Genomic DNA, 288,358 nt, shown 5'->3' with positions numbered 1-288,358 from the left:
CTCTGTGCTATTATGTGGGGGCTTGGAGCTTCATTAGCCTCTGCTTAATTTTTACCAGATCCCTACTGAGTATACTCAGAAGTGATTTTTTTAATTGGCTATTTTTTTATATTTTGTACTTTTCCTTTTTTCTTTTCAAATTCATACAGTTTAGAAGACGAGTCATCTATGAAGTTTTAAATTTTGTTTTTTAACCTGTTTTAAGGTGGCAATAATAAAATCAATAATTAAAATTTTAAAAATAATGGAAATACATACATATACAAACTCAAAGAGAGAGAGAGAGAGATTCCTTCTATGAAAATACAAAAATAATCAAAATTAGTTTTAAAAGAAAATTAAGGGGCATCTAGGTGGCACAGTGGATAAAGCACCAGCCCTGGAGTCAGGAGTATCTGGGTTCAAATCCAGCCTCAGACACTTAATAATTACCTAGCTGTGTGGCCTTGGACAAGCCTCTTAACCCCATTTGCCTTGCAAAAACCTAAAAAAAAAATTAACTTATCTTTGGTCTGATAGGCAACATGGAAAATATCAATAAAAAAAAAGAATTGTTTTTTCCTCCAGAAACTTTTGGGCACATAAAAAAAAATAAGACACCCTTCATTTACATTGCCAAATTAAATAGAAATTTCAACTCTGGGAATGCTAGGTATGTATAAACATATACACACACATATATATGTTTACATATTTGGACTGCACCTGTGATTTCACTGGCATAGCAGCTTCTTTATATCAATGCAGCACCACACACCTGTTCTTCAATTTATTGTACAAAGAACTGCTTAAGGAATTGAGAATTAAGGTTACTTACCTCTCACACATGTATAGATGTGTATGGATATACATTTTTGGGTTTGATAACAAAAAGAAATAGATGTATCAGAGAGCTTTCTTGGCTATTAACTTCTCAGGTATAAGCTGAGACACACTAGTGCCAAGATTTTTTTATTTTTAATTTGACTGTTTCTTGATGCTGTTCCAAATGCTTACAACCTAGCAAGAAAGGTACAGCCCTCGCTCATGGAAGCCCTTTAATTACTCAGCAGTTGTATCTCATCCTTGATGAAGAACCAAATCCTTTTCAGTCCATTCAGGGCACTTCTGCGGGGTCTTTGCTACTAGTGGTGTGTACTTGCATGTTGAAAAGTCTTTCTCCTGTTATTTTGTCACTGAAAAGTTAATGTTATTTTAAAATGTCCCATGTTGCAAAACAGATCTCCCGAGGAGCATATTCCTTTCCGTAGAATGGGCATTTTTGCAACTTAATATCTTACATTTGATTACCACTGGTACATATTTAAGTGCTGTCTTGCTCGTCTTGTTTATTACATATATGTATTAAAAACTAATAAAAGCAAAATAATACAAAAAATGAGCATTTCATTTGGCACCCTCCCTGCTACAAAACCCTGCAGATGTTTGGCTGCCTGTGATATATTTTAGACGATGGAGCTTGCAACTGTTATAATTAAGCAATACCATTAAGTCACCCGAGAGTAAATTAGAAGCTAAACTGGTGCTGTGTGCCGAGGAACCCAAGATTATGGGCTGAGATCTCTATTCAATGTGTGAAGTCAGCTCCCTTCAAACAGATCTCAACATAAAAGGTGTTCTTTCTATTCCCTATCCTTGGAATACATAAGTGGATTAAATGTGTCCCTCATATTGTTTTGAAATGTTAGTTCATAATTTAAAATTGTTGGGGGAAAAATGGCTGTAATGGAATTTTTTTTGTAAATAGAGCTATTTCGTCTTTGCTACTACTGTTTTAGTTGTAATGGGCACGAGAAATGTGTAGATCTGGATTGTTTCCAGGGATTTGGCTGGATTCCATAGATTCAGTAGTGGTTTTGAAAAGAAAAGAAAAAAAGAAGGAAAGAAAGAAAAGAATCCTGCTACATTCTGTTGCTGTGAGAATTAGATGAAGGTAATGTCACTTCTCCCTTTGTAACACCATCTGGAGGAGGACAGTCAAGCCCAAACAACCAAAAATATAAACTATCAGTAGCCTGAAGACAGCAGCACTTACACTGAAATAGCCACCAACCAATCCAATATATCCAGCATTTTAACATTTAAAGGAACCAAAATTTTTCAATTATAGTGAATACTTCAGTATTGGACCATCTGCTGTGACAAGTTCCTCTTTCAAAGAGATGTTAAGAAAACATTAAGACTGATAAGCAAAAAAAAAAAAAAAAAAAAGACCCACCCAACTCCAGTCTTTCTCCTTAGAGTGGCGCCTTGGTTTTCGTACCCCCACCTGTCAGTCAAGCCAACAGTGAGGTTAATCCCCCCAAGTCTCACATTTTGGCAACCCCCAAGTATTCTCCACAAACACCACTACATGTCAAGAGCCTGGAGTCTCCTCTTCTCTTTTACGAAGAACTGCCTTCACTCAGCTCTCTACAGAACTGTTGACAATATATTGATGTTGTACATTTTCAATTTAGTCCCTCAGACTGATCTTTCTGCACCTGAATTGCTGTTAGGATGAATTGCTTTTCTCCCCAATCCTGACATATGTCTCCCCTGATCTCACAATCTGCTGCAATTTGGCAGCCCAAGCAGATGAAGTTTTCCATTCTTCTTCCAGTTTCTTTCCTTGCAAACATGACTTTGCTTTCCTTCTTCATTTGTCTGGCTTTGATCGGTTTTGATCTAGTAGCTTTTCTACAAAGGGCAACCTTTGCAAAGTGACATTGTCCTTTATTTATGTGGCCAACCAATAAGTGTTCCTCCTATCTTCTTCACCATGTCCTCGGTATCCCCAAAACTGAAAAGAGAGGCATAGAATTTCCTTTTCTGCCTCACACCAGAGTAGGCTACAAATCATATCAGTCCCCAAGGTCATGTACCAGTTAATGATCTTCAAAAAAGAAGAACTCAACTCCATGGGGTCTGTTCTACTACATACAGAAAGGTACAAAATGATTGAATTATTTGGCAAAGTCAAATTAATCAGTCCCGTTATTGGAGTGTCAAACACTCTTCGAAGATTTTCAAAAGGCTAAGATCTGCTTTGTACTTTCGACAGCCTCAATAGACCAAAGAAAGAAAGAAAAAAAAAGGAGGCTTGTTTGTCAGCTGCCTCCTTGATTATGTTCAATACGAGCACAGAGGGCTTGGTTTTATTTTCACTTGGCAATTTCTGTGTTGCTATGACTTCCATAATCTCAAGTCCATAAATCATTTGAGTAAACATTGTACCAACCAGCTCAAATCCAGAAGAAATTTCTACAAAGATAAGTTTTTCAACTCCCTATTTTCATCCAAGAGCTTTGGTGGTACTTCTTGGGGGATGTCACCAGATGAGGCTACCTCTGGCCATTGCCCCTATTTAGCTTTAATTTGTATTCTTAAGTGTATATTGCAAGAACTAAGGACAATCTCCTACAGTAAGAGAATTTTTTTTCCTCTTATTTCTTTTAGGCCTGTCCGCTCTCAGCCTTAACGTTAGGGCCTCTCCTCTAATTAAAGGATCTCTGTGGCTCATCCCACTTCTGAACTATTTCTCTCAGCCCCAGGGAAGCTATCAATTCAGAAGAGGGTTTGGAGGCTTTTCAAATCCCCATGGAGGCACTCTCTTGAGCATCAAAAGGGGGAGAAATCTCAACAGCAAATCAAACATAATTTTAGTTAATATATTTCTTAGTTATTTCAGTTTAATTTTTTCCCTCCCCTCACGTGAACCATTTTTCATGCTCTTTCCAGTGGTTACAATTTTCCAGCCTCTCGAAACTCCATCTACTTCAGCACTATGGGACCTAATCAAGTTTTCCAAGCAGTTCCAAGCTGTGTTGTCAGCACTTTGGGACAGTAGAAGACAGCTCTAAAAACAATACTGGAAAAACTCTTGTGCTTTCATCTTCCTCCTTGGTCTCTCATTGGTTCTCTCTTTCACTTCTAGTCTGTTAATCAGTAATAAAATCTCATCACCTAATGGTTAATCTGTGTGTTGGTGTTTCCAAAGGTGCTGAGACTGAACTTGGTTACTCCATTCAAGTCATTAATTATTTTGACTCATTTGTTTTATTGTTCTTGAGTGTCTTAGGTTTTCCAGATATTCACAAATATCATCTACAAATATTGCTGTTTTTCATTCATTTCAGTCAAATCTAATTCTTCATGACCCTATTTGGGGTTTTCTTGACAAATATACTGGAGTCATTTGCCACTTCCTTCTCCAGCTCATTTTACAAATGAGGAAACTGAGGCAAACAGGGTTAAGTCACTTGCCCAGGGTCACATAGCTAGTAAATGTCTGATCACCCATTTGAACTAAAGAAGAGTCTTTCTGATTTCAGACCTGGCACTCTATCCAATATACCTACCTAGCTGCTCCAAAAATAGTACCACAATATTATTTCAATATCTGCATTATCTATGCTTTTTCTTTCATATTCTTTTTATTGGGACAGCTAAGATTCCAGGCAGATAGAATGCTGGAACTGGAATCAACTCTGGTCTAGGACATTCACTAGCTGTGTGACCCTGGGCAAGTCACTTGATTTCTATTTGCCCTAGTTTTCTCAACTGTAAAATGAGAGTAATACTAATAATATCTACTGGTCAAGGTTGTTGTGAGGATCAGATAGGTAATATTTATAAAAACACTTATCACTATATCTAGAACATAGCAAGTTCTTATTCCCCTTTCCTTGGTGCTACATTTCTCATTTCTATGTCTACATAAAATAAATATTTTTTATTAAAGAATGGCTCTGATTTTTGTCTATTCTATATTATAAGAGGATGGCTAGAAGGGTGAAGGGCCTTTAGCATGTGCCACACAAAATTTGGTTGAAGGAATCAGGAATGTTGAACTTGGAGGAAATAAAAATGTAAAGTCTTTCAAGGGTTATCATGTGAAGGGGCTTCCTCTTTGTTCCATCTGGCCCCAGAAGTCAGAATGAGGAGAGATAGAAGTTAAAGAGGCAGATTTCGGCTCAGTGTGTAGAAAAAGCTTCCTGACAATTAGTGTGTTACCCAAACATGGAAAGCTTTAACATGAAAAATAGTAGACTCGCTATCAATGGAATGATGCTAAATGGTCATTTGTCAGGGATTTGGTTAAAGAGATTTTTGGTCAAGTATATGTCAAGACCTCTGAGATACCTTATATTCAAAGATCCCTTAATTCTGGATTGGAGAGGATTCTGATCAAGGCAAAAGACTGAGCAGAGTGCAGGTAGAAAATGAGGTTTTGGACTGAACTTTGAACTGGATACCATTATCTTAGAGGAGTAAAATTTACTGGAGGAAGGCAGATTTTATTTTGAACCCCACCTTACTATAAGAGCCCTGTCAATTCAAATTTAGGAAGGGTTATAACAGAGATTTTTTTTTTACTTGGAAAGGCAGATCACTCAATTTTTCTAAAATATTCCCAATTGGCTCTTCTTTCTTGCACTGGGTTAAGTCTTCTGTTGCCAAACCCTTCCCAACTAAGCTCAACTAGAGCTTCATGCAGCCTCTCTCAGGGAAACAAGCTAAGAGAAAATGTAAACAGAATTAAAATATTTAGAGAGAAGCTGGATGATTCAGTAAAACCCTTTTTTAAAAAAAAAATTAAGATTTTGCAATTACCATCTATAAAAAGAAACTCTATTAATAAATAACATTTTTGTGTCGTGCTCGTGCTCTACCTTATTCTTTGCAGATCTCTTCTACCATCTCATTAGCCTCCCCTCAGGGTTGGCCTGAAGGGCATTGGTGCCCTAGGTAATTTTTTATTTTTGGCAACCCCCTCCCCAAAACAACAAAGCCAGTTCCCCACTGCTTTCTCTTCTCCATTCCTCAGGTTGTCCCATCTCTCTAATTGGTATTCATCCAAACGGAGAACAGTAGCTATCAGTTCTTGATGATTAAAAGCCTTGTGAGACCTTGTGATAGCAGCAAGAGTTGGCTCTTGTATCTACCATTTAAAAGGGATGCTTGAATGTGGGATTCTGGTTTCAAAGAGGTACAGATGGATGGCATGGTGCTTCTGCCATCTGAATGGGTCACCAGAACATGGGGAGTGAGGACACCGAAATCCCTCCACAGGCTGACTGGTCCCAATGATGCCATTTTACCTTGCAATATTTTTCTACTTGTTCTGATTCTATAGGACTTGAGCATCACTAAATGATTGGGATTATCTGACCTTCTCGATATCACTTTGTATTTCAAAGTACCTTGTGTTAATTTATTCATTTTTTTCCCAACCTTCCTATCCCAGTCACAGGAACTCTCACAATTCCTGACTCCCTACCCTAAACCAGTTTCACTGCCTAGCTGGAAATTGAATATTCTTCTGAAATTTCTGCTAATATTTATGTGCTTGCCAGCAGGTAGTACAGAGATACAAGTAGAAAATAACTTCTTTTCTGAAAGACCCTTAAGGTCTCCTGATTGAGGGAGAGTCATTTATGCCAGATTTATGAGTCCACAGTGGGGGGGGGGGGCTTTTTTTACCTATGTAGCTGGGCAAAAGATTCTGAAGGCATGTGGCTTGGTCTCATGGAGCTACCAAGTATGTTTGGCCCATACCAGATTTGACAATCATAGAGCAAGTGGTAAATACTTTTGGAAACAGATACACATTTTATAAATAGCTCTGGCAGGATTTTAATTCACAAACACTTTGGGGGTTTGTTAAATTTTCAAATTTTCATTATTTGTATTTTTCCATGAGGCCTTATTCATGCAAACACAAATGTGGTGGTGGTAGTGGGGTGGGGAGGGTTTGTAGGGAAATGGAATGAGATCCAGATTAAGCAAAAATAAAATCAGGCCATTATACAGAAATTGGAACTGAACAGGGATGAAATAAACTGATTGAAACTTAGTGAAAAGCAGTTTGTTAAGATTGAGTGTAGATTTTACTTTTAAAATTCATTGGCTCTATTCCCCCATATTGCCTTAAATGCGAACTTCTTGTTTCACCTGGGGAGAGATGGATGACACTGTATTTCTGCCAAATGGGTCACCAACTCATAGTATGTGGTAGTGAACAAAATGAAGGGAAGATGCTGATATTCCTACTTCATTTTATCCTGACAACATCACATAGGTTCAAGAAGGTCACTATCTGGTCACTCTCTGGGGCGCTAGGATCACTTTCAAGAATTCTTATGTCTACAAGGCTTCAGGCTATGAGCAAGAAGGAATGATCTTTGCTTCATTAAAGGAAGGAATAATTAAATGATCTCCTAAGCATGTATTATTACGCCTATTCTGATTCAAGACCATCATTCACTTGAATTTAGGGGGAAGAGTCTTAGAGGTCCTGCATATGGGCAGTGACTCAAAGAGATTAGGAGCTGGTTGTGTCCTCTGATGCTAAGTAGAAGCTGAAGTATTTCTATATTATACATAGTCCTCAGTAAAGAAGAAGTCCTGAGGAGCTACTAAATCCTGGCTGGCACTCAGGAAACATGAGTAATCACAACTAGCCCTGCCTGCTAATTAGGAATACAAGGTTGATAGGGAGTGCTAGCACAGGACCATTAGGACAGACAGTAAGGAAGGGAAATGTGAAAAGAGTGAGAGGTCACCTTGCCCACTAGGACAAATAGAACAATGAAGGGGAGAAGTTCTTTTGGAAAAATACAACTAAAAATAGTTTTGCCCCTTATTTTTTCTAGAATAATTAATTCGGAACACATCAAAAAAGTCTCAGGTCAGTTATTACTGGTACTTCAGCAGCCCAATGCTATCTCTTGGAGAAGTTGGTCCAGATCCCTTCCAGTTCTAGATCCAAGATACTAAACTACTGTTATTTATGACATTTTGGTATCTCCACAAAATGTGTTGTATAAAGACAAGAAGGGATTTTCATGCCATAAAGCACACATGTATCCTATACTTGCAGCTCCAAGTCTGAGCCCTACCCTTCTCATGGATATCAGAATGAGCCCCAGGTTTTAGGGGGTGATACTTTATGTCAGCTCTTTTTATCATCTTATAAAACAAAACAAATGAAACAAACTATATAAATCTACTGGCTGGTTTTTAATAGAAAGTTCATCAGTGGGGGCTTATGAGCTATAGTAGTAAGAATAGTCACCCATGAGACTACTTCTAGAACACAAGTCACTCTCTTTGTAGGAACCTAACCTGAAAATGTGAATACAAAATGGGAGACTAGCATAAAATGGAGTATTACTCTATTATCCATTGCTCTAGAGGATGATAAAGAGGATTCACAAGTGCCAAATTTTCACAAGCAAATCTTTTGCTTCCTTCCCATAAAATCCTTTATCTTAACTAATTAAACCAGCTCTAGAACCCACATGATTCATTGTTGTTTCTGTCCCCAAATCATGATTCTTGTGATATCCTAATAACTAGTAGCAGTGTTGGTCATACTTTCTGCTAACAAGTTGATTTGGAGGTGGTTAGCTTCTGTCTTACTGGTAATCAAGGCCATTGTTTCAGAGTCAGTCTGTAATTTAGTTTGTCAGATCCTTGCCAGATACTGACATTGCCTAGATGGTGTCCAAACAGAAATAGTGGCTACTAAACAGAGCAAATACAGGTATATTCTGTACCATGTTTCCTCCTTTTTTTCTTTCTTAGAATGAGAGCAGAGAACAGAGTAGAAGAAAAAGAATTTGATCCAGTCACACAAATCCAGAAGATAGATCCTTATGGGTTTAGATATGAATTTCTAATAAGGATGTACTATAAAATGCTTCACTTTTTTTTTGATATAGCCATTATTTACATTTTGGGGAGAAAAAAAGGAAAGCAAAGACATTTTTGTAGGGGAGAAAATGAAGGGAAAACGGAAATTTTCACTTAATGTCAGACTCATCTTTGACTACTCAAAGACAATAAGAGAGAACTGTGAGAACTGAGAGAACTTTGAGAAGATTAAGGTACGGTTCAGAGTACCTGTCACCTTGTTGACTCAAGTAAAGGGATCTGTAATAAAAGATTTGAGATCGTTTCTCAATGTATAAGTGATTCTTCATCTTGCTTCCCTTGCAGGGGGAATGTAATGAGAAACATTAGGGCAAAACTCATCAATCAAAACACCTAGAAACCTTGCTGTTTTTTGGAATTAAATAGAACACTTATTGTAAATAACCCTAAGGTACCTGGAGGTACAGCATAATGCAACAGACAGTGTACTAGACCAGGAGTCAGAAAGACCTGAATTCAAATGCAGACTCAGAAGTGGTAACTGCATGATCCTGGCAAGTCATTTAATTTCTGTTTGTCTCAATTTCCACAACTGTAAATAAGGGATAATAACACACTTACTTCCCAGGGATGTTTTGAGGATCAAATGAAGCAAAAATTCTAGGGCATTTACCAAATTGTCTAATACATAGTAAACCCTATATAAACATTAGCTATTACTATTATCATTCAACTGTCCAACTCCTGCAAATCTTTAATGCCTTGATGTTGCTCTAATCAGAAAGTCAGAAAATTTGCTAAGAAAGTTTCAATGGCTGGGACAGCTAGGTAGCACAGTGGATAGAGCACCGCCCCTGGAGTCAGGAGTACCTGAGTTCAAATCCGACCTCAAGCACTTAATAATTACCTAGCTGTGTGGCCCTGGGCAAGCCACTTAACCCCATTTGCCTTGCAAAAACAAAACAAAAAAAAGTTTCAATGGCATTTGTGTCCAGAAATGGAAAGTTTCAATCTTGGAAAAAACTGATATAGAGTGAATAAGCAGAACCAGGAAAAATAATATACCCAAGGGTGGCTAGCTGGCACAGTGGATAGAGTACTGGATAGAGCACTGGTCCTGCAATCAGTAGTGCCTGAGTTCAAATCCAGCCTCAGACACTTAATAATTACCTAGCTGTGTGGCCTTGGGCAAGCCACTTAACCCCATTGCCTTGCAAAAATTATATATATATATATATATATATATATATATATATATATATATATATATATACACCCCCAATGACAGCACTGTAAATGGAAGAAATAAATAAAAACATGTTTTTGTGAGGAGAAAATGGAACTTCTTCCCCTTATTGCAAAGGCAGGAGGCTCTGGATATAGAATATAGCATAATAGCTGTCAGATTCTCTTGATGTTGATTTCTTTTGTGAAAGTGCTTCCCCCCTCCCTCTTCCTCTTCCTTTTTTTTATTCTTTGTTACAAGGAACTGAGGAAGGAAGACAGGCAGGATGAGGAAGAGATTATATTCAAAAATGAAGGTAGGGGTGGCTAGGTGTTGCAGTAGACAGAGCACCGGCCCTGGAGTCAGGAGTACCTGAGTTCAAATCCAGCCTCAGACACTTAATAATTACCTAGCTGTGTGGCCTTGGGTAAGCTACTTAACCCCGTTTGCCTTGCAAAAAGAACCTAAAAAAATGAAGGTGATTATAAAAAATGAAGATATCCATACATTTCCTTGTGGTACCTCAGTGATATGAATTGACATTCACTTATACCTCCATTTCATCCTGATGGAATCTAATCTTTAACCTCCTATGAATCTTTCCTAAAAGACCCAAAAATTGTCCTGGAGGCTTTCCTTGTTTAAAATAATCTAAGTAACTGGTACCTCCTCTTATTATTATATATTTCCTAGATAATATCTTTTATGACTCTTCTGATATGCAAGTGATAATCTAGTGACATGACATAATCTAGTATGTCATCTATATCTCCATTGTCTTTTGGATTACCTATTAAGTCTTTGGAGACTAGCATTACTTGATCCAGAGTCATAATATGATAGAATTATCTGTCTAGAAGAGGAAAGGATCTCAGAGGCCACATAGTCCAAGTCCCTCAAATGATATAGCATTATTTTGAGAGGAAATGTGAGAAAGTAGAAAAGAGTACAGGATCTGGAATCTGATGAGCATAGTTGACTCTAACTCTTATCTAATTGTATGAATAAAGGTTGGAAGGACACAAGGATTTATTAGGCATCTATCACGTGCTGGTCTATGTGCTAAATACTTTACAAATATTATTTCATTTGACTGTCATGACAATAACCTTGGGAGATAGGTGTTATCAATCTTATTTTACAGTTGAGGAAACAGAGGCAGCAGAGGTCAAATAACTTGCCCAGGGTCAAGCAGGTGGTCCTTGAGTCTTCCTGACTCCAGACCCAGTCAGTGCTCTCTTCACTGTGCCACCTTATTGATTCTAATGTATGACTTGGGCAAGTCAACTTAACCTATTCCTTATCTTCAAAGTGAAGTGTTTGGCAAAATGATCCCAAAGAAAAAATAATAGCCCCTCCCCCAGTGAAAGACTACTGGGGAAAACTCTTCAGGGTCCAACTGGAGTGTTTGGTTTATACTCTGTGTTGTCCATGTATAGAACAGGTGAATTTTGTGGGGACAGCGGATTTGACCTTGACTACCTGATCTTAGGAGTATATTGTTGTTGTTTACTCATTTTTCAGTTGGAACCTACTCTTTATAAACCCATTTGGGGTTTTCTTGACAAAGATAGTCATATAGTTTGCCATTTCCTTCTCCAGCTCATTTTACAGATGAGGACACTGAAGCAAACTGGGTTAAGTGATTTGTCCAGTTAGTGTCTGTTGACAGATTTGAACTTAGCGAGATGAGTTTTCCTTACTTCAGACCAGCACTCTATACTGGGCCACCTAGTTATCACTATATATTTAGTACTTTTAAGTACTTAAAAAAAGGGAAAAATTGAGAAAACAAAATAAACCTGTGTGTGCGTGTGTGTGTGTGTGTGTGTGTGTGTGTGTGTGTGTGTGTGGTGCATCTCTGTATTCTCTGATGCTGGAGAATGCTTACACTCAAAAGTTATGAGTGACAATGAGCTAAAACAAACAGATGCCACCAAGTCTGACACCAATATGGTAAACATCCTGAAAGAGGATTTGGGTGTAGATATAAAGGATGGATACCAGGATGCCTAAAGTGAGACAAAGTGACCTAGGTCAGAAGTGAAGCTGGCCAAAGCTCTCATGCTAATAAATAGTGGGATTAGTGAAATTTTAGTGAAAATATCCAAATATCCTGGGTGCAATAGGGAGAACAAGATTCAAAACAAAATTAACTCTTCTTGACCTATATTTACACAATAAAGCGAGGACTTTCTCAAGATATACAATTGCTTGCAGCCTTGAGTACTTTCCAGAAGCCTCAGAAGAATGGAAGGACCGAGAATGCTCCCAGGGATACCCCTCATTATCTATTCACAGATTATCTTTTCCTTTAAGATACAGTTCAGATACTATCTGCTACATGAAGTCTTTTCTGATGCCCCCAAACTTCTTTGTATTTAAACACAGATAGTTTGTGTATATATGTATTTATCAACTTTATATTTATGCTGCATATATTTTATAGGTATTTATTGATTCCCTCAATTACAAGTTCATTAAAGAACGCTTCATCCTATATACTTGTCTACATAGTATCTATTACATTTTTTTTTTAGATTTTTCAAGGCAATGGGGTTAAGTAGCTTGCCCAAGGCCATACAGCTAGGTATTTATTAAGTGTCTGAGGTCAGATTTGAAGCCAGGTACTACTGAATCCAAGGCTGGTGCTCTATCCACTGTGCTACCTAGCCACCCCTACATAGTGTCTATAACTGTGTCTGGCCCATAAAAAGCATTCAATAAATACTTGATTATTAGACTTGAGCCACAAGAAAATCTGGATTCGAATACTGCCTCTAACACTTACTAGCCAACTGTAGACTCAGGGAAAGTCAATTAACCTCTGTGAGTCTCTATTTTCTTAAAATGAGGAATGAGATGGCCTCCGAGGCACCTTCCAGCTGTAAGCTGATGAGTCTATAAGTCAAGGGGCCCATGATCCTGGCCTCTCCTCTGCGATTACCTAAGATCCACATGCATATGCAATTTGAGGTTAGTGGGGAAGGCAATGTCCAGCTGTGGAGAAAGGAAGGGAAGGGAGCCAGTAGAGCCATTTGTACTGGGAGAGCATCTCAACATTTCCTGTCTCACCGGGGCTGTCTGCAGCCCATATATTTCAACTGGAGAGGGGATGCAATCATTGCTGGTATTGACCAACCCATTTGTGATGCTGCTGACACCAAGTGATAAACTGCAAGGGAAGCAGGAGGAAGAATCGGTTGGGATCTTTCTCGCAGAAACAAGACACGGCTGGTAGCCAAGATTCCCAGGCGTGTTTCTCCAGGGTGGGAGCTCTATGAACACCTGGGACCCCCTCCCTAAAGGAAAAGGGAACTAGCCAGGCCTCTCCTTTCTAGTCTCTTTGATATCTATCCATTTGGTGCGACTGCAGCCACATTTACAAGTGGTTCCAGCATATGCCATACCAAGAGACAGAGTGTTGTTTAGCTAAGTGCCCCAGGCTCATCCTTTTTGACTGCCGGTAGCCAACATTTCTGAGGTCATTCCCTTTCAGTTTGTTTCTGAGTCATTAAGGATATTCTGAAATGACTTTTTCCCCCGGTCAGTACTAAAAGATGTAGGTCAGAAAAATTTTCAAATTTTACACCTGCTGGAATGGGGAGATAGGTATGTTTTGTATGTTTCAATCTTGAGGTTAAAAACAAGAGTGATTCAGAAAGAATGTATTTTTGTCTTCAAATTCAGACATGCTTTCATTCTTTTTATGCTGACTTTGCTATCAAAAGTTTCTCTGACACCTTCCCCCATGACCAATTCTTTTGGACAACTGGCAGGAGCAAATGAGTCCTCAATTTGAGTCTGCTAACATGATACATCATGAGTTGTTGTTCATTTGAGGGCAGATTCATTTTCACATTTAATTCAAGTGTTATAGGTTGATAATCAATTTGAGTTGCAAAATGACACATCTTTCTCTTTTCTTCTTTAGCAGCTAGAATAATTTCAAGTGAATCATTTCAAAATTTTCAAAACAAACGGAATTTTTCTTTCATGTTTTTCCTTCATTATTAGCACAGCAGTACAGTGCATAGGGTGTTGCAATTGCAGTCAGAGATGAGAGTTCAACTACAGCCTCACCTACTAGTTGTGTGATCCTGAATAAGTCACTTTATCCTGCCTCAGTTTTCTCAACCATAAAATATGGATAAAAATACTGACCTCAATAATATTTGTAAAGTGTTTTGCAAACCTTATTATTAAAAAAACATTATTATTAGGGAGAAAATATGTATAAACACATACTTGCACGCAGAATTATTAATTGCCTCTTCTCTCTGAACATAGTATAGGAACCATATCACAGCCTGCTACTTGTCCACAGATAGGCCAGGAGATGCAGATGAATTGGTTATATGGTCACAGCAAGTCACTTAAACTCTTCATTTCTTCCCATATAAAATAAGGAGAAATAAAATAATCCACAAAATAAAATAAGGAGGTTGGTCTAATATTTCTTTGTATTCTCACTTTTGTTTTTCATTGTGTCATTATAAATTTATCTATGATACCTACCAATGATTTTTGGGCAAATGTAAACATTAACTATCTTAGCCCAGACATTTGGAAAAAGTTCAGTATTCTGAGATGAATAAACTGGAAGAGAATTTGGTGCAAAAGAATTTCTTTGAGGAACTTAGGAAAATCCCCAGAATCATTTATCCTGCAGCATTAAAAGGATTTCCAAATGTTTTGCAATTTGTTCTTCAAATGGAAGAGAACCAGTAACGTCGCAAGGTGATGTCTTGATTTAGGTGCGAACTGGATTTAAGAGGCAAAACTATACAAATCCTCAGCCTCATTTTCTCTTGCTGAGTCATTGAAGTCCAGTGGTAGAACAAAAGTCAAAACAACTGGCTATGGTTCAGGATGCAGTGGATGAACTTCCTGTCTCTCATTTATGACCAAGTTTTTTGTTTTGTTTTGTTTTGGTTTTTTTGCAAGGCAATGGGGTTAAGTGACCTGCCCAAGGTCACACAGCTAGGTAGTTATTAAGTATCTGAGGTTGAATTTGAAATCAGGTCCTCCTGACTCTAGGGCTAGTGCTCTATCCACTAGGCAAGCTATGACCAAGTTCTAAGAGCTCTACTTTACCTGCTTCAGCAGCCTTTGCAACATTGGAACAAATTGGTCTCATCCATTCATCCCAGTGGGGGAAGTGTTCACATGCTTGGGGTACACCTATCCCCAACACACCAACCAATGAGAGCCATTGGTAACCTTCACCATTTGTTGAGATGGTTTACCAGGGTATGGCTGCACATGCTATAGCTTCTTGGAGTCAGAGGTAAAAAATTAAGTCCCTAGTAAACTCCAAAAGATGAACAGTCCTGAGTAGAGTTCAATAAGACCTCCTAACAGAGGTGCTAGTCTTCCCTGAACACTTCCTTCATTGCCTCTCAAACCCCATCATGGTTCTAAATAATGTGAAACTTCTTAGAAGTCATATAAATCCAGATCAAGCAGTCTGAGGACATGGGTTCAATCTGACACTTTGTGCCCCTGTGTGATGTTGAGCAAATTATCAAAACTTCCTATTCATTCATTAGATTGTAGGTGCTTGGCACTGTGGAAGTATGTGCTTAATAAATATTTATTGATTATCAATAAAACAAGGGGGTTTGCATTTGATTGCCTTGAAGATACCTTCCAATTCTAGAGCTTTGTTCATGGGCTGCCAACCAAAATATAATTCGGAAAAAATTCTCAGATGTCAGGAAAACAGGAATGAGAGTGAATTATGTCTTAGGGAAAGGCAAAGCCCGATCAAGCTTGTTATACATTAGTACTTCACACATGTGGATCCTCACACCAACCATACAGATGACAACCCCACCAGGCATTAGTAGATGGTCTTTGGGAGAGACTGGGACCAAAACAGTTCAGCTTTCTGATTGGAGGTTGGAGGTCAACCTCCTCCAAACTTAGCATAGCCAGTCCTTGGATGTCTAACATGCAGTCAGTTGCTGGCCTTCCCAGTTTAGCAGAACATGACCAAATTTGATTTTCAAGAACCCAAGGTCATCTTCCAGATACTAGAAAGCATTCAAGAATTCTAGCAGGGACCTGTCTTTGTAATTCTTCATATCGGCCTCTGCTCTGTGAGCATTTGCTATAGGAAGAGGCTGGGGGTGGGGGATTTTTTTTTATAACATTTAGGGCAACAACATTCAATTATTTCACAGAATAGCAGAGGCAAATTATAGACAATTTCACTATGTACCTCAAGAAAGATTTTAAAGGTTGGCATGTACAAATGTCGAGCCAATATTACTTCACCAAGGATAACAATGATGATGATGGCATTTAAAACCTCTTCTAGTCTCCTTCCCCACTACACTCAAACACTTATGTCATATGACTTCTCCTTCATCTGCTCTCTGTTCCAGACAAAGTGGCCTCCTTGATAATCCCCAGGCTAAGTATTCCATGTCCCACCTCGATGTCTTTGCATGAGTTGTCACCCAGGAATATCAGCTGAGGGGATGACAGGTGAGGCAAAGCTGAACCTCCCCTTTGATTACAAAGGGAATCCTAACCCCATGTCCCTGTACCATATCTGGAATGCACAACCCCCACACATAATACAGGGGTAGAATAGTAAAATGAATAGGATGCTTTCTCTAACATCAAATTATCTTTAATTCAATTATATTTACATATATTTAAACTTTTACTGTGAACTTTTTTCTTTTTAGATTTTTCAAGGCAATGGGGTTAAGTGGTTTGCCCAAGGCCACATAGGTAGGCAATTATTAAGTGTCTGAGGTTGGATTTGAACTCAGGTACTCCTGACTCCAAGGGCCAGTGCTCTATCCACTGCACCACCTAGCCGCCCCCTGCTGTGAACTTTTCAGCTTTTTTGTTAAGTTTTTTTTGGGTTTTTTTGGTTTTTTTGCTAGGCAATGGGGTTAAATGGCTTTCCCAAGGCCACACAGCTAGGTAATTAGTAAGTGTCTGAGGCCGGATTTGAACTCAGGTACTCCTGACTCCAGGGCTGGTGCTCTATCCACTGCACCACCTAGCTGCCCCTACTGTGAACTTTTAAAGCAACAAATATTATTTCTAAATACAATGACTAAAATGAGATATTTATAAAATAAAATTTGCTTTGCAAGCCCTGAAGTGATGTGTAAATGCTATTATTGATATTCTTTTGTTACAAAGAATAGACAAAGATTATGAGTGAAACTGTAAATTAGATGACTGACTTACTGGATTGTAGACCAAGAGATGATAGGATACAGGGGTCTTCTAGTATAATCCTTTCATTTTACAAATAAGGAAACAGAGTCAGGTTAAGTTAACAAATTTGCCCACAGTCACATAGGTAAATACTAGAATCCAGATTTGAAATCAAGTTTAATGTTCTTAACCCAGATTTAAAATTCTTTCAAGGCAGGTACCTATTTTTGGATTTTGACTCTGGTTTTTTGCCTTTTAGACTGAGACAGCATAGCATACAGCTGAAATGTATGTATGTATGTATGTATGTATATATGAATGTATATATACATCATGCAGCTGAAAAAACTTCATGGCCATGGAATCAGAAGACCTGGGTTCCAGTTCTGCTTTCAGCACATCATGAACAAGCTATTTAATCTCTATGCCCTCTGGTAATTTTCTGATTATAAATTACAGTCGAGAACATGGAGAAATTTCCTCCACTGATAAAATCACAAGATCCATTCCTCCCTCCAAAAATAATTCCCAGAATTTTTATATAATAGGTGCTAATAGATGCTCACTGAATAGAATTAATTTAACATGTGACTGTCTCATTAATTTGACGTTTAATAAGAGCCTTACTCTATTCAGAACCAATTAAAAATCTATACAAAAAGCTCTATTATAAGAAACAGAAGGAGAAATATGGGTATAGTGCACTTTATTCCACTGGAATGGCTTTATTCCTTTGAAACAGTACCTCTGCAATATTGAAAATCCAAATGTTAGTTTTTCCACATCTGGATTTTATCATTTTCTAATAGGAACTGGAAGAAGTTTGAATACTGTAGTATACTTGTTGCTGGGAAAGCATAAGTGAACCTATATTTTGCTCCATAAAGCTTTCAAAATGGGAATGCTTCAGGAAGCCATTTCAGATGTAACTTTAATGTCATATCAACTACAAATTTGAAGAGCTCACTCCAAATCCAGATATTTTTATAGACTGGCAACTCTTTATTCTCTTAAAAGACAGAAGCAGATAGTCAAAGGAGAGAGACTTCGAAAAACATAGAGGAGAGAAAGAAAAGGACAAAACTGGAGAGAGCCAGGACCATGAGATCAAAAGGGAATAAGAGAACGGAATAACTACCTTTAAGAGCCTACTGTATGACAGGCACTTTAATAAAATTACATTTGATTCTCACAATAACGCTGAAAGCAAGGTGCTACTATATCCTCTCATATTATCTGTTGAGGAAACTGAGACAGAGGCGAAGTGACTAGCCTAGGGTCAAATAACTAATAAGTTTCTGAGGCTAGATTTGGACTCAAGTCTCCTGATTAGAGTTTCAGGGCTGTATCCTCTAGCCCCCCCCCCCCCCCCCCAGCTTGCCTATTGTGAGACTGTGCTTGTTTTTTTTTTACTGCTTATTTGTTGCATCCATTTAAGATATAAAAGTTGGTAGATTCCAATTAAGGACTAGTATCTTGACTTGGGGCAGCCAGGTAGTGTAGTGAATAGAGCACCAGGCTGGGCATCAAGAAAACTCATCTTCAAATCTGACCTCAGGCACTTACTAGCTGTGTGACCCTGAGCAAGTCATTTACCCTTGTCTCAGTTTCCTCATCTGTAAAAATGATCCAGAGAAGGAAATGACAAATTACTCTAGTATCTTTGCCAAGAAAATTCCAACCAGCTTCAGGGGGACACAACCAAACATCATCAAAATCTTGACTTTACTACATTAATCCTTTTCTTATTTTAAGCCAGTGTTTAACATTAAAATGACAGCGAACTCTACCTGCCACCACTGATAGGGTATGCACAGGAAATGTAAACTATTGTAATTTGTAGCATAATTTCACCTCTAAGAGTGAGGCTGATAATTGGTAAGAGAAACTGAAGTTTCCTTCTTGCCTCAACTGCTCTTATTAAACCTTTAGAAAAAATCTTAACTGTTATTGCAACTTCAGTAGTCATTCCAGAAAGATAATACAAAAGGGGAAAAAGAGACTGAAAATTAGAGATTATGTAAAAGAAAGAAGCCTCTTGGTAAATTATCTGATCTACTAGGGAAAGTCTAGAAGAATACATGAGGGGAAATATGAGCAAATATGGTATTTCACAAATGACAATATTTTGGCCAACTACTAGTGTATCTTAGAGGATTGGACTTTTTTTTTGAAGATTTCTGTATTTCAGGAAAATATTTTTAAATTTCACATTAACCAGAAGAGGCCAAGTACTTTTAGCCAGATTGATTACTTTTACATCTGTGCTAACACAAATAGCTGATGGGTATATTATTTCCAGACTCCTAAAGGTAACTGAAAAACAGCAGAATTAATTCTTGGGTAGAAACAAGATGACATCCTCTCATCGTATTCGTATACTATCACATTGTTTTTTTTTTTTCACAGATGATACTCAGACAGAGCTCCCATTCACCAACCCTGATCTCTTCCTAAGACCAGTCTGAGCTTTCTGAAAATTGGAATTTATAGATTTGGAAGATTCTATCAGGCTAAAGTGTAACATTCAGAAGAACCAAGATCCTCGATTTGTTTGAGGTAAGCTCTCAATAATAGAACCATTTCCAGCATTGTTTCATTTCATTTTTTCCTCCATCAGACTTATTGTGAGACCCAACAATCCATCCAAGTCCAGGCCCCTTTAGGGACTATAGTGTGACTATGTCAAAAAACCATCTCCAGACTGTCAAGGCTCCTGAAGCTGTTGAAAGCAGAAAGAGCCAGGGGAATATTAATGGAATCCAAATCAGAAAAGATACTAGCCTTCCTTCCTGGGTCTTTTCTATCTACAATATCTATGGTTCTATTAAATATTCCTGATTATCCTTCTAAACTTTGCAGCCATTTAAGAAATCATCAGGAAGTTAAAATCGGTCCAGAATGCAATTAGTCCCTTGACCTCCAGATTTTACTTATTTGTATCCCAAATGTTTGCAAGATAAATTAGAACAGAGACTGAGGTCTTATTTGTAACACAAAGCTTTGTTCATAGTAGGCACTTAAAAATATTTATTGATTGATGGACAGATTGATCTTCAGGTATAAGGGTTGTGCCTTTGGGGGGGGCACAATTGAATTTACTGTTAGGAATTTACTGTGAGGAACTGCTGGATTATTTTCAACCATTATCACAATTGATTCCTAAACAAAAAAAAATCATTAACCAAATCCTTTATGCTATCTGGACCTAATTATGAAAATAATCAGTACCTATCCAGTTATTCTGAACATTGAAAAGGATGGATTGCCTGTGAAGTGGATCCAATTCTCTAGCAAGTTGCCCAGCTGTTGATCTGCAAATGGTTGATCCCACTGTATGTATGGAAATGATCAAAGATTAATTATAGATCAGAACCAAATCCTAAGTCTTTGCAATACAATTTCAGCATAATGGCATTTCCTAGATTTTCTGTATCAATTACAGCAACTCTACTAGAGAGAGGAAAAAGGAATAAAGTTGGAAATTTACTACTCTACACAGAAACTACATTCTTCCATTACATTTTGTTTTGTTTTTTACTTTTGCAAGGCAGTGGGGTTAAGTGACTTGCCCAAGGTCACAGCAGTAGGTAATTATTAAGTGTCAGAGTCTGGATTTGAACTCAAGTCCTCCTGACTCCAGGGCTGGTGCTCTATTCATTGTGCCATCTAGCTGCCCCTTCTATTACATTTTATAAACATGCCCCCATTCCTATTACTTAGTAATAATCCCTCAAGATTCATGAAAGGGGATTGACTTATCAAATTAGTAGGAGTCTGTGACTCTGACCATGGCACCCTTGAACAAATAACATGAACTATGATTTTCTATGAATTATGATTTTCTCAGTTACTCTACCTGTAAAATGGGGCTAATTCTATTCATCTAACTAGCTCAAAAAAAGGATGCAAAATTAATTTATTCAGAGTTTGTCTAGTGATCTGAAGATGAAAGGCACTATATAAGTGTTAAGTATGTCACAAACAGAGGGCTATGACTTCAGGGGGGACAATAAACAGCAGGCACAGATGAACTCTAAAAAAACAAAGACCCTATTCTCATGTAAATACCCATAATAATAAAGGCTGCTGAAAGAAAGCTGAAGGAAACATAAACTAAAAACAGACATTTTCCAGGAGGAGTCAGCAGATTTTATCAAGTTAATAAATTATTACAATAGAGTATATAAAATCATACTCATGCAGAATCAGGCCAGAGAATATAATGTGTGGCTGCTGGGATTATCTAGTGGGAAAGATCTCATTGATTTTTGTAGAGCATTGGATCCTGGAGATTTTAAAATTAGGCAAGGATGATGACCCAGTTTGGGTGGAAAAAGCTTATAGGATCCCAAGGAAGAATACAGCCCAAGGAGAAGTCTCTGGAGGCACAGTTATTTTTAACCTTTCAGACCTGTATGACATAGAGAGAATTCTGAAAACTGCATGCAAGAAGAGACATTTTAAGAGCTTCAGTATCCTTCTCCCCTGATGGTGACCCTAGCATAGAATTTAAAGGGGCAGGCAGACTTTGCTTATGAGTAAATGGGAATTCAAAAAGAACAAGACCAAGACTGTCATCTTATTTCCTCTGATCTATCAGAGAGCTTGAGGTCAGGTATCTGCTAGGTCAGTGATTTGACTATGAAAATTGCTGTACAAAATAAAGAACAAATTGGATAAAAGTAAGTTATTAGTAGTGTGGATGCTAAAATCAAAAATCAATGTAAAAACAGAACAAGTATTTCAAGAAGAAATTGTATTTTGTTTTAAAGTTTATCTATCAAAAATGCTTGGGGGAAAGTTTCAAAGGAAAAGAGACATAGCTTTTCAATAGAATATCCTTTAGAATGACTTGGCTTAAGAATTATTTCTATACTTAACTGGAAACGTGAAAGGAAGCATGGCATGGTAAAGGGAAAAAAATGTTAACTGGGAGTCAAAAGAAACATAGCTTTCAATCCTTCCTCACATACTTAGCAGCTATGTCACCACAGTCAAGTTACTTAACCTCAGCTTCAATTTCCTCTTTTGTAAAATGGGGTTAAAAATACCAACTGTTGTTCAGTCATTTTTCAGTCAAGTTCAGTTCTTTATGACCCCATGCAAAGTTTTCTTGTAAAAGATACTGCAGTGGTTTGTCATTTCCTTCTCCAGCTCATTTTATAGATGAGGAACTGAGGCAAATAAGATAAGTGACTTGCCCAAGGTCACACAGGTAATATGTATCTGAGGCCACATTTGAACTCAGGTCTATCCCCTGAACCACTGAGCTGCCAATATCTATCATACCTAACAGAATTACTGTGCCGAATTAATGAGTAAAAACTATTTACAAAATTTAAAGCTATAAAAAGGTCGAAAGTATGTAACAATTCAAGAATATTTAATGATAAGGAAAATCCAGTTTTTTCAATACCTCACACTGAATTTATAATATATATAATACATTTATATATTATATGTACATACATTATACAACACACACTGAATATACATAATAAGTGCCGGTATTAAAATAGGGTCAGAGTTTCCTATACTGAACCCTGTAAAAACTGGTTACTTTGGTGGGATCCTTTATATTCATTCATTCAACATTTATTGAGAATTGAATAGGACAAGAGGTCCAATAACAGGTGCACACTTTGTTCCCTAACTTCTAGCCACCATCCTTTATTTCCTTTCAACCCCAACCAGAACCTTGGACTGGTTCTTGATAGTGGAACTTTCACCTAATGTTGCCTCAATCAAAATCATATTCACACTATGAAACCACCATGGGGAAACTTCTCTTTCTAGCTCCCCTTTATTGCACTCTCTTCCTTCATTAAAATAGAAGCTGAGAGCAGGTATCATCCCCCCCTCCCTTGCTTGCCTCTGTATCCTTAGCACTTAGCATAGTGACTGGTGTAGAGCAAGCATTTAATAAAGACTTTATCTATCTGTGAAAAACTGAATAATAACAATAATAAACATTTATAGAATAACAACTACTTACAACTTTCCCTACAACTATTCTTAAAATAAGCAGCCCAAATATAATTATCCCCATTTTACAGATAAGAAAACTGCAACTCCAAAGGTTACCTGTAATCAAAAAACTATTGTCATAACTAAGAAATAAAACCAAACCTGGTCTTTCCTCTATATATCAACCTCTTTTAGGTGCTAGTTTAAGATTACAAAATTCTTCATATAGATTGTCTCAATTCACAAGAAATTGAATAACTCAAAATAAATCATTTTTTAAAAAAGTCTAGTAGAAATAGTAAAAGAATAGTAAAAAATATTCTTAAAATGGATTTTATTGTAAAGTTAACCATTAATAAAAATCATAAGCATACAAAATAAGTAAAATTTTGCCATAAACTCTGAACAAAAATTTAAGGCAGAATCTAATAGAGAGCAGTAAGAGATAGAGAAATTTCACTCTGGAATTTAAGGACTTGAGTTTAAATTCCACATCTGAAGTCATTTAACCTTCTTGAGTAAATAACTGGGTCTCAGTTTCCCCAATGGTAAAATGGGGGGATTAAACTAAATGTCCTCTAAGGTTTCTTCCAATTCTAGATCTTTGGAGAAAAGAGAAAAATTAATTTTGAAAATGACAAATAAGGGGCGGCTAGGTGGCGCAGTGGATAGATCACCAGCCCTTGAGTCAGGAGTACCTGAGTTCAAATCCGGCCTCAGACACTTACTAATTACCTAGCTGTGTGGCCTTGGGCAAGCCACTTAACCCCATTGCCTTGCAAAAACTAAAAAAAAAAAAAAAAAAAAAAAGAAATAAATAGATATCAATCTGTGTGTTCATCTAAAATTACTATGTCTGCTTTTGTTTTTCTCATCTTTCTTATTTTCAATGAATATGCAGTCTGTTTCTTAAGATATTTCTATCTCTTCATATAAGTATTTCTTTGCTTCATATTTGTAATATTTATGGAAGGAATGGATAGAGTTAAGATGTGGGAGTTAGGAACATTGGAGTTTAATTCCTGCCTCAGACACTTTCTGGTTGTAGGACCCCGTGCAAAATCTTTCTCAGTTTCAGTTTTAAAATAAGAGTTGTTGTGAAGACCAAATGAGATAACATGCATAAACTTTTAAAGTGATCTAGAAAGTGAATTATGCTAAAATTATAATTTTTCAAACAAATCTCAGTATTCAGACATAAAGGGGTTTTTTTTCAACTTTCCCCCATTCCAGGGAAGCTATCTATGCACATTTCTTTTGCAGATACAGCATTTTTAGGTTTTTTGCAAGGCAAATGGGGTTAAGTGGGGCTTGCCCAAGGCCACACTGCTAGGAAATTAGTAAGTGTCTGAGGTTGGATTTGAACTCAGGTACTCCTGACTCCAGGGCCAGAGCTCTATCCACTGTGCCACCTAGCTGCCTCCAGATACAGAATTTTAAAAAATGATTCTTGTGATAAAATACACCAGCATTTAATAAGTTAATTAGTTGTAATCCATTTGGAACAGTAAATAGAGTCTTCTTTGTTATGCCTTAAAAATTTCTATGGTTGTTATTCTGGATTTCCAAAATACCAACAAATATGAATATTCCCATATACAAGAACAGAAATAAGAGGATTATATGTGAAATCACAAATTAAATATTAGTTAAGTATATTTAATAAACCTGACAGAAGATCCAAAGTTATGTTTGTGTTTCCCTCTCAATTTCCTTCTGTCCTCCTCTGTGAACTTTTAAAAAATGTTTCAATGATGCTTTATTTTTTTGGCATTACTATCTCAAGCCTCCTTTCATTTAACACCCTTACCCAGTTACAAAACAAACAGTCCTTGTAACAAATACACATATTCAATAAAACACATACCTAACATCGGTCATGTCCAAAACTAAACATTTTATTTTGTAGCTCTGACTCACCACCTCTGTAGGGAGCTGGGTACCTTATTTCATGGTTGGTATGTAATGGTATGGTATCATGGTTGGTAACTATATTAAGTCTTGTCTTTCATAATTATTCTTTGTTATTGTCATAGTAACTGCATAATTATTTATAAATATAAGATATATAAATTGTTCTCTTCTGTTCACTTTACTTTGCAAAATTCACACAAGTCATTTTAAATTTTCCTGAATCCATGCCTTCTAAAATTTCGTGTAGTAGAACAATCTTCCATTATATTCAGAGGCCATGATTTGTTCAGTCACTCCCCACTTGATGTACATTTCCTTAGTTTCCAGTTCTTTGCTACAACTGAAAAGTGCTACTATAATTTTTGTATACGTGAGTTCTTTCCATCTTTCTTTGAGTCCTTTGTAATGTAGGTTTAGCAGTGGTATCAATGAATCAAAAGGTTTAATGACTTTGGGGGCATTATGTCAAATTATTTTGAACCAATTCCCAATCCCAAAATGGTGCATTAATGTACACATCCTTCTATAAACCCCTCCAACAATTATTTTCCAATTTTATCACCTTGAAAAATGAGATTGAACCTCTAAAATTGTTTTAATTTCTATTTCTTATTAACCTGAAATACTTTTCATATTGTTGTTGAAAGCTTAAATTTCTTTCCCTAAGAAAAGTCTTTGACCATTTGTCTATTGAGGAATGGCTCTTGGTCTTATATATTTAAATCATTACTATAAATCCTGAATATTAGACTTGCCAGAGAAATTTCCTGTGAAGATCTTTTCCCCAAACAGTCTCCCTTCTGCCATGTGTGGATTTTAAAAAAAATTTTTTCAATTTTTATGCAATCAAAAGTGCCCAAAATTGATCTTGTGATTTTCTCAATCTCTTTTTTGATCAAAAACTTTTCTCCTATCCACGGCTATTTTATAAGGTTTCTCCCTTCCTGCTCCTTTAATTTATGATGGCACTCCCACTATATTCAGGGTCATCTCCAATAGTCTTGATCCATATCTGGCCACCCAGATGGCTCCAGAGAAAAAAGTGAAGCTGGTAACTTCGCATGGTCTTCCTTCACTCAAATCCATTTCACTTGCATGTCATAACATCACCTACCTGATGTTATGATACTCTTCAAGAACAAGGACAAGCAATTTATGATGTGAATTTTTATGTCTCTTCGGTGCTTCCTAGGGTTTGTGGCATGAAATATAGATCTAACTTTAATTTCTGTCAAATTGCTTTCCAATCTTCCTACTCATTCTTGATAAACAATTGGGGTTCTTGAGATTTACCAAATACTATGTATATATTCATACCTTTGCTTTTTTTAAGGTATATATGTAATCTGTTTCACTAATTGATTTTTCTATTTTTAACCAGTACAAAGGAATCTTAGTGACAACTACTTTCTGATACAGTTTGAGACCTGGCACTGCTAGACCTGCAAATAACATTTTAACCACTATATGAAATCAGCACTCCATAATTTTGATGAATCTGATCTCCATGAATTTTGATGTGTCTTCAAAACTTCAAAAAATCATTGATAAAGAGGAAATGCCAAGATCTCTAACCTTACAACAGTCTAGAGCTTCTGACAACATTTTCATGGAGAGAACTCAAGTCTAGAAAGTCACTTTGAATTATTATCCAATAACAACTGAATAGTTCATAAAATTGTGGCATTTTGTCCAAGATCATTTTTCATCTAAGATGGTGCTAAGCAAAATTGGGTACTAAGACCAATGACCATTTAACCTCCAACCTAGCATGGCTGTGTCTTAAAAATTAAGTTGAATACAATTGCTGAGATTGGAGTAATAGTGTGCTTTATCCTAAGCAAGTAGAGGTTTTTCCTTAAAAGATATCAAAAATCCTTGAAATTTGATTATTCAAACAATTAAGACTTTAACCATTGGAAGTTGCTTCTGGTGGTCTAAGTAGAAAAGCTAGAAGAGCCTTAGAAGAGTCAGAACTCCTCACTCAGATTTCTGACCTGATGCCAGTATGGATAATATAGAAGCAGAGAGACTGCCCTATTAAAAAATAATGCTCTATCCTTACTGAATGTCCTTTCCTTTTTAACTGTAACAGGATGTAAGTACCTCATTTCACTCTAATCTCAAACTCAAATCATCCTAAATGGTGTAAAATGAGGCTGGCTCACAAAAGTTTGGTGTCTGCTTTTTCTTCTGAAAGGCCCTTTCATCCAAATAGTCTCCTTGAAACACTCTTTTACTATCAACTTTACACTGCTGACCTGGTCCTACATCCTTTATGGTTGGTCAGAATCACAAAACTTTAAGCATAAACAGTACAAAAGCAATCAACCAACAAGAATTTATAAAGCATTTATATCAACCATAAAACTAAATTAGAAGCTATGAGATTGGGGCGGCTAGGTGGCGTAGTGGATAAAGCACCAGCCTTGGAGTCAGGAGTACCTGAGTTCAAATCCGGTCTCAGACACTTAATAATTACCTAGCTGTGTGGCCTTGGGCAAGCCACTTAACCCCATTTGCCTTGCAAAAACCTAAAAAAAAAAAAAGGGAAAAAAAGAAGCTATGAGATTAAAAAAAAATTCAGTGAAAATTTAGAGAGACACAAATTCTGCAAGGCATTGTGCTACTAAGGACACAAAAAAATGGAAAAGGTCCATATCCTTGAGTTTTTGAAATCTGAGGACATTTTCTGCCAGAGTCCTTCCTATTCTTACCACTACCCTCCAAACCACCTAACCCTAGACAGAAATATTGTACAAGCTAGACCCCAAATGCCTGTGGTTAAAACTTTTCAGAAGACCCAGAATTAAGGACCCTTATATATTATAGGACCCTTAGTATAGCAATAATTTGTCATCAAATCTATAAAGGTTGACTAACATTTGTCAAGTAGCTTCAAGTTTTTGAACAGCCTGGAACTACCTAACACAAAAGGAGAGAACAGATGCAATGACAGGAAGAAACAGGATAAGTAAATTTTCACTCAAAAGAAACAATTGCTAAATAAGTTGTCCAAAAGCAAAGGAGCTGTCTCAGTAGTCAGTTCCCCATCACTAGAATCTTTAAGCAGTCTTGATAGCTATCAAGAAAAGGAGTCTCATTTAGGACTATGAGAATTGTGAGGTCCCTTTCAAGTCTTCAATTCTGTCAACTGGTAAAGCAATAAGCTTACAACACCAAGAACACTAGAATCAAAGTCAAAAGACCTAAACTTGAAGCTTCATTCTTTCATTATTAGCTCTAAGTCCAAGAGTCTTCATCCTTTTCTTATATTCTTATAATCTTCATCTGTAAAGTTGAAGGAAATAATGACTTTACTATCTTTCTGACAGGACTGTTGTGAAGTTCAAATAATATAATCATGCAAGGTTTGAGAACTGCATAAAACACTATATAGATGTCAGTGATTTTATAGAGAAGTTAATCTTATGGCAGTACTCAAAATTATTCGAAATTATTAAATACTAGTACAATGATTTATAATAGAATTTTAATGCTAGTCAATTTATTAGATATTGAGTCAAGTACTCAACAAATATTTATCAATAAGCATATTTTGTGTCAGTCATACATAGTGCTTAGTTTGGCTATTTCAGGGCAAATACAAAACTATCCCTGCCCTCAAAAAGTTCACATTTTATTGAGGAAAACATTTAAGACATATTCAAAATAAAGATATTATCAATAAGAGGAAACTGGCGACTGGGAAATGGTAAACTCAGAAAAGGATTCATGTGAGATTTGATTTGAATTTGAATCTAGGAATCTTACAATGGGCAAGTGATTGAGGAATGCATTCCAGGGCTAATGGTCAGTCTGGCAAAGAAATGGAGACAAGAAAATGTAATGCTGTGCGAGGAGTAGAAGCCTAGATGGATAACTACATGAAGGAGAGTACATCCTAGAAAGGGAGATTGAAGCTAGGTGGTAATGGGCATTAGGTACCCAGAGAGAGTTTACATTTTATTCTAGAAGCAACAGGGAAGGGGAAAATAGAGAAAATAGCATTTATTAGGCACTAACAGGTATGCTACTAAGTGCTTTACAAATATAAACTCATTAGATCCTCACAACATTGGGAAGGAAATTCTATTAACCCCACTTTACATTAAATGACATGCATGCCCAGGGTCACACAGTTGGTAAATGTCTGAGACTGGATTTGAACGCAAGTCTTCCTGACTCCACTGCGCCACCTAGCTGTGTAATAGGAAGTTACCAGATCACAGACCTGTGCTGTTCTTTGAGCAGTGGAGAGGAGAGACCAAAGGAATCTTTTCAAAGACAGAGGAGATGAGAGACTGAAGTAAGGTGATGACAGTGTCAGTGGAAAGGGACAGCTGCCAGAAACAGTGACTAAATAAGTGGGAATGGATTTGGAAGAGTGAGGAAGATGACCACAAGGTTCAGAACCTGGGTGACCAGAGAGGTGGCAGCACCCTAAATAGAAAGTATAAAGTTCAGAAGAAGGTTGATCATTCAGTAGATTGAGAAAGAATTATCAACAAGTAGGTGAAGTAAGAAAATATCATTAAAAAAAACCAATAAAATGGTTATGGCTGGGGCAAAATTTCAAGATTCTGAGCATGTTAGCAAGTCGGGGGGGGTGGGGCGGGATGCAACAAGACTTTTTTCTCTTAGGATTATGCAGACCTGAGCAATTTCTAAGTATCAGATCAGGAGTTGGTAAAAGATCAAAAGATGGGACTGACTGAAGGAGGGATAACTGATGGGAGGTTTTGAACAAAGCAGGAAGAACAATATCCAAGCATGTCTCATCCCAGAAAAGCCACCTGCTCCTTGTAAAAGGTGTAGAAGCAGAAAACTGAAGAAGCTGTCACCTGACAGTTTTGATCTCAATTTAGGATGTAACTTCATCAATAAAAACCTTAAACAAAAGGGATACAAAACTGTGCATATCCTTTGATCCAGCAATACCACTACTAGGACTGTATCCCAGAGATCATCAAAAAGGGGTAAAGATTCACATGTACAAAAATATTTATAGCTGCTCTTTTTGTGGAGCTAAAGAATTGGAAATTGAGAGATGACCATCAATTGGGGAATAGTTGAACAAGTTGTGGTATGTGAATATACTAGATTATTGTTCTATAAGAAATGAATAGCCGGCAGATTTCAGAAAAACCTGGAAACTCTTAGATGAACTAATGCTGAAATGAACAGTACCAGGAGAACATTATATATATAGATGCAGATATATAGATATATTAACAGAAACAATTGTGTGATGATCGACTATGGTAGCCTAAGTTCTCAACAATACAATGATCAAAGATAATTCTAAAAGAATTATTTTGGAAAATGCCATTCACATCTAGAAAAAATAACTCTGGAAAATGAATGCAGATCTAAGTACATTTATTTTCACTTTTTTGTGTATTTTTTCCATTTTGTTCTGATTCTTCTTTCACAGCAAAATTAATATGGAAATGTATCTAACATGATTGGACATGTATAACCTGTATCAGATTTCTTGCTATCTTAGGATGGGGGAGGGAAAGAGTGGGGGAAAAAGCTTTATAAAAATGAATGTTGAAAACTATCCTTACATATAATTGGAAAAATGAATTAGTTTAAAAATACCTTGGATTTTTATATAAAGCTAAATATATTTTTTAAAATTCTCTCTTGCATATCCAAATTATAACGGAAAAAAAAATCTAATCTCCAGTCTTAAGCGAAATGATTGGACTTCTCCAATACATATACATTTTATACTCAAAGGAAACTGCATAAAGTTTGAAAATGAAATATAAATTCATATTAAGAAAATAAAGATACAAAATTCTCATCTTTCAATCTTCATTTATTATTTCAAAGATGTGAATGATAGCTCAAAGCTAGAGCATTATCAGAAAGCACATGTAGATTTCAATCAAGGGTTAAATAGTTGATTGTCCTACTTGAAATTCAATTCCTCCAGAAAAAAATGCATTTATAACTTATTAAAACTCAAGATGATTTTTTTTTGGAGGTGTGGAGAACTAAAGTCTTTCAGAATAGCCTGAGAATCGTGAATAAAGAAAAACATTCCTGTGTTTATTTAGAGAGTATAACCCCTTGGAGCCAGCGTTCCCACTAATGCATTTTACATTAGTGTGCCGCATCAGGAAATCCTGACTTTTGGTGCCAAGGGGGTAATTAATATCAGTTCATGTTTTCAAAATGGTTGTGTTTATGTGGGAATGAGGACTGAGCACTAACATGTAGAGCTTGAAGTATGAAAGCTTGCTGTGAAGCAAGATCTTGGGGAAGAGTGGAATACTGAAATTAATGAACAGGAAATAGGATTTCTATGGATAGAAGGATATTAGTACTGAGAAGGGGAAAGTCACAACACACACTTCTCTGCTCTTAAGCTACCAAGCAGTAACAGAAATGTTTCCCTGGAGTAGCCGTATTCACAGGGGAAGAAAAGATACATGCTTGAAAACTATACACAGTATTTTGCTCCAATTGACCTCAGGAGTCCTGTGAAGTTACTAAATTTGTCCCTATTGGATATAGTGGTTCATGAAGAGGGATAGCTTTCCCAAAGCACCTTTCGGTATTGTGGTGCTGCTGACCATACCTGATTACCACCTATATGCTCAGGGGAGCATTCTCTTCACTTGCTCACACCTCAGATAACTATTTTGGCTATTAAAAGCTTCCAAATTACATCAGACTGCATCCAGAGAAAATATGAACATAAAGAAACCCAACTAATATTGGTATTCTTCAATCTTTCAGTCATAACTAATATACTCCATCTGAAGATATTTTATAATTATTGAATTTTATATCATAGTCATAGATTTAAATTTGGAAGGTACTATATATAAGGTCATCTAGTTCAACTCCATCATTGTGCAAATAAGAAAACTGAGGCCCAGATAGATTAACTCACATGTTCAAATTCATGTTTGTATATGTGAGAGGTAGGATTCCAAAGAGGAACATTTCATCTGACCGCCAAATCTTTCCTGTACCACACTCCCATTTTCCCTTGAAAATGTGTTGTTTTGTTTTTAAAGGTAGCTTCATATGAAATATTTAGATAGCTATGGTTTAAATAGCAAGAACTCCTGGACTGAAAAAATCAAGATGACATGATTACACTCTGCTCTAAATTCTTCGGACCTCAGTTAATGATTTTAAATCTGAGACCTTGGACAAGTTTCCTTATCTCTCTGGGGTTTAGACTAAGTGAATTCTAAGCTATCAATTCTATGATTCTGTTCTATTTCATTTTTGAAATGTCTTGATTGGCTAGAATTGGAACTCCCATACAAACACAATACATACACACAGTTGTGTTTTAAAACAGATCAGTGTTTGTCATTATTATGCACAGTGATCTAGGTATGCAGCTTACTGAAAACAGGCATTCTTGACTACAACGTATTTAAATGAGGATAATTGTAAGGAACTTTATTTTTCACAGACCAAGCTCCACTATAACAAATGACAAACCAATTTTCATGTTTCAAGATTCAACAAGGATTGTGTCAGCAGCAACAAAAGAGAGAAGTTAATCACCACTTTCAGGTGGTGTTAGCATAAACAAAGGAAAAACAGTATCAAACTGCAGTACTATGAAAAGGTATCTTGAAGAGAGTGATATACAACTACTGTGTAAAGAAAAGATTGGAATGGTAACAGATATGAGGCAAGAAAAGATAGGAAAACTATTAAATTGAAAATTAGCAACTTTAATAATTAGAATTCAGAATAGTAAATAAATTAACCTTTTGAAGGCAAGATTTTTCCATAGAGTTGCTTATCTTTTCCCTTTAATTTTAGTCAATAAGTCTGATTAAAAATTCCCAAATGAAAAACTATATCAAATAATCCTGATAATGGTTTGATATTCTATATAGATGCAGACCTATATACATACCAATACATATTGTATTTATGTATATATAATCATACCTGATTTATAACTATTAAATGCTTGTTCAATATCCTATACATGTGATGTACTATATATTCATGTATAATTATGTATGTGTTACATATATAGGATCTCAATTGAATTATCATAATTTTGTGTACAAACACATACACACATTTAATAACCTTAAAATAAATCAAAAGCCATTTCCCAAAAGGTTTAACAGTCAAATGATAATTACAAACAGTTCTCAAAAGAATTCTCAACTATTAATAGTCATCTGAATATATCAAATCACCGAGACTTGCAAATCAACCAATCCTGAGGTTTTACCTTACATCCAGAAAAATGACAAAGATCAAAAAAGATGAGAACTATCATGTTGAAGGGAGCTGTGAAATAAAGAGGCAGATTATTGGTAGAATTATAAATTGGTATAACATTCTGGGAAGCAATTTGGAGTTACGCCAAGAAAGCGACTAAAAGATCTCTGACCCAGAGTTTCCACTGCTAAGTATATACAAGAAGTAACTGATTAAAAGGTTCAACAATCACTTTTGTGAAAGCAAAAACTGTAAACAAATTACATGTCCCTCTTTTAAGATTAGCTAAACAAACTATAATACATAAATGCAATGGAATAATATTGTACTTTGAAATAATAAACAAGAAAAATACAGAGAAGCACAAAAAAGATATATGAATTGATACAAAGTGAAATTAGTGAAACCAAGAGGCAATACTCATGATTATAGCACCGTAGAGGGGAGGAAAGGGGAGGAAGCTATAAAACAAAACTCAATGCTGAAATGTACAAAACAAGCTTGGCTTCAACTAAAGATAGGGTTTTTTTGTTTTGTCCAAGACAATGGGGTTAAATGACTTGCCCAAAGTCACACAGCTAGGTAATTATTGAGGGTCTGAGGCAGAATTTGAACTCAGGTCCTCCTGACTTCAGGTACCGTGCTCTATCCACAGGACCACCTAGCTGCCCCTCAAAATAAAAGATATGAAAATAAATTCCACCCTTCCATTCTTTGAAAAAGGAAGAGCTTCAATGGGTGTGAAACACTGCATATAATGGACACCAAATTTTTCAATGTGCTAACTTGTTTTTGTTGTTTTTTTCTCTTCCTCCTCTTTTTTTTAAAGTTCTTGTTATAGGAGCTGGGAGGGAGGGAGGGAGAGAAAGAAAAGAAAAATGTAGTTTATATTAAAAAATAAAAAAAAACTTTAAAGATCCATTTTTAAAAGAGAAGATTACACATAATCCAGTGTTCCAGCTTGAAAAGTGAAGAAATTGGGGGTCTGGAATGGTCAATGCTTAAGCCAGAAATAGAAACTACCTCCTGATTAGCTTCTATTCCTCTATAGTACACTGAAGATCAGAGGTTTTTAATCTGGGATCCATGAACTTGTTTTTTAAACTATTTTGACTATATTTTGTTAATATAGCTATATTTTGATACAAAAAAGGTTTACTTTGTAATCACACACACACACACACACACACAAAGACAGATCATTTTATCATTTTATGCATTTAAAAAATGTGATTTTAAGAAGGGGGGCCCATAGGTTTCACTAGACTGTGAAAGAAGTCCATATGCAAAAAAGACACCTAGTACAACCTCTACCCTCCCATTCCCATTTTGTAGGTCTTCTTGGAAAATCAGAAAGTGGTAGAGAGTGAATGCATTGTTGTACTTGGAGGCTGAAGATCTGCATTCAAATTCTGCCTCAGAAACTATTAGTTTTGTGATTGTGGGCAAGTCACTTTTCAGTTCCTTATCTGTAACATGAGCATTAATAATTGCACCTACCTGGCAGGGTTGTTGTGAGGAGATAACATATGTAAAAAGCCTTCTATTACAACACTATATAAATGCAAGTTATTATTAATAAATACAGAACCATTCAGTCAGCTTTAGAGATAACTTCATTCTTAATTAGCAGAACACAAAATAATTTTCCTGAGTTTAATGATAAACATTCTCCAATATACTTTCTATAGAAAAATTTCAACCATTTTCAATTTGAGGTGGAAAGAAACTTTTCAAATTTTGGAAGCATTGTTAATCTTAAGGAAAAGGTCACCATCAATTTTAGTAGTCACAACTTTCCTACTCAATAATTTCAACTACTAATATTAAAAATGAACCCGGGGCGGCTAGGGTGGCGCAGTGGACAAGAGCACTGGCCTTGGAGTCAGGAGTACCTGGGTTCAAATCTGACCTCAGACACTTAATAATTACCTAGTGTGTGGCCTTGGGCAAGCCACTTAACCCCATTGCCTTGAAAAATCTATTAAAAAAAAAATGAACCCAAGTAGATTTTTAGAGCAGCATAAATTAAATGTATTTCAAGTAATACTACAAAACAAATAATTTATACTGATTTTTATGCCCATTGTCCCTATTATTCAAGATTGCATTGGAAATCCTAGCAATAGCAGAAAGAGAAGAAAAAGACTCACATTCTGTAACCAAAGAATTAAGTCCCACCCTCTCATTTACAGATGAGGAAATCTGAACATAATTTTCCTCAGTAAAAGAAATAGGTGTGATAGGTCTCCTGATTTCCAGCATACTGTTTTCCATTATATCACTCTACTGTGCAAGCTTATTTACAGAAAGTTACTCATTTCCTTATCTAGCAGATCTACATGGGCAATAGCAGTTTGATTGCCAAAAGATTCAGTAGTTTCAATCTGCTTTCATAAATCTATGATAAAATAAGCAACAATTTAATTCTCAAAGAATTTAGTATTACTTAATTTTCAAACTTGATTTATATGCTTTTTATTTTTAGTAACATGTTTTGTCTATACTGTTTATTTTGCTTTTATATTTTCATGATATAAATTTTTGCCTATTTACTAACTTTAAAAAATAAAACAAAAACATCATTTTCAAAATGTATCATCTAGATAGAAGTACCAAATTTGGTGGGAAGCTACAGCTTAAGTTATTCTTCTAACAAGGTATCAAAGGAATAAGGTAATTTTTGTCACCACCAATTAAAAACTTTTACGAAATAGGACCGTTATAAAACAATTAAACCTTGCAAATGCACTAGTCTCCAGGAAGGAAGTCCTAAAGGAAATTCTGCTTATTAAAATTGCAATTTTAGTTTCCATTAAAAGGAGAATAAGACAACAGAAGATGGGTTGGCAAGACAAATTATTTCTTAATGTCAGTTGAGCTTATTTCAAATGAGATAACATATCTACACCAGGTTGGGTTCAGCACATTTTTGTCTCCTCGACTCATTTATCTAATTCAGTCATCTTGATTATAGCCTCATGGACTTCATTTTCAGAGAAAGAATTTTGTAACAAACAGCCTACACAACATGCTGATTACTGAACAGTTAATTCTAATTAACTTGGGCATGGCAAGAGAATTTTGATAAAGTCCTAGAATACAAATACAGTTTTGCTTTTACTGGACCAACATACATAAAAAACCCACAGCAAAGTCTCTAGGCGAGACAATAGAATGAGAGAGATCTAATTTAAAGAAACAAATGAGAAAATTAAAATCACAAATAATTTATTCTTTCGTTAGAGTTGATACAGTTTTAAATAGCAATGAAGTACAAAGTGGTGGAAAATTGGCACAGAACCTACAAGCACTTCAATTACAATAATGTTGTTCATGCTTTATCTGTTCAAACCTTGATGTGCATTTTCTACTGACCAACTTAAAAGAAAAAAAATTTCCTTTAAAAATAAATGAATTTAAATTCTTCCATTTGAATATATTCTGTCTCATTCAAATGCTATGGTATTACATATACTTAGCTTTTAGTTAGAAGTAGAAAAGACAAATTCAGTAATCAAGAATATTCCCTTCCAAGGCATAGGCAACTGATCAAACTGATGTTTTACTTTTAAGTTAATTGTGTTTCAAATTATAAATGCACAATTATTGCTGAAAACTCATATGCATGGATTCTTACAGAATTCAATATTATTCCTGAATTTAGTTGAAATTATTAGAGATAGGGAGCTCCTAAATAATTATTAGATATCACACTATTGAACAAGGTGCTGCTATCTCACGTGCAACTCTTGTAGGCTTTAATGCATTTCAAAACAGAATCTGGGGTGTGTGTGTGTGTGTGTGTGTGTGTGTGTGTGTGTGTGTGTGTGTGTGTGTATGTGTATTATACATGTATTACCATTAAATGTTTTCCTAAACATTTCTTGGTTTCATATTAACCAATATGAAAATGGGACAAATATAAAATGTCCCAATTAAGAAAGTTGGATAAGGGTAAAGTCTCCTATGCTAAATTATAAACCAATTATCCATCTAATGGTTAAAAAAAATTTACTAAATCAAACTTTTCTTGACATCATTTATTGTATCACCCTGCTTACTTCAAAGCAGGTAAAATTAATACTTTTGGTCTATTTGTTTGTTTTGTTATTGCTCTTAGGAAGGGATTAAAATCTCATTTTCATGAAACTATTACCAAATATTTCTCATATCTAACCCAAAGTAGTTCTGTTATTGCCTCACATTTTAAACTGTTTTATAAATGATCTTTACAAAAAGATTTCTCTTCACAAAACAAGGTGGATTTTTTAAAAAAATTATTTTTACTCAAAACAACATCACACTTCCCCCTTGATTATCTTACAGATACCAGGGATTTAAATTTCCTACACAAGATCTAAACAGTGGACATATGGCGTGCTTTGTCTTCTCCCTCACCTTTATCTTTATGTTACACCATTTTGAGACCAACCCAATCAAGCATTTAACATGCTCGGATCCACATTAACAGAGGGTTTCTGATCCTGCCCATAGCATAGTATACTGCCTTGCATATGAAATAAACATAATATACAAAATATTGCTGCTGTAAAAAGTGTGCATTTCCCTCTTCCCCTTAGAAAAGAATCTGTGGAAAAGTATTAAATTCCCTTAACCTTCATAAACATACAAAGCTGTTCACACCTTTCAGTCTGTAACAGGCCATTTGAAACACAGTTCTAAAATCACTGCAAATTGGCTATGTTGTATTTTCTGTCCAATGTTGCCATCTAGAGTAGAGATGTGAAATTAGAGGGATTTTGGGGGGATACTATAGCCTTTTTACAACTAGCCCATAAAGACTGCTCAATGAAAAACAGTCATTTATCCACAAGATTTCTCCAAAATCTAGACAGAATGAAATATTTTCTTCACAGGGAGGTGTCCACAGTGCTGAGGTGACAATATGGCTGCTAACAGATACTGGCTACTGGAATGTAAGTACTGTTTTCATTGCTGGTAATTTCCATACTGACCCTAAAAAAAAAAAGAAAAATAGATAACAGGTTTGACCATTTCCTCAGTTGGAACAAAAATGAAAAATAACAATATGTTTTAAAAAGATTTATCCTATTGAAAATTAATAATTTTACCTTAAAGAATTCAAAATGTTTTTAATACTTCAAAGGAGCAGAATCACATTAGAATTTCTTTTGAAAATTCATTTCATTGCAAATTATTTTGATAACTGTGAATATGCAAGAAATTGCCAACTAAGCCAAATAGTAATTGTGAAGCTATATTTTTGATCTACACTGTGATGTGCAGAATATATTTTAGTGTGTCCTAATATTTAAGAACAGTACGCATCACAATAATCCTAAAAGATTTCCAATTTCTAGAAGGATAAAGAAAATATAGTAATGACAATCTTTCTGCCCTATTGGCTTTAAAAAATAAATAGAAACCATTTTGCAGTAAGTAAACATAATTTTACATTGAACACATTTATGAAAATTTAAGTTCTACATCTGTTTTTTGCTTAGATAAAAATTTCTTACATATTCAAAAACTAAATACCAAAGATTATTTTCTTTACTAAATCATTAGAAATGAATAGGTGATAAGCTTATCTACAATCATACTAGTATTTGCATGAGTCATACAGTACACCAAGTTCAGAATTTTTTAAAAGGAAAATATCTAAAAAACAATGAAAATCTTTTTAAAATTAACCAAAGACTTGACGTTCTTTCAATGCAAGCATTTTAAACTTTCTTAACACTTTCCCTAATAAGGAGTACAAATTAGGAAACAAGAAAATGATAGAATTCCTCCCAAAAAGGGAAGACAATTTTAAAAAATACAAGTATTTCAAAAGCATTTTCTTAAATTTGGATGCAGAGAAATTGGAATAATTTTCCCCCAGAAACATTATAAATTACAGTTTAGTTAACCAGACTACTGGTCTGGTTTATATTTAATTCACAATAGTTTATACTTTATATTTAATTTATACTTATATAGTTTATATTTAATTCACAATGCAGGTGGTACTTTGTATACCCTAATAAAAATAGAATTTTACAACTGCAAGAAACATGAACCTTTTGAAAAACATAATTCCACAGGTTAAGTTGACTAAGAAAAATTTTTAAAGAAATCAGTAAAAAAGTAATTCTGAATAATAATTTTTTAAAAAGATTATCCTGCAAGCTGATTCCTATCAGGGTCATCAGGAAGATAATGAGTCAGATGATAAAAGGATCTTATTAAGCAGCATGGGGAGTTATCCCAGAAAGTGTGTAAGTTTTAGGTCATAGAAGTTAAGGAATAAACGACAATAGGGGAACTAAAAGAAAAAACAACTAGTGCAAAGCAGTGCAGATTCTTGCCTACAACAAATATTCTAAGTAAGGGTAGGTTACCAGGAAAACCGTAGAAAAAACTAAGAGCAACACTGACCTCAAGAAAAAGCTGAATGAACAACATGAGGAGGAACATGAAAGGAAATAGGTCTGCATGGCCCACTGGCAGATGCACAGACTGGCCACCCTGTTTTGAAGGTATATGCAACAAAGAATAAAAGTCACAAAGGTACAAGGAAGTGCGATCCAAGAAGAGGATGTTGGGATTCTTGCATAGCCATAGCTACTGGGGGGTAGACTCTTCTCTCCCCTCATCAAAGAAGTGAGGAGCAAGGACAGGGAAGCAAAAGAGGACAGGAGGGCAACAGATGGTAGCTGTGCTAACAGGGGCAGGGGGTTGAACAGGAAAGGAAAGAAAATTCCTATGATGAAGGTAAAGTACTTAGCCTAGGGCCTGGCACATAGCAGATGCTTAATAAATGTTTATGGATTTATAGATTGACTGCAAGTAGAAGAAGGAAAAAGAGAGGGAAGGACTGGATCTTCGACAGACCAGTGAACACTGGCAATCAACATGTTCAAGGCACTCAAGTTTCAAATCTTTGTTCAACTTTTGAATTTTCTTTTTTCTCCTACTTTCTTTTTACCTATTATTACTTGAATAATCATTTGAATCCACTATTCTTAGTGGTATTACTCCTCTATTAAAAAAAACATTGAGAAGAGATTTCCAAACACAGAATACATAAGGCCCACAACACTCCTGAAGGCAGCCTTATCCAGACTAAAACAGTACTTCCTATCCAATTTTTATGTATTAATAAAACAAGAATTACAGAAATGTGTTTTTCTAAGGCAATACGTGGTCCAGAGGGATCCTTATATGTAGTTTAGTGGTTCCCTGTTTCTTTGCTTCTGACACACAGATTAAGTCATTTCAAGTCATGTCCAATTCTTCGTGATCCCATTTAGGATTTTCTTGACAAAGATAATTAGAGTGATTTGCCTTTTCCTTCTCTATTCATTTTACAAATGAGGAAAGTAGGCAAACAGAGTTGAGTGAATGGATCACACAGCTAAGGACAGATTTGACCTCAGCTCTTCCTGACTCCAGGTCCACCATAGCACCTTCCTAGCTGCTGTATCTATAACAAGATCTAGATATATATTATTAACATTATGATTTTGGATTCAAAGCCCTTCAAAATATGGTCTAAGCCTTATTTTCAGATTTCTCTATTTCCATTTATCTTATCAACATTCCTATTTCTTTATCTTGAGTTTAGACCTTTTTTTTCCCCTTGCTTCCATGTCTATAATCAAAATTTCCCCCCTTAAGTATAATGGAGTCTGTCCTCCCTCTTCATTCTTTATCTATGATGAGAAGTAATTTCCCTTTTTTTCAGACACAATTCAAATATCACTTTCTGATTTACATTACTCCCCAAGATGCAAATTAAATCTGTCCTTAAATTATTTTCAGGCAAATCTTGACTTCTCCCCTCAGTACTTATCACTTCTTTCCAAGAATACAGTTCTTTGTATATGTCTCCCTCTCTTCTATTTTTTTCTTCTTTCTCCCTCTATTTCTTTATGTAGGTATCTTCATATCCTTGATTCCTATTAAAGTGCTTGCTATACCAATAGTTATTAAATAAATAAAGGAGATAATATGATAAAATGGAAATAGCTGGTTCTGGAATCAGGAGAACTTGGGTTCCAATTCAGCATTGTGAGTAAATCATTTAAGTTCTCTAAGTCTCAGGTTCCCCTTCTTAAAAAATGGAAATTGCATCTGAGATCCTTTGTCTGTATTAAAAAGTCTAAGAAATTTTTTTCCTTTGTTATTGAAACCCATCAGATTCCCCTTCCTATGGCTAGATATATAATCATTGAAGGGTTATTTAAAAATGTATTCTAGAACTGAAAAACATTTGTATTTTAAGAAACCGAATGTTATTAATCTGAAAACATCAATGTCCTTACAAATAGACATTCATTCTTAAAGGAATCTGAATGAACATTAACTGGTACACTTTATAGAAAGAAGAAGCTATGTGATTAGAATTATGTGATTAGAACCAAAAGCTGTCCTGATGACATCCTTGAAACACTTGAGAATGGGGTGAAGTAGACAGAAGCAGATAGCTTGATCATTCCAGCTCCAACTTTTTTCACCTCCATGTGAGATATGTCATGGTGGTATAAGTACTTTTTTATCACAGGCATGTTGTAACTTAAAGTATAAACTTAAGTATATGATAACTGTCAGGTATTTACTATTATTTATCACTATTTCTATAGCTATAATATGTTTGCTTTAGCTAATCTTTACTCTCAATTGCCTTAGCCAATTCCAAGAGAGCAGGAGAGTTTAGGTGTTTACTTACTTAGAATCTTTATTTTTCACTCAAGTTAAAAATATTACACTAAGACATAAAAACATTTCAAACTGTTTTAACAACAGAAGACAAGCACAAAGAGGTATAAAGTTCAATTCAAATAAATATGTATCTTATAAGGATCCACTATGCTAAATATTAGTAATGAAAAATACAAAAATGTTCCTGTTGTCCAGAAGCTTATATTCTGATTATTTGACCACACTAGAAAAAAATTTACCTCTACTTAATCCTCCTCCTGCCACCTACACCAAATCCCAAAATAGTTCAGGGATATTTAAACTTTTAGCCCAGTATCTGCCAAGTACAAAAGAACACTGGTTATCTCTCAAAGCACTTGGCAAAATGCCTGGTATACAAGCAGGTGCTTAATAAATGTTTATTGACTGATTGAGTGTGGAGAAAAGGCAAAAGAATTTTGGCACTGGAAATCCCAGACTCCAATTCTAATCACATAACTTCTCCTTTCTATAAAAGTATACCAGGGCTCATAACTTTCTTCTTATTAGCTTCTCCAATTCTGAGTAAGATTTATTTTGAGGGGTGGAGATAGTGACTATGTGAAGGTGCCAAATCTCCTTGCAAATCATTCCTAACCAACCTCAGTTATTAGTTTAAACCTCCTCGGATTTATCTACAGAACCACTGTATCGCCTCATGTAAGCTCCCTGAAGGCAGGGGCACATATTTAGTTCTTTTAATGTTCAGCTCAGCACCTTTTACACAGAAGGCATTAAAAAAGGCTAAATGAAACTCATCTAAGAATTATCATTACTAGATAAATGCATCTAAACCAAAAAAAAAAAAAAAAAAAGCTAAAAAAAAGGTTAAAGGTTCCTTAGGAAGATTTTTCTCTCTCTAAGATGAGACGAATTATTTTTCCCCTTCAGTCAAACAACTCAATGTACTTCCATTCTGTCTTGACTTAAAATCACAACACCTTAGAGGAAGATCTCCCTCTGGTGACTGTAGTTCAATCCCCTATGCTAGTACCATTCATTTAAATCCCACTAGTCCTCTAATAGTCTCAGGTCTCTGTAAAGACCAATGTAAAATTTTAAAACTCTGAATTCCCTTCTTGGACACCAATCTTCTACTTCTGCAACACTGGCTCAGTACAGGTCACTTTTTCCCAGAACCAATTACTATTACTTACATGTAGAGTCCAGTGTAGGAAGGAACAGTATTGATAATAAAAGAGATTCAATTTGCATAGTCTGAGGCATTATGCTACTTACAAAGACTGACAGTTAAGAAGTAATGTAAATGGTAACAGTGAAATAAAGGACTAGTGAAGTAGATGAACTGGTTATAGAGGATCTTTGATAGGAATGTGCCCCATACTATGTGACTGGAGACTGAAGAAAAACTGCCACAATGCTTGGTGGCCTTCCAGGAGAATAAGGAAAAGAGTTCACAAGATAAAATGTATAGGTGGTAGCAATCTGTTCCTAAGGAAAGAATACTCATCAGATCCAACTACTAGATAATATTCATTCAAGAGCAATAGCTTTAATGAAAGATTGAATTTTGAGCTACAAAAGCCAACAGAAATCAAGTCCTCATTTATAGATGAGTAAACTAAGGCAAAAGATGATGACTTATTAAAAAAAAAATCACACAGGTAGAAAGTAGCAGAGCTATGATTTGAACTCAGATCCTCTGATTTCAAAGTCAAAGCTCTTTCTATTGAATAGAGAAGCTCATTATTCAATCTGTAGATTATCTAGCTTTCTGCTTCTTTTCCTCCCAACTAACTTGAGTTCATTTTGCTTCTTACCAGGACCACCCACAAGATCTAAGAAAGGCAATAGAAAGATAAAATTCAAACTAATCATAGAGTTGTCTAATTAGAAAACTTTGGTAGATTTTGGGGAAAAGCTAACTACCAGATAAAATGCTATCTTCTATGCCTATTTCAATTATTCATACTCCCCTTATGTTTATTAATGTTCACAGGTGGGAGAAGGAATGAAACATGTCAGTAATTGAATCTTGCAAACAATGTATAATTTTATATAGGATATACTAATTAAATACTAATATAAGTCTATTAAAATTAGTAAATTTAAAAATAAACTATGTAGCACTTATGTAGTTTAAATTATGTTGAGTACTATGGATGAAATTTATAAATGATCATCCCTGAAGAGTATACTATCTTATTGAAAAGAGATTTATACATATAAAACACTTAATCATCTAAGAAAGTATACAGTTTATTCAAATTCAAAAAAAGGATGAGACTAATATAATTTGCAATTATTTGGAAAGGCAACATAGAAGAGGTAGAACTTGAACAAAGTTCAAAAAATAAGTATTTCAGACAAAATGAGAGAAAGTAAGGTAGCATTCATTCTATATAGAAAGAGCAAAGGATAAGAACTGAGCATGAAAAGTTCAAAAGAGTAGTAGATACTAGAAAGAACTGAATTTCAGTGCACATAATGAGATACTATATAAAAAGAGCTTTTTAAAGAGTTATATAATGTTTACTATTACTGTTGCTATTATTGCCTAGGACTTGTAATAAACAATTAGAGGAAGAGATGGACAACAGAATTAAGAGCTAAAATAAAGTCAGATGATGATGGAGGGTTTGCACATCACCCTGAGCAATTTGGACCATAATCCCGTAGGCCGGAGCTTTCCAACTAGTTGACAGTGATCATTAATATCAACCAGGTAAACTGAGAATTAGTAGCTACCAACATGGCCCCCATTCCCATGACATATAAGCATTTCCAATAGGCAGATGGTGCATGTGGGAAATTGTTGGCCACTCTCCCTTTCCCTACTAAAATCAGTTTGGAGAAGGGAAACAGAATATGTCAGCAGAGTGACAATTTATAAATAATTATTGTGTCTTTTCAATAGTTCCCCTCCCAGAATGACATTTCTTAAAAAAAAAAAAAAGGTAGGAAACTCTGGTTATAGGCAAATGGAAAATCATTGCATATTACTCAAAAGGAAAAGTAAGGTAAAGAAAATAGTGTTTTAGATAGATAAATTTTATGGCATATACTAGATGTACTTAAAGAAGGAGCCACTGGAAAAGTTCATGAGACTAGTTAGGAAGATTTTTAGAGACTTTGGTGCAATTTACTAAATTACAGTAAAAGCACTGGAAATTAAAGCAATGGATAATGGAAGAACAGGAGATGGTGACTAAAGAGAATAGATATGTTACTGTGAGGCTTTTGCGTATCAGATTTTTCTTATTAAAAACACCAAAAGGAAAATAGAACCCTCAAAACTAAAAGGCAGTATTAACAAAAAGGGAAACAAAATAAAAGAACTGAAATATAATCATAGTAATTTTACCTGGTCATATCCATAAGGCCTCTGTTGGGGTGGCTGTGGTGGTCCAGGCTGTGTAGGTCTGTAACCACCATATTGCTGACCTTGTCCCTGTGGATAGTTGGGATATTGAGGCCCTGGACCACTCTGTGATGGACCTGTAAAATTATTAATCAAAAATAAGGATACATGTCCCAAAACATAAAATATATCTTAATAACAAAAGTCCTTGAGAAATAAGGTTCATTTGAGGTGGCACTACACAGTGGAAAGAACATTGATTTGGGGTCAAAAGTTCAGGTCAGAATCCTGGTTGCTGCTCATCTTGGACAAGTTACCAAGCTGCTCTTCTCCTCATGAAGGGGTTTTTGCAAGGCAAATGGGGTTAAGTGGCTTGCTCAAGGCCACACGGCTAGGTAATTATTAAGTGTCTGAGGTCGGATTTGAACCCAGGTACTCCTGACTCCAAAGCTGGTGCTCTATCCACTGCGCCACCTAGCCGCCCTCTGAAAAGATGACGTATAAGAGCACAAATACAGCAATGAATTGATATCTGACTCATTTGGAACAGTCCCTGTACAGGACATGCCTATGTTTCTAAACTAGTTATAGCTCTCTGGCATGTTGTATAACTTAAGTTATGACAGATAAAGAGGGTTATATTTGCATTTTTAAATGAAATTTACCAATTTTGAATCGATGATGATGATGATGGCAATGACAGCATCTAACATTTATATAAAGCACTCTATGCGCCAAATCTTGCATTTAAACACTGTATGATGACTATCACATTAGATCCTCACAAAAACCCTGAAAGGAAGGCACTATTATTATCCCTATTTCATATGAGGAAACTGAGATAAACAGAGATCAAATAACTTACACATAGGATCACCATAAAACTTTCTTTTGATATTAATCTCTGAAAGAATACTTTGCCAACTAATATAATTCAATGAAATTTCAAAAGCTAAATTCTATTAGCAAACATATACAATTTTAAAAATTGTTAGGTTTCCAATTTGTTTGTTTTCCAAGATATGCCCCCCACTGTATAACAGAAAACAGTTTAATTACAAAATATTATTACTCATACAATTTCAATGACCTAAAATTTTCTGCTTCAGTATAATTAGCATCCTAAACTTTATAACTGCCTTAATAAATAGCAGAATAGCATGATGGTTATAAAGTAATTAAGAACCATAATGAATAATAAGCAAGAAGGAGAGAAGACAGAAGAGGAAACATACCATTACTGATTTACAAAGTTGAAAGTATCTCTGAACATATAAAATACAAAAACTTAGTAATATGATTTTGGAGCTCTAACTGCAAACTCTATTAACCAAAAGAGTAAAATGATCACTTCATACTCTGTAAAACATTTTCAATTTAACATCTTAAGAAAAAAAAATGAAAGGTCTCAAAGTACAGTAAACTGAATATATTAGAGCCAGATGAGCCTTCAGAGAACTGTTGGGTATCAGTATTTTAAATGCCTTATTTGAAAAACAATGATTTGGCATGAAAGAGACTGTAAAGGATTAATGTATTTTTTCTTCCCAAGTCTAAATCTAGTTTTTCAAACAAAAATGTTAGCTCTACAAAAACTGCCACTGACCACAAAGACTTCTTTATAAAGCTTAAGCTGAAAAGCTTTGACACTTGAGTGTTTTCTACAACAGACTAACATAAGAAAGCTAGCCATTCAAAACCTGCCTTAGAAAACAGATCTCAGAGGGAAATATCAGCAGGCAACAATAAATCAGCATCTTAGGATTAAAATGGGAAGAAAATAATTTTCTCAAATAATCCTAACCTTAAATAAATTTCATCAGTCTAATCATTAAAAACTACTTTTTTTTCCCATTAAATGAATGCTTGGCTGTTAAGGTCTGAGGGGGAGAAAGACAAAAATAGGAACTCTCCCTCAGGTTTTCCTGGTGTTTACATGGTAGCATTTAGCTCCTTAATAGAAAAAAAAATGTTTAATTCTATTTTACCTCATCACTCCTTATGATGATTAATTATTTTTATTATAAATCCACATCTTTGTCTTAAAATGATACAAGGCTTTCAATTAATGGAATTTAACATAGTATTGCATTATTTTCATTTGCCAGCACAGTGAAGCTAAAAATTTTGATATAGGTATAAATTAATGTATATGTGTGAGAATAACCTATCTCTGTCTCAATTTTGCCAACTATAAAATGGAAAAATATGAGCACCTACCACACAGGATTGTTTTTAAAATCAAAGGAGGCAACATATAAAATGCTCTTTGCAAAACTAAAAGTCATGTATAAATTTGATTATTGAATCTAGAGAACAAAAACTAAATAGGAATGAAATATTAAGTTTCTTCAGAGCTACTCAAGTGGAGGAACTAATGAGCTAAAAGGACCTGCTATCCTTTGAAGGAAGTACTAAAGTAAGCCCTATATGGGCAAAATATGATGCAACATGAAAAATCATTAAGGTTTTATCAGGAAATGGGGAAAGAATATTTTCAAATTGTCGCTAACAACTTTACAACTTTAAGTTGCAGTTCTACAACACTGGGAGAGGTAGCTTCCTCATCAAATGTTCCCTATATTAATGAAAACATAAGATCCTGAAAAAAAAAACCTGAAGATTTCTTTAATTTAAAATAAAGATGATTATGATATGTGGAGGCAAAGCACCAAGTCAGTGTTAAGAAAACAGACAAAAAAAAATAGTAAACAGTCTCTTTACAAGAAAAAGAGGGTATCAATAAGTATACATTTCAAAAGGAAAAACTGGAAAAATACAAGTAAACATTTTCTAACACCTAGAGCTTGCTGGAACTCAGCTACCTATCTCAAAAAATGTTGAACTAGAGACAAGATAAACAACTTCCCAGATATCATAGAGGGGAACCTTGGTAAGAGTTCCAAGCACTGTGCTAAGAGCTGGGCATACAAAAAGAAGCAAAAGACAGTACCTGACCATAAGGAGCTCACAATCAGGGCAGATAGGTAACACAGTAGAAAGAGTATGACCCTAGGATCAAGAGGACCTGAGTTCAAATCCAGCCTCAGACACTTAATTTCCTAGCTGCGTGACCTTGGCACTTAATCCCATTGTCTTAAATAAATAAAAATTTTTTTAAAAAGAGCTCACAATGTAATGGGGAAGACATGCAAACACACACACACACACACATATGAGAAAAACAAGCTATATAACAAGATAAACAGGAAATACATAATAGAGGGAAGGTGCTAGAATTAAGAAAACCTTTCCTGTACAAAGTTAGTTTGGTTGGAGCTTAAAAGCTGAAGAGGTCAGTATGAAATCCTCCGAGAAACGAGAAAACATTCCTGACTTAGGGAACACCAGAGAAAAGGGCAAGCCCAAATTAAGAAGAAGCAGAGTCAGAGAGAATGCTAGGAGACAAGAGATACAGGGTCTTTTTTATTTGTGCAACCTCACAGCACAATAGGTGCTTTATTAATATATATGATGAAATGAATCAAAGGAAAGGGTAGCTTAGAGGAAAAAAAGGGGGGGGGTGAACCCAGAAGGAAGTCATTGTCCTCTACTGGCTTAGCCACTGGAGGTGATAAGAAGATCACAAGAATAGGGAGAAAGCAGCAATATTTCAAGAGGCTAAGTAAAGATTATGTGGCAATTAAGTAATCAAATAGCACCTCTGAGCAGAAGTTTAACACTAAAAGGGAAGACATTAATGGGAAATTGACTGAAAAAGGTCAAGAAAAGATATTTTTTTAAGACTTGGGAAGTAAGGAAATAATTGTTAGAGTAAAGTCACAACGCAATTTGTTATGGATGTGATAAGGGACAAAAAAAGTAGAGATTCATCAGCCCTGCCTCTTCCTCAGACTGGAAAAGAGAGTAAGTGGTAATGCCAAAAACTGGAAATGCAAAGTAATGGAAAATTTGAAGACGCTTTTCCCTTAAACAACAACACTGATATTCTCAGCAAAGGAATTAGAATTACTCTGGCCTTTCTGGTATGTGGAGAATTCCTATTCCTTCCTTTCAGTAATTACATCACCTCTTACAGGTTACATCTCTTTCTTTCCGAGTCATCATCTTGCTGCCAGATCACAGGACTTAAACCTCTAGGACATTTATCTTGCCTAGAACTAGGTCTTTTTATCAGTTTCCAACCACCCCCATGCTATGGTGCCACCAACAATGAAATCCATATCCATTTCCAACCACCATCTATGAGTAGACTTCCTCCATTAAGAGATCTATGAGTATAGAATATTATGGATATTTTCAATGTTATGGATATGTACGGCTCAGTTTAGCTGATTATATTTTCTTAGTTTGTCTTTTTAGAAAATATATTATTTATCTTATGAGATGTCTCTCTGGGAAAATGGAAGGGAAAAATAAAGGAGGAAATTCAAGTGATACAAAGCAAAATATAGCTATTTTTTAAAATTTAAAGTGTTCCATAAAATTTTTTTTGATTTTCATCTGAACACTTTATTGTAAAATTTTTTAAAAATATGTAAGACTATTGAGGACAGGGACTAACTTGCTAATCTTAATAAACGTAAATTTTAAAACCTCAATCTTGTTAAATGCTCTACTGTCTATCTCAGAGAAATATTTAATAGCATACTCAAGTAAATATTATTTTCATCAAAGGATGATCCATAGCAAAAAATAAACAACAAACTATCTTCATTTCACACTATTAAGTGGGAAATAGCCCCCCCACACCAATTTCCACAACAGACTAGGTACATACCATAACCCTGTTGCTGTCCTGGGTAAGGCTGCTGACCTGGATACTGCTGTTGTTGTGGTGGATAACCCTGTTGTGGAGGTGGCCCTTGATATGCATCTTGCTGCTGACCATACTGTGAATTCCCTGCAGGATGATTGGAAGAGGGAAAAAAAGAACCATTGAGAGGTTTGCTTAATTAATTTATTTTTCCTTCTAAGATGCACAGCCAACAACACAAGAACAAAAATGAAATGCAATCTCGATTTTTAAAAGTTAACAAAACAAAGAAAACTCAAACCAAACAGAAGGATTCGGCCAAACAAACTGCAGTTAAAGCCAATTTTGCAAGGTTGAACTGCAGCATTTTCAGCGTCTCTGCCATACGAGCATTACATTTACTGGAACATCACAGTCATAAGATCATGACTATGCTAAATAAAATAAAAAAGACAAAATTAAAGACAGCTACAAGAGCACACACTAGCTACACAAGATCAGCAAGCTGTTTCCTAAAGGCACTATATTTATATATGAAAATATATATATATATATATATGTATGTATATATGTAAAGACACACAGGGGGGAAAAAAACAACCGAACTGATGGATTTGTGTTTAAATAGAAATTTTCCACTGAGAAAAAAATTCTAAAGATCTTTTAGTCATTTTACTGTTGTTAGAAAATGGCAAATTATGGTTATACATTTTAGGTGCTTGCAAGAAAATTATTTTGATTGCTGTGGGGTCTCCATAATTTTCAAGATAGCCAACAACTAGTAGTCTACAAAAGTCTTTCTTTGGATAAAGTTTGCCTTGTGCAAGAAATTTCATTCCTGTGGGGGAGGAGATATATGTGCGTATATGTGTGTGTGAAGGTATATAGATACCTCCTTCGTAGTAATGTTGTGAGGAATCCTCATAAGGCCTATCGTAGCCTTGTTCAGGATACGACGGTTGCTGATAACCGTAATCATTATGACCTACATCAATTCGACAAGAGACAGGAAGAAACGTTAATGGCCAATGAGTGAAAAACCCTAAAAATATTTAAACTTTCAGATAAAATGAAAAAAAAATTTTAACTGGAACATAAAAAAAAAATTTTCAATTGCATTAGCCAAATATTAACCAATATGACTTAATTTCATATTGAGTCAACGTGCAGACTTTTTTTTTAAATAAAAAACAGTACTTTTAGAAACATCACAGAAAGGGACAGTCTTAACCCTCTGATAATCCTCATTGGGAGAAAAAAAAACTTTATCTTCCAACAAAAAAAGAATGAAAGCATTTAGGCCTTTCACATGTAAATAACCTGAATTAAATTAGAATGAACAAAGGAAGCAATTATCATATTTTGTCAAACACCTGTTCTGCTGATCTCCAATTCCACAGCATATGCTAAAGACAATACAAAATATAACAGAGCTTCATAAGATTTTTTTTCCCCTGAAAGAAACTGAGACAAAATTTTTACATTATATTTTCCCATTTAAAGCATTAGGAATTAAAAATATATTCCTTTTCTAAATTCTTTCAATTATTTTTCCAAGAATTTTTCACATATGATCTTTAAAAAATTATTCTTATTTTTACAGAAACTTCTACCTTAATAACTCAAAGCAAACCCTACCTGTATGTTGTCTTAAGACACAACCTATTTCTCCTGAAACATTATGGGAAGCTAGTACCAAAAAATATTCCTGACTTCACAACTGTACTAAACCAAGGAATATGCAGATAAAGCAACCTCTAAGGAAGCTAAAGTGCTAAAATTTAGAAAGAATGACTAAAATAAAGGCAGAGAATTATGAGTATTATATTTACTGCTCGGCTGTGTGTTCCCAAGTTCTGAAAAACTATCTTAAAAATAATACCTATGCAATTGCTTGTAAATATTCAGAAATATTAGAGCATGTCCAATGCTACTTAATTACTGAACTTAAAAAAGTGGTCTAAATAAATGTCAAACATATATAACTAATATATATCCTAATGAAAGACACAAAAATAAGTTATCTATGGTAATATTTAATGTTTGACATTTATACAATTAACTTTTTATCTTTTCTAAGCAGACAGGTCAAATATAGATTTTCAAATTCAAAAAGTATTATTAAAGAGAACTGAGGGGCAGCTAGGTGGCACAGTGGATCTTGAGTTCAAATCCAACCTCACACATTTAGTAATTAGCTATGTGACCCTGGGCAAGTCACTTGACCCCATTGCCCTGCAAAAGAGAGAACTGGATTTTATTAATATACTATTGAAATAAACTAGGTCTATGCAAAAAGCTATTTGTAGTGCTCAGTTCAATCATTTTATTCATTTAAAAATAATTTAAATGTATATTATTAAAACTATTGCTTTGGCTTAACTATATCAAGTAGTCATCCTCACATACCTAATTTCATAAAGCAGACTTTATATTTCTTTTAAGACCTATAATATACATAATAAAACTTCTCCATTAAATTTTAAGGCTGTATTTATAGCCACACATGAAAATAAAAAGATGAGTCAATTAGCTAATTGAAGTTAAAAACATAATGGAAAATGGGATTTTTCTGACATGAATTATCCAATCATCAATTAATCATTATCACTAAAAATAATTATTTACTAAATTTCTAATATAAAATAATATACAATTCATTGGACAACTTTTCCAACTCTACACTTCAATTTACCTATGTAGTTAAGTGCCAAAATACTTAGACCAATATTAATTACTGGTGTACCTCGCTTTATGTAATATGCTATGTTCCCAAAAAATGTTTATACATTAAAACAAATGTTCCCATTTCCTTACATTACAATTTCAGCAAGTTTATCTTGAATTCTTAGAAGCTCCCAAATATTTAGTTTTAAGGTTCTTTCCTCCTAAATCTCTTAAGTATAATTCAACTTAAATATCAAAAAGGAGCTTAAAGGAACCCTCAAGTAAATCTATCATGAAGTGAAGAATTTTTTTGATATGAATATCTATTTCTGAATTTATTTATCTTAAACAGGGATTGTGATACAAATTGGGTTTTCTTAAAGCGGGGCACACCTGTATTAACAATTGTCTCACAATCTATCTTCATTTTAAGTTAAAATTCTAATCCACATCTTTCTTCTTCAAAATTCAAAAGTAATTGTGCCATAAATTTGTATGAATCAGTACATTAAAACTGCAGAATTTGCCAGGTGGCAACTTTAAAACTTAAAATACATCACAGCTTCCTGATTGTATGCAAAATTAACTAAAATGATACAATTTGCAAATAACTTATTCAAAAACTGTATTCTCTAAGTATACATACAATGGAATACAACAAATAGGACAACAAAACTGCTTTGACTGAAATTAACAACTGAAAATGTAGCAAAGGATCCCTTTTTTGTATCTGTTGAGATTCTAGTAATAAAACATGAAGCTAAATGGCACAAATGTGGAAATACATATGACAGAAAACCTAATTTAAGTTAGTTGTAATAAATTATTCTTGGTGTCTTAGATTATTATAAACATTTCTGACTTTTTTATTTGAAAAAGCTCTCTGTTACTGCTAACTTTTTTACCCCATTAAAATGGTTTTTAATAGCTGTCTACATTAAAATTGGGCAATTATAGAAAATGGGAAAGTTAACATTACGAGAGATTACCATCAGGGTAATATTGCTGGTTCATGCCTTCTGGAGGACCTTGTCCACCATGACTGTATTGGTCCCCATAATAGTCTTCCTGGCCTGAGTACTGCTGTGGTGGGCCTGAAAAACCACAACCAGTCAAGATGTAAATAATTTATTTTCTCTGTTATCAAAGGCTTTCTTTCTAATCTGATCTTAAGATATATTTCTCAAATGTAGATTCCCCAACCCATTCTTTGGCATTTCAGACATTTTAATTGCTGTATTATTTTATAGATATACACAAACACATATAACACATTTTATAGCTTTTCTACTTGGTTCCTTAAACACTGACGTTAATTTCAAAGAACACATGTACAATATCATCAGTACAGAATCTTGTGGCAAGAAAAGGAAAATGTAAAAGACAACAGAAACAATTACAAAATGGTGGAACACATAATTGTTTTATTTTCTTCTGGTGTTTTAGGAATTTTAGAATAAAATAGATATTTGCAATTATTTACTGCATATTATTGTGTTTGTGATGAAAACTTTTAAATGTTACTTTTTTTTTAAGTAAGAACAAATAAACAAAGAAAATTTATACCATAAAGTTCAAAGTTCACTTAATGCCTTTTGTTATATTTCAGGGAAGAAAAAAATGCCAGACATAAATAAAAGTCCAGCTTTGACTTACGTTTTTGTTAAAAATTTAATTAGAAATAAAAACAATTTAAAGACTTAAGAGTTAGCACAGTTTAAAATAATCAAGAAAACTTCTATATTACCTTGCTGAGGTGGCCTGTAAGGAGGAATCTGTCTTTGACCCATCATATGATTTCCTTGGTTAACTTGACCCATCATTCCCATTGGGGGCTGCTGTCCTTGATAATGCTGACCACCTCCTTGTGGCATATTATACTGTTGTGAAGGAGGTTGCTGGTGCATCATTGGACCTAAGAAATGTATATATAGATATATACCAATTGTGTAAAATGTTTTAATCTTACAAAATAGAAATACAAGTATCCATTTTTGTCTTAAAATATCAAAATTTGACAATTGTTCCCCAAAACAACCTTAAGCTCCAATCCTTTAAACCTTACAAAATCTGAAGTAAAAATTTTATGCATTCATAATTTAACTTCACTTAACTATGACCCTAAAAAGATGACTACTCAAAACTGCCCCTCTTTTCAGTGGTCTTTATTTACTTAGATTTTTAAAGAATCAAATATATATATGTATGTATGTATGTATATACACACAAATAACATATGGTTTCACACATCTTCATTATATTATGTTATTTAATTTATCCACACAATCATTCTGTCAAGACAAGCATCATCCTCATTTTACACAAAGCATAAAAACAAGTCAATTTTACGAAGTTTTGAAGCAAATAAGAATGAGAAAAGGCAAGTTATATCGTTTCCTTTTTTGCTATTTTTTATTTTAGTTCATGTTATAGAATAAAAGATTTTTTTTCCATTCGATGAAACATTTGCAAACATTATTCTCTATCATGGTCACATTCAAGGACAATCAACTTGTACTTTGGATCTTGCCATCACCCACAAGTGTTCCCAATTTCATGTTTAAAAATTCTGAAATTATTTTTGTCATTACTATTATTTTATCATGCTATGTCTCCCTATGTCTCATCACTTCTATTTTTCATCCTCACAGGTGCCCTTTCACTTACTTTTTGGTAACATTATGACCTCTGCTCTGTTTCCAAATATTCACTCTTGTTGAACCAGTTCCAACACCACATTCTCCTATCTACTTTTGAATCCCCTGTTCCACTATCACTATCACTGACCACATGATTTATCATACAACCTGGGTCCATTATTAAGGCTCACATACTTCTTAGAGGAACTAGAAAATGGCACATGTAACAAAACCATACTAAGTGAATCTACTACAAATTTAATATAATCTCAATTAAATCCCCACTCCAGCAAAAACAAATTAAAAAACCTCTTCCAATCTTTTCCCTAAAACTGCAGCCTATTGATCACAGAAGCTTTTCCAAGACTGTCAAGGCATCTATCCACTCCCTCCAACTGTGGACCTCCACTCATACTGAATCCTTCAAAACTTGAGTTTGCTACAAGCTCCCTTTTCTGTCTTCTCTTCATCTCAGATTCTCCTGACATTATTCTCCCCCCTCCCCCAATATCCTCTCCTTTACTCCAGGTCTCTGCTGAAATTGTCCTTTCTTCTTGCCAATGCCAACCTCTTTAACTGAACTCTTGAAGCCAACTCCTCAGTCCCTGTCGTCTTCTCCACTATCATCGCCTGTGTCTCATTCTAATTTTCTTTTCTTTTTTTTAATTTTATTTATTCAAGGCAATGGGGCTAAGTGACTTGCCCAAGGTCACAAAGCTAAGTAATTAAGTGTCTGAGGCTGAATTTGAACTCAGGTCTTCCTGACTCCAGGGCTGTGCTCTATCCACTGAGCCACCTAGCTGCCCCTCTAATTTTCAATCAGTCCCTATCTACTGATTCCTTCTGTACTTAATTATATTTCCAAGTTGACTAAGTAGGAAGGAAGGAAGGAAGGAAGGAAGGAAGGAAGGAAGGAAGGGAGGGAGGGAGGGAGGGAGGGAGGAAGAATGAAAGGATCCAAAAAAAGAAGTCCAAGGAGAAAAGGGTAAGGAGAAGAGCAGGTAAAATTAGCTCATGTAAAGGTAGTGCACAAGGAAGAGCTCTTACAGAGGGAAAAATGGGGGGGGGGGGGGGTCAGAAGAGCAACACTTGAACCTTACATCAACTGACTCAAAGAAGAAAAAATACATAGGTTGGTAATTTATTCATAATAGAAATCTATCTTGATGATGTTTATCCTTCTTTCTTAATCAGGGAGGCGATGCCATGACAAACATATAAATTAGATTTTGTGTGTGTTTGTGTGTGTGTGTGTGTGTGTGTGTGTGTGTGTGGTGAGCTGTGCTAGCTAAGTCACCAGCCTGACCTTCTCCTCTGGAGTCATCTGGGTCTATCAAGACAACTGGAGTTGGTCCTGAATACGAGGCAATCAGGGTTAAATGGCGTGTCCAGGGTCACCCAGTTATTTTGTGTCAAGTATAGAATTCAAGGCCAGTGTTCTGCCCACTGCGCACCCAGCTACCCTAAAGGATCATGACATCAGGGTTGGTGATATCATGACATGCATGTGAACTGGATTTGAGTGAAGTCACCAGCCTCACTTTCTCCTCCAGAGCCATCTGGGTCCAGTGGCCAGAAATGAATGAAGACCACTGAAGATGCCCTGGATGCAAGGCAATCAGAGTTAAAGGTCACACAGTCAAATGTCACATGTCTGAGGTTGGATTTAAACCCAGATCCTCCTGACTCCAGGGCTGGTGCTCTATCCTAACTGCCCCCTATAGGGCAGGGAAGTAGAAGAAGAAAAAAATTATAGGAAGAGGGGGGGAAGATCAAAGGAAAAAAAACAGATACAAGAGAAGAGAGAATGATGAAGAAACAAGAAAAAAAGTACTGAAGAAAACATACAACTGGTAATCATAAGTGTGGGTATGAATGGGATGAATCACTCAGAAAATGGAAGCAAATAACAGAATGGAATCCAACAATGTTTTTTTTAAAGAAAAGCACTCTGCTTTAGCTGAAGTGAAAAATACAAGACAAGCAAACATTCTCAGACAAAAACAAAAATAATTAAATAAAAGGGATAAGCAGGGAAAACTGTATCTTGCTTGAAGGAACAATAGACAATAAAATAATATCAGTACTAATCATATATGCACTAAATGGCATAGCTTCCAAATTCTCAAAGGAAACATTAAATGAATTACAGGAGGAAATAAGAAAGTAAAACTATATTTAGTGAAAGAAATGAACTTTACTCCTTTCAGAACTGGATAAGTCTAACCATAAAATAAATAAGAAAAAGTAAAGTTAGAAATGATAAACCTCTGAATAAAACTAAATGGGAATAGAAAGGAATTAATCTTTCTCTTAGCTATACATGGCATCTTCACAAAAACTAATCTGTTTAGAGAATAAAAACTCACAACCAAATGCAGAAAAGTAGAACAATTAAAGGCAATTAAAATTACTGTAACAAAGAGCCATGAAGCATAGATTTAGTTAATTTCAATTAACAACTGCCAATTGTTAATTGTAGGTGGCACAGTGGATAGAGCAAAAGCCCTGGAGTCAAGAGAACCTGAGTTCAAATCCAGACTCAGGATCTTAATAACTACTTAGCTGTGTGGCCTTGAGCAAGTCACTTAACCCCACTGACTTGCAAAAAAACAAAAAATAAAGAAAAAATAAATAAAAAAGTTAATTATAAACTAAAATATCTAATTCTAAAGAATATGTGGGTCAAACAACAAAGTATAGAAACAATATTTTCATTAAGAGAATAAAAACAAAGCAATAACATTCCAAAATTTGTGAGATACAACCTAAGTAGTACATAGGGGAAAATTTTTATCTTTTGATGATAATAACGAGAGAAGGAGATCAATGAATTGGGCATCCAATTATAAGATCTATGAAAATAATAAATTAAAAATCCCAAATAAACACCAACCTGAAAAATCCTGAAAAGTGACAGATTAATAAAGGAAAGTAAGAAAACCATTGTATTAATAAATAAGACTAGGAGTTGTTTTTATAAAAAAAACACAGATATATTGATTTTTAAAAAAGAAAACCAAATTACAAGAATCAAAATGTATCACCAATAAAGATGAAATTAAAATAATTATTAAGAATTATTATATCAAATTATTATATACCAGTAAAACTGAAAATCTAAATGAAATGATGAATATTTATAAAAATATAAATTGCCCAAAATAACAAAAGAGGAAATGTAATATTTAAATAATCCTATCTTGGAAAAAAAAAAGAAATTGATCAAGTCAACAATGAGGTTCCTAAGCAACGTACCAAGGCAAGACAGACTTACAAATGAATTCTACCAAACATTTAAGGAACAATAAATTTCAATACTATGAAAACTATTTGAAAAAAAGAGAAAGGAAAAAGTCTTAACCAAATTCATTTTTTGACAACTATGGTTTTGATAACTAAATCAGAGAGAGAAAAAAGAAAAAACCAAAGACCAATATCCTTAAATAAATACTAAAGCAAAAAAATTTTTTAAAAAATATTATCAAGGACATTACAGGACTATATCCCAAAGCTCATACAAGTGAAATTTATACCAGGGAATGCAGGGTTAATTCAAAACTAGGGAAAATATCAGTATAACTGACTAAATAACAAAAACAAGAAAAAAAATGATTATAACAGTAGGAACAGAAAAACTTTTTTCACAAAATACAACATTTATCCCTATTTAAAAAACACAAGAAAAGTATTCTAAATCAAGGATAAGTGTTATCTGTAATGGATAAACTTGAGGCTTTCCCAATAAGATCACAAGGATACCCATTATCATCACTATTATTCAATACTGTATACTAGAATTGCTAGCTATAGCAATAAGACAAGAAAAAGAAAGTGAAAGAACAGGCAATGAGGACACAAAACTATCAATCTTTATAGTTGATATTATGGTATACTTAAGAGAACCCTAAAGAATCAACTAAAATATTAGATGAAATAATTAAAAACTTCAGCAAATTGCAGGATATAAAGTAAACCCACATAAATCATCATTATTTCTATATATTACCAACAAAACGAGATAAATTCTACTCAAAATAACTGTAGTCAATATAAAATAGCTGGGAGTCTATCTGCCTAAATAAATCCATGGATTAAATGAACACCATTACAAAACACTTTTCACATAAAGGCAGATATAAATAATCAGAGAAACATTAATAACTCATTAGTAGGCCAAGTTTAATATAAAATAAAAATTAAAATTCTATTTAATTAATTTACATATGTGATGCCATTCTAAAACTATGCAAAATTATTTTTATAGAGCTAAAAAAAGTAATAAAATTCACCTAAAAGAACAAAAGGTCAAGAATATCAAGGGAATGGAGGGCGGGGGAGGTTAAGAAAGGTCAACCTAGCAGTTCCAGATTTCAAACTAAATTACAAAAGCAATACTCATCAAAACAATCTGGTACTGGTTAAAAAAGCATGATGGATCTGAGGAATAGATCAAGTACACAATACACAGTAGTAAATGACCATTCTAATCTAGTGTTTGATTAAATCTAAAACTGTTTTCCAAGTTCTGGGGGTGTAAGAACTCAACATTCGACAAAAATTTCTGAAACACAGTTTGGCAGAAATTAGGCACAGACCAATAACTCACACTGCAAAGCAAGAAAACAGTCCAAACAGATAAATGATTTAGACATAAAGGTGATATAAGTAAATTGGGGAATAAGGAAAAATGACCTGTCAGATCTATGGATAAGAGGGTGTGTGTGTGTGTGTGTGTGTGTGTGTGTGTTCAAACAAGAGACAGAGAAGGTTACTGGAAGTAAAATAAATAATTTTGATCACACGAAATCAAAAATCTTTTGCACAAATAATATTAACAATACAGCCCCAAATTGGAAGGAAAACAGGACACTGGGGGAAATCTTTAGAGCAAGTTTCTCTGATAAAGCCTCATTTCTCAAAATGTTAAAGGGACCTGAGACATTTATAAAAAAATAAGAGCCATTCCCCCAGTTGATGAATGATCAAAGGATATGAAAAAGCAGTTTTCAGAAAAAGAAATCAAAGCTATCAAGAGTTACATGAAATACTCTATCTCACTACTCATTAGAGAAACGCAAATTAAAACCTAGCAGAAAAAAAAATCTATCAGATTGGTTAACACAACAACATGACAAAGAAAGAAAATGACAAAGGCCAGAGGATGTGGAAAAATAGGGACATTTTAAGCAACTACTGACAGAGTTGTGAACCAGTCCAAGCATTCTGGAGAATGATTTGGAACTATGTCCAACAAGATATAAAACTGTGCGTAGGGCATACCCTCAAATAACACTACATCTATCTCCAAGGGAGATCACTTGAAAAATTAAAGGGAATTCTTCCTACCATTTCAAGGAAAAAACAGGTACTAAGCAATAAAAAATCTAAGATTTTATTGACTTTTTTAAAAAGAAGTATTGCAACAAAGTCACACTTTGGTATCCACTTCAATGGCAACTGCAATTATATTCACCAAAAAACCCAGGACTTCACATCTTTGATGACTGTAGGCTTAATTAGACAAACTCACCTCTCTGTGAAGCTGGTATACCTGAGTTAGAACTTGCACTCTCCAGGTGTTCTGATAAGACAATATGAACAATATTAGCTCAGATGCTTCATATAACATAGCATCTCTTTTTCTGTTCATTATGTAATGCCTCCATGACCCATAAGATTAGAAGTTAAAAATGGGTAAAATTTTTTAACCAAGGGAAATACCAAGAAATGTCTCCATAGAAAAACAGGATAGTTTATTATTTACATCTTATGTTCCAACTGTGGATAAACTAGAGTCCTTTCTAATAAGGTCAAGGGTAAAGCAAAGATGTCCATTATCAACATTACTATTTGTTATAGTGCGGGAAAAGCTAGCAAAAATTTCAGTACAAAATCAAACCAAATAAATATTTCATATGTAAATTTGAGAGGCAATCTGGCAAAGTGTGTAGAGAAATTACCTTGCAGTCAGATTTAAGGCTGAAAAAGATCACTTAGCCTTTCAATGTGCCAAACAACTATCTACGAATATAATTTGTAAAGTCAATTTCAATAGGCACTAATAAAAGGAGTTTCCTTACTTTGAATTTCCTATGCTAATGAAATCTTAAATTCTATAAAAAAATAATTTATAAAGGGCTCTTTAGAGATCTACAAATATGTCCCTAAAATACAAAAACAAGTAATACTCAAACATGTCTACTTATAATAATACAGTCTAGTTTTAGTAATGACAAAGAATACAATTAAATCAACAAATAGAAAAGGATTAAAAGACAAAATCCATTGGGGGGGGATTGAGAAGAGAGTCAATGTAAAGAGTGATAAACTGAAATAGCAACAAGTAAAAATATGGAAGGCAGGGGAAAGGTAATAATTTAAAATTATACCTACTAAAGCCTAAAAAGTGAAAACTCAAGAACTCATTTTACAAAAGAGTTCAGGGTACTTATTTTAAAGATACTTTAAATGGGAAGAAATTTTTTTTAAGATGGTACCTGATATGTGAATTGATCAGCAAGTCCCAAACAGTTAATGTCAATCAACTAATGTGTTTTTTGAAGTTCAAAAGTGAGATAGTGGCTATTATGTGCATGCACACATGCCGTGTGTGTGTGTGCGTGCATGCCTATGTATATGTCTCTCTCTAGAAAATGACTAAACTATTATTTATTGTACCAATCAGCTCCATCCTGGTCTAACACAGTCCTTTATTATCAATATCCCTTTCTGATAATAAAATCAAGAGAAATAGTAAGTAGTTTCTCCACAGAAAAATGGACTAATGGGGTGGCTAGGTGGCACAGTGGATAAGAGCACCAGCCCTGGAGTCAGGAGTACCTGAGTTCAAATCCGGCCTCAGACACTTAATAATTACCCTAGCTGTGTGACCCTGGGCAAGCCACTTAACCCCATTGCCTTGCAAAAAAAAAAAACAAAACTAAAAAAAAAATGGACTAACAATATTTAGATCTTATATTTCAACTGTGGATAGAGTTCTTTACAATACAGTCAAGGGTAAAGTAAAGATGTCCACTGACAACACTACTATTTGATATAGTGCTGGAAATGCACAAAAGCACTAAGAAAAAAAAATTAAGCAATTAAGCATAGGTAAAGAAGAAGTAAAATGATGTTATATAGATAATAAACACAGAACCTTAGAGAAAACAAAAAAAAATAAATGAAATATATAATAACTTCAACAAAGCTGAAGTATTATCAACAAAAAACCCAGAACAGGAGAGTTTCCATTTAAAATTATTTCAGAATGCATAAAGTTCTTGAGAGTCTATCTATAAAGATATATAGTAACTATAAGAATATTCTTTATACAAATAAAGACCTAAATAACTGGAAAAAATTAATTTTCCCTGAGGTCAAGTCAATACAATAAAAATGACATCACTACTTCAATGAACTTAAACAATATCATTCTACCCAAACTATCAGAGATTTACCTTATAAACTAGAAAAACAAAATGATCTCATCTTAATCCTCCCCCCTCCACTCTTTATAACTTCAATTTAATTTTGTGTTGCCCATTAGAATTTAAGTTCCTTGAAGGCAGATGCTTCTCCCCCTTCTCTCCATCTCTCAGTCTCTCCCCTCCCCTCTCTTTTCCTCTACTTCCCTCCTTCTCTTCTTTTACTTTTATTCTTGACACTTAGCAGTGTCTGCCACATAGTAAGATCTTAATAATTGGGGGTTGACTGACTAGGTCTAAAAGAATAATTAAAAACCTTAAACTACATTCAAAAGAACAACATTCAGGAACTACTAATAATCCAAGAGGATTTTTACTCTGCTTAAACTAAGGATGATTCTTAATAAACAAAAGAAATAATAAATACAATTGAACCTTTTTTATGCTCCAACAATAGCAAAAAATGGGATTTCTGGATAGGATCTCTCTCTCTCTCTCTCTCTCTCTCTCTCTCTCTCTCCTCTCTCTCTCTCTTAAAAAAAAGGATCATCAACTCGGTATGCCTAGAGAAGAGTACTCAGTGGCCTTCCAATTTTTCCCACTGAATTTTCAAGGCCAGTGTCAAAAGAAGACAAATCCTTAATCAGGCATAGTTTTCATTCTTTAGGATATTTATTTGTTTCCATTTATAACTAAAGTTTCCAGATATCAGAAATTACAAATACATTATTTATGAGAATTTACATAATTTGTGAATAACTTACATAGTCACTTATTACTACTGCAATGAATAGAAAAATCTGGTCCCTGTTTCAAACACAAATGTACCAAAATAAATTGACTAAAATAACTTTTATCTACTTTGGGAAAAGATTCAAAAAGTGTATTGCAAAATAAGATTCACTCTATGGAGGAGAGGAAAATGATTTATTCAAACTACTGAATTTCAGAATTGAATTACGTAATCAATTCAATATTAAGAAACCACAGATTTACATTTTCTAGGAACATCTGAGCTTATTTACCAGGTTTCATTTCTATTTTGAGTTATCTCCATTAATACATGACCATGACAGAGGCAAGGAAAACATGTCAAGTCAACATCATATGAGAAAAAAGTCCTGATCTGGCTAACAAGTTAGTTTTTCTCTCCCTTTCTCTTCATTTCCTCTAGCCTTTATAATATTATGAAAGAAATGAAGGTAAACAAATACCATATTGGATCATCATTCAGCTGCTGGCATGGCATCTATCCTTCCATCTCAGGAAATAGAACAAAAGATGGAAAGAGAGAAAATGAGAGGAAAACGGCATGAGAGAAAATGATGAAGACATAGACAAAGAATATAGAAAGGCAAAGAGGGAGTTGGTAAAGAGAGAGAAGAGGAGAGGGAGCAGGCAGAGAACAGGGAGAGAAAGGTTGAAGTAAATAGGAAGAGGACCAGAAACGGAGAAAAGGGAGGAGGTATTTAGCTTTAAAGTAAGCTATTAAAGTAAAAGTAAATTAAGCTATTTTAAAGTAAGAGTGTTTATAGATAAAACTGGAAAGCAGGAAAACAAACAACTATGAAATGGAACAGAAGGAGCAGAATTTCTATAGGTCATCAATTATTCATTCTTAATAACACACTACACCTCAACTAATGCCCAATAAGAAGAGATAGAAATGGTATTCAAGTGGATAAAAGTCACAAACAGATAAATCTGGCTAAATACAAACAGAAGTTAAAGGTCCTAGCACATGTCAATTTTAAAGGTATCAAGGAATGATTTTTCAAGATACTTCAGAAGAATGGAAGACCTCATAGGCTGAATTATTAAAAAAAAAGGGCAGGGGGAAATAAATGAGAAGACATCAAGGCAAAGTCCAAATGCTTCTTTTTTCTCATCTTTATAAAATCAAGGGTGAAGAAGGAGCAGGCAGGCTTTTGCAATAGTAACAGTAACATACAGCTAGCAAAGCATTGTTGATATTATATCATTTGATCCTTACAACAACCCTGAGAGATTAATTTAACAGATCTTCAGAATTTGACAAGGTATACAGAAAATATAAGATTCTATAAGATGACTGGGTTTTTTTCAAAAGTATTTGATTTGGGGAGCATGAGCCCTGGAGTCAGGAGGTCCTGAGTTCAAATCTAGTCTCAGATACTTAATATACATTTAGCTGTGTAAACTGGGGCAAGTCACTTAACACCACTGCCTTGTAAAAAACAAAAAACAAACAAAAAGTATTTGATTTGTTAGAACAAAGTATTGTCATTACAACCCACAAAATATCTCATAAATATGTTAAAAATCACACATGACTAGGACAGCTAGGTGGTTCAACGGACAGAGAGCACTGGCCCTATAGTCACAAGGACCCGAGTTCAAATTTGGCCCTATGTATAGTTGTGTGACCTTGGGCATAAATTAACCCCAGTGCCCCACAAAAAAAAAAAATAAAATAAATCACACATGATACCTTGATTGAAGCAAATGCAAAGAGATAACTGTTCAATAATTCTGATTATTAATATAAAAATGAGTTATAAAACAAGAACATATACACTCACCATAGGTATTTACCAAGATAATGAAAAATGTCCTATGCATAGTTTAAATCAAAGAAAAAGAAAGGGTTAGTGAAGGCTTACAAACTCTCCTTTAAAAATCAAACAAAAAAAAAGATAAGATTATACTGACAATCTAAGAATACTGCAAAGCCTTTTTTTTTTTTTTAGGTTTTTGCAAGGCAAATGGGGTTAAGCGGCTTGCCCAAGGCCACACAGCTAGGTAATTATTAAGTGTCCCAAGACAGGATTTGAACCCAGGTAATCCTGACTCCAGGGCCGGTGCTTTTATCCACTATGCCACCTAGCCGCCCCCTGCAAAGCCTCTTAAATAAAAATTAATGCCATCCAGAGATTGCCTTGCCAGTTCACATGGAAAAAAAGAATTTAAGAATTCCTAATATATAGATTATGACATGCAATTAGAGGAGCAATCCAATGAGTAAAATGAATGATGATAATGGATGATGTTTAATGAAGAGAACAAGTGTGATAAGGTAGATAGAGGGCTTTAAGTCTACAATAATAAGGGTATAAGACAAAAACAGCAAGGAATCTCTGATTCCCAATATCAGATCCCAACAAGGCTAATAAGACCAACAGAACTTGTTTTATCATCTAATCTTCATTTTTTATCTTTCTGTGATGAAACACAACCAAACTGAATCATTTAGTGAGTAAAAAAATAAGAACAACAAATGGGAAAATCTGGCAAAAATCAGGTTCCTTCAATTAAAAAACCCAAATATGTTCCAATGCTTGTAAGCTTGAGACCTCAAGACTTTCCTAAATTTATGGTTTATGAGTATAGTTTTAGTGTGGTATAATAGAATGAGCATTGGACTAGGAACCAAGAAGACAGGTTCAAATCTTGTTTGAATTACTTGCTAGTGATGGAGAAGTCACTTAACTTCTCAGAAACCTCAATTTCCCCAGCTATAAAATAAGAATAATACTAGCACTTACTATAATGAGTTTTGTGAGGATCAAGTAAAATAATGACTAAAAGTTTTTCTTTTTTTCTTTTTATGGGGCAATGGAGTTAAGTGATTTGATCAAGGTCACACAGCTATAAGTATCAACTATCTGAGATCAAATTTGAACTCAGGTCCTCTTGACACTGGGGTCAGTTTTCCAGCCACTGCACCACCTTAGCTGTCACTACAAAAAGTTTTTCAAACATTAAAATGCTGTACAAATGCTACCTATTTATCCTATCCCATGATTAAATTATTGTTTGATACAATTTTGTTAATATTTTGTTCTACTGGTTTTTTTGCTAATTGAAATTTTATAGCAACAAAAATTTAATGAATCACATTTTTTGTAAAAAATACTGATGAATTACCTTTCTTTTAAATAATTCAACAAAGATTTGATCTCCTCTGGTCAATATGAAGGAGGATATAACCAAGAATCCAACAAAATGGGCAAGCATGCACAATCCTCCACATTGAGGAAGTCACAGATTCATTTGAGTAACTGCCTGCCTAATTTAGAAAATTGCTATCTACATGGAAATTGATAAAGTTGTTGTTTTCTACATATTATGAAGGTTTTTTTTTAACAAATTGAAACATATCTAGACCCAAGGTTATATAATTCATACTCTATGCTTCTTTAAACAATGGATAGTATCAATTACCAAGATGCAATTTGAGACTCCATTTCTTTCTTAGTTTTTCTATTAATACAGAATTTCCTGATTTAAAATGCTTAAGCTTTGCTTTAATAAGTTGTGCATCTATATTACATGTTTCACATATGTACAAACATATATAGGTTCTCAATAAATATATATGCTGATAATTTAATAAATGAATAATCAGATCTTTATGACATTGAAGGAATAGCTATGTCATAGTTCTAGGCTACTAAGGAGAAGAAAGATTGGATAGGTTAGGTTCCATGTGCATAACTGATGAAAGAAAAGTAAATCTAATTTATTAAGAATCTGGAGTTAGAAAACCTGGATAAGAAGATAACAAGAGTTCTGCCATCTACTTGTAGTGTGCTCTTAAGCACATCATTTTACCTCTCTAGACCTCAGTTTCCTTTATATAAAATGAGAGGTTTGACTAAAAATGATCTTAGTTCTCTAACCTTTAATTCTGTGAATACCTACTATAACTGTGATTACTGTAATCAGTCTATTTCAAAGTGATTATTTTAGCTCCTTTATTTGAGGCATATAATGTTCTTCATCTCTGCTTCCTTCTTTCTGTTTGTTTCTTTTTTAAATTCCTATAGCTGTCTCAGCTTCCAGTTTTCCTATTGTCCAATTCTTTCTACCTATTGTATCTCTTCCTTCTTTTTTCCCCTTCCTTTTCAAGTTATACCCATCTCTTCTCTCCTACATTTTTATCTATGTATTTATTCTCTTTCATTTTAATTAGGAGTTCTTAGGAGGACCTGTGACCTTTAAAAAAATATTTTGATGACTGTAGTTCAAATATAGTTGTTTTTCCCTTTTATTTTTATGAATTTAAAATATTATTCTGGGATTGGGTTCACAGGCTTCACCAGATAGCCAAAACACAAAAACAGTTAAGCCTCTGTGTTAAATGAAAGAGATTTGCTTGAGACTCATTAGATTCAATATCATCTTGCCTTTTCTCCTTATTCATCCCCCTCTCAAATTCATTTCTTTATTTCCTCTTTTTATCTTCCCTTCTACACAATCTGTCTTCTTTTAGACAGTGAGTTTTCAATCACTATAATTGTTGCCCTCTAGTAATAGTAAAGAGGAAGAAAAAGTAGCAAGTAAAAGTAGGCTCTAGATTGTTTATATACAAAACAAACCAGGATAAAAAACCATTTAAACTTGTGAAGACAAAGAACCCATTAATTAGCATGAAAAGGTTAAAGCTAATTCTGTTGTCTCACATCTATTTATATTTCCACTTGGCAGCTTCAGAACACTTACATAAATGCAATAATTAGTTTAGCATTTTATTTAACCTAAACTACCTTTTAAAAAACAGTTTTGGAAAAATAAAAATGGCTTATTATAGAAACAAAGATAAAATGAGGGGGTTATAATACTATTCAAATTACATAGTACAAACTGAGAGAAGGTATAAATCAACCTAACGGGGTGATACAAAATGACTTTTTGCACAAAAGCAACGATCTTCTCAATGAGACATTTTCCATAGCTACCATGATAACTAACAGTACTTTTCTAAACCTGCAGCTTTAAGTACCTATAAATGAAAATATATTGTCCTAGCTCAATAGTTTACAAATCCTTTTAAATAATTATCATCAGTTTCATATAATTGCATTTTAAAAAAGGAAGCGGGGGGGGGGGCGGCTAGGTGGTGTAGTGGATAAAGCACTGGCCCTGGAGTCTGGAGTACCTGGGTTCAAATCCAGACACTTAATAATTACCTAGCTGTGTGGCCTTGGGCAAGCCACTTAAACCCCATTTGCCTTGCAAAAAAAAAAAACAACCTAAAAAAGGAAGCTGAAAAAAGTTAAGTGAGCACAATAACATCATGAAACACTATGAAAGACTTAGCTTTTCTCAGCAATACAATAATCCAAGACAATTCCAAAAGACTCATGATGGAAAATTCTATCCATATCTAGAGAAAGAATTGATGGGAGTCTAATGCAGATCACAGTATACTACTGACACTTTTTTTTGGTGTGTGACTTCTTTTTTTTCATTTTTCCCCCCCCCTTTTCTTCTATGACTATTATATGACTAATAAGAAAATGTTTTACATGATTGCACATATATAACCTTTTTCAAATTTCTTACTCTTAGGGGAGGAATAAATTTGAAACTCAAAACTTCATGAAAAATTATGAAAGGTAGGTTGAGGGAACTAAGATTAGGGGAAAAATTGTAAAACTCAAAATAAATAAAATCTTCAATAAAAAATAAAAATAAAAAAATTATGAAAAAAAGCACTGTCAAAAAATTATCTTTTACATATAATTGAAAAAATACAAAAGAAAAAGTTTTAAAACAATTTTTGATTTAAAATTGAATACCAAGTATTCAGTTGGTCAAGGACTCAAATGAGATCAAAATAGTATGGGATCAGTACACATTTGCCTAGAATTACTAGAAGCTTCTAATACAGGTTAAAAACTCATCAAGCCCTCAAAGTCTTAAGTTCAATCAACATATCTCTCATGGATTATATTTGTAAGTAATATATGTATGTAAGTTTGTGTGTGTGTGTGTGTACACACACACATACACACACATACATATAAACATATAAAACTTTTAAACCTTTTTTATAAGTTGAATATTAAAAAATTAACTTTTGTTTTTTTAGGCTTTTGCAAGGTAAATGGGGTTAAGTGGCTTGCCCAAGGTCACACAGCTAGGTCATTATTAAGTGTCTGAGGCCGGATTTGAACTCAGCTACTCCTGACTCCAGAGCTGGTGCTCTATCCACTGCGCCACCTAGCTACCCCTAAAAAAATTAATTTTGACTTTTAACTTATGAAAAAATATCTCTTAGAATACTGGAAAAATCTATTGACTCTGGAATCAAAAGGGACTATATTAAAATATAATTTTCATAACTACTTTGGGGAAATCAACTTTCTAGGAATCAGTTTTCTCATCTTTAAAAGGTGGGCATTATAATCTATACCAGTGGTGTCAAATTCAAATGGGAAACCATTCCTCCAAAATCCAGCTGTAATGTGTCTTTATTTACTTTGTTAAATATTTCCCATTTACATTTTAATCTCGTTTGGCTGTACTTAGAAGTTTTGCCCTGAGTTTGACACCACTGGACTTGGCTGTTGAAAGCCTTCAAGCTCTAAATCTATGATCCTATGGTTCCAGTGATATTTAACAATATACTTTTATTTGACCCATCTTTTCGAGGTTATCAGGATGAGTAATCTAACACTATAATGATATAAATAATTCTGACAATGAATTAATCAATCTATGTTCTTCAAAGTATTTAAGAAAGAACAGGGCTGTCCCACACATGACAAAATCCTTTAAAAAAAATAATTCTGGGGACGGTGCCAAGATGTTGGCGTGAAGGCAGGAATTTCTGGGAAACTCATTCCCCAAAAAACTTCAAAAAGCCTTAAAATTATGACACTAGTCAAAATTTAGAGGGGGCAGAACCCACAGAAAGAATGAGCGATTCAATTTCTCAGTCCAAGACAACTCAGAACTTCTGCAGGAAAGGTCTGGGAAAGGAGTTGGGGAAAAACCCCAGAACAATCAGGCCAGGCGCCTGGGTCCATGGCAGAGGGAATGGTTTACAGACCTCTTGGCTTAGGGATCACCGGAGACAGCTGGAAGGGGTGGTGAGAGAACTCTGCAGCACCAGAGTGGAGCACCAGCCTCATAGCAGCCCTGAGATAAGAACCTGCAGCAGGAATCGGTAGAGCCACCCAGCACTTCAAGAGTTCTCAGCTCACAGATAGTAAGGGGATTAGGGGAGACTGCAGAGGTTTCTCTGCTCTTTATGGAGCAGGACTCAGCTGTTTGCCCAGACTCAGATCCAGGCTACAGTCTGGGCCCCCATACCACCATAGCTGAGCAGGGACCCTCCTCACAGCTCCAGGGCAGAGGGGAGGGCCTAAACAAGGCAAGAAAGCAGTCAGAAGGGGGTGGCTAGGTGGCGCAGTGGATAGAACACCAGCCTTGCAGAGTAAGGAGTACCTGGGTTCAAATCCAACCTCAGACACTTAATAATAATTACCTAGCTGTGTGGCCTTGGGCAAGCCACTTAACCCCCATTTCCCTTGGGAAAAAAAAAAGAAAGCAATCAGAGCCTCTCATAAGACCTTGGAGGAATTAAGGTCCCTGTGGGTTGTACCCAAAACTCCCTAAAGCCTTGGAAGTGTGGTAAATCAGTCATAGGCTGAGGAAACGAGCACAACAGAAAAAGAAGAATCTGACGAAAGAAAATTATTTTTGGTCCCATGAAAGACAAAAGTACATACTCAGAAGATGAAAAAGTCGAAGTTTCTGTATCCAAAAGCTCCAAAGAGAAATAGAAAATGGGCTCAGGCTATGGATGAGCTCAAAGAAGACTTTGAAAAGCAATTATGGAAGGAAAAATTGGGAGGAGAAATGAGAGCAATGCAGATAAATCATGAAAACCAAATTAGCAGCTTGGTGAAATAAATACAAAAAAATCTGAAGAAAATAACATTAAAAACCAGTTTAGGGGGCAGCTAGGTGGCGTAGTGGATAAAGCACTGGCCCTGAAATCAGGAGTACCTGGGTTCAAATCTGGTCTCAGATGCTTAACGCTTAATAATTACCTAGCTATGTGGCCTTGGGCAAGCCACTTAACCCCATTTGCCTTACAAAAAAGTTTAGGTCAAATGGAAAAAGTGACACAGAAGGCAAAGGAGGACAATGCCTTAAAAAAGCATCATTGACTAGCTGGAAAAAGATTAAAAAAAAGCTCTCTGAAGAAAATAACTCCTTCAAATGTAAAGGAAGCTGATGACTTTGTGAGAGATCAGGAAGAAATAAAACTAGACAAAAAATAAAAAAACAAAAATTAGAAGATATGAAATATCTCATTGGAAATACAACTGACCTTGAAAACAGTTCCAGGAGAAAGAATTTTAAAGTTTGGGGGCTACCTGAAAGTCACAACAGGGAAAAGAGCCTTGACTTCATTTTTCAAGAAATAACACAGCATTGCCCTGAGATCCTAGAAGCAAAGGATGAAATAGAAATCGAGGGAATTCACTGGTTACCTCCTGAAAGAGATCCCAAAATAAAAACTTCCAGGAACATTAAAGCCAAACTCCAAAACTCCCAAGTGGAAGAGAAAATACTAAAAGCTGCCAAAAACAAGTGATTCAACTCCAATGGCTCTATAGTCAGGATCTGGCAGCATCTACATTAAGGGCTTGTAGGGTTTGGAATACAACATTGTGCAAGGCAAAAGATTCTGGTTTACAACTGAGAATCAACTACCCAGCAAAACTGAACACCCTCTTTCTGGGGAAAAGATGAACTTTCAATGAAACAAGGGACTTTCAAACTTTCTATTGAAACAACCAGAGCTTAACAGAAAATTTGCTCTCCAAGTAGAGGACTCAGGTGAACCATAGTGAGGGTGGAAAGGGTTAATTATGAGGAACTTAATGATGCTGAATTGTTTGTATTCCTGTATGGGAAGAAGATACTGATAATTCATATGAATATTCTCATTTATAAGAGCAATTAGAAGGAACTAAAGATAATGGTATAATATAGTAAAAAGATGGAATCAATGAGTGATAAAGGAAAGTACTGGGAGGAAGAGAAAGGAGAGGAAGAGGAGCTAAGCTATTTCACAAAAGAGTCAAGAAAAGCTTTTACAATGGATTGGAATGGAGGAAGGCTAAGGGGAATGAGTAAGCCTTCATTGTCATCAGAAATGGCTGAGAGGAAATAACATATACACTTGATAGGGTATAGAAATCTATCTCACCCTAGAGAAAAATGTGAGGAAAGGGATGGGATAAAGGGGCAGGGGGAGGGAAGGGGGAAAGGGAAGTGGGGGGAACAGATGGGGGGAAGATCATGGGAGAGGGTACTCTGCCACAACCCACTTCTGAAGGGTGAAAGGAAAGAGAATAGAATAAATGAGAGTAGGGAGGAATAGAGTGGAGGGAAATACAGGTAGCAATAGCAACTGTGGGAAAAATATTGAAGCAACTTCTCTGGTGTACTTAGATAAAGAAGGCAATTCATCCCTGAAACAGAGCCAGTGGAATCTGAACATACTGAACTATACTTTTTTTTCCCCTCTCCCACTATTCTTGAGATTTCTCATCTTTCTGGGGGGGGGGGGAAAGAGAGTTATATTTACTCTCCCACAAGATTATTGTAATAGTATAAAATAAATAAACCAAAAAAAAAAAAAAAGAAAAAGAATTACCCAGAAAAAAATTCTAGTTCAGAAATTTTCATCATTTAATTACTAAAAAAAAAATCTTCTCAGTTAGCAAAATTATATCAAACTCAATATATAATCATGAAATTAACTAATTAGTATTTTGAAATCTTAAGAATATCAAAAGATATTCAATATTCAAGCAGAGCTATGATCTCATTGATTATTATTTTGTGAATCCCCCCAGTTTGTGACATTGCAGTAACCCTCCCCTCTCCTCACTCTTTCTTGTCTCTCAGTTTGCCCATCTCATTATTTCTCCTTCCACTAGATATCTCACTCCCATGTTCTCCCATCTGCTCATACAGATACCACTAGAGGTCAGACCCTCATTTCATCTTAGATCACTGAACAGTTTTCTTCCCTTGCACATGTCACAAGGGTCTTCCTAATATTTAGACATGACAGGATCACTCCACTCCAAATTCCAGTGACCAATAAACATCTCTATCTATGGTCACTTTCCCATTTTTGGCTCTAGTCTGCCTCTCCAGATTCTGTAGACACTGTTCATTCCCGTTCTGCACAGAAAAGGGGTGCTCTCCCCCTCTCCCTCCCTGTCATTAACAGCCCTCCTGTTCCCATCCCCAAGCTTTTGGGCTAGTTGTTTCCTATGCTTGTGAGGTACATCTTTTCACCTCTACTTCATAGCATCCCTATTTACCCTTAATCAACTGCATTTTAACTACAGTTTACACACCCATCTTCTATGTGAAGCATTTTATGATCCAACCTCAAGTAATAATTATAGCTATTTGATTGGTAAAAGTTTTTGCCCCCTCTTTATTGATACCCTAAAATACCTGCTCTCTCTCTCTCTCTCTCTCTCTCTCTCTCTCTCTATATATATATATATATATATATATATATGCATATATGTGTGTGTTATTATAGACATCTATATTTCTGCATACCCTTATCTATGAGTCTATAAAGATGTCCATACAACCTGTACAGAGATGCCTGCACAAAATACAAAGCACAACCAATTACATCTTTCTATATGGTATCTCCACTTAAATCCTCAAAGGTGAGAACCATCTCATTCCGCCCTTGTGCTCAGTAAAGGGCCTGGCACTGGTTGAGTCTGTCCATCCTTTCCATAAGAGAATTAGAAAGGAAAAAATTAATAAGGATAAATAATTCATGCCTGTGATTCTTTTTTATAGTCAATTAGTATAAATTAATAATCCTTGCTTTGATATGACAGACCAATTTTCAATAAACAAAAAAGATCAAAGAAGACATCTCCAAATAAAAAAGGTAAAAGTATTGATGTAATAATAGAGAATGTCAAGATTAGCTGTCTATGGCTATGTGAAACTGTACTTTACTTCAATAACGGGGGAAAACTTAATCAAATATCTATAATTTTAGATAAGAAAGTAAAAACCAAATTCTTAATTCTATTTTAAAATTAACAGCCTAAATTTATTTTTTGCTTATAGTGGATAATTTGAAGTCCCTTAAATAACAAGATCTATATTTTTAACTTCCTCTTCCTGATGGTTATCTCTCATAGGCTATTTCATTCTCTCTTGATCTTTTCATTTAAAAAAAAATTCCAATTTTCCACACTTTGAATTTTTTGAAAATACTACTTGTTAGAATTTATAAAAGCACTGCAAAGTGGGCCAACTATATAAAGAGATAACTTAAAATTGCTCCCATCCAAGATGTTCAACAAGATCTTCAAAAAGGCACAAGGGTTAAAGGATATGACTGACTTGCACATTCTGCCACCAAATAACTCAGAATAATCTTACCACTAAAATCTCCAGACCTTTTCTGGATAAACTACAATTCAGTTTTATCTATCTCATCATCTTTTTTTGTGAAGTACATTTTCTTTACCTCAAATGTATGATTTTACATTTATTCCCATTAAATTTCCTCTTACTGAATTCTGCACAACATTCTAGCCTATCAAGATCTTTTTGGGGGTGGCTAGGTGGCGCAGTGGATAAAGTACCGGACCTAGAGTCAGGAGTACCTGGGTTCAAATCCGGTCTCAAACACCTAGCTGTGTGGCCTTGGGCAAACCACATAACCCCATTTGCCTTGCAAAAAAAAAAAAAAAAACAACAACCCTAAAAAAAAATTTTTTGGAGCTGTCTTCCAACATGTTGGTTTAGGCTGCCTAGTTTTTTTATCATCTGAAACTCTGATAAACTACTAATAATACTGTTCTCACAGCCTTATAAACTTACTTTCTCTACAACCTTATTAGATATTTTTGCAAAATATTGAACTGGGTCAAAACATAAAAGAGAAAGAAAAATAATAAATTAGTGGGTTTCTTTTACATAAGACAAATTTTCTCTTAATTCTAGAATTTAAAAAAAAACTGATTTACTCAATAGCCACATCATGAGAAAATAGCTCAAATAATTAGATCTGACAAAAAGAATGGTAGGAAATGGACTCTTAATTTATTAATTTATTAAAATAAAAATGCATCTACATGAGAATAAGTATGTCAGAAATGGAAATGATCTCAGAAACCACACAGCTGCTCTTTTTCCTGTTGTAACCTTCCTGAGAGTTAAGATCTCAGTTCAGTTGGCCATTCTGAAGGGCATGGGGAAGGTACCCTTTTTTGGTCTGCTCTCCTTCTGGACCCCATAACTATGGGTGTTTGTCTTGTTTTGTTCTCAATTTTGGATGCCAGGGGTGAATCCCAACTAGGAGGGGACATGTAGGCTTTGCAGACAGACCTGCAGGCAAAATGGGGCAGTCAGCTTGCTCAGTGGGGAAGGCCTGAGGAGTCAAGACAACTGACCCTGGAACTCCAAAGCAAGACAGTTTTTAGATTTGGAACCAAATTACTCTCTACAGGAACCAAGCTAAAATGCTTGTATATTTGTTTATACCTTGGAAGTAGAAGCTTAAATTTTTTTTCAGGTTAAGGGGGGGGGCAGGCGAGGGGAGGTGGAGTTGAGATGGCAAATAGAATGCAGGAATTCTCTTAAGCTCTTCAAGGTTTCCTTCCAAAACAACATTAAAAAGAGTTTAAGAGTGACAGAACCCACAAAAACAGAGTGGAGCAACTTCCAGTATGATCTGTCTAGGGGGTGAGGGAAAGAGAACGTGAGTGAACCCAGGGCAGGGAGCAGAAAATCAACCTAAAGGTGATGGAAAGAGATCTGCAGTGAAGGATCTTGGAGTTCAGGCTTGGCAGGTCAGTTGGAAAAAACTCCCAAAACAGGTGCCCCAGAATCCCACTGACCAGTGTGACTGTACTGAATGGTCTAGCCCTTAAGAGTTCCCAACCCAGAAGGCCTATGCCAGGGAGCAAGCTACTGGTGATCAGACACAGATCTCCCAGAGAGAAAGTTCCACGCATTCCCAACACAAACGGCCCAGAATGGACTGCTGGTGTTCCCAGACTGTCCAGAGAGCAAGCCATTAGTGTTTCCAATGCAGACAGTCCCAGGGCCAGTGAGCCAGTCCCTCCCCCAATATAATAACTTTGGGATAGTGCAAAGTAACAAAATTCAAAAGGAGTAAGAAAGGTCAGAAAAAAGCACAGTCTATAAAAAGTTACCTGTGAGATAAGGATGGGCAAAACGCCTTCTCAAAAGAAGGTGGCAGAAAAAGCACTACAGGTGATGCTAAAGGAGAGAATATGAATTGGTCTCCAGTCCAAAAAAAGACTTCTTGGAAGAGCTCAAACAGGATTTTAAAAATCAAATAGAAAAATTGGGAAAAGAAATGCAAGAGAAAAATCAACATTTTGCCAAAGGAAGCAAAAATGACAAATAAAATGTATCAAATGGAAAAGGGTATGCAAAAGCTAAAAGGAATAATGTAATTCCTCAAGGAAAAGGTTGAGTTAATGGAGACTAATGACTCTATGAGACACCAAGAATCAGTAAAACAAAATTTAAAAAATGAAAAATACAAAAATGTGTAAAATATCTCAATGATAAAACAACTGACCTGAAAAATAGATCCAGGAGAAAATTTAAGAATTATTGTACTATCTGAAAGCCATGATCAAAAAGAGTCTGTACAACATCTTTGAAGAAATCATCAAAGAAAATTGCCCTAATATTCTTAGAATCAGAGGGTAAAATAACCATTGAAAGAATCCATTGATCGTGTTTAACAGATGTGTCATAATAATATAAAGAGATATTTCAAGACAATAGTGAAGAGAAAAAGACAAGCAGAGCAGTTAATGGATAGGGAGCCAGAAGGAGTCAGGTGGTCTCTGATACAAATCCTATCTCTGATACATACTGGCAAAGAGACTATGGAAAAGTCACTTAAGTTTTATGAGATTACATATATAAATATGTGTGTGTATTATATTTCTATTATAAATGAATTGAAAAACTTTAAAACTCAAGGGCATTCACACATTAGGAATCCCCCTATACCAATAAAATCATAGGTTTAAATTGCTCACTTTAAAAAATAAGGAAATGTAAAATAGGTCCAAAATCAGTTTTGATTTGTTTATATAATGAAAGCATCTTATTTCTAAGCTTTCAAAATATGAAACAAGGTCTCATAAATTACCATAGAAAAATTATTTAGTTGTTCTTTAAAATTCAAATTACATTTCTTCAAATGCATTGCAATTAAAATAAATAGCAAGAAACATAAGAAATTTCTGTTATTAAATAAAGCAAATTTATTTGGATCCAACTACTGTACAAAAACAGCATTAACCCTTATCTCTGAAAGAAGCTAGATCATTAACATATTTTCCTCCTTTCTACTGAGTATATGTTAGGAAATGAACCACTTAATAATTCTATGAATCTTTCATGTTCTTATTTCATTCCAAAAACTGATAGGCTATCACTGACAGTGAAGGTAGACATTACAAGTCATAATCATTTTGTACTTGGGAAACTTACTTTTATACATTAATACTATTAAATTTAGTAGCCAAGATTTGCAAGAGTCAGTTACCAGAAAAACAATGATCATTCTTTTCCCCCTTGCATACAGTCCCCCATCACTAAACATGCTATATAGGTACAATAAAGTAAACAATAATTTTGCTTTCTCCAAATATTCAGAATATAAGGGGGTTCGTTTTTACAGAAAAAAATTGTCAAGGGAGAGGAAGTTTGACATGAAAGGTTATGCTAGAGAATCCAAGGACTGAAAGAAATATGGCAACTACTTCTGTGGTATGGAGTAGATTACTAAAAATTAGATTCACAGACTATAATCCATACATTTGAGAAATCTGAATAGAGTCTATCTTTTTTTGCTTTTAAGAATTTGAAAAAAACACCAAATATAAAAATTGATGACTTTATTCTAAACTCAGAATTATATAATTCATCTAAAATGAGGAAAGCAAGTAGAAAGGACTGAAGGATAAATTTTACTATTATTTTTATTAACCAACCTTTAGTTGATGAAAAAGGGTGAGAAGCAAGTGAATCTGTGCAAAGTTCCAGTGGAAACTGTAGAAGTTCTTCATTGTCAGTAGAGGCTTGAAGGAAAAAAAAGTATTTTACTTATTAATACTGTATTATTAGTGAGCAATCAATCATCATGCTTATAAAATATCAGCTATATGTAAAATCAGATATAAAAATATATAAAATAAGAACAATAAAACAGCCCTTGCCCTCAAGAAGCTTACATGGTATGAGGGAAGGTAATATCCATCATCCTGTAATTAACCTTATTTTTGGGTGCTGAACTCCTTAAGAAGGCCATCTATAATAGGAGTTTCTATTTCCTTTTAATTCTTTGCAGTCAGACTTTTGATCTCATCTTTTAATGTTCTCTTCAAAGCCATTATGATGATCTAATTGCCAGATCAAATTTTAATTAGCCTTTTCCCTCAATCTTCATTTTTTTCCCTTTTATCTCTCCACTGCCTTTGACACTATCATTCACTCACTTCTCTTGAAACTCTATTCTCTTCAGGTTTTCAAAAGACTGATTAATCCAGGTTCCCCCTCCTTCCTTTCTGACAATTCTTTCTCAATTTCCTTTGCTGGATCTTCATCCAAGTCACATCTTCTAAACATGGATGACCCACAAAACTCTGTCCTAGGACCTCTTCTTCCTCTATACTATTTTATTTGGTGATCTTATCATCTACTTATGGTGTTAGATGACTATTCATCCAGTCCTAACCTCTCTACTGACTTCCAGAATATCACAACTCCAAATGACTATTAGATAACTTGAATTAGATGGCCAATGAACACTTTAAACTCATTATGTCCAAAATTTAACTCATTATTTTTCCTCCAAACCCCTACACATATTTCTAATACTTCACCATTATATTTGAGAACACCATCATCCTCTCAGGCACTCATATACAAAATAAAGCCAACCAAAATCTTCAATTCTTCACATCCCCTTCTTTGCTCTGATACTTCTACCATCCTGATGCAAAGTTTCATCACTTCAAGCCTGAACTAGTACAAACCTGCTAGTGGGCCCCTACTGCCTCAAATTACTCCTCACCTCTGGTCATCCTCCATTCAGTTGTCAAATTGATCTTTCTAAAGTTCCTATCTGATCATGTCAACATGCCAAATTAAACAGAAAATCATTTCTGACTTTAAAATTTCTTAACTCAGTCTTCCACCTTTTCAGTCTTCTTCAATCTTAACTTCCACCCCCCATGTATTCTGCAATCTAGTGATACTGGCCAACCTGGTGTTCCTTACCCAAGGCTCTCTGTCTCCTAACACCAAGGTTTTTCTCTAGCTATTTCCGCTGTCTGGAACTTTCTCCCTCTTCACTGCTATCTCCTAGCTTCCTGAGATTACTTCACATCTCATTTCTCGTCTTCCCTTCTGTAATAAGCCTCTCAGTCCTTCCTTAACCTCAGTGCCTTCCTTCTAAGCTTATCCTCATCCTGCCTTGCATATAGTTGTTTGCACCTTATTTCCATCATTATACTGTGAGTTCCTTTGACTTTTTTGCATCTCCTATGACACAGGAGGAACTTAATAAATACTAGCTGACTGATTGAAAGTACAGATGAAAACACATACAAGATAAGTACAAGAGAATATGTGGAAGGAGGAACCATTACAATTTGGAGGGATGAGGGATCAGGAAAGGTTCACATTGAAGGCAGTACTTGAGTTATTTCAAAAAAAATGAAGAATTTGCAAAGATAGAGTTCGGGAAAGGAGTACATTCCAAGCATGAGGGAAAGCCTGTGCAAACGTGAGGGAGATAGAGTGTTTTGTGTGAGGAACAGCAAGGTCAGCTGGCTGGAACAGAGAATGAAAAGAGGAATAAACTAATTATTAAGCAACTGGGAATTCTGATATTTATTAAGGATAATCTAAAATAAATTGAAATAAATTTATTAAATAAATACCGTAGTAATAGTGCTCTTGGCTAAGATTTTCAAAGTTGGGACCTTGGCTTTTTGGATTTATTTGTTTATTTTAAAAGGTTTTCCATTTGCTTTTCCCAACTATTCCACCTGAGGAATTATAAGTGATTACTTATCTTCACTACAAAATACTTCATTATTTTGTTATTTACTACCTAGTTTCTTTCCTGATAATTTCAACCAACATTTTTAATACATGTGCAAATCAATCACAAAAACGTAAAACTGCTGTAGACTAAATTATAAAATTTTGTTAAAATAAAGGGTTTTTTTCCTTTTATTTTGAGTATGTAAATTATTAGTAACTCTGATTTCTTTCAAATTTACCTAAAGTAGTCCAAGTATTTAAGGACATGGTTGATATTACCATAATTTTGGACTCTCAATGCACTGATTTAGTTCTCATATTCAGTTAATTAGTTACATACCTCAGTGTAGATTTTACAAAATTCTTTATGTTATCTATTAAGTTGTATATTTTTAAATTTCTTTTAAAAAATATTTAAAATGTTTATTTTTAACATTTTAAAATCAAGAGGCAGAATGGCATAGTGAACAGAAGTCAACTTCAAAGGCAAGAAGACCTGAATTCCAGTCCTGCCTCTGACACACACTAACCATGTATTGATGCAGAAAAGGAGATAATTCTTCACCTGGAAACCTCCTGTACTAATGAAATAAAGTCTCTAACCCTTCTATTTTAAGATTATCCCAAACAAAATCCACTTACAGTCAAATTCCCCCATTTTGCATTTTAAATGCAAATTTAAATTGCATTTTAAAATAAATAATTGTCCACATCACTGCTGAAAAACAGTGGAACAGACAATTATCAGTTAACTATTTAGAGGGTGAATTAAAAAAGGAATATGTAGAATACTTAGAACTTCATGAATTTATCCTCTCATTTTATCACAATCTAACACATTTCTTGAAAGTTAATTAATTCTTATTCTTCAAATGTTTACCTCTTTGTAATGACTTTTCCACATGAGTTTTTGTAGTTTGTACTGCTTGATGTTTGTCAAATGTTATTGCAACTGCTGTGACTGTGACCTGTAGTGGGAGCAATATCAATGTCAGTATTAATTCATTAAACATTAACACTTATTAAGTGAAAAATAGTGCTAATACAGGAGCAAAGAAAATAAAAAATAGATCTTGACTTTAGAGTTCACAAAATCAAAGATGAGTATACAAATAGTTACCATACAAAACAGAATGCAATAGGAGAAAAAATGAGATGTAAGTGAGCCTGGCTTAAGTCTTAAGGGGGTTTTTAGAGGCAAGATTACTCTCTGTAAGGTAAATGATGAAATGTTTCCTGCAGAAAGTTGTATTCTAATTGTACCTTGAAGGAAGAATTTCCACAAACTGGAATGAGTAATATTCAGATAGGACATGTGGGTAGGACAGTGAATAGAATACTGGCTTAGAATCAATCAGGAAGACTCTTCTTCATGAGCTCAAACCTGGCCTTAAACACTTATTACTACTTGACTCTGGGCAAGTAACTAATGGTTCTTGAAGTTCCTCACCTATAAAATGAACTGAAGAAAGAAATGGCAAACCACTCCTGAGGTCACAAAGAGTCAGACATAACTTAACAATCACAAAAAATATTCCAGATATAATGGATAGTCTATGTGAATGTAGGAAAGAGACACTCAGAACAAAAACAAGTACACTTCTTTGCCTAGAATACAGAATGAATAAAAAAAAAAGTAGTGAAAAATAATGCTGAATAATTGCCTGGAGGCAATCTATGGAAGTATCTGTATTTTATCCCATAGATAAGGAGTCATTTAAAATTTTTGAGTTAAAAACTTTGCAATATCTATAAAACTCACCTAGAAAGAGCTATTGTGGGGGCAGCTAAATGGCACAGGGGATAGAACACCTGTCCTGGAGGCAGGAAGACCTGGGTTCAAATACAACCTCAGACACTTAATACTTAGTTTTGTGACTTTGGGCAAGTCACTTAACTCCACTGCCTTGCAAACAATAAACAAACAAAAAAGAGTTATTGTGAAAGCCAAAATGACCCCCTTGATAAAAGTTGAACTTGAATATCTCTGGTGAGGAAAAACGATAAAACTATGTCCTAAGACAGGAAAAAAAATCCATGATTGTTCTGTGTTGGAAATTTATGAAAGCTCATGGAAAATAAAGGATTTCTCAAAATCATGGAAAAGCAGTTCCAATTTTTCAATAAAAATGGAAGAGATGTTCTGGAAGGTATGCCACTATAGAACTGTCTTGTTAGATTGCTTGGAACTGAGACTACAAGAATTGAAAGGGGAATCTGGTCTATCCCAAGACTATCCCTTGGGGGCACAATTTCTATTCACTTTTGCAAACTGGATCACTTTGAATTTGAATTCAACACTGTATGAAAATCTTTTCTGAGACCTGTCTGAGCAGAAGGTAGCAAAACTTAACCTAATATACCAGCAATAAATGCAAAACAATGAGCACAAAGACAAGCATGAAAAAGTGGGAAATGCTAGTAAAAAAATCAATAATGAACACAAAAACAAGTAAAAAAAGGTGGAAAATGCAAGTAAAAATACCTATAACCATTGAATAAGATGCTTCCAATTTTTAGACCCCAAAGTTTTCAAAAAAGAGTACATCTTATACATGGAAAAATACAATACATGGAAAAACGCACAGTGACATGCTTCTCAAGTTTGCAGAAAACATTAAGATAGCTAACATTGGATTAAAGAGTGAGAATATAAAAATATTTTAATAGGATAGAAAATTGGGTCAAAACTATTAAGGTAAAATTCAATGACAATAAAAATCCAAGTCTCAACCTGGATTTCAAAAAATCAACTTCAAAAGTACAAGATGGGGGAGCTGTGACTAGTCAGCAGCTTCTCTGAAAAACTTTGAAAGTTTTAGGAGACAGTAAGCTTAATAAATGTACTATGATAGAAAAGATCAAAAAAGCTAATGTACTCTTTGATTGCATTATTTTTCTGATGGGACTAATGATACTTCACTAATAGAGGGAATTCCCAGAAAGGAAACTATTATCTTTTGTTTTCCAAATACATATTATGAAAGTTTTTCAACTTTCATCCACATATGCATATGCATATTTTAAGTTATGTAATTTCCTTCCACCCTCCCTTCCCACCCCCCTGCCCTCATTGGTGAAAAGTCAGATGAATGTTGTACATACACATTTGTATTTAACATGGAGATTAGTCATTTTCAATATCAGGAATCAGGATTAAGGGAAAAGAAAGAAAATCAAGGGATAGGAAAGAAAATACATAAGAGAAATTTTTAAAAAGCAAATGTACGGTTCATCAGATTCTGAATGCTTTTTTAATTTGTTTTGTTTTGTTTTAGAAAACTCTAATAATGTAGATGGCTACCTCTGCAACTTTCTTACGGCTGAATTTAGAGACAAATATTATCTAGAACTTGGTCTAGATCAGAGCATATCTAGAGTACTGTGTTAAGTTCTAGGTAGGGCAGCTAAGTGGCACAGAGCACTGGTCTTGGTTTCAAGAGTTCGAATCTGATCTCAGATTCAGGAGGACAGGAGCTTGAATCTGGTCTTAGACACTTGCCACTTGTGATCTTGGGAAAGTCACTTAACTTTGAATGCCTCACATCCAGGGCCACCTCCAGTCATCCTGAATCATCTCTAGCCACTGGACTCAGATGGTTCTGGAGGAGAAAGTGAGGCTGGTAACTTAGTACAGCACCCCCTCACTCAAATCCAATTCATGTGCTTGTCATGGCATTGCCTTCCTGATGTCATGGTCTTCTTCAAAAATGAAGGACAAATATTATTAAGTTTTAGGTGCCACATTTTATAAAGCACATTATTAAGTTGGATAGTATCTACTAGTGGACAAGGAAGTTGATGAAAGGTTTCAATGGTAGCATAATTTGAGAATTTGTTGAAAGAACTAGAGATGTTTAGACTAGAAAAGAAAAGACTTAGGGGACACATGATAGTCATTTTCAAACATATGAAAGACTATTACATAGTAAGTAAAAGATTAGAAGATTAGACTTGTTCTTGGCCCTGGAGATATCTAAAAGTGGAATAGTCTAAGTTCTCCTATAATAAAGGTCTAGAAAAAGAAGACTGGATGGCTACTTGATGGATATATTGTAAAAGATTCTTAAATATTTAAGATTTAAAGAGATTCTACAATTCTGGAGATGACCCTCAGTGGGTTATTAAAAGCTAGACTAGGAAAATACAAGTTTTGGTGGGTTATATATCAAGTGAGAAAGACTACAAGTTGCAGCAGAATTGACATTTTTATTATTGTTGAGCCATGTCATGTCCAACTCTTCATGACCCCATTTAATATTTACTTGGCAGAGATAATGAAGTACTTTGCCATTTACTTTTCCAGTTCATTTTACAGGTGAGAAATTGAGGCAAACAGGATTAAGGCATTTGCCCAAGGTCATATAGCTATTAAGTATCTGAGGCTAGATTTTAATCAAAAAGGAGAGTCTTACTGATCCAGGTCTGGCACTCTCACCACTATGCCACCCAGTACCCCACAAAATTGACATACTGAATCTGTTGCTAAAAAACTTTTATTTGCTTAAAGCAAATAGGTATACTGGGGGACAGCTAGGTGGCACAGTGGATAGAGCACCAGCCTGGAGTCAGGAGGACCTGAGTTCAAATCTGCCCTCAAGACACTTAATAATTACCTAGCTGTGTGACCTTGGGCAAGTCACTTAACCCCACTACCTTGCCAAAAAAAAAGGTATACTAGTTATTCAGGGACATATTATTTGGCCAAGGCAATTCATGAACAACAACAAAATACAGGAAGCAAAGAATTCTGGTGTCAAAGTTAATTATACACATATGTCTAATATATTATACCATAAGATAAAAGATCATATATAGTTATATATTTGGAAGAGAAAATGGCAAACCACTCCAGTATCTTTGTCAAAAAAATCTCATATACAATCACAGAGAGTTGCACATAACTGAACAACTAAACAACAATATCCATTTACCACACAGATAAAATGGCCCAAATGGAATTCCTGAGGTCCCTGAATTTGTTTTTAAAAAATATTTTTAAAATTGATTCACTTGATTCACTTGTACTACTTTGTATTTTATTTTAATAAATAAATTTAATTTAAATAAATTTGCTGAACATTAATTACCTGAATTAATTCATCTTCAGGAAGAGATACCGTAAAATTGACATGGCAAAGGCAGCAGGGTATCATAGAACGAAGTTTAAAATACAGGCTCTATCAAATAAAAAAAAAATCAATCACTTTTTATTTTATCAAGTCTGTAAAAGGTGTTTCTTTATCTTATATTTTATTCTGGAAAGTGGAAAAATTAAAAGACTAGGCCCTAGCTATTTCAGTTTTACTATATCACTTTTTAAAATAATAATTTTAGCCTAAGATAAAATTAAAAGCACACTATATTTATAAATTTGCCAATAAGTCTACTAAAAATGTGAAAACTGAAGAAATTCATACATCTATTATGAGTTTAAAAGTTTAAATTTTTAATTATTCTATTTCTACATTATATTATGAAGTATAGTATTTTGATTTTATCATCAGAATTATTTAAGTTAAATGTAAAAATTGAAAACCAAATAATACTTTAATCGATTTTTTTGAGTCATAAAGAAGATTTAAGATCACCTAGTATATACACTAATTTTACAGATGGAAAAACTAAGACAAAAAAAAGACAATACAAAAACCCAATCTAAGTAAGTTAAGAATCTACTCCTATAAGTATCCATTATAACTATGACTATTTGCTTGTGACTTTTGAGTATTCCTGTCATCCACTCACTTCCTAACTCTTGACTATCTCTCATCTTATCTTCCTTACTCCATAACACTCATACCTTTTTGGTCCCAAACCTTCCTACATACTAACAGGGAAGTATTCTAGCATTATTCCTTCTTTTTCACAAGCTTTTAATTTCTACCCTCTATTGGTTCCTTTCTATCTACCTATAAATAGGATGGAGTCTACCATCTCCAAAAATAAATTATTCCCTTGATACTTCTATTCCATTCACCTGCTTTTCTCTTTACTAACAAGCTTTAAAAAAAAAACTAACATCTATATTTGTTGCTTAGACATACATACATACTCACTTCCCAAGATCACCTAATCACAGACTCTAAGACCTCTCCTTGTTTGTGGCATGTACCTATTTGATAATCATATCTCATACCTTTTTCAGAATCAAGAAATTAAATGCTTAAAATAAAATACAAAATATTACAAGTGAAACCAGTTTTTAAAAATATTTTTTAAAGACAAATTCAAGGACCCCAAACAACTTCTAATTACTCCTCTGAGGTCAAAGAGAATAAATTTAATCCTCCTTTTCACATAAAAGCTCTTCAGGATAGCTATCATTTTCCCCATTTTCTTCTCCCCATCTAATCATTTTTAATTCTTTCACATTAGTCTTGAGTCTTCTCACTGTCTTAGTTGTCCCCCATCAACATGGCTTCTAATTTATCAAAGTCTTTCTTAAAATATGATACCCAGAAATGAACACAATAATCCAGACATGGTAGTCTGACCAGAGCAGAGGATATGTTCTGCAAGTTATGCTTCTCCATGAAGTGTAAATAATAATATAGTTGTTGGTTTCCAATTTGTCCTGGGGATTCATTAACAGTCACCTGGATTATGAAAACAGTTTAAACAGACTTCTTTCTTTTTTCATACAGTTATAAGTTACGTTTTCTCATTCCTTGATATGATTGTATCATTTCTCTGTTGGAAACAAAGTTCAAACTCTTTGGATCTTAATTACAATCTCAGCAATCTGGCTCCATTCTACCTTTCTGTTCTTATTTCAAAGTACCCCCTTTCCATTCTCAGTCTCAATCAAATAAGACTGATGGCTATCTCTTATATAAATATGCCTTGGTTTTTCTCCACCTCCACGTCACACTATTCCCCATACCAGTAATACATTCTTCAAGATTTTTCACTCCAAATGTTTAGCTCTTTTTATCTTCTAAAGTCCAACTCAAAAGTCACTTTTCTCATGAAGTCTTCCCTAATGCCCCATAGCTCTTTTTATCTTTTAAAGTCCAACTCAAAAGTCACTTCTCTCATGAAGTTTTCCCTAATGCCCCAAGCAAATAAAGATCTTTCTTATCCTTAAACCTCACAAAGCTATTTTTTGGTACCTTCTTCATGTACTTGTATAATTTTTACTCAGTTACTATTGTATGCATCATATGCCCCCCAACAAAATCAAAAGCTCTATGACAACAAGGATCTAATCTTATTTACATTTAAGCTTGGTAAGTCACCCAGAATTGCAGAGAGAACTTGCTTAATATTTTTTTCCACTTATCAACATTATATAAGACAAACTGTGAAGTAGTAGAAAAACTAAACAACTTGGGTGTCAGGAAAGCCCTGGCTTCAAAAATCCTACCTCTTCAAATATCTACTAGTTATATGACCATGGACAAGTCATTTATTTTCACAGTATCTCAGTTTCCTATAAAGAAGGGATAATGGTATCTATGCAACCCAGCTTACTAGGTTGGGGAGAGGATTATAAAGAGAAAATAAAATACTTTGGAAATGTTTAATTTGAACATTCCTTCCATCAAGGCAGCTCATAATCAACCCAAGCTTGCTCATTCTATATGATCACCTATATATCCTCTACAAAACTAAAAGTCAAAATTTTGGAAGTCTTTCATTTGTAGTATTACATTTCACAGTGCAGTTTAGAGACTGTCCATCATAAATATTTCAGCTCCTTTTCTGATCATGCACATATGTCTCTCCATTGCTTTTCTACACAAACTCAGAATGAAAATATCTGTTCTTATTAATGGCTAAATATGCTGAATTGACTTCTATGCAACTCATCTTTCTCAGACTATTTCATATTATTATATCAAACAATTCAGAGAAACTTTAACATTTGTTTTTCCAGTTCCATACCATTTAATAGTTTTTACATATCTAGAACAGGATGTGGAGTGAGAGGACTTGGGTTCAAATCTCTTAATTATAACCTGTCTGATATTTAGAAAGTCACTGAGCCTTTGAACCTCAGCTGAAACTCTCTTAAAACCTCTGAGCCTGGGATATAATCAGTAAAAAAAATTTCCTACCTTGAGCAAGTTTTCACAGAGATCATTAAAATTCTTATTGAGTGTCTGATTTGTCAAATTAATATTGCTTAATCTGGATACTCTTACTGAAGTGAACATCTAAATAGAAAAATTAAGAGTTTGTTTAAATTTAAATATTAGGACAACCTGTAAAAAAATAAAATGGCAACAACTGATGGCATGCTACACAGAAGAAAATTTTAAAATGATACTCATGTTATTCATATTTAATGCATAAAGACAGTGTACTGACATCATTCAAGTGGCCTATATTCAAGAATAAGAAAGTGAAAGTTTTACCTGTATTTCAGATGTCCAATTATTGATGCCTGGCATAATTTCTGTATTGCAGCTATAAAAGCCTGAACCCCGCCCCCCAAAAAGAAACAGAATAAGAAATGAAATATACTGCACTTACATTCATGTAGTACATTTTGAAAATATAGAATGGGAATTTAAAATAATTACTTTTATTCTCTGATTCAAATACTAGGTCAGATAGGAGTAAACTGGTCTTTACTCAATCTTCCTGAAAACTTCCTTTTTTTCTGTTGAGGGAGACCAATCAGTCTTACAGTCACTAGGTTCACCAGCTCAGAAGCATCTGTAACTTTTCATTTTCCCTTCCCCTCCCATATTCAACAAGGTAGATTCTACCTCCACAATATATTTTAACTAAATCCTTTTCTCTTCAATCATAAAACAACCATGCCTAGTTATGGCCCTCACTATCTCTTATCTAGACTATTTCTTCCTTTTCTAATTCATTCTCCACACAGCTGCCAAACTGACATTCCTAAAAAGCACAGGTCTGATTATATCACTCTCTTGCTCAATTGTCCTCAGTGGCTGCTTCTCCTTGCTAGGACAAAATACGTAGCTCTCTATTTGACATAGAAAACTTATCATCATCTAGGTCCAGTCAGTGGTTCCAGGTTTATTACTCATTCCACCAACTGGCCTATTTCCCATTTCCATTTCTTTGCACAGGCTGTGCCCTACAGGACTACTCTTCCTCCTGACCTCCATCTCCTGGGATCTTTAATTCTTTTCAAAGCTCAGCTGAAGGGGGGGGGGGGGCAGCTAAGTGGCACAGTGGATAAGCACCGACCCTGGAGTCAGGAGGACCTGAATTCAAATCCGACCTCAGACACTAAATAATTACCTAGCTGTGTGGCCTTGGACAAGTCACTTAACCCCATTGCCTTGCAAAAAAAAACTTAAAAAAAACTCAGGGGTGGGCATGTGGAGAGGATGTTGAAAGCTCCTTGAGGTGACCCTTCAGCTCTTAACATTAAGCATTTCCTCACCTCCACCTACTGAGCTATTTTCCCCAATGGATAATATAAGCTCCTTGAAGAGCTTTCAACATCCTCTCCACATGCCCACCCCTAGCACAGTGACTGGCACTTAAATCATGCCTAGCTGAATTGAAAACTGCAACTTTCACTCATCATTCCCCTCTGGAGCCAAGAAGAACAAGGGTACTGCCTCTTCCATATGACAACCCTACAAATACTTGAAAACAGCACTTAAGGCCCCTATTCCTCAAATTTTCCTTGTAAAACTCCTTAAGTTTTATAAAACCGGACCATACATTCCTTTTCTGTTTCTTCCCCAAAGCTTAGCAAAAGGCTTGGCAATAACTTTGTTCAGCACATACTTGTTGTAGATTCTTTACAAAGAACAGATTCTAAATATTTTACTTGAAAGACTGGTAAAAAAAAAAAATAAACTAAGCAATATGACCAAACTTTCAACTCAAAGGGCTAAAGAACACACAAAAAAACCTTCCTTAATGTACTCTTTCAGAGATGGAAAATAAATATTTACATTAGCCCAACTGCCTAAGACTGAGCTGACTCAGCATTCCATTTCATAATCTTATGTCATTCTGATGAAGTAGATAGGTCCTGAGAGGTCATCTAATCTATTCAAATCAATTTATCAATAAAAGTACTATGAAATGAAGCATAAAAAACTAGGAAATAGTTTAAAATTCAAAAATAAGTTTTTATACTATACCTGAAGGTGGAGGAACATCTGTAAGTAAAGAATGTACATCTTCCATGGCATCTGTGTCATCAATCTTAAAATAATTTATAAAATCAGGTTAAAATAACTAATAATATATAATAAGTATAAAATAAAAACTTAAAATTTATCTTAAATGTTGAAGAAATAGAGAATTTCCTCATGAAATGGTCATTGTTTTTCTTCCAGAGCTAAGACCTCTGCTTAGAAACAGGAGGGGAACTGTATGTGGCTGGAAAGAGATGCAACTAGATTATGAAAGAATCCTATTGGAAATGGGGTGACAATTACAGAGGAGAGCATTAAGGGCAGACCTGTGATTTAGCAAATGAATGGAGGATGAGTTAGAGAATAGAAAAAAAGACAAAAGAGTACACAAAATGAGAAAGTCTAAAGGAGTTCTAAGAGAATAAGTAGTCATAGCCACAATACCATAGAAAAATCAGTTTCTAGACTCCTAGCTCAACTCATCCTTTAAAAAATCCAGTCAACAACATACTGAGAAGTGGTCAGTCAGCTTCTAATGGCCAAGCAACAGCATCTGAGAAAGCTAATATCATATCACAGTAAAAGTACTAAGCATAGACCATGAATAAATTTAACCTCACTTAGAAGCCTGACCCCACCGAATGTAAAACACAAGACACACCGACCTATCTGCCAGACCTATTTACTGTGAGTGTTATCTATAACAGCTACAAATAAGAATGGCAGAAGCTAGAGAATGTTGGTACAAGTATGAAGGGCAAAGGAAAGTTTTCAGTTACCTCCAAAGAATTCATTACCATGGTGTTTACAAAGCAAAAGTTGGTCACAGTCCCAGAGAAACAGATATACCAGTGTAATGGAATACTGTGTGGTAAGAAATGATGACCATGAAGAAGAAAAAACATGGAAAGACGTATGAACTGATGAACAAAAAAATTTATCCAAAAGAAATGAGCATATATACCTCCTTGCCTCCTTTGTAGAAGTGGAGGATTGTGGTCTCAGAACAGTGTGTGTGTGTGTGTGTGTGTGTGTGTGTGTGTGTGTGTGTGTGTGTGTGTGTGTGTGTCCAGACTCATTTGATGCATTGGTCAGTTTTGCTGAATTGATTTTTCCTCTTTTTTTTATTCTTGCCTTACAAGAGATGGCTCTCTAAGCAGGGATGAAGGGAAGAATAAATTTAAAAATGAAAATGTAAAAACTAAAGATAGCCACAAAAATAAGAGAGAAAAGTATCAAATACTACAGGAAAAAGTGCCAAAGTCTAATGAAGTGCAACATCCCAGTATAAAAAGAGAAAAACGTCGTCTACAATCTATAGGCCTGTAAAGCTTGACTTCAATCCCTGGCAAAATTCTAGAATATATTATTCAATACTGACTCATGAATACAGAAAAGGAAATAGTGATGAAAAAGAAATGTTGAGGGTACAGTGTCAGAAATGATTTCTGGACTATTTGGCTCTGTTCAAATATTTTACTTTGTATTAAGGATGGGGGTGTGGGTTGAACAAGATTAACAGGAAATGACCTAAATGGTTTAACTACATAAGATAACAAATTTATTCTTTTTTAAAATGTTTTTACTTAATAGCATTCCAGATTAACTTTAAGGTTACTAGCCTTCTGTGATAAAGAGGGTTTTTAATTCTAACAGATCTGGAGAAGGCTACTGATTATAATGTCCTCAGAATCCAACAAAGCATTTACACTGCCGTACCTTTACTCTGGCCCAAAGCAACATGGGTGAGTGAAATAAGCAGAGCAAGGTCAAATGGCTTCAGAACTACTTGAATGACCCAAAACTAACGAATCCGTGCCAACCTGGAAGATCTTTTAAGTGCTTCAGGGGGTTTGACCTTGGTGCTGTGCTGATTAATGTTTTCATCAAAGACTTAAATATAGACAAAGGACATGTTTTTCAAATGAGCAAATGAGTCAGCTAGGATAAAATATTAACAAAGATGACAGATTCAGGATCTAACTTTTGAACAGTCGGGTCTTTCTTTGATAGACTAGGAAATGGATCAACGCTAATAAATAAATTTAAACAGTAAATTCAAGGTCTTACATTTAAGCTTAAAAAAAACCCCCACAACTTCACAAGTATAAGATGGGGATGTCATTGTACAGCAATTTATCTTGAAGTTCCAAACACTGGGATGGACTACAGGATGAATGTGACATGCCAGTCAAAATACAGAAGGAAGGAAGGAGGAGAATGAGGAAAGGAAAGGAAAGTATTTAATAGGTACACCCGGCAGTGGACTAAGAGCTTTAATATCTCCTTTGATCCTCACAACAATTCTGAAACATCAGCTACATCTTTTAAAAGGAGCATAGTGTACAGAACAAGAGAGGTGATGCTCTAATTTGACCAATCTTTATCTGGTATCACATATTAGGAAAGATACGGATTAAATAGAAAGTATTCAGAACAGAGGCTAGGATCATAAAAGTCATCAAGATCATACTATGTTTGAATGACTGAAGGAATTAAGAATATTCAGCTTCTGGAGGACCTTGACTGGAGAAGATCCTTTTTGGGGATGGGAGGGATACAGAGGAGGGGGGGCAGTCTTCAAATATTTGAAGAATTACTGTGGAACTGGGATCAAATCTTCTCTGTCTCAGAAGAGGAAACTATGAAGGCTAAAGGAAGGGAGATTTCAACATAATGTAAGGAAAAATTTCTTTAAAATTAGATGTATCCGAAAGCTGCCTCAAGAGGTTTTGATTCTTTCTTAATAGAGGACTTCAACAAAGGTTGGATGATTTGTTGCAGAGATAATTTTTAATGCAAAAAAATAGTGGCCTAAGGCAGACTCTGTGGTCTCTTCTAATGTTGAAATTGTGTGACTCTAAGAATTAGTAGCAATGATGGGAAAGTACAGATTTAGATTTAGAGTACAAATAAATGAAAAATTATATTAGATGCTGACTACATGTAAAGAATTCAAAAAACTCCTATTTTAACAAGAGAAGATATCATATATAAGAGGCTTCAGCTAAAGGTTGATGCAATGATCCATGTTACAGCAGCAAGGAATATGATAATGCATTTTTAAGTTTCATTTCCTTTAATTAAATTGTAATAATTTTTGATGCTGAAGATGGCGACAAGAAGGGATGGAGTCTTAGGCACTCTATGATAAAACTCATAAGCTAAGGACTCTAACTAAACTTTCGAGAGACAGAACCTACAAAGGGACCCAGTGAGGCAGTTCTCCTACTCAAGGTAACCTGGAAAAGAGCAGAAAGGCTCTGCTCCCCAGGGCTGGAGGGGGAGCCAGCCAGAGGGGTGGCCCGCCAAAGCCAAAGAACTTCAGCCTCCCAGAGGCAGCCCCAGGGGAGTCTCCTGAGCTGCACCCCAAGGAGCACCAGGCACAAAGTGGGGGAACAGCGGGGGACCTCTACCAGAGTGAGCACTTGGAGCCCAGCCCTCAGGGCACACAGGTAGCAGCTTGGTCTTTCTGCAGCCCAGATCCAGAAACAGAAGCAGGCGGAGCCAGTAAGCAGGAGCCCCCAGGGCATGAGCCCACTGAGCTGAGGGAGGGGAGTGAAGAGAGAGAGACTGCAGAGCTCTGTCCTCTGCCTCTGGAACAGGACTCTGGGGCTCTGACCACATTCAGATCCTGATCGCAGTCTTGGCCCCCCCATAGAACAGCAGGGTCCCCCCCCATCTCAGCTCCGTGGCAGAGGGGGCGCTTATGGTCATTCACAGACCAGGAGGGAGGACAGAGCCTCACACACTGAGATCCTTGTGGGAGTGTCCCAAAAGCTCAGGAAGCACCCCAAAAACAGGGTTGGGCTGGGAAAACGAGCAAGCAGAGAAAAAAGAGGAACACAATTGAGAAATATTTTGCATATGAGCCCAAGAAGGATCAAAACAATCAGTCTGAAGATGAGGAAGCACAAGCTCCTGCATCTAAAGACTCCAAGAAAAACAGAAAGTGGGCTCAGGCTATGACAGAGCTTAAAAAAGACTTTGAAAATCAAATGAGGGAGTTAGAAGAAAAACTGGGGAAAAAATGAGAGAGATGCAGGAAAAAAAAAACATGAAAATGAAGTCAGCAGCTTAGGCAAGGAAATCCAAAAAAATGCTGAAGAAAATAGCATGCTAAAAATCAGCCTAGGTCATATGGATGAACCAGTTCAAAAAGTTATTGAGGAGAAGAATGCTTTAACAAGCAGAATTGGCCAGATGGAAAAAGAGATAAGAAAGCTCTCTGAGGAAAACAAATCCTTCAGACAAAGAGTAGAATTCAGGGAAATTGATGAATTTACCAGAAATCAGGAATCAATACTTCAAAACCAAAAAAATGAAAAATTAGAAGAAAATGTGAAATATCTCATTGAAAAAACAACTGATATGGAAAACAGACTTAGGAAAGATAATTTAAAAATTATTGGAATACCTGAAAGTCATGATCAGGAAAAGAGTCTTGACATCATCTTCAAAGAATTACTACAGGAAAATTGCCCTGATATTCTAGAAGCAGAGGGCAAAATGGAAATGGAGAGAATCCACCGATCCCCCAGAGAAAGAGATCCCAAAAAACCAACCCCTAGGAATATTATAGCCAAGTTCCAGAACTCCAAAGTCAAAGAGAAAATATTACAAGCATCCAGAAGGACACAGTTCAATTATCGTGAAGCTGCAGTCAGGATCACACAAGACTTAGCAGCAACTACATTGGAAGCTTGTAGGGCTTGGAATACAATATACCGGAAGGCAAAAGAGCTTAGAATGCAACCGAGAATCAACTACCCAGCAAAACTAATGTCCTCTTCCAGGGAAAAAGATGGACTTTCAATGAACCAGGGGAATTTCAAATGTTCCTTTTGGAATGGCCAGAGCTGAAGAGAAGGTCTGATCTTCAGATACAGGACTCAGGTGAAGCATGGAGATTGGAGGAGAGGGGGGAAATATGAGGGACATAATGAGGATGAACTGCATGTATTCCTGCATAGAAAAATCACACTGATAATATTCATATGAACCTTCTCAGTTAATAGAGCAGGTAGAGGGAGCTTTTATAGCTGAAGCACAGGAGAAAGCTGAATTCAAAGATAAAATATGGTGTAAAAATGGAGTCAATAGAAAAAAGGGAAATGGAATGGAAGAAAAAGGAGAGGGGGCATAGGCCAAGACATTTCATATAATAAGATTTTTTTTTATTACAATGAGCTATTGCAATGATATGGAAGGAGGGGAATGAGGGAACCTTTCCTCTCATCAGAGATGGCTAGGAGAGGAAACAGCACATATACTCAATGGGGTATAGGCATCTGGAGTAAGAAGGAGGAGGAGGGAGCAAGGGGAAGGGGTGGGGATGTGAATAAAGGAGGAGAGGATGGACCAAGTGGGGAGAGTGGTCAGATATAACACATTTCTTTTTTACTTCTTGCAAGGGGCTGGGATTGGAAGGCCTGCCCAGGACCATAGGGCCAGGTGGATTCTGGGCCTAAGGGGTGGTATGGGGGCTCAGGGCTTCTTGGCCCCCAGGACCAGGGATCTTTCTGCTGTGCCATTCAGCAACCCTACAGCAGAGTCAGAGTGAAAGGAAAGAGAAAATATAGTACATGGTAGTGGAGAAATAAGAAAGGAGGGAGTTGCGATCAGCAATGGCAACGTTAGAAAAATACAGAAGTAACTTTTGCAATGGACTTATCATAAAGAATGTGATCCACCCATGACAGAGTTGTTGGTGTTGGAACAAACACTCCATTTTTCATTATTATTATTTGGGGGAGGGTGGAGGGCAAATAGGGCTGAGTGGCCTGCCTGGGGCCACATAGCAGGGTGATCTTTGGGTGTCTGAGGTTGGATTTGGACCCTGGTGCTCCTGGTTCAAGGGCCAATGCTCTGTCTGCCACCCAGCCACCCCTAGTATTATTACTATTTTATTTTATTTTGGGTCTTTTTTTTCCTTCTTTTTGGTTTTTGCCGGGCAGTGGGGATTGGGTGGCTTGCATGTCACACGTCTGGATGATTGTTGGGTTTACGAGGCTGGATGTGAGCTCGGGTGCTCGTGGCTCCAGGGCTGGTGCTTCGTCCATTGCGCCACCTGGCCATACCTACAATTATTACTATTATTTTTTTTAATTTTATTTTTTTCCTCTCCCCTTTACTTTTTTTCACCCAAGCAAGTCTATACTCATGGGGAGGAGGGGTATTTTGTTTACACTTACACAAGAATATTTTATTAATGTAAAAAAATATTTGTACAAAATGAGAATAAAAAATAAAAAAAACATTTAATAAAAAAAAGATGCTGAGTATACAGGGAAAAAAATAATTTTTGATGATGAAACATTTGTCAGTGATCACAGAGAATTTTTTTTTCCCTCTTAGACTTCAGTAGGTATGGCTTATAAGGGAGGGGTGGAACACCTGCAGAGGTAGTTGTCAGAGTTGCATCCCCCCAGGACAATGCCTGCTGGCAGGAAGGGAAGGATTAAGTTAGAGAGAAAGACAGAAAGGGTGGATGTGAAGAAAAACTTCCTAACAATTCTATCAGTCCCAACATGTAATGAACAGACTGGAGAAGTACTGGAATCCACTCTCTTGCCCCTGAAAGTTTTCGTGTAGCTGCTAGACCATTTGTTGGTGATTTTGCAGAGAAGGGTCCTGTTCATGAATGACTTGGATTGTATGACTTTAGAAGTACTTCCCACTTCCAAGGTTTTGTTATTCAATGATACTGAGCTTTACAATATAACTCTATAATAAATAGTTTCTTTAAATAGTCCAAGTTTGTATTCTGACTTCCTATTTTCAGCTTCATAAAAACAAGTCTAATTGAGGATATTTCAACTTATTATTTCAAGTATCCATTCAACTTGTAACTAACTGAAGTATCCATTTTTAAAGCACCAATTACATATTCAGTCATTTGGTAGCTAACAGCATAAAAATGGCCAACATGATTTTCATCATTTTTTCCTGTATAAATTGCTATACTGTCTTAGTACTTCAAACATACTTTATGAATAAGACTATTAATGTTATACCCCAATTTAGAAAGCAATTAAAATAATTTGGACTTTTTTCTTCCAAATGTTTTAAAGCCTAAAAGTACCTCTAGTACAAAAGCATCTTTTTTCCCGTGTGAGAGATCCAGTTCAATAACTTCATCAGAACTTTCAGACTGAGACCGTAATAATCTTGAACGCTGCCGAGGTTCTGGAATGGGAGATCCTATTATCTCTTCAGGTATCTCCTGAAATATAGAATATATTTTACATAAGTTTCCATTTTCAATAAAAATGTACATGAATAGAAAGTAAACATAAACATTCCAATTAGAAAAGGCTTCCTTTAAGTATTTTCTTCATTCTTCTTTAGTGGTATACACCTCCAAAGTAGGAGTTTAATAAATCCTCTCCGCTGACAAAATTTATGGAATAACTCTCTGCAGTAATTAACTATAGCTGGTTGTTTAAGAAAAAATCTTATCATTTCAACAAACATTTATCAAGTACCTATTCTGTGAGCAACATTATGCTAACAATGGAAGAAAAAGATAAAAATGAGGACAGTGAATGAGTTCCTTAGTTTTTTCTCTGTTGCATGGCTATAAACAATACCTACAACTTATTCAGCGGACCTGTATACACAGGTCACAAGACAGACCAAGAAAAGAGAATAAGTCTATTCCTACAAATCTATCAATAGTGCTAGAAAAACTCAAAGACAAAGGATATGGTACAAGTTATGGAGTCTGAAAGGTTACTTATTCATGCATATATACATGAATATATAAATATATATATGAAGAATAAATAGAAAACTTATTTGAGTAGTAAAGTTTAAAACTCGTTATTAGTATATCTATTATATAATAATTTATTTGGTGGCATGTGAGGAATACATGGCAATGATATCAATAAAATTATTTGAAATTTAATTGGGTTAAGGGCTAATTGAAAAAATAATTTAAAAATAAATCATTGTTCTTTTGGATATATAGGCCCCAAAGTCTAACTAGTGCCTTTCTCATTGAAACTTGAAGTAATATTCCCTATGTTCTGCTAATGAAAAAAATTTATGCATTAGCATCATGTATTGAATTTACTAATGGAATATCTTTTTGCATTTTAAAAAAAATCAATTTATATGCTCTGTCTGGGGATCATATTCTAGGATAACCATTTTAAACAAAAGTTATGTCAAATTCAAAATTGCACAGTTGATCCATTTTACACATAATAGTAAAGACATCAACCTCAACATTGGAAAGAAGTTCAGGGGCTATCTAATCTATCCTATACCTGAAAAAGAATTTCTTACACAACATCAAAAATGTCACTGCTTGAAGAACTCTAATGACACATAAAAAAGGAATCCACTATTATCTCCTGAGGAAGTCTACTTTACTTTTAAATAGTTCTGCTACAAAATTTTTTTTAAGAATCAAGTCTACTGGGTGGAGCCAAGATGATGACAAGAGAGGATGTCTCTTAGGCACTCTCTCATAAAACTTCTAAATTAAGGACTCTAAAATTTTGAGATACAGAATCCACAGAGGGGACCCAGTGAGGCAGTTCTCCAACTCAAGGTAACCTGGAAAAGAGCAGAAAAGCTCTGCTCCAAGGGTTGGAGGGGCAGCCCCCCAGAGCGAAGGAACTTCAGCCTCCTGGAAGCAGCCCCAGGGCGCTGGAAGCTGCTCACAGCAGTGGGGAAGTTTCCTGATCTACACCCCAGGGGAGCACCAGACACAACTTAGGGTAACAGAGAGAGCAGCTTGGTCTCCAGGAATCCAGAAAGAGGAAACAGGCAGAGCCATTAAGCAAAGTCCCCAGGGCATGAGCACCCTGAGCCTAGGGAGGGAGCTGAGAGAGACTACTGAGCTCTGTCCTCTGTCCATGGAACAGGACTCTGGGTTTCTGACCACATTCAGATGCTGATTGCAGTCTAGGCCCCCCCAGAGAACAGCAGGGACCCCCACCTCAGACCCATGGCAGAGGGAGGCTCTTATGGTCATTCAAAGACCAGGAAGGAGGACAGAGCCTCACACACTGAGATCCTTGTGGGAGTGTTCCAAAAGCTCAGGAAGCACCCCAAAACCAGGCTCAGGCTGGGAAAATGAGCAAGCAGAGAAAAAAGAGGAACACCATTGAGAAATACTTTGCCTGTGATCCCAAGAAGGATCAAAACACTCAATCTGAAGATGAGGAAGTCCAAGTTCCTGCATCTAAAGACTCCAAGAAAAACAGAAATTGAGCTCAGGCTGACAGAGCTCAAAAAAGACTTTGAAAACCAAATGAGAGTGGGGCGGCTAGGTGGTGTAGTGGATAAAGTACCGCCCTGAAGTCAGGAATACCTTGGTTCAAATCCGGTCTCAGACATTTAATAATTACCTAGCTGTGTGGCCTTGGGCAAGCCATTTAACCCCATCTGCCTTGTAAAAACCTTAAAAAATGATAATAAAGAAAATCAAATGAGGAAGACAGGAAGAAAAATTGGGAAAAGAAATAAGAAAGATGCAGGAAAAACATGAAAATGAAGTCAGCAACTTAGTCAAGGAGATCCAAAAAAAAAATGATGAAGAAAATAGCATGCTCTTTAAAAACAAGCTTAGGTCAAATGGATAAAACAGTTCAAAAAGTTATTGAGCAGAAGAATGCTTTAAAAAGGAGAATTGGCCAGATGGAGAAAAGATAAGAAAGCTCACTGAGGAAAACAAATCCTTCAGACAAAGAATGGAACCCAGGGAGATTGTTGATTTTATGAGAAATCAGGACTCAATACTTCAAAACCAAAAGAATGAAAAATTAGAAGAAAATGTGAAACATCTCATTGAAAAAACAACTGATATGGAAAACAGATTTAGGAAAGATAATTTAAAAATTATTGGAATACCTGAAAATCATGATCAGGAAAAGAGCCTTGACATCATTTTCAAAGAATTACTACAGGAAAATTGCCCTGATATTCTAGAAGCAGAGGGCAAAATAGAAATGGAGAGAATCTACCGATCTCCCCGAGAAAGTGATCCAAAAAAAAAAAAAACCAACCTCCAGGAATATTATAGCTGCAATCAGGATCTCACAGGACTGAGCAGCAACTACATTTATAAGATCGTAGGGCTTGGAATAATATACCGGAAGGCAAAAGAGCTTAGAATGCAACCGAGAATCAACTACCCAGCAAAACTAATGTCCTCTTCCAGGGAAAAAGATGGACTTTCAATGAACCAGGGGAATTTCAAATGTTCCTTTTGGAATGGCCAGACCTGAAGAGAAGGTTTGATCTTCAGATACAGGACTCAGGTGAAGCATGGAGATTGGAGGAGAGGGGGAAAATAAGAGGGACTTAATGATGATGAATTGCATGTATTCCTGCATAGAAAAATGACATTGATAATACTCATATGAACCTTCTCAATCAACAGAGCAGGTAGAAGGAGCTTTTATAGATGAAGCACAGGAGAAGGCTAAATTTGAAGATAAAATATGGTATAAAAATGGAGTCAATAGCAAAAAGGGAAATGTAATGGGAGAAAGAAAAAGGAGAGGGAGAATAGGCCAAGATATTTCATGTAATAAGATTTTTCTTTATTACAATGAGCTATTTCAATGATATGGAAGGGGGAAGGCAAGGGGGAATGAGGGAATCTTAGCTCTCATCAGAGGTAGCTAGGAAAGGAAACAGCATATATACTCAATGGGGTATGGACATTTGAAGTAAGAAGGGGGGGACAGGGAGAAGGGGGGTGATATGAGTGATGGAGGGGAGGATGGGCCATGGGGGGAGAATGGTCAGATATAACACATTTTCTTTTTTACTTCTTGCAAGGGGCTGGGATTGGACGGCCTGTCCAGGACTATAGGGCAGGGTGGATGCTGTGTAAGGGGTGGTATGTGGGCTCAGGGCCTCTTGGCCCCAGGGCCGGGGATCTGTCTACTGTGCCACTCAACTACCCTACAGCAGAAACAGAGTGAAAGGAGAGAGAAAATACAGTTCATGGTAGTAGAGAAGTATGAATGGAGGGAGTTGTGATCAGCAATGTCAATGGTGGAAAAATATGGAAGTAACTTTTGTGATGGACTTATAATAAAGAATGTGATCGGGGCAGCTAGGTGGCGCAGTGAATAGAGCACCGGCCCTGGAGTCAGGAGTACCTGAGTTCAAATCTGGCCTCAGACACTTAATAATTACCCAGCTGTGTGGCCTTGGGCAAGCCACTTAACCCCATTTGCCTTACAAAATCCTAAAATAAAAACAACAAAAAAGAATATGATCCACCTGCGACAGAGCTGGTGGTATTAGAATACAGACTGAAGCACATTTTTTATTATTATTATTATTATCGGGGAGGCGTGTTGCGAGACAAATGAGACTAGGTGGGCTGCCTGGGGCTGCACAGCTGGGTGACTGATGGGTGTCTGAGCCCAGATTTGGACCTGGGTGCTCCTGGCTCAAGGGCCAGTGATCTGTCTTGCCACCCAGTCACCCTTATTATTATTATTATTATTATTATTATTATTATTATTATTATTATTATTATTATTATTCCTACTATTTTATTTTGGGTCTTTTTTTGTTTTTTTTTGTAGGGGAATGGGGTTGGGGTGGCTTTCATGGGGTCACACAACTGGGTATTTGTTGGGGGTCTGGGGTCGGATTTGGGCTCAAGTGCTCCTGGCTCCAGGGCCGCTGCTCTGTCCCACTGCGCCATCTGGCCATATCTACAATTATTATTATTATTATTATTATTATTAGTTATTATTGTTGTTATTGTTGTTGTTGTTATTATTATTTCTTATTATTGTTGTTATTATTGTTATTAATTTTATTTTTTTCTCTCCCCTTTACTTAATCTCTTATGTGGTTCTATATTTTCTTGGGGGGAGGGGGTATTATGTTTACTCTTAAACAAGAATATTTTAGTAATTTGTACAAAATAAGAATAAATTAAATTTAAAAAAAGAATCAAGTCTCAACCTAAGTCTTTGCTATTTAAACCCAGCTCTCCCTTCTAAGATTAAGCAAAACAAATCTAATCTCTCTACCACACAACAGATTCTTAAGTACTGGAACTCAACTATGATAGTCTCCTCCTCTTTTTCAGGGTTAACCGGCCCAAGCAGTATGTAATATTACTGCCCTTAGAAAATATAGATCTTCATAACAGATTAAATGAAAGAATATATATATGTAACATGTTTTGGAAATAAGTGCAATTTATTTTTACTGTCATTTTTGCAAACTAAGATCACATTAGTTTCTGCAATATCATAATATTGTTTCATATTAAGACAGCAAGTCACTAAAAGCTCCTATCTTTTTTGGATGAACCTAACCATGCTACCCTCCTCATCTCTCCTGTACTAGGGAAGTTGATTTTTTTTAACCAAGTAAGATGTTGTACATTTATTCCTATTAAAATTCATCTTAGTATTTTCCCAGCACTTTTAATCTTTTTGGATCCTAAATCTTAGTGTCCAACATGATAGTCATGATAGCTAGGTATAAGCTGGAAATTGATAAACAACACTATACTAAGTATGCTTACAGTAATGAAATGCAGAAATTTATTTTACTATGATCATGTCTGATAAAACTAACAAGTTTGCAATTCTAAAATTCAATAAATAAAACAGATATTGCTCTGTTCATTTAAAAAAAAATACCTCATTTAATAATAGGTACTGGGGACACCTAGGTGACCCAGTAGATAGAGCACTGGCCCTAGAGTCAGGAGTACCTGAGTTCAAATCCAGCCTCAGACACTTAATAATTACCTAGCTGTGTAACCTTGGGTAAGTCACTTAATCCCATTGCCTTGTAAAAAAATAAAACTAAAAAAAAGTACTAATGACTAAGCAAGAAAAGCTTAATTCATATAAACTATTGGGACTGATAAATAATAAATAGGACCTTAATTTATTAGTTTTCTAACTCTATGATCCAATGTGCTAACATGTATGCTCTTTACAGAATATAAATGCTAGAAGCAGAAGGGTCCATAGAAAGCACAAAGTAAAGTCTAATGTTTGTTAAATGAATTGTCATTGGTAGGATAGGATAGAAACAACAATATTATCAAGTATGCCTAGCATAATAATGTTTTAAAAAATATCCAGTTAATAAAACAGAATAGAAAAAAACAAAAATACTTTCATTTGCCCAAAGGATTAATTATTACTTTATATTGATGTCAATAATGACACCTAGAGGTGGCTAGGGGCACAGTGAATAGAGCACTGGCCTTGGAGTCAGGAGTACCTGAGTTCAAATCTGGCCTCAGATACTTAATAACTACCTAGTTGTGTGGCCTTGGTCAAGCCACTTAACCCCGTTGCCTTGCAAAAAAAATTACACCTGAAGAGCTTCCATATCACAATCTCTTTTGTTAAATGAAGATTACCATATTTCTACTATGGATCCACAGTTGTGGACACATAGGTGTGTTTTGCAAACTCAGTGAGAAATGTGAGTTAATATGAGTTTTAATATATGATAATGGAATCCAAATCCTTTTTTCTTTCCTCCAAATCATTAGTAAATCAATGTTCTTCAAACTAAAGGAGTAAACTTTAAAATAGCAAGTGAAATGATAGTTATAATCTTTATAGTCAAAAGTTGCAATGTGTGTATATAACTTCATATTATAGATAAACCTAAGGTAAAATAAAGTAGAAACATACATAAGAATAAAAAAGCTAAAATAGTCTCATTACAGAGTTTACTTACAGGAGGATTGATTTCATACAGCTCTTTGTTCTTAGCTATTGTATCATTTATTTTTTTTTTGCATATGGGATATATGTTGTTCATATGATCCATCATTTGGTGTCTTCCCAGCAATTTGGATACCACCAGGGGTTGGTAAAGCTGTTAAATATACACCTGTTGCAGACTTAGGAAAAATGGGCAGAAAAAAGACAGAATATTCATTTAACAATAGCAAAGCAAAAAAAAGAAATTTTTCTGGCCCTCTGATATGGCCCAAGAAAGAACGGTCAATTAATTTACACAAATACAATTTTAAAATTTAAGCTAAAAAATATTTAAGCCTACATTAGGCTAACACTGTGCTTGGTTACGAGGAATAAAACAAACACACACCACATATAATACTTCTGTATTCCTCAAACTGCCTAGACAAGTTCCTTAAGGACTTAACAATCTAGTTATGATAAGAATTAAGCACATTAAAACAATTAGAGAACAGTACAAAATAAATTATTTAAATACCAACATGTAATGGTGTAAGGCAAAATAAGGACATCAAGAAGAAGATGGCAGAAGGCATATATTATCTTTGATGGATAAAACAAAATTCTTTATTCATCCAAATATTTCTAATTATATAATAATTCTAATTTAAACTCAATTAGTTTTTATTTATCATTATACAATTAAAAGACAAAAGGAGGCAATTAAAACAAAAAATTTACTTTACACAGACCAAGACAAAATATTCATATTTTATGTGCATTATGAACCAGTATCTCCAACTGAATGGATATAATGCCACTTTGAACTTGTAGTAATGAGATAAATTTGGTTCTTGTTAAGTGAAGACGTATGATTAAAGAACTGTTTTATAACCTCTCTAAAATGAAAATGCTATCAGACTCAACAGGAACATGAATAGATGAGTAACCATATGGCTACTGGCGACCACACTTGGACTTCAGGTGACCAACTTTTTCCTGACACTCAGTGTATGTCCTCTTAAATTTAACTGTGATACGAGGTCAGCTTGAATCAGCCAGCAGTAGACTTTATTATTCGCTGCCATATTCCCTACAAAACATCATTTTACTTTATAATAGCAGCTAATGGAAAAAAAGGAAATGGGTATATAATCACTAATGTTTCAATTTCTCAGGTTTCACTGAGTTAATGTTCTAGACCTACTTCACTATACCATCTACTGTTGACTAGAGTGGTGACCTTGAAGTATATGCACTTCATCAAGTCCAGTTTTCTACCTAAGAAATTACAGTGCCCCACAAATATATTATTAGATCATTTTTCTAGTTAAAAAAAATAACAAAAAAAATTTCAAATTATTGAAGGATAAATGTTCACTATATATATTTAAAAATGAAGTCCTTAATCTACTACCTAAACAGATTCTATAACTATAGCAGTTAGAATATATCCAAATAAATTTGAACTTACTGCCAAGCCCATCAACATATTTTCACCCACTGTAATTTGAATCCTTAGTCCAAACAAAGCATTCATTCCTTTGAGTTTCAGCTTATTCATTAACTGAGTATGCACTTCATATTCCATAAATGGTAACAAATTGCTGATAGCAGTAGCATTTGCTTCTGCTTGAGCTTTCTTTTTTAAGCGACATAACCTGTCAAAAAAAAAAAGCATTAACTTGTTTGACATTGATCTCATCAATAAATTAATAGTAGAATCTCAAAAAAAGTCACACTTTTATTAGTGAATTAAAGAAAAATGAAATTCCTTCTATGTAAGTTAGTCTGATGTAACTGAGATACAAAGATAAATTAAGAAACAATCTGTCTATATGGAGCTAACTCTAAAAGGAAAGAAAAGACATACAAACCTCACTACATCCTCCTTTCAGAATCTTGATCCTAGAGTTAACCAGTTCAACTTTACTCTGTCCACTACCTGAGTCCCATGCCCCATATCCTATTGCTGCCCATCCCTTCCCAAACTCCAACCCCATACTACTCTGACAAATCCACTGCTCATCTTCAGTTGTTGCTGAATGCCAAGAGAGAAGATCCCAGAATCAGATGATCCTACAAATGTACATTATGCAATCGTACTGGGTCTTCAATGTTGGACTCTAATCCTGTTACTCTTCCCTGAATGACCTTCTAATTCCCCTCTTCACAGTAGACCTCTTTCAAGTCACCTACATCACTCCTTCTAAATAGAGGACCTCAGCTCACATTTCACTAAAAACACTGAAGCTTTCCAAAATGACTATTTCCTCTACCCCAAATCTATACTTCAAGTCACCTCAGTATCATCTCCCATTATTTTACCACTCTTCCAAGAGATGATCCTTAAACTTATCCATGTAAATAACTCTACCTTTTTGCTCAAGTCTCCCCAACCTTTAAAAAACTTAGTCACTCCAACCATCCCCTCATGTTTTAACCCTTTATCTCTTCTCCCTTTCATAACAAACACAGGAAAAGCTGTCTTCACTAAGTCTCCATTTTTTCACCACATTTACACTGCTCAGTCCTTTGCAATCTTGGTCCTCAATAGAATTTCTTAGCTGTCAAATCCTAACATTCTTTTTTTTTTCCGTCCTCAAATTCCTACTTGACACTGCTGACTATTCTCCTCCTACCTAGGAACTCTGTCTACATTAAGTTTTTACAACACTTCTATCTTCTGATATAATGTTCTATTCAGTAACAGCAATATTTTGTATTATAAAGAATCTATAAAGGAAGATGATATCTACGTAGCTCCAGAGAAAGAAAACAGACACAGAAGTGTGCATAATGTTTTATGTGTATATACAGTATCTGTGCTTGTGTGCACACACATACATGTATCTATAAACATGTCTACCTAAGTTTCTATATCCCTACATACATGCATGTATGTTAAATGGTGGGCCTTTTCTGATGACCTTCGGCCTCAGACTTTTTTTGCTGGATTATGATTTACGTCTCATTCCCTCTGCATTAAGTTTACTCCCTGGTTCTGTCTTGGAGTCACTTCTCTATTTTCCCTTTCACAATGATTTTATTAGCTCCCATAGGCTCAACTATCATATTAATTAACAAAAATCTCTAACATTAAATGTAATCTGCATGGGCTTGCTTAATATACAAAGAAATTGATTCTCTCTTGCTTTGGTAAACATACCTGGCTTGAATAAGACAACCTTTTCCTATAACTGTTGCATCAGTAGGAAGATCTATTGTTGTAAAAAGAACATCAGGAACCTTTTGTTTTCTGCAGTTATAGCAGTAAGTGAGGTGAGCTGGGAATGGCATATTCAATTCATCATAAGGTATATGGCAAAATCCACAACCAGCAGGTAAATTTTCTTCTTGTCTAAAAATATATTAAGAAAAATGAATTCTTGAAAAAAAAAGCAGAATGCTTTAGATGTTTATATAAATCATTAAAACATACACAAAAACTATTTCAATATTAATGCTTTCTCTTAAATTGAAACAAGCAACTGAGATACCAACTACAAACAGCCAGGAGGTCTTCTGTTAGAGGGGCAAGAAGAGCCTTGAGTTCATAAGTCAAAAGACTTGGGTTGATTCTGTTACTTTTTACCAGAATGACTTAAAAACAAAATATTTCATTTCTCTGATTTGCAAAATGAGAAGCTGGATTAGATCACCTCAAAACCAATTATTTTAGTTCCATGACCTTTCAGGATTTAGGGCATCTAAAAACGACCTAATCAACATAACTGGAAAATATTATCACATTAATTGTATATATATTTTGGAAATTTCTTACACTGCAGAGTAAGGCCAGCTCAAAAGTTTTTTCAGTGTTTTAATGTTTAAAGTTTTATAAATTGTGATTAGAGCATGTAGCACAAAAACAATAAAAAGACAAGAAACCAAAAGTGTTGCTGACCTAATCTGTCAGGAGTAACCAGGTAATATAATCTACTGAGTGTTAGAGCCCTGGGTTTGGAATCAGGAGTTCAAACCTGACCTAAGATACTCACTAGTTATGTGACCCTGAGTTAGTCAGTCAATCTCTGTTTGGCTTTGTTTATTTATCTGTAAAATGGGGATAATACTAGCATCTACCTGTCAAGAGATGTTACAAGGATCAAATAAGATAACTGTAAAACACATAGTAAGCACTACAGAAATGTTTGCTATAGAATACGTATAAAATATATGATAAAACAATAAATTATATATATATGATGTAGAAACATTTCTGAGAAAATAACCTTCCCCAAATTATTTAAGACATATAACTTAAAAAGAAACTAAGATAATTTGAAAAGAAAAAACATCTATTGTTTTTCATTTTTTTCTTGAGGCAAATAGAGGTTGAGTAACTTGTCCAGGATCACACAGCTACTAAGTGGGTTGTTCTGACTTCAGGGCAGATGCTCTATGCACTGAGTCACTTAGCTGCCCCCTAAAAATCTGTTCTACATCAGAGTTCTACATCAGAATCAAAGGGTCTCACTGAAACTCAAAATTATGTAAACATTGCTAAAATAGCATTATTCTTCAATAACAAAGAGCACAGATATTTATAACTACAAATAAAAGCACCATATTTTACATACATACTGTCCCATTTACAAATTTATTTAAGAAGCACTGTGTTGCTTCATTATCATTAAGAATTCATTTACTGAAAAGAAGGTAAATCTAGGGATAGAGAAGACTATGGGTAGACAAGAGAGACTCAAGTGCTGCAGCATCTCCTTCCCATTTGCCAGTTTCACTCTCCCACACAAGTTTATAATCAAGATAGAGAATAATAAATTTAAAACAGGATGGAAATTCTCCCCAATACTTAGCAAATCTTCATGATTTAAATCCTAAGAACAAAAAACAACACAGTGGCATCAGCCAGCGACTGAAATAGGAGATATTCCCACGCAAATATGGTAATAAATGAGTCAAAGCTAAAAAATAAAAAGGACCAAAATCATGATACCAAAATTGTATATTAAAAAGACTTCGCTATGCAAAACATTTTCATTTTAAAGACACAATTCTTCTCTATTACCTACACATGATACATCTTCAGCCCATAATAACAATAAGGGCAATTTATTGAAATTTTTTTTATTTCTTTGGGATGGGAGATGTAAAAGATGTTTAAAAAAAAACCCTTTCAATTTTTGTCATATATTACAGCTCCTTGGTTTTAGTAAACAGGCTCTCCAATATAATCAAACTGCTAAAATGTATAAAGAATATTCCAGGATCAAATAAAGTCTGCAAAGGATCTGTAGAAAGTTTCAGATAAACTATGAAGTATCCTTTCAGGTTTAGGAGCTATTATTCACAAACTGAACTATAAATTATTAATAATTTGGGGTACCACTCTATATCCTCAGCTGAGGCTGGGATTCTCTTCTTGGAAATAGATCATAAAAAAGCCTCTAGATTATAAACTATTTTTCATGAACATATTCAGTTATTAGATTTACTACACTGGGCACCTGGCCTCTTAGTACAGGTTCACCAAAAAGTGGAGGGAGACTAGGTCAAACTTTGATTTAAGGAGCCCTAACTCAAATTCTGTGAATTTTAATCATCTTTTTTTTTTTAGGTTGTTTTTTTTTTTGCAAGGCAAATGGGGTTAAGTGGCTTGCCCAAGGCCACACAGATAGGTAATTATTAAGTGTCTGAGACTGGATTTGAACCCAGATACTCCTGACTCCAAGGCCGGTGCTTTATCCACTACGCCACCTAGCCACCCCTTTTTAATCATCTTAATGAGGGTTCAACCTTGTTTTACTCCTGCAAAGTGATTCATAATACAATAACATCTTATCTATGACCAGAAAGCACTCTTTACTCAAAAGAAAAATTTATAAGCTTCTCTATTATCAAAACATTTTAAAAAGTAAATAAATTGTAGGAGTAATAGCAATGTTTAAATAATACTCATTCAATTGCTGCATTCAGTAGAATTCATTGCTTACATATTAGCAAAAGAGTATTAGGAAACAAACATTATTATATTGAGATGGAGGGTTGCATTTGTTGAAATGGGTGATAATGAATTCATTCATCAGTATACACTGGTGTCAAAGGCAAGATTATTACAAATTTGACAAGTGCACTTGTGAAATTCTTCAACATTTCCCTACTAATTATCTTTTTTCTGGGTTTTGAAATCCCTGGTCAAATTCCATTAAAACAAAATGGAAGAAAAAACAGTTTAAATTCTTTTCCTGTGGCAGAATTTTGTTTCTTGACATAAACACAACTTAAAGATTTTTTTTGTTACATCTGGACTTTTAGTGCTGAACTTTAAGGTTATATTTACCTAGAGAGTAAAGCTTTGTTTTCTCTATTTGCTACATAGTTAGGAAACTATAGTTTTCTAAAGTATAGCATAGACAACAACCGAATGTTCAAATAAGTGTATACTAATGAATTCAATTCACTAAAAATTTGATTTTTATACAACATCTCAGTGATAATGGCAAACAGCCATCTCAGAAATTTGTAGTTCTAATTTCAATGAAATAGTTCAATAACAGTTTATGCTGACTGGCTGGCTATTTAAAAGGAGCCAATAATTTAAGTCAACCAAAAAAAACAACTAAATTTCCCTTACCATGTTAATTACGAAATTCAATTTTTTTAAAGCACAAAAATTCAATTTTAACTCTACTTAAATTCTTTACTTTCTATGCAATTACTAATAAGAAATCATGTACAATATTAGTAGATGAATTAATGAGTTTTCTTTAATTGAATGGTTTCATGAATGGCAGCAATGGAATGAACTGTATCAAAACATTTTTTTTTTAAAAAGAAAATTATTCTTCAATAGTGGCAAAAAAAGTATAAATTGTCTGGTTAGTGTTCAAACATGTTACCTTATTCAAGCTGTTAGAAATAAAAATAATATATCTAATTTTGTGCAGTCCCATTACTTCTTTTGTTGCTGCTGTTAGTGAAAAATCAGTAAAGTGCTTGGTCCCGAATCCTGCACTGTAACACTGTAACCTACCCTAATAGAGAGGAACTATCCTGGCTCTGAGGAAAAAAATCAACCTCTCCCTTCTCTGACCCTATGGAAAAGAAGCCAGGCTGCCATGACAACCTTTGTTCCAAACAGCTTTCCACCGTGCCATCCTGAAGAAATCTAGGGTTCAGTACAGCTGCCGTGCCAGATGCAGATAAAATACAGACCTCTTCACTGGAAGAGAAAAAAAATTACATATGTATTTTAACAAGTAATTCAAAAGGTGATGATTTAAATACATGTCAACTTTTAAGATACTACTGAATACTATATATGGAAAAATACTATCATCAAACAAATCTTAAGAAAGGAAATTTGTTTACCAAAGAATTGGGGAGCAAGTGGAAGTTTCTTTAGTATCAAGAATTATTCACCAAACATAATTTATAAAGCAATACGCAGTTTTACTTAAAACTTGACAGAAAAAGAAGTACATTATATTTCTAAAATATTAGCAGTAGCAAATTGCATTGTAAATTCAGGAATAAGTACATTTAAAATTTATTAAAATAATTCAAGAAAGTTCAAATTAGCATAAACTCCTAAGATACTAAATTCAAATAGAATAAAAGAATTATTAAAATTCTCTACTTGAACTACATATTAAAGATATAAAACCTTGTTTAAATTATAGGAAAATAAAATTCTACAAAAAATTATGATATTTTAGTAATTATATATAAAATTTAACTTAGGAAATAGATATTTAAATGTAGACATTGCTAGGAAAAATATATTTAGGCTCAGCCTGAAGGATACATAAATATAAGATCATAGTTCATAAATACATAGAGTATGGAAAGCTTATCTCTAATTAAACCTCCTTACTTTACATTCAAAGAAACAAGTCCTACTTTATTTTTTGCAAGGTTACATTGCTAGGAATTGACAAAGTTAGTATTTAAATCCAAGCCTTCTGATACCAAATCCAAAATTTTTTCCAATATCGATTCTTCAAATGCATTACTATTTAAGCAAAGGTTTTTAAATGCTAGCTTCAACATCTTTTACACAAAAATTTATACATATTAAGGGCTGTCCTGGCTTTATTCTGAAGCATCTCTATAGTTGTCTCAAGTTTTGGGCCTATTCAAAAGATAGAAGAGAAATAGTTATGGCATTTAGAAACTCAGACTATAAGTATGATTTACCAAATACTAGTTGATTCACTGTAGCCCACTACAGCATGACAGCCTAATGCTTTTGCATGAGATTTTATTTCTTGTCTGATTTCTGCCCACCAAGCATCTCGAGTTTCTGGTTCATCTGAAAAACAAATAATAAATCAGTTTGTAATTTTGGGGCATAAGACCTATAAAGTGTCATGTTAACTAATCTGAATAAGCACACTAAAAGGCATGGGAGTACTGTCATAGAATAAATAATATGATCTATATATTTGAAATCCAATACTTTGTTTTTATTATCTTATTTTGTTTGACACTTGTCTGAAAATAAATTAGTCCTATAAATTTTTCACTAGTATTGAGTCACCAAGTAGAAATATATCTTCTTACATACCTTAAAAGTACAGATACAACAGGTTCCAAACTCAAAACTTAGGCGTTAAAATCTATGTCCCAAGAGAATACCTTGTATGGCACTTTCACACTGGTCAGGATTATGCAGATCTGGCACCTTTTTTAATTTTTTTTAACCATTTTGGGAATGAATGTAAGGAATATGAATTAGGAAATAGATTTTCAGTGATAAGAATGATATATAAAACACCCTAAAACAAAGTCCTTCTTTTCTGGTAAAAGATATACCAATGTTAATTGAAAAGAAGCCATCCTTATTAAAAAAAAAAAAAAAAAAGTGGGATCTAAAACAGAGAGAAAAAAAGACTGAATAATACAAAAAACTTGTACTAAAAAAATTACACCAATAATTTGGTTAACTTGGAAAATGAGATTTTAATTATGACACAATGAACTTTATTTGTTGGTCACACTCACAAAATGTTTTGAAATTACAGAATTGTGCCTATCTTCAAGGTTGTACATATTGCAAGTGATGACAAGGTGTTCAGTGTCTACTCTTCAAAGAACATTCAAATATCCTATCTGTTACAAATTTATCTATGCCAAGCTTGCATTTAACATGATATAACCGGTGAGTACCAGCTGACAAGAACACTCAATTTTAGTAAAAGATGATACAAGCAAAAATTGACTAAAACATTATTTCATTGTTTCCATTTATGGCTGTGCTCATGAATGAACAATGTGTATGGAAAAAACAAATCAAACCTTTCTAGATAATGTGCTAACTAAATCTCTCTTTGAAGCTCTTCCATATTAAAAAAGTTTTATATCAACTCAACCTAAGTATACATCTAAGAGTGCTTACTGTGTGCAGAGAACAGTAGCATTTGGCAGTAATTAAGATTCAAAACTCATATAATATACATATTTCCATTTAGGAGCAATTGTCTATGCCTAATTCTTAAAATATATTTTCGCTTCCAAAAGTAAATAAAGAAAAGTATGCCTCAATACCCAGTGACAAAGAGGGAGAAGTAGTAGTATATTCACTATTAGAAAACTGTAGAAATCAAAACACACACACACATACACATACAAAAAAAATTAAATAACTTTTTCTAGATTACACAGTAGAATGATATGACAATTTTTCTCCTTGGGAAACAGAAGGTTGAGGTAAGTGAAGAAATAATGGCCAAAGTCACAAAGGATATCAGTTAGAGCTTGAATTAAGTTTCTGGATATTTAGATTTATACAATTTCTTTTAGGGGAAAAAAAAAGAAAGAAATGAAGATCCCCAAGAAGTTGAAAAAAGGGGTCAAAACAGGATAGGAAAATAGAGAAGGAAAAAAGATGAAAGGCTGAAATGTTGGAGCTATCAAATCATGGGATAATTAGGTAGAACACTGTACTCATATGTTACACACACTGTGGCTATTAGAGAAACTCCTCCTGAAATGAGATTTAAATACAAATAGGCAGTACATAAGTATATTTATCAATACACTCTAACTCTCCTAAGACTTTTTTTGTTTCCTCCACTTTTCTATTATGGAATTTTAACATCTAAGAAAATGATTCTGGTGTCTAATTTAATCTTACATAAAATTCTACGTTTAAAAAAATCAGGAAAGGTAGTAAAAGTATAATTCAGCTCAAGCACCAGATATGGCTAACTAAAATTACATGTAAATGAATTTTAATACATTGAATCATTTTAAGTGCATTGGGGCTCTTATTTTTTAAAAATGCAGGATAAAACTTTTATAATACAAAGAATCACTGCAAAATTTATATGCAGATATGAATTTTTACATAAAATATTTGCTATCTAAAATAACACATTATAATTGATTTTTTTTCGAAAAAGATGCAAGATTTTTTAAAAAATCAGATTTGAGTAGAGGATGTTGTATTTTAATTTCAATTTATAAACTTGAATGTTATATTTTTAAATGACTAGTAAATCTAAATTTAAAAGTGTGTGTCATTACTTTGATCTAAGTACACACATAACATAGAATATATAAACACACTTAACTTACCTTAGTATTAATGCATAAAAATCATCACACAATTAAACCAAAGACTATGACATTGTAAGTGGTTAATACAAACACTGAATGCAGTGTGAATGCAGCATTCGTATTTTTCTTACAAATATAGTAACAAGCAGCCTTTATTTTGACACATGAGCCACAAAATTCCACATGGGGATGCCACTGTAATATTTACAAATTTAGTAATGCTAAGGATTTACATAACAGAGGAGCTAAGGAAGCAGGATGGCATGTGTCACACTTCAAAGGGCTTCTTTAATTTTATTTGTGGCTGAAGCAAAAGCTTAAAGAACAAAGGGTTTTTGCAAAGCAGATTTAGCAGACAGTAGCCAGAAACAGTGGATATTTTGGCGCATGCTTGGATCAGGTGACAGTACAGACTGAGAACTATGGCAGCTCACTGAAATGGTTACAGAAAGTAATGGCCCTCGACTCTAGGTGAAAGCAAGGCAAGCATACAGTATGTAGCACTCAATCACAGGTTTTTCTAGTATTGCTGGTGGTTACTTTAGCAAAAATTATCTCAAACTTTAAGCAATAAATTGGAGAGGATTAATTCTTTATCTATTATATCTATGTTCATTTAAAATAGTAAACTCATTTATTTAGTATTAAAGCAAAGTTTTAACTTTGTTCAAAATCTACATTATGTTTAGACCAAAGTGAGCTATAAAAACATTGTTAATTAGGTTCTACCTAATTTACTAAAGACTAAAGTTCAGAAGGACCTGGTATCCTGAAACTGAAAATATTAAAATCTTAAAAACTAAGAGTTGAATTTCTTCTCAAAGATGTATTCAAAAATTTTAATATAGGGCACAAAGAGTTTAAGCTGAAAATTTAAAAAATACAAAACTCTGGAATTACCAATAAAAATGATTCTGGTAATCACATGCCATGTGTGAAGTTTTTGAAACTTCATTTTGAAGGGATAACTGAGATGGGATTTAGAGCTATAAGGCAAAGAAATTTCCCTCAACATAAAACCACCTTCCTACTAGAGATTTATAATTTAATAAAAATAATGAATAAATGTCAGTATCTTTTAATAATTAAAGGTTTCCTTTTTCTAATTATTTCTGGTATTTTGTGGTTTTCTTCCATAAAACTTATAGATTATTTTAATATCACTTTTCTGATATAGAGATGAACTATGCTATAATTCAATTTTTCATCTCTTTGTAAGATGAAACAAAACTGGATGGACAAAACTGCATTATCATTATCATTACAATGAATTCAACTTTGCCAAAGTTGAATCTTTAGATTACAGTTATAATTGGGGCTTTATCTTGCCATTTTGGAAGAAATAATCCTAAGCAATGATTTTGAAACTGATAAAATTTTCTAATAAGATACCACTTGGCTGAGCAGTAAAGTGGAGACACTTTTATATAAGGCACATTTTTTTTTCATTATCCAACATTTATTAAGTGGATTATCACAGGGGTAAACAAACAGTTTGAATTACTCTGTCCTAAAGAAGCTTGTAATTTGGTTTGGAAACAAAAAAGGGGAACTGACCAGTCACCCTATTCAACCTGATTTGGAATAGAGCAAGAAGGTGAAAGAGATGATAATAGGATAAAGTGAACATTTTAAATGGGAGCCTCTTCCTCTCCTGTACATTTGAAAGAATGAATTCAACATAAAACTCAGTTTAAAAGGAATGTGTACACTGCACCAAGATGAAATGACAAATTGTCAACAAAGAGCCAGGCTTTAGGGCAAAGTCACAAGGGCCAAACAGTTTAGGATGCAATAGTTTAAAACTGGGGAATAATGGCAGGCAAAGAGTTTGTGAATGATTAGATATCTCTACTATTTAGGACATTTGGTCCATTCAATAATCTTATCATTTCACCTAAGAGATCATTAAATAGAATCAATTCAATTATTATTACTTATGAAGAAAAAATTCATGTACTAGATGATGAATTTATTCCATTTAAAAATTCTATTCATGTAATATAGATAATACATTTATCTCATTTTAATAAATAGTTCCTTACATTCATGGAAATAATTTTCCAAATATGTAAAATGAAGATTTGAGAATTTCAAAACAACCTAATTCTTATTTAATAAATTCTATATAACTGTATAAAAGTACAAAGTAAGATACACATTTCAGAAATGTCACTTGAAACTCCAACAAATTAAACCAAATTCAATACATTTAGGTTGATAAATTAATCTGTACATTCAAAGAACAAGCTTGATTTTTTTTAATGAGTTAACTTATGTTTTATTAGAATTCAGTACTATTATTTTTAAAGACACACTTTTGAATCTTCTTTTTTTCTAGATTTTGTCAGTTCATATGGAAGGAAGAGAGCAAGATAATAATATTCTAGAACAATATTTTTCAACTTAAGATCATACATCTAAATTTTTTCTCTATTGGTCTAGAAAGTCAATAATTACACTTCAGTAGGAAAGTAGGAAAGGGATTGAATTAAAGTGAGATGTATCCTAAACCCCATCATCTACCCTAATATGTAATGTTGAAGAAATTTCAAAAATCTCTTGTAATGTAGAAAATTTCAAAAATGTCTTCCAAAGCACAAGACAATCTATCTAAAGTCTAAAATATTGTTGACTGTAGAAGTTAACATGTACATTTTAATTAAAAAAACCAAAAACAACACACCTTAAAAAAGCTAGAAACTCTCAATGAGAAACAGAGGAAAGAAAATTCTAACCTTTTCCCCACACCCTAAAACACTATTAAAAAAGGAATTTTTAAAGCCTTACGATCATCACTGTAACTTGTGCTATACTCTATGAAAATATCATCTAGTACAAATCATCTAATGGACTGAAGAAACTACAGATTATCCCTGCACTCTCAAAAATTTTTAGTGAATCCAATTTTCTATTCACAGAAAAACTTTCCAATTAAACTTTCCAGATAGCATGATGGCCAAATCCATTTAACATATGAGAAAAAAATGAGTTCTTGGAAATTCAGTGCTCTAAGATAATTTTTATAATTTTCTTTTAAAAAAAAACTTTCGTTGACACTTCAACAAGATAGCAATCTTCTTGAAGTCAATCCATATGTTCTACTGGATCTTTGTCCATTCAAGTCCGCACATGGCAGATGCTTATGTCACTCTCATGCAGACCCGCATGCTTTATTGTCTTCTACTTCAGGGATTCTTTAAGCTGTCAAAATCATTGCCCATTTCAAGTTTCTGGGCATAAAAGGGAACAGAAGGTTGGCAGAGAACCAAAAGTTGACCAGCTTAAAATCTCATGCTGACTTTCTAACAAATTTAAATCAGAACCAGAATTAAAGCTCAATTTCCATTCTTGTATTTTCACTACTACAATACTACCTCTGTCTATATGTATTTTCATAAAAAGAACTTTATTAGCAACAGAAAACTAATATGAGGGGTATGAGACAAAAACTTTATCTCCTATCAATGTCATTTCTCCTCCTAAATCTTTTCATTCTAATACTACTATTCTTTTTGGTCAATTCTTTCACTATCATCCCATAATTGGTTGTTCTCTGATTAACCCCTATTCAATATCACCTTCCTAAAATTAGGGACTGAGTAAATGATGCCTTTCTATTCAAATATAATTTTAAATGTAACAGAAAAAAGAGAAGAATGGACTTAGGCCTTTTAGAGAAAGGGACTTAAAACAAGCTAGGAGCAGCCTGCTGAAGTTATTAAAGTAATTTTTACACCAACTTGAGCTTCAAAGACCAAGGAAGAAAGCAAAAGAAAAAAAAGGTTAGGTAGAAATTCTGAGCAAAGAGAATCCAAGATACTGTACCTGCGGACTAAATGAGTAGAGGTAATAAAGTTCTCTTCTGGTCAAAAGAAAAAGATGAATAACAAAAAATATAGTTCTCTCATGCAAAATAGGAAGAGAAAAAACAGAGAGCTGATGAAAATCAGCCTAATTTTACTCTCAGATTTTCTTCTCAGAGTAAACAGAAAGCAATAAGGGCAACTTTTCTGTTTTGCATTGAGAACAGGGCAAAAATTACAAAAGACACATAAGCAATCTTGGAGCAGGGAGAAGAATACAAGGAGTTTCCATAAAAAAAAAAAATGAGTTCTATTAGGCAACAGTAATAACTGAGGAAGGTGAAAAGACATCAAATTGAATCTCAGATAAATGCTTTAATTTTGGTCTCAGTTTTATCTTCTTTTAAGAAATGTACATGAATGTTTGTCACTAGACTAACAGGACTTAATTGGCATGCTTCATTTTAATACTTTTTTAAAACAAAGTTTGTTCTTTGCTTAAGGAACACATTTGCTATCTAATGGATCTATAAAGATAAAGATATATGTAGATATACACTAAATGCTTTGATTTTATCATAGAGGCTTTGGAAAAGTTGAGCTGGTTGTCCCCACACAAGTTAGGTATACTGTCCACAAATCAGAACCCCCGGCAAATGCCATCTATCGGCTCAAGTTCTAAGGCCTCAGTCGACCATCTGAGCTCCCCATTACAAATCTCTTCTCTAACCAGACAAAACATGAACCTTCTATACAACTAAGTTCAATTGTTCTCTTTTTTACCTGCCATATAAGCGATGCTCACTTTTAAAACCTAAGTCGTGTTGATTTTAACTTCTCCTCTCTTCTTGCCACCAATCTAAAAATTCTATACTTCCTTTAAGCCTCAGATTTGTACTAATTCTCTTACTAGGTCACAATGGCCTTTCTCATCTCTGAATTCCTTTAACAACTGTACCACATAACACAATGCTTTACTGTTGATATTCAATAAATGTTAACTATTTAATCAAACATAGTACAATGGATAATAGTCTGGGTTTGAAGTCAACAAGATCAGTGGTAGGGGCAGCTAGGTGGCATAGTGGATAAAGCATCAGCCCTGGAGTCAGGAGTACCTGGGTTCAAATCTGGTCTCAGAAACTTAATAATTACCTAGCCATGTGGCCTTGGGCAAGCCACTTAACCCCATTTGCCTTGCAAAAAAAAAACCTAAAAAAACAAGATTAAGTGGTTCAAGTTCTACCTGTGACCCTTGGCAGGCAATTTAACCTCTGTGCTCAGGGCAAATCTCTAAGACTACAGAGCTACAGATAATGTACCTTATAGCTGGCAGAAGAAATTTTTCCCTGACAGAGCTCCCTGGACTAATGAAATCACAAATTCTGTCCAAAACACCACAAAGTGAATCCATTCATTATCAATCAATTCTATCTAGAGTAAATAGTCTATGTATTTTTGTTTTCAAATTTATTTCACTTCCTACTTATAATACTTCATTCATACAATGCTGAATACATAAAATAACATCAATAATACTGCAATACTTGAAGATCTGGAATTTTGCTAATTTATGTGTTCTCTCCACAAACATATAATGTAACTTCTCAACTCTTTAGTAGATAAGTCACGAATTGTCATGACAAAAAACATCACCTGTTAGTCAATACTCTGATAATTAGTTTCTGAATTTAGAGGTGTGGTCTCAGATAAGAGATACCCCAGACTTATGTGGCTTTTTGGCTTTTTTGGCTTAATTAGATTCTTTAAGAGAACCTGTTAAGAGTCAGTGGGGATTGTCTCTCTAGGTTCCAGGTCAACTCCACACTACAAAGAGAGTTATGGAGGAATGCTTCTACTAAGAGCACCACATATTTCTTTAGCATTTTACAAATGCTAAAATTTTACAAAACTACCCCCAAGGGAGAGGTAAAAGAAGTACTATATATTTAATGGATGAAGAAACTGAGGTCAAACTGTGGTAGTAATTTTTAAGCTCAATTTTTGAAATCAACCCTAAATCTGCCTAAAACAGGGTTTCAACAAATGTCTTCAATGTTGCTGTTCTAAGGCCGCTGCACTTTACTATTCGTTAACTTTAACAGACCTTTTGATAGGGAAAAGACTTTGGGCTCAAAAATTGAATCTTCTGCTCCCTCTATATCCCCTGCTCTGATCAGGTTGGTTATTCTTACTGTTTTATTCTCAAACTTTTGTTTGTGCTTTTTCCTTCACTGCAATACTGAAAACTTCCCATGTCTATTTCTTCCAGGACTCAGACTTTGTACCCAAACTGACTTCATGATTTTTAAATTATTTTTCCACTATCTAGACTGGGAAGTCAGAGAGAAGGAAGAAGAGATTCAGCACCAAGAACAGGATCCACAGAAATTAACTTCCTCCATCACATCACTTGCTTGGCAGGATGGCTAACAATACAAGCATTTTCAATAGTTAATGCCAAAAATCCAGCAGCAAGACCAGAAAGAACACATTAAATCTCTCTTTCTCCATCTCTGAAAGAGATTTCCTGCCCCTCTATCCCTGATCACCCTGGAAAAGACAGTAAGTTTCATTCCTGCTTTTCTGCAGTATTTTTCTCTAAAGTAAGGAATTTTTGTTTGTACTATCGGTATAGTTTTCATAAACTAATGAGGGAAAGGGACAAAGGGAAGCAGATAAAGTCAGGAACTATAAAAATCTCAAGAGATTTTGCACCTAATTAAAACTCTAATAAGAATTTAAAGGACAATCTGGGGTTGATTTCGATAAGTATGATCATCTCTAAAGAGGCATATCGAAGCAGATTCTAACATACTGCATTACAAACACTAACAAAATTTAAGGTTTCTTTTTAAAGTTTCATTCTGATATTTACAAAATCTGTGGTTAGAAATGTAGTCATATGTCATTCTTTAGCATGTGAAAACTAAATTAATAAGTGATTTATTTGGAAAAATTTCCATAACACACTGAATTAATTCCTTTAACAGAAATCAAAATCTGTAGCATGTATTATCCTGATGTTTATTAACATGGTCAATTCCTGTTTATCTGTAGGAATATATGGCATACAGCTTCCAAAAATCTATCAGAAAGTAACGGCATAAAACATAAAAAATAAGTAATTTATATGTACTTGTGAAATACATTTTTCCCCAGCAAACTGATTTACAAGTATTTTTCAAAGAATGACTATAAAAATTACTTTAAATTTTCTGAGCACATCACTACCAGCAAGAAAGAAAGCTTTATGAAATACTTCAATCAAAAGATTATTATGTGTAAAAGTTAAAATTAAAATCCTTTTTTAAAGCTTTCTCCACTTTTACTCCTGATTTATATTCTATTTAGCCCATCACCCATTACTTGTCTCATTTGCCTTAGTTACTTGATTACTGAGACAGATTCATTAATTAATTTTTAAATGTTAAGATATAGTGCTTCCTCCAATCACTGTACTCCCAAATTCTATTGTAACCCTTTTATAGTACCAGTTATACCCGCCCCCTTAATTCCTTAAGGACTAGAATAAACTAAATTTTCACAAAGTATGTTTCCTTTCTTTCTACTTTATTCAAATTCCATCACAATTGAAAAGATCACCCTGCTTGTCCAAAAACCTTCAGATTTTCTAGTTCTTTAAATTATGTCCTGATTGGCTGATTCTTAATGCCCACAAACTACTTTTCCCTGGTCCCTATATTCACTGTACCCATCATTTTCTTGTATTTTTAAATTTTTCCTCTCATATTTTTCTTCTAATGTGAAACAAACATCTAATTATATTTCCTCATCAGCCACTTCAGAATTTTTGAAGGTCCTGTTAACCTCTTAGGTGACCTCAGTTTTGATTTACATAAAATGAAGGTGCCTGATTATGGGACCTTTACAATCTATTCTAGATTTAAAATCCTTTATTTTTATATAAAAAATCAATTATTCCCAGCATATGAAGTAGGAGAAATGAAATTCTGAAGATGTGGGTATGATTTCAATGAGGAAATAATATACTAAAGGACCATATTCATTATAGGATCAGTATTTGCTTTCTAACATGCAGAGGTCAGACTCTCATGAATGAAAACAATGGAATCCTGCCTCATTGTGATGTACTTTTACAGCCCATACCATGCCCTAAGGGAGTCTGCTTATTAAAAACTAATTCCTTACTTCTCCAAGTGAATTTATTTATTGTTTTATCTATGGCTTTTAAACTAGAGTCTACAAACTCTTAAATAATTCAGTGAATATATTTATTTCTTTTTTTTTAAACATAGCTCATAGGATCATAAACCTTAGAGTTGGAAGAGATCACAGACCTCATCTAACCCTAACCCTAATTTTACAGAAGAAACTGAGGCCCAAAGAGAGCTTGACTGACCTTCCAAGACCACATAAAATTACATAGTTGAGGCAGGATTTCAACATAGATGATGATTTCAAGATCAGTGCTCTTTAGTCCATCTCGTAACTGCTTTAAAGATACTATAAATTATTTGTAAAGTCTCACTCTTGCTTAAAATTGTAAAAAAAAAGCTGCATTATAAATGTAACCACAGCATTTTCACAAAGATTATTTCCTTTGCTTCTTAAAACATACCTATGAGAAGACAGGGAAGAACTTATGTCCATTTTACAGACATGAAAATGAGTTCAAGGAGGCTAATGCCTTGAAATCCCAAGCCAGTAAAAGATAAGAGTCCAGAACAGAATTCAAGTCTTCCTTCTACTTCCATGAGAATTCTTTCCATGAGGTAACACTGGCTCTTATGGTTTAAAAAGAGCATATTCTAATTCATCATTACCGAATAAATTCAGTTTCATATTTTAAATTCCTCGTACTTAATTCATGATAAATTTTTAAAAACGTTTTTCCACTGAAACCTTAACAATTTTGTAAAATTAGAAAATGCCATCTAACTATTATGTATTTAGCTATTTTTATGCTAATCAAAGTGAGAGCATGCTAGCAAAAATTGAGACAGGAAACCATTTTCCTAAAGATTTGCCAATGAATGCAGTCTAGGCTTGCAAATTGATTACAATTCTCCTACTAGACTGAATTTAGGCAAATCCGCATGATGAATAGGCAATTTGTGTAGCCTACAAGTCATACATGCATTACTTACTTCAGATTTGAATCCTGGACCCCTAAGACAAAAAAAAACACTCTTCAATAAAGAAAATGTTATGGGACATATTCTAATATCCTAAAAAACTTTTTACTGATATATCTTATGACATGAAATTTAAAAAACTATATAAGATTTTTAGGTAAAGTATCAATATGTGAAACTTAATCATGACTAATGATTTTATCACCTCACAGCTTCTAAGGAAAAGAAAGGATGATAGAAATGTCCTAAGTTAAGTATTGTTAAAATATCAAATATTTAAATAATTTTACTTGATAAGAACAAAAATATATTCATTTTTATTCTAGACAATATCATCATCTGTGAAGCTTTCTCTTCCACCATCTTATCTTAAGGCTATAAGAGAGATTTTTCAGTTTCCCAAAATATATTCTTATGTAAAATTTCCTCTAAAGAAAAAAAGGGATCTCCATTCACAAGAAAAAAAAAATCCAGTAAAGGAAAACAGAAGGATTTAGTCCACAAAATTTCTGTTTCTGATTTCTCAAACTTTTGTTTACTTCTGGAAAAGTAATCAAAATTGTTACAGTGTTCAATTTTTTGATGTTGCAAAAAACATTTTTTGAAATAGAAACAGCAAACTTCATTCTAAATCTATTTTATATTTTAGAATGATAAAAACTGATATTTCAAGTATATAACATCTTTAACATGTGCCTTAAATTATGTTAATATGTGCCTAAACTTATTAAGTTTTTTTGAAAGAATCATATACTTTTTGTAGAGAATACCCCAAATTACATTAAAGATAATTTTAGGATATTAGTCTGAAAATTGTATATTTAAGAACTCCACAGTTTTAAAATTTTCTATTTTGCTTTGTTTCAGTTAATTCATTTGAAAGAATCAATTCAACTTTAAATGGCAATTGAACTGTTTGAGTTTGAAAGCTGGGTAAAAATCCCACAGGGATTTTTAAAGTAAATTATTTTTATAACTACTCATTCTTTTACTTATTGAAAAGGTGATAACATTTATAAAATAATCAAATGAATCTGCAAATAATCTTAATTTAGAACTGAAAAAAATAAAATGGATGGCTCAGCCTTTCAGAATAAAATTAGTTAAAAAATTAACAGATTTTTACTAAAGGATAACAGATTCTAATATTGCTTTTCTGAGAAAAGCTATAGGTAATGTATGTACATTTATAGTTGTATTGCAAAAATTATTAACATAATGGAATTTGCACACCTAATTAATCAAAAAATTTCTAAAAACTTCACTGAGCTGCCATAATTTTTGTCAGCATATGTAGTACTGAATGACTAATAAAATACCTGAATTGAAACTATTCCAGTCTAGCAGTTTGTAAGATCTTGTGTTACCCATAATTCCGACAAAGGCTGAGTTCAAAACATCAAATTAGTAGATTAGTTTTAGGAGCAGAATAGTAGAAAATAAAACACTACAAACAAGAACATAATTGACAACACCATTTCACAGGAACTGGAAAGACAGACAGTAAAGTTAATTCAAAAGTTGAAATAGGGAAAAAGGCGCATGCTATAGCAATCGAAAAAATATATCCTTTATGAGGAATACCTTAATATTCAAAACTACTCCATTTTTCCCTTTGCTACACATTCTTAAATACTTATTTTCTCCATGATTTTTTTTCCAATCTTAATATTTAGTGGGTAGAGAAGGGAGAAGTGGAAAGCAGGAAAGGTTAATAGTGAAATAATTCCAAAATCACAACTTTGTAAAGCTGTATTGCCATCTTCAGAATAAAACCTCCCCTAAGTACTACCTTTGAAATAATTTCCTATATTCCCTGCTCAAGAGAAATCAGTGACTTCAATAATTCTGATAAATTAATTTGAGAGTGCAAGCAGAGCATGTTAAAATAAGCCCATGCATCTCAATCTATCATCAGTTTCTCCCTTAATGTTATCATCAATGAATGCTAATAAATTAAGATAATCAAATGTATTATAAACTAGCATTTTAACCTTTTTTATAAGGGAAGAATTTTAATAAGTACTTAAAATTTAACTTACTATCCTTGAATATGAATTCCTTTATAATGCATAATTGTTTATATAGTTTAAGTTTATATGTCAGTTTAATCAAAATCATATTCAATAGAAATATGAACATATATATAATATATACACACATGTGTATATATCTACATGTGTAGATATATATTTAACTTCAATTTAGTGGGTTTTTTAATTAAAGTTTTATTTTTCAAAGATGTATTCACTCTCATAGGACAGAGAGGCTAGTGAGAGGTATTCTAGTTTCACAACAAATAAACCCAGGATTAACACTATGCTGATTTAATAGCCAAAAAATATTTTCAAAGAAGAAAAGTTATCAGTGATTTGAAGATCATTAAAGCAAGATATTTTACCACATTTAGGGATGTTTGCTACATGGATGGCTAGTAGTAAACAATATAGAGATAACAATTCTTAAAAAAAACAAACTTGATGCAGGACCTACTACAGTACCTTTCACATAATAGGCACTTAATTAACATTTTTTATTTGGATTGATGCTTTAAATACAATACTTTGGCTTAAGTATCTATCCTATACATAGCTTGTTCTCCCAGGCTTCATAATTTAATCAGAGCACAGATGGTAAAACTTTAAAACAATATTTTTAACTTATAAAAGGTTTAACCAAACTTGGATTTATCCTTAAAAAATATTCTTATTGTTTCTCTGTGACTAGGTGGTAAATGTTATTGAATAAAATGTTAGTGTCAAAGTTTTTAGGCTGATATAATCTGTGACTAGCCTATGGTTGGCAAGATAAGTTTTATAAAATCTTCTAAATTCATATTTCCATTGTTTTTTATCCCAAAATATACAAGGACATAAAAATAGAGATTAGGAACTTACTATAAAAAATTGATGTACCAATATCTTTAAGAGTATTAGTATGACAAACTAATAATCTGGATATTCTACATACATATATATACATATTTACTGCTTAAACATACATATTTACTGCTTAAAGATAATGATCTCTAATCTTTTTTCCAGTTCTAACACTCTGAATATAAGTTTTTAACTAGAACAAAGGGATTTTTAAAAAAAAAACAGAAAAACAGAAGTAGGTAGGTGGGAAGAGAAGACTGATGCTTTAAAAAGATGCAGCTGCCAACCTTTTAGGCTAAATAATCCTGGCTCATGCATGCACACCCAAAGTAAATATCACTTCTCCAAAACCTTTTTTTCAGAACTACAATGCCCAATACAAAAATGTATATGTATATAATTATCTAAGTATTTCTATTTTGCTCTCCGAAAATTAAAAATAACCCAAACAACAATGAATTATGACTAATTTAACTCCTAAACCAAAAAGTATTTTAATACTGTGGAAAAAGAGAAAACAAAACTTATATGGAGATTGTGCTTTTCACATGAGAGCTTCAAAACACTTTACTTTTTTATGGTGTCAATATGTGTACTCATGGAGAGGCTATGAGAACTATTAAGTTAAAAAAAATAAGGAAACAGTTAATAAAATATAAACCAAGTGCTACACATATGGAAAAAGAGAGAGAGAGAAAGAGAGAGAGAGAGAGAGAGAGATACTGACATTACAAAAGAAAAATGTTTAATTTGGGCAAGATCATACATCAAGTCAATGTCAAAGAAGAATATTCAATTTAGAATATCAGAATTCAGAAGATTTTAGAGGTTACTGTTCAGGAAGGTGGCTGTTCTATATTCTGCTGCCTACTTCCTTTGTTCCTTTACAATTATGATCAATGTCTGTGAATGAAAAATATGACTTCCTTTTTAAAAATATAAATGAATTGCTAACAATTCAGCAATGTAGCAAACAGGAGCATCACAGATATATTAAAAATGTTTTGAAAATTCATAATAATATTACAAATTTATATGCATTTTATATATATATACATACTTTTTCAATTAAATTTTAAAACTCCTCCCTAAGTAGGAAAGGAACTACTTAAATATGCAATATATAAATATTAATTGCAACACAGAATTAACTAATGATAGCCATGGCTCAGTAGCTAATGGCAAGATTTTATCTTTCTAAGCTCCAAAGGTGCCAACCTTAATGTACTTTCTTGGCTAAATTTTAAACCAAAAATTAATCAATGTTTTTAACAATTTGTTTGAAAAGTCATCTTTTAAAATTCATACAAATGAATGAAACAAATATCTTTAGTATAACACTTTCTTGAAGTTTTTAGAAGATTTTAACTTTAAAAGTCTAAAACAATTTATAGAAATCACTTTAAAAATTCAATCCTAAACTTAATAGAACATTTTACAAAACAATTTTCCTTTTTTCAACATACCAGGATTGTGGATGCGATCCAGAAGCTTCACAGAACGTGCACTAACAACGCCCCCAACATGAACAAGAAATCCCGAAGGAAATGCCGTCAAGGTAAAAAATGGAAATTCCTGGTAGGAAAAAAGGGGTATGGGGAGAAAGTCAGTCAATAACTTGCAAAGTTCCAGTAACATATGTCAATTATTTTATTTATTCTGTCCACTGAAATCAGAGGCATGCCAGTTGTAGATATATTTTTAAAAATATATCATGTAATTCATTTGTTAACTTAAAACACTTAGATGGCATAGTAGATAGAAAGCAATGGGCATCCAAAAGGCCTGAGTCCAAATTCTGCTTCAAATCGATCCCTTCTCAACTGTGTGATCCTAGGCAAGTCACTTAACAGGGAGGCCTCAAACTCAGCTTATACATCTAAAAAATGAGGGATGAAGAGGAGAGAAGAAATTATAAACACCTATCTCAGGATTTTGAAAAACAAATAAGATAATATAAGTAAAGTACTTTGTAAACCTGACACTAATAAAACAACAAACTATTCTGTATAACAATGTTTCCAAGGGAAAATGTTTTCAGAGTTCCCGGGATTCCAAGTATATATATTTCACTCCCATTCCAGCCCTAATAACCAGAAACTCTTTCAAATCCAAGTTCTCTTTCATGATTTGGACAAGGCTATTAACAAGGTGATAGTAAAGAAGAGAAAAAGGCAGTGAAGAATGTCTCTAATTCTGAAATGACAAATACTGGGAGAGATAGAAATAAAAAAGAAGAGAGGAACTAGTAAGTGTACATCTTTTTAATGGTCAGTGAATAAACATGTACTAACATTAATACCTTTTTAAAGATCACTGGAATCAGAGTAAAATAAGAAAAAAGCTCTGAAGATCAAAAAACAAGTCTCAATGTCCCCATTCATTAATAAACTCATGCCATTCATTCACAAATTATTTAGTTCTTTTAAAACAATTCTATATGAAAGTACTGAGGTTGAGAGAAGATTAAATGATCTGCCAATAATCACAAAACTAGTAAGTGTCTGAGTGTGTAATCTTGATTCCAAGTCCAGTACTTTATCTATTGTCCCCTATTAAAAGCATATATAAGAATAACTAGATCAAATGGTCAAGATGGATCCAAATCTGCACCACCAGCAGAATTGCTTATATCAATTTTACCCTAAGTACATCAAAGTATCGATACAACAAAAAAGTAAATGTTCAGTATCACATTTTGTAAAAATCACATTTTACAGATAGTAACAACTTAATAAGTAGTACCTAAAGTATCATAAACAGTGTTAAAGAAGTGATAGGAAGGGCTCTTCCAGAGTCATGGACCCTTAAAGGGGTATATAGACAGATTTCTATGGGTCCATAAATTGGATGGGAAAAAAATTTTCTAACAATAAGTCCACAGATTTGGGCAGCCTGCCAAAGGGACTCAAAGATACTTCTCTGAAGTAGAGAAACAATCTATTACTGTTTAAGTTGGACCTTTACAGAAATAATAGTGTCTACATTTAAGGAGAGAGACAAGGTGACATAATGAAAAGGTGCTGTTTTGGAATCCTGAAAATTGGTCTGGTTCCTTTCTCTGATAATATCCGAGGTACCTATTCCAACAACCTGCCTCATAGTTAAGAGAAGCAGATTAAAAGTTTTTAAAGCACTTTGCAAAACTTTAATTTTCAAAGTGATATATATATATATAAGTAGCTATGGCTATTGCTGCTATTAAAAAAGGTCTTTTTTTAGGGTCTTAATAACAATAAAGTTAGCAATTACTAGTGTTTTAATGCTGGCAAAGCATTATACACATGTTAACTTATTTGAATTCTTCAAAGGTTCTTCAAAGACATGAGTAATAATGGTTAAGTTTAACTCAACAAGCAAAGACTGACAAAAAAACTTTTGATCTACTCATTGGGTTTATCAAAATGTATCAGTTAGGGGAAGCCAGGTGGCAAAGTAGATAGAGCACCAGCCCTGGAGTCAGGAGACCCTGAGTTCAAATCTGGCCTCAGATATTTAATAATTACCTAGCTGTGTGGCCTTGGGCAAGCCACTTAACCCCATTTGTCTTGCAAAAACTAAAAAAAAAAAAAATATATATATATATATATATATCAGTTAAAAGAATTAATCATGCAAAATTAAATGTCTTATAGATAAGAAAAAATTGGAGTTATTATACCTTTTTCTTCCCTGAAATGCTAGGGTTTTTTTTTAATTATTAAAACATACGGAGGTGGCACAGTGGATAGAGCACCAGTCCTGGAGTCAGGAGGACCTGAGTTCAAATTCCACCTCAGACACTTAATACTTAAGCTGTGTGACCTTGGGCAAGTCACTTAATCCCATTGCTTTGCCCAAAAAAAACCCTAAAAAACAAAAACATATGCATAGACTTGGAGTTTGAAGGGATCTCCAAAGTTATGTAGTACAACCTATACATGAACATATACCACAAATCTATCATTAGTCAATTAGAGAAGATCTTCAACTAGGAGGAACCCACTCCCTTCTAAAGTGGCCCATACTACTTTTAGATAATTTTAATTACAGGGAAGTTTTGCTTGTTAACTATACTTTGCATCAAAGTCTAAACATTTAAGACTGACTTCTTTCTTAGTGTCTTTTTTTGAATTTCTGGGCAACCCTACACTGTAACTACTCTCTAGCTTAGAGAACATATGTATTATGTGAAATGCCCAAGAAGAAGAGTTTTAACAGTACACTGAAGGGCTATACTAAAGAACCTTAAGTCTCAAAGACTTAGGTAAGGAGACATTAAGATAACTTGATGATGGGGCAGCTAGGTGGCACAGTGGATAAAGCACCGGCCCTGGAGTCAGGAGTACCTGGGTTCAAATCCGGTCTCAGACACTCAATAATTACCTAGCTGTGTGGCCTTGGGCAAGTCACTTAACCCCATTTGCCTTGCAAAAACCTAAACAAACAAACAAAAAAAGATAACTTGATGAAAGTAAACTATATCCTTTTAAAAAGATTAAAAAGCAAGTGTTCTTGCATAAACATAAATATCAAAAACAAGAATTAGATCTTTCCATTACACAGGTAATAATCTGTTAAAGCTGCTATTGTGGAATATCAATAATGTGAATTCAAAAATTAATTTGCTCTGAAGGAAGCTAGTCCTTCCTGAATCAGACTAAAAATACTGTATGAGGGGAGAGGGGGGTGTAGAGGATAGGGAAAGGAAAGGGAATAAGGATTTTAAGAACTTTACAAATACTATTTCATTTTATACTAATTAAAATTCTGTGAGATAGGTGCCATTATTATCCCCATTTTGCAGCTGAGGAAACTGAGGCAAACAGAAGTCAAGTGACTTTCTCAAGGTCACAGAGCTTATAAGAAGCTGAGGTTAAATTTGAAGTCAGGTCTTCTTACCTCTAAGCCCAGCATTCTAATCACTGCATCATCAAGCTACAGATTATAAGCAACAATTAAAATTTAGGAAGCAGTCAATATGCTGCACACAGAAAATAACTGCTTTATGTTTGGGGAAAGTAAGATACTAACAGAAAACACTCGTACTGGTGTTAGTGAAAAGTAAGTCTATATGTAAAAACCCAAAGTCATGAAAAAACTTAAATACATTTATCTTTCTCTTTTCCTTCTATGAAGTAGACACTTATCACTTAAGTGCTTACTTTTTTTTGGCACGTGAAACAATAAACTCTTAAAGAATGTTGGGCTGAGAAGGGATTTTTTTTCTTTTCTCAAATAAATATTTAAATTATGCTCCTTGCTCCACAAGGAGGAAAACAAAGTATGAAGAGAATTAGGATCTAAGTGGATCCATAGTCATTAAGCAATCTGAGGTTTCCACCAAGCATGTGTTTGGGTATATGTGGAGTACATACTGTATGTTTCAGTGTTTCTAGTTCTAAATAGTTCTTAAAACATGTCCATTAGCAACACAGCCACAAGTAAATGAAACAAATCATGTAAACAAATTACACTCAATCCATTATTACAAATTACTGGACTTCTTGCATTTAGGCACCTGTTATGGAGACTCAACAGGTAGTTAGAAGTTAAACGATTCAGGCATACTGCCATGCTTTGTTTTTTTCAGGTCATGAAGGAAATTACAGTTTACAATAACAAATTTCAATCCCATATGGATCATCCTATGGGCTTCAAGTTTGCTATAAGAATGAAATTCCAGTATAAAATACAAAGTAATATTCACTGTATTTCTAAAGACATGTAAAATTTTAGGCACAGACATATTAAAGACACCATATACATATAAAATTCCATTACATCAAAATCCAGGAGACCTCAAATTACTAATTTGTAATTATTATGATTTGATTAAATCACATTTCAATTCTAATGAGACAAAAGTAAGAGAATTCAAAGATCTGGAGGCAGTGAATTAAAAAATTTTAAAGGTTTCTTGAATCCATTAAGAAAAAGGAGGAGGTAGTCATGCATGCATCTACCTTTATTTTCATCTGTTTTCTTCTCTAAGAGCACTGGTCTTTTTGTATTCTTCTTATAAGGTAGGGTTATTCAAATGGGATTAGATGATTAGTTTAAATGAAGAAGAGGTGAAGAATAGTTGAATGATATTTGTTACTTAATGACAAAGCAAGAAAATTGCTGCTTAGCTGTTGGTTCAGTTCCGTTCTCTTTGCCTCGTTGGGAGGCAAACAAGACCCACAGAATTATGGGGAAAAGGAATGGAGATGAATTTGTCCTCAAAAAAACCTATTTTGGTAACAGTTATGGTATGCAGAATCCTTCTTTATATTGATTGGTTATTTGTCATAATAGAATTTTATGTGTATTTTTAAATGCCAGCATAAAATAGGAAATGTAAGAAAAGGTTTTTCTTTTTAAAAGTGCTTATAACTTTCAAAATAAAATCATTTGCAACTGAAAGCTAACTACAGGTGTCTGAAAAATAAATGAAAAATATATTATCATGCATCATATTAGTTAATGGTTTTCACAAGTGCTGTTAAATAAAATATATTAACATGGTACATTATGAACTAGCAACATTTCCAAAAGAAAAAAAAAAGCTTAAACAAATTTTAAGTAACAAGATTAAAATTTTAAAAGCTCTCAATCCAAGAAACAAAAAGACTCTCACACATTTTTAGAAACATACCCGACTTCTACAGAACCTATGAGGCGATCCTCCCTTAGCAATGAATAACACAAAAAAATGAAAAGAGAAAATCATCCAAAAACTATAACTATTCATTTCCCCCTGAGATATTTAAATATATATATATACATATTTAGTTTATAAGAAATAATATGGAAGTCTAAATAATCATGTTACATTAAAAAATCCAAATATGAAATTTGTGAATTTCATATTATTTTCATGGGAACTAAACAATGAAAAGAATAATTTAAAATAAAATATAGGAATATTTTAACTATATTATCTATAACTGAAATTACATTACTTATTTTCTACAATATCATTTGAAAAAGAAATTAGAAAAAACTTCTAAACACAGCATAACTTTTCTTCAATGTCATGATTATCTATAATTAGATTCCAAGACAAAAAAAAAAGTTAATTACCTTCCATGGTTACTCCACATCAGTTTTGTAGTACAAGAATATATAAGCTAATATTTTAAATGTATGATAAATTTTTTAAAACTATATTATTGCTATTGTAAACTCTTTAGAGGGACTCATGAAAATATACTGTACAAAAAAAAGTTAAACACAAGGTAATAACATCACATGAATGCATCAAATTTTTTACACCATTAACAATATAAGAACAATGAAATTGTCCTGAAATTGTAATTCCTTACCCTCTGTTCCAGCGCTGATTGAGTCTGCTGTCTTAAAAGAGCTTTAAATGGCCCCCCTTCTTTTCCAGCACTCCCACTGCCCATTCCTAAGAAATATCAGCAAATAAATAATAACTTTGGAAACAACCAACTTTCAAAGAAATAGAAAACTTCAGTGAAATTAATTTTCTGCCATGAGTTCCCCCCTAAATTATTTTAAAATGCATCAAGCAAAATATTTTATTTAAATTAGTATCAGCAAAACAAAAAATCATATATGGTCAAATACTTCATTTTGTATACTGAAGTTTCCCTTGCAGTGAAAGTTTCCTAGTGTACTAAATAGGTTTACAATGTTTTTACAAAGTCTAAGTAGTGCAAAATTTTGGGTTAACTTCCTTTAATAATAGAAATAATGTTAAAGGGATAAATATTTGTACCCTAGAAGGTTCTCCTTTAAGAAAAATTTAATTATAAATAAGTGTCTACTGAAAATAAATTAGTTTTATGTATTTTTTCAAATACATAATCATTGTCAATAACTTCCCATATGACGTTGGGTAAAACACATAACCTCTCTGACCATCTCTTTCCTCATTTGTAAAATGGAGGTAGGTTGGATTAGTTCATCCTTCCCTACTTTAAAACTCAAAAATTCTAAAAAAACATTGATTATCATGTCAAAGAATTATATTTGGATCTATTTACTTATAGTAAATATAACAGTCACAGAGGAAATTCAATGATTGCTTCAAAATATTCTAATGAACCCAAATGTTTAAGCTATTTCAAAATAGTCTAAAATCTAAATTGTGCTCTACCATATAATTATATCTAATGATATCCATACTTTTCAAAGCTCTCTCAAAGAACTCAACACAAAATCATAAGCTATGTAGTTCTGAAAGAACTTTATTTAGCAAACATTTACCTATATTTTAAAATTTTAATGTTACATTACTTTCCCTACCTTTTCTTCTTCTTTTGATAATACCAACTGACTAAATCAGGGCAAAAGAATTATATTGGTATAGGTGAGAAGCAAGAATTTGAAACACTAACAATAGGAGCTCAATCCCACCCTATTCAAAACTGATGTACACAAGTCAGGCTTACTAAAATTCCCTATATAAGAACTAGTTTACTTGTGTAAAAACTATTATATTTTTAGCTGTTCTTGGATAAGGAAACAAAGATTAGCATATGTATAGTCCCATTCTGGTGGGGAGGTTTTCCCCCAGAAAAATTAATTCTTTTAATTTATAATATACTTTCTAGGGACTATACAATACTAACTAGAGACACAAAATAAAGATCTTTATACAAAGCATACTGAAAGCACAAAACAAAATGGATTCCTTAGAGAAAAAGACACCACCACCACCACCAAGGAATCTTAGCAGAACATTACAATGTTTATGTCAATGGAATGAAATAAGGGAAAGCGAAAATGAAAATTAGAAGCCTAATGAGACAAACTAATTTGAACAAAATAACTACATTTTCAAATGGCTGCTAACATGATAATAGGGATCCAATCATATGAATGAAGTTAATGTGAAGAGAAGTTCAAGTAAATGAGCCAAAATAGGAATCCTACTAACTGTAAGACAAAGTATGTATTCTTAGGTCTTAATTTCTTGAAAACATAAAACTTTTAAATATAATAAAAAAAATTTATGCTGTCAGCATCATTTTACAAAAAATTACCAAACATTTAAATACCCATGAGTGAACTCAGAAATTGTCTCATATGGGTTCTTTTTTTCTTTTGTAAATAAGAAAAATAGATGCTCCTTGTATAACACCCAATAATTCCTTATAAGACTACAATTACTTTGTTAAACTGTGCTTTTTTTTTAAATGGGGGGAAAAAAGCTGTTATAGTTTGAGCCTACCAGAAGCAGCCAGGAGCAACTCTTCACTGAAAGAAACACTTTTCCTCAGAACAACTGGTCTGATATGGCTAGAGTGATGAGGGGTAAGGCTAGATTCCGAGAAGAGACAGGACTTTTTAAGATGAGGGGAACCAGAAGAGATAGAGGGGGAGCTGGGACACAGGAAAATCCTAGGCCCTTGTGAGTAAGGTGCTGTGGAGGAAAGTGGTAGAGAAAAGATGTAGATTCAGAAGATGACCAGAAAAAGCAGAATAAGGAAAGCAATGATGAAACAAAACATAACATTAAAATGATTTTTTTTAAATGCAGACATACAGCCACCTTATGAAAAGTTCCCATTAGGAAACAGTAATGCCAAGACCATATAATGTCACAATGTAGATGAAAAGCATATTATACAGACTTTAAAATGAAAACATTTACTATAAGCTTTATTAGGTTCTTTAGTATTCTTTAATATCTTAATTAAGAATTAAGGATATTCTAGTCTATTTTAAATTTCTCCAAGAATATATTAAATTTAAGCTACGTTTAATTTTTAAATATAAGTACTAATTCAAATATATCAAATTTAAAATACATTTAAGGACTAAAACTTGGATAGTTATAAATTTTTAAATGTTTCTGTATGCATAAAGCAAAATGTTGCAGTACATACTACAATAACATATTTTAAGTGGGTAATACACTAAAAACTTTTAAATGGATTTATCATCTCATCAATTTGGCTAATCATTCTAATGATTTTATTTGCTATTTATTACATCACTAATAATTTTTGTTTCAGTAGGTAGATGCTTTTGACTTCAAATTAAGTCAAGCAATGTTTTATGCAAATTTAAAACACATTATCAATATTTTTAATATTTTTCTCTCTGATAAAGATGTTTTATTTTCATTCTATTATCACAAATATATTCCTATATTAAAGATCAAATGATATCCCATGAATCAAAACAACTATATGCAGTATTTTATACCTGTCTTCCAAAGGCCAACATAAAACATATTCTACTAAACTATTAACCAATTATAGAAAGAGCTAAGATAAAATCAAAAAAGTAGAGAAGCTTCCCAATGAAAGGACTAATTAATAGTTTAGATTTTGTATTCTAAATTATTTAGATTTTTTTAAAAAAGAAATAAATTTAAAACTGCCCAAATGCAAATGTTAGCCTCTACCTACAAAAAGAAAAATTATTTCCTCACTCAATCACATTTCAATTTTGATTTTTGTTCTTAAAAGAACAATCACTTCCTAGGTGGGTTTTATGTATTTTACATGTAGTATCAATTTCTATTTCTTTAAACATACATTCTCCTACATTTTTAGTTTTCTTTTAATTCTAGAAGTTGTCTCAAATTTTTTTCTGAAACCAAAAGAAATAAAATAAGCAGATAAGGAAGCCAGTAAAAGATGACTATTTTGCTAGTTGTTTGGAGACAACTACCACGTACGTCCAGCCATTAACTTTGGATACGCATTATCCTAATTAGTTCTTGTCATCAGACAGGGAATTTCTTATATGTCAACTGTCTTCATCAATCTAGTTCCATTATCTACATGAACTTTTAATCTTGGAAAGTTGCCATAGTCACTATGGCACTCTGATTGTGTCAGAAGCAAGATATGAACATAGCTTTTTCAAACTTGAAGGACAGTTCTTTATAACCTACACCAGGCTCCCTCTCTGAGTAGCCATATACACTAAGAGAAACATGAAGATATAGATTGATTTATTTAAATAAATTTCAAGGAATATAACAGACTCAGGTAAAATCAAATAATTAAAGTATCAACTATATTGTCTACCTTTTTTTTGACATTTATGAAACTTAAAATATGTTACTGTTATGAGGCAGTAATAGACAACCCAACTGAAAAAAATATATATAATGCACTGCATAAATTTATAAACAAAATATGTCTAACTCCTTAGTTCGAAGAAAATAAAAATAAAAGCTAAAAAGAAATGTTTCTAGGCATCTATTTAAAATTGAATTATAAAAAGTTTTTATTGGTCCAGTTCAGTTATGAAATAGAACCTATAAAGAGGGAATTTAGGAATCAATCCATCAATCCCTAAAGAAACATCTTCTAAACTATTTGAAAACAACACAGGAAAACCAGTTAATACTAAAAATTAATTTGCTCACTGGTTCCTATGCTACATAAAATAATCATACATTTGGGTTCTTAGGATGACAAAGATAGAGGACATAATTAAAATTTTGGTACATGTGTGTGAAGATTCTTTGGTATAAACACACTATCTGGTAAGTTTAAATGGTTAAAAATCAGACAAACCAAAATATTTGACGAGGAAAAAAAATACAAATTCACTTAATTTTTTTCAAATTAGATGCAATCAAAGGGACAGCTATACAGGGCAGCTAGGTGGCTCAGTGGATAAAGCACCAGCCCTGAAGTCAGGAGTACCTGGGTTCAAATCTGGTCTCAGACACTTAATAATTATCTAGCTGTGTGGCCTTGGGCAAGCCACTTAACCCCATTTGACCTTGCAAAAAAAAAACCTAAAAAAAAAGGGACATCTATGTAGCACAGCAGATAGAGCAACAGTGCTGGACTAAGAAGGACCTGAGCTCAAATCCAACCTCAGAAGCTTAATACTTACTTAGCTGTGTAACCTTGGGCAAGTCACTTAACCCTACTGTCTAATAAAACTTAAAAAAATTAGATGCAATATATTTTTTTCCAAGTAGAAAGAATTGAAAGCCAGTATCTACTACTTTAATTTCTTAAACTCTAAAACACCAGCTATTGTTAAAGAAACTGCCTCTGCACAAAGATGAAAAGGGAACTTTTCAAAGCTCATGAAATAAAATCTACAAGATCTAACCAATTTTGAAAGAATTTTTACATTTGGAATATTACTTGAAGGCATAGCAATTTAGATTCAGAACAAATACTCAGGAGTTGTGGATGTGAGCTTCAGCACAGGCCTTGGAACTACATGAAATGATGTTACCTTAAAGTTCTAATAAAAAGAAAAACTAAAAGCTACTCATTCTTTTAAACCTCTACAATCCTCACTATGATTTTTATACCAACTAACATACTATATATTTTAAGCCTAATCAATTTCCCTTTAGAGAACAATAACTTTTCATGACTTCAAGTCTCTTCTGTCAGCAATTTTAGTTTGGGCCCCATTTATTTTAGAATCATTAGGGCAAAAGTGCCATAGGCAGATGTCTTAAACTTTTATTATACTACGACTTAAATTGCCAAGTGTTTTAAACATGATAGATGATCTAAAGAAATGTATGTACTTTCTTGTTAAATTCTGAACTATTAATTAACAAACTGAATTATTTTTACCTGCAGCATGATGTGAAAATAAAGATCAGAAAACTCAGGTTTCTTTTCAAGTAAGCATCAAAATTGCTTTCTCAATTTGTGTTCTCTTTAATGATTTCATTTATTAAATCTAACTCAGCTTAAAAAAAAAGTTTAAAAAAAAAATCACAAGTATTTCCTTTATTCTTGAAGCTTCCATACTTTTAAAATTAGATTTGATTTCAAGGAGTAAGACAAAATGATACAAAAGCTATTTTTAAAAATGTGGATTAAATCACATTGAAAAATGTCCCAGATCAAAATGCAGTTTATAAAAATCCTATCACCCCAATTCTTTTTTCCTCCAATTTCTTAAAATATTTTTGTTAGTCTTTTTTTTTTGGTCTATCCTAGAGATGAAAAAATAATCAATGACTAACTCCCCCCAAAAATTCTAAGCAAATTTTGACAAAATAGGGGACCAGGGTAAGGAATGAATGGAAGGAGCAAGGAGCTTTTGAGAGGGGAAAGATAAGAATTCAGAAATATGCAAAAACAACTGGAGCAAAAATGGTATTTTTCTACCTTATAGGATAGAACAAGCAAACTTCAAAACTAACGATAATATATCACTTATTAATGTGACACTACCATCCCAGAGGGATTTGTAGGTGTTGTTTTGTAATATTTTGAATTTTATAGGATTAAATTCAGAATGAGGTCTTTAAAAAGAACATAGATAAATCCAAAAATATATTTATTACATGAGGAATTTGATTTCACATTTTTACTAATAAGTTAACTCTTCAACTACCTAATACGTTTTAATAAAATGTGATTCTAACAAATTATAGTATTAAACAAAATATCTATAGGTAAAATGAGAATTGTGTTTGTTATCCAATTTCTCACTTAAACTATCAAAAAAGCTTAAACCTCTGAGCTATCAACCTAGGTGGCAGAAATCACATCAAATTAATTCCTGCCTTGTAAAAATATATTCATATTTTAATTGTGACAGTCAAAAATTATTAGTGCTGGCATCATTTTTATTAAATTATATGCCAAAAGCAGAAGAAAAAGTTTGGATGAAAAGCCAACAAGAACAGAACCAAATTATAAAAGCGGGTGGAAGCGCCTTACCAGTTTTGGGTGTCAAACTCAAATCTGTGTCAGAAGAAGAGGACTGTCGACTGTAGGACTTGGAAGGTGAAAAGGAATAAGTTTGATTTTTCAGAGGGGTGGAGGGTCCTGATGAGTGAGTATTGGGATTGGGATCTTCATTGAAGGGAATCCTGCCAGAAGAAGGTGGAAAGATATTAAGCAATCATGTGCCCAAAGGATCTGGCTGATGGCAGCATGATCCAAACACCAGGATGGGATGGGTTGGGGGTTGGGCCAGCAGTCATTTCTTAAGGGTAAAGCTGGGAATGAGGTCAAAGACAAAGAATTTCTATTTACCCATTCAGTACTCTTCAGATAAATATCTGCACTGAAACAGTTAACGAGCCAAGTAAAAGGCATGAAATGTCAGACTCAGGGAAAAAAATATACCAAAGAGAAATAACCAAAGAGAATAAATACATGGTTGAAAATATTTTCAAATAAACAATGCTTTTTGATTCCAGTTACAAAAGAAAAAAATGATGATGACTGCAAATGATGTGTGTAAATATACCCAAATATACTGATATTTGCACACATATATATCTTCCAAAAAAAAAAATGTTTCCTTATCCTATAGCATCAAGAGTGCCACAGCTAAAAACAAAGCAATGAAGAAAATGGATATAGCCACACTGAAACATTTCTGTTTCGTGCAGAATCACTGCTTACCTGTTCTCCAACAAGATCTCTTCCATAGAATTACACAAGCCATACTTAAAAGGTTTTATAAAAGAAGAAACAGAAGACATAGATCATTTGGACAAAAATTAGTTTTCTGCCCAATCACAATTCTGGTGTCCAAGTAAAACCAGAAAGCAAATGCAAAAGTTACAAATTGGAGTACACCACTGTAAATTTATAAGAGAGAACAATTTGAAAACAAGTGTATGGACTATGGAAGAGACTTTGGAAGTGAAAAGGACACTTTCTCTTCCAAACAACTATAACCTCTGTTTTATCAGTTGAATACAGTAGTTCTTCACCGACAGCAGGACTTCCAGTGAGAAAAGGAAGGAGAAAAGATTTGAGGTACCTGCCTACACTGCCTGCCTGCCTGCCCTGTGCGACCACTCTGCCTGTGGCCTGTCTCCCCAGCTCCTGAGTCTGAGCAGTCTCGTACCAGTGTAGATGAGAGTGGGAACAGACACAGAGAAGTTCTGAGTAAGTCGTGAGCCAGTAGCAGTGTGAATTGGGCTGTTGTGAGTCGAGCGGCATCCATGGCTTGGAGGGTGAACCAGCGGAGACCTGAGAGAATTTGCAGTCAAGGTGGAAGAAAAGAAAACAATATATACAACAGATTGCAAAGTTACGTTAAAATGATTGCAGCGTGCTTTAGTTAGAAGAGAGCACACATTTTTAAGCAGCTCCTAAGAATTATAAATCCCTAACATGCAAAAGACTAGATGAAAACCCAAAAGGGGGAAAAGAATAGATACACATTAGCTAAAGATATGTTTTAGTCAAAATTTTTAAAGGAAAAGTTAATAAACTCTGAGCTTTGATAAGAGAATTAGGCAGAAAGTAAACTATATTTTCCTGCTTAGTTGAATGTAAGATTTTGTCTCTATAGTTGCTTTAAAAATAAACAATTCACCAAAAAGAAAAGTTTCTCTTTACCTTCATCATCAGTGACCTCACGGTACAAACTTTATGGGAGGAAAAAAACCCATAAAACTGAAAAGTTAAATACAAAGAGCTAAATCATATTACATCTTTGAAATTAGTAACCCTATATACTTATGTTACTTATACAAATTCTTAAAGAAAATTTTACATATGTTTGATTAAAAGAAAACTTTCCAAAGAATATTTTCTATATGGGGGGGGGCACCAAAGAATATGAAGGAAAAATACCATGACAGTTTAGGAAAAAAGAGAATTCTAATCAAGAAAATGTTTAAGTTGTATCTATAAGAATAAACATCTTGATGCATATTATATATATTATTTTAAAGCTGGTGACACCATACATAGAGCAAAAAAAAAGTACTATGTCTCAAAATGCATGATGCAACAAAAATGCATCATCAATTAAGACAATAATTTCTAAAATTAATTACTCCTTGTATGAAAGGACAATTTAAATTCAATTTTGTGAGATACGACTTAGCACTCTAAATCAGTAAATATAGTATACATGTAGTAAAATATATATATATATAAAATATAATAAAAACTTTTATTAGTAAAAAATATGATATATGTTCATCTAATAAAATTTTAACTTAAAAAAGACTTACATGTCCTGGATTAAAAAAAGGATCTACAGGCTATAAATATTTGTAAATGGTACTAAGCAATTTATTTGCTTTTTTCACTAATGCAACACTAAAAAAATTTTTTTAGGCTCTTATGAATAAACACTGAAAAAAATATACTGTCATAGTCTAAAAAGCCCAACTTCCACTGACCTTATTTTATGGTCCTTTAACACATATTCAACTAACATTATATGGTTAGAAGTATTATCACAGAATAGTAATTCTCAAAAATAATCTAGTACTGATGGCTGCAATGGTCTTCAATATAGTTTGCAAGCTAATATTCCTGCCTTTTATAACATGTGAGTGCTCATATTCTTATTGTTAGTATGCTTCAATTATACTAGGTATATAACAATTGCACTTATTTGGCATTCCAACAACAGAAGCCACCAAAATAATTTCTTGGGGGGGTCTCACTTTAAAAAAATAGATGAGGTCAATGGTCTGTATTATTTTATTCGGTTAAAATGGAACAAAACTACAACTATAAACAAAAAAATCTTACAATGGAAAATTCTACTCCCCCAAAATGAATAATGTACAACATTACATTTAGTGATATATATGTACTACTGTAATATACTGATGAAAGGAATTAAAAATTTGACTTTCTTGATTGAAGACAAACATGTTAAGGAGTGCTTTTTACAATATAATTTTTTTAAGTGCAGTAAAAACATAGAAAAAGGATTCTACTGCCTTAGGTTCACCTCTTCCCCCTATAAATTTTCTCTTGTGATCTCACCAACTCTCATATATTTAATTATCATTTGTTAGTAGATGAATCAACTATCAATATATCCAGTCCCTGTTCTCTTTTCTGAACTTCAATTTCACATCACCAGTTGACTAAGGTATATTGCAAATGCAACATTTCCAAAACTTCCAAAATCCAGCCCTTTTCCAAAACTGACTATTTTTGTACTATCAAGCCTACAAAGATACATTCTCCCAAGCGTAAACCTTGGCATTATACTCAACTTCTCAAACTCTCTCATTTCATTTATCAAATCAATTGTCAAATCTTGCCATTTCTAATTCTACATCTCTCACAGTTAACCTTAGATAAGGCTCTCATCTAGATTACTCATCAGCCTCCTAATTAATGCTATTTCAGTCCCTGTTCCACGTGATGTTCAAGTAATTTTCGGAAAGTTCAGATCTAAACATGTTACTACTACACTTAAGCAGCACTAGTTTCCTAATGCCACCAAATGCCAATCAAATATAAAGTTCTTCTCATCTTTGATCTAACCTATCCTTTCCTCCCTAATTTTAAGTCCCTCCCTCTCCAGCACTCTGTGATTGAGCTACATTGGTCTCCTCTCTTTTTCTCACCCATGATGGTCTATTTCCAGTCTCTAGGTCTGATTATCTGCCATGCTGGAATATACTTCCTTCCAAGCCTCATGTATGATCCAACTAAAGCCCTGGATCACCATGCAATCTTTCCTGACCTCTTCCTCCCCCAACTGCCACTACAGATTATCTTGAATGACACTAATTTGTATTTATCTGTCTTTGTTCTCTTCATAATAACTCCATATTCACATACAGAGGTCCTGCTTTCCTGTATGAAATATAATCTCCTCGAGAATAAAGACTGCTTCCACAGCCTGCATTTATAACCCCATGGTCAGCATGGTTCCTGATACAAAGCAGACATCTAAAAATGTGTGCTGGCCAACAAGCTATTACTTTGTTCAAACTATTTAAAAAATCCAACAAGCTTCTGAGACAGAAGAGCAATAAATTCAAATGAAATTAACTTTTAATACAAATTTGAGATTAAAGTAAAGACCTTGGACTTATAAAAATACAAAAGCATTTCATTTCTTAATTGCATACACAAATATGTTGAAGTCTAAAGCATCCTTGGGTAAAGATTATGGAAACATCATTAATTTATAATGAAGATCTTTGGCACTACATGTGCATTCTAAACCCTTCAAACTAAGATAAAGCCATATTTTGCCTAATAATGCTTTGTTATATTAGGGACCCAGCATAGTTATGGCTGGATATTCATGGCATGGAATTTTATAGAGGTTTCTAAATTATTAAGCTATCAGAAATACAAAGAAGGAAGTTTAAAACATCGGGTATTCTGAAAAATTACATGTATTTTTATATACTTTTCAGAAATGTTCTCAATTGCAAATGTCTTAATCCCTTCACAGTATATAGGTATTTCCCATTTTATTCGAATTCACTAAGTAGAAACAGAAAATTGGGGAAAAAATTCAGACTACAGTCCTCAAAGACTCCAATTAATAGGATTCAAGCAAATATATAAAATTTGTTTCCTAGTTAGTAATTTAACACTTCAACCACAAGATGTAGAGGTAATGTAGCCATCTCCTAACTTTCTGTGTACTATAATCCACATGAAACAAGGATAAGCATTAGAGATACAACAGTCAGAACTTTAATGCAATGAGTTCATTGCAAGCAAACGAACAAGACGGAATCATAATGTTTCTTTCAGGATCATTTTGTGACAAGAAAACCCAACACCATTTGCTGTTACACTGCCACTTTGTAAAGGACAGTTAAACGAGCCATAATCTGAAGTAATAGCTTTGCCAGTTCCTGGATATAAAACCTTAGACAAATCACTTCATCTTCAGTTTCCTCAGTTAGGAAATGGTGAGCTGAAGTGTTTTTTACAGTTTTAAATTTTATGATGTTAATCTCAAGAGATGGAAAAACTAGGTTCCTCTACCCTCATTAAAAGGGTCAAATTTTAAAATAATTCGATAGATCTGCTAAAGAAGTAGTCAAAAGAAAAATGAAAAGTCTATTTAATGGTTCTTGATGGTTTCTTAACTAACCTCTTCACACTGTATTGCAGAAGATCTCTCCAGCATATGGATCAACCTAGCCTGTTGCCTCTACATTATCATAAAGAGAACACAGATCAACAACCAAAGAGTTTTTAAAATCTATCAGAAAACATGTGAAACACAATCCATAAATAGTCTTTAAGGACAAAGTATTTAGTCCAAAATTAAGTTTGAAGAGGAAAGTGTTCTACAATACATATCAGATACTGACAGTGAATTCTGACAGGAAATCATTATGTTAATAAAAAGTGCTGGTTCACCCTACTGGCCATGTTTAAAATAAAGTGAATATGTACAGAAAAAAAGATGAACAGCATTCTCCATTAAAAGTTACGCACTTACATACTTACTCTTTCATTTCTTTGGATGGGGAATTGCATGCAGGAAGGAATGCTGCCGTGCTACTTAATTTATCCAGAGTACAGGCTGTTCCTATGGCTCGCACCACTAATCCAGATTCTCCTTCAAGATCAAAACACTGCAAATACCCAACTACGGCATTTCCTCTCATTTCAAGTACTTTCAAACCAATCTTCCTTTGTAGTTCACCTATAAAACAGAAGGGGGAAAAAAAACCCTAAAACTCTTAAAAAGGCAATCAATTCCTGTTTTACAAAACTGAATTGTTAATACATTATTGAAATGTTAATGGTTAAGAATCAAAGAATCACAAATTTAGACTTGGAAGAAACTTTTTATATCAATTAGGTCAAACTAATTTTATCAATGGGGCAAAAAACAGAAAAAATTATCAGTTAAAGGGGCAGTTAGATGGCTCAGGGACTAGAGCACTGGCCCTGGAGTCAGGAGGACCTGAGTTCAAGTCCAACCAATAATTGCCTTGCTGTGTGACCATGGGCTAGTCACTTAATCTCACTGCCTTGCAAAAACCAAAAAAAAAAAAATTATCAGTTAAACTTCTAAATAAAATTATTATAATCTTTGTCAAAGTGCTTTAACCAATTTAAATAATTACTTGCTTAAACAGGTCAAAATTTAGTTACTTGATGTACTCGTATGCCGTATCTTTTTCTTCATTATCAATCTAGCTTTTTACTAATTCTGATCTTGGTCTGACTATAAAATTAATTCATGTTGAAATGTTTATTGATGATTAAGCTCACAATAAAAAAATTAAATTTTGAGGGCATCTAGGTGGTGCAGAGGATAGAGCACCAGGCCTGGAGTCAGGAGGACCTGAGTTTAAGACATTTAATAATTATCTAGCTTGTGACCTTGCACAAGTCACTTAACCCCACTGCCTTGCAAAAAAAAAGGAAAAGAAAATTTCAAAAATATGACTTAAAATATAATCAACTCTGTTGTTGTGATTATTATAACCTTTACTAAGTATTCATAATGATGATTCTTTGTAATCTATAAGTCTATAGTCGCTCTTATTCCTCCTACCTGATCATCAATATTTTCTCCCATTTCTACCTTTGTACTGAAATCATCAAGTATCAAGATGGATGATTTAATCTAGAAGAATCATAGCACATATTTCACAGAAACTTATCACTGAAAAAGTCATGTTAGACTTCTTGTAAATATATACAATGATGAACACAAGGAAAGATGATCAAATGCCTAATGATATATTTCTTGTTGTCTGACTTTAAAATAAAGCCAACTCACTAAAATTCTTTGTTGAATTTTCCAAGAAGTATATGTGATCAATTTAGCAGCAATTTCTAGGTGACAGAGTGGACAGAGCACTGGCCTTGGATTCAGGAAGACAGGAGTTTTAATCCAGCCTCAGACAATTACTAGCTGTGTGACCCTGGGCAAGTCACTCAACCCTGATTCACTTGCATCCAGGGTCATTTCCAGTCATCCTGCTTCATATCTGGCCACTGAACCCGGATGGCTCTGAGAGGCTGGTGAATTAGCACAGCCCCTCACTCAAATCCAATTCATGTGCTTGTCTTGGCATCACCTCCCTGATGTCATAGTCTTTTTACAAAATGAAAGACAAACAGCAGCAATTTCTATCTATTACAGCAAAAGCATTAAGCATGATTATGATTCAGTTCCTCCTGTGTTCATCACTGGTTAAGGATTTCACATTTAGAGTACCAACAATTAAAATTTATAGGTGGTCTAATAATTGCATGATTCTGAGTATCCATTCCTTTTCAACCACTCTACAAATGCTGGAGATTTGGAAGGGGATAACAGAGAACTAAGGGGCATTTTTTTTCCTTCGCTTTTTGCATGGGTTGCCAAAAGATCAAGATTTCAACAGCAAGTAGTAAGGCTTATTTGTGATGAGTTTCTTTGTACTTAGCTAAGGTAGTCCTTAGAAAGTAACCTTAATATACTGCCAAGACTATCCTAAAACTAATATGATCATGTCAGTCCCTCACTTAAAAGTGTGCAGTCAGTGACTCATTATTATTTCTGAGGTAAAAAACAAACTTCTGATACTCAGGAGGGTTAGGTTGGTAAAAAGATCCAGAAATATCAATGAAGTAAAAATAAAGGACAAATAAACTTTGAATCATAAGTAACAGAATAAGGCCTAGGACACATCTGAAACTCCCCTTACACTAACACTGATCCATTAGTTGATACCCTTTAGGCACTATTGCTCACGAAGTTCATAATTCACCTAACCATATTATCATCTAGTCTACATTTCCTCATTTTCATAATCCTGAACTGGAAAAGAGATCAAAGGATCATCTAATCTAGAATTCTGAACTTATTTGGGCAGGTATACAGACAAGTTATCATTATGTCTATTTTGTAGACACAGCCCAGAGAGGTTAGATGACTTGTCTAAGGTTACATATATGTCACAAGTTTACCAGAAAGTAAATGAGCTTAGCTTAGTTACATTTGTTTTTAATAAACTTAAAGTAGCTTATAGTGATAGAGAAAATGATTAAAAAGCTCTTATTTTTCTTACTCTTTTTCAAGTTCCACAAGAAATGAAAAAACATTTATTAAGCACTTTTTTTATCACAAAGCACTGCATTAAGTTCTAGGGATGAAAAGAGAAAAAAATAGTCATTGTTCTAAAGAAGTTCAGATTCCAATGGGGGAGATCACGGAGGTTTCGGCAGCAAGTGAGAAGGAAAAGTCCAGTGGTGCTGTGGGCAAAGCAGATGGTAAAACATCTCTGCTAAAGTCAGATAATAACTGTTTCTGATATTGAGGTATGTGATGGTACCAAGGACTTAGATGGAGAGACTCTCTTTTCTGCATTTTTCATCAACAAGCACCTAGGGGCTGCAGCCCTTGAAGAAGTAGCCACCAAATACTTCTCTGCAGGAAACTCTGGATGACTGTTGGCTGCAGGGTGGGGGAGGTGTAAACAGAGCAGAGTCAGTATTTGGGGAACTCCAATATTTTCTGTGTTCTTAGGTTTACCTGCCCATTGGTGGCAACTGTGGTAGCAGTGGTGTTGGAGTAACAAGGTCCTTCTGCACATGGGTTGCTCCCCTCAATGACTGCTGCAAGGGACAGACTAGAAATAGAATCACTGTTATGGGGGAGTGGTAAACCTCTTTCTCTTGGTCTCAGGGTTCTGAACTTCTCCACCAGAGGAACTGATGAAAGAGGAAAATGCTAATTTTTGTTTTTGCTATTTCAACTAGGCTAGCCTGACTATCCTATCAGAGGCAGATAGTAGTGTTGGTGCTGGCCTTTTCCAAAGTAGGGGTCTTTTCCACAAAGAGACTTATTTGTTGGAAATTATTAAGAAATAGCATAGTGTAGGGGACAGCTAAGTGGTTCAATGGATAGAGCACCGGCCCTGGAGTCAGAAGTACCTGAGTTCAAATCTGGCCTCAGACACTTAATAATTGCCTGGCTGTGTGATCTTAGACAAAGTCGCTTAACCCACTTCCTAGCCCCCCCCCCCAAAAAAATATATATATATAGCATAGTGTAATGGGAAAAGTACTAAACTCAAGAATCAGAAAATTAGGGTTCTGCTTTCAACTTTTTTTTAACCTGAGCCAAAAATCATACTGTGAGAATATAACATTTCTAATAGTTATTTCCACAAGTTGTCTCAAGGAGTCATTGTAAGAAAAGGAATTTGTAAAGCAGAGCTATACAAATATGAATAATCACTATTATTGCTAACAACTTTAGTTTTTACTCCTTTTTTCTTTTTCTTTTTTGCAATACTCTATCCATTGTGCCACCTACCTGCCCCTTTTACTTCTTTTTTATGAATATGCTGATATCCCTTTTTTGACATGTCACACAAAAACCATGTACAAGTTCTATTTGTAATAATCATAAGAAAGGAAAATAATAACATTTAGTACTATTTAAATATCCATCATGATATTCTTTCTTAAATATTTAATACTGAGGCGGAGTCAAAGATGGCAGAGTAAAGGCAGGGACTTGCCCAAGCTCTCCCACAACCACTGCAAGTACCTTTAAATTATGACAAATTCTAAAGTGGCAGAACCCATAAAAAGACCGAGTGAAACAATTTCCCAGCCCAAGACAACCTGGAAGATCTACAGTAAGGTGTTTTGCCTTGGTGTAAGAAAGGACCTACAGTGCAGCCCAGATAATGCCAGAGTGAACTGGCCCCAGTCATCCAGGAACAGACTGTTGGGCAACTGAGTCAGGGGCAGCAGAGGTGGCTTCTAGACCTTTTGAAACAAAGAATGCCAAGAACAACTTGAAGGTCAGCTGGAAAGGTCTGCCAGAGTAAAAATGGACCATAATCCAGCACAAGCCTCAGCAGCGCAGACCAAGAGCAGGCCTCAGGAGCCACTGAATAGGTAGCAGCAGCAGCAGAAGCAGCTTCTTTAGGCCTTCTCAGCCCATGGATGGTAAGGAAGTCCAAAGGAGATAACGGGAGTTTTTGCTATCACTGAGGCAGGACTTCACTACTTTGCCCATGCTCAGATCTGGGTCACAGTCTGGAGCCCCGATCCCAGAAGAGGAGCAGAAGGACAACAGAGCTTACTGCCACAGCAGAGCAAGGACTTTCCTCACAGGTCCAGGGCAGAAAGGAGTGCTTATGGTCATCTACAGACCAGAGCACAGGCCAGGAGTATGATCAAAAACTCTTCTTAGATCCTAATACCTGAAAGAATTGAAAGCTTGAAGGTCCCTAAAAAGAACCTGTGAAAACAATTGCAAAACCCTCAAAAGCTTGGGACAGTGCCCATCCTGGAAGCAGAGCCCCACCTTAACATGTCAAAAAAGGGACATAAAATTAAATTGAAGAATTAAAATCAAGCCATAGGCTGGGGAAATCAGCAAACAGAAGAAAAAACATCACACTTTTGATAGTTACTGTGATCATCAGGAAGATCAAAATATACACTCAGAACATAACAAAATCTGAACCCAAAGCTTCCAAGAAAAATATGAATTGGTCTCAGGTTAGAGAAGAGTTCAAAAAAGATTTTAAAGATCAAGTAAGGGAGATAGAGGAAAACTTGGGAAGAGAAATGAGAGTGATTCAAAAAAATGAAAACAGTCAGCAGATTTGGTGAAGGATATTAAAAAAATCTGAAGAAAATAACATCTTAAAAACCAGACTTGGTCAAAAGGAGTACAAAAAGTCAATGAGGGGAAGAATGCCTAAAAAAGCAGAATTGGCCAAATGGAAAAGAAGATTCAAAAGCTAAGTGAAGAAAAGAATTCCTTAGAGTATAGAATGGAGTTGGAGAAAAGGTAAGCTGGTGACTTTGTGAGAAATCAAGAAACAATAAAATAAAGCCAAAAGAAAAAAACTAGAAGAAAATATGAAATATTCTATTGGAAAATCAACTGACTAAGAAAACAAATCCAGGAGAAATAATTTGACTGAGGCAGCTAAGTGGTGCAATAGATAGAGCACCAGCCCTGGAGTCAGGAGGACCTGAGTTCAAATCCAGCCTCAGACACGTAATAATTGCCTAGCTGTGTGACCTTGGGCAAATCACTTAACCCCATTACCTTGGAAAAAAAAAAGCAAGAAAATTATTGGACTACCTGAAAGTCATGAGCAAAAAAAAAAGACCCTAGACATTTTTCTAGAAATTATCAGGGAAAGCTGCTCTGATATTCTAGAAATAGAGGGTAAAAACAGAAATTGAAAGTATCTACAAATGACCTCCTGAAAGAGATCCCAACATGAAAACTTCCAGGAATGTTACAGTCAAACTTCAGAGCTCCTAGATAAAGGAGAAAATGCTGCAAGCAGCCAGAAAGAAACACTTCAGTATCCTGTAACCACAGTCAAGATAATACAAGATTTAGCAACTTCTACATTAAGAGATCATAGGGCTTGGAATATGATATTCCAGAAGGCAAAAGACTACTCTACAAAACTGAAAATACTCTTTCAAGGAAACTATGGACATTCAATGAAATAGGGGATTTTTCAAACTTCCTTGATGAAATGACCAGAGGTGAACAAAAAATTTGATCTTTAAAGACAAGACTCAAGTGAAACATGAAAAGGTAAACAGGAAAGGCAAATCTGAGGGACTTAAAAGTGCTGAACTGCTTATATTTCTGTATGGGAAGATGATTCTGCCAACTTGTATGAACTTTCTCAGCTATTAGGGTAGTTAGAAGGGGCATATATAGACAAGGCACAAGTAAGCATCGAATTTGAAGGTATAATACATTATAAAGATGAAGTTAAGGGGTGAGAGAAGAATGTACTGGGAGAAAAGGAAAAGGTGAGGTAGAATGGGGCAAGTTATTTCACATAAAAGAGGCAAGGAAAAGTTTTTGCAGTGAAGTGGAAATTGCAGTGGAGTGGAAAAGAGGGGAGATGAGGGAGATGAGATAAGATGAGTAAGCCTTACTCTCATCAGAAATGGCAAAGAGAAGGAATAACACACATACACTCTCAATTGAATATAGAAATCTATCTAACCTAAAGGAAAATAGGAGAGGAAAGGGATGGGATTAAGGGGGCAAAGGGTAGGTGATAGAAGAGAAGGAAAATTGTGGAAAGGGGTAGTCAGATGCCAAACATTTTTGAGAAGGAACAGGGTGAGAGGAGAGAGAGAATACAATAAATAGGGAGTGGGGGAATAGGATGAAGGGAAATACATTAGCTTTATAACTATGGGGGGAAAATACTGAAACAAGTTTCTCTGATAAAGAACTCATTTCTCCAATACAGAGAACTGAGTCAACTTTATATAAAATAAGAGTCATTACCCAATTGATAAATAATCAAAAGGTATGAACAGTTTTCAGATAAGGTTATCAATGCTATCTATTTAAATATTTTTTTCAAAAATGTCCTAACTCACTATTGACAGGAGAAATGTAGTTTGGAACAATTGTGAAGTACTACCTTATACCTATTAGATCAGTTAATAGGGCAGAAAGAAAAAAATGTCAAATGTTGGAAGGGAAGTAGGGAAAATGAGACATTAATACACTATTAGAGCAGTTGTGAAATTCAACCATTCTGTAGAGCAATTTGGAACTATGCCCAAAGAGCTATAAAACCACATCTACCCTTTGACCTAGGAATGCTATATTCCAGAAGAGATGAAAAACAAGAAGGAAAAGGACTTCTATATATAAGAATATTTAGAGCAGCTCTTTTCTGGTGGCAAACAATTGGAAATTGGGGCCATCAGTTGGGGGATGACTGAAAAAGATATGATTAGGATGAAATGCTATTCTGTCATTTTAAAAAAGGTTCAATAGGATGCTCAGTAAAAATTTACTGAGCAGATGCAATGGGAAATGTACTAGATACAAAGTAACAACAATGTTGTAGGCTAATCAGCTGTAAATAACTTACCTTTTCTCAGAAATGCTGAGAGAACTCTGAAGGACTTACGATAAAGACTGATGATAAAGTCTGATGGTGTGTGAATACAGATTAAAGTATATGTTGTTTTTTACTTTATTTTTCTTGGGGTTTCTCTTTTTTGTGAGGGAGGAGCTATGTTTACTTTTACAACAGAACTACTGTAGTAATGTATTTCATAACTACAGATTTTTAACCTATATCAAATAATTTGCTTTCTCAATATGGGGAAGTGGGGTGGGAGAAAGGGAGAAAATTCAGAATTCAAAGTTTTAAAACTGAATGTTAGGAGCAGCTAGTGGGGCAGTGGATAGAGCACCAGCCTTAGAATCAGGAGTTCCTGAGTTGAAATCCAGCAGCAGACACTTAATAATCACCTAGCTGTGTGGCCTTGGGCAAGCCACTTAAATTTACCTTGCAAAAACCTAAAAAAAAAAAAAAAAAAAAACCTAAAAAAAAACCTGAATGTTGAAACTTGTTTTTGCATATAACTGGGAAAAATAAAATAAAAAGCATTGAGTAGAAATTGCTAAGATACATTTTGACTTGGTACATATACGTGCGTGTACACACACACACACACACACACACACACACACACACACACACACAAAAATCGACTGAACTGGGAATTAAGAAAGAGGAGAATGAGCTTGATTACTTAAAAAACTGAAAAGCAATTCTGAGTAGAATATGCTTCTCAAAGTATAAAATAATGACCTGTCTTTAAATAAGCAAAAAAAAAAATAGGTAATATGTTTTAAGGTTTGAAAAGAATTTTAAAAGATTATCTCATTTGATTCTCACAAGTGCATGGTGAGGAAAGCACAATAACTTCTCCTCAATCAAATCTCATAGGCTCTAGCAATAGAAAGGTTTCATCATCTATACCAGTCCTGTCTTGTTATAAATGAGGCCAAGGTACTAAATGACTTGCCAAGATCCCATGGGTAATAAAGAATACAGTTAGTATTTGGACCCAAATTCCCTAAGAGAAAAGCCAGTGCTTTTTTCACTAATCACATTGCCTTCAACTCCTATAGTTATGCAGAGCATTTCCAAATCTCTATCTCTAGTGCTGATCTTTCCACTGAACTCTAGATCCACATCTTCAACTCTTGAGAAGACATTTTCATCTGTACCACTAATTCACAAGAAAACCTACCTGACATTAATGAAATAAGTCTCTGTCTGGCTTCATTTGATGCCCTTGGTGTGCGAATTCGGTCAATCCACTGATATTCAGGGTCTTCATTCACCACCAATTCTTCTACAAATCCATGAATTATTACAGCTCGATAACACTTTGGAATAGATGTTGCTATTAAAAAAATTGATATATCTATATGTATAACAAATGAAATTAATATACTAAATATGAGATATTCTGCTGTCCTTAAAAGTAAAGAATATCACTTTAATTATGGTTTATAATGAAGTAATTAATATAATTACTTTTACACAAAAGATATAATCAGTCATAAAAATACTCCTTATTTTCTTTCAGAAGGTTTTGATCCTCACTTTTTCTTTTTTTAGTCCTGGTCTGTTATTTCTTTTTTTTACAAAGGATTCTCAGTTTGGAGATTTCCTCAACCAATTTAGATTAATATCACTTGTATTTAACTTAGTTAACCCTAGGAGGATTTCCTGAGGCACTGACCTAACAACTGAACACTAGACAGCTAACACATGTCAAAGACATGTGAACTGAGTGTTCTTGATTCCAAGGTCAACTTTCTATCCACTATTCCATGGTGTCTCAACCTTTCTTACAAACACATTAAAGAAAGGTCTATAATTGTGGTTTAAGAACTGCTATAGATAACATTAATATAAAATGAAATCTAAATAAAATTCAGAATATAAATCAGGTACCTAAAAGTAGAAAGCAAATGTAAAACTAATCACTAAGCAAAAAAAGGAATATTCATTTAAAACTTTTTTTAAAAGTTACTCCAAACATGACTATATCAGTCTTTAAAAATCATGTCATTTGCATTCTATATCTGAAAGTACCAACACAACAAACCTTAATGTCTACTGGCAATAGTGAATTCCTAAAATCTCTAGCAAACAAAAATTATAGATTTAATACTTGGAATACAAAATGATATGCTTTTTACCACAGAATAGAGAACAGAGATAGAACTATGAAACAAGTAAATGGCATATTCCTCTGTGCCTCATATAACAGTAAAATATTATTGAATTTTTCAGGCCTAAATATATAAACTTACAAAAACTAATTATTGTTTGAATGAAAGCTTTTGACCCCAGAAAAAATTTTATAAAGACTTATTTTCCACAATAATTTCTTGACAAGTACACATTTTATTTAGATCTTAAAAGATAAAGATATTCATTTTTCCACATTTATAGAAATCTATTTTTCCATATTAAGAGCAAGTCAATTCCATTTGAAATTATTTACTTACTGCAGAAGAATTTTACTCCACATGATGACTGCCTAAAACGGTTTAAATCATTAAAGAGGTCTACTTTTACTACAACATTGATCTCTCCACGGATACCTGTGAAATAAAAAGGGAAAAGCAACAAATCATTCTAGGAAAAATAATGCTTTTCTTAAACCTATCAAGTAAATTAAACTTTTTATAAAATAATATAAAACAGAGGCACCTTAGCAAAACTGAAAGAGTGCTGGACTTTGAGTATGCAAGGTCTAAATTGAAATCCTCCCTCTGATACTTATAGTATACTTGACTGACCATGGGCAAAATATTTAGTTTCTCTGAACTTTAGATACTCTCTAAGATTAGTCTTCATATCCATGAAATTAAAGGTTACTGGCATACTGATGTTTCCTGTTGGAAAAAAATTCCCCAAAATATTCCTTTATCTTTCCTCTTCCCTCTTTAATATGGCTTTGGTCCCTTGTTAGATTTAGATCTTCTGACCACATTTCATTTTAACTGTACCACTACTCTAGAATCACTTGTCTATTTTACCTCCACCGCTCCTGACTGATTAAAAGCCTTAGTAACCCTAGGATTCCACATCCTCTGTTCTTCATCCCAGTATACCATGTACTGTTAAAGAAAGGAGTCAAGCATAATGATGATTGCATCTATAAACACACTGAGCCTGGACTGCTACTTGATCATTCTTTATCTCTCATAAATTTCCTGTCACATTTCCCCACACCACCTATCATATTCTCGTCTTCAAGCCTTCAGAATTCAACCCCATCATCTCAGATGACTGTGATTTCACTAAAACACAAAACTGAACTCTCACTTCTTCTATATAACAAAATTTTTTATTTACAATTGTTTCCTTCTCTGTCCCACCAATCTCAGAAGATGAAGAACTTTTTGGGGTTTTTTCATACTATACACACCTCCGTTTATTCTATCCATCAGCCAAACAAATGTTTTTCAACCTAGGGCATGCCAAATACTTTCCCAATGAGATATAATATATACAAACTAATTGCAAACTCTGGCACTGTGTGCCTTCTGTAACTAATGATATTACTATTATCTCATTCGTCTCATCTTTTTTTGATACAATTTAGATTAAAATTGGCCTAAGGACAAGTCACTGGTTATTTTTTTTAATTTATGTTCTACACATGGTTACACAAATGGATAAAATGAACAAGATCATGAAGCTATAGGGTCATTCTGTGAAGACTCTTTGAAATCATCTTTGGGACAACTCCAATAGAAGAAAGATGATGATGATAATAATATGTAATCCTGTTCTGTTCCTATATGGTTTTAATTTATCTATTTTGATAGATCTTCATTCTAGGAAGTTTAGATATTCAACAAAGGAACATTTATTTAAAACTATCTTTAATTTTTATGGACCAATGTTTTGTTTGGATAGGACTATTTACATATTATAGTCACTTCTATCTATAATGATGCTTTGCTTCTAGTACAGTTTTATTTGTTGAACTCTAAAGGATTGGGAAGTGGGGAAGTATGCATTTGTAATATACATGGACTTGTCATCTATATTTTACAAAATATGGCAAATGCTTCAGGTATATCATTCTAGCCACTTGATCATATCTTTTAAAATAACCATAATTACCAAAATGGGAGAGACATGTTTCCACTTCACTGTATAAACTGCACTGATTAATAAATTAAGGTAATTGAACATAAGCTTTCTATTGTTTGTAGTGGCAATGATTTTAATAGCTTTAATAGAGAAGTTTTAATAGATTCCTCCATTTTTATTCATGAATCTGCATAACTCTGATATTTGTTCCATGCTTTTTTGTTAACAACGTGTTCATTAAGTTTATGTGGATGTACCCCATGGAGAAATTTTTTTATTCCACTTCCTACATAGCTATTTCAAACACTTCATCTGGAAATAAACTACCCTGGGATTAAATTTGGAATTAAATCTGGTAGTATTTACTTCAGTTTGAAGGTCTGTTTGTTTCCACGTAAACTAGTTATCATGTGCTCTGAAAATATCTACCAATTCTTTTACTCCTTTTTTGACTATTAATATTCATCTTTTTATGGTTACCTTAGCTGTGTGTTTTACTAACACTGTATGGGCTGCTTTTGTTTTGAAACCTAGGTTTATTGTTACCCACTTCATATTACCAAAAGATCAATGGTCATTAAGACTGAATTTCATTCTGCATTTTCTTGCTGTTGTTTATATAATTGAGCAATAATATGTTTACATTATCTACAGGGCAGAGCAGAAGTAGTAAGATTCTGATGTAATCTTTCCATGTATTTCTGCATATCTTTATGATATTTTTTAAGCTCCTTCCACCAAGGAGACATTTGAGACCTTTATGAGAATTCCTAAATAGTTCCATCATTCCTCCTTTGGTACCTTCTATAACGGTAGCTGTAGCAAATACTGTAGATTGTGTGTCCCAAAAAGTTTTATGTCACACATCTATAGGGGGACAAATTAGTTATTTTCATGTGAAAGAATCAGATCTCAAACTCGGATTACTGGTTCCATGTCTCAAACTTCATAGATGATCTTCTTGATATTTCAAATAATCCTTCAACAGTTTGAGTACTTCTTCCAACACAAACCACAAAACCTTTCAGTAGACTCAACCTTCACCCTCAGTAGATAATAACTCAGGAGTTATTATGCCCCCCAAAAAAAAATGCAGGTGAGCTTTTTGGTGAAAAGAATCTCCAAACAGCTTAGCTAGTTAGTTCTCTTTCAATAAACACAGCAGCTCACAATAACCACACCGGACAGAACTGCAGAGGAAGGAGTCTCGTTCTGCAACAGAGAACAGTTTTGAGCCCCACTGCTGATGTTTATGATGACCAGTGTAATCTGGAACAAATCATTTAACCTCTCTGGTACTCACTTTTTTTTATGAAATGAAGGGAAAAACTAGATGAAATGATCCCAGTTCTAATTCTAAATTAATTTAGAAGCTTTACAGACAGAGACTTCAAGAACCCAAGGTCCCACTAACAGGGCAGAGCCAAGATGATGGTACAAAGCTCAGAAGCTCCTGGAGCATTTCCCTAACCAACTTTAAATGAAACCTGTAAACAGACCCTAAAATTACAGATCCCACAAAAACAAGAGTGAAACAAGTTCTCCACTCAAGACACCTTGGAGGAACTTCAATAAAGGTCTGTCTCACATGCATAAAAGGGAAAGCACAGCCCAGTGAAGGGAAAGAGCAGGAAAGTTGGTGGAGGCTCTTACCCACAGGGCAGCTCAGATCTGGGCTCAGCAGGCCGAGGGTCCCAAGTCCAGCTAGGAAGCCTAAGTCTGAGCACTGGGAATGCTGGTGTAAAAGGCAGACCTGGGCTGGGCTACCCTAAGGTAGGGAACTAGCACCTGAAACACCACAGGCAACCACAGGCAAGCAATAAACCAGGGACCAGGGACCAGTCTCTGCATAAAAAGCTTGGAACTTCATCCCCTGTGCCCTAGGAGCAGAGATCAACTATCAAAATGAGCAAAAAGTACTCACCATAGAAAACTACTATTCTGAAAGGAACAATAGAAACACCATTTCAGAAGAGGTAAGCAGTGACAAAATACCTATATGTTTGAAATCTCAAAGGGATTTATAAATTAGTCTCAAATCCAAAAAGATCTCTTGGAAGAGTTCAAAAAGGATTTCCAAAATCAAAAAAGAGATGAAGAGTAAAACTGAGAAAAGAAATGAGAGTCATGCAAGAGAATTATGAAAAATAGACTGGAAAGAAATAATAACCTTTAAAAGTAAAATTGGTCAAATGGAAATGAAATGCAACTCATCTAAAAGTAAAATTGACCAACTAGAAAAGAAATATAACTCACATATAAGTAAAATTAACCAAATGGAAAAGGAAACACAAAAAAGTTAATTGAAGAAAATAAAACCCCCAAAATTAGAATTGGACAAATGGAAATTATTAACTATATGGACCACAGGATTACATCAAACAAAACCAAAAGGCTGAAAAAAATAGAATAAAATATAAAATATCTCTTAGGAAAAATGACCAAACTGGAAAATAGATCCAGACAAAATTACTGGTCTACCTGAAAGCCACACTCAGAAAAACAGCCTATGCTAGGATGCCTATTATCCAAGATAGGGTTCTACAAATGTAATAAAGATTACTTAAAGTTAGACTAAAATTAAGATTTTATTTTACTGTGCCTCACACATAACTTGATAACTACTAAGTATATCATACTACAGTGAAAAAATTCTGACCTTTGATCATTTAAAAGGCAAATAAGTTAAGGTCATTTGATTTTTCTAGGACTAATTTTCCTTAAGTATAAAATAAGGGTAATACTTACCCTACCTACTTTGCACAGTTGTTAAATGTTAAATGCGGTAAAGTATGCTATGTACTTTGCAATAATATAGAAATGCATATTACAGTTATAGTATAATATATTATAATTACATTATTGCAATTTCCAAACAAGGGCCATCAAATACCAAAGTTGCCCAAAAAACTACTTAATTTCCTCTCAGCTGTAGTCACTCTCCTTTAATTAGAAGAATTTCAAAATCAACTTTGTCAACTATTAACATTTTCTTTAATTTCTACATTTCAAAATAGCTTTTGGGGGCGGCTAAGTGGCACGGTGGATAGAGCACCGGCCCTGGAGTCAGGAGTACCTGAGTTCAAATCTGGCCTCAGACACTTAATAATTACCTAGCTGTGTGACCTTGGGCAAGCCACTTAACCCCATTGCCCTGCAAAAACTAAAAACAAGAACAAAAAACAAAAATCAAAATATCTTTTGACCTTTTTTCCATATTTCAATGTGTTCTTAGTAGATGAATGAAAATTTTTATAAGTAAATTATTCTAACCATTATTCCAATAATGCTCATCAGAAAAAAATCTCACGATAGTTTTTTCCCCACTTCAGTTATCCTTTCTACATTGTGGGGATAAGGGTCAAGGCATCCCCATAATCTGAAAAATCCACCTAAAATTTTTTGGCCTTCCTTCCATACCAGAGAAGAGGTCTGAATTATTATAGAATTAAAGTTAAAACATGCTGGTCTATACATGTATTTTCTATATTTCTGAATTCCTAAAATTTTTCATTACTGTCTTGTTGGCCTTTGTGTGTCATATGCAGTTTCTGTAAAACCCCCAAAATTCCCATTTAATTTCTTATGCCAACATGTGATATATCAAAACCATGATGGAGAAAGTCACAATGTGAAAAGGATAACTGTATATTTCTTTAAGCAATGAAGACTGGGTGGTGCCCAAGTGAAGAATCAGTAGCAAATTCAAGAATTTGTCTATTTGCCTATAAAACATGATGAATGTGTTTTGGTCTCCACATGTTTATTCACATCTGGTTTTACTGTATATTTGCATATGATGACAGCAGCAATCAAATCATAAAATGTCTTTTTTGTTTTTTAGGTTTTTGCAAGGCAAATAAGGTTAAGTGGCTTGCCCAAGGCCACACAGCTAGGTAATTATTAAGTGTCTGAGGCCAGATTTGAACTCAGGTACTCCTGACTCCAGGGTCGGTGTTCTATCCACCACGCCACCTAGCCACCCCCATAAAATATCTCTTCAACAAAAGATCAGAACTAAAACTAATGAAATTTTACACTGCTCTTCCCTTTTTTATGGTTCTATCTTTATCCATAATTTAGACATCTATTTTAATAATTCAGTGTTGAATTGAGAAATACTACAAAAGTCTTTTTAAAAACTGACTTGACAAATAAAAAAAATAACTACTTTATACCTAACTGTGTGGCCTAGGGCAAGCCACTCAACCCCATTTGCCTTGCAAAAACCTAAAAAAAAGAAAATAACTACTTTAGAACCATGATAGAACCCTTCTAAATTTTTCCCCAAGACTCTTTACATTGAAAGAAAGATAAAAAAAAGTTTCTTTATATAAAAATAAACTGCAAAAATTTTGAATTATAGAACAAAGTAAAGAACACTTCCAATTTTTAAGCAAATAATACACAGCAGTTAAAACAGTAAAAATTAAAAGTTCCGACTTTTAGTCCCCCCCCCCCATCTCTCCCTATTCTCTGGGTCTATGGCTTCCTTCTCTCTTTTTGCAATATTAACCTACAGTTATTCTCATTCAGCAAAGCACCATCCTTCACTTCTTAATCCCCTGTCCACTTCTCTATCAGACAATCCTGATAATCCTAAATTCATGTTAAAGTCACACAATCAAATAGATTGGATTATCTAACCTCAATTGGATCCTCAATGCTACATGACATTCCTTACATTCATCTCAAATTGATTCGCTGTCAGATGCCCTCAAGTTGCTGTTTCAAACCCTCCAATCCCTGTAAAACCTTTTTTTCTCTTCAATTTTTCTGTTTTAACCATAAGATTCCCTGCTCCCTACAATTATTCTTAGGTATCCCTTGCCTGAAAAAAAAAAAAAACTTCACTTAACCATATCATTACCTATGCCTTTAATCTATTCTCCTATGCCTTTCCTGTCATTCTACTACTTAACACACACACAAAAAAAAATCTTCTAAATAATTTCTGAGAGAAGTAAATAGCAAATCGCCATAACTCTCCCATATTCACCTCCAAACAACCATAAAAAAGCAACCCAAAACAAATCCGCAGGATGAAACAATCTTTTAGCAAAATTTAACTCGGAAGATTGGCAAGAAAGGTCTCACTCAGGTAAAAGGGGAGCACAGTCTAGGACAGAAAGCATTTCAACAAACATTCCAGTAGTAAGCTCCACCTCAAGCAAATCAGTAAGAGATCCTGAGTCTCAGTGTGGTGAAATAGGCAACACCAGGATAGATCCCCAATATACTTCAGCATAGCCAGGGGAACAGGTAAACTCCAGACCCAAAAACCTTTGAATAGTCTTGGGGAAATGAAGAAATTTCCTTCTAACCTCAGCATATGCCAGTCACCAGCATCAGGTCCCTGGTTTTTTGTTTGTTTGTTTTTTTAGGTTTTTGCAAGGCAAATGGGGTAAAGTGGCTTGCCCAAGGCCACACAGTTAGGTAATTATTAAGTGTCTGAGACCAGATTTAAACCCAGGTACTCCTGACTCCAAGGCCGGTGCTTTATCCACTATGCCACCTAGCTGCCCCTAGGTCCCTGGTTCTTGAAGAGGACCATAACATCAAGAAGGTGATGTCATGACTTGGCAAGAGGAGAGGAAAGAGAAAGGGAGGGAGAGGGAGGGGGAAGGGACAAAGTTCACTGGGTACAGAAGGGAGGGAGAGATAGAACAGTATAAATTATTTTACATGAAGAGGCTCAAAAAACTTACTACAGTGAAAGGAAAGAGAGAAGGGTAGGCAATGGGCATCACTTGAACCTTACTCTCATCAGGACTGACTCAAAGTTAGAATGTATATAATTAGTTGAATAAAGTAATCTATCTTACCTAAAAGGAAAGCAAGAGGGAAAGAAATTCAGTAAATACTGGGGGAAAGGGACTGACAGAAGAGAGAGAGAGAGAGAGAAAGAGAGAGAGAGAGCAGATAGTGGGAGGTGGTAGACAAAAGCAAAACACTGGAGGAGGAAAAGTGTGAAAGGAAATTGGAAAACAGAAAGAAAAATAGAATGGTGGAATATATACAGATGGTAATCACAACTGAATTTGAATGGGATGAACTGTCCCATAAAACAAAAGCAGATAGCAGAGTGCATCAAAAACTAGAATCCTACAATATGATGTTTACAAAACAACACACATGAAACAGAAACACATAAAGGGAAGGGTCTGCAACTGATTCTATTATGCTTCAACTGAAGTATAAAAAAAGGGTAGGGGAGGCTAGGTGGCGCAGTGGATAGAGCACCAGCCCTGGAGTCAGGACTACCTGACTGCAAATCAGGCCTCAAACACTAAATAATTACCTAGCTGTGTGGCCTTGAGCAAGCCACTTAACCCCAGTCTTGCAAAAACCTAAAAAAAAAAAAAAAAAAAAAAAAAAGTGGCCCTGATTTCAGACAAAGCAAAAACAAAATAGATCCAATTAAAAGTGATCAGAAACACCTTGCTAAAAAAGTACCCATAAAATAGGCAATGAAATAATATCAATACTAAACATATACCAAGTGGCATATCATCCAGTTTCTTAAAGGAAAAATTAGATGAGCTACAGGCAGGAAAACTAAAAAAAAGGGTACAAACTACATAGAGTACAACATCTTACATCATCTATCAAGGTGAAAATGCATACATGATTTAGACAAACAGAGTTATACCATATAAGCAAATCAGAATAACAAGAAATAAACTGCCTGTCATATCTATGGAAAAGGGAAAAATTCATGACCAATTAAGAGACAGAGTATTATAACATTTAAATAGATAATTTTGATTATATCAAATTAAAAAGTTTTAGCCACAAACAAACCAAAGTAACCAAGATTAGAAGGAAAGTAGAAATCTGGGAAACAATTTTTTTTATAGCAAGGTTCTCCAATAAAGGCCTCATTTCTCAAAACATATAAAGAAATAAGTCAAATCTGTAAGAAGACAAGCTATCCCCTAACTGCTAAATGATCAAAGAAAAGGAAGGCAGTTTTCAGATGAAAAAAAAAAAAAAATCAAAGCTATCTGTATGAATAAGTGCTCTAAATCACTTATGGTTAGAAAAATGCAAATTAAAATAACTCTGAGAGACCATCACATACCTACCAGATAGAGTAAAATGACAAAAAAGGAAAATGATAAATATGAGAGACAATGTAGAAAAATTAGGACACTAATACACTTTTGGAGCATTATCCTGGAGAGCAATTTGGGACTATGACCAAAGGGAAAACTGTGCATACCCTTTGATCCAGCAGTACTACGACTAGGTCTATATCCCAAAGAGATCACAAAAAAAAAAAAGAGAAAGGACCCACATACGCAAAAATATTTTTAACAGCCTTTTTTTTTTGTGGTTGCACAGTTAGGAATTGTCTTTCTTTTTTACTGTATTTGTAATTCTAGAAGTTAGCACAGTGCCTTTTATAAAGGCATAAAGAACTTAATAAATACTTGTGGATTGAATTATCACAGAAAATTAGGATGATAATAGCATTAGCCCAAAGGATTATGGTGAAACTGAAATAACATACTAGTATAGTAATTTGCAAATCTTAAAATATTATATAAATGTGAATTCATTATCTCCAACACTCAAAAAGAATGTGTCTCCACCAAAACTCTGCCGTAAAATGACTTTTCTTTTGATATTCTCTCTTTAGGTGATCTAATCTGATCCCATGGATTCAATTATTACATATATGCAGCTAGATGGAGCAGTAGATAAAGCACTGGACTTGGACTCAGGAGGATGGGAGTTCAAATGCAGCCTCAGGCATGTGATAACCACTAGCTGTGTGACCTTGGGCAAGTCACTTAACTTTTCTGTCTCACATCTAGGACCATCTCCAGTCATCCTGATTCATTTCTGGCCACTAGACCCAGATAGTTCTGGAGGAGAAAGTAAGATTGGTGACTTAGCACCCCCCCACTCAAACCAAATTCATGTGCTTGTCATGGCATCAACTCCCTGATGTTATGGTCTCCTTCAAGAATGAAGGACAAGGGGCTAGCTAGGTGGTGCAGTGGATAGAGCACCAGCCCAGAAGTCAGGAGGACTAGAGTTCAAATTTGACCTCAGACACTTAATAATTACCTAGCTGTGTGAACTTTAGCAAATCACTTAACCCCATTGCTTTGCAAAAAGAAAAAAAGAATAAAGGACAATCAGCAGCAGCAGCAGCAGCAGCAGCAGCAGCAGCAGCAGCAGCAGCAACATCATATGCAGATGACTCCCTCATTTATATACAAGGAATACATAATACATATTTTATGTATAGAATGAAATATATGCTATTATCATCCTAATTTTCTGTGGTAATTCAATCCACATACAGCAAATCCAAAACTGAATTCATCACTTCAATCTAACAAATATTTATTAAATCTTACCATGTGCAAATACATTGCTAGAATCTAAGAATATAAAAATAAAAACTAAACAGTTTCTGCCCTTGAGTAACTTACATTGAAATGAAGGGATAACACAAATACACAGTTAAGTAAACAAAAGGTAATTTGGAAAGGAGAGAAAATTAACACAGGAGCAATCAGAAAGGTTCAGTGCAAGAGGTGGCATCTAAGTGGTGCCTTAAAGTAATTTAAAGATTCTGAGAAGCAGAGGCGGCTAGGTGGCACAGTGGATAGAGCACCGGCCCTGGAGTCAGGAGTACCTGAGTTCAAATCTGGCCTCAAACACATAATAATTACCTAGCTGTGTGGTCTAGGGCAAGCCACTTAACCCCATTGCCTTGCAAAAACTAAAAAGAAGCAAAAAATGAAGAAAGAGAAGTTTCCAAGCATTAGAAAATAATTTGTAAAAATGAAGGAAGGCAGGAAATAAAATGCCAGCTTCATAAAAAAGACAGTTGCCCAGTTTGGCTACAACACAATAAGAGAATAATGTAAAACAAGTCTAGAAAGAAAGGATTGAACCTAGTTTATAGCTAGCTTTAAATGTAAGGAATGTCTCTGGTGGACTTATGATAAAGAAAGCAACTCAGGGCGGCTAGGTGGCGCAGTGGATAGAGCATTCAAATCTGGACTCAGACACTTAATAATTACCTAGCCCTGTGGCCTTGGGCAAGCCACTTAACCCCATTGCCTTGAAAAAAAAATCTAAAAAAAAAAAGCAACTCACCTTAGAGACAGAGCCAATGGAATCTGAACACAGACTGAAGTACATTTTTTTCCCCTCTCTCTCTATTATTGACATTTCTCATCTTCTGGGTGGGGGGGCGGGGGTGTTATGTCTACTCTTATAACACATTCAATTTACATCAATGTATAAAATGGAAACAATGTAAAGACTATCAGACAGCCTTGGGGGGGGGGGGAAGGGGGAGATTGTAAAATACAAAACCTTACAAAAAATGATAGGTACTTATTACTATTGTTATATAATTGGAAAACAAATAAAATGTAAAATTGCCCTCCAAAAAGGTAAGGAATATATATTTTGTCCAAGAAGCAATAGGGGGTCACTGAAGGCTTTTAAACAAGGGATTTACGATAGGAAAGGGGGCTTGTGCCTTAGGAAGATTATTTTGCCAGTTGTGAGGAAGATGGCCTAGATCCTATATCCATAAGATATAAAGGGAGAAGGAGATAGATGAATCAAAAATTACTCAAGGTTTTATTTCTTTCTGATTAGGAAGATTGTAACACATCAACAGAAAGGTGAGTTTATGAGGGGGAAAGATCAAATCCAATCTCCACACAACTGCCAAAACCTAAGAGACAGGTCCCAAACCTCATCAAAAAATCTCTAGGGGTTTCTTTTGCCTCTAATATAAAATAATTGTCTCTGAGCCATGAATTTAAGCCACTCCATAGTCTTACTTCAAATTGTCTTCCTATCCTTATTTTATAATCTCTTGTTTTCCCCACTTTTGCAAAGGCTATTCTCAATTTCTATAATTTTTTCATTCCTCATTTCAGAGTTCCTATCTTCCTTCAAAATTCAGCATAAATCACATAATATTTATATAGACATAGCTCTGATACCCACAACTAAAAGTAGTCTCTCTCCCTCCCCAAATAGGTAGTTAGGTGGCAAACTGAATAGAGTACCAGGCCTGAAATGAGGAAGACTCATCTTCCTGATTTCAAATCTTGCCTCAGATCCTACCTATGTGACCCTGAATAGGTCACTGAACTGTTTACACTGGTTTCTTCCTCTGTAAAATGAGTTGCAGTAGGAAATAGCAAACCATTCCAGTATCTTTGACTCCTAAATAGGGGCGGCTAGGTGGCATAATGGATAAAGAACTGGCCTTGGAGTCAGGAGTACCTGGGTTCAAATCCGGTCTCAGACACTTAAATAATTACCTAGCTGTGTGGCCTTGGGCAAGCCACTTAACCCCATTTGCCTTGCAAAAAAACATAAAAAAAAAAATCCTAAATGGGGTGACGAAGAGTCAGACACAACTGGAAACAATTCAACAATACCAAAGTAAATATTCCTGAAACTCTTTTGTAAATTGCTATCTTACTACCTCTCTTGTATTAAATTTATCTGCGTGCATTTCACTGATACTCCTAATCCTATGAGCCCCAACTAAGTGTGTAAATCCTTTGATGGCAATGACTCATCTCTGAAATGCCTCGAAGTATCCTAGCATTTAGCACAATGCCTTGATCATAGTAGGCACTTAAGAAATATTTGTTAAATATAAATAAATCACTTCCTTACCAGAATGTAAACACTGACCAGCAATCACATTTAAAATTGTCACATGTCTGCTAAAAGTTCTTTTTAAATAAATAACAAGATATTTTGAATAAAATAATCTACTGACATAATAAACTTTAAGAATATTAACCCTTACCATGTATGGTGTCATAAATTGGAAACCATCCTGAGATTACTGTAGCAGCCTCACTATACAGTAAAGGATCAATATCAATATACACTTTGCCAATAGCATCATTTGCACTGTAAGTATCATGGTCAAGTACTGTAATTTGTAGAGGCTCATCTTGTAAATCTTCATCATCCACCTAGAATTATATCCCAATATGAAACATCAAAAGTCTTCAGTTATAAAAAGTATAACTTTTTATATATATAACAAGAGGACATGACAGTTCTTAATGCAAAAAAGAAAAATTTTCTACTAAATTTCTAAAGGAATTGAGAATGGGATGTGATTACCCTAAATGGAAACTGAGAATGGGATATGATGGGAAATTGGATGTGATCACCATATAACATGAACAATGCATAAAATACTTCTCCATACATTCATGTTTAATTACTAATTACTAATCTAATCATAGCATTCTATAAAATATATCTGGTTCTATAAATATATGTAGCGTCTAAGCATCACATTCTATAAAATACATCTATAAAATATATCAAGTTGCAATAAACACTATATAAATTAGCTAAAGGGATCAAAAAGATTTATTTATAATTATCCAAAACTAGAAAATCAAAAGGCAAATTTAGTACATATATTAAAATTTTCCATACTTAAAATTATTGAGATAATTTTAAATATCTAAATTGAAAAGGCTCTTCACAGTCTAAAATAATCAAAAGCATGTTACTGTAGAAGTATGGAAATTAGGAAAATCTATTTAGCTTAGACAGAGTAGTAGAAAGAATACTGGCATTAGAGTCAAAAGAGAACATTGGTTTCAAAACCTACTTCCAGTAATTATAAGAATCTGTAAAATGGGGATAACAGAATCCCCCAATGTGTAACAAAATAAAATACATAAAACATTTTGTCAATTTTAAAGCACTAGGTGATTATCAGCTAATATTATTTTTATTACTATTTATTAGCCTTAGCAAAACAAGAGCATTTCTTGCACAGAATTTGAATTAAAAGGGATCTCAGAGGTAATCTTACCTACACTCCTCAGTATAGAAACAGAGCTATTACTTTGAAAAGCAACCTGTTTCTTTTTTGAACAACTCTTAAGTGTTGGTCCTTTTTGAGAAACAGAATGATGTAGTAGGAAGGTAGGATGGGTAAAGAAGATAGCTCCATAGTCCTGAGGTCAGAGAGACAGAGGTTCACTTCCTACCTGTAACCCATCCTGATTGTGTAACCTGAAACTGCGCAGTGCCCCAGACAACTCTCTAAGATCGTAGTTTACAGAACTGGTGCTAATCTACAACAAAAGCTATTTTCTTATCAGTAGCTCCACTCCTAATAAAATCACAGGTATAATGGAGGAAAAAAATCTACTCTTTCGGATTCAAATGTGCCCTCTCTGTAGCTTCTGCTCATGTATACTAATTCTGTTTTTTGAAACAACTTTATCATTATCAAAATTCTAGCAGTAGAAACTATAATTTATATAGTGCTTTCGAGTTTATAAGGTATTTCCTCACAACTATTCTGTAAGTTGCAAGTACAAATGTTAATTCTCCCCATTTTACAGATGAAGAAATTCAGACACAAGTTATTAAGTCACAAAGTATCAGAGCCAGAACTCAAATTCAGCTCTTTTGACTCCAAGTCCCATGCCCTTTCCCCCTATAGTATACTGGCTGCCAGTTTTATGCTTCCTTCATGTGTGAGATCCTTGCACTGTTTCAAATATTAAGTCTTCTATTCCCCAAAGAGAAATATCCACAGTTTTTTTCAACTATTCACTACTCTGATCACTCTCCTCTCAATTAACTATAACTTATCACTATCCCACTGTGACATCTTTTAAATAAGGTATTCCAAATGAAACACAACATACAGTGCACTCAATTTTTAGTAGCCTTTTTACATAAATCAAATAAAACCACCAGAGATTCTATGTGAACTACTGCCAAACCATGTATTCCCATCTGTAAGCATTTGTTTTTTTGACTTCAAGGTCTTTTACAAATAGGTCTATTAAATTTAATCATCTTTATTTCAATATTCTAGGTACTGCAATAATTTTTAATTTAAAGTTCTATTTTATTGGTTATTAGCTTTGAGATAATATCTTTTATGTTTTTATACAACTGATGAATGAAAACACTGAAGAGGAAAGGGTCAAGGGTAAATACTCTTTCTCATAGCCTTGACCATTCCCTCCAGACTCATAGTAATAGATAATGAAGGATTAAGTGACTTGCCTGAAGTCATATAGTATATGAAATGAAGTCTTCCTGAGCCGGCTGGCTAGCTGTTACATTACCCACCTTTCTTCCTTATCATCCAAAGTGAAATAAGGACTGGATGTTCAAAGGAATTAATAATAGCTAACATTTATATAGTGTTTATTATCTGCCAGCCACTAGAGATATGCAGTTAAGTGGTTCTACACTTCACCAGAAAGTCTACTTGCACACATAGATTTGTGACAGGTTATTGTAAAAATGCATACTTTAGTGTAAACTTGGTACCCCTGGGTCAGAAGCATCAAGCTAAACCAGAATAAATGCAAATGGGAAATGTTTAACAGAATAAAAACACAATACAATGCTAGTTTGTAGTTTTTCAAGGAAATGTATGGCCTGCAAAGATCTGGCTTTTTAGAGTAATTTGATGGGTCAAAAACATACCTTATACAAGAAAATTCAAGTATAAACTATTGTTTGAAAAATACAAGAGAAACAATTCAAAAATAAATTTGGTAAATACAACTTCTTCACAAGGTTTGCCTTTTAGTCAAGTAATTAAGATTGTTACAGGAATTTATTCTTTTATGTGTGTGTGTGTGGTGTGTGTGTGTGTGTGGTGTGTGTGTGTGTGTCAATTTTAATAATATATCCAAAAATAAAAGATTCTGATATTTGGGGTAGACATGGGATAATGTGTCTTTAAGAACTGTATGGAAGATATTACCATTCTGGAAAAAGAGCTACTCACATTTTTGTGTGAGAAACACCCCCCTAAACACACACACATATTTATAAATTATTACAATGAAATACACTAACAAACATTATTTATAAGAATAATTAAAATCTTACCTCAAATTTAAACCATTCTGAGTTCCACTGAGGGTTAAGGGACTTATGATACACATCTGTCTTAAATGTTGTATTACCAAATTTCACCTAAAAGTTAAGAGATTTTTTTATTATAATCACATAGAATTAAATGTATATTTTGAAACAAAAAAATTAACATGCAAGCAATCTATAAAGTAGTTTATCTCATGAAGCACACAGTTTGTACAGTAATATCCAAGTTGAAAAAGAGTCAAATTAGAAGAATAAATATAAAGTTATGTTATACAATCAGAAAAACAATCAAACAAGCTGCTGGTGCTGAAATATGGAAAATGGATAAAGGAACATATATGAAGTAAAAAAATCTGCTAGGGTAGTTTAAGCAACATAAATCATTTGTCAATGAACAAAAATAAAAAGTGCCTGGAAACCATGTGAGCCTCTGAAGATAAGATCTTCTTGCTAAGCAGAGAATTATGGTAGCCAGGTAGCCAAAGGCAATACTCATAACTCATTTGTAAAAGTCTTACAAAAGAAAATGGTGGAAGATTATGAGCAGTATCACTACATAAATCAACAAGAAGCAGTAGGGAATGAAAAGGTTTACAGAAAATTCAGCAAAAAAAAAAAACTGATTAAAACCAAGAGTCCTCCCAAAATGGAAAAGATCTATAAAAAGCTTTTATAAGTGACAATAAGCTCACTACATATAGACTACTGTAACAAAAAGGGTTATGGGCAGATTTTTAATTTGGTCAGTTTGGTCTTCCTGTCCCCACAATGGCATTCTCACTGTGTCTTAAGTTTTTAAATGAGAATTTAATGATTAATATACTTATAACCCAAGATTAATAATACACTTATAACCCAAAGATATACAATTACATAAATGCATATATGAAGGAAAAATCAACATAAAGGAAAGGAAAGGTATGAGATAAAGAAGAGAAAAGCTACCCATTCAAGGAGAATCCAATGCCTGGAAATCTGGCCAGCTGGGGAAATTGAATCACAACTCAGCACCAAGGTCTCGATTGGGAAAGTTCCTTCAGTACAGCATCCTCTCTGAAAGGAATGACTTCCAAAGCCATTTTTCCCCAAGTAAGATTTTTATAGTGCTCACACAAAAATGGCACAGATCCAAGAGTTTATAAGACTGAATTCAGTGATACAGGAAGTTTCAGTCAAAACACCCTCAGGTCCTGAGTACAATCACTTTCTCCAGATGTCTTGAGGTAAATACCCAGGGATGGGCCAAGTCCCCAGGTGTGCACCCCAAAATATGCTTACTAGGAATGTTCCCCAGCACTTCCTGCCCCAGAACATGCTTTGGTCAACATGCTTCAGTTCAGTGTGCTCAGAAAGTTCCTTCTCCTTGGACCAAGGCAGTTGACAGAGAAGATCTCAATTTAACCCCATTATCCTTCAACTCAACATCATAATCTCAGATGTGTTGCTTGAAGAAGCAGAAATAACACTATGTAAGTTTTAAAAGGGGAGGGATGAACTGCAGGAGTAGACTAAGTAAACAGAGGCATTGTATACAGACAATAATGCAATTCCGAGGGCATTAAGGAATTGGTTCCTCAAGTTATCTGAAAGAAGGAAAGAAAAAGGCTTGGAAAAATCTCCAGTAGTTACCATAATAATATGACCAAGAGAATATTAAATTTACATGTGTAATTCTCTAAACCTGTAAAATTTTTATGAGAATAATCTACATAAAATCAAGATATATACATTATGTATATACATATACATATATATATATAAAATAAAATATGAGAAGGAAAAAAGTAGATTTTTACAAACCACAATCTAAAATAGAACATATTTTTACAATCAAAATATTGGCCAAAAGGGTTAGAGAATGCCAGTTTTATTGACTATAAACAAAGTATCATATCTCTCATGGAGAAATCAATATTACCCTGACAAATATAAAAGGATTTTTGATGATATTCTATAATTTATTTTAAAAAGCAAAGGGTAAAACAGACAAATGCACAACACAAGATGACTTGGATACCTTAAGCAGAGTCCAAATAAGAAAGAATTTCCCTATAGATGGCAACAGTCACCAGATGCTCCTATATGTAGATAACTACAAATACAAATAACTACAGAAACTATAAACTACTAGGATTTCAAGTCCTAGAAAATTGCCAAGAGTGACACATAACCAATTTAGCCCAACTACCCAAAACAGAAAATGCTATGCAGTTTCACTCATTGATTTTCAACAAGCATTATGTATATGCAATGTGCCAGGAACTGTTCTAGAAATCTTAAAGAACAAAAAGAAAGGGGAAAAAAGGTCTTTGCTGTTAAGAAGTGTATAGTCTATTGAAAAATGACTACTGTTCAAACTATGCTATCATATATTGTGGACAGATACTAAGGAGGAGAGCAGACTGGAGTGCCTTTGGGAAATTGTTCAATGTTTTGAATGACTCCAGTCTTCTTGAAGCACAGATCACTTCTGAGGAAGGACTTGGAATTATGCCCAAGAGCTACAAAACTGTGCATACCCTTTGCCCCAGCAAAATCATCATTAGGTCTGTATCCTCAATACAGCAAAGAAAAAAAAGAAGAACCTAAATGAACAAAAATATTCATAGCAGCTCTTTGTGTTGGCAAAAAAAAAAAAAAAAAAACAATTGAGGGGAATGAATGCCCATCAATTGGGAAATGGATGAATAAGTATGACTTTGATGGTGTATTATTGTGCCATAAAAAAAAATGACAAAGAGAGATGGTTTCAGAAAAACTTGGAAAGATCTGTATGAACTGACACAAAATGAAGTGGGCAGAACCAGAAGATTTTTGTACACAACATTGTAATGATGATCAATTGTGCAAGACTTAGCTACTCTGCTAAAAATAATACCAAAGGAGACATTTGGGTAAATGGTATCTACCTCAAGAGAGAGAGTTAACTCTGAATACAAATTAATGTATAATATTTTCCATTTTATTTTTCATTTTGTTTTTTGAAAACTGGCTAATATGTAAATTTTTTGCACGATTTCACATCATTGACATCAAGTGAAATGAGTTATTGCTTGCCTTCACAGTGAATGGAGGGGCTGGAAGGAGAGACTATGAAACTCAAATTTTTTAAAAGAATGTTAAAAACAACCAATTTTTTAAAAAAAGAAAAAACATAATCTTTCTAACAGCAATATAAATTCATGTTGGCTCTAAGTCATGGAATACATTGTGTGAAGAATTAAAATTGAGGCTAATGCCCTGAATCCAATCTAACCTTTCTTCTGGATTTGCCATATTTTCCAGAAGCATGACACCCAAAGCATGCAGGAGGCACTGAATGTGCCAAGGATGAACCTCCCACTGAGCTGACATAATTTATTGTTGCACCCCAGGTTGGACTTCCCGTATGTACCTGGAAGGCAAGACAGGTGTCAGCAAAGTCTAGAGTTCCAGGCTAGAGTAATGCTTGAGCAGCTGGGGTCCTTTGCAGATAAACAGAACCTCCTATCTTCAAAGTCTAGTAGTTCCCAAGGAAAAAGAAGGTGGCTTTTGTCATCACCCTGCTCCTCCCTGTAGGAAGTGTTTTGTTTTGTTTTTTGCACCTTTGCTACACCAGTACCCCTTCTATGTCCTGCCCCTTCCTGGTAGCCTCTCCTCCCTTTGTCCGGCTATTTTTAAAAATATAAACTTCTGTTAAGGGCTGTAAATTCCCTAATAAACCTAGTTTTCAGAGTTTTTGTGAAGGTGGGATTTTCTATTTGCAAGAGTCACTGGAGGACAAAAAAGAGACACATAGAAGGTATGAATAGTCCTTAATGCACCTCCAACAAAGTGCAATTAAAGGTATCATCAGAGAGGTTACTGAAAAAGGGGAGCCACTCATGTGGAGAGACCTATATACTTCATTGGAATATATGTATAGATGAGGAATATCTTTTAAGGGCCAGCTATGTATGGTGGGCTAGTTTTCCCTAAAACGTTTTTTCTGGGAAAGGTCGTAGTGTTCGTCAAGTTTGTTCTGTCTCTCTGTCTGTCTCTGTGTGTCTCTCTCTCTCTCTCTCTCTCTCTCTCTCTCTCTCTCTCTCTCTCTCTCTCTCTCTCTCTCCAATGCTTCTGTCCACAAACAAATAGTATTACCAATACAAGGAAGCTGAATCACAAAAGGGTCCTCATTAAACATTCTTAAAAATTTCTCCCCTGCTATGGCAAAGTAAAACTCTCTATCAGATTGGACTACAATTACTTCCTAAAGTGAAACCTAAACTATCTTGGGTTGACCTAAATCTGGTCCAATCCATAATACTATGCAATGTTATAGAATATATAGAATCAGTATTTGGGGTAGATTTTACAGGAGCACAAAATAAAAGGGCATTGATGAGTTGTGAAATACATTTCTAACAGGGAAATCCCAGATACTCCAAAACCTTACTATATCAAAACTAACCTCCTCACTAGATTTTTCCAACCCCTCCCCCACATAAGATCACTCCACCCTTACTTACCCAAACATTTCTTTCTATCACTCCACAAATACCTACATGCCTTTCACTGATCTCTCTGAATACTCTCCAACACTATCAATTTTCTTCCTCTAACATGGAACCCAGAACTGAACACACAATATTCTTGATCTGACCAGGGTAGAATTATCACTCCCTTACTCCTGGAAGCTATGCCTTTCACTCCTAGCTAAATTTGAATTGTCTTCCTGTACAACTGTTCTAGTTACTCAAATTCCCAACCTTGGCATTTTCCTTGACTGCTCATTCTTCCTCACCTCACACAGTAGACAAATCTTGTCTTTTCTCATGTCAAGGTATCTCTGTTATCATTCTTTTTCTCTCTACTCATACAAGTACCAACCTAGTTCAGATCCTATCACCTCTTGGCTAAATTGCTACCACAACCTACTATTTGGGTTCCCTGGCTCAAGTTTCTTCCCTCTCTAATCCATCCCTCAGCTCAGCTACCAAAATTATTTTGAATGTTCAAGTGCAGATTTAACCACATCACACCCTACTCTAATTCCCAAAGGTTCCAATGCCTCTAGGATTATAAAAGCTCCTCTGTTTACTTTTAAAGTGCTTCACAACCTAGCCCAAACCTTTACAATCTTATTATTCACCTGTCGTCTTCCCACATTCTACAGTTTTGTCAAACTAGTTTTCTTGCTGTTCCTTACAAACAATATTCTATCTTCTATCTCCACATCTTCACTCTAGCTATCACCTCTCCCTTACAGAATCGTTGTTTCCTTCAATTCTGCCCAAGAAACAACTACATGAAGTCATTCCTGGTTGAATCCTGTTCCCCCTCTAAAAAATTCTTAGTATTTATTTTCTATATATACTTATTTGTATTCTGCCTCTGTAAATTCTTTAATGGAACTACTTTATTCTTGTCTTTGGGTCTCCAAAATAGTGCCTACCTCATTTATGCACTTAAATGTTTGCTGATTCATATATCTGCCATATCAGAGTCAATTAATACACATCTTTTTCTAATGAATGGCTTTCCAATCACATCCCTCCCAATTTTGTACTTGTGGAGTTAATGTTTTGAACCTTATTACATTTCACCTTAGTCAATTCAGCCCAATATTCTAGTTGTCAAAATCTTTTGAATCCTGATTTTGTTATGTTGTAGGATGGCTCTCCCTCTAAGTTTTGTGACATCTAAAAAAATTAGACAAGGATGCAAACTTCTGCATTGTAGATAAAAACCATTTGAACAGCTTATGATCAAGCAAAGATTTCTGGAACATTCTATGGATGGATCCTAGCTGGCATCTAACCAATAAGGACTCTGATCATCTGACCAATTCCAAATTAAAGTATGTATATTGCTATCTAGTTTCCATCCCTTCATTTATATCCTACAAGAAGAGCATAAAACTTTATTAAATGTTAGGTAAATATTATTTAAAGTATATTCCCCTGAGCTACTAATTTCATATTAGTCTGATGTCTTATACTATTGTTCACTGATGTTTCATTTGAATTAATTTTGGTTCCCCACCTACCAAGAGCTATTTTATAGTTCTGTATCCTCCAAAACAACTACTCAGTTCATGGCATATATCTGGAATTCAGTAATATTCGATTGATATATATCCAAAAAACACATATTCAACTTAAGAACTATCTATCATAATGAACAAAAAAAAAATCAGTTTTACATCAGACTGTAAAACACATAAATATAGATATACTGAATAAAAAATTATTAACTATTTTAAGATATTTTAAATCATGACCTTGATTTAGTAATCATCTTTTTCTTTTGACACTGGATCCTTCCTTTTTAGCTACAATGCTAGGTTTCCTTAATCCTAAAAAAAAAAAAAATTAAAAAAAACCTTCCCCTGAACCTTTTGTTCATCTTCCATAGTCACCTCACCCTCACTACTCAGGTCATCAAAGTCAAGACCATAATGTCCCCTAGCCTTTTTTTTCAATTTTTATCCTCTTCTTGACCTAAACAAATTATAACATTATTATACACCTTCTTCCTCTAAAACCTTATCCTTTGCCTGTAGTACTATTCTAACCCTGGTTCTCCTCTTAAATGTTCCTTCTCTATCTTCTTTGCTGTTTCCTGCAATTTTAAAGTAGGAAATTCTCTATCCTTTCTTTCTCTACAATCAACAATTCCATTGTTTCCTATTTCATGAGCTTGTAGTTTAGTCAAAGGTTCAAAGAATCCAAGGCAAAAGGGAATCCTTTAGAAAATCAAATTCAAATGCTTCAATTTACAGGTGAAGGAAACTAGGGATCACTAAGTTTAAGTGACTTGACTAAAGATCAGACAGATAATAAGTGAAAGGGCTAAGATTTGAAGTCAAACTCCTCTGACTCCAAATGCAACACTTTCTGCTGCAATACAATGTCTCTTAATTTAACTCAACTAATTTTTATAGGTGGTGCCACCATTCATTCACTTACTCATATATGAAACTTTGATCTCTCTTGACTCCTCTTTTTTCCTCATTTCTCATAGCTAATCACTTATCAAGATGTCAATTCCAATTTTTCTTTATTTCTGCTATCACTGTGCTGTCAAGAAGACCTTTAGATGTGATTTTTCTCTCATCACATTCAATTTGAATTAATGTATACCATGGAAACAATGTAAAGACTGGCAAATTGCCTTCTGTGGTGGGGGGGGGGGGAGTAAGATTGGGGGAAAATTGTAAAACTCAAAATAAATAAAATGTTTAAAAAAAATTAAAAAGGCCCGGCTAGGTGGATAGAGCAATGGCCCTGGAGTCAGGAGTACCAGAGTTCAAATCAGGCCTCAGACACTTAATAATTACCTAGCTGTGTGGCCTTGGGCAAGCCACTTAACCCCATTGCCTTGCAATAAATAAATAAATAGAATAGAATAAATAGAATAAAGAAGGTCTTTAGAACCATTACCTGCTATATTACCAGACTAGTCCAAACATATTTCTCTACTTAGAAAATTCTTGGTGGCTCCCTATTCCCTGAATAAGTTTAACTTTTGGGGGCTTATATTCAAGATACCCTGGAACATCCTCTCATAATACTTCCTTTGTCCCCAAAACTAACCTTGAATCTGTCCATTTCTATGCCTCTTTGCCTGGATGGATCTCTATTTTGCTTTGCCTAAAAATTCCTATCTCTTCTCTCTCATCACACTCAATCTGGATCAGTGTACAACATGGAAACAAAGTAAAGACTGTGGGGGGGAAAGGAAGTAAGATGGGGGAAATTGTAAAACTCAAATAAAATCTTTAATAAAAAATAATTCCTATCTTATCTGTTAACAGCTAATTCAAATGACCCCTTTTCTGTGAAACTTTGTCTCATTCCACCACTCAGAAATTATTTACCCAAAAGACATTACAAAGAATATTTCTGCTCCTCTAACCTACTGTATTATAACTTTTTTATGTCATCTATCCCCTACTGGATTGTAAATTTCATGAAAAGAGGAGTCTTAATCTAGAATCTTGTTTAAATTTTTCTTTCCCTTTCTATCCCTCCCTACCTTAGTGCTTTGAACAAAGTAGCTTCTTCTGGGTCTGTCCAATTAAAACCAATACTACTGAGATGAGTTGTAAAAGACAGCTGCTTATGAATTCTAAATTCATAATTATGAATTTAAATCTAAATTACGAATTTCTAATTCTAAATCACATATGGAGATCCAAAAATAAAGACCAAAAACACAGTTACAACAGACCTAAAGTGTCTATATATCCAAAATCCAAATTATCTGTCTTGAATCTAGAGACTCAAATCATGAACACCCTTTTTAACAACCTATGCATGTACCTGATATGGAATTCATCCTATTTACCCCAAAACTCCTCCTCCACCAAACCCCCCTGATTTCTGTTAAAAAGCACCACAATTCCTCCAGTCACCCCAGGTTAGCCAAATTAACAGCCATCCTTGATTCTTCTCCCCCCGCCCCCATCATAGGCACGACCAGGTCTCGGCACCTTAATCTTCACAGTACGAGTCATCTCTCTTTCCCTTCTCCGCAGCCTCTGGCGCACCAATGGCCAAAGGATGCCTGAGGTGTTCCCTTCCCACTGGCTTCGATCAGACTCAGAATTAATCCCTTCGGGGCTCCAGGCCTACGTTAATTTGGATAGCTTTTAGTGTGATTATTGGGTGAAGTGACTTCACTGGTTCCCGACCTGAAGGGAGTAACCCCCCCCACCCCGCACCCAAAGGCTCTGCCACAAACAATCCCTAATTCCGCGTTAATTGCCCGCGAGTGCCCGTTTTGGGAAGATGAGGCTTGAAGCCCTGCGGTTCTCCCCTGTCAGGGGCTCGCCCACCGGCAGCCCGCGGGGCTGTGCGGAACCGGCGGGACGGCCTTGCGGCGGGGTCACACGCAGCGCGCCGGCCGCGGCCCAGGCGGCCCCGGGCGAGCCCGCTGCGGCCGCCCCCGACGCGGTCATCCCGAGACGGGGCGCCGGAGGGCAGGACGGGGCACCAACCTCCACGAAGGCGTCCGTCAGATCGCTGGCTCGGTCCATCACGGGCAGGTGGCGCCCGGCCACAATCTTCACCTTGAGCTTGCCGGGCATCTCGGCCGCCCCGGCCGCCCTCCCGGACCCCGCAGAGACGAACGAGCGCCGCCGCGCCGAGCCGGAGCTCCGGGGCCGGGAGCGCGCGGGGGCGGGGCCACACCGGGAGTAGCCTGCGCGTGCGCGCGCGCGCTCCAGCGCGCAACCGCCGTTCCTGGGAGGCCGGGAGGGCGCGGGCGCCACGCCCCCGCCAGTGTATGGAACCGCGCGACAGGAAACCGAAATGTCTTCTAGACCTTTCTGTCTACAAATGACCAGCGCCTCGGGCGGGGTAGGGGAATTCGGAGAGGAGAGGATCGATAAGTCGGCAATCGTCCCAAGCCTGGAAGAGAATCCACTCCGGAGAAGAGGGGCGGGGCCTAGGCTCCGATTGGTCAACCGGCAGGGGACGAGGACGAGTGCGGAATCATCGAGCGCCCGAGGCTGCGGCTGCGGACGCCCCAGAAAGGAGCTGAGCGAGGGCCGGGGGTCTCCCGTTAGTCTGCAGCGGATCAGAGCGAACCCCGTCAACCCCGCTGGCTGCTTAATTAACCCTCGGAATCCACGTCTCTCCATCAGTGATCGTCCTCCTATGCGCTTCTCACTGTACAGAGCCTTGGGGATACTGAGGCAGAAGAGAGCAGCCCCGGGGCGCAGTGGACAGAGCGCCGGCCCTGGAGTCAGGAGGACCTGAGTTCAAATGTGACCTCAGACACTTAATAATTACCTAGCTGTGTGGCCTTGGGCAAGCCACTTAACCCCATTTGCCTAAAAAAAAAAAACCAAACTATCTCAAGAGAGAGCATTCCCCTCTCGTGGCCCTAATGATGGAAATGTGCAAACCACTGCATACAAACAAGAGCCGCCACAGCAGAAAGAAAGCACCAGAATTAAGAGGGAGAGGAAAAGGCTTCTTGCAGAAAGGGAGAATTAGCAGTTTTGGAAGAAGCCGGGTGGTGAAGATGAGGAATTCTAGGCCAGTGAGGTGACAGAAGGCAAGCCTGCTACCTACTTGTACAAATATTTAATTCTCCCTACAAACCGGTCACAAGTATTCTTATGATCCCCATTTTACAACTGGGGGAACTGAGGAAGGCACCATTTAAGCGATTTGCCCAGAGTGACACAGTTGGTTAAGGGTCTGAGATTAGAATCAGGAAGACCTGAGTTCAAATGACACTAGCTGTAATCCAGAAATAGAAGAAGGTCTTACTGGAGGAATAAGGAGGAAGCCAGTGTCTCTGGATCTCAGGGGAATGAAAGAAGATTAAAGAAGTGGAGAGGAGTCAGATTATGAAAGGCGTGATAGAAGGAAATTTATTGAGCAGAGTAGGACATGGTCAGACATACTTTAGAAAGATCATTTTGACAACTGAATGGAGGATGGTCTAGAGCAGGGAAAGGTTAGGTGGCAGGGAGATCGACCAGCAAGCTCTTCCAGTAATCCAGGGGTGAGGTGGAAAGGGCGGTGGAGGCAGTGTCAGAAGAGAGAAAGGAGCGTATGTAAGAAACATTAAGAAGGTAAATTCTACAGGCTTGGCAACATTGGATGTGGGGTGTAAGAGACAGGAAGATGACAGAGTTGCTAAACCTAAGGGACTGAGAGAATTGTGGTAACCTCAATAAATTGTGTTTTACTGAAGCATTTTGGTGGATCAGTAATCCCAACTGTTTGATCAATCCCTAAATCTCTATAGATCCCAACCCCTCTACAACAGCCCATCTGCATGATACTGTTCTGTACTTTTCCATAATTTCTCCCTAAAAGATCTTCCAAATGCAGATCTAATGCATCTGTGAGTCCTACTTCAGCACAGTGGCTGTCCCTCTCTTTTCCCTCCTTCTAGCTCATATTTGGTCCACCAGCGTCATCATGCCTTTCAGTGATGATACTTTTTGCACCTAAGGTATCCCTGGTAATAATGCTTCAACTTTTACTCATCATACCCTTCTCCATTATCTTTTTTGTCACTTGCAATTTCTAGGCTTCAGAAAATTGTGACATTCTGTGATTCACAGATACATAGCATCTATGAGGAGTAAAATAGGAACCACAGCTATTTCACAACAGCCTGATGGATTAACAATGTAAAAATACCCCCAAACATCTGGTGACCTGAAAGTGGAAAGTAACAAGAAATAACAAACTATGAGTTCCCATCTCCTGTTGTAACTAATTCTTGTCCTTGGATCCCAGAGGACCTGCAATCTTCTCTAAATGGTTACCTCAACCCTGATGTTGCATCTAAAAGAACATCTTTCACATTTGTAAAAGCATTTGTTCTCTTCCCATTGAACAGAAAATGCCTTCTTATTCCAACAACCCTACCAACTATTTGGCAAAAGGCTCTTTTTCTCCCTTGAATGATTTTTCTTTTTTTAAACCTCCCCTCCAATGAAAGGGTTAGATATCTATCCTAACTTGCTGAAGAATGTTGTCAATTGTCTGCGAACTAAGTGAATCTAAAATGTAATTAAAAAAATAACCAGATCTATCTGCCAAAGTGTTAAAGATGCTATAAACACTTTCCTTAGCATGCTAATCATTAGAATCCCCACGATAGGTACACCATTCCCAAGAGGTCTCATTTCTTTCCATCTAGAGAATTCCCCCAACAAATCACAAGGGAACACTATAAAAAGATGGAGCTTTAGAAGGATGCTTTGGGATAAAAACTATAAGAATAAATGCTTTTCCAAAAGCAAAAGGTAAATTGTGTATAGAGAATGTGTCTCACAGTATAATATTCTGGATGTTTTCCTCCATTTGCTTTTTCACATAAGAATTATTAGGACCATCTCTTGAATGGTCATCCATCCCATTGAGAAGAGGGCTTTTCACATTCCAAAAACTACGACAGTTAGTATCAAACACCACAGGGTCGTTTATAAACAACATGAACTAGAATTATTAATATTTGTCATATCGGTTAACAAGTAAATTGTCATGTTGAATCAATTTCAAATAGAAAATAGGTACTTTGCTATAAATTGGTAAAATAGAAAAATATTTGAAATTGTACAAACAAAAAATTGACAGTGCTGTGTGGGATAAAAATATACTAAACAAAATCTTCAGGGACTGGTCTGAGCAAAAGAAAAGGGCAAACCCCAAATTTCTCACCAAAAATAGCAAGAATCAGATGGTTGCACCCAAAAGACAGTTAAGCAAGATTAGGTCCTAATGCAGGTTGACCTCCCTAACCACCTTCTCCTTTAATCCATTGGCTGAGTCTCCAGAGGTGCAATTTTATTCAAGGAAAATCTTCCCCCACAACAGACACAGAGAAAAGAATGAAATAGTTTCATAATTTTTTCCTACCAGATGGTGAGTTAACTTGAGACCTTCATCACTACCTTAATAATATCTATGTTTAGACTGTACTCCTAGTTTGCAAAAATTGTCTTATGAAGCAGGTGGCTCATGAACTTCTCTTTTGGAATACAAGTCCATTAATAAGTTTGTTTTTCTTAATATTTCTTAACCATGAGAGGACTACACTAGGAATAAAACCCTGTGAGGGTTTTACTGGAAACTCAATGTCAATGCAGGGTACCTGATAATTAAGTTTAGAGTTTGTGCCCATGCTTACTCCCTCATTTCATTAACTGATTATAATATAGTAAGAAAATTTCTTTAAATAATTTTAAATTAATCCAGACTTCAATATTTACCTAACTCATTCATTTATGAAATCAAATTTTATACCAAATTCTCACTGCTGTTCTTTGCTTCTGTTTTTTTCTTATCATGTTAAAACATATTTATCTTTCTCTATGTGTATGTGTGAATGAATTTTTTATCACATCTCAAGTTCCAAGTTGTTTCCCTCCCAATCCTACATTGGAGAAGTCCAACAATGTGTGTGTGTGTGTGTGTGTGTGTGTGTGTGTGTGTGTACAAGCATATTTCATTTTATTGTGCTTCACAGATAATTACATTTTTTTTACAAATTGAAGATTTATGGCAACCCTGCATCAAGCAAGCCTATCACAGCCATTTTTCCAACAGCATGTACTCACTTCATGTCTGTCACATTTTTATAATTCTCAAAATATTTCAAACATTTTCATTGTTATTCTGTTATAGTGATCTGTGTCTAATCTGTGATCTTTGATGTTACTATTATAATTGTTTTGGTTATTTGCCAACAAACCATGTCCATACAAAACAGCAAACAATAAATGCTGTATGTGTTGTAACTTCTCCACTGACTGGCAGTTCTCTATTTCTTTCTCTTTTCTCAAGTTTCCCTAATCCCTGAGACACAAAAATATTGAAAACTATTATATAAAATTAGTTGATAAAGCAGGATTTAAGAGTATTGGCTCCAATTTTAAAAGTCCTACTGTGAGTAAAATGCTATTAAATAGAATTAAAGATAATCTTTTATGAAAAAATGTAGAACTATGTTTCGTGATTGGACATGTATAACCTATATGAGACTACTTGCCATCTTGAGAAGGGGCATGGGATGAAGAAGGAGAAAAATTTGGGATGCAAAAGTTTATGAAAAATGAATGTTAAAAACTCATTACATGTAATATTTCAAAAAAAAGTTCTCACTATCCTGATCAGTTAATTTCTAGATGAGACTCACTTTCAGCAAAAAGATCAGAATTTGCTGAAGTCTCAGAAGATAATTAACATTTTAATCAATGAAGTATTTTTCATTAAGGTATGTCTGTTGGGGGAGGGGGCAGAAACAAGATAGTGGCATGAGAGCATGCTTTCCTAAGAGCTGTCTCCAAAATATTTCAAAAACCTTAAAATTATGACTAAATTTTCAAGAGACAGGACACACAGAAAGATCCAGTGAGGCAATTCTCCAGCCCAAGGTAATCTGGAAGATCATGGGAAGGCTCTGTTCCATGGGGTTGAAGGGGGCAGCAGTGGGTTGGGGCAAAGGAGCTCTAGCCTTCTGGGAACAACCCAAGGGGCAACTGGGTCCCTGGGAGCTCTGGCTCCATGGCAGCAGAAACAGTTCCCTAACCTGCCAACCCAGGGAACAGCAAGCACAACTTAAAATATCAGCAGAGAAACGTCTGCCAGAGTGAGTGGCAACCATGACTCTCAGTGCAACCCAAATCCCAGGAAAAGGAAGTAGGTCACAAAGCTACACAGCAGCTGCTTCCAGAGCAATCAGCCCACATTAGGTTAGGGGGTGGAGAGAGACTGTCAAGGTCTCTCCTCTGTCCCTGGGAGAAGACTCCAGTGCTTTGTCCACATTCAGACCCTGGTGGGGACCCCCCCCCCCAATAGAGCAGGGACCCTCCTCACAGCTCCAGGGCAGAGGGGTGTGCTTGTGATCATCCACAGCCCAAAACACAGACTAGGAGAGCACTTAGAGCATCTCAAAATCCCAAAACCAGGGCAGAGGCTAGGGAAATAAACAGAAAAATAAAGGAACCTGACCATAGACAATTACTTTGCTCCCATGGAGGATCAAAACAGACACATTCAGAAGATGACAAAGTCCAAGCAGCTGTGTCCAAAACCTCCAAGAAATATAGGAGTCAGGCTCAACCTATGGCAGAGTTCAAAAGAGAATTTGAAAATCAAGTAAGAAAGGTAGGGGAAAAAATGGGAAGAGAAAGGAGAAAGATGTAGGAAAAACATGAAAACCACTTCAGCAGCTTTGTCAAGGAGATGCAAAAAAATGCTGAAAAAAATAAAATGCTATGTGCATACCCTTTGATCCAGCAATACCACTACTGGGTCTATACTCTGAAGAGATTATGAAAAAGGGTTGTACAAAAATATTTATAGTAACCCTGTTTGTGGTAGCAAAGAATTGGAAATTAAGTGAATGTCCTTCAATTGAGTAATGGCTTAACCAACTGGTATATGTATGTCATGGAACACTATTGCTCTATTAGAAACCAGAAGGGATGGGGATTCAGGAAAGCCTTGAAAGATTTGCATGAACTGATGCTGAGTGAGATGAGCAGAACCAGAAAAACATTGTGCACCATAACAGCAACATGGGGGTGATGATCAACCTTGATGGACTTGCTCATTCCATCAGTGCAACAACCAGAAACAATTTTGAGCTATCTGCAATGGAGAATACTATTTGTATCCAGAAAAAGAATTATGGACTTTGAACAAAGTCCAAAGACTATTACCTTCAAATTAGGAAAAAAAAACCTTATTATGTAATTTTGCTATCTCATACTTAATTTTTCTTCCTTTAAGGATATGATTTCTCTGTCATCACATTCAACAGAATGCCTTCTGTGGAGGGTGGGGAGAGGGAAGCAAGAATGGGGGGAAAAAATGCAAAACTCAAAATCTTTCTAAAAAAATAACATTTTAAAAACTAGTTTAGGTCAAATGGAAAAAGCAGCTCAAAAAAAGTCAATGAGGAGGAGAATGCCTTAAAAAGCAGAATTGGCCAGATGGAAAAGGAGATAAGAAAGCTCTCTAAAGAAAACAACTCCTTCAAATGTAGACTGGAACTAAAGGAAGCTGATGACTATGCAAGGAATCAAGAAATAATAATACAATACCAAAAGAATTAAAAACTAAAAGAAAATGTGAAATTTTTAAAGAATTTCTAACAGGAAAGTTGCCCTGATATTCTAGAAGCAGAGGGCAAAATAGAATTTGAGAGAATCCACCAATCTTCTCTTGAAAGCTATCCCCCAAAAAAATAACCTCCAGGAATATTATAGCAAGTTCCAGAACTCCCAAGTCAAAGAGAAAATATTACAAGCAGCAAGAAGGAAACAGTTTAAATATCATGGTGCTACAATCAGGATTACAAAGGATTTAGCAGCATCCACATTAAGGGCTTGTAGGGTTTGGAATATGATATTCTGGTATGCAAAAAGAGCTTGGAATGCAACCAAGAATCAACTAACTGGTAAAACTTAACATCCTCTTCTAGGGTAAAAGATGGACTTTCAATGAAACAGGGCAATTTCAAATGTTCCTGTTGAAACAGCCAGAGCTGAACAGAAAGTTTGATCTTTCAAGTACAGGACTCAGGTGAAGTATAGAAAGGGTGGATGAGAAGGGTAAATTATGAGGGATTTAATGATGATGAACTGTGTGTATTCCTGCATGGGAAGATGATACTGATAATACTCATGAACCTTCTTATTTATTAGAGCAGTTAAAAAGAGCTTTTATAGACTAGGCACAGGAGAGAGTCAAATTTGAAGGTACCTTTTTAAATGGAGTCGATGGGTGAAAAGGAAATGTACTGGGAGAAAAGGAAAGGAAGGGTAGAATAGGCTAAGATAGTTCATGTAAAAAAGTCAAGAAATCGCTTTAGCTATATATTTTTTTGCATTGGTATGGAATGAGGGGAGGAGGGGGGAATGAGGGAGCCTTCCTTCTCATCGGAAATGGCTCAGAGGGGCAGCTAGGTGGCGCAGTGGTTAGAGCACCAGCCCTGGAGTCAGGAGTACCTGAGTTCAAATCTGACCTCAGACACTTAATAATTACCTAGCTATGTGGCCTTGGGCAAGCCACTTAACCCCATTGCCTTGCAAAAAAAACCCTAAAAAAATGGCTCAGAAAGGAAAGAAAGGAAACAGCATACATACCTAATAGGGCATAGAAATCTAGAAGAAAAAGGAGAGAAAGGGGATGGGAGAAAGGGGACAGGGAGAGGGGAGGGGGGGTGTAGGGATAGAAGAGAGGGTAGATCATGGGATCAGGTAATCAGATATGACACATTTTACTGTTTGCAAGATGGTGAGATTGGCTGGCATGTCTGGGACCAAGGAGCTGGGTGGTTGCTGGGTCTCTGGGGTGGGATTTGGGCTTGGGGCCTCCTGGCCCAAAGGCCAGTACTCTGTCCACTGCATTACTCAGCTGTCCCACAGCACACTTTTCTTTTCTTTGTTTCTTTTTTTTTTTTTTTAGGTTTTTGCAAGGCAAACGGGGTTAAGTGGCTTGCCCAAGGCCACACAGCTAGGTAATTATTAAGTGTCTGAGACTGGATTTGAACCCAGGTACTCCTGACTCCAGGGCCAGTGCTTTATCCACTGAGCCACCTAGCCGCCCCCCACAGCACACTTTTGAAGAAGGACAGAGTGAAAGGAGGGAGAAAATATAATAAATGGTAGTGGGGAGAAATGGAGGAGGGAATTACAATAAGCAACAGCAACTGTGGAAAAATATGGAAGTAACTTCTCTGATGGAGCTGTGATAAAGGATATGATTCAACCAAGAGACAGAGCTGATGGTATCAGAACACAGACTGAAAAAATAAAATAAAACAAAATGGCATGTCTGGTTTTTAGACATAATACTATTGCACATTTAGTTAGTTCTTGCCCTTCATTATCAAAGAAGACTAAAATGACACCACTATGTTTCAGACAAATTGCAGTGTGTCCTACTATGGTTATCAGACCAATATGAGCACAGAATGCTTTACCACAGGCCAGACACAAATAGTTCATGTGAATACTTGGGGTGGGGTTCTCTAAGCTTTCATTTCCTTTGAGCTGCTTCAATTCTGCCTTTCTCATATAGTGCAGTACTCTCACTGATAAGGGCACACCATGCTGTACAATCAATTCTAAAGTTCTTCAGTGAGACCTCCAGTGTCTCAGTATCATTTTATCTGACCCCCCACCTTGTGAGTATTTGCCCTGTATGAATTCTCCATAAAATAGTTTTTTTTTAACAAATGTATATCTGCCATTCTAACATGTCCAGCCCATCATAGTTGCATTCTCTGTAGTAACTTTGGAATGCAAGACAGTTAAGTTCCAGAAAGGACCTCAGTGTCTGATATCTTCTCCTGCCAGGTGATCTTCAGAATCTTCCTAAAACAATTTAAATGGAAACCATTCAGTTTCCTGACATGGCGCTGGTAGACAGTCCAGGTTTCACAGACATATAGCAGTGAGGTCAGCACAACAACTCTGTAGACTTTCAGGTTGGAGTCAGTCTAATACCTCTTCTCTCCTACAGTTTCTTTCAGAGCCTCCCAAATACTGAGCTAGCTCTGGCAGAGCAAGTGTCAACCTCATTGCCAATTTGATCCTCCTTGGAAAGGACACTGCCAAGGTAAATGAACTTATCCACAGACTCAAACCGTCACCATTTGCTGTAAAGACTGATTCTACATATGGATGGTGTGGTTCTGACTGATGGAGCACCTCTGTTTTCTTGGTGTTAATTGTTAGACCAAAATTAGCACAAACAGCAGAGAATCAATCCATATTTTGTTGCATCTCAGCTTCAGAGGCTGAATTGAGGCACAATCATCTGCAAACAGAAGATCATGCACCAACACTCTCTCCACTTTGGTTTTGGCTTGTAGCCTTTTCAAGTGGAAGAATTTGCCATCAGTGTGGTAGCTGAATTTGAGGCCATATTTATCCTCATTGAAGGCATTTGATAACATGGTTGAAAACATCAGGACAGCAGGGAGCAAGGATACATCCTTGTTTCACTCCATTGGTGACTGGGAACTCTCGAGAGCATCATTCACTATCCAGAACCTGGGTATGCCAGCCATCATGAAATTGATGTACAATACTGATGAACTTCTCCAGGCAACCAAATTTTGACATAATTTTTCATTAAATTCTCACAACCAATGGTATCAAAGGCTTTGGTCTTTGATTTACAAATGTTGCATACAGACCTCTACTTTGTTCCTGGCATTTTTCCTGGAGTTGGCAGGCAACAAACATCATATTGACTGTTCCTCGACCCTTTCTGAAGCTACACTGGCTCTCAGGAAGGTGACCAACTTCCAAGTGAAGGATCAGTCTATTGAGAAGGACTGGCAAAAATCTTACCAGCAATGACTAAAAGAGAAATACTCCTGTGATTGTCACAGGAAAATCCATTCCCTTTACCTTTATAGAGATGGACAATCCTTGAATTCTTGGGGCATAACATCTTCATGTCATATAATCTGGAAAATTTCAGTCAGTTTTTGGAAAAGCAATGTATCTCTCTCCTTGTAGATCTCAACTGAAATAGAATCAGCACCAGTTTCTTTGCCATTTGAAAGGAGCCTAATGGCATTCAAAAACCTCTTCTTCAGTTGGAACTTCAGCTAGGGACTGATTGACTTCAACTTGAGGTAAATGGTCAATAGCTTCTGCATTGATTGATGAAGGTCTATTAACAACACTATGGAAGTGTTCAGCTCATCTCTCTAGGATCATGTCCCAATGTGGATCCATCAGCACTGAGTAGTTGAGATGCTCCATATGTCTTTGACTCATAAATAGCCTTCAGGGCATCATAAAAGCATTTTTATTTGTTACTGACTGCATAAACTTGAATTTTATCTGCCTTCTTACTGAGCCAAGAGTCCTGCATCTCTCTAAGCTTCGCTTGGACTTTACTTTTGAGGGAAGTAATTGCTGCCTTCTTAGAAATGGATGAAAGTTCCTGCTGGTAAATCCTGTGGAGTTTTTCTTTTTCAGTTAGCAGTTCAGTTCTTATTTCCCTATCATTTTTATTGAACCAGTCTTGGTGTTTGCAATTATTCTGTCCCAGATGAGCAAATGCAGCAGTGCACACCAGATCTCTGAAAGCTGCCCACTCCTTTTCTGCTCCACTGTTACCAACTGTGTGTTGGTTCAGTTTTCCCTCCAAGTTAGCAAGAAACTGTCCCCATTCAGAGAGACACTCTAATCTCTTGGCATTAATTCTTCTAGTATCCATTTTGCCTTGGGGCAGCTGCTTTGACTGGATGTGAATATTTAGCTTAGTGAGGATGAGTCTGTAAGCAGTCCAGCACTCAGCACCACACATTGCCTTTGTCACTCTCACATTCTATCTCTTCTCCTTGTGATCACATAGTCTAATAGATGCCAATGTTTGCTATGAGCATGCATCCAGGAAGTTTTTAATTGCATTTAGGTAAATGGAAGACAGTGTTTGAGACGAGAAGGTCATGAGAGAGGCACAAGTCTTCAGTAGCAGGTGACCATTGCTGTTGCTGTTTACAACTCCATTCCTTCCAAGGATTCCCTGCCATGCTAGCCTGCTCTAGCATTAAAGTCACCCAGAATTATATTATAAGCTTGTCCTCTTTTGGTACATTGATGATAAGGGTCTCCAGGTCTTCATAAAATTTTTCTTTAACTTCATCAGTGTTCATCATGGTGAGATCATCAGCACTGAGGGTCACTTTCCTGGAAGTGACAATCTCATTGTCATGAGCCTATTCCTTTTAGTAGGCATTCAAGAATGTTGACTAGATTTAGTTTTGATTGCAAAGCCTACTTCAGATTCTTGGCATTCCCTTTCACTGTGGCCATTCCAGGGGGAAAAATGTATCCAGATTTTGGTAAGCTAGTCTTCTTTTTGCTAGCCTTCTTTCACTCAGGGCTGCTATTTGGATACTATACCTGCTGAGTTCTCTTGCAACAAGAGCTGTTTGTCCTTCAGGATCTTGTGTTGCCTATAAGTGTGTGCACATTCCATGCACCAGTGGTGAGTGGTATCTTATTTGAAGAAGTTTTTGAATTTTTTTTGTGTCCCAGCCACACTGTGAGATCCTTGCCTGTCATAGTAATCAGACAATTTTTAGGGCCAATTTTCTAGTCCCTTCCTCACAACAGGAAGTGAGCAGTTTGATACTTAAAAGGGTTGTTCAGTCACCCAGGGTGCTGCCGAATCCCACTGCTGTCTTTAGTGGAGAAATGACCCTATGAACCAATGTGCAGGATTATGACTACAGCTCCCAATGTATCCACACCATGTGCTTAAATTCGATTTAAATGAGATAGAGCGGCGGTGGGGCCAAGATGGTGGAGAGAAGACAGGCACAGTTCTAAAGTCTCCTGATCTCTTCCCAATCTATCACATGAAACAAACCTCTTAAAAGAAATCTGAACCAGGAAACCCAGAAAGAAAAGCCAGGAAAGGAAAATCTACCTCAGGATTTGTCTCCCGCAGCAGCCTTGGTGGAGTACCAGCAGGTGAGTCTGAGCTCCCAGGGAGGATCAGCCAGACCAACAGCTGAATCGGAACCAGGAGTCTGAGGGCCCAAGAGCCGGACCTGCTGGATCAGCGGTGGGGCTGGATGAAGGAGGCTTAGGTCCACGGGGAAGCAGAGGCGCTGGTGTTGGGGCTGTCCCCCTGGAGCTTGGGGAAGGGGCTGCGTGGAGAGGTCTGGTGCAGGACAGCTGAGGACACCATCCCTGAGCTCCTCAGGTCTGAGAAACTCTGAGCCCAGGCCTCCATTGCACTGAGATCTTCTCCCAAACAAATGCAAATTATTTCTGCCTCAGGCCCAGGTGTGTGAGCAAAAGAACCAGCCCAGCTGAGGAATGACCTCAGGCCAGGGTAAAGCCCACCATTGATTGAAGGCAAAAGAATTCAATAGCTCCAATTCCCTCCCTCAAGCAAAGGGAGAAGGCCTTGCAACCAAGGTCACAGACACCCCAGAGAGGGCAATCAGCTCCTCCTACTGGCCAGCCAGAGAAACTGCACTCAGTAAAGCCTTTAGAGATCCCAAGCCCAGGTGAACCAGCCCCACCCAACTCAAGGTCTTAGCATAATGAAGAAGGGTCAGCAGAAAGGGGGAGCCATAGAAAAATTCCTGGAAGGGAAAGACCCCAACCCAGAGAGACTTAGAACCTCTGAGGAGAATACAATCTGGTCTCCAGCACAGAAAGACTTCCTTGAAGAAATAAGGAAGGAGTTTAAAAATCAACTGGAAAATTTGGGGGAGACAATTAATACCTTGCAAAATGAGAATAATTCTCTCAGATCCTCAAATGAGCAAATGCAAAAAGAAATTAATTCTCTCAAAACCTCAATTGGTCAAATGGAAAGCGCTTTCAAAAGTAGAATCGACCAATTGGAAAAGGTTAATGAAGAAAACTCCTCCCCCCCAAAAATAATGGAGTCTACAGAAACTAATGACTCCACGAGACAGCAAGAGTCAGTTAAACAAAATCAAAAAATAGAAAAAATAGAAGCAAATGTGAAATACCTCATCAACAAAACCACTGACCTCGAGAATAGATCGAGGAGGGGGAACCTGAAAATTATAGGACTTCCTGAAAACATTGAAGAGAAAAAAAGCCTGGACTTAATATTACAGGATCTAGTGATGGAAAACTGCCCTGACATCATGGAATCGGAGGGCAAAGTAGTTATTGAAAGAGTACATCGATCCCCACCAGAAAAAGATCCTAAAAGGAAAACACCAAAGAATGTTGTGGCCAAACTCCAGAACTATCAGATAAAAGAGAAAAATCCTGCAAGCAGCCAGAAAGAAACAATTTAAATATCAAGGAGCCACGGTAAGGATTACGCAGGACCTGGCTGCATCAACTTTAAGGGATCGAAGGGCCTGGAATGAGATATTTCGAAGAGCACGAGAGCTTGGAATGCAGCCAAGAATCTACTTTCCTGCAAAGCTGAGCCTTCTCTTCCAGGGAAAAAGATGGACATTTAACGAAATGGAAGAATTCCAAAAATTTCTGATGAAAACATCAGAGCTAAACAGAAAATTTGGATATCAAACAGGAGGTTCAAGAGACACATGAAAAGGTAAAAAAAAAGGGGGGGGCGGTAAAAGAAAAAAAATGCAATCCAGCAAGTTGAAACTGGCTATATCCCAGCCTGGGGGGGGTGGGGTAGAGACTCTCATAAATCCTGAGAAATGTAGCTCTAACAGAGAGAATATACCTAGCCAGAAATGATAGACATCCATGACCTATCCTTGAGACTGATATCTAATGAAATGTAACTGGCTTTAACTCCACCGGGGAGAAAGACTCTAATAACTCTCAGGAATTTGGATTCTATTCAACAGAATACACTGAACTAGAAGGGTGAGACACTCAGAATTTTCTATGACTTAGATAGAATGATCTAAAAAAAAATACACTACCTCCCTAAAAAGGGGGACAGGAAAGAGATGGGAGGAGGGAGGGGATTGAATGGGACAAATCTCATTACACTAAGAGGTACAAAAAACCTATGGTAATAGAGGGGAAGAAGGGAGAAGAGGAGAAACACCTGAATCTTCTTCTCATCAGACTTGGCTTAAAGTCAAGCTACACATACTCAGTTAACTTATAAAACATCTAACCTTTCAAGAAGTAAAAGGGGAAAAGGGGAGGGGGGACAGAGAAAGGGAGGGGGAGTGGAGGAAATAAGGGGAAATAACAAAAGGAAGGGAAGGGAACAGGGAAAGGGGAAAGAAAGGGGAGGAAGTGATATAGAAGGGCAAACACACTGAAGGGGTGGTATTCAAAAACAAAATACTGGGAAATATGAATAAAAGGGGGGGAAAGGGGGAAAAATACAAACAGAGGGAAGATAGCACAGAGGGCAATAAAGAATTAGTAATCATAACCTTAAATGTGAATGGGATGAACTCTCCCTTAAAATGTAAGCAAATAGCAGAGTGGATTAAAAACCAAAATCCTACAATATGCTGCTTACAAGAAACTCATTTGAAGCAGAGAGATACATATAGAGTAAAGGTAAAAGGTTGGAGCAAAATATATTTTGCTTCAGCTGAAGTAAAAAAAAGCAGGGGTAGCAATCCTTATCTCAGACAAAGCAGCAGCAAAAATAGATAGTGTTAAAAGAGATAAGGAAGGAAACTTTATCCTCCTAAAAGGTCCCATAGACAATAAAGTCATTTCAATATTGAATATATATGCACCCAGTGGGACAGCACCCAAATTCTTAGAGGAGAAGCTGAAAGAATTACAGGAAGTCATAGACAGCAAAACTCTACTAGTAGGAGACCTCAACCTCCCACTATCAGATCTAAATAAATCAAATCATAAAACAAACAAGAAGGAAATTAGGGAGGTAAATAGATTGTTAGAAAAATTAGATATGGTAGACTTATGGAGGAAACTGAATGGGGATAGGAAGGAATATACCTTTTTCTCTGCAGTACATGGAACTTATACAAAAATTGACCATGTACTAGGACATAAAAACCTAATGATCAACTGCAGAAAGGCAGAAATAATGAATACATCTTTCTCAGATCACAATGCAATAAAAGTCATATGCAATACTGGGCCAAGGAGATATAGACCCAGAGCAAATGGGAAACTGAATAACCTCATCTTAAAAAATGAGTGGACCAAAAAACAAATTATAGAAAGAATTAACCATTTTATCCTAGATAATGATAATAATGAAACAACATACCAAAAACCTATGGGATTCATTCAAAGCAACTCTCAGGGGATATATTATAGCTCTAAATGCTTATATGAGTAAATTGGAGAAAGAGGAAATCAATGAACTAAACATGCAACTAAAAAATTAGAGAAAGAACAAATCAAAAATCCCCAATCAAATACCAAATTAGAAATTTTAAAAATCAAAGGAGAAATTAATAAAATTGAAAGTAAAAAAAACTATTGAATTAATAAATAAAACCAAAAGTTGGTATTATGAAAAAACCAATAAAATTGATAAACCTCTGGTCAATTTGATTAAAAAAAGAAAGAAGAAAACCAAATTGCTAGTATTGTAAATGAAAAAGGTGAACTCACCACCAATGAGGAGGAAATTAAAGTAATAATTCGAAATTATTTTGCCCAACTTTATGCCAATAAATTTGATAATCTAAGTGAAATGGATGAATATTTACAAAAATATGAGTTGCCCAGGTTAAATGAAGAAGAGATTAAATATCTGAACAACCCTATCTCAGAAAAAGAAATTCAACAAGCCATTTGTGAACTCCCTAAAAAAAAATCTCCAGGGCCTGATGGATTCACAAGTGAATTCTACCAAACATTTAAGGAACAATTGGTTCCAATCCTATATAAACTCTTTGGAAAGATAGGGAAAGATGGAACTCTGCCTAACTCTTTCTATGAAACCAATATGGTACTGCTACCTAAACCAGGAAGAGTTAAAACAGAGAAAGAAAATTGTAGATCTATTTCCCTGATGAATATAGATGCAAAAATCCTAAATAAAATCTTAGCAAAACAACTACAACAAGTCATCACTAGGATAATACATTATGATCAAGTAGGATTTATTCCAGGAATGCAGGGCTGGTTCAATATTAGGAAAACTGTTAGTATACTCAATTATATCAATAACAAACCTATCAGAAACCATATGATCATATCAATAGATGCTGAAAAAGCTTTTGACAAAATACAGCATCCATTCCTATTAAAAACACTAGAGAGTGTAGGAATAAATGGACTGTTCCTTAAAATAATGAGCAGTATCTATCTGAAACCATCAACAAGCATTATACTCAATGGGGAGAGGCTAGAGGCATTCCCAATAAGATCAGGGGTTAAACAAGGGTGCCCATTATCACCACTACTATTCAATATTGTATTAGAAATGTTAGCATCAGCAATTAGAGAAGAAAAAGAAATTAAAGGAATTAGAATTGGGAAGGAAGAGACAAAACTCTCATTATTCGCAGATGACATGATGGTCTACCTAGAGAATCCCAAGAAATCATCTAAAAAACTACTGGAAACAATTAGCAATTTTAGCAAAGGTGCAGGTTATAAAATAAACCCCCGTAAATCCTCAACTTTCCTATATATGACTAGCAAGAAACAGCAGGAAGAGCTAGAAAGAGAAATTCCATTCAAAGTAACCTCAGACAGTGTAAAATACTTGGGAGTCTATTTGCCAAGACAGACTCAGAATTTTTTTGAAAACAATTATAAAACACTTCTCACACAAATTAAATCAGATTTAAATAACTGGGCAAATATCAACTGCTCATGGATAGGTAGAGCTAATATAATAAAAATGACAATTCTACCAAAACTAAACTATCTGTTTAGTGCCCTACCAATCAAAATTCCAAAAAATTACTTTAATGAGCTAGAAAAAATTGTAAGTAAGTTCATATGGAGAAATAAAAAGTCAAGAATTGCCAGGAGCTTAATGAAAAAAAATGCAAACGAAGGTGGCTTAGCACTACCCAATCTAAAATTATATTATAAAGCATCAGTCATCAAAACTGTTTGGTATTGGCTAAGAAATAGAGTGGTGGACCAGTGGAATAGACTAGGGGTAAAAGCAGGAGAGGATTATAGTAATCTGCTGTTTGATAAACCCAAAGAGTCTGGCCACCTGGATAAAAACTCCCTCTTTGATAAAAACTGCTGGGATAATTGGAAGTTAGTATGGAAGAAACTTAGATTAGACCAACACCTCACACCCTTTACCAAGATAAGATCCAAATGGTTACAGGACATAGACATAAAAAACAATACTATAAGCAAATTAGAAGATCAAGGACTAGTCTACCTGTCAGATTTATGGAAAGGGGAACAGTTTATGACTAAGGAAGAGTTGGAGAACATCACTAAAAACCAATTAGATGATTTCGATTCCATTAAATTAAAAAGTTTTTGCACAGGTAAAACCAATGTAATCAAAATCAAAAGAAAAGTAGTAAATTGGGAAACAATCTTTCCAACTAATGATTCTGACAAAGGACTCATTTCTAAAATATACAGAGAGCTGAGTCATATTTTTAAAACAAAATGCCATTCCCAATTGACAAATGGTCAAAGGATATGCAAAGGCAATTTACAGATGAGGAGATCAAAGCAATCCATAGCCATATGAAAAAATGCTCTAAATCATTAATTATTAGAGAAATGCAAATTAAAGCTTCATTGAGGTACCACCTCACACCTCTCAGATTGGCCAGTATGACCAGGAAGGATAATGATCATTGTTGGAAGAGATGTGGGAAATCTGGGACACTATTACACTGTTGGTTGAGCTGTGAACTCATCCAACCCTTCTGGAGAGCTATTTGGAACTATGCCCAAAGGGCAACAAAAATGTGCATACCCTTTGACCCAGCAATACCACTACTGGGTCTATACCCTGAAGAGATGAGGAAAAAGGGTAAAAACATTACTTGTACAAAAATATTTATAGCAGCTCTGTGGTGGCAAAGAATTGGAAATCCAGTAAATGTCCTTCAATTGGGGAATGGTTTAGCAAACTGTGGTATATGTATGTCATGGAATACTATTGTTCTATTAGAAATCAGGAGGGACGGGATTTCAGGGAAACCTGGAGGGATTTGCATGAACTGATGCTGAATGAGATGAGCAGAACCAGAAAAACACTGTACACTCTAACAGCAACATGGGAGTGATGTTCAACCTTGAAGGACTTGCTCATTCCATCAGCGCAACAACTGGGAACAGTTTTTGGCTGTCTGCAAAGGAGAGTACCACCTGTATCCAGATAAGGAGCTGTGGAGTTTGAACAAAGTACAAGGACTATTCCCTTTAATTCGGAAAAAAAAACCCAGATGTCTTATGGTTTGATCTGGTTACCTCTAAGAATTCTGTTCTCTTTAAGGATATGATTTCTCTCTCATCACACCCAATTTGGATCAAGGTACAACATGGAACAAAGTAAAGACTGACAGAGTGCTATCTGTGGGGTGGGGGTGGGGGGAGGGAAGCAAGATTGGGGAAAACTGTAAAACTCAAATAATATCTTTAATAAAAATTTAAAAAAATAAATGAGATAGAGCTACATGAAATCAACTCCCTCATTCTCTATTCCAAGGTCATCATGATCCAGCATAGCAACACAGAACAGCTGGTGATGGTTCTAGATGCAGTGGCATCTTGGCATCTTCAATGTCTAACCAGTGTCTCACTAAGCTCTAAGAACTCCACAGTACTTACTTCAGTTGACTCCATGGCTTTTGGAATGAATTGCTCTCCTCCATCCATTCCATCTGAGGAAGACTTCACATTCTTGGTATAGATACCCCTCCCACTACTCCCTATAATCTTGAGACTCCCTCAGTTACCCTCAACCTGGTTTAGCCCACCTGCTGAAACAGTTTAACCAGGGTGTGACTGCTGTGTATGCTACAGCTTCTTTGACTCACAGGTGAGAGTTAGGTGACTCAGATGGACATCAAAGATGGAAAGCAACTCTGAAGAGGGCTCAGCAGCCCTCACACTAAGGTACCAGTCTTCCTTGAACACACCCTACACCCCTATTGCGCAATAGTGTAAACATAACTTTTACATACCCTGGGAAACCAAAAACTTTGTGTAACTTTATTGTGATGGTGGGATATTATTACTGTGGTCTAAAAACAAACTTAAGTTCATACAACCCTCCACCCCAATTACTGTCTAATTTGTTTAAATGATGATATAACATAAATATCATTTCACTTCAATCCATAAACTGTTGGAAATACTGACTAATCCCATATATTATATTGAACTATATAGCTGTGCCTGTACACAAGCTATCTCTTATCCATAGAATGCATTCTCTCTTCATATTTGCCTCGTCAGATCCCTAGCCTATCAAAGGTCAGCTCAACAGATAGATTTCAGAGAAACCTGAAAAGATTTTTATATACTGGGGCAAAGTGAAGTGAACAGAACATTGTGCACAGTAAAAGCAATACTATATGATGATCAACTGTGAATGGCTGTTATTCTCAGCAATACAATGATCCAAGACTATTCCAAAATGCTATCCATTTCTAGAGAAAGAACTGTAATATTATAGGGGAGACACAGACATCAGAAGGATTGTCTAATTGCTCCCAAATATTAATAGAGAAAACTGAGTCTTTTTCTTTGGTTGACTTGGAAATAGGACTTGATACTTTTCATTTTATCTTTTTTTCATGGTTTTTTTCCTACTTGGCTCTGTGTCTTCTTTCACATGACTAATACGATAATATGTTTTGCACAATTTAACATATATAATCTATATCAAATTGCTTACTGTCTCAGGGAAAGGAGAGGTGAGAAAAAAAGAAAAACTGGATATTAAAAAATGTTCTTAAATGAGTATTGAAAATTGTCTTTCTATGTAAATTGGGGGGGGGGGGGTGCAGCTAGGTGGTGCAGTTGAAAGAGCACCGGCCCTGGAGTCAGGAGTACCTGAGTTCAAATCCGGCCTCAGACACTTAATAATTACCTAGCTGTGTGACTTTAGGCAAGTCACTTAACACCATTTGCCTTGAAAAAAACCTAAAAGAAATTTTTAAATATTGAAACTGAGGGAAAATACAATATTATTTAAAAAGAAAAAAGAAAAAACTTGTTTCACCTCCTTTGAGAATTGTTACTTTAATCCAACTACTAGAGCATTCCCCCTGAAATTTCCCCTTGAATTACTTTTGATAGAAATTATTTTTCTATTACTAACCAATTATTAAATTGGGATCCAAGATTTTTCCTTTATTTCATCAAGACCCAGCTCCTGTAAAAAAATCAATCTCTTGAAGGACTTGATTGATTGATGAAGTAGCCTCTAGTCTCCAACTGGGAGAGCTAAGTTCTGTTTATAATGTAAACAGAATCCAGTCTGAAAGAGTTCTTACCCCTAGGAAAGGAGTCTCTGTCCTTGCACCCCTCCATTAGAATTTAGGGAAACCCATCTCAAAAAAGAGAAAGGTGATCTAGAGATAAATTCCCGTCTAGTTTGCTGGAAGTGGCTGAGTCTCATGACCATGTTCTCAATAGAAGGAGCTGAAGATTTCTAGCCTAATTCCTCATTAAATATCTATCAATCAAGGTTGATTGTCACTTGTCAGAGACATTTCCTTTTACATAAATATTTAAAATTTTTAGCTTCTCCAGGGGCTTGTCTAATTATCCAGAAATTTGTTCTCTTAGAGTTTTTCATTCACCACATTTTCTATATATTTTTGTCCTTGTTTATATCTATAGATATTGTTCAGTACTATAGAATGTAAATTCCTTGATGTCATGGATTTTTTAAATTACTAGTAATCATTGGGTCCTGACACATTGCCTGATGCTTAATAAATACTTCCTTGACTAATTTATTAAAAGAAATACAACTTAGAGACCCATGTTATTTAAATTACTTTATTTTGAATTTAAATTAAATAAAATTACATTTAAAAAAAAACAGAAACTACTACCAAAGATTGGTTTTTTCCCAAGAATTATTTCATATTTTAAAAGCACAATAAACTAAATTAAATTAAATTAGCTATATGCATTTAACATTATATAGGTATAAATTAATGTATATGTGTGAGAATAACCTATCTCTGTCTCAATTTTGCCAACTATAAAATGGAAAAATATGAGCACCTACCACACAGGATTGTTTTTAAAATCAAAGGAGGCAACATATAAAATGCTCTTTGCAAAACTAAAAGTCATGTATAAATTTGATTATTGAATCTAGAGAACAAAAACTAAATAGGAATGAAATATTAAGTTTCTTCAGAGCTACTCAAGTGGAGGAACTAATGAGCTAAAAGGACCTGCTATCCTTTGAAGGAAGTACTAAAGTAAGCCCTATATGGGCAAAATATGATGCAACATGAAAAATCATTAAGGTTTTATCAGGAAATGGGGAAAGAATATTTTCAAATTGTCTCTAACAACTTTACAACTTTAAGTTGCAGTTCTACAACACTGGGAGAGGTAGCTTCCTCATCAAATGTTCCCTATATTAATGAAAACATAAGATCCTGAAAAAAAAAAAACCTGAAGATTTCTTTAATTTAAAATAAAGATGATTATGATATGTGGAGGCAAAGCACCAAGTTAGTGTTAAGAAAACAGACAAAAAAAAATAGTAAACAGTCTCTTTACAAGAAAAAGAGGGTATCAATAAGTATACATTTCAAAAGGAAAAACTGGAAAAATACAAGTAAACATTTTCTAACACCTAGAGCTTGCTGGAACTCAGCTACCTATCTCAAAAAATGTTGAACTAGAGACAAGATAAACAACTTCCCAGATATCATAGAGGGGAACCTTGGTAAGAGTTCCAAGCACTGTGCTAAGAGCTGGGCATACAAAAAGAAGCAAAAGACAGTACCTGACCATAAGGAGCTCACAATCAGGGCGGATAGGTAACACAGTAGAAAGAGTATGACCCTAGGATCAAGAGGACCTGAGTTCAAATCCAGCCTCAGACACTTAATAATTTCCTAGCTGCGTGACCTTGGCACTTAATCCCATTGTCTTAAATAAATAAAAAAATTTTTTAAAAAGAGCTCACAATGTAATGGGGAAGACATGCAAACACACACACACACACACACACACACACACACACACACACACACGAGAAAAACAAGCTATATAACAAGATAAACAGGAAATACATAATAGAGGGAAGGTGCTAGAATTAAGAAAACTTTTCCTGTACAAAGTTAGTTTGGTTGGAGCTTAAAAGCTGAAGAGGTCAGTATGAAATCCTCCGAGAAACGAGAAAACATTCCTGACTTAGGGAACACCAGAGAAAAGGGCAAGCCCAAATTAAGAAGAAGCAGAGTCAGAGAGAATGCTAGGAGACAAGAGATACAGGGTCTTTTTTATTTGTGCAACCTCACAGCACAATAGGTGCTTTATTAATATATATGATGAAATGAATCAAAGGAAAGGGTAGCTTAGAGGAAAAAAAGGGGGGGGGGGTGAACCCAGAAGGAAGTCATTGTCCTCTACTGGCTTAGCCACTGGAGGTGATAAGAAGATCACAAGAATAGGGAGAAAGCAGCAATATTTCAAGAGGCTAAGTAAAGATTATGTGGCAATTAAGTAATCAAATAGCACCTCTGAGCAGAAGTTTAACACTAAAAGGGAAGACATTAATGGGAAATTGACTGAAAAAGGTCAAGAAAAGATATTTTTTTAAGACTTGGGAAGTAAGGAAATAATTGTTAGAGTAAAGTCACAACGCAATTTGTTATGGATGTGATAAGGGACAAAAAAAGTAGAGATTCATCAGCCCTGCCTCTTCCTCAGACTGGAAAAGAGAGTAAGTGGTAATGCCAAAAACTGGAAATGCAAAGTAATGGAAAATTTGAAGACGCTTTTCCCTTAAACAACAACACTGATATTCTCAGCAAAGGAATTAGAATTACTCTGGCCTTTCTGGTATGTGGAGAATTCCTATTCCTTCCTTTCAGTAATTACATCACCTCTTACAGGTTACATCTCTTTCTTTCCGAGTCATCATCTTGCTGCCAGATCACAGGACTTAAACCTCTAGGACATTTATCTTGCCTAGAACTAGGTCTTTTTATCAGTTTCCAACCACCCCCATGCTATGGTGCCACCAACAATGAAATCCATATCCATTTCCAACCACCATCTATGAGTAGACTTCCTCCATTAAGAGATCTATGAGTACAGAATATTATGGATATTTTCAATGTTATGGATATGTACGGCTCAGTTTAGCTGATTATATTTTCTTAGGTTTGTCTTTTTAGAAAATATATTATTTATCTTATGAGATGTCTCTCTGGGAAAATGGAAGGGAAAAATAAAGAAGGAAATTCAAGTGATACAAAGCAAAATATAGCTATTTTTTAAAATTTAAAGTGTTCCATAAAATTTTTTTTGATTTTCATCTGAACACTTTATTGTAAAATTTTTTAAAAATATGTAAGACTATTGAGGACAGGGACTAACTTGCTAATCTTAATAAACGTAAATTTTAAAACCTCAATCTTGTTAAATGCTCTACTGTCTATCTCAGAGAAATATTTAATAGCATACTCAAGTAAATATTATTTTCATCAAAGGATGATCCATAGCAAAAAATAAACAACAAACTATCTTCATTTCACACTATTAAGTGGGAAATAGCCCCCCCACACCAATTTCCACAACAGACTAGGTACATACCATAACCCTGTTGCTGTCCTGGGTAAGGCTGCTGACCTGGATACTGCTGTTGTTGTGGTGGATAACCCTGTTGTGGAGGTGGCCCTTGATATGCATCTTGCTGCTGACCATACTGTGAATTCCCTGCAGGATGATTGGAAGAGGGAAAAAAAGAACCATTGAGAGGTTTGCTTAATTAATTTATTTTTCCTTCTAAGATGCACAGCCAACAACACAAGAACAAAAATGAAATGCAATCTCGATTTTTAAAAGTTAACAAAACAAAGAAAACTCAAACCAAACAGAAGGATTCGGCCCAAACAAACTGCAGTTAAAGCCAATTTTGCAAGGTTGAACTGCAGCATTTTCAGCGTCTCTGCCATACGAGCATTACATTTACTGGAACATCACAGTCATAAGATCATGACTATGCTAAATAAAATAAAAAAGACAAAATTAAAGACAGCTACAAGAGCACACACTAGCTACACAAGATCAGCAAGCTGTTTCCTAAAGGCACTATATTTATATATGAAAATATATATATATATATATATGTATGTATATATGTAAAGACACACAGGGGGGAAAAAAACAACCGAACTGATGGATTTGTGTTTAAATAGAAATTTTCCACTGAGAAAAAAATTCTAAAGATCTTTTAGTCATTTTACTGTTGTTAGAAAATGGCAAATTATGGTTATACATTTTAGGTGCTTGCAAGAAAATTATTTTGATTGCTGTGGGGTCTCCATAATTTTCAAGATAGCCAACAACTAGTAGTCTACAAAAGTCTTTCTTTGGATAAAGTTTGCCTTGTGCAAGAAATTTCATTCCTGTGGGGGAGGAGATATATGTGCGTATATGTGTGTGTGAAGGTATATAGATACCTCCTTCGTAGTAATGTTGTGAGGAATCCTCATAAGGCCTATCGTAGCCTTGTTCAGGATACGACGGTTGCTGATAACCGTAATCATTATGACCTACATCAATTCGACAAGAGACAGGAAGAAACGTTAATGGCCAATGAGTGAAAAACCCTAAAAATATTTAAACTTTCAGATAAAATGAAAAAAAAATTTTAACTGGAACATAAAAAAAAAATTTTCAATTGCATTAGCCAAATATTAACCAATATGACTTAATTTCATATTGAGTCAACGTGCAGACTTTTTTTTTAAATAAAAAACAGTACTTTTAGAAACATCACAGAAAGGGACAGTCTTAACCCTCTGATAATCCTCATTGGGAGAAAAAAAAACTTTATCTTCCAACAAAAAAAGAATGAAAGCATTTAGGCCTTTCACATGTAAATAACCTGAATTAAATTAGAATGAACAAAGGAAGCAATTATCATATTTTGTCAAACACCTGTTCTGCTGATCTCCAATTCCACAGCATATGCTAAAGACAATACAAAATATAACAGAGCTTCATAAGATTTTTTTTCCCCTGAAAGAAACTGAGACAAAATTTTTACATTATATTTTCCCATTTAAAGCATTAGGAATTAAAAATATATTCCTTTTCTAAATTCTTTCAATTATTTTTCCAAGAATTTTTCACATATGATCTTTAAAAAATTATTCTTATTTTTACAGAAACTTCTACCTTAATAACTCAAAGCAAACCCTACCTGTATGTTGTCTTAAGACACAACCTATTTCTCCTGAAACATTATGGGAAGCTAGTACCAAAAAATATTCCTGACTTCACAACTGTACTAAACCAAGGAATATGCAGATAAAGCAACCTCTAAGGAAGCTAAAGTTAAGTGCTAAAATTTAGAAAGAATGACTAAAATAAAGGCAGAGAATTATGAGTATTATATTTACTGCTCGGCTGTGTGTTCCCAAGTTCTGAAAAACTATCTTAAAAATAATACCTATGCAATTGCTTGTAAATATTCAGAAATATTAGAGCATGTCCAATGCTACTTAATTACTGAACTTAAAAAAGTGGTCTAAATAAATGTCAAACATATATAACCAATATATATCCTAATGAAAGACACAAAAATAAGTTATCTATGGTAATATTTAATGTTTGACATTTATACAATTAACTTTTTATCTTTTCTAAGCAGACAGGTCAAATATAGATTTTCAAATTCAAAAAGTATTATTAAAGAGAACTGAGGGGCAGCTAGGTGGCACAGTGGATCTTGAGTTCAAATCCAACCTCACACATTTAGTAATTAGCTATGTGACCCTGGGCAAGTCACTTGACCCCATTGCCCTGCAAAAGAGAGAACTGGATTTTATTAATATACTATTGAAATAAACTGGGTCTATGCAAAAAGCTATTTGTAGTGCTCAGTTCAATCATTTTATTCATTTAAAAATAATTTAAATGTATATTATTAAAACTATTGCTTTGGCTTAACTATATCAAGTAGTCATCCTCACATACCTAATTTCATAAAGCAGACTTTATATTTCTTTTAAGACCTATAATATACATAATAAAACTTCTCCATTAAATTTTAAGGCTGTATTTATAGCCACACATGAAAATAAAAAGATGAGTCAATTAGCTAATTGAAGTTAAAAACATAATGGAAAATGGGATTTTTCTGACATGAATTATCCAATCATCAATTAATCATTATCACTAAAAATAATTATTTACTAAATTTCTAATATAAAATAATATACAATTCATTGGACAACTTTTCCAACTCTACACTTCAATTTACCTATGTAGTTAAGTGCCAAAATACTTAGACCAATATTAATTACTGGTGTACCTCGCTTTATGTAATATGCTATGTTCCCAAAAAATGTTTATACATTAAAACAAATGTTCCCATTTCCTTACATTACAATTTCAGCAAGTTTATCTTGAATTCTTAGAAGCTCCCAAATATTTAGTTTTAAGGTTCTTTCCTCCTAAATCTCTTAAGTATAATTCAACTTAAATATCAAAAAGGAGCTTAAAGGAACCCTCAAGTAAATCTATCATGAAGTGAAGAATTTTTTTGATATGAATATCTATTTCTGAATTTATTTATCTTAAACAGGGATTGTGATACAAATTGGGTTTTCTTAAAGCGGGGCACACCTGTATTAACAATTGTCTCACAATCTATCTTCATTTTAAGTTAAAATTCTAATCCACATCTTTCTTCTTCAAAATTCAAAAGTAATTGTGCCATAAATTTGTATGAATCAGTACATTAAAACTGCAGAATTTGCCAGGTGGCAACTTTAAAACTTAAAATACATCACAGCTTCCTGATTGTATGCAAAATTAACTAAAATGATACAATTTGCAAATAACTTATTCAAAAACTGTATTCTCTAAGTATACATACAATGGAATACAACAAATAGGACAACAAAACTGCTTTGACTGAAATTAACAACTGAAAATGTAGCAAAGGATCCCTTTTTTGTATCTGTTGAGATTCTAGTAATAAAACATGAAGCTAAATGGCACAAATGTGGAAATACATATGACAGAAAACCTAATTTAAGTTAGTTGTAATAAATTATTCTTGGTGTCTTAGATTATTATAAACATTTCTGACTTTTTTATTTGAAAAAGCTCTCTGTTACTGCTAACTTTTTTACCCCATTAAAATGGTTTTTAATAGCTGTCTACATTAAAATTGGGCAATTATAGAAAATGGGAAAGTTAACATTACGAGAGATTACCATCAGGGTAATATTGCTGGTTCATGCCTTCTGGAGGACCTTGTCCACCATGACTGTATTGGTCCCCATAATAGTCTTCCTGGCCTGAGTACTGCTGTGGTGGGCCTGAAAAACCACAACCAGTCAAGATGTAAATAATTTATTTTCTCTGTTATCAAAGGCTTTCTTTCTAATCTGATCTTAAGATATATTTCTCAAATGTAGATTCCCCAACCCATTCTTTGGCATTTCAGACATTTTAATTGCTGTATTATTTTATAGATATACACAAACACATATAACACATTTTATAGCTTTTCTACTTGGTTCCTTAAACACTGACGTTAATTTCAAAGAACACATGTACAATATCATCAGTACAGAATCTTGTGGCAAGAAAAGGAAAATGTAAAAGACAACAGAAACAATTACAAAATGGTGGAACACATAATTGTTTTATTTTCTTCTGGTGTTTTAGGAATTTTAGAATAAAATAGATATTTGCAATTATTTACTGCATATTATTGTGTTTGTGATGAAAACTTTTAAATGTTACTTTTTTTTAAGTAAGAACAAATAAACAAAGAAAATTTATACCATAAAGTTCAAAGTTCACTTAATGCCTTTTGTTATATTTCAGGGAAGAAAAAAATGCCAGACATAAATAAAAGTCCAGCTTTGACTTAATGTTTTTGTTAAAAATTTAATTAGAAATAAAAACAATTTAAAGACTTAAGAGTTAGCACAGTTTAAAATAATCAAGAAAACTTCTATATTACCTTGCTGAGGTGGCCTGTAAGGAGGAATCTGTCTTTGACCCATCATATGATTTCCTTGGTTAACTTGACCCATCATTCCCATTGGGGGCTGCTGTCCTTGATAATGCTGACCACCTCCTTGTGGCATATTATACTGTTGTGAAGGAGGTTGCTGGTGCATCATTGGACCTAAGAAATGTATATATAGATATATACCAATTGTGTAAAATGTTTTAATCTTACAAAATAGAAATACAAGTATCCATTTTTGTCTTAAAATATCAAAATTTGACAATTGTTCCCCAAAACAACCTTAAGCTCCAATCCTTTAAACCTTACAAAATCTGAAGTAAAAATTTTATGCATTCATAATTTAACTTCACTTAACTATGACCCTAAAAAGATGACTACTCAAAACTGCCCCTCTTTTCAGTGGTCTTTATTTACTTAGATTTTTAAAGAATCAAATATATATATGTATGTATGTATGTATATACACACAAATAACATATGGTTTCACACATCTTCATTATATTATGTTATTTAATTTATCCACACAATCATTCTGTCAAGACAAGCATCATCCTCATTTTACACAAAGCATAAAAACAAGTCAATTTTACGAAGTTTTGAAGCAAATAAGAATGAGAAAAGGCAAGTTATATCGTTTCCTTTTTTGCTATTTTTTATTTTAGTTCATGTTATAGAATAAAAGATTTTTTTTCCATTCGATGAAACATTTGCAAACATTATTCTCTATCATGGTCACATTCAAGGACAATCAACTTGTACTTTGGATCTTGCCATCACCCACAAGTGTTCCCAATTTCATGTTTAAAAAAAATTCTGAAATTATTTATCATGCTATGTCTCCCTATGTCTCATCACTTCTATTTTTCATCCTCACAGGTGCCCTTTCACTTACTTTTTGGTAACATTATGACCTCTGCTCTGTTTCCAAATATTCACTCTTGTTTGAACCAGTTCCAACACCACATTCTCCTATCTACTTTTGAATCCCCTGTTCCACTATCACTATCACTGACCACATGATTTATCATACAACCTGGGTCCATTATTAAGGCTCACATACTTCTTAGAGGAACTAGAAAATGGCACATGTAACAAAACCATACTAAGTGAATCTACTACAAATTTAATATAATCTCAATTAAATCCCCACTCCAGCAAAAACAAATTAAAAAACCTCTTCCAATCTTTTCCCTAAAACTGCAGCCTATTGATCACAGAAGCTTTTCCAAGACTGTCAAGGCATCTATCCACTCCCTCCAACTGTGGACCTCCACTCATACTGAATCCTTCAAAACTTGAGTTTGCTACAAGCTCCCTTTTCTGTCTTCTCTTCATCTCAGATTCTCCTGACATTATTCTCCCCCCTCCCCCAATATCCTCTCCTTTACTCCAGGTCTCTGCTGAAATTGTCCTTTCTTCTTGCCAATGCCAACCTCTTTAACTGAACTCTTGAAGCCAACTCCTCAGTCCCTGTCGTCTTCTCCACTATCATCGCCTGTGTCTCATTCTAATTTTCTTTTCTTTTTTTAATTTTATTTATTCAAGGCAATGGGGCTAAGTGACTTGCCCAAGGTCACAAAGCTAAGTAATTAAGTGTCTGAGGCTGAATTTGAACTCAGGTCTTCCTGACTCCAGGGCTGTGCTCTATCCACTGAGCCACCTAGCTGCCCCTCTAATTTTCAATCAGTCCCTATCTACTGATTCCTTCTGTACTTAATTATATTTCCAAGTTGACTAAGTAGGAAGGAAGGAAGGAAGGAAGGAAGGAAGGAAGGAAGGAAGGAAGGAAGGAAGGAAGGAAGGAAGGAAGGAAGGGAGGGAGGGAGGGAGGGAGGGAGGGAGGGAGGAAGAATGAAAGGATCCAAAAAAAGAAGTCCAAGGAGAAAAGGGTAAGGAGAAGAGCAGGTAAAATTAGCTCATGTAAAGGTAGTGCACAAGGAAGAGCTCTTACAGAGGGAAAAATGGGGGGGGGGGGGGGGGGTCAGAAGAGCAACACTTGAACCTTACATCAACTGACTCAAAGAAGAAAAAAATATATAGGTTGGTAATTTATTCATAATAGAAATCTATCTTGATGATGTTTATCCTTCTTTCTTAATCAGGGAGGCGATGCCATGACAAACATATAAATTAGATTTTGTGTGTGTTTGTGTGTGTGTGTGTGTGTGTGTGTGTGTGTGTGGTGAGCTGTGCTAGCTAAGTCACCAGCCTGACCTTCTCCTCTGGAGTCATCTGGGTCTATCAAGACAACTGGAGTTGGTCCTGAATACGAGGCAATCAGGGTTAAATGGCGTGTCCAGGGTCACCCAGTTATTTTGTGTCAAGTATAGAATTCAAGGCCAGTGTTCTGCCCACTGCGCACCCAGCTACCCTAAAGGATCATGACATCAGGGTTGGTGATATCATGACATGCATGTGAACTGGATTTGAGTGAAGTCACCAGCCTCACTTTCTCCTCCAGAGCCATCTGGGTCCAGTGGCCAGAAATGAATGAAGACCACTGAAGATGCCCTGGATGCAAGGCAATCAGAGTTAAAGGTCACACAGTCAAATGTCACATGTCTGAGGTTGGATTTAAACCCAGATCCTCCTGACTCCAGGGCTGGTGCTCTATCCTAACTGCCCCCTATAGGGCAGGGAAGTAGAAGAAGAAAAAAATTATAGGAAGAGGGGGGGAAGATCAAAGGAAAAAAAACAGATACAAGAGAAGAGAGAATGATGAAGAAACAAGAAAAAAAGTACTGAAGAAAACATACAACTGGTAATCATAAGTGTGGGTATGAATGGGATGAATCACTCAGAAAATGGAAGCAAATAACAGAATGGAATCCAACAATGTTTTTTTAAAGAAAAGCACTCTGCTTTAGCTGAAGTGAAAAATACAAGACAAGCAAACATTCTCAGACAAAAACAAAAATAATTAAATAAAAGGGATAAGCAGGGAAAACTGTATCTTGCTTGAAGGAACAATAGACAATAAAATAATATCAGTACTAATCATATATGCACTAAATGGCATAGCTTCCAAATTCTCAAAGGAAACATTAAATGAATTACAGGAGGAAATAAGAAAGTAAAACTATATTTAGTGAAAGAAATGAACTTTACTCCTTTCAGAACTGGATAAGTCTAACCATAAAATAAATAAGAAAAAGTAAAGTTAGAAATGATAAACCTCTGAATAAAACTAAATGGGAATAGAAAGGAATTAATCTTTCTCTTAGCTATACATGGCATCTTCACAAAAACTAATCTGTTTAGAGAATAAAAACTCACAACCAAATGCAGAAAAGTAGAACAATTAAAGGCAATTAAAATTACTGTAACAAAGAGCCATGAAGCATAGATTTAGTTAATTTCAATTAACAACTGCCAATTGTTAATTGTAGGTGGCACAGTGGATAGAGCAAAAGCCCTGGAGTCAAGAGAACCTGAGTTCAAATCCAGACTCAGGATCTTAATAACTACTTAGCTGTGTGGCCTTGAGCAAGTCACTTAACCCCACTGACTTGCAAAAAAACAAAAAATAAAGAAAAAATAAATAAAAAAGTTAATTATAAACTAAAATATCTAATTCTAAAGAATATGTGGGTCAAACAACAAAGTATAGAAACAATATTTTCATTAAGAGAATAAAAACAAAGCAATAACATTCCAAAATTTGTGAGATACAACCTAAGTAGTACATAGGGGAAAATTTTTATCTTTTGATGATAATAACGAGAGAAGGAGATCAATGAATTGGGCATCCAATTATAAGATCTATGAAAATAATAAATTAAAAATCCCAAATAAACACCAACCTGAAAAATCCTGAAAAGTGACAGATTAATAAAGGAAAGTAAGAAAACCATTGTATTAATAAATAAGACTAGGAGTTGTTTTTATAAAAAAAACACAGATATATTGATTTTTAAAAAAGAAAACCAAATTACAAGAATCAAAATGTATCACCAATAAAGATGAAATTAAAATAATTATTAAGAATTATTATATCAAATTATTATATACCAGTAAAACTGAAAATCTAAATGAAATGATGAATATTTATAAAAATATAAATTGCCCAAAATAACAAAAGAGGAAATGTAATATTTAAATAATCCTATCTTGGAAAAAAAAAAGAAATTGATCAAGTCAACAATGAGGTTCCTAAGCAACGTACCAAGGCAAGACAGACTTACAAATGAATTCTACCAAACATTTAAGGAACAATAAATTTCAATACTATGAAAACTATTTGAAAAAAAGAGAAAGGAAAAAGTCTTAACCAAATTCATTTTTTGACAACTATGGTTTTGATAACTAAATCAGAGAGAGAAAAAAGAAAAAACCAAAGACCAATATCCTTAAATAAATACTAAAGCAAAAAAATTTTTTAAAAAAGATTATCAAGGACATTACAGGACTATATCCCAAAGCTCATACAAGTGAAATTTATACCAGGGAATGCAGGGTTAATTCAAAACTAGGGAAAATATCAGTATAACTGACTAAATAACAAAAACAAGAAAAAAAATGATTATAACAGTAGGAACAGAAAAACTTTTTTCACAAAATACAACATTTATCCCTATTTAAAAACACAAGAAAAGTATTCTAAATCAAGGATAAGTGTTATCTGTAATGGATAAACTTGAGGCTTTCCCAATAAGATCACAAGGATACCCATTATCATCACTATTATTCAATACTGTATACTAGAATTGCTAGCTATAGCAATAAGACAAGAAAAAGAAAGTGAAAGAACAGGCAATGAGGACACAAAACTATCAATCTTTATAGTTGATATTATGGTATACTTAAGAGAACCCTAAAGAATCAACTAAAATATTAGATGAAATAATTAAAAACTTCAGCAAATTGCAGGATATAAAGTAAACCCACATAAATCATCATTATTTCTATATATTACCAACAAAACGAGATAAATTCTACTCAAAATAACTGTAGTCAATATAAAATAGCTGGGAGTCTATCTGCCTAAATAAATCCATGGATTAAATGAACACCATTACAAAACACTTTTCACATAAAGGCAGATATAAATAATCAGAGAAACATTAATAACTCATTAGTAGGCCAAGTTAATATAAAATAAAAATTAAAATTCTATTTAATTAATTTACATATGTGATGCCATTCTAAAACTATGCAAAATTATTTTTATAGAGCTAAAAAAAGTAATAAAATTCACCTAAAAGAACAAAAGGTCAAGAATATCAAGGGAATGGAGGGCGGGGGAGGTTAAGAAAGGTCAACCTAGCAGTTCCAGATTTCAAACTAAATTACAAAAGCAATACTCATCAAAACAATCTGGTACTGGTTAAAAAAGCATGATGGATCTGAGGAATAGATCAAGTACACAATACACAGTAGTAAATGACCATTCTAATCTAGTGTTTGATTAAATCTAAAACTGTTTTCCAAGTTCTGGGGGTGTAAGAACTCAACATTCGACAAAAATTTCTGAAACACAGTTTGGCAGAAATTAGGCACAGACCAATAACTCACACTGCAAAGCAAGAAAACAGTCCAAACAGATAAATGATTTAGACATAAAGGTGATATAAGTAAATTGGGGAATAAGGAAAAATGACCTGTCAGATCTATGGATAAGAGGGGGTGTGTGTGTGTGTATGTGTGTGTGTGTGTGTGTGTGTGTGTGTTCAAACAAGAGACAGAGAAGGTTACTGGAAGTAAAATAAATAATTTTGATCACACGAAATCAAAAATCTTTTGCACAAATAATATTAACAATACAGCCCCAAATTGGAAGGAAAACAGGACACTGGGGGAAATCTTTAGAGCAAGTTTCTCTGATAAAGCCTCATTTCTCAAAATGTTAAAGGGACCTGAGACATTTATAAAAAATAAGAGCCATTCCCCCAGTTGATGAATGATCAAAGGATATGAAAAAGCAGTTTTCAGAAAAAGAAATCAAAGCTATCAAGAGTTACATGAAATACTCTATCTCACTACTCATTAGAGAAACGCAAATTAAAACCTAGCAGAAAAAAAAATCTATCAGATTGGTTAACACAACAACATGACAAAGAAAGAAAATGACAAAGGCCAGAGGATGTGGAAAAATAGGGACATTTTAAGCAACTACTGACAGAGTTGTGAACCAGTCCAAGCATTCTGGAGAATGATTTGGAACTATGTCCAACAAGATATAAAACTGTGCGTAGGGCATACCCTCAAATAACACTACATCTATCTCCAAGGGAGATCAAAGAAAAGGAGAAAGGATTATTTGTATAAAATTATTTGTAGTAATTATTTTTGTGGCAACCAAAAAACTGAAAATTGAAGAGATGCTTATCTTTAGAAAAATGACTGAACAAGTTGTAGTATATGATTGTAATCAAATGTTATTGGGCAGTAAAAAATGAAACGCAGAATTATTTCAGAAAAGCCTGGTAAGACTTAAATGAACTCTTGCAAACACCATACACAACAGCAATATTGTAAAGATGATCAACTGAGATGTAAGACCTGAATCAAGACAGTGATTCAAAGTAATTCCAAAGGTCCTATGATGAATAATGCTATTACCCTTCAGAAAAAGAACTGATGAACCCCACACTGAGTGAAGCATACTTTTTTCCACTTTATTTATTTCGCAAGATGGCTAATAAGGAAATGTTTCAAATGACTTCACATTAATAATTGAAACTATCCCTCTCTCCTCTTCAATGCTTTTCCTTTTCTCTTCTCTTTCCTACTTTCTTTTCCTTTAAAAACCCCTATTAGTATACTTTAATAATATTATAACTACTAAATCAGACAGTAAGCCAAAATCATAGAAATAAATCTGTGTATTAAGGAATGAAAAAATTAAAGCTATCATTTATGAGACAAAAAGGATCCAGATGTACAAAAAAGAAAGGCTAAACCAAGAAAGAGAATATACAAGGCAGTATCAGTAGTGAATACTGATAGAAAAAATAATTAAACAGAGAGAAAAGCAATATATCCAAAATCAATTCATAATAATCAATTTATACCAGATAGGGTACATAATTAAGGAAAACAAAAAAAGTATAAGTAATCTTATGAGTTTTTATGGTCATGAACCTTATTGCTATAGTGAATTTACAATTGGGAAACTTATTTTAAAATATAATCAAGCATTCTGCAACTTATAATCTTAGAAAGATATCTGGAGCTCTGAAAAGTTAAGTGACTTATTGTCACATGGTTCAGTATGTGACAAAGGCAAGACTTATCTTAAACTCAGCTCTCCTTGACTTTCAAGACTATATTCTAACCAATATGTTATGCTATCTCTCACTGTAAATAAGGTGAGATTATCCATTAATGTGAAGAAACACTGTTACAAGTAAAATAAGAAGCATCTTCTCCCAAATAATATTTGACATAATACTAGAAATGTTAGCTATGGCAATATACATGGAAAGAAATTAAATAACCATCAGCAAAAGGAATGCAAAATTATTCTTTTTAAAAAAAATCAAAGAAACCAATAAAAACAATAATTGCTCCAATAAAGTAACAACAAAAAAAAATAAATCCACAGAAATCATTAGTATCTACATAAACTAGTAAGTAAAACCACAAAGAAATAAGAGAAAAAAAAGAATTCCTGTCAAAATAACTATGATCAGCCACAACTGTGGGGGCTCATGTTTCAAACTGCCTCTTTACCAAGTTTCCTAACAAGGTTTTCAAAATTAACAGGTTCCTTTCAAGAAGCAGAAATAAAATAGTCTCAGACCTCAATGGATTCGTGTGAAAAATGACCATTAAAATCTCATAGGATAATTAATAGTCTGAGATGTTAGTTAAGGACAAAAAATATGGACTTAAGAAGAATAGTAAGTTATATATACATATATATCTCCTAGTTCAACAAAATGTTTTTGGTGCCACCTAATGAAGTGAATGACATTAAGCTCCCATTCTGAAAGCTCTATGACACAGCTAAAACAAGTAGAAACTTATTAATGAAGAGAATAACCACCCCCCCCCCATTTGGCTTTTATACATTGCATTGTTTCAGTAATAAAAGCATCATTTTTTAAGCTATAAAAACTGTAAGACATTAGAGCTAATCTATTAAGACACAGATACAGGAAATCAGACAAATAAGACACACAGGATTTAAATACAAAAAACACATCATAAAAATTAAGGAACCCAAATGATGAAGAATGATGAAGAAAACAGGAATAAAGGAGGCACAGGATTACCAGATTTGAAATTATATTATGAAGCAGTAATAAAAAATTTTAATAGTCCAGGATAAAGAATAGAAAAATATATCAGTAGATAAGCGATAGGGACTAGACCTAGGATTTCAAAATTATATAGGTGCAGAAACTGTCTTTAACAGTGCAGACAGGCATCTTGTATGCAAATTGTAGTCTTAGAAGAGTTGCCCACAGCACTGAGAGGTTCAGTGACTTGTCCAGGGTCATAAAGTCATTATGAGTCAGACAAGACTTGAACTCAGATCTTCCTGGTTTCCCGGTCAGTTATCTGTCTATATTGTCAAGCTGCCTCTCTGAAATAGAGCAAACTAGATAAGCAAGAATTTCCTTTTCAGTTAAAATTACTGAGAATATTGCAAAGGAATTTGGCAGTACATAGATTTAGACCAACATAGAACATATTTACCTTCAAATGAATAAATGATTTAAAAATAATAGATCGCTTTTTTAAAAAGAAAAAAGATTATATCTTTTCTAAAAAGAAGTGAGGGGAGAATTCACAATGAGTTAGGGTTCCTCTTCTAAATGAAGATATGAGTTATCCTGAGAATATCAATGAAGCCCTCTCTCCATTACTACATTAGTACAACTGCTCTTTGCAGCACCTAAGGAAGGACTCGTTTTTTTTCAAGTTTTCTTCATTGGTTTTAAATTATAGCCAGATCATATCAAACATGAGACTCTCCTATTACTTTCCGTGTATTGTTTATTTTAATTCAGAAATAAACATAAACATGGTATTCCAAGCTAAGCAGGCACACAGTAACACAGATGTAGAATGTTTCTCCTACAAAGATGGACCACCCAGACCTTTGTAATTTCCTTAAGCTGGATCCTCCTCCTATTCAATTCAAATACTGTCTGTCCCATATATATATTCTGAGGACAAAGGTTATAGACCCAGATTAAGGAATGCATTTGATTGGATACTTTTCATCTACTTAAGACTCTTTTTGTACTAATGGTCAGGTCAAATATTTTTGAAGTTGCTATAGGTCTCTTCTAGAAAGTTTGACAAAATTTCAGGAGATAATGCCACTACTTCATTCACAAACAGGAGCATTTGAAGAATCTCATCATACATAGGGAGTATCTCCTTAACTTCAACTTTTCAATGAATTTCCTTCAATAAAGTAATGAATACCTGCGGTGAGATTATATTTTGCTATTTTGTGACTCACGTAACATATATGATTAGAGAATCATTGGAAGGGATTGTTTCTTCTGTTATAGTTTTCAAGGAATCATAAATTATTTTGATATATAAATAGGAAACATCATATTGGAAGAGAGCCAAAGTTTTAGGGTAGCAGTTTGCTCTACCTAATAAAATGTTTTAAACAAAGCACAATGGGATTTCATATTCTCTACATCTTTCAGTTAAGTGAGAAATAATAAACATGTACATTATAAGAAGCCAGGTGGGAAGTGGATAATGCAGTAAACGAGAATGAGGAAGACCTGACTTCAAATTCTACCTCAGATTTGTATACCTGCTAGCTGTATAACATATCTGTTATATCTTTGAACTTCTCTGCCTGTCTCACATTTCTAAGCTGTTAAATGAGGATAATAGTAACACCTATTTCCCAAGGTTACTGTGATGATGAAATGAGAGAATATTTGTAGAATACTTTGCAAACCTTAAAGTGCTATATAAATTTAATACTGTAGAATATCTTGAAAAAGAAAGACCATTGTTTCCTACTAATATCCTTCATCCATAATTTCTGAATAAATGAATCCCTAAAAAGAAATGTAAATGTTTAACTATATGAAAAAAAATTGCAAAATCATGAGAAAAATGCAAAAGAAAAAATTAAAACAACTCTAGAATATATAACATCTCATCCATCCATCAAAAAGGCACATGCACACACAAAAAAAGGAGGGGAGAAAGAAATGAGGTAGCATCACATCTAGGTTTGCCCTTCCTCCCAGCTACATCTCTCAATGCAAGATTCTCCACCTCTATTTCATGCACTCCAAAAAGTAATAAAGAACCCTTCCCATCCACTGTAGTTTACCCATCTCCAACTTTGGAGCCAAGTAATCAGGGGACCATTGTTCTGATTATACTTTTTATATTCTGCTATGGATAAGTCACCTTTACACTTTCCCACTCCACTGAATATATATTGGCAATGATTCTCATCCATTTTGTCAGTATGACATCTAACCCAGATGCCATCATTACACTGTACATGGGTCCTATCCCAAGGGCCTGGTACCTACTGCAATCTGGCACTAATTGTATATTGTCAACCTTAGCAGAGAAAGTCCACCTGCAACTACTTTGTCCTAAGTCAAGTCCCTTCCTCGTTTGGTTAAGGCAATGCCAGGGAGTATGTAGTTCCCAGAAGTTACCAAGTTACCTGTCACGGATTCTGCCAGTGGCCATTGGTGTTCTTCCTTCTCATTCCAAAATCCAGTTCCACTATGTACTAAGGACTTTTTACTCAATAACCAAACAGGTTCAAGTGGAACCGGCACCCATGGCCCATGTGCTCAATCCTTGAGGTCTCCAACAAATCCAACAGTTAGTTACAATGAAAATATTAGAAATGGTTTGAATTAAGCTCTGAAAAGTGTTTTCCTCTTCAAAAAAGGTGGCTAAAACTGAGGCCTGACATAACAATAGGCTCAAATTTAAGAGGGACACTCTCAGAACATGATATCTAAGGCACATTTCTGCAGGACTGTAGTCTTGACCAGAGCCTAGAAAGAGAAGGGGGCCAACCCCAGGGAGTGACACTGTAATTGCACCCAGGAATGGGTCCCACGTGGAAATCTCTTATGTTATATACAATTATGCCAGCTAGGAAGTGATAACAAAATTATAACAAAGGGGAGAATACCAAGAATCCTCCACCTCTGGGCAAGGTGTTGGAGAGTTCGTTAGCCCTATACTCGTTTAAAATGCAGTTTCAATTCATTCATGGATTCAGAGTCCACAGTCCATTCTTTTGGTGGATTCACAAATCTTTTTACTCTGGTATGGTGGGTCCAACCTCACTCCTGGGTCCACAACAGCAGTGTCTGAGGTGAGAAGAACCTGAAACAGTCCTTCCCAATTTGGAGTCAACTTTTCCTCCTTCCACGTCTGGATCAACATCCAATCTCCTGGTTCAAATTTGTGGATTGCAAACCCTAAAGGAGGAGTCTGTGCAGTAAGTCCTTTTAGTTGAATGTCTTTCACATGTTGGGCTAGTACCTTTATATATTCCCTAACAAACTTATCCTTATTATTTAAACTAGGATCCCATTGTTCACTTGGACCAAGAAATGTATGGCCATATAACATCTCATAAGGAGATAACCCGATGTCCCATCTAGGCTTTGTCCTGATCCTTAACAATGCAAGGTAAAAAAAAAAAGAAAAGAAAGGGCGGCTAGGTGGTGCAGTGGATAAAGCACTGGCCCTGGAGTCAGGAGTACCTGGGTTCAAATCCGGTCTCAGACACTTAATAATTACCTAGCTGTGTGGCCTTGGGCAAGCCACTTAACTCCATTGCCTTGCAAAAAAAAAAAAAAAAAAAACCTAAAAAAAAGAAAAGAAAAAAGAAAAAACAATACAAGGGGCAGGCATTTGGTCCAAGGTAATTGTGTCTCAAGAGACAACTTTGTTAACTGTCTCTTAATTTCCTGATTCATTCTTTCCACCTTGCCAAAGGAGGGTGGATGCCAGGGAGTATGTAGTTCCCAGAAGTTACCAAGGCTTGAGCCAGGGACTGGAGAACCTTGGAGATAAAGTGTGTCCCTTGATCTGAATCAATCCTGTCCACCATACCATACTGGGAAATTACTTGTTCTAGCAGAATTTTGCTAACCATGGGGGAAGTTGCCCTTGAAAGAGGGAAGGCCTCTACCCAGGAGGTCAAATGGTCTACTATGACCAACAAGTATTTGAGGTGGCCAACAGGAGGCAGCTCAGTAAAATCCATCTGTGTGCTCTGCAAGAGTCGAATTCCCAGAGGCCGTCCCGCTGCCAGTGTTCGGTGCCAGGCAACCCTATTTGTCCTTTGACAAATAAGACACCCATCTACCAATTGCCTGGCTATTGTATGGAGGCCAGGAGATACATACCTGGCTAAGACCACATCGCACAGATTCTAGACTCCCCAGTGACTGTCTTGATGTAAAGTCAAGACTTGCCTCAACTTCCCATCCACTGGGCAAATGCCAGTGTCCCTCATTGGACTCCTTAGTCCCCAAGTCCAACATTTTCTGCTTTTTCCTTACTGGTAAAGGATGGTGGAGAGGTACATGAAGGAAATCTTTGCTATTAGCAATAACATATCTTTCAATCATCCAAGATTTCCTTCCCCAGCTGTCTGAGCCATCTCGTCAACAAGGCAGTTACCTCTAGCTTCCAATGAGTTCCCTGATTGATGTCCTTTGACATGTACTACTGCAATAACAGGGGGTTTAAGCAAATTATTTAAAACTTCTCTTATTAGGGCATTGTGGGCCAAATCTCTCCCTTTACTATTTATCATTCCTCTCTCCTCCCATATGTTCCCAAATATGTGTACCACTCCCCAAGCATATTTGGAATCAGTATAGATAGTCCCTCCTTTGTTTTCTAGTTCTTTTAATGCCTGGTTCAGTGCATACAGTTCACAAGTCTGAGCAGACCATCCTTTTAGAAGGTCTCCTGCTTGAACAACTTTATTTTTATTCCCATTTATTATAGCCTATCCATTCATCCTTTTTTCCTTCCACCACCCTCAAGGATCCATCTAAAAACCAATCTTCCCCACCTGGAATAGGTGATTCCTGTAAGTCTTCTCTCACTTTAGTCTAAAAAGTCACAACTTCCAAACAACTGTGTTCTAATTACTGAGAATCCTTGGGGGGAAGCAGACAGAAATTCAGCTGGACTCTGGTTATGATCCTGAGTTAATATCAAATCATCCCTTTCTAAGAGAATTGTTTCATATTTTAATATGTGAGAGTCTGTTTCTGTTGTTCATCATCCCTTCTAATAAAAACTTTAGTAGCTTCCTTCAAGAGGGTTCCAAGGGGCTCTTCATTCCATAAGTCTATCCTTCCATAACTTCCTAGCTATGTCCGGCTAGGTATTAGTTACAAAATGAATTTTCAGTGTACTTTCCCCTTCTGAAGGAGTATAGGAATCTATCCCTGAATATTTCTGGATCCCTGCCTTTAGTCTCTCTAAAAATGCTGATGGGGGACTCATCTTTAGTTTGCTTAATCTCAAAGGCTTTCTTTAAATTTTGGGTCTTTGGGACCACATTCTTAATTCCAATTATTATTAATTCCCTTAAATCCTGCATATGGGCTTGATGCACTGGGTTCTTGTTGTTCCAGTGGGGATCCCAGATAGGAAACTTGTCTTCCCCAGGGGGCGCCATCCCCACTCCTAATCCTTAGGGGTGGTGAGTGTCCCATTCTAGAATAACATATTCATAATATGCATGAGCTCTCCCCAGGTATTCAACCTCTGACACAACCAATCCTCAGTGGAGCCATATTTGGAGCCAAATTACTCTACTGTCCAAATTTTTATCCCCTCTATAAAACAACAATATTTAATCATCTTTTTCTTATCCTTGCCTCAATATTTTGGTAATTGATCCCAATCTTGCAGCCATCTGCCTAAGGGACTGTCCATTGGTATTTCCTAATCTCCTGTTGCAGTTTTAACTTCAGACTGTTCTTTTTCCCCATAATTTACCATGAGGTCCATTGTCGGCACCTCCAAGTCCTTGACTCAGCTCAACAAATTGTCTTAGTCTCTCTACTAGGCTCACAGTGGGGGTCGCCAGCCCACCAGCAGTCACCCTAGAGTGCTGGCTTTCTGATGAGTCAGCTTCCCCTTTGGCTCATCAGATTGCTTACTTCTGGGTTATAAGCATATGAGTTGCCTGACTGTAACTCCACTGGCTGGGTTTCCTTCAGAGAAATTTTTCTGGTCTTTGCTTCCACTGAGTTACTCCATTTCCAGTCGTTTGTCTCAGGGAGGGGGAGACTCCACAACCAGCATCAAGGACTGTTGGGAGTAAAACTCTCAACAGGCCTGCCCTTGAGCTGAGTCAGGGGTCGTCTGTCCCTAAGACCACTATCCCCAAGGAGCCCCCAAAAACTGTGCGGTGTATTGAAACCCTAACCCAAAATGACTACTAGGGAGTCCTCTCAAAGTGGTAGCAGAGTTAAAATTTAATTCGGTTCTTGCAAGAAGCGGGGTAGTTCCTAACTCTCTATGAGAGAGAGCGAGCAGGAAAAGCCAAATTACAGAAGCTGAAGCAGAGTTTAAAAAAAAAACCACAAAACCCATAACCCATTGTCCCTCCTCATTTCTGCTGACCCTTACAACAATCAAACTTGATGGTCTGAAGAGAAGGGAGGTGTACCTAAGCTTTCCCAGGAGGGTCTGTCTTTGTTTACATCTTATATAGTTAGGGTGAAATAATTTTTCTAGCCAGAGACCCGGGTTCTCACACTCACCTGATTCTTCAGAAATAGAAACTGAGGCCTATGGCTTAGACAAATTTAGCACTATGTTTCTGAAAAGTCAGCACTTTTGCCCCTCACAGAAGGCAATAAAGAGTTAGTAATTATAGATTTAAGTTTTTATCCCAACAGAAATAGAGTGGTGGATCAGTGGAATAGACTAGGTGCAACAGCAGGAAATGATTATAGTAATCTGCTGTTTGATAAAACCAAAGAGTCCAGCTATTGGGATAAAAACTCTCTCTTCAATAAAAACTGCTGGGAAAATTGGAAGTTAGTGTGGAAGAAACTTAGATTAGACCAACACCTCACAACCTATACCAAGATAAGATACAAAAGGATATAGAATCTAGACATAAAAAAACAGTATTATAAGCAAACTAGAAGATCAAGGAATAGTTTACCTGTCAGATCTATGGAAAGGGAAGCAATTTATGATCAAGGAAGAGCTGGAGAACACCATTAAAAATAAACTAGATAATTTTGATTACATTAAATTAAAAGGCTTTTTTGCACAGACAAAACCACTGTAACCAAGATCAAAAGAAATGTAGTAAACTGGAAAAAAATTTTATGAGTAGTGTTTCTGAGAAAGGACTCATCTCTAAAATATACAGAGAACTAAGTCAGATTAAAAAAAAGACAAGCAATTCCCCAATTGACAAATGGTCAAAGGATATGCAAAGTCAATATACAGATGAGGAAATCAAAGCAATCCATAGTCATATGAAAAATATTCTAAATCACTAATTATTAGAGAAATGCAAATTAAAACATCTCTGAGGTACCACCTCACACATCTCAGACTGGCCAATATGACCAGAAAGGATAATGATCATTGTTGGAAGGGTTGTGGGAAATATGAGACACTATTACATAGTTGGTGGAGCTGTGAACACATCCAACCTTTCTAGAAGGAGAAAAATTTGAACTATGTCCAAAGGGCAACAAAAATGTGCATACCCTTTGATCCATCAATACCACTACTGGGTCTATACCCTGAAGAGATGATGAAAAAGAGTACAAATATCACTTGTACAAAAATATTCACAGCATCCCTGTTTGTGGTGGCAAAGAATTAGAAATCAAGTAAATATCCTTCAACTGGGGAATGGTGTAGCAAATTGTGGTATATGTATGTCATGGAACACTCCTGTTCTATAAGAAACCAGGATGGATGGGAATTCAGGGAAGCCTGGAGGTGTTTGCATGAACTGATGCTGAGTGAGATAAGCAGAACCAGGAAAACAGCAACATGGGGGCAATGATCAACCTTGATAGATTTGCTCATTCCATCAGTGCAACAATCAGGGACAATTTTGGGCTGTCTGCAATGGAGAATACCATCTGTATCCAGAGAAAGAACTGTGGAGTTTTAACAAAGACCAAGGACTATTACCTTTAATTTAGAAAAACAAAATGATATCTTATTGTCTAATCGTGCTATCTGTTATACTTTATGTTTCTTCCTTAAGGATATGATTTCTCTCCTATCACATTCAATTTGGATCAATGTATTAACATGGAAACAATGTAAAGACTGACAAATTGCCTTCTGTGGGGGGTGGGGGCAAGGGAAGTAAGATCAGGGGGAAAATTGTAAAACTCAAAATAAATAAAATATTTAAAAAGAAAAAACTAATTACAGATTTAAGAAAAGTACACACTTCAATGAAAACTCTACATAAGTACCTACATATGAATACATATATTCTATATAAGAAGTTCTGTGTTGAGTCGGGATGAGAAAGACATGGAATAAGAAAATTTTCAAGTGCTGCCACCACCATGTTTTAGTTGCATGAATATATAAGCAAGTTCTTTAATTGCTCAATGACAAAACTTTCTAAGATAAAGCTTACACAGGAGTTGCTGACAAATTGGTGGAAAGTTTCCACACCAGGAATTCTTCACACCCAACAAAACCACAGTTCCAGGATTAAAAGTAACAAAAACAAAACACCAAAAAAGTCCAGATATATCAACAATCCAACAAAGCTGCTATACCAAATCGTCAAAGGACAAATTACATCAACAGTGATAAATAATTAGCTAAAATGAATTCATTTTAAAGCTAAAGAGTCTTTACAAATGATCAAATTCAGCCTTTTCACCCTAGAGATTAAATTCAATTCAAAAAAATCATTAAGGTATCCAGTATGTGCCAAGCAATATTCCAAGTTCCCCATCATCAAACATTCAACAAATGATTAACACACCTCTATTTGAAGATGTCCAAGAAGGGACAAACTGCCACCATAAAGCAGACCACTCCACTTTGAGGCAGCCCTGATTGCTAATAATTTTGCAGATATCAACATTAAACTTGTCTCTTTGCAACTCCCACCAATTAATCCTGGTTTTGCCCTTTTGAGGCCAAACAATCCCTCCCGCTACATGATAACTTTCAAATACTTGAAGAGAGCTGACATAGCCCTCCTGAGTCTTCACTCCTCAGACTAATTATCCTGTGTTCCTTCAATCTATCCTTACATGATATGTACTCAATGCCTTCAAATGACCTGCCAAACCATGTTGGTAGATGGGCTAAATCAAAATGAGGAGTAACTGACAGGTCTCAAATCTGTTGGTGAACTAGGGACTGTCTATCCCAAATGAAGACTCTCTAACAGAACAGGTGGATGAAAAGAACTTGTTCCACAGTCATGAAAGGCAGGTGACTTAGGTACTGTGGAGCACATGGAACTCAGTCAGGTACCAAAGACTTCAAAATCATCTACTACCTTCCTGAACTATCACTTTTGTGTTATCACTATCATATTCACTTTTGTCCCGCCATTGAACTTCAATGACTGAGGAAAAGAGAATGAATGACTCTGCAACTTGGCCTCCCTTTAATCTAATTCACCAGTGATATTGATCCTCTTCAAAAATGAAGGATAAACAATACCCTCCTTCAAATACTCTCCATCTTATCAATGTTACTTCCTTACACCACTGAAAACAACATTCCAGATGAAGTCTGATAAGGACAGAGAACAGTATGAGTATTACATCTCTATTCCTGGAAATTATGCTAATCTTAAAAGATCATATTATTTTGGGCTGTTACATCATACTGCTGACTCATATGGGGATTGTAATCCACCAAAACCTCCACATCTTTTACAGAATGAGGCCTCTTCAATCTTGTATTTGTGAATTTGATTTACTGTATCCAAATACAAGACTTTACATTTATCTCAACTGAATTTCATCTAATTGAAGTCAACCCAATAATAGTATGGATGTCAAAATCTTTTTGTATCCGAATCATTACTTGTTAGCTCTCCTTTCAAGCTTTACATTATTTTCAAATGTGATGGACACACCTTCTTTTCCTTCATCTAAATCATTGATAAAAATGCAAAGAATACAGGGGCAAGCATAAATCCCTCTCAGACTCCACAAGAGATCTCTTCCCACACTGATATATATTATAGCATTTAACCAGGTGTGGATCCACTTGGCAGGATTATCATCAATTCATATTTCAATCTTTTCTCCATAAGACTGGTATCACAAGAATGATATATAATCAAAAGCTCTGCTAAAATCTAGGGGAACTATAACCACATTTTCCTTAAATGCTAATTTAGTCATCCTATCAAAAAATAAAATGAAATGAAGCCAGAGTGAATTTTTATTACCCCATTTTCATGTCCATATGTTGGCCAACAATCTCTTTTAATGATCTATTCTATAATTTTCCGGGGAATCAAAGTCATCAACCTTTAGCCTGTAGAGACTGTTCTTTTCTCTTTTCTAAAAAATTGGGACACTAATCCTTCTCCAATCTTGTGTTATCTCTATGCATTTCCACAGTCCTCCAAATATCACTAACTATGGCTCAATAATAACAGCTGCCAATTATTTTAGGACCTGAGGATTTCATACAACTGGACTAAGTGACTTGCATTCATCAAAGTCAGTGAAGTATTCTCTTATCTCTCTGCTCTTCTTGGAGATAATTTTTCACTAAAACATTTTTGTACTATCATTTCCAATAAGTCCTTCTCCCTCACAGTGAAACAAAAACAAAATTGGAAATGAAATGAGCAACTGCCTTATCTCTTCTGTCAGATATCATTGTACCATCTACCTCAAGCAAAATTCCTATCCCTCATTTGAATCTTTATGAATATAATACTATATTAATTACATCCTAATAAACTTCTACAGTTTTCTTGGAAACATAAAAATAAGGTAAAATAAAACTAAATGGAAATTTTTAAATTTCACATAAAATAAATAAACATACAAGTATAAAAACAATCCCTTTTTAAATCTGTCACAATGTGATCTCCAACCCTACCCCTAGTTTTAAGAGTGAAGTTATGGGGCAGTTACGTGGCGCAGTGGATAGAGCACTGGCCCTGGAGTCAGGAGTACCTGAGTTCAAATACGGTCTCAGACACTTAATAATTACCTAGCTGTGTGGCCTTGGGCAAGCCACTTAACCCCATTGCCTTGCAAAAAAACCTAAAAAGAGTGAAATTACTAAAGCTACCCCTGGTTAAAAATTCTAATACTGCATTACAGGGAATAACTGGAAATCTATAATTTAAAAAGGGGGTATACAAATGGGAACCTTTTTGAAATTTTTCATTGGACTCCTTGAATTTAAGCCTTCCTTTATTTTAGTCAATCCACTTATTGTTACTGGTGGGTCTTCCGTCCTCCCCACCATCCCTTTATGGTATAAATAACAACACATCTACAACTTTTCAACTTGTGTGATTCTTTTTTGTTTTGTTTTTGCTAGGCAATGGGGTTAAGTGACTTGCCCAAGGTCACACAGTAAGATAATTATTAAGTGTCTGAGGCCGGATTTGAACTCAAATACTCCTAACTCCAGGGTCAGTGCTCTATCCACTGTGCCACCTAGCCACCCCAACTTGTGTGATTCTTACCAATATTTTTACATAAATCTTCCACAAAATCTATATACTCAGTGCTTCCTGGACACCTCAGTAAATATTCAGGCTTTCCTTCTATTATACCTTACTCTGACTGCTGGCTAACACAATTATTTTTCCAATTATACTGATCTCAATGATACGTTTACACCATTTCTTGAGAATCAGGTGTAACAGCAGTGAGCAAGAATCTACTTAGACTCTTCTAGATTACCTGCAATTGTGATTTTCCTCAGGTCATGATATTTTTCCATGACTTGCATTCATACATTAATTATGACCAGAGAAAAAGTGTTTAAAAAGTTGGGCTTTTACAGTAAAGATCAGTTTAGAACTGTTAAAAGTTCTCCACAATTTCTCAAATGCAATCTCGTCTAATCTTCAACTCCTAAATACCTAAGTTAGAGTCATCATTCATTGGCAGCATCTACCCAGAAAATATATAAGAATGGACTATACTAATAGGCTGCCCCTCAAAAAAGGATATCATAATATGCATTCTTTATTGACTTAGAAGACTGAGGATCAGCAATGGCTGTGACCAGAATAGGGATGAAAGTGCTCAAGGCCAGGACCAAAGACTCTGAGGCTCCTGGTAAGTAAGCTACCAGAGAGGATCCTGAAAATGCAGTGCTCTGAACTTCGGAGATGAAGGTACCTAACCCCAGGCAATAAACAACAGTACAAAAATCTAGGCAATGCAGCAGGACTGACTGACCATTCTACACTAAGACTCAAGAGATAACATTTCAACTCGGGAACTAATGGTGAAGTAAACCAATAAAGACAAAAATTTTATCGAGATTCCCCAAATAAGTCACTATATACAAACTACAAGCAAAGCCTCAAAGAGGCTAAATGAACACCTACAAAAAAAACATGAAGTCAAAGATGATGAAATAAAAGCTACTGAGAATAAATAACAGGAACAAAAAGTGGTAAACCTAACCCAAAAAGCAGACAACTTAAAACAAAACAAACCAAGAGAACTCAATGACGTCGTAAAGCAAAAATATTAGAACATCAATAGATGCTAAAAAAAAAAAGCATCAGCATACAGCACCCATTTTTACTAAAAACACTAGAGAGCATAGGAATAAATGGATTTTTCCTTAGAATGACAGGCAGTATCTATCTGAAACCCTCAACAACCATTATATACAATGGGGATAAAGTAGAAGCATTCCCAATAAGAACAGGGGTGAAACAAGGATGCCCATTATCACCACTACTATTTAATATTGTATTAGAAATATTAGCTTCAGCAATAAGAGAAGAAAAAGAAACTTAAGGAATTAAAATTGGGAAGGAAGAAACAAAACTCTCACTCTTTGTAGATGACATGATAGTATATCTAAGAGAACCCTAAAAAAACCATCTAAAAAAACTGGAAAAAATTAGCAACTTTAGCAAAGTTGCAGGATATAAAAAAACTCATAAATCCTCAGCATTTCTATATATTACTAGCAAGATACAGCAGCAACAAGAGCTAGAAAGAGAAATTCCATTTAAAATAACACCAGACAATATATTTAGGAGTCCACCTGCCAAAACAGACTCAGAAACTCTATGAAAACAACCATAAAACACTTTTCACACAAATAAAATCAGATTTAAATAACTGAGCAAATATCAACTGCTCTTGGATAGGCCAAGCTAATATAATAAAAAGAACAATTCTATCTAAATTAAACTACTTATTTAGTGCTTTACCACCAAACAAACTTTGAAAAAATTACTTTAATGAGCTAAAAAAATGTAACTAATTGCATATGGAGAAACAAAAGAGTATCAAGGGATTTAATGAAAAAAGTGTAAAAAGGTAGCTTAGACTTACAAGATCTAAAATTATAAAGCATCAGTCATCAAAATTGTCTAGTACTAAGAAAGAGAATGGTGAATCAGTGGAATAGATTAGGTGCAAAAGAGACAGCAAGAAATGATTATAGTAACCTCCTGTTTGATAAACCCAAAGAATCCATCTTCTGGGACAAGAACTCTCTCTTCCATAAAAATAGTTGAGTGAGATAAAGTTTTGAGATTTCTTCAGTAAAATATTACAGATTGAATCTGGTCAGCTATGTGTCCCATCTCCCTTGACAAAGCAAACTTCTGGGATATTGTTGAAGAGTCAACTGATTTCATCTTATCTGTGGATGTTTGGAGAATCATTCAATTCCAGGGACTAAAGAGATAATCTGGTTTCGGTTTGAATTTTATGTTCTTTTCCCCTAGATTAGTTTGCTTTCTTTCAACTCTATGCCCCTTTCCCTAGGGTAGTTTTCCTGTTTAGATTGTAAGAGCACATTCCTCATTAATGAGGGTGGGTCAGTTGGGGGGGGCAGGAATCGAGTTAGGATAAATATGATTCTTGAACCTTTCCTTTTGCTTCAATCTCTCCAATTGACTGTGGCCCATTTCTCGAGAAACAAATAGAGCCTTCTCTTCATACCTTAAGAGATCTCCAAAATTTATTTAAGTGGTCTTCGTCCCACACAGTTGGGAAAATTGGAAGATAGTATGGCAGAAACTTGGATTAGACCAACATCTCATATCTTATACCAAGAAAAGATCAAAATAGGTGCAGGATTTAAACATAAAAGACAATATTATAAGCAAACTAGGAGATCAAGGAATATTACCTATCAGAGCTATGGAAAGGGAAGCAGTTTATGACCAAGGAAGAGATTGAGAATATCATTAAAAACAAACTGAATAATTTTGATTACATTAAATTAAAAAGCTTTTGCACAGACAAAACCACTGTAACCAAGATCAAAAGAAATGTAGCAAATTGGGAGGGGCGGAGCCAAGATGGCTACAAGAAGGGATCTAGAGCTCTCTAATAAAATTCATCAGCTAAGGACTCTAACTAAACTTTCCAGAGACAGAACCCACAAAGGGACCCAGTGAGGCAGTTCTCCTACTCAAGGTAACCTGGAAAAGAGCAGAAAGATTCTGCTCCCCTGGGTCAGAGCGGCGCCTGCCAGAGGGGTGGCCCGCCAGAGTGAAAGAACTTCAGCCTCCCGGAGGCAGCCCCAGGGAGCTGGGAGTCTCAGCTCACAGCAGCGGGGGAGTCTCCTGAGCTGCACCCCGGGGAGCACCGGGCACAAAGTGGGGGAAGGGGGGGAACACGACACCTCTGCCAGAGCAAGCATGTGGAGCCCTGCCCTCAGGGCACAGAGTGAGCAACTTGGTTTTTCCCCAGCCCTGAACCCAAAACAGAAGCAGGCGGAGCCAGTAAGCAGGAGCCCTCAGGGCATGAGCCCATTGAGCTGAGGGAGGGGAGTGAAGAGAGAAACTGCAGAGCTCTGTGCTCTGCCCCTGGAACAGGACTCCGAGGCTCTGACCACATTCAGATCCTGATCCCAGTCTAGGGCCCCCCCACCTCAGCCCCGTGGCAGAGGGGGGCGCTTCTGGTCATTCACAGACCAGGAGGGAGAACAGAGCCTCACACACTGAGACCCTTGTGGGAATGTCCCAAAAGCTCAGGAAGCACCCCAAAACCAGGCCCAGGCTGGGAAAATGAGCAAGCAAAGAATCAAAAGGAAGACTATTGAGAAATATTTTGCAAATGAGCCCAAGAAGGATCAAAACACTCAGGCTAAAGATGAGGAAGCACAAGCTCCTGTAAAGACTCCAAGAAAAACAGAAATTGGGCTCAGATTATGGCAGAGCTCAAAAAAGACTTTGAAAATCAAATGAGGGAGTTGCAAGAAAAACTGGGAAAAGAAAGGAGAGCGATGCAGGAAAAACATGAAAATGAAGTCAGCAGCTTAGTCAAGGAAATCCAAAAAAATGCTGAAGAAAATAGCATGCTAAAAACCAGCTTAGGTCAAATGGATAAACAGTTCAAAAAGTTATTGAGGAGAAGAATGCTTTAAAAAGCAAAATTGGCCAGATGGAGAAAGAGATAAGAAAACTCTCTGAGAACAAATCCTTGAGATAAAGAATAGAATTCAGGGAGATTGATGAATTTACCAGAAATCAGGAATCAATACTTCAAAACCAAAAAAATGAAAAACTAGAAAATGTGAAATATCTCATTGAAAAAACAACTGATATGGAAAACAGACTTAGGAAAGATAATTTAAAAATTATTGGAATACCTGAAAGTCATGATCAGGAAAAGAGCCTTGACATCATTTTCAAAGAATTACTACAGGAAAATTGCCCTGATATTCTAGAAGCAGAGGGCAAAATAGAAATGGAGAGAACCCACCGATCCCAGAGAAAGAGATGCCAAAAAACCAACCCCCAGGAATATTATAGCCAAGTTCCAGAACTCCCAAGTCAAAGAGAAAATATTACAAGCAGCCAGAAGGACACAGTTCAAATATCGTGGAGCTGCAGTCAGGATCACACAGGACTTAGCAGCAACTACATTGGAAGCTCGTAGGGTTTGGAATACAATATACCAGAAGGCAAAGGAGCTTGGGATGCAGCCAAGAATGAACTACCTAGCAAGGCTGAATGTCCTCTTCCAGGGAAAAAGATGGACTTTCAATGAACCAGGGGAATTTCAAAGGTTCATTTTGGAATGGCCAGAGCTGAACAGAAGGTTTGATCTTCAGATACAGGACTCAGGTGAAGCATGGAGATTGGAGGAGAGGGGGGGGAAATATGAGGGACTTAATGAGGATGAACTGCATGTATTCCTGCATAGAAAAATGACACTGATAATACTCATATGAACCTTCTCTGTTAATAGAGCAGGTAGAGAGAGCTTTTATAGTTGAAGCACAGGAGAAAGCTGAATTTGAAGATAAAATATAGTGTAAAAATGGAGTCAATAGAAAAAAAGGGAATTGGAATGGGAGAAAGAAAAAGGAGCCGGGGAATAGGTCAAGATATTTCACATAATAAGATTTTTTTTTATTACAATGAGCTATTGCAATGATATGGAAGGGGGGAGGCAAGGGGGAATGAGGGAACCTTTGCTCTCATCAGAGATGGCTAGGAGAGGAAACAGCATATATACTCAATGGGGTATAGACATCTGGAGTAAGAAGGAGGGAGGAGCAGGGGGAAGGGGTGGGGATGTGAATAAAGGAGGAGAGGATGGACCATGGAGGGACAGTGGCCAAATATAACACATTTTCTTTCTTACTTCTTGCAAGGGGCTGGGAATGGAAGGCCTAAGGGGTGGTATGAGGGCTCAGGGCTTCTTGGCCCCAGGACCAGGGATCTGTCTGCTGTGCCACTCAGCTACCCTACAGCAGAGTCAGAGTGAAAGGAGAGAGAAAATAGAGTACATGGTAGTGGAGAAACAAGAAAGGAGGGAGTTGCGATTAGCAATGGCAACAGTGGAAAAATATGGAAATAATTTTTGTGATGGACTTATCATAAAGAATGTGATCCACCCATGACAGAGTTGTTGGTGTTGGAACAAAGACTGAAGCACATTTTTTGTTATTATTATTTGGGGGAGGGTGCAGGGCAAATGGGGCTGGATGGCCTGCCTGGGGCCACATAGCGGGGTGATCTTTGGGTGTCTGTGGCTGGATTTGGACCCAGGTGCTGCTGGCTCAAGGGCCAATGCTCTGTCTGCCACCCAGCCACCCCTACTATTATTATTTTATTTTGGGTCTTTTTTTCTTTCTTTTTTTTTGGTTTTTGCAGGGCAGTAGGGATCGGGTGGCTTGCATGTCACACGGCTGGGTGATTGTTGGGTTTACGAAGCTGGAAATGGTGCTCGAGGCTGGAAATGGTGCTCGTGGCTCCAGGGCTGGTGCTTCATCCATTGCGCCACCTGGCCATACCTACAATTATTACTATTATTTTTTTTATTTTAATTTTTTTCTCTCCCCTTTACTTTTTTTCGCCCAAGCAAGTCTATATTCATGGGGGAAGAGGGGTATTTTGTTTACTTGTAAACAAGAATATTTTATTAATGTAAAAAAACATTTGTACAAAATGAGAATAAAAAATAAATTAAAAAAAGAAATATAGCAAATTGGGAAACAATTTTTACAACTAGTATTTCTAAGGACTCGTTTCTAAAATATATAGAGAGAACTGAGTAAAATTTATAAAAAAAAAAAGTCATTCCCCAAATGACAAATGGTCAAATGATATGCAAAGGCAATTTTCAGATGAGGAAATCAAAGAGATCCATAGTCATATGAAAAATTGCTCTGAATCATTACTGATTAGAGAGAAATGCACACCTCTCAGATTAGCAAATATGGCCAGAAAGGATTACATTGTTGCTGGAGCTTTGAACTCATCCAACCTTTCCCTGAGAGCAACTAGGAATTATGCCCTAAGGGGAATAAAAATGTGCATACCCATTGTATGTGCGCTGATCCATCAATACCACTACTAGGTCTATTTCCTGAAGAGATCTTGAAAAAGTGTAAAAGTATCACTTGTACTAAAATATTCATAGCAGCTCTATTTGTGGTGGCAAAAAATTGGAAATTGAGTGAATGTCTATCAGCTGAGAAATGACAGAACAAATTGTGTCATATGTAAGTTATGGAACACTATTGTTTTATTAGAAACCAGGAGGGATGGGAATTCAGAGAAGCCTGGAAAGACTCCCATGAACTGATGCTGAGCAAGATGAGCAGAACAAGAAGAACACTGTACATACACCCTTAACAGCAACATGATCAACTCTGATAGACTTGCTCATTCCATCAATGCAATAATCAGGAGCAATTTTAGGATATCTGCAATGGGAAATAACTGTGAAGTTTAAACAAAGACCAAAGACTTATTATCTTCAATTGAAAAAAAATTGTCTTAGTTACTACATAATTTTACCATCTCTAATATTTTATTTTTTCTTCAATGATATGTTTTTTTCTCAACACATTCAATTTTGATAAAAGCAAATGTAAAGATTATCAGATTGCCTTCTGTGGGGTGAGGGGAGGGAAGGGAGAATGAGAGGAAAAGTGTAGAATTCAAAACCTTACAAAAAAATGATAAGCAGAAACTATTTTATATAATTAGAAAACAAAATATATAACAGCAAAAAGAAATATTAGAACAAAATCAAAAGTTCTGATATCAAAAACAACTGATCTGAAAAACATCATTTAAGAATCATTTTACTCTTTGAAAAGCATGATTTTTAAAAAAGCATGAAAACTACATTTTAGGGAATTTTAAAAGGAAACTACTCATATATATATATACACACACACACACACACACACACACACACATATATATATATATATATATATATATATATATATATATATATATATATTAGAACCAATAGAAAAAGCAAAGATAAAAAGAATCTGACTTACATCCTTAAAAAATCTCCTAAATCCTAGGAATATCACAACCAAATTCTAGGATTCCCACATCAAAGAAAAAATATTTCTAATATAAATGAAAAGAGATTTTGCAATACTGTACCCTAATAGGCAAAAGATATAGGCTTATAACCAAGAATAACTTATCAAATAATGCTTAGTATAATCCAAAGGATTGTCCTAAAAAAAGAAGAGGAATTTCAAGCACTTCTTCAAAACAAAACTACTCAAATCTATTAGAATCAATAGGAAAAGCAAAGATAAAAAGAATCTGCCTGACTTATCTCCTGAAAGTAATCCTCTAAGAAAAATCCTAGGAATATCATAACCAAAATCTAAGATTTCCACATCAAAGAAAAAAATATTAAGAATAACTTATCATACAATGCTTAGTATAGGGGAGGGAAGGATTACCCTGAAAGGCAAGAGTTTTTCAAATACTTCTGATGGAAGACCAGAGCAAAATAGCAACTTTGAAATACCAACACAAATCCTGAGAAACACATAAAGATAAATTTATTTGAGCCATCAGAAAGTGATATATGTAAAAAAAACAAAGTGATATGTGTATGACACACATATATATTATATTCCATATATGTAGAATATGTAAACACGAATATCTATACATAGATGTGTATACATACATATATATTCTAAAAGAGAACAATACATTTCCCTTCAAAATCTCTAGTACCTCCTCTCAAGAAGTACTACAAAAGTTCTATAAGAAAAACATGAATCCTTTGGCCAAACTGGTTCTGTTCTGAAGAACAGAGGGGAAAGAAAGAGGTTTAACTTTTTACCTGGGGATAAAGGGGTAGGAGGAAAAAGAAGTAATCATTTAAAGCCAATAGGGAATTGAACATTAACAATCCCATCATAAGAACTCATCAAAATGGCCATGGAACAAATGGAGCTGAGAGTATAGGGGAAGGATACAATACAATATAATACTAGGGAGGGAAGAGTCAAATACAAAGCCAACTTCCTAATCCTGAAGTGATGATTAAAAGAGGGGAGAAAGAAAGGAACTTGAAAGTCAAGGGGTATCTTACATTGCTTTTTAGACAATAGATGGCTAAAGAAATTGTAGTAAATGACTGCAATGAAATATTGCACCATAATACAGAAAGAAATACTTTAAGAGAACCTTATATAGTACAAATTAACAAGTGAGAAGTTGAAGATTTATACAAAAACATGGTTGTAAATAAAAAGAACTTTCAAAGTTTTAACTTAAATCAAAGTTATCACAAACTACATCTCCAGAAGATTGATGAAAATACAAATTACCTCCTGAAAAGAGAGGTGATGAAGACATTTTTTGGCATTAGTGCGGCTCAGGAACACATTAAAGTGACAGGTCTAGGATCTGAATTCAAATAAGACCTCAGCTATGGGCAAGTCACTTTAACCCTGCTGGCCTCAGTTTCCTCATCTATAAATAAGTTGGAGAAGACAATAGCAAACCACTTCACTATTTTTGTCATGAAAACCCCAAATGGGGTCATGAAGAATTGGATATCACTACCTTATCAACAGTAACAACAATTTTTGGCATAACCACTGAGTGGATTCAAGTTCCTTGACTGTTTGGGTTTTTTTTAAAAAACTAACAGTTTGGTCCCCCCCCCCCTTTCAATTTTCCTGTTAATGGGGAAGGCGGAGAAGGGAAGGTAAAGATTAAAAAAATATTTTAAAAATGTTTTAAGATGCACAGAGTTCAGAAGTAGCCCAAAGGAGTTAAGAGTGCTTACATTTTAAAATAACATGTAGAATTCATATTATAAACATTTGAAAAGTGAAATGGAAATTGTTATGCAGAATACCTGTATTTTTCAAAAAATGCAGTTCAATTATCACTATCCCTAACTGTTTTGTATTTGTTATAGAATAATTCTGAAATGTTTTTATATGCACATCTTACTCCCAAAAAAAGTTCATTACAAATTATACTTGTGGGGCAGCTAGGTGGCGCAGTGGACAGAGCACCGGCCCTGGAGTCAGGAGTACCTGAGTTCAAATGCAACCTCAAACACTAATAATTACCTAGCCGTGTGGCCTTAGGCAAGCCACTTAACTCCACTGCCTTGCCAAAAAAAAAAAGAATACTTGTTTCATTTTTTTGTCTTTATATTAATTATTCTTCATACCAAGTTTTTCCCCTACAACTAAGGCACATTTTTTTTAGGTTTTTGCAAGGCAAAATCCAAGAAAAATAAAGAAAAAGTATCATGGTCTGCAATCAGGTTCTAACAGTTCCCCAAATGTCTTGGATCATTGTATTTTTGAAAAGTTAAGTTTTTTCATAATAGATCATCATACAATATTGCTGTTAGTGTGTATATTATTATCCTGGTTCTGCTCATTCTATTTTGTATCAGGCTCATATTAAGTCTATTCAGATTTTTAAGAGAATCTTGCTCATCATTTCTAAAAGTAGAATAGTACTCCACCACAACAATCAGACACAATAATTTGCTCAGCCATTCCCCAAATGACAGATTTCCCCACAATTTCCAGAGCTGCTATAAAATTACTTTTGTACACACAAGTCCTTTTCCAGTTTTTTTTTAATCTCTTTGGAATACAGACCTAGAAATGGTCTTTCCCCTTCTCCCAGTGCCTTCTTTCTCATCCCTTAGTTTTAATTTTTAGATAATCATACCATGACAATCAACTCATACCTCGTCTTCTGTACATGTATGCTTCTAAATGCCCTAATAATGAGAAAAGCTGTTAGATATTACAAATATTTTCTATGGAGGAATCAATAAACAGTTTCGAATTCCTATGATTTCTCTTTCCTGTTTACCTTTTCAATACTTCTTTTGCATCTAATATTTAAAAGTAAAATTTTCTATTCAGATCTGGTTTTTTCATTAGGAATGCTTGAAAATATTCACTGAATTTCCAATTCCATCCATTCCAATGAATATCCAATTTCCCCCAAAGGATTACACTGAATTTTTCTGGGTGATTCCTGGGTGTAATCCTAGCTCTTTTGCCCTCTAGAATACCATCTTCCAAATCATATCATTTAAGGAAGATGCTGCTAAATCTTGTGTTTTCCTGACTATAGCTCCAGGATGTTTCTTTATGACCATTTAATATTTTCTCCTTGATCTGGGAGGTCTGGAATTTGGCTATAATATTCCTGTGAGCAGGGATCTATTTCAGGAGATGATCATAGATTCCTTCTATTTCTATTTTATCCTCTGGTTCTAGAGTATCAGAGCAGTTTGCCTTGATAATTTCTTGAAAGATGAATATCTAGGCTCTACTTTTAATCATATTCTTAAATTATCTCTCTTGTAACTATTTCCAGGTGAGGTTTTCCCATGAAATAAGAAATTTCACATTATCTTTTTCATTTTTTAAATTTTGTTTGTTTCTTGATGTGTTATAAAGGTCATTTGCCAATTTTAACTGTCAAGGAATTGTATTCTTCAGTGAGCTTTTGCACCCACCTCCTTTTCCATTTGGACAATTCTTTTTTTTTTTTAATGATTTCCCTTCAGGGAACTTTTGTAAATCTTTTTCCATCTGGTCAGTTTTGCATTTCAAAGTACTCTTCTCTTTGGATTTTTGTGCCTCTTTTACCATTTGCTTTCTTCTGTTTTTGAAGGTGTTATTTTCTTCAGTATCTTTTGCATCTCCTTTACCAAGCCTTTTTTCATGATTTATGCATCATTCTCATTCTCTTCTCAATTTTTCCTCTAATTACCTTAACTTGATTTTTAAAATTCTTTTTGAGTTCTTCCATGATCTAAGACCAATGCATATTTTTCTTTGAGGCTTTAGATACTACAATGACTTTCTGAAATGTGTTTTGAGCTTTCCTGTCATGAAAATAACTTTCTATGGTCAGTATTTTTTCTTGTTTGTTTACTTGTCACTCTAAGCTATAGTGGGACTCTAATCCCTAAGTGGAGGAGGCACTCTCCCAAGCTTCAAGGGGTTTGTGAAGCTTTTTTCAGAGGTAATTCCAGGAACAGAGAAGTATTGAAGTATTTATTCCTCTTCTTTATTGTGTACTGGTTTGTTTGGGGGGGGGTTGGTTTTTGCAAGGCAATGGGGTTAAGTAACTTGCCCAAGGTCACAAAGCTAGGTAATTATTAAGTGTCTGAGGCTGCATTTGAACTCAGGTCCTACTGACTCCAGGCCCAGTGCACTATCCACTTTACCACCTAACTACCCCCTAAGTACTGGTTTGTGAGGGACCACAAGCACAATTTTCAAGCCTGGAAGTGTTATCAGGGTCCCTGCTCCCCTACAGCCAAAAGCTCACTGTGCTAGTGCTCCTTCTTGTACAAGGACTAAGACCTAGACTGCAACCCAAACTCAAGTATAAGCAATGAAATGGTGCTGTCCATGGTGCCAGCAAAGGGACCCCCTGTAAATTTCCTAACCAGTTGTCTGAACCCCTTATCATCTGTAGGCTGAGAGGTTTAGAAACTACCATTGTTGCCACCAATTCAGTCACCCTAAGGCTTATTCTTGGTTTGCCAGCATTGAACTGAGTTGGAAAATTGTTCAATTCTGTCTTTTTGTGGGCTCTAAAATCTGTGTAATCCTTATTTAAAGGTATTTAGAGTGAAGAACTTAGTGAGTTCCTGCTTTTATTCTGCCATCTTGGCTCCACCTTCTGAATTCTTCAATCCTTAGGGTATAATATTCCATTTTAATGTTAAATCAATTTAATCAGCCATTCTTCATTCAATGAGGCTGCTACTTTATCATCAGTTCTTTTGATTCCACAAGAGTACTACTATTTTTGAGATGCTTACTTTTGTTTTCTGACTTCCTTGGGGTGAAAATTCATTATCAATGGGTATAAAAAGTTTAACTATTTTTCATGGATAGCTTCAAATTACTTTACAGAATTGGAAAATGGGGGTGGCTAAGTGGCGTAGTGGATAAAGCACCCGCCTTGGAGTCGAGTACCTGGGTTCAAATCCGGTCTCAGACAATAACCACCTAGCTGTGTGGCCTTGGGCAAGCCACTTAACTCCATTTGCCTTGCAAAAACCTAAAAAAAAAAATTGGAAAATTATACCAAAGTTTATTCCTATTATAAAGGAGGAATCTTTTGGAGAAGTTAGGGGGAAGTTACAATGGAAAATGTATGGGAAAAAAAATCAGGTAAGAAATCAATTTATGTTGATACTAATTAACCAAATTAACACTGAGGTGAGAAAACTAAGTGAAGGCTTAAAATTAGATAGTCTTCTGGGGGGGGGGGGGAAGGGGGAGGAAGAGATGGAGAAAGGAAAGTGCAGGGAGAAGAGGGAGATGAGAGAAAGAAGGGAGAGAGGATGAAAGTGGTAAGAGAGGAAAGGAGATGGGTGGAGGGGAAAGTGTTAGAGCTTCATAATCAGAGGACAGAATTTTAAGAACCAAACTAAGAAAGAAGAATACCCAGGGGGAAAACAAGGGGGAAAAAAAAAAAAGAAAAGCATGAGTAAGATTTTCAAGAAATGCCTTAGTTAAATGTTTCAAATGTTACAGAGAATATTAAGGACCATTCTGTATTTTAGCATTCTATTGAGTAAAGTTGTTTCAGTACAGAAGTAGAAACAAAAAAATCAGATTTAAAGGATTAAATGGATCAGTAAAGCAATACTCTTAAAAATTTGCCCAGGAAAGGAAATAAAATAGTAAACAAGATTTTTTTTTTAAGACAGAAGAAACTAGTATATGTCTAAAGGAAAAAAAACAGGAAAGGGAAATTTTCAAGATCCAAGAGAAAGAGGAGTTGGAGTCAAAGAAGTGAAAAAGACAAAAATATACAGTACTGATCCATAAAGGACAGAAATTTAGGCATTCTGGAATTGACCTCAGTAAATCATGAAGTATAGTCATGTTTAGGGGAGGAAAAAAGGGATGTGCAAGGGGGTAGAAAGACTTAAAATTCTTGCTTCTTTAAATGAAAAGATCCAAATTAAACAAAGCACTCTAATAGTAATAACCAGTCACATGTAATCACAAATATTTCACAATCTGCCTAGGACCACAGGAATAGTGGATTAGAACCATTCAATAATATATTTAATTAACTGTAGTGGGAATATGGTAGGCAAAAGGATCTTAAGAGGAAATGTGACAATGAAAAGAATAGAACAGGAAAGGAGGGGGCGGCCAGATGGAGCAGTGGATAGAGCACTGACCTTGGGAGTCAGGAGTACCTGAGTTCAAATCCAGCCTCAGACACTTAATTACCTAGTTGTGTGGCCTAGGGCAAGCCACTTAACCCTATTGCCTTGCAAAAAAAAAAAAAGAGTGGCAAAGGAAACAAATGATGCTTAGTAAACAGTAGGTAAGAATCTTTGAAATTTGAGGAACTGGATTTAACTTCTAGTTCTACAACTTAATAATTGAGCTTGGGAAAGCTATCCTCAGTTTCCTCATCTGTCAAATAAGGAAATCTGACTATATTATCTTTCTTAAATTTATTTTTGTTATATAAATATTTTATTTGTCTTCCAATTATATACAACAGTAGTTTCTACCTACAATTTTTATAAGGTTTTGAATTTTACACTTTTCTCCCCACCCTCCTTTCCCTCCCCCCCACAGAAGGCAATCCAATAATCTTTATATTGTTTCCATGACATGTACTGATCAAAATTGAATGTATTGAGTGTAAAAAAAAATCCTTCAGGAAAAAATACAATATTAGAGATAGCAAAATTATGTAGTACATAATACAACTTTAAAAAAAACAGAAGGCAATAATCTTTGGTCTTTGTTTAAACTTCACAGTTCTTTCTCTAGATATAAATGGTTTTCTGTCACAGATACCCTAAAATTGTCCCTGATTATTGCACTGATGGAATGAGCAAGTCTATTAAGGTTGATCATCACCCCCATGTTGCCGTTAGAGTGGTACAATGTTCTTCTCGTTCTGTGCTCATTTCGATTGGCATCAATTCATGCAAGCTGACTTTATTATCTTAAAGAACTTTTCAGCCCCCAAATCTAAGGATCCATGAATTCCTTAAATATATCACTCTACTGAGTTCAATTCTGTTGAATAAAATACATCTACAACACCTAATGACATCAATTCATTTAAACACAAATATTATAAAAGTATTTCAGAAATAAATACCTCCATTTTTAAAAGGACTCTCCAAATATTTTCCTAACTACAAGAAGTTCATGTTCCTATCTTTTGAGAAAAGGGTTAACTATAGGAAACCTCAAAACACGCTAAAAACCTTGTTTGTTTTGTTTTCTTTTCAATTTGAGTAAGGAACTAAAAAACAAACTAGCCTTTTTACTTTAAAAAACAAAAACAAAACACAAGGGAATCCCAGGAGTAACATCACCACCTACCTGAAATAAAAACCACAAATTTTTCTCAGATCTAGTTTGGAGAAAAGAAAATGTAGTATTCTCATCTGGTACAATTCTTACCATCATCTGAGAATCTCATTTCACTTTTCAGTCTCATTAAAGCTAAGTTATCTTTTTGGTCAATATTCTCTTATTCAGTAAAAATATGTGGGCCATTTTTTAAGTCTCTAACTTTTTAGTATGTCCTCTAGTGTGATACTTTTAATTTCCCAGTAACCTTTTCCCATCTTACCAAGTAGTTCAATTCTGTTTTGAATCCAGGCCCAGTCTAGTAGTGATAAAGTGATAATCAATGAACAGGAAGTTGATCACAAATGCAAATAATTCCATAATGAAATGCAACATAATTAAGCTATTTGGGGCTAATTTAAAAAGCAATACTTCCCTGGGAGTTCAAAACTATCTAAAAAGAAATATTTCTTATCCCTCAAGTAGCCTCTGAGTGATTTATGATGCTGATTCTAATCTGTGCTAGTCCTTTTTTCCCCCTGTTTTTGCAAAGCAATGGGATTTAGTGCCCAAGGTCCCACAGCTAGGTAATTATTAAGTGTCTATGGCCTGATTTGAATTCAGGTGCTCCTGACTCCAGGGCCAATGACTCTATGCACTGTGCTACCTAGCTGCCCCTAATCTGTGCTAGTCTTAACAAAATCTCCTAAAACCCAAACCAATGGTAATGATAACACAACAATCTCAGGGCAGCATAACATGCCATGTCAAAAGCACTGAAAGCTCAACTAATATCAGCCAATGTTGAAACACTGAAACATGTGAATATATAAATAAAAATGTAGTAGTTAGTAGTAGCCTAATAAAGGGATCTATTAAGGTAATTTCCTATACTAATTTTTCTTAAATAATTTTCATCTCTAAATAGTAATTTTTTTTCCTGTAGTGGAAAGATTTTCATTTTATTACATTTATATAACACTTTCTAAGATTCACAAACTGCTCTCCTCACAATAACTCTGTGAGACAGGTGTCATACATATTATTATATTCAGACACATCCAGTTAAGTGTTAAAGCACAACACTGAACCCAGGTCTCCTAAATCATCCATTCAATGCTCTTCTCTCTACAGTATGCTGCTGCTCCTCCAAGAAAGTGCATTTCACTCTTGAGTTACTTACAAGACCTTGGACAAGTGCCTTAGCCTCGTTGAGTCTCAGTTTCAAGTATAAAATGAGAGGGTTCCATTAAGCCTAGGGGACCCTGCTCATATATGTTTGTAAATGCATAAAACAAAACACATGGGAAGACAAAGAAAGTAATGTTTGAAACAAAGATTAATTATTTTTCCACCTAAGTTTACAGATCATGTGAGATTGAAGATTCACCTCTATCAACTTTAAAAAGATTTTCAGAAACATGACAATAGAGCAGCTGAAGTGCTTACTACAATGGAATGAGATGGTGACTAAAGTTGGAAAATCATCTGTTAGGGCAGTAGCTGCTCAGGTAGCCCCTTCCTATGATGGTGCACCTGCCCAGCAGGTTGTACAGGGTCCCCAAGACTAAGCATTTGGACCCAAATGAACAATGATATATGCAGTGTGACATCAAATTTGCCTTCATCCACTGGAAGAAGTATTATAATAAATATTGCAGCAAGGAAATACTCACCTCGGAAAGGATTTTTGTGGACTCGATAAGACAGTGGACAATGTGTGTGTGCTTATGGAGTCTTATGACAACGACTCAAGTACTCATGAATGGAGGTCTTGTGTGTAATACTAGGAATATCAGAAAAATGAACTGATGGTTCTCTTCTTCCTAATAATAATAGAAGCATGATTCTGCTAAAATTTCAAATGTTGAGATACTAACCAAGGGCTTTGATCCTGGAGAAGTCAACACTCAAGTCACTGGTATGCTTCTACAGTACAAGGAACCAGGAGCTCAGGATGGGACCCAGATGAGGTTCATTGCCAGCAAAGACTCTACTTCTAACAAAAAACAGCCAGCCACCTGGTTAGCAGCCAAACTCCTCTCTGAATCCTGGGACCAATGATCATAGAATTGTTTGAGAAGCTAAAGGAAACGTCTTTTAAGTTAAGAGTTAATTAATTTTGCAAGTTTGGGGAATTGCAATCGAAGTGTTTGGAAAAACCTAAGTGTTCACTAATCTAGTGCAATTATTAATGCTTCAAATTCAGCTTCACATCTGACTTTGAATATCTTATCACACTGGTATTAATTATGGGCTGAGGGAGAATATGACCTATATGATGTTTACATAATACTTATTAGATTCAAAATAGAGTATTTACTAGTAGGTTAATTCCAATGTCCTTTTTTGCATTCTTTGTTTAAGGGAGTAACTCACTCTAGATTGCTGTTTTATATTTGTATTTATATATATATAGATATATATATATATATATATATAGATATAATATATATATATTATATATATGTTTTATATTTGTATTTTATATTGTAGGTGAAATATCCTGTTGTTGAGCTAGCCATAGTCAATAAAACCTAACAGACTGTTTTATACATTTTTCTTTTACAGTGTCACTAAATCTACCTAAACAATGTTTTGATGCTCACTAAGGAGAAAGTTTGTAGCTTTTTATGGTCCGGATTTTATACTTTTCATTTAATTAAAATGATTAAACAGTAATGTGTATAATATATGGTTAAAAACTATTTTTTTAAAAATCTTAATACACTCAAGAGTTTATTATTATTGATTTGTCACTATTTAATAGGAAGAGTAAAGTGTTTTCCTTCAATTAATAAATCTTAGCCCTTTCAATAATACCAACTTAAATGGGCTCATTTCTTTTTTCTATGTTTCCAATGACACAGTGAAAAGCACTTTGAAACACAGAGCCTTCAGAAAAAGTGAGTTCCAATATTCTGTTTTTGAACTATATATAAAATAGAAGCTCTATTGTTTCTGGTCTACTTTCAGTTGTATTATAATTACAGTATGAACACAGACAAAGCACATACATCTGTAAAGATTTTTTTTCAGGTCTAAATTCTGCATTAAAAAAACTAGGTGGGGTGGTTAGGTGGCGCAGTGGATAGAGCACTGACCCTGAAGTCAGGAATACCTGAGTTCAAATCCGACTCAGACACTTAATAATTACCTAGCTGTGTGGCCTTGGGTAAGCCACTTAACCCCATTGCCTTGCAAAAAAAAAAAAAAAATACTAGGTAAGAGGGTAACGTTTATAGTCATTTCTTCCTTCTAGACTTTAACTACAGCATTTCTAAAAATTAAATTTTAATACAGTTCAAGCATTACTTTATTTCAATACAGGAAAATTATTTATTTAATACCTTACTGTGGAAATGGACAATTAAAGAAACACAAGACTTCAAACTAGAGGGGACCTTAGAGAACATCTTATCCACTTATTTCATTTTAAAATAAGGAATTGAGGCACAAAGATTTAGTGACTTCACCAAAGTTACTGCACTTGCAAGTAGAAAAGTCAAAATTTGAAAAGGTCCTCTAATACAAAAACCAGTACAAAAAATCCCAAACACTTTTATTACTATATACAATTTGTTCTCCTGCTGCAGGAACATATAAAATAATTCATATAAAGTATTATGTAAGCATTTTGTGACAGAAAGTATCTCTACTTGCATTCTTCAACTGAAATTATTTTTTAGCTATTTAGTTTATTTGAAATATCTACAGTATGTATATATTGTAGAACACATAGCTAATAATTGACTGCTGAGTAGCCAGAAAAGAGGATCAGTTGGCTTGTCACAGAATTCAAGGACATAAAGAACTGCTATATTTTTTTTATGAAAATTTCCTCAATGATACACTATTTTCATTTCAAAAGTCTTTTACCATCTTAACCAAAACTATATCTTGCATCTTCCTGCACAACAAACAATTTCTAATGAGGAATTTCTGCAGTTGAGAACATGAGGTAGTCAATGATTTAAATGCTACAGCTGAAGGAAAAAAATGCGTAAGCATGATATATGACAGGGAATATAGCAATCACTGTTCTCTAAGTATAAGAAATAAGTGACTATAAGGCCTCAGTTTCTTTCTTCAACACATATTGAATGTTTTCTACATGCACACTGCTACATGCATTATTTTTTGTTTAAAAGTCTTGTGGTGAGTCATATCAAACCATGCTATAACAACCACTTGTGTGCACACACCCTACCTTTTCTTAACTCTAGGTTTTCTAAGAAGTGTGCCATCATTACTGTAGTTGTTGTCAGAATCATTATCAATTTCCTTGTTCTCACTACGGGTATCAAACTGTGTGTAGAAACATCTGAGCTGGCTCAACTCCCTTCTGATCTAGCACTGCCTGGATCTTGTTGTTGCTTTGAAACTTTAAATGACCTAATAAGAAAAAGAAATCATGCCATCATGGGCACTAGATAAATTTGGAAAAAATGTGGAATAAGTGCCAGTTTGTAAAGCAATGTTTTGAGTGATCTTCCTTTCTTTTTTAGCATTTTTCATTAAAAATATATCATTCGCATTAAAGAGAATGGTATCATTTGATTGTAATGTTAAATAATTTACAAATTTCCTAGTGTTTGCAATTTTAGTAATTCATTTTTTAAAATAAAAATTTGAAAATATTAAATATGAACAATAAATTGAATTGCATATTATGTTCTATTCCATTCTTTTCCTTAATGAAGGCATCTTTAGAATGGCGATATGCCAAATGTTGGAAGAAGACAATTAGCAGGACAGAGCGCCACTTGCTGGTTTACAGCTACTATTCACATAAATACTTAAAAAGAAGTAAGTAACTTCACTCCCTGCAGTTGATAGTTCATTTTAATCACATCAAACTAGTTCTCTGAAAAGATTCAAAAATATAGTATTTCTATTACATATTTGAAATAAAATGCCAATTATTTTATTACTATAACATAAAAAGACAACCTGAAAACATCAGACAAATCACAGCTAGAACTTCTATAATTTCTGATTTTTAAATTGTTTCAACTGCCAAAATAATGGAAATCAAAAATTTTTTAAAGAAAATAATCATTCATTTTCTTATCTATAATCATCTATGAAGTAATTAAAATGTGTTGTTTTCAAGTCTTTAAAAATAATTCAAAATTAGAGGGTCTAAGAGGAAACTGTCAACCTCAATCACCTATAAGTAAAAAATAAATGGTATAAAAAAGCAAGTACAATTTAAAAGGTTTAAGAGAAGAATTCTGTAAGTTAATCTCAAATTCAATTTTGTTTTCTTATAGTACTGTTATTACTTATTTCAATCTTATATTCATTTAAGTAGTTGATGAAAAAATAAAATGAAATTTAATCTTTAAAAGAATTAAGTAATAATTATTTTTGATCTAAACAAAATAACATCAAAGTTTGGTTACCTTGGTTTGGCTGCATGTTCATATTTGGTCTAGGGCCATAGTTTCCCATCGGTTGTCCTTGACTCATTGTCATCTGATTCTGTACTGGCATACTTTGTGAGGATGGCACTGAATGGTTGTAAGCTCCCATGGAACCATGATTACTTGAAGGCATGTTCATAGAACTGTTTGTCATATTGAGCTGATTGGGTCCAGGTCCCTGCATAGGCATGTGGTTTGGCCCTTTGAAGAAAAATGAACAGATCAAGTAAATAGATAGTCCCTCCAAAAAGATCTTCAGAAGTTTTCATTATATAGTACTATGGAATAAAATCTTAAAACAGAAGCTCAAACTGGGAATTAGGAATGTAAACTTTATGCAAGTTTTATTTCTAAAAAACAACTTTCTACCTTTTAATAGAACTTAAAAGCAAGTTTAACTATTGTTAACCTAAATTATAACATATTTTACACATTCCATATATGTCTATGTACATATATATAAAATCACCTAACTTTAATTTTTAAGTTGACCATAAGTTATTTATTTTGAATGTTCCTTGTTTTTAATTTTCCCCCTCTTTTTATGCCATCTGAGTACTATTCAGTGGCTGTCAGAAACTTCTGGATAAATTCTAACTTTTAAACTACTTCAAATGCCCAACAACAGATTCATCAAAGATCATGCCAATAGTAGCTTTGGCATAGAGGAAAGGAGGGAAAAGGATTATCATTCCCAAGGCCCATACTCAAATGTCTAGTTTCACAATGTAGTCGAGCCTATGTCAAAATCCTGCACCAAAACCTAGACAAAAATGCCACAAATACAAGGTACCCTAGGTTGCAAAGTTGTACAAATCCAATTTTAGATGATGTTAAGCTTCAAAGCAAGATGAGGAAGCAGAGTTTAAGATTAAGTATAGAAAATAGCACTATGTAGTGGAAAAAAAATAGACCAAAAGTGAGGCAAACTGGGTCCTTATTCCAATTATATTTGTTCTGTCACTTGGAGCTAATCACCTTCCTAAACTACCTTAATCTTGGTATCTTCAACAATCACATGCAGAAGGTGAATGAAATAATCTGTGAAGGGACATTTGGGTTTGGGTCAGTAAGTGGACAGGTAATTTAGAACTTAGCTACCAAAGCAGTGTGCCTCTAAAAGGCCAGATACCAGTTTATTGGGCTGTCCTGGCTATAAATGCCATTTTTAATGGAAATTTGGTTTGGGTTAGTTAAAAGAACATTGGGTGGAATATATCCTTCCTTCTGCTTTCACTTTCTTCTCTGTTATTGGGACCCACCTGCCTAATTAGCCATAGAAGAGACTGACACTCAAATATTTAAAGAATGAAGATCACTAATTTTAAAAATATACCTCAAAGATATTTAATAGTAAATAAATAGCATCCAATGGCCTGAGAGTAAAGAAAACTTCTAAAAGGCTACACTTGTAACAAGAGAATAAAGATACTAGGGTGCCCTAGCTAATTATACAAAAACTTTTCATCACCTTATTTTCCAATGTTGTTTGATGTTTTATTTTTCAAGTATTCTTTTTAATGTCATTCTTTAATAAAGATTAGAACTGATATTCACACCTTAATGTGTGAGCATGATCTCTCAATGAAAATTTATACTTAAATATAACTAATTGCAACAATTAAGAATTTGAAGTTAGTAGCAAATTTAGACTGTTTTTGTCATTTTTCTATATTTCTTCCAAGATGTTATTTTTAATATGAACTTAAAGTCAATAAAAAATGCCCACATTTATAAGATTTATACATGAACAGATAAAACATAGGCCAACACTTTTTTTTTCCAAAAAGCTTTTAAAGTCAGCTTTACTGCATGGTTTCAGACAGACTAAATTTAGCCAGTTCTGTTCATCAGAGGAATGCTGTGTGTCAGCTACATCAAAGCCCAAGGGCAGCCTGATAAACACTGAATACAGGTCACGTAGCTCTGTAGCTAACAAACTCTAAGAGAGCTTGTACTCGGGGGCATTCAAAGCAGTTTTGTCATCAACAATCTAGTATCCCTTGAGCCCCCATGTCGTTTCAGTTGCTAAGCAACTCTGGTGTTAATGTCTTAGAAGAGAAAAACTTACCAGGCATCTGGCCGTTCATCTGGTTCTGCATGTGTGGTGCAGGAGGACCCCCACCTACTATTCCATCTGAAGACATGTTGTGAGAACGCGGAGGTGGGGGAGGGCCACTCTGATTCATCCCTCCTGGACCCATAGGCATATTCTGTGTGGGTGGCTGAAAGAAGACAGTTTAGGAAAATGAGAAGCATTTAATCAAATATATTTTAAGTACATATGTTATAACAGTTGCCTCTAATGTTAAGTGAGATATGAAAAGGATAAATGAATTTCATATTTCTAATAATTTAACAAATAACATTAATTTCAGTATCATACATATTTAATATTTCCATCAACTTTACATAAAGGAAAATTTAACAAGCACAAAGCTTCTTATAATAAAAAGACCACAATCAATCTGCTTGCCAAAATTTAAAAGTAATAATGAAAATGATCAAAAATTTAAAAGTTTCCTAACAAGAGACTCATTTATGCAATACCTCCAACCATCTGTTATTTAAAAGAAGCAACACTGGGTAAAAAAAACAAATTTAAGGGTTGAGCCTCCTTTCTGACATTAATACTTACATAATATATTTATTTCTAAAAAAGCAAGAATGACAAAAAATCTAAAATAGGAAGAGCCTTAAAATGTTGATGAAGCATTTTACTATAACAAAGGATATATGAGTGTATAGTAAAAGGAATTTTTTTTCTTTAAGCACCAAGGACCTAGCTTAACCCAACACTTTTTGTCGAATACCTCATGGACTAGAAACACATTACTGATAGCCTCCAAGGGTCCAGAGACAGCTGCCTCGAAAGGATGCCTTTGGCAAATTTCCTAATGAAATTGTGAGGAAAATAACTGACTAACCTTGAGAGTTCTAAAAGGGACATAAAGAAAAAGGAACAAACACATGAGGTGATTTGAAACACCTGGTTTCAATCTTGGAGAGATTTCAGAACAGAAATCAATGAGTAATTTCTCTCCATTTCACTCTTTAGACTGGAAGAATCATTTAAGGAATAATCGTGCCTCTACATTCACTTCCAGTCCTTAGTAACCTCTAGGATTATCATTGCTTTTCTATAAACACAACTATATGGCTTTGCAGAAAGACAAAATTGTCCTGATTCCCTTCCTAAAAAATTCACAACACAGAATCCTCACTTGACTATGCAAAACAATAATCATTCTTGCTTCCTAACAAGCTCTCAAAATCTTAATATTGTCAAACTTTTCATTAAACTTTAAACTACTTATCCCAAAATGTATCTTCCTTAATAACTAATATTTTTATTTCATTTTTCAAAAAAAAACAGAAACCATAAGAATAAGATTTAAATTACTAGCACATTCCCTATTTTTTTTAACAATTATTCATTAGCTTATTTCCTTCGCTCCTATTCCATGAACTCTTATATTCATTCCAGAATTCTAACTCTAAAGTACTGACCCTGATCTCTGTTGCCTTTCCCCACCTTCCCCTTAAAGTCTCTAATCTAATAGCTGCTTTCTTTCCTCCATTCTTTCCAAATGTCTAATATCTGCTTCTGCTGCTTCCAACTACTAAGTTTTACCTACTATGTGAGAATCCTCCCAGCACTATTTGGAGTACCTACATTTCTCAAGGCATAGATTCCTTCCTAAGAGACTTTCAATTACTGTTAAAAATTTTAATTTGTCAATATGGGATAGGCTTCCCAAATTTCTCCCTAATTTACTTCTCTCCATTAATGTTCCACTGGCTATAGAAAGCATGCACTTATTACCTTAGCATCCTGCTATCAGACAAAACATAAGACACAAAAGTAGAATTCTTCACCTACTACTTTCTTACCCATCAATTTAAACAGAAGTAATATTTTTCTCTCTATCCCTCAAGCAGGGCCTTTGAGACTATTTTGAATTCACTACTATCCTTTACCCCTCATATTTTATTTTGGAAATTCTCCCCTCACTCATTATTGCTCCAAATCTACATTTTTATTTCTGGGCTCTGCAACTCAAAGAAGGCTATCAAGTTGAATAGAATGGTTTATGAAGAAAAATTAAAGACAATGGAACCAAGTCAGAAAGGTATGGTACAGGTGACAGAGCCCTGGATTTGGAAGTTAGAGGACCTCAGTTCGGCTACTTACTACCTGTGAAACCTTGCCAAGTCAATACCCTCTCTGGGTCTCAGTTTTCCTCATCTATAAAATGATGGTATTGGACTAAAAGACCTCTAAGGTTTTTTCCAGTTCTAAGAATAAGACAGGAAAATATAACAGGAATGAGATTCTAAAATTTTATCTATAAGGGATTTCTCTGTTCCTGAAATCCCTGTTCCTGAGAAAAATTGTAAAAAGTTTATTGTTCATCCTCTTGTGTTGATAATAAAACTGTTATTTTAAAATTTCCTTAATATAACATGCACTATATTCATCAGGCTCCCAATTATTACTGACCTAAAAGCCCTTATAAGTTGCTAAAAATAATGGGTGGGGAAAGTACAGCAAATCTTACCTAAAGCAAATACTATTATAAACAATAAAACTGAGGACTGAATAAAGTTACTGCTGCTTTTATATCACAATCACAAAGTCAAAAAGGAATTCAAAATAGCAACTAATTCTGCATATTTTACTATACTTAAAATATTTTTGATGAAAACACATACAAATTTAACTACAGGTAAACTGACTAACATTAATTCTTAAATAAGGGGTTTATAAAGTTACTAATATAATTATGATGATCGTGGATCACAAAAATAATTTAATTTATTAGTTAATCGAGAATAGCCAAATTTAAATAATGAAACATAAAAGACTAGCAAACTGCCTTCTGTGGGGGGGGGGAGTGAGACTGGGGGGAAAAATTGTAAAACTCAAAATAAAACCTTTCTAAAATTAAAAAAAGAAATCACAGTAAGTAAAGAGATAAATCTAAATAAATCTTAACCTCCTAAAGTACTTAAGAATATTTTTATAAGTCAGTTTTCACAAAGCTTTATTTTCAAAACATTCAATAATTCATTTCGATTATTATCAATAATATAAATCTCCACAAGGAGGCACCAAAATAACACATTAAAGAATTTTAGTATAATACAGGAATTCTTCAAAATATGAAATAAAATTTATATAACTTCTTCCATAAAGTATAATTCATGAAAAATAGCCATTATTTTCCTCTAATTTACTCTAGAAATTTTAGCATCAAAGATTCATTTTCTTAGGATAAAGGGATTTTTACTTTGGGTTTCATTACAGGAACCCAGAGTATCACAAATCAACAAACATTTATTATACATCTGTTATCTGCAAGACATCACTCCAATCACTCCTTCTAGAGCTAGTACACTTGTTTGAGGAATTACAATTAAGGACAAGAACAAAAGCATCACCAGGATTTTTTTAAATTCCCTAAGTACAAGCATAACAATGCATCTAAAATTTGTGCTTTCCTTCACAAATTCTTTAAAAGTGAAATTCTAAAGACTACTCTGCCATATAATGGTGCAGTTATTATACAATGAGAGATCATAAAATCTGAAGCAAAAGCCTAGGGATTTAAATTTATTTACTAGCTATATTACCTGAGGAAAATCTTTTCACATCACTCTAGGTCTTGGTTTTCAAAAGAGAACTGGACTAGACTTCGTCTAGATCTAAATCCTATGAGTCTATATCAAGAAAATTCACTTCTAAGGTGTTCTCACCATAACCTTTTCCTACCCAGATCAAAGAGAGAAAGCAGGAAAACTTTTGGTTTCATACTTTCAATTAGTATAGTTATTGCCAGATTTCCCAAGAACGTTCACATATTAATGTTCATGTATCTGGGAAAAGGGGCGGGACTGGGAAAATCAATAATTGACCTGCAAAACTTTCTCCAGTAAGTATTACATATTTAATCCTCCAATGATCAATGTTGGAAAGGATGTGGGAATCTGGGACACTAATACATTGTTGGTGGAGCTGTGAACTCATCCAGCCTTTCTGGAGAGAAATTTGGAATTATGCCCAAAGGGCAATAAAAATGTACATACCCTTTGATTCAGCACTATCACTACTGGGTCTATACCCTGAAGAGATCATGAAAAGAGGTGAAAACATCACTTCTACAAAAATATTGATAGTAGCTCTATTTGTAGTGGCAAAGAATTGGAAATTGAGTGAATATCTATCAACTAGGGAATGGCTTAACAAACTGTGGTGTATGCATGTGATGGAACACTACTGTTCTATTAGAAACCAGGAGGGATAGGAACTCAGAGATGCCTGGAAGGATTCACATGAATTGAGGCTGAGCGAGATGAGCCGAACCAAAAGAACACTGTACACTCTAATAGCAACATAGGGGTGATGATCAACCTCGATGGACTTGCTCACTCCATCAGTGCAACAATCAGGGACAATTTTGGGCCATCTGCAATGGAGAATACCATCTGTATCCAGAGAAAGAATTGTGGGGTTTAAACAAAGACCTAAGACAGTTACCTTTAACTTAGGGGGGGGAAAAAACTATTATCTTTTTATGTAATTTTGCTATCTCTTATAGTTTATTCTTCTTCCTTAAAGATATAAGTTCTCTCTCCTCATACAACTTGGATCAATGTATACCATAGAAACAATGTAAAGATTAACAGACTGCCTTCTGTGGGGGGTGGGGGGAAGGAAACAATAGGTGGAAAAATTGTCATTCAAAATAAATAAAATCTTTCTTAAAAAAAAGTAATCTTCCTCCATATAATTTACATGAATTTAGTGCATAAGTGTAACAATAGCTAGGGTAAAGGAAAACTGAACTTGCAAGGAAGATCTGAATTCAAATCCAATTTAGCTATGTTGACCTTGGGCAAATCACCTAATCTCTCTTAATTATCAATTTCCTTAGAAATAAAAAGGGAATAATAATAATAATAATAATAATAATAATAATAATAGTACCTATAACTTCTCAGGGTTGTGAGGATACAGGGAGTGAACTAAGTCCGGCACTTTATAAACAAAAGTGCTATAGACACTATCTACAGAAAAAAACACTAGTACATAACCAAAATGTATCTTACAAGATGAATATAACCAACATGCTTTCAAAACTCCTAATTAAAGAAACATAAGTTTTCACAGGAAAAATTACTAAAATGGAATAAAATATTGTGGGAAATAAAGTTAGTAATTCTCAAATTTTGAAGAGTATTGCTTAAATGTCAAAAATATACAATACATGGGTTTTTATTTTTTTATTTAAACTGAAACACAAAAATAACAAAATTATTAATGTATATCTTACTTGAAATTAATCTACAGGTATGCTTCATATTTATGTAGTTTACCTGAGGTCTTACTGTCTTAAAATTTTGATTACCCTTTAAAAAGTATGTAAGGCCACCCAATGGTAAACAACTATACTAAGCACACTGGATAAGGGTATGAGGCTCAGGTGTTAATTTAATTCTTTGCTATTCTTTCATTCATCCAACACAGTAATAACAATAGTACAACTCTGATCAGCAACTCTGAACTTCTGAGACTAATTTGGCCCCAGTTGAGATAATCTGGCTAGACTACACCATTCTGTGGGACTTTCTGAAGGTTTAGGAATAAAATTCTGTGGAACTTTCTGAAGGTTTAGTGATAAAATTCAGTTCAAATGCAGTGAACAGTGAATTATTATCTTATTAGGTGATAATACTTCAACCAATAGGGTGTGGTAACAGTTTGACATTCAAACTTCCATGGCTTCCCTTATCTACTAAAATTTGTCCATTGATTTAAGGCATATATAAATAAGAGGTTCCTCTAATTCCCTCCTCATCTCACACCATTCAGGATACCCTCCCCTATCTCCTCCTAGAGTAGCTAGATGACACAGTGAATACAGACAGCACTAGCCTTGGAATCAGGACAGGCATTCGAATCCAGCAGTCGTAGATATTTACTAGCTGTGTGACCATGGGCAAATCACTTAACCCTGACTGCCTCGAATTCAGGGTCATCTCCAGTCATTCTGATTCATATCTGGTCTTTGGATTCAGAAGACTCTGGAGGAGAAAGTGAGGCTGGTTGCTTAGCACAACCCCCTCACTCAAATCTAATTCATGCATTTGTCATGGCATCACCTTCTTCAAAAATAAAGGACAAATATTTTTCTTTTCTGCTTCATACCTGTCTCATAGAAAAAGGTAAACCCATCTCCTTGTCAAAGCAAAATCTTCATGCATAAGTGAACCTATTCCATCCCGTCTAGCAGACTGCCCTTCTTTTACTTCCATTCCCACTAATGTTCAATCTATCTATGTCTATTGCATAGAATATTGAAACATTCCCATGTTTCTGAAATCCTTTAAAAAACCCAATTGCAACATCCATACGCATTAATTATTGTCCTATAGTTTTCTTCTCCTCTATGGCTTATCATCTAGAAAAATGAGTCTACTTCCTTTTGTCTCACTTGATGCAATATGGCTTCCAATTTCATCAATCAATTGAAACATATTTTTCCAGATTACAAATGATCTCTTAATTAACAATTTAAAGTCTTTTCTCACGACCTCTAGTCTCACATCACCAACTATGTATAAGACTTCTTGAATAAATGTCTCATAAACTTCTTAAAAGTGAACATGTCCAAAACTGACTTCATTCCCCAAAAGCCCTTCCTTATCTTTTGAGAAAAATTGTCAGGGACACATATATTGATATTGATAACTGAGTAAGTACACTACAAAGAATTATTCACATGATAGCAGCAGAGATATTCTCCTAAAGTTATTAAAATTTTTATACAAAATGATCTGTTTTTTTAACTTAGCATAAAAGGAAACTTTGCCCTCCCAACCTATCATCAAAAGGATATGCTTGTAAGTAATTAAGTTTGTATTATTCCATCTTCACTTTATTTTACTGTCATTTCCCTAAAATTTTAATTTCAAAAACCTATTAGCAACTTGTTACTTATTCTAGATACATCTATAAGCTCTTCTGAATATTTAAACATGGAGGAAATAGGTCACATGAGGGAAAATTTGATTTATGTCTTTAAAAAAAAGTTTTCTAAAGAAGTTGTCAACATGTTATTGAAGTGTGGAGCTATAACTCTCTGTGGCGTATTTAAAGTCAACATATGTTCCTAAAAGTTGCACTACTGTAAATTGAGTATGCTATCCAGGCATAAACTATTTTTGGTACTCTATCAGAAAAATGTTCTTTTACTGTTATTTGTTGTTTAAATACTATTTAAACTTACTTTTCAAAAATTTGTGAACAAAGCAGCTAGGTACCTTTGGGCAGTTAGGTAGCTCAGTGGATAAAGCACCAACTCTGGAGTCAGGAGGACCTGAGTTCAAATTTGACCTCAGACACCTAATAATTCCCGAGCTGTGTGACCTTACACAAATCACTTAAAACCATTGTCTTGCAAAAATAAATAAATAAATTTGTAAACAGCATAATTTTCTACAAATTTATTCCAAGTTCTTTATTTGTTCTCCAATTTAAAAAATTAAAAAAAAACTGAGTCATTTCCTCATTTGTGAGAAACCCTACCAGTAGCAAACATCAAAGGGTGGTTTTGAAGATGAAGATACGTAAAAAAGCATTATGTAAATTTTAAAGAGTTAAATGTTTGCCATTACTGCCTATTTTTGTCTTTTGTATATTTCATTTACATAATAACTAAAATAACTAAATTAGGCTACTTTTCACTTGTAAGTAATTTTTTTTAGGTTTTTTTGCAAGGCAAATGGGGTTAAGTGGCTTGCCCAAGGCCATACAGTTAGGTAATTATTAAGTGTCTGAGACCAGATTTGAACCCAGATACTCCTGACTCCAGGACCAGTGCTTTATTCACTGCACCACCTAGCCGCCCCCACTTTTAAGTAATCTTAAAATGACTAAGATTTTTTTTTGAAGGAATAAGAAGCCCCCTCCCACACCTGTCTTTGATTTAGAACCATAAACTCTTACAAAATCTTTAGAACTTATTGGGATCAAATGATAACTAAAGAAATCATTGCAATTAAAAATCTAATGAAACAAAAAAAAAAACGCTAACACATTAGTAATACTAGTTAGGAGGTTTTAAAATTCAGAGCACAAATCAAGTAAGGCAAGTAAGATATTAGAAAATCAACTGAGCATTGTAATTGACTAAATGGATGAAGCACTGCTCCTGAAGTCAAGAAGATAAGTTCAAATCTGATCTCAGATATTTACTTGCTATATGACCTTGTATAAGTTACTTAACTTCTGTCTTCCTGAAGGACAGTTTCCTAACAGCAACTACCTCCCAATATTGTGGTAAGGATTAAATGGAATAAATGTTGTAATATGTTTAGCACAGTGTATGGCACATAATAAGCACAATATCAATGTTTACTATTTATGTCTTCCATCAATTAAAAAATGAGATAAAGCATGGCTTAGATTGTATATATAGTGAGGAATAGAGTCTGTGAAATCCCACCTCTGACATATAATGTCTGCATAATCCTGGGCAAGTCACAACTTCTGGAGCCCTAGTCAACTCAAGCTCAAAGTTACAGGTAAGGTGCTGATTTTAGAGTTTCCTATACCAATAAAACCACAAGTCTATTCATTATCCCTCTATTAAGGAAAAAAAATTAAAATATATACTTTAAATGTCAATATAATAAAAATAAATTTCCCTAACCCTGGGGGAAGTTAAAATATTTTCTATAATATATAAAATTAAGTATTCTTCCCCAAGCTTACTAAAAACATTTTTAAAATTTAAAAATAAACAAACCATATTTAACAAAATTAAAAGAATTCCCTCTATACATTATATGTACCAGAACAAATTTTCAACCACCATACAAAAGAAAACATACAAAATACACACACACATACACTCACTCTCTCTCTCTCTCTCTCTCTCTCTCTCTCTCTCTCTCTCTCTCTCTCTCTCTCCCCCCCCCCCTCTCTCTCTCCCCCCAATCCTAGTCCCAAAAGGGTAATTCAGAAATATTAAACTTCCTGCTCAGTAAGACACCTTAACATACCCTTTACTAGTGATGTCACGGACACAAGGGATGAATATGTTATTATTTATACTGAACACTGTCCATGGGGATATAAAAATTGCCAGCTGAGAGCTTTGGAGGGCATCTAACAGAGTTGGAAGTATGGTATCATAGAAAATTGCACTTCAGGGACCCTAAAACAATATAAGATATAAGAACGGGAAAATCCTTATTTCACATTAGGTTTATGTTCTTCTAGAATAAAATTGAAAATGCCATTAGAAAAATCTTATAACCCTGAACTCAAACCAAAAACATAAAATAGATTTGCTAAGTTTAAAATGATTCGGGGGTGGAGCCAAGATGGCAGCAGAAGAGCCTCTCCTAGGTGCTCTCTCCAAATATTTCAAAAATCTTAAAATTATGACTCTAAATTTTTGAGAGAAAAAACCCACAGAAAGATCCAGTGAGGCAATTCTCCAGCCCAAGGTAACCTGGAAAATAGTGGGAAAAAAATCCATTCCACCGGGTTAGAGGGGCAGCCCGCCACAGTGCAGAAACTTCAGCCTCCCAGGAACAGCCCCAGAGCACCTGGGAGCCGTGGCTCTGAGCAGCAGAAGCCGTTTCCTGACCTGTACCCCGGGGAGCACTGGGCACAACTTGGAGAATCAGTGGTGAGACCTCTGCCAGAGTAAGGCTGAAGCCCAGGCCCTCAGGCCGGTTGCAGCAGTCAGCGAGGTCGTGGCACTCAGCTGCCCAGATCCAGGAAATGGAAGCAGGAGCCAGCAAGCAGGAGCCTCCAAGAAACTATACCCTGAGTGTTAAACCCACTGAAGATAGGGGTCTGTTCTCTGTCCCTGAAACAGGACTCTGGGGCTCTAACCACAACCAGATCCTGGTTGCAGTCTAGGTCCCCTCATAGAACAGGGACCCCCTCCCATAGCCCCATGGCAGAGGGGTGTGAGGAGAGCAATCAGAGTCTCACACCCTGAGGTCCTTGAGGGAGGGGTGTCCCAAAATTACACAAAAGCTCAGGAAGCATCCCCCTAATCAGGCACAGGCTAGAGAAATGAGTTAACAGAGAAAAAAGAGGAACTGGACCATGGACAAATACTTTGTCTATGATCCCAAGGAGGATCAAAATACTCAATCTGAAGATGAAGAAGTACAAGCTCCTGAATCTAGACTCCCAAGAAAAATGGAAGTTGAGCTCAGGCTATGACAGACCTCAAAAAATATTTAGAAAATCAAGGAAAGGAGATAGAAAGAAAAATTGAGAAAAGAAATGAAAGAAATGCAGGAAAAACATGAAAATGAAGTCAGCAGCTTAGTCAAGGAGATCCAAAAAAATGCTGAAGAAAATAACATGTTAAAAATCAGCTTAGGTCAAATGGATAAAACAGTTCAAAAAGTTATTGAGGAGAAGAATGTTTTAAAAAGCAGAATTGGCCATATGGAAAAGGAGATAAGAAAGCTCTCTGAAGAAAACAAATCCTCCAGATGTAGAGTGGAGCTAAAGGAAACTGATGACTTTACAAGAAATCAAGACACCAAAAGAATGAAAAATTAGAAGAAAATGTGAAACATCTCATTGAAAAAAACAACTGATCTGGAAAATAGTTTCAGGAAAGATAATTTAAAAATTATTGGGATACCTGAAAGTCATGATCAGGAAAAGAGTCTTGACCTCATTTCTAAAGAAATCCTACAGGAAAACTGTCCTGATATCCTACAAGCAGAGGGCAAAATAGAAATTGAGAGAATCTACCAATCTCCACTGGAAAGAGAGCCAAAAACAAACAACCCCCTAGGAATATTAAAGACAATTTCCAGAACTCCTAAGTCAAAGAGAAAATATTACAAGCAGTCAGAAGGACATTTCAAATATCGTGGAGCTGCAGTCAGGATCACACAGGATTTAGCAGAAACTACATTAAGGGCTTGTAGGGCTTGTAATATAATATTGCGGAAGACAAAGAGTTTGGAATGCAACCAAGAATCAACTACCCAGCAAAACTGAACATTCTCTTGCAGGGGAAAAGATGAACCTTTAGTTAAATGGGAACTTCAAATGTTCTTGTTGAAATGACCAGAGCTGAACACAAAGTTTGACCTTCAAATACAACTCAGGTGCAGCATAGAGTGGAGGAGAAGGGGAGAATATGAGAGACTTAATGATGATGAACTGCATGTATTCCTACATAGAAAAATGGTGCTGATAATGCTCATATGAGCTTCCTCATTTGGTAGAGGAGATAGAAGGAGCTTTTTATAGATGAAGCACCGAAGAGAGCTGAATTTGAAGATATAAGATATTGTAAAAATGGAGTCAATGGCTAAAAGGGAAATGTACTGGGAGTAACAGGAAGAAGAGGTGGAATATGCTAAGATACTTCATATAAGACTTTTGTTTTTGCAAAGAGCTTTTGCAATGATATGGAAGGGGGAAAGGTGAGGGGGAATGAAGGAACCTTCACTCTTATCAGAAATGGCTCAGAGAGGAAATAGCATTCACACTCAATAGGGTATAAGCAATTGGAGTAAGAAGGGGGACAAAGGGGTGGGGATGTGGGTGATGGAGGAGATCATCGGAGAGAATAGTCAGATATAATGCATTATCTTTTTTACTTTTTGCAAGGTGCTAGGATTGGGTAGCCTGTCCGGGACCACAGGGAGGGGTACTTGCTAGGTCTCTGGGGTGCGATGTGGGCTTGGGGGCCTCTTGGCCCCAGGGCTGGTGCTTTGTCCACTACACCACTCAGCTGACCTACATTACATTTTGGAAGAGGGGTGAAGGGAGAAAGAGAATATAGCATATGGTAGTGGGGAGGAATGGATGAAGGGAGTTACAGTCAGCGGCGGCAACTGTGGAAAAGTATGGAGGTGGCTTCTGTGATGGTCTTACCATTAAGAATACGATCCACCTGAGACAGAGCTGATGGTATCAGAACACAGACTGAAAATTTTTTTTTCTCTTTCTTTTACTTTATTTCTCATGAGGTTCTATATTTTTGTGGGAGAGGGGGTATTATGTTTGCTCTTAAATAAGAATATTTTAGCAATGTATAAAGAATTGTGGAGTTTGAACAGAGAACAAAGACTATTACCTTTAGGATATGATTTCTTTCTCATCACATTCAACTTGGATCAATGTATACCATGGAAACAATGTAAAGACTAGGACTGCCTTCTTTGGGGGGTAGGGGGAAGCAAGATTGGGGGAAAAGTTGTGGAATTCAAAATAAATAAAGAAAAAAATAAACTAAGGAGCTTTTGCTCTAATAGGTTTGACTTCATTCAATTAATTACGTACCTAAAAGATATACAGAATAAAAATGGATTATGTTGGATAGTATGGATTCTAAAAAAAGATTCAAATTTTATAAACCATAATATTAATACAAAAATAGCTCAAGTTTTTACATTTTTTCACAATTTTTTTTATTTTCTTATATTTGAATAATAGTTCATTCACTCAACAAAGCCTCCTGAACAAATATGATCACAAGAGCAAGATAGATACTGGACCTGGTCAGTACTGGTAAAAGACTGCCTGGAATATTTAAATGATACAAAATAATACTCTTGATACTTTACTATGTCATCACTCTGGTTCTCCATGGCTAGCCAGCAAAGCATAAGCTCTGGCTTTTTTACAAAGCTGGAAACACTCAATATAGTTAGTCTTAAGCACAGAATCTAAAGATAATAGCATAGGGGTGGCACAGTGGATAGTGCACAGCCCTGGAGTCAGGAGTACCTGAGTTCAAATCCAACCTCAGACAATTAATAATTGCCTAGCTGTGCAACCTTGGGCAAGTCACTTAACCCCATTGCCTTGCAAACCTCCCCGGAAAAAAGAGAGAGAGAGAGAGAGAATAGCATAAAGAAGGGCATTATCAGAAACTAACCACTGATGAAATAACCTTGGTCATGACAACCCTTGAAACAAAATAAAAAATGCTTCTCATTCCTGGGGGATAGAAAGGTAGTGTGCTCTCTAAAGATGAATGACCTCAAATTTAAACCAGTCTGTTGGTGCCAACAAGCATTTACATCCATTTCTCTATCTTTAGATATTACTTCTGACCCAATTCTTCAACAAGGCATACCAAATAAAAAAAAAGTTGCCTTCTTCATGACCCAAGGTCAACAATTAATTAGAAGTCTATCATTTTCTTTCTTGAAAGAAAGGAAATACCCTGCTATCTTCCAAGGCCAACCATGAAAAATTTGTTATTTTTTTTAACACTTCATTTTAGTATACAGATTTTGGTAAGAAATAACTATTGAAATGGTATAATACTTAGCTTACAGAAGAAACTAACCATCAGCTCAAAGTTCCAAATAATGTGAATAAAGCTTCTATCTCATTTATATCTTAAATTTCAGACTGTGGATCTTTCCCCACTCCCCATGACATATCTATGTTACTGAGAGTGACAGAATGGCAGAAAAGGTGCAGAATGTGCTGATAATAAGTTTTGGAGCCATCTTCTGAGTTGGCTGTTAGGATTCCAAATGTGAATTCTTTCCCAGTGTTCCATGAGTGGGCATTCTATTAGATAAAGAAAATCTTGAAAAGCAACAAAAATTTGACTTTTTGCAGATATTAATTCTCTAAATAGATAATTCTAGCGGATCAACTAAAATTAAACTGAAACAATAACTTCAGCAAAGTTAAAAGAAAAGATAAATCCACATAAATAATCAATATCTTTAAATATTCCCAGCAAAACCCAAAAAGAGAAATTCCATTCAAAATAATTTTAGAAAATATAAAACATTTGAGAGTCTACCCTCCAAAGAGCACAAAGAAATTACATAAATACAACTGTAAAGTGTTCTTTGAAGATGATGGATGTTTGTCTTTTTTTTCCCCAGAAGAGGAAGATATGTCAGGGAAGATATGCAAGTAAATTGGATTGAGTGGGGGAGGGGGTTGCAGTGTTAAGTCACCAATCTCACTTTCTCTTTCTGAGCCATCTGATCAGTAGCCAGATATGAATCAGGACAATTAGAGATAATTCTGGACTCAAGGCAATCAAGGTTAAGTGACTTGCCCCAAAGTCATACAGCTAGTGTCATGTATCTGAGACCAAATTTGAACTCAAGCTCTCCATCAAGGTTCAAGAGGTGGTTCTCTATCTCCTGTGCCATCTAGCTGCCCTTAAAATTCTCCTTATAGAATTCAAGAGAGACAAAAATAGCATAAAAAGATATCAACTATAGGGGCGAATTCAAATCCAGCCTCAGACACTTAATAGCTGTGTGGCCTTGGGCAAGCCACTTAACTCAATTTGCCTTGCAAAAACCATAGAGAGAGATCAACTAGTTGTTTATCTTTGGAATATGTCAATAGAATTTAAAATGGCAATACCGATTTATTTATTTATTCAGTATTATGTCAATAAAACTATTTAAATTAATTTGGGAACTACAAAAATTAATAACAAAATTCATTTAAAAAGACCATGCGTCAAGAATCTCAAGGAAATAATGGAGGGGGGCCGCAAGAGGGGAAGGAAGAAGATCTAGCAGTACCAGATTTTCAACAACACTGCAAAACAACACATATCAAAACTATTTGGTACTAGTTAAAAAATAGAAAGATCACTCAGTGAAATAGAACACATATATAACATGCAAGAAACCAAGACCTCAACTACTAAGAAAAGTCTAGAGAGCTAGATGGTTCCTAAGACTAACTATATGATGCTAGCCTTTGAGAACCAAAGTAAGTTCAACAATATAATTAAGTATCGAGTAGGATTTTATATTTAAACCTCTAATACCAAGTAATTCCAGGCAGTCTTTAATCCAATAATGATTGGGCCCATTATCTACCTTGCTCTTGAGATCAGACAAGTGTCTATTTAGACAGTGGACAGAGTACCAAGCCTGGAGTCAGAAAGATAATATGGGCACTTACTATGTGACCCAGACTAAGTCACTTAACCCTAACTGCCTCGGTTTTCTCATCTGTAAAATGAACTTGAGGATATGACAAACCACTTTGGTATTTGCAAGAGAACTCCAAATGAGGTCAGGAAGAGTCTAATGTGATAGAAATAAACAACAACAAAAAACCCATATAAGTACTCACTTATTAGAGAAAAACTGCTGAGAAAACTGAAAAGACAACTAATTGCCAGAAATTAGGATTAGATTAACATCTCACACTTTATACGAAGTCAAGATCCAAATGGATACAATCCCTAAGAAATAAAAAGTCACATCATAGACAAATTGATGAAGATAAGGAAGGTATTATCTTTTGCAGTTATAAATGAAGGATCAAAGAGAAAATTAACCAAAGATTTAAAAAGTTACAGACAATTCTGATAACATATAATTTAAAAATTTTGCATAAACAAAACCAATGCAATTAAAATTAGAAAGGAAATAATTGAGAAATTTTTTTAATTTTGCAATTTGCAATAAGTTTCTGTGATAATGGGTTTCATTTCCAAGAAGTTATAGAACTGATTCAAATTTATAAGAACAATTAACTATTCCCCTAAAGTTAAATGCTCAAAGAATATGAACAGGTAATTGCCAAAAAATAAAAGGAAACCTAAGTTATGAGCAATCATATTAAAAAATGTTCCAAATCATAAATATTTAAAATAACTTTAAAAGTTTACCTCACATGCAACAGATTGCCAAGAAGACCAAAAAAGAAAATTATAATTATTAAAGGAGCTGTGGGAACACAGGAACATAATACTGAGCTGTAAATTAATACAATTACTCTAGAAAACAATCCTGAACTATACTCAAAAAGTTACTTTACTGTACATACCCCTGACATAGTGATATCTCTACTAGATTCATGACTCAAAAAAAGATCAAGGAGGAATAGGAGTCATCTGTACAAGAATAAGGAATGAGAGGCTAGAGATTTTAAATTACATGAACACCTCACACTTCTACAGCATGCATACTTTCTTCAGTAAAAGAAATCAGTAAGCAATGAACATAGTAAATACCAAATATTATTAAAAAATGTAGCATAGGGGCAGCTAGGTGGCACAGTGGATAAAGCACCGGCCTTGGAGTTAGGAGTACCTGGGTTCAAATCGGGTCTCAGACACTTAATAATTACCTAGCTGTGTGGCCTTAGGCAAGCCACTCAACCCCATTTGCCTTGCAAAAACCAAAAAAAAGAAAAAGAAAAAAAAGAAATGAAGCATATATTTTAAGGTAAAGTAAAAGATTTGTTGCTGATGTAATGAATTCTTGTATCACCTGTCTGTATAGTCTATTAATGACTTAAAGCAAAGATCAAAATTAGTATAAATTTAATTGCAAGATAATAGAGAAAAAAGATGTGGCATTCCATTAAAACAAAAAGTAATTGATTTGGAAAATGGGTAATAGGAAAAAGAAGATCAGTCAATTGACATAACAAGGAGTTCAAAAGACTCTTAAAAAGCACTTGAGAGTTCAAATGTTGAAGTTACTTGAATAAAGCTGAGATGGCAGCCAATGGGCAACACCAGTTAAAAATACAACTAATCTGTAACACCTAAGTAGATGGAAAATCACAATCAATTATCATCTCATTAAACAGAGAAGCAATGGAGGGTGAAGAACCAATTTGAAGAAAGCTAAACCAATGAAATCAACTAAACTGAATAATCCCAAGGGCATTTAAGGATGAAAATCAAAAAATAACAAACATAAGAAAAATGGAAAAGATCTGCCAAGATTTTGAAAACAGGCTTCTCATAGGAGTACACACACACACACACACACACCACAATCCGGCATGTGCTTTTATGAGTAGAGAAATGGTATGAAAGAAATGACAGGAAAAGCTGTTCAATTCGATCTAGTATACAATGAAATTCCCTCCACAAAACTATGCAGTACCTAAGATTTTCAAAATACTACAAAACAATCACCAAAACTATTTAGTACTAGTTAAAAAATAGAAAGCTCAATAATATACTCAATGTAAAGGAACACAACACTGAAATTCAAGTAGGTTGGTAGAGGCTAATGTTTCAGAACACTTTATACTAACAGTATCCATTATAGATGTTTTTTAAATTTTTCTTAAAATTTTCTTTCATTCATTTTAAAAATCTTGTTAATATATTTTTTTATAATATCTTCATTTTACAATATCTTCATTCTTTAATAAATCCTCCCCCCTTTGAACAAGCCATTCCTTGTAACAAAGTACAACAATAGGAAGAGAAAAAAAGTAGTGGAACAAATCCAATGCTGTCCAAAAGTATATATATTTCCTACTCATAGGTTCCCTCTCTATAAGGACAGGAAGGAAGGAGGTACTTTTATTCTAGCTTTTTTGTTAAGTCAATCTTGGTCATTATCATTCCTGGCATTGCATTTCATGTTTTCTGTTCTTTCATTTACATGCATTCTGTTTTCTTGGTTCCACTTATTATACTCTGCATTAGTTCATATAAGTCAATCAAACACAACAAGCACTGGAAATACAAATATAATGAATTATAGTAATCCCTGCTATCATTCATTCTAACACAAAAACAGATATAAATATATGCAGGGGGAGGGGTGGCTAGGTGGCACAGTCGATAAAGCACGAGCCCTGGAGTCAGGAGTACCTGGGTTCAAATCCGGTTTCAAACACTTAATAATTACCTAGCTGTGTCGCCTTGGGCAAGCCACTTAACCCCATTTGCCTTGAGAACCCTAAAAAAAAAGTATATGCAGGAAAAATGTAAAGAGGATAAATACTGGAATTTATGGAAAATGTGAATTGTCCAATAATGACATGAGTGGGATGAGTAATCCCAAGACTTAATACAATTATCTTTAATAACTACAGATAGAATCACATGAAGTACATATGGAAAATCACAAAAATTCTTTTAAATACCAACACTGTCCTGGTAAAATTTATGAAGACTTCAGAAAAAGCACAGCATAAAAGACTGGAATGAGAAGTCAAACTCTACCTCTGAACAGAAAAATGACTCAATTCTCTAAGTCTTAATTTCTTCATTTGTAAAAATGAAATGATAGTAGCTGAAGTTTCTGCCTCCAGAATCATCATACAAACCAAATAAGATGCAAATATTATCATTATGGCTACAAATCAGGAAACAATCCTAAAGAATGAAAATTTGATTAACACAAAAGGCACTGAAGAGACAAAAATGGGAGACCTAAGTAAGCTTCAGTCTTCTATGATAATAGCTCCAGTACAAGAAGTTATGAGAGCTCATGTTAGAGCAACAACAGATAGATGATAAAGATGGATAAAGAAAAGCTGGCTACATAGTAAGAACAAGTGATGAGAGAGACACTGGTCTCCATAAGTTTTAAAAAGTCTACCTTTGCCCTGGGGCAGCTAGGTGGCGCAGTGGATAGATCACCAGCCCTGGAGTCAGGAGTACCTGAGTTCAAATCCGGCCTCAAACACTTAATAATTACCTAGCTGTATGGCCTTGGGCAAGCCACTTAACCCCATTTGCCTTGCAAAAACATAAAAAAAAAGTCTACCTTTGGAATATTAAATAGATCCTCTCTAAAGGATGGTTTCATATAAGATATGAGTGATACTTAAACTAAATAAAAATGAATGGATAGGTCAGAATCAGATCACGGTCCATTAAAGTATCATAAAATAAAAACCTGGCCTATCTAGAATCATAGAGACCCAGTTTTGGGGCTAGCAAACATTTATCCTTTCTCAATAAAAAACAAAATCATTTTAAATATTTAGAATGAAAAGATTTCTAAATTGTATGAAAGGCTGTTTTCTTCTCCAACAAAATATATGGGATAAATAAAATTTATTGAGATGTGTCTATGATAAAAAAAGCCTCATTTCACAAAATAGAAAGAAATGAGTCAAATTTCTAAGAATACAAGTCATTCCCAATTTATCAACAGGAGATTTCTTCAGATGAAGAAGCCGAAGTTAACTAGAGTCATATGAAAAAATACTGACAACTCAGAAATATCACCTCACAGGTTGGCTAACATTAAAAGTTTGAGAGGACACTAATGCACAATGGTGGAGTTGTAAACCAATATAACCATTCTGAAGAGCATAAAGGACTATAAGAACTGTATATATCCTTTAATGTAACAGTATCACTACTATGTCTGTATCCCAAAGATATCAAAAAAAAATGGAAGGGGGGGGTAAAAAAGACCTAACCGGTAAAAAAGAAAACTATTTAGAGTAGTTCTTTTGAGGTGGCAAAACTGAGAGGAAGTTCTTCAATTGGGCAAATGGCTGAACAAGCTATGGTATTATGATTGTATTGAAATAACATTGTGGTATAAAATAAGAATGATTTCAGCAAAACATAGAAAAAACTTTATATGAACTGATGCAGAACACAGTAACAACAACATAGTTATGATGCTCAACTGTGAATGATCTAGCTATTCTCAATGATTCAAGACAAGCCCAAATAATTTGAGATGACATCTTACCTCAACAGAAAGCACTGATAATATGAATGAAAAATCAAAGCATGCTATTTTCACTATTTTCATGGGAGTTTTTTTCACAACATAATGAATATGGAAATTTGCTTTCCACGACTGCACAAGCATAACCTACATAAAAATCTCTATTCTCTCAGGAAGGAGTGAGAATGAGAGGGAGAATTTGAAACTCAAAATTTTTAAAAATGATAAAAACTATTTTACATGTAATAAGGAAAAATGAAAATTATTCAAAAAAATAATCTTGATAACTATGGTCATATCATTATGAATAATTATTTAAATTCATATTTTTCTGAAACTGTTACTATTTTGATCAGAGGAAAGGAGTAAAATCATAAAAATTGAGTATTTAACTAAAAGTTTACAAAATAGTGCCTAATGAGGCACAATATTAAAGAGATTTCCTTTTTAAAATTCTGTGAGTCCAGACTACTGTAATTTTCAAAATTCTATTTTTATCTCTCTTTTATTGCTGTTACTTGGAAGGAAAGCACAGCATTATCAATGGAGTCTTAAACTACAGAATGTAGAACATGAAGACCAGAGGTTGAAGACCAGAGGTTGAATCCCATCTCAGACACAAGCAGTATGACCCTGAACAACTACTTAACAAGTCTAAATCATCTTTCTCTTTTGCAAACTGGGACCAGCATTAATATCCATTTCATAATTTGGTTGTGATAAATAAGTGAAATAAGAAATGTAAAGTGATTTACACTTCTGAAACTATAAATACAAACACATTCTCACTGCAGTCTTTTTCCCCCCTTCTAATTCAAATTTGTTCACTAAGAATCCAGAAATTTATTAGAATTTTGAGTAAAATAAAATAAATTCAATATTATGAACCTCAAGGCCTCTCCTTAAAGTACATGAGTTTTTAGTGTCTGGTATTTCTGATAACTCTTTCAGCAACAAGAAAGCTTATTCTACTTAGTTCTTGGCATTCTACATTATTCCAAATATGTTACTTTACTTTTGTTTTGTTTTTCCACGTAATTAAATCTAAAATCACTAAATCTAAAAACATGAAAAAAAGTTTAATTAAAATGTTAATCATTAACTTTTGCAATCAATGTAGATAAAATGAATCAAATATACTGAAGTGATTTTTTGTCAAATAATTTTTAGAATGTTTTGATGGAATTTACAATACAAAACAATTCTAATTCTTGACCAAGATCCAGAATTAGCTTCATCACCAATCACTGCTTTCTCCCTGAAGTGTACAAATTCAACTCTTCTATCCCTAAATTAACCTGTCTGACCAGTTCAGCTCCAACCTAATTGTTTCTTATGGGAAAAGAGGATTACAAAATGAAGTGAGTACTTAATGTGAATCCAAAGATCCAGGTACTAATAAAAGCTTTGTCAACTACTAGCTTAAAAGGGAGCCATGATGTGTACGATGTGTAATACACTGAATTACTATCTCCTTTTTACTATCCCCTTTTTATGGTTGAGGCAACTGAGGCAAACAGCAGTTAAGTGACATGCCTGGGGTCACAGAGTTAGTTATCAAGAGTCTGGATCTGAACTAAGAGCTTTCCTGCTCTTGGTCTTTTCATCCACTGAGCTATTCATTCTCTCTCCTAGCTTCTCCTCAAAACTGGTCTCATTGTCCTTTCCCCCAAATCTGCATTTTTTTCTTAAGTCATACTTTTGTGTCATTGGCACTCAACCAATTTCCCATGTTGTGAAAACTTTTTCTTTTCTTTAATTTTTCCTTCTTTCTTGCCTCTGTAAAATTGAGGGGGGTTAGAGTCAATAGCTTCTAACTTCCTTCCAGCCCACAGAAGAAGCTTAAGCAATATTTAATGACTTGATTAACATCATAAAAATATTTATATTGTGGCTAATCTCTCCCAATAAGTATTTAGATGAAACTTGGAAAGTTGATAATCCTATGTTAGATTTAGGAATACAGCTGTATAGTTCATTTTACATTAACTAATTTCTTCCAGAACCTGTATAGCAGTGACACATGGACAACCTATTTTAATACAATGCTATTATCATATTCCACCCTGAATACACTTTATGACTATCAAATACTGGGCAGTAGTCTAGACTGCTGATAAAACCCAAACCTCTCCAATAAAGGCATCCCTAAAATTACCAGCCTGATATGATCTTATTCATATTACTTAATTTATATTACTCCTAATGTGATTTGTTCATTTAGAAATTAGTCCCATATTGTCCCATATATCTCCTACCACTGCTATAAAGTATTTTTTGTAATGTAACTTTTCACAAGTTTACATCTTGTATTGTCAACCAAATAGTAAATTCCTTGAGAACAAGAACAAAGTCACTTCTTTATCCACCCAGAGTATTTATTGCAATGAATTCTATGTACCTACTAAACAATGAACAAATATTGGCTGATTTGGTAAGAATCCAGGCAGAAAGATGAATTACCTATCCACTGGGAAGAATACTATTTCACTCTTGACAATGGGAAGGGTTTTTTTGCAAGTTAATGAGTTTAAGTGACTTGCCCAAGGTCACATATATAGGTAATTATTATCTGGGACTGAATTTGAACTCAGAACCTCCTTACTCCAGGCAAAAAGTTTGACAACCAAGAAGATAATATGATCATATTTGACAAAATACAGCACCCATTCCTACTAAAAAACACTAGAAAGTGTAGGAATAAATGGCCTGTTCCTTAGAATAAACAGTATCTATCTGAAACCATCAACAAGCATTATATTCAATGGGGAGAGGCTAGAGACATTCCCAATAAGATCAGGGGTGAAACAAGGATGCCCATTATCACCACTACTATTCAATATCATATTAGAAATGTTAGCTTCAGCAATTAGAAAAGAAAAAGAAATTGAAGGAATTAGAATTGGGAAGGAAGAAACAAAACTCACTCTCTGCAGATGACATGATGGTATACACCTAGAGAATACCAAGAAATCATCCAAAAAAAACTACTGGAAACAATTAGCAATTTTAGCAAAGTTGCAGGATATAAAATAAACCCTCATAAATCCTCAACTTTTCTATGTATGACTAGCAAGATACAGCAGGAAGAACTAAAAAGAGAAATCCCATTCAAAGTAACCTCAGACAATAGAAAATATCTGGGAGTCTATTTGCCAAGGCAGACTCAGAAACTTTTTGAAAACAATTATAGAACACTTCTCACACAAATTAAATCAGATTTAAATAACTGGGCAAACATCAACTGCTCATAGGGCTAATATAATAAAAATGACAATTCTACCAAAACTAAACTACCTGGTTAGTGCCCTACCAATCAAAATTACAAAAAATTACTTTAATGAGTTAGAAAAAATTGTAAGTAAATTCATATGGAGAAATAAAAAGTCAAGAATTTTCAGGGATTTAATGGAAAAAAAGTGAAAAGAAGGAGGCTTAGCCCTACCTGACCTAAAAATTATATTATAAAGCATCAGTCATCAAAACTGTCTGGTATTGGCTAAGAAATAGAGTGCAATAGCAGGAAACAATTACAGTAATCTGCCATTTGATAAACCCAAAGAGTCCAGCTATTTATTGGGATAAAAACTCTCTCTTTGATAAAAACTGCTGGGAAAGTTGGAAGTTAGTATGGAAGAAACTTAGGTTAGACTAACACCTCACACCATATACCAAGATAAGATCAGAATGGAAACAGGATTTAGACATAAAAACCAATACTATTTAAAAGATCAAGGTCTAGTTTACCTGCCATATCTATGGAAAGGGAAGAAATGGAGAACATTAAAGAGCTTTTGCACAGACAATACCACTGTAACCAAGATCAAAACAAATGCAGTAAACTGGGAAACAATCGTTACAACTAATGTTTCTGACAAAGGGCTCATTGCTAAAATATACAGAGAACCGAGTCATATTAAAAAAAAAAAAAAGGAATTCCCCAATTGACAAGTGGTCAAAGGATATGCAAAGACAATTTACAGATGAGGAGATCAAAGCAATCCATAGTCACATGAAAAATTGCTCTAAATCACTACTTATTAGAGAAATGCAAATTAAAGCTTCTCTGAGGTACCACCTCACACCTCTCAAACAGGCCAATATGACCAGAAAGGATAATGATCATTGTTGGAAGGGTTGTGGAAAATCTGGGACACTATTATATTGTTGTGGAGCTGCAAACTCGTCCAACCTTTCTGGAGAGAAATTTGGAACTATACCCAAAGGGCAACAAAAATACGCATAGCCTTTGATTCAGCAATACCACTACTAGGTCTATACCCTGAAGAGATGATGAAAAAGGGTAAAAACATCACTTATACAAAAATATTCACAGCAGCACTGTTTGCGGTAGCAAAGAATTGGAAATTAAGTAAATGTCCTTCAATAGAGGAATGGCTTAGCAAACTGTGGTATATGTATATCATGGAACGCTATTGTTCTATTAGAAACCAGGAGGGATGGGAATTCAGGGAGGCCTGGAGGGATTTGCATGAACTGAAGCTGAGTGAGATGAGCAGAACCAGAAAAACACTGTACACCCTAACAGCAACATGGGGGGTGATGATCAACCTTGGTGGACTTGCTCATTCCATCAGTGCAACAATCAGGGATAATTTGGGGCTGTCTGCAATGGAGAATGCTATCTGTATCCAGAGAAGAACTGTGGAGTTTGAACAAAGACCAAGGACTATTACCTTAAATTTAGAAAAAAAAACTGATATCTTATTGTCTGATCTTGCTATCTCTTATACTTTATATTTCTTCCTTAAGGATATGATTTCTCTCTCATCACACTAAATTTGGATCAATGTATACCATGGAAACAATGTAAAGACTGACAAATTGCCTTCTGTGGGGGGTGGGGGAGGAAAGTATGATTAGGGGAAAAATTGTAAAACTCAAGATAAGTAAAATCTTTAATAAAAAAAAAGATAATATGATCATAGACTATAACAAGAGAAACACAGTTTCCAGGAATAAGGAGCTGATATTTTCAGTGTACTTTGCCATCCTTGTACTTCATCTGGAATATCTTTGTGCAGATTGTAGAATCCCTAAACAGTACAGTTCCAATAACAAGCAGAATACTGAAAAGTCTTAAAAGAAAGCCTATAAAGAATCAAATATGAAAGAATTGGAGATATTTAATTTGAAAAAAAATATATTTAAAAGGACTATGATAAATGCCTTCAAGCATCTAACAGGTTCTCTTGTAGAAAAGAGATTAGACTTTTTTTCCTCTTTAGTCAAAGGCAAAAACCAAGAATAATAGCTGGCAGTTGCAAAGAGGAAAATATGTCCAATCAAATCTGACTCTTCATGACTGTATTAGGTCTTTTCTTGGCAAAGATAATGACATTTCCTTCTCCAGTTCATATGATAGATGAAGAAACTGAGGAAAGTGTGGTTAAGTGATTTCCCTAGGGTCACACTATTAAGTGTATGAAGTCACATTTAAACTCAAGAAGAGGAGTTTTCTTGATTCTAGACTTTCCAGAAAAATTTCCTAACAATCAGGGCTGGGAGAGAATAGATATTAAAATGGCTGAGAAGAAACTTATACTTAACCATCCCCAACACCAGAAAAACATACAACTCTAAAGAAGTGATCAGAACACATCCCCTAGGGCCAATGGAGGTTAAGCATCAGATCTCCTGAGGGACAACAGTGAAGTATAAATGAAAAGCTTCCAGCAGGAAAAAGAGCCAGGGCAAGGAAATCCCCCAAGAGGGATGAAGATGAAAGTAAAAGCCTTAGAGAAGGGAAAACTCCCAACAAAAAAAAGTCTCAGCAGTAAGATTTCTGGAAGATCAAAGTGAAAGATTTCTCCCGAGGAAGGAAAAAATAGTAAAAGTCCCAGAGCAAAGAGGAAAAAAAAAGAGGGAAGTGAGAGAGGTACTGGACAAAAAAAAAAAAGGCCTTCAACATAGGCAAATAAAAAAATCCTTCTCCCCACCCTCCCCTACCCAAGGAAGAGTCCCAATCAGGGGAGAAGCAGCCAGTGAGGAAAAATAGTAGAAAAACTTCTCCTCCTTCTTTGCTCTCTTTTTTTCCCATTCCAAGGAAAGGAGCTACAGTTGGGGGGGGGGGGGCAAGGGGAGGGGAACCTAATGATCCCTGTTCAAAAGAAAGGGCATTAGGCTCAAACTGACCCTAAGAAAAGGCAAAAGCAACTGAAGACAGGCACAGGCTTCAACACTAAAAATGCATAAACAAAAAATAAAAGATTGTTATAAAACACAAATTCAGAAGAAGAAAATAACCCGAAAACAAGTTTGCCCACAAGAACAATTAGAATAACTAGAAGAAATCATGCAATTTTTTTTAATTTTAAAATTACATTATAATAGAAATGAAAGTTATGAAAGAGAACTGCAGGGATACTGTAATATCAAATGGAGTGCCGTAATAAGTGCAACTGGCAATTCTGTCACTCGTTACCTATTTCTAGGATGGTGGTCTGAGGTAAGGAGCTCCCAAAGACATGGGCAATCTGAGCCTTGTGGCTCAGATCCCAGAAGCAAAATAAGGTCTCAACTTCTAACACAGTCTGAAGCCTAAAAAGCAGAAATCCCATAACAATGGGAAAACTACAGTACTGTCATTCTCAGCCAGTTGAGTTTTCTAGATGGCTGAGAAGATCTACGTCCAGCAGCATCTACTCTTGCTCAGACCTAAATCCAGGTCAAGAATTTGCAATGGTCAGACAAGGAGGGGCAGCAATCAGACCTTTCCCTAGATCAGACCACTTTGAAGACTTTGAAAAGATTTCAGGTCCCCAATCTGAGTTAACCTTGAGAGGCTGGAACAAAACAACAATCAACAAGATCTTCCCTGTTTGCAGAAAACAGCCTGACAACAAATCTAAAGTCAGGAAGGAGGTTGGAAAATGAGCAAATACAAAAGAATCCCACCATAAAAAATGTATTAGGATGAAAGGGATGTTTAAAACACAAAGCCAGAAGGGAAAAAAAAATGACTCCCAACATTTACAAGCAAAAGTACAAAGGAAAATAGATTCAGGATAAATTCGACTACAATTCCTGAAAGAGATAAAGCAAGATTTTTAAGAAGAATTTAAAATATTTACTAAAAACGAAATAAAAGCATTTGAGAAATTTGAAAAAGAAATGAGAGTTATGGGAGAAAAAATTGGAAACTGACAACCCCAAGCAACAACAACAAAAAAAGTAACATATCTCCATAGCAAAAACAACTAACCTGTTAGCAGACATAGGAAAAAAAATTTAATCATCACTGAATCACCTGAGCACTATGTCCAAAAAAGAGCCTTGATATCATATTTCAAAAACCTTAAAAGAAAACTGTTCAGATCTCTTAGAACCAGAATACAAAGTGGAAAGAAAAAGAATCTATTAGCTGTCTCCTGGAAAACAGCTTAAAATGAAAACTTTCAGAAACATTATTCAAAATAAAAGCTTCCATCTCAAAAAAAAAAAAAAAAAAATACTATAAGCAACCAGAAAGAAAAGAATTTAGGGAACAAAGAATCAGTCAAGGTGATATACAATTTAGCAGCCACCACCATGAAGGAGCAGTTAGTCAGTCATAAAGCAATAACAAGAAATAGGTGGCAGATGGACAGCCCACATGCTGCACTGGTAAACAGGAAATGTTGAGAGACATGAAAGGTCCCTCAGGATGGATTTATGTCCCCCAATGGAGAGAGAATTAATCAGAGGACATGGACAAGAGTCTCAGAAGATGAAAACAAATGGATGTCTAATCTGTACCATTAGAAGAATACCCCCACAATGATAAAATATGAGGATCATTGGAATATGAAGTATAAATATTTCCTATAATTGTTCTCGCCCCCCATCATCAACATACCTTTCCTATAGCACTTTAAGATTTGCGAAGTATTTTACATATCAACTCAGTGGTACTATTATCATACCCATTTTACAGATGGGAAAACTGAGGTTGAGCAACTTGCTCAGATTCTCACAGCTATTAAGTATCTAAGGCAGAATTCAAATTCAAGCCTTTGTGACAGCAAGTCTAATATTCTATCCATTGCAACATGTAGCTGAGAATAATAGGTCCCTACTGAGAAAAAAAATACTCTATTATATAATCTAGCATATGGAAGATTTTTAAAATATCAGAATAGCATTCTGCAAAGTGTAGCAAAAAACAATTATTGTTCCCAAGTTTTAAGTCTTCCCTGCAAAGAGTTTGGGTTTTTTTAGATTTTGTATTTTTGTTTTTGCAAGGCTATGGGGTTAAGTGGCTTGCCCAAGGCCACACAGTTAAGTAATTATTAAGTGTCTCCTTTACCCTCTCAAAAGTCAATCTATCAAGCAGATCCCTATAGAAATGGGAATAAGAAATGGTCAATTTGTTAACATTCAAAAAAGGTCTTTCAAACTAAAAGATACATAATTCAGAATTCAATTTCAAGTCAAAGAAATACTATTCATTTGGAAGATAAAGGGAGTTGGGAAATGATAAGGAAAAGGAATAGTACTCAAGTGGATTACCAGATTACCCCTAAATCTGGCCACTAACAAAAATAAGATTTACACTTTCAATGGCAAGGCAAATTCATTTAGTATGCTGACTCCATTATAATTTACTGTTTCAAAAAGAAAACAAAACCATTTGTGAATACTGACTAATTTAAACCACAGTGGAGGTACTTACTGCTGGTAAAAGAGTCTGCATATTTTGATTGGAGTCTGCTATTGTAGCAAGATAAACCAAATTTGTATGTAACAGCTGTTGATACCTATTAAAAATAAATAAATACCAAAATTAAAAGCTGAAATTGCTTTCCATTTACTTAGATATATGAACAATGCATTATAACCAAGTCAGGAGTTGTATATAAAGGTTATAAATCAAATATCAAAAAAGCAAAGAAGTTCCAAAATGATTTCTTTCAAAATTTTATGCAAAATAAGTCTGAAAATGTTATTTATGCCTACTTCATTGTAATGAATGATTTCCAAAGGAACCAAGAAAGAACTAGAGTGAAAGTTAAGTTTCATCTCACTGAATCATTTTCAGATTACAAAAAGAGTCCGAAATAAAAAGATAAACCCAAGATTTTGCAATATTGTCAATTGGATCTGAGTGAGGCAGGTGCTATGCAAAGTCACCAGCCTTACTTTCTCCTCCTGAGTTGTCTGGGTCCAGTGGCCAGATATGAATAAAGATGATGGGAGATGACCCTGGATGTAAGGCAATCAGGGTTAAGTAACAAGGTGACACAGCTGGTAGTATCACATTTTGGGTTTTTTTTTAGTTTGGTTTTTTTTTTGCAAGGCAAATGGGGTTAAGTGGTTTGCCCAAGGCCACACAGCTAGGTAATTATTAAGTGTCTGAGCCTGGATTTGAACTCAGGCCCTCCTGACTTCAAAGTTAGTTCTCTATGCACAATATCACCTGGCTGCCCTGAGTGATACTCTTTAATTCTATGACAGAAGTGTCAAACTTGTTGCCTGGGTGCCCAGAGAATCAGATTAAAATATAATTGGGAAAAAATATGGTATTAATAAGTCACTATAAGATCAGCAACAATATATGTCATGGTATCTTTTTTGTCACTATATGATCAGCAATAATATATATCATGATCTTTTTTGAAAACGAAAGACAAAACAACGAGTATCATGATGAGTGCATGGAGCAGGTTCCAACATATAACCAGAGTTAACTATGAAGATCAAAATAAGAAAAAGAGGTCATCAAGGTATTACGTGGCAGAAAGATAGGTTGAACATGTGGAAAGAGTAAGGACCAGAGAGATTTTTAGGTATCCTTGGAGTGTCAGGTTAAATCAAGAAATACCTCCAACAACTTGGGAATTCCCTTTCCCTACTTCCCAACCTATTGAAAGAGAAAGGACAACAATTAGATGGGATGGGAAGATGAGACAATCTTCATAATTAGAGGTAATTCCTAAATAGTGAGATCACAGATCAATTTGAATATTTAAGCAACTCTGTTAAAATTATTATATATATTCAAGAAAAAACAAATAAACTTATTTAAATAATACAATTATTAACCTGTTATACCAGAAATAGCTCATTCCAAAGACTTCATAAAAATGTAAAACTTTGGCTCTCTTGGATAAACAGATAATCAGAGTTTTGTCAAGCAGCTACAAAATTTGAAACACATAATAACATTCTGCTTTCATTTTAAAAATGAACTTACCTCTGTGAGCTATAGGGAAATATGTTTTGGGTTTTATAAAACAATGTGTGTTTTTTACAAACGTCCTATTGATTTTTTAAAATCTTCTATATCAAAATAAATTTTGAATTGAGAATATTTTGATTTTAATATCATCCCTAAGAAAAGATACACTGCGGTTTCCAAAAACTTAAGATTGGCAGCTGCAGTATGTAGATAGATTTGGAAAACCAAATATATTTGTCATGGTAATAAAACCGCCCTCTTAGATAAAGATGGCAGAGACATAGCAGAGAAAAGGAAATTTTTCAAAATAGTAAAGACAAGGCAGCACATGATTGATTGTTTAAAAGAATTATCTTTAAGTTGCTGCAGTAATTAAGAGTTATGGCAAACAAGTGAAGACTTTTATATTACCTGCAAACACATATAAGACACATTAAGCACTGGGGAAAAGATTTCAGAAGTGTGAGGTAGCATAATTAATTTCTAACATCAATTTCTGTACTGTGAAAGTCCTAAATGTCTTAACAATCTTCTATACAGAAACTGTCTTCCACCAAGATTTTTCCAGAGTCACAAAGCTGACAGATTCACATTAAATTTGATCTGCAAGGATTACCAAATCCAACCCATCCATTTTTAAAAGTTAAGAAATCTGAGGCCCTGGGGCAGCTAAGTGGCACAATCATGAGCCCTGGAGTCAAGAGGACCGGAGTTCAAATGTGGCCTCACACGCTAGACTCTTACTAGCTATCCCGGTGCAAGTTACTTAATCCCTGATTACAAAGTCAAGGAATGAGAAGAAGATTTCAAGCATAAGGGACAGTCAGGGAAGATAGCCAGAGTCAAGAGGAGTGTCTTCATGGAACAACCAGAAGGTCAATAAAAGGAGGTTGAAGAATACATATCAGAGAATGAGATGTAAGGAGACTGGAAAAGTAGGAGAGTGTCAGGTAATGAAGGGCTTTGAATGCCAAATACAGCATTCTGTATTTGATCTGAAGGCAATAAGGCATCACTGGAGTTTACTGAATAAAGGGAATAACAAAATCAGACATACATCTTAAGATTCACTTTAGCAGCTAAATGGAGAGTACCCTGGAGTAGAGAAAGACTTGAAGTAGGCTACTGCGGTAATCAAGGTGGGTAGTAGTAAGCGCCGATACTAGAGTTGAGGCACTGCCAAAAGAGAAAAGGGGTATAGAAATGTTGTAGGGCCATGGTAACAACTTGGATATGAGGAGTGAGAGAGAATGAGTATTACAAGGTGACTCTTGGGTTGCAAGCCTAAGGGATTGGGAGGAAGGTTATGCCCTCAACAGTAATGGGGAAGAATTTGAAGAAAAGATAATCAGTTCTGTTTTGACATAATAAGCATAGGCTGTCTATGGACAGATGTCTAAGAGGCAGCTAGAAATGTGAAATTGGAAGTCAGAAGATAGACTGGGGCAGAAAATGGAAATTTCAATAAAGATGGTAATTAAATCTATAGGAGCCGACAGAAATCATCGAATGTAACAGCAAAGGGAGCCCTGGACAGAACCCTGAGGGACAACTGTAGTTAGAGGGCATGATCTGGAGGAAGAGCCAGAAAAGGAGAGAAAGAGCAGTCATACAGCTAGGAGGAAAACAAGGTAAGAGGGAGTATACTGAAAATCTAGAGAGAAACAAGTTATTAAGAAAAAGACAGTTATCAACAACATCAAAAGTTATAGAAGTCAAAGAAAATGAGGACTAAGAAAAGACCACTGGATTTGGCAACAAAGAGTTCATTGATAACTATGGGGAGAGCAGTTTTGGTGGAATGATAGTTAGAATTCAGATAATAAGGGATTAAAAAAAGAGAAGTTGAGGTACCTGGTACCTATTGTAGATAGCCTTTTTGAAGAATTACAAAGGGCCAAAGAGATAATAGTAGGGATGGAAGGGTCAAGTGAGGGGTTTTGAGGGTTTTTTCCAGGATGGGGGAGACATTGGCATATTTTGCAGATAGTAGAAAATGAGCCAGGAGAGAGAGAGAGAGAGAGAGAGAGAGAGACTGAAAATAAGTGAAAGAGTAGAGATTGCAAAGTAGGCAATCTGTTGGAAGATATGAGATGGAATAGGATCACCTGAACAGGCAGAAAAGTTAGTCTTGGATAAAAAGTAAGATCACTTCCTCTTTCCCACCTAGTTTCTAAGCCATCTCTACAATACTGTTCCTTCAGAAATATAAATCCTTTTCTTTAACTAAAGCCTGTTTTGAAAACTAACTAGAAATAATAACCACACTTGATAACATTTCTAGATCTGTGTTTTTCCAAGCTAATTCATTCTTTGACACAAATTCGCCAACTGGTTAAAACATAGTTGAATAGCTTATAAGTTGACGGTACCCTCCCCAAAAATCAAATTGCTGAGCATGAGAATTAAAGGATCATAAATTTAGAACTGGAAAGAACCTTAAGAGATCACCTATTCTAATCTTATCCACCCTATCTTTACCAAGTCACAAAGACAAGAAAACCTAGGATTAAAACCTATTTGTTCTGACTTCAAATTCAACACTCTTTCTAATGGATTCACACCACTGTATAGGGTAAGGTGACAAATGTGCCTGTGTGTGTGTGTGTGTGTGTGTGTGTGTGTTGGAGAAACAAGTGTTCTTTACTCCTTTTAAATATTTCAATTCTACTTATTCTTGCATTGCAAAAATTCTAAGTTATTACCTGACCTTAGAAAAGATATAGGGCATCATTCTAAAAACATTTGGATAGTTTGGTCCATATAAATATGGTTATCAATTATAAAATTATTTTATTACAAATTATCCATGTTTCATTAGCAATACTTCAGGGTTTAACAACTTCCCCAGATAGATCTAATTTTTCAATGAATGATATAACATATGCTTTAAGTCATTTAAGCACATAAACAAAGTAAGAAGTCTTTAAAATATTTAACTTTCTTAAACAATACAATTCATGTTTTATAAAAATGGAAAAATCAATACAAAAAAGTTTCAATCTTACTGAGAGCATTCTGTAGTCTTTCCTTTATTCTGATAATCCATTATACACTGAATAAGATGATTATTTTCATCCAACATCTGAAATAAAATTTGAAAAATTTTGTCATAAACTTGAACACTGGATAAAAGTATAAGCTCAAAAACCTAGAAGTGCTATTAAAAAAACTGACTGAAGAACCCATGATAAAAAAACTCAAAGCAATTATTGCATATTATCATAAAAATACCATAAATACACAGAAAAACACCTTAAAATTCTTAAATATGCCTACTCTAAAATCTTAATAGTTCTGAGTATTAACATAGTTTATGTAGATTTAAAAAAATTAAATTACTTACGTTGCTAAAATTATGTACTCTACTTGAATTTTAAACTAAAAATGTTTACATAAAACCTCTATGAAAACAGATTTTCTAATTAAGCAAAATTTTTGAAATAGAAAGTTCTCTTGGTAAGGAACTTCCTTTACCAATAAAGAAAAGAGTACTTTACTTTAATGAGTAATCCAGGACAACTGAAGAGGTGAAAAGTGATTTGCCCATGGTCATAGCACTCCAGAAGTAGACAAATTCAGGACTTCCTAACTCAAATCAGCTCTTTACTCACTATACCTCACCATATTTCATAATAATAACAATAATAATAATAATGGCTATTGAAGTGAGCACTTTTAAATTTTGTAAAGCACTTTCCATATAAAATCTCTGGATCTTTGCTACAACTCTGTTAGGAGGAAATGAGGCACCACTATTGGTCTGACAACGGAAGTCACAAAGTCTTACATTCAAGCTTTGCTTCTGCCTCAGTCAATTATTTAACGTCTCAGTCACCCAACTCTCTAAGATATAGGAAGTAGTGGCAGATGTGCCTTGACAGAGGGAGTTTCCTCATTGGGAGTTCCCTGTATCATTCCAATACAGGTCCAGACCAAAAACAAATCACAAAACCAACTGTGAAGCATGTATTACAGGTATTACCTTGTTTTCCATGTGAGGAAGTCGGAAAAATTGACTATTTAACTTGGCCATGGAGTCCACAAGAAAGCAAAGTCAAATGAGTGATTTGAACCAAAAACCTTCCTGACTCCAAAACCATGATGGCCTTTTTTTTTTAACTACAGCTCCATTGCCTTGTTATCAAAGATTTCTAAAAGTACATGATATTATCATCATCTGGGTTTTTTTTTTCCTTGTAGAGTCTTTTGTTTGTGAAAGAGGTGGTGGGGTAAATTCAAGTTATCATTGTCTCCTCTACTAGTTGTCTTCTATCTTTAAATCCAACAATCTCATCCCACCTCCCCATAGCACACAAACCATTACTTTTTTTTTTAAAGGTTTTTGCAAGGCAAATGGGGTTAAGTGGCTTTCCCAAGACCACACAGCTAGGTGTCTGAGGCTGGATTTTAACTCAGGTACTCCTGACTCCAGGGCTGGTACTCTATCCACTGCTTCACCTAGTGGCCCCACTACTTTTATTCTAACAAACTCCAACTGTAAAATCCTGCTCTACCTATCAACTAAAAAACTGACTCTTCCAGGAAACCTATTCTGATCATCTTAGCCAATCTATTTTCTTTGAATCCTCTTAAAATTTTCCCATACACTTATCTGGTTACATATCTTAAGAAATGAAAGCACAAACATCTAAGTGCCAAACAAAATGCTGGGGAATAAAAATTAAGACCATGCCTACTCTTCAAGGGGATCATATTCTCAAGATCATCAGGTTCAAGTCCAGTGGAAAAGCTCAGTGGCTCTTAACAATGAAGCAGCAAAGTAGGTGGCATTTTATCTTCTTTAATCTTATTTCCACTCTTATTTTTTCCTGTTGTTTAACTACTTGAAAGAAACTAAGGAGAATGGGGTTGAGAACTTTCTTCTGGGGAAAAAAGTAACCATGACGTTTGCTTCAGCACCCAGAAGTAATTGCCAGGTCTCATCTCCATATGGAGTCTCTTCCCAGGATGATAGATCCTGGGCCTGGGATGGAACCATGTACCCTTGGACTTACTTGTCCAATAGTAATCATGATTGAAAGAGTGATTGTTGGTAATAGCAAGAAAGGTCTGTACCTTCTCCTTAGGGATTATTCCTCCCCTCAATGATAGATGGCACAGTGTAGCTCTAGGTCTAGAGTCATGAAGACTTAGCTTCATGAGTTCAAATCTAGCCACAGACACTAGCTGACCCTGGGCAAGTTATTTAACTATTTTTCCCAACACGTCATTTTGTAAAATAAGCTGGAGAAGGTAATGGCAAACCACTCTCTAATGTCCTTGCCAAGAAAATCCCATATGGGGTCAGGGAGAGCCAAACATTAACAAGACAATGATAGCTAGAGGTTTAGACTGTTGGTCTGGGAACATTGATAATTCAAAGATTCTTAAATTCAAGGTCCCAGGCAATTAGTTTGACTTGCCCAGCACAATTTACCTCTAGTCCCTCCTTTAGTGTGCATTGCTACTTCAACCAGTTTTCCTTGTAGGTGGGCAAGTGACAAGTATGGCTAGCCCAATTGCCACACAATAGCTGTTTCCCTGGAAGACGACCAAGGAAACTGGGTTTGAAGAAGCAAGACTATTAATAGTTATCATTTATGTAATTTTTTTAAGGCTAGCAAAGGACTTTAAAGATAATATTTCAGGTGGTGGTGGCAGAGGTGGTGTCAAAAATGGTCCACTTCTCCACAGAATTACTTGTTACAATGATGGTTATGGGTGCAAGGTCAGAAGCAGGACTGGTGCTGAGCAGACTCCACTCTGCATTGCTACTCTGCCTGACCTCTGCTCCACAGAACAATATATCCCACCCTGGTTAAGCTCATCATCACTTATCACCATACTAATTCAAACCTCAGCCACCACTAGTTAGCTCTCAGCCTCCTTTCCCCTCCAAATGGAGGGCTAGAGAGTGGAGTACCAAACTTTTCCCAATGTCTTCCTTTCTTTGATTCTGCCTAGTTTTACCTCCACAGAACAAACTGCCCCAACACCAGGTACCCCATCCCCATTTTTCTACTTCTTTTTATGTCTTGTTTCCCCCATACTTAATTTTAAACTTTCTGAAGGGAGAGCCTGCTTTTTTAAAAAAAATTTTAAGAAATTTAAAAAGAGCCGCATCTGTATATGTTAAACATATTCTGTCTGGAGGGGAGGGAGAAAAATGTGAAATGCATAACCTTACAAAAAAAGGGATTATTGAAAACTATCTTTGCATATAGTTGGAAAAATAGCTATTTTTTAAAAAGTCATACCTGTATCATCTCTGGAAGATGAAACTGCTATTTTTTTCAAGACTCCAATGTCAAAGAAAAACCTTGGTGATGCTCTCCAGAATCTACTAATCTTCCTTATAAATCTTTATTTATTGAAGTGTGGGAGGAAAGTATGACTTAGTAATAGATCTATAATTTAAAGTCTTAGTTGCCAAAGGGAAACTGAGAGATTTACTGTTTTTTTCAGGGTCATACAACTATTAATTGTTTGAGACAGGTCTTGAATTCAATCTAATTTTTCTGACACCAAGATCAGCTAAGAAGGAAGAACAGTACCTCTTATCTTTATTACAAGAAACGTTTCACAAGGAGTTTAAGCCCACCCGCTTAAATTTTGTAGTCAGAATAAATAAGGGAGTCTACCGTCACCCTTGTCCCAAGGATCAGATTACCTTTTTTGTACCTTTAACACAGTGTCTGGCTCATAACTGGTGTTCAATAAATATTCTCCAAAGTGCTAGAATCTTGAGGAGCAGGAGGAACAAGAAGAGGAGTTGGAGGAGGAATTAAACAGTGCCAGTGCTGGACTCAATAAAAAAAGGCTGGGTTCATACTACCTCTCACATTTACTGACTGCGATTCTTAACTTCTCTGAGCTTTAGTTTACTCACCTATTGGTAAAAATATAGATACGACTAGCATGTTTGTGAGAAAATGTATATACAGGGCTCTGAAAAATATAAAAACCTGCATAAAATGTGACCTATTATTTAGTAAATATTTAGATTAGCTCTAGAAAACACATTAGAAATCTAGTTTTTGCTTTAAAAAAAAAAACAATGAGAAACCTTAAGTTCCAAAAGATGAAGTGACCAGGCAATAATCTCAAAGATAATCAAATGGCCAAGCAGGAGTCGCAACTGGTTCTCCAATCCCAAATGGTCCGACATTCCTTATACTCCAGTCTTAAAGGTTGGGATAGAATATAAAAATCACATCATCGAAGCACAGCCCAGGCTTTAAATTCAAAAAAACAAGCATCCGGTCCTAGGCAAACCTTACACCCCTGGGGGGGACGCTAATTTGGATTTTAAGGCTGGAAAGGAGCGCGTTTTGATTGCAAGGTCAGCCCGGCCGCGGCGCCGTGACTCGGCGGTGTCTCCACTGATTTTTTTCTCCAACTTTAACAAAAGTTAAAAAGAGAAGGAGAAAAATGACGAGCAAAAAACAAAAACCCACTTAGGAACGAAGTTCGTACAAGTTCCCTCGGCAGAGCTCCCCTTCAGAGCGGGGCTGGGCCGCGGCCTCCCGGGCCGGGCCGGAGCGGGGTCCCCGGGCGCGGGGGCCCGCAGCGGGGACCCGGCGGCCTCCCCCCGCTCCGCCCCGCGCGCACGTTCGTCGCTCCGCTCCCAGGGCGGGGGAGGGGCGGGGGGCGGGGGGCCCCGGGCCCCGGGCGCCGCTCCCCGCCCCCACCGCGCTCCCGCAGCTCACGGAGCCTGCGCGGCAGGGAGGGGGCGGGGCGTCACAAAGTAACTCCAGAGCGGCATGCGGGGGGCGCGAGGGCCCCAAGTCCCCAGAGACTCGGCCGCGGCCCCCCCACGCTCCCGCCGCCCCCTCCCCCGCCGGCCGCCGCCCCGTCCCCGGGGAGGGTGGGCAGGGGGAAGCGGCCGCCTCCCGCCCCGCGGCGCCCGCCAGGCCCACGCGGCCCGCGGCGCGCCCAGGGAGGCGGCCGGGGACTAGGGAGCCCGGGGCCGCCTTACCTTCTGAATCCCCGCGGGAGTGATCTCTCCCTTCCCCCGCTGCCTCGGAGCGGCGAACGCCACCGACATGTCGGCCTCCGGCAGCCGCCCCCGAGCTGCAGTCCCGGGCGCTCCGGGCCGAGCAGCACACTGAGCCGAGAAGCCGCGGCCTCCCGGGTGCAACCACTGAGAGGCGGCGCGGGGGGGCGGCGCGGGGCGGCGCGCGGCCCGGGGCGGCCGCCCGCCGACGCTCGGTCGCCCTCTCTGCCGACGGGGCGGGCCCTGCCCCGCGGCCCGGCCCGGGCCCCGCTGGGGACGGGGCGGCGCTCCGAGCCTAGCCCGAGCGCGGGCCTCCCCCGGCGCCCCGCGCCACCCACCTGGGCGGAATGGTACAGTCCCGCCGCGGCCCTCCCTACGCTCCGGCGAGTCAGGAAATGGTCGGGCCGCCCTCGCGGAGCCGCGGAGGCCCAGGAAGCGCGCCGCCCGCCCCGCCCCGAGGCCCCGCCCCGCGCCCCGCCCCCTCCGCCGGAGTTGGTGCCGACTCCGAGGGCGCCTGCAGCGCGGGAGGAGGCGGCGCCCCGGGGAGACGCGCAGGGGCCCCCAAACTAGCCGGCCGGAGCCGCTTAAGCCCCTGGACCGGCCAGTGTCCCGACAGGATGTCGCCGCTGCTCCGAGTGTCCGAGTTTGAAGCATTGCCCGTCCCGGCGGGGCCACCCGCACCCTCGGTGCCGCGTTTCACTTAGACGCCAAACTGCGTCCTCCGGCCCAGGGGCAGCCTGCCCTGCCCTGCACGCACAGCGCCCTGGGCACAGGAGCTGGCATGCCGGCGCCCCCCTTGGTGGGCGCCTATCCGCCTCCGGGGTTGCCCGGAGCAGAAGTCCTCCATCCATGCTGACTGACTTCTATAAGCTAAATAAATACCAAAAATAATAGGGTCAATCAATAAGTGAATGTTAGCAAATATTGGTACAGTACACGCTTTTCTGTAGTACTCGAGGGCCTA

General features: G+C 35.3%; 3 protein-coding genes across 12 annotated transcripts; all 3 read right to left on the bottom strand.

The window, feature by feature from the left end:
- Window positions 1-36,377: 36,377 nt before the first annotated feature.
- LOC141503067 (protein SSXT) lies at window positions 36,378-54,535 on the bottom strand. Its single transcript, XM_074208190.1, has 6 exons — window positions 54,329-54,535; window positions 53,571-53,675; window positions 50,807-50,899; window positions 49,939-50,061; window positions 45,201-45,334; window positions 36,378-38,143 (listed from the first exon to the last, which is right to left on the bottom strand). The coding sequence occupies exons 1-6, from the start codon at window positions 54,489-54,491 to the stop codon at window positions 38,117-38,119; spliced, it is 645 nt and encodes a 214-aa protein (XP_074064291.1). The 5' UTR covers window positions 54,492-54,535; the 3' UTR covers window positions 36,378-38,116.
- Window positions 54,536-60,738: 6,203 nt separating this feature from the next.
- On the bottom strand, window positions 60,739-180,204 carry LOC141501401 (C2 domain-containing protein 5-like). Its single transcript, XM_074205317.1, is given in 25 exon segments — window positions 60,739-60,804; window positions 78,484-78,570; window positions 81,423-81,510; window positions 85,633-85,722; window positions 88,606-88,704; window positions 88,906-88,967; window positions 90,631-90,694; window positions 97,712-97,852; window positions 104,332-104,388; window positions 104,390-104,497; window positions 105,772-105,958; window positions 107,467-107,658; window positions 111,295-111,483; window positions 112,461-112,575; window positions 128,096-128,204; window positions 133,249-133,281; window positions 133,919-134,004; window positions 135,796-135,987; window positions 140,240-140,391; window positions 145,724-145,922; window positions 154,292-154,447; window positions 155,565-155,660; window positions 167,978-168,149; window positions 171,067-171,153; window positions 180,023-180,204. Coding segments are annotated over 25 exon segments (2,916 nt in total). The 5' UTR covers window positions 180,113-180,204; the 3' UTR covers window position 60,739.
- A 23,291-nt stretch (window positions 180,205-203,495) lies between these two features.
- Window positions 203,496-287,571, bottom strand: LOC141500853 (protein SSXT-like). Of its 10 annotated transcripts, XM_074204358.1 has the most exons (10): window positions 286,856-287,019; window positions 286,069-286,140; window positions 282,404-282,480; window positions 277,890-277,974; window positions 249,831-249,984; window positions 247,739-247,960; window positions 208,092-208,259; window positions 207,334-207,438; window positions 204,565-204,657; window positions 203,497-203,818 (listed from the first exon to the last, which is right to left on the bottom strand). In XM_074204358.1, the coding sequence occupies exons 3-10, from the start codon at window positions 282,478-282,480 to the stop codon at window positions 203,634-203,636; spliced, it is 1,089 nt and encodes a 362-aa protein (XP_074060459.1). In that variant the 5' UTR covers window positions 286,069-286,140; window positions 286,856-287,019; the 3' UTR covers window positions 203,497-203,633. The 10 variants fall into 10 exon arrangements, with proteins under 10 accessions (XP_074060456.1, XP_074060464.1, XP_074060459.1 ...); XM_074204355.1 differs by lacking the exons at window positions 286,069-286,140; window positions 286,856-287,019 and adding an exon at window positions 287,377-287,571 and having other exon boundaries at window positions 203,496-203,818; XM_074204357.1 differs by lacking the exon at window positions 286,069-286,140.
- Between the last annotated feature and the right edge of the window lie 787 nt (window positions 287,572-288,358).

Source organism: Macrotis lagotis, chromosome X, assembly GCF_037893015.1.
Source record: "Macrotis lagotis isolate mMagLag1 chromosome X, bilby.v1.9.chrom.fasta, whole genome shotgun sequence".
NCBI lineage: Eukaryota > Metazoa > Chordata > Mammalia > Peramelemorphia > Peramelidae > Macrotis > Macrotis lagotis.
This window is presented reverse-complemented; position numbering and strand designations above follow the sequence as displayed.

What these genes read in the sequence shown, in the direction of transcription:
- LOC141503067 (XM_074208190.1), bottom strand. Translation starts at nt 54,491, where the DNA reads ATGATGCACCAGCAACCTCCTTCACAACAGTATAATATGCCACAAGGA. An exon ending in TTACAGGCCACCTCAGCAAG is followed by an intron (nt 53,676 to 54,328) that starts GTAATATAGAAG and finishes GTGGTTTTTCAG; the next exon opens with GCCCACCACAGCAGTACTCA. An exon ending in AGGACAGCAACAGGGTTATG is followed by an intron (nt 45,335 to 49,938) that starts GTATGTACCTAG and finishes ATAATTTTACAG; the next exon opens with GTCCATCACAGAGTGGTCCA.
- LOC141500853 (XM_074204354.1), bottom strand. Translation starts at nt 286,566, where the DNA reads ATGTCGGACCATTTGGGATTGGAGAACCAGTTGCGACTCCTGCTTGGC. An exon ending in AAGACTACAGAATGCTCTCA is followed by an intron (nt 277,975 to 282,403) that starts GTAAGATTGAAA and finishes TATTTTTAATAG; the next exon opens with GTATCAACAGCTGTTACATA. An exon ending in ACAACATTACTACGAAGGAG is followed by an intron (nt 203,819 to 204,564) that starts GTATCTATATAC and finishes ATCATCCTGCAG; the next exon opens with GGAATTCACAGTATGGTCAG.